Source organism: Lithobates pipiens, unplaced genomic scaffold (genome assembly GCF_037356315.1).
Source record: "Lithobates pipiens isolate NorthernLeopardFrog02 unplaced genomic scaffold, aLitPip1_a1.2 Scaffold_25, whole genome shotgun sequence".
Taxonomy (NCBI): Eukaryota; Metazoa; Chordata; class Amphibia; order Anura; family Ranidae; genus Lithobates; species Lithobates pipiens.
Genome location: NW_027507787.1, coordinates 97,658,558 through 97,922,553, shown reverse-complemented (window position 1 = coordinate 97,922,553; position 263,996 = coordinate 97,658,558). Strand labels below are relative to the sequence as shown.

Genomic DNA, 263,996 nt, shown 5'->3' with positions numbered 1-263,996 from the left:
GAGCCGGTAGGGTGTTAAGTAAAGCAAAGTCTCTGCCACAGGCTTGAATGTAGAATACTTGTGAAAAGTCTCTGCCACAGACTTGAATGTAGAATACTTGTGAAAAGTCTCTGCCACAGACTTGGATGTAACTGAGGGACATAGACAAATTTAAAGAGCTATCATACGGTACCAGTATCTCTCAGCCGGTCCAGTGATGCTGTATGAGTGTAGATCCATGAAGTGTCCTTCAACTGAGCCTCCAGGCTCCTTCAGAGAAGCCAGCCTTGCACACGGCCTTCTCCTGAAGAGTCCTCCCCTGGATACTACTTCAGTTGCTGGGCCTCTCCTTAGACAAGACAGCACCGGACCACCTTTGAATCACTAGGCCCGGATATCCAGTCAGGTCTGTCCCTGCAGTTGCTTCGCCTCGGACTAGCCAGCCACGAGACTTGGAAATGCATGGATCCGCACCCCAGGCCAGGAGGGCCATGGGGTCTGGTCAGGAGGACCAGAACCAAACAGACAGAAAATATCTTCTGGCACGGAACCCCGAAGCACGTGATCTCGGTACCTTAAATACCACCTCCCAGAATGCACAGCAGGAGAACACTCATACTGGGATGGTTCCGAAAGAAACTTGGTATTCAATACACCCAGCTAAACTGCGTTCTCACACTTGCCGGCAGTGACAGCGACACCTGCGGTCAAGGAGAACCCAGTGCAACCCAGCTGGACTGGTACTGATACCATCATTTTGTAAAATTAACCCCAAAACCCAATTGTGGTTTCAGGAATATTAACTTTCAAAAAACATATAGCGCATGCTAGTCAGGAGCCAGCGCTACACAAACAAATGTGAAACAAAATTCCTTTCTTTTAAAAGTACTGTATAGTCCTATTTAAAGGAAACCTAGAAGTGAAGCCTCTTCAAATGATAAACAAGGATGGAAGGATTTCTCCATATGCCATTCACAAATATGCATGGATAATAGGAAGATTTGATACTCTTACCACAGGAGATGGACACACGCCATATAGCGGTGAGTCAAACAGGCATTCAGACCATCCGATCCAGCAGGTCTCTAATAGGGAACAACGATGGTATGATAATGTACCTCGTGACCACATCTTAAGCGGTAAACGATGAATAACATAAACACCGACAGGCTGACGTGCCGATATAGAAAAATTGAGAAGAAACTGCGCTACAGGATTTAATCTATGAGGGATATTGTGAAGATCTAATGGAAGCTGCAATTCTACTTTGTACCAAAAATACAGAAGACAAACAAGAAAAGAAAATTTTAACTGTGCTAGCCTGTGATAGGTAAATGAATTGTACGTAGAAAGTGACCTCACTATTGGGGTCAGACTTGTACTGCCCACCAACCGTGACTCAAAGGTCACACCACTCATAAACACCCTTAATGTAAAAACAAAATGAATATATTGGTGTCTAATACAAAACCTGTAAAATCAAATCCTAGGTGATTGCAATGTACATCAAAACCAAAATAAACACAAATTAAGTGTCTAAAAATTCACACATGTGCTGAATAAATCGTGAGCAAAATAAATGTGCAAACGAAAAGTAATGATCTAGATAAATGCAAATTAATCTCAAATTAATACCAAATTAATACACCAGAACATAAGACAAAATAAAAAATTAAGAATTAAGAAGAAGTCCCACAAAATAGAGTCCAGCAAAACATATGCACCTATACGTGACAATAGGTGTAAAAGGATGAAATTAAAGTCCATCCACAGAAATCTTCAGAAATTGTGAGCCGTGTCAAATCCACCACCGCCTATGTGAAGATTGGCAACTTACCTGAAAATTCTGACCCCCAATCCAGAAGGTCACAAACAGCATAAGGATAATATAGCAGCTTCTCCAACCATCACATTTCTCCGCTGGTACATGTGGTCTCCACCGCATAAAACATGGACAACTGGCCTCAGAGTAAATCCCAACCAAGCCAAGCTCATGGGTGAGTATCAATATGTATAGAAAACAAGAAGGCTCCAAATAGTGTAAAACCGGTCAACAAGATGTCCCATCACACACTCACTCCACGTCTGGTCATAGGCTCCTCACTATGCGTTTCGTCATGAATTGACGTCAGGGGCGTCTCTCCTCGTGTGTTCAGACTAAGAGGGACAATATAGGAAGTTGATCACCAGCCCAGCTGGAAGAGATGTATGGTACTCCAAACGGCATCCAATTGGATCATGAGAAAGAAAAAAAAAATGGAGAAAAGGGCCTCCGCATGAATACAAGTGAAAAATATTTATTTAAAAAGAAAAAAAAAAAACTGTACAAACCACCAATCTTGATGGATGCATGAGTGATCACATAAAATACAAAAATATTGTGTGGTATCAGACCCACAATAGGCTAGCAACCTGACATGTTTCGGACAATAGTCCTTCTACTGGGGCATATGACCTGTTTAGTACCACGCTAATATAACGCTTCTAAAATGAGTTAAAATAAATCAGTTGTGTTGTGCTGACACCAGAAAACTGATAGCCAATCCCGAGCGCACAGGTTCCTCCTCACTGTGTGATGCGCCCCTAAAGACCAATTAATATACAGAACGTCATTTGTCTGTGGTCACATGATCAGTCATGTAAATTAAAAGACAGCAAATGTCTAAGTGAAGGCAACAACTCCAATCCAGTCCTGGCATAAGTAATTCTGATCGATAACATATGGGCAATAGAGATGGTTGGAGTCCTAAATGACAGGTGCCCTAACAGATGTAAACGACATGCCCCCCCATAATAGCACAGTGGTGAATGGTACTTCTAAAATCCTCCGTAAACTGTTCTCCATGCATTCACTGTCTTGTATCACTGTGTAAGCAGAAACGTGGAAAGAGTGAAAGCAAATATGGAAAAAATTTCAGAACAATGTGGTAAAAGAAATCCCATAGGGGCACCAAGACCAGAGGATGCGTATCAATTTAAGATTGATTAACCACTTAAGCCCCGGACCAATTTGCAGCCAAAGGACCAAGCCCCTTTTTGCGATTCGGCACTGTGTCGCGTTAACTGACAATTGCACAGTCGTGCGACGTGGCTCCCAAACAAAATTGGCGTCCTTTTTTCCCACAAATAGAGCTTTCTTTTGGTGGTATTTGATCCCCTCAGCAGTTTTTATTTTTTGCGCTATAAACAAAAATAGAGTGACAATTTTGAAAAAAATTGTTTTACTTTTTGCTATAATATCCCCAAAAATATATTTAAAAAAAATGTTTTCCTCAGTTTAGGCCAATACATATTCTTCTACATATTTTTGGTAAAAAAAAAAGCACAATTAACGATTATTGATCGGTTTGCGCAAAAGTTATAGCGTTTACAAAATAGGGGATAGTTTTATAGCATTTTTATAAAAAAACATTTTTTACTAGTAATGGCGATCAGCGATTTTATTTTTGTGACTGCGACATTATGGCGGACACATCGGACATTTTTGACACATTTTTGGAACCATTGTCATTTATACAGCAATCGGTGCTATTTAAATGCACTGATTCCTGTGTAAATGACACTGGCAGTGAAGGAGTTAACCACTAGGGGGCAGTGTAGGTGTTATGTATGACCTTATGTGTGTTTTTAAAAAAAATTTATTGTAGGGGGCGTGGCCTGGCATGTGACGTCACTGATCGCCCTTCCCTATAAAAGGGAACAGACCTCTCCTCGTTCTTCAGCTCTGTGCCCCGATCGTGGGACACCAGCGGCGATTGGGTCCGCTGGTCCTGCGGCCACGGTCACAGAGCACAGGACCAGGTTGGGAGCGTGCCGCTGTCGGTGCGCTCCCGACCCACGGCTGGGCACTTAAAAGCAATGTACAAGTACGTGCTTGTGCCCAGCCGTGCCATTCTGCCGACGTATATTGGCGTGAGGCGGTCCTCAAGTGGTTAATGAGCGCATTTATGTCTCGCTCTACATTTAACCCATGGGGAGAGTAATACTTGAGTGGTATATCCAGAAGGTCCCAAGTTTAGAGACCCCTCTGATATGTGACCCCCCCCCCCCCCCCTTCCAATGTGGGACAAGTTTGTCAATTATTTGGAATTTAGTGCCACTAGTGTTTTTATCATGGGCCTGTAAATGTCTGGGAACGCTGTGATTAGTAAGACCTTGTTTAATAGCAGCAATGTGTTCGTTCACTCTGATTGAAAATTATATGATCTGTGCATCCTACAACCTGCCCAAGACTGCCTAGGCTTTTTTTTGTTTTGCATAGAATAAGGAAGGGTTGGCCCCTGTTATGTTCTTTTTGCTGTCTCTCGTCTCTTGTCATCACTTCTTTCACACAGACCCTTCCAAAATTTTGTGTTTCCCTCACTTTTGGTCCTGATTACTTTTTTTTCTTTTACACACCTACAACCTATCAGTGTGTCTCCCGGTTATGTGATCACCAAGTCATCTGCAACTCCATAATGCTACAATAGATTTGTTTCTAGGGTTAGTGTAGTTAGCAGCAACAGCACTTCTATAGTGAGCGCCCCTTGCCCCCCCCCCCCCCCCCCCCACAGCTAGTGAAATATATATATTTTCCTTTTAACCACTCCCCGACCAGCGCACGCCGATGGACGTCGGCAGAATGGCACGGGCAGGTACAGGGCCGCTGATAGGCCAGTACAACTGGCCCTGTTGTACTGGGCCCGGCCAGCAGGGGGGCCCGGGCAACCTAAACAGAGACCTAATTAATGTTAAAAAAAAAATCCCCCAGCCACCTTGACTGAACACTATCAACTACACCAAACCAACTGAACACTCTCTCTGCCCCCCCCCCCCACCCCTTGCCATTCTTTTTACATTTTTTTTAGGCCGATAGCTCAATAGGCAGGGGGAGGGACTATTTTCTCTATTTCGGACACGGAAGAATGTCCTCTCTGCGCCCGCTCCTCATGCTGGCTCAAGTTCCGGCCAGCGCGTCCTCTATATTGCCTTCCCTGGCGCGGAGTGATTCCTCCCCTTCTGCTATGTTCTTCACTCGGCCAGAGAAAAAGCATCTGACTGGAAACTTTTGTGGACACTCGCACTCCAGTCCAGACAGCCACCAGCAACAGGATCAAGGAAGAAGTGACTCCTGGGGCCCGGCTAACACAGAACACAGGTGTGTGCTTGCTTGGGGGGGGGGGGGGTGGATTCAAGATCTACTACTACTGCAGCAGCATCCTTACATTATGCCATTGGCAGCATGGGTGGCACTGTCTGCAGGTAGCACATGCGTTATGGGCAATAACGCATGCGGCATGGGTGGCACTTTTACAGCAGAATATGGCATTGGCATCATGGGTGGCACGGTCTCTGCAGGCAGCACATGCATTATGGGCCATAACGCATGTGCTGCCTGCAGAGACTGTGCCCCCCATGCCGCCAATGCCGTAATGTGCTGCAGACAGTGTCACCCATGCCGCCAATGCCATATTGTTCTGCAGACAGTGACACCCATGACGCTAATGTCATAACGCATGTGATGCCTGCAGAGACAGTGCCATCCATGCTGCCAATGGCATTATGTCAGCACTGTCAGCAAGTAGCACATGCGTTATGCCATTAGTGTCACGGCTGGCACTGTTTACAGCACGTTACAGCATTGGCGGCACTGTCTGCCGGTAGCACATGCTTTATGGCCCATAACGCATGTGCTGCCTGCAGAGACAGTGCCACCTGTGCCGCCAATGCCGTAATGTGCTACAGACAGTGTCACCCATGCCGCCAATGCCGTAATGTGCTACAGACAGTGTCACCCATGCCGCCAATGCCGTAATGTGCTACAGACAGTGCCAGCCATGCCTATCGCTTGTAGACAAACCTGCACTTTGTTTCAAGGCGGGGTCTGGGGAGGGGCTGGGACGGGGCGGGGCTGAAGGAGGGAGCTGAAGGCGGGGCCAGGGGTGGAGCTGAAGGGGGCTCCGTCAGGTAGGCTGTACGGGGCCAAATGATTTCTATCAGCGGCCCTGGGCAGGCATATTGGCTTACAGGTACGTCCAATCTTAAATGCCGCCCTGCCAGTGGCGAGCTCGCGTGCTGGTCGGGACCCCCGTGAGTACAGTCGTGGGTCCCGCGGACTCGATCGCTGCAGGCATACCCGCGTTCGTCTCACAGGGCGGCTGAACTGGCAGATGCCGTTGTAAACAGCATCTCCCTGTTCTGCCTAGCAACAAGTGACGCTGATCTCTGCTCCATGTGATTGTAGCAGAGATCAGTGCTCTCTAAAAGAAAGCCCAGCCCCCAACAGTAACACACCCCTACGAACACTTAACTCCTACACTGCCACCCACTGGTTAACCCCTTCACTGCCAGTGTCATTTACACAGGAATCAGTGCATTTGTATAGCACTGATTGCTGTATAAATGACAATGGTCCCAAAAATGTCCGATGTGTCCGCCATAATGTCGCAGTCACAATAAAAAAATCGCTGATCACCGCCAATACTAGTAAAAAATAATTATTAATAAAAATGCCATAAAACTATCTCCTATTTTGTAAACGCTATAACTTTTGCGCAAACCAATCAATCGCTTACTGCGATTTTTTTTTTTTACCAAAAATATGTAGAAGAATATGTATCGGTCTAAACTGAGGAAAAAAGTTTTGAGGATATTTTATTATAGCAAAAAGTAAACATTTTTTTTCAAAATTGTTGCTCTATTTTTGTTTATAGCGCAAAAAATAAAAACCGCAGGGGTGATCAAATACCACCAAAAGAAAGTTCTATTTTTGGGAAAAAAGGACGTCAATTTTGTTTGGGAGCCACGTCCAGGGCCGGACTTTCAATAGGGCTTGACGGGGCTCAAGCCCATGGGCCCCGTCCAATAGGGGGCCCCGCGAGCCCATACTTTGCACTAGGCGTCCGCGCTATAGCAGGCTACAGCGCGGACGGCAGTTGCTGGGAGGACGTCTTTGTTTACTTCCCCTGATGCGTGCCGCGGGCAAGCATCGGGGAAGTTCTGTGTCGGCAGTGTCCCTTGGACACAGCCAATCACAGATCATGCTAAATGGCCAATCACAGCGGCCATTTAGCACTGATCTGTCCAATGAGAGATGATATCATGAGATCATCTCTCATCGCCGGCTCTCCCCCTCACAGAGACAGCCTGTGAGGAGGGAGAGCGACGTGCAGCCTGTCACTGTGAGTAAAAAAATAAAAAAAAACTATGTAAAGTGCTATCCCCAGTGCCACCTGTCCCCAGTGCCATCTCTCTGTCCCCAGTGCCACCTGTCCCCAGTGCCACGTATAAGTGCCATCTGTACTCGGTGCCATCTGTCATCAGTGCCACCTGTCCCCAGTGCCACCTGTCCCCAGTGCCACCTGTCCCCAGTGCCATCTGTCATCAGTGCCACCTTTCCCCAGTGCCACGTATAAGTGCCATCTGTCATCAGTGCCACCTGTCCCCAGTGCCACTGCCATGTATAAGTGCCACCTGTCCCCAGTGCCATCTGTCCCCAGTGCCACGTTTAAGTGCCACCTGTCCCCAGTGCCACCTTTCCCCAGTGCCACTGCCATGTATAAGTAAGTGCCACCTGTCCCCAGTGCCATCTGTCCCCAGTGCCACGTATAAGTGCCATCTGTCATCAGTGCCACATATAAGTGCCATCTGTCATCAGTGCCATCTGTCCCCAGTGCCACCTGTCCCCAGTGCCATCTGTCCCCAGTGCCATGTATAAGTGCCATCTTTCATCAGTGCCACCTGTCCCCAGTGCCACTGCCATGTATAAGTAAGTGCCACCTGTCCCCAGTGCCATCTGTCCCCAGTGCCACGTATAAGTGCCATCTGTCATCAGTGCCACATATAAGTGCCATCTGTCATCAGTGCCATCTGTCCCCAGTGCCACCTGTCCCCAGTGCCATCTGTCCCCAGTGCCACGTATAAGTGCCATCTGTCATCAGTGCCACGTATAAGTGCCATCTGTAATCAGTGCCATCTGTCCCCAGTGCCACCTGTCCCCAGTGCCACTGCCCTGTATAAGTGCCACCTGTCCCCAGTGCCACGTATAAGTGCCATCTGTCATCAGTGCCACGTATAAGTGCCATCTGTAATCAGTGCCATCTGTCCCCAGTGCCACCTGTCCCCAGTGCCACTGCCATGTATAAGTGCCACCTGTCCCCAGTGCCATCTGTCCCCAGTGCCACGTTTAAGTGCCATCTGTCCCCAGTGCCACCTGTCCCCAGTGCCACTGCCATGTATAAGTAAGTGCCACCTGTCCCCAGTGCCATCTGTCCCCAGTGCCACGTATAAGTGCCATCTGTCATCAGTGCCACATATAAGTGCCATCTCTCATCAGTGCCATCTGTCCCCAGTGCCACCTGTCCCCAGTGCCACTGCCATGTATAAGTGCCACCTATCCTCAGTGCCATCTGTCCCCAGTGCCATGTATAAGTGCCATCTTTCATCAGTGCCACCTGTCCCCAGTTCCACTGCCATGTATAAATAAGTGCCACCTGTCCCCAGTGCCATCTGTCCCCAGTGCCACGTATAAGTGCCATCTGTCATCAGTGCCACCTGTCCCCAGTGCCACGTATAAGTGCCATCTGTCATCAGTGCCACCTGTCCCCAGTGCCACCTGTCCTCAGTGCCACTGCCATGTATAAGTGCCACCTGTCCCCAGTGCCACGTATAAGTGCCATCTGTCATCAGTGCCACGTATAAGTGCCATCTGTCATCAGTGCCATCTGTCCCCAGTGCCACCTGTCCCCAGTGCCACTGCCATGTATAAGTGCCACCTGTCCCTAGTGCCATCTGTCCCCAGTGCCACGTTTAAGTGCCATCTGTCCCCAGTGCCACCTGTCCCCAGTGCCACTGCCATGTATAAGTAAGTGCCACCTGTCCCCAGTGCCATCTGTCCCCAGTGCCACGTATAAGTGCCATCTGTCATCAGTGCCACATATAAGTGCCATCTGTCATCAGTGCCATCTGTCCCCAGTGCCACCTGTCCCCAGTGCCACCTGTCCCCAGTGCCACTGCCATGTATAAGTGCCACCTATCCTCAGTGCCATCTGTCCCCAGTGCCATGTATAAGTGCCATCTTTCATCAGTGCCACCTGTCCCCAGTGCCACTGCCATGTATAAATAAGTGCCACCTGTCCCCAGTGCCATCTGTCCCCAGTGCCACGTATAAGTGCAATCTGTCATCAGTGCCACCTGTCCCCAGTGCCACGTATAAGTGCCATCTGTCATCAGTGCCACCTGTCCCCAGTGCCACCTGTCCCCAGTGCCACTGCCATGTATAAGTGCCACCTGTCCCCAGTGCCACGTATAAGTGCCATCTGTCATCAGTGCCACATATAAGTGCCATCTGTCATCAGTGCCATCTGTCCCCTGAGCCACCTGTCCCCTGAGCCACCTGTCCCCAGTGCCACTGCCATGTATAAGTGCCACCTATCCCCAGTGCCATCTGTCCCCAGTGCCACGTATAAGTGCCATCTTTCATCAGTGCCACCTGTCCCCAGTGCCACGTATAAGTGCCATCTGTCATCAGTGCCATCTGTCCCCAATGCCACCTTACCCCAGTGCCACGTATAAGTGCCATCTGTCAGTGTCACGTGTCATCAGTGCCACCTGTCCCCAGTGCCATCTGTCCTCAGTGCCACCTGTCCCTAGTGCCATGTGCCATCTGTTATCAGTGTCACGTGTCATCAGTGCCACATATTAGTGCCATCTGTCAGCAGTGCCACATATTAGTGCCATCTGTCATCAGTGCCACGTGTCATCAGTGTCACGTGTCATAGTCCTGGTGCTCCTGGGCCTTCAAAAGTGTAATAGATAGTCAAGAAGTTAGATGTGTAATTTATGCTCCTAGAACACGTGATGGCGCTCCCTGCATGTTGGGCCTCTCTATGTGGCCAGGCTGTGGAAAAGTCCCACGCATGTGGTATTGTAAAACTCAGGAGGAGTAGAATGTACAATTTATCTTGCACTACTTTGTTCAATGAGTTATTTTGTTATATTCTTGCAATTGATTTGTTATGATTGCAACCTTACAAGGTAGTTGATTGTTTTTCAATATGTTTTCCAGGTAAATAAGTGTTTTATGTTCTCATTCTGACCAAGATATTTGTGCATTGCAATAAATACTTGATCACTTTGAACTTTTTTAATCATTATTTATTTATTGGAAAAAAACTTTTCAAGCTTCAATCAGTAAGAGATTATTACTTTGTTTAGCATTTAACACTGTCTACGGTACCTTTTGAAAGTAGCTTGGCACTTCAAATAACGATTGAATCGATTATATTGTTACGGCACCAGATGGCGACAAATTAATATAGAAGGTAGGGCCCGAAAGTGACTCAAGCCCAGGGGCCCCCAGCACCCTAAGTCCTGCCCTGGCCACGTCGCATGACCGCGCAACTGTCAGTTAAAGCGAAGCAGTGCCGAATCGCAAAAAGTGGTCTGGTCTTTGGCCAGCAAAATGGTCCGGGTCTGAAGTGGTTAAGTATGTGCGGGCACTGGACACAGATATCTATGCGAAGCATGACATTTCTGCAATCTTGTGATGGGAAGCTTGATTGGCTTCTCCCACTATACAGTCTGTACAATTATGCTCTGTGTGGTGGTTTGTGATTTGGTGGAGCCCTGGAGGACGTAGGGTGGTGCTTTTAGCGGAACTGCACAACTTGTGGTTTCGCTGGTCCACGCGTCTCGGCCCCATGGTGATGAAACACAAGGCAAACGCTCCTGTATATCTCCCTGCCACTGCTACTGAGCCCAGAGAGCACACAGATTACACAGTAGGGTGCCCGGGATTGATTGCTGCCTGGCCTGCATACAGGTAGGTGGCCATCCATCCACTGCTCTTTCAAGAGCCGCTGGTGGGGGGGGCACCTGCTATGCTGATTTCACTATCCTGACTCCTGCTACAGCAGCACCTACCTGTCAACTACCCTCTCTCCTGTAATGGAAGTCTGTACATCTTCCCAATCACACCGATCCTCCCCCCTCCTTCACTTTCTGCTGTTTGTTTGCTCTCCCATCACATGTATCTGTATTGCTCACATCCTGCATCCTCAGGTGTCAGATCTGACCATTCTAATCACTGACTGACACCCTTTCCAGCCCACATTACTTTTGATCTCTAAACTGTTCAGCAGCTCAGTACATTCTGTGCACTCATTTAAAGGTGTCTGTAGTAGGAATGCAATAAAAAGGAATCTTCTATTCTATGGCCACCTTAAATGATTGCAGAGAATGTACTGAGCTACTGAACAGTTAAGAGATACAAAGTAATCTGGGATGGAAAGGGTGTCAGGCAGACAGTCAGTGTATGACCCCTAGAGACCCACAGTGGGGCTGGGCAACTGTGAGGCTGCAATTGAGGGGCACAGTTTTATCTAGCAGTAATGATACATAATCACCTGATAAATAGCTATTTACAGCTCTGCATTACTAACAATTAAATGTTTCAGTTTGTTTGCACACCCCCAAAAATTTGGAGCACCAGCCACCGCTGGTAGTTAGGATAGGAGCCTTGGAGGGGACAGGTAGGTATTTAGTCTGCTTTAAACGTCAACATTTAAAAAAAAAAAAAAGCCAGCAATATAATTGTGTTGGACAGAGGCAATTTTTGACTTTAGGTTTAAGGTTTACATACAGTATACTGGTTTTTCTTTTATAATCTACTGAATTATAAACTTTGCAGATGAACCACTACAGGTATCACTGCATTTGAGTTGGCCCTACTTGCCCTCTTAGCTTAACTGTAAGGTGGGCCATAGATGATACGCTTTTGCCTTCCACCACTAATGCCTCCTGCTGGGCAAAGTGTGGGGATCATTCCCGGCTGGCAGAACACAACTGCTAGCGGATTTTGCCACTGTCTGTAACTGTATGTGAAAAAAATACAACATGCTGGTTGTACCCAAGTCAGTCTATCGACATGTATCGAGTACAATCAGCCTGCCCATACATCAGGGGTAGGCAAACTTTCAGAGGTTGAAATGTATCTGCACAACAGGGAGGAAAACAAAAATCGCTGGAGGAGGGGGGATGCCCTTGAGGGGGAAAAAAAAGTAATAAAAAAAAAAATCCCCCCCAGTAATGTCCTCTGCCCTCCCCGTTAGGTAGTGTCCTTCCCCCTCCCAAATACAAGTTTCCTGCCCCCCTTAACATCATCCCCACCCCCTCCAAGGTAGTTTCCTCAGCGAGCCCCCCATAGCAGTGTGCTGTGCCTCCCCTAAAACAGTGTCCTCTGCCACCCCTTCACATCAGCCCCACACACTGTAGTGTCCTCTGCCTGCCCCTCCCCCATAGCAGTGTTGTCCTGCCACCCCACCCCACAACGGTGTCCTGTGCCCTCCCAAAGCAATGCCCCCTTCACATCACTTCCCATACTGTCCTCTGCCCCCCCTTTTTACATCCCCATATGTAGTGTCCTGTGCTCTCTGCCCCCTTCACATCACCCTTCCCCCCTCTAGTATCTTCTGCCCCCCCAAATCTGTGTCACCTGTCCCCTTCACACACCCCTACTGTAGTTTGCCCTGCCCACACACACACACACACAGTGTAGGTAGCAGTTCCTACTTTACACTGGTGTACTCTGTGCAGCAGAGGGGAGAGCAAGAGGTGTCACAGTCAGGGCCGCTGTTAGAAATCATGGGGCCCCGTACAGCCTACCCGACTGGGCCCCCTTTAACCCCGCCCTCGACCCCATCCTAGGCTCCTCACCTGACCCAACCTCTGCAGATTTGTCACCGTTTACATATGCACACGTGTTCATTATTGTGCATGAATACAGGGGGACAGAGGCAGTTTAATAATGTTTTCAATTTTATTTTATTACAAAAAAAATGTACACTGTATCTTTAATTTCCTTTTGTATCTCTTTTATGAACAACCTCCCTTCTGATAGCATAGGGCAGTGACAGGTCATCCTTCTGGAGAGGTCTCTCCTCTGGCCTCCAAAGCAGTTGATCAAACAAAGATCGATTTGATCAGATGTTTGTTTAAGCCAGTAATGGCTTGCTTATATGAGACCATGTAAGTAGGAAGCACATCATCAGCTCCTCTCACTGTATCCCAGGAACTGGATGTTGCTGCCCACATCCTTAATGGGACCCCTGATTGAACGGGAGAGCAAAAGTAATCCAGGGGCTTCTTAGCCACTAATGCCCCGTACACACGAGCGGACTTTTCAACATCCAAAGTCCGTCAGACCGAGTCCGTCAGACTATCCGATCGTGTGTGGGCTGCAACGGACTTTAGCTTCGCAAAAGTCTGACGGACTTTAGAAATGAAGCATGCTTCAAATTTTCCCGACGGAACTCCGCCGGACCCGGTCCCCTTTGAAAACTCCGCTCGTGTGTATGCTACTCCGACGGACTAAAACCGACGCTAGGGCAGCTATTGGCTACTGGCTATGAACTTCCTTATTCGAGTCGGGTCGTACGTCATCACGTTCGAATCCGTCGGAGTTTAGTGTGATCGTGTGTGGCCAAGTCCGTTCGGCCGAAAAGTCTGTCAGAACTCCGTCGGAACTCCGGCGGAACTCCTTTGGAAGTCTGTCGGACATAAGTCCTCTCGTGTGTACGGGGCATTAGATTACTTTTACTTTGTGTAGACTTTTTGGGGCTAAAAAATAATATCCTGATCATTGCTGCTGCAGCCATGACCAAGACATCACCCTTCCAATCCAGCAATGTACCAGTACATTGCTGGACAGAAAGTGGTTAAAGGGGGGTGATTGGGAGGCACATGTTTACTGCCCCCCAAGGAAAGTGTAAAGTAGCATCTCACAGCATTTTATGATTATCAGAATTATGGAAATTACAGAGGCAGCACAGTCAGCATGTGCTCTGTCATGGATCTGTCAGTGTCACATGGCTTTTGGGTGCTGACTTTGTTAACTGTGTGTTACAAACTTTAACCCTGCAATAGCATACAGCAATAACAAAGTAAGCACCAAACAGCAATATGACACACTGACAGATCTATGACAGAGCACATGCTGACTGTGCTGCCTGCATGAGTATCATAATGCTGATAATCATGACCTGCTATGCTGTGTGTCAGTGTGTAAGCCTACCTACACGAGACAGTGAGGATTCTATCTGCTGTTCTCCACTCACTCTGCAGTGCAGGTCCAGCCATGCTGTCCTCCAGGTTCTTGCTCCCTCTCATCCACTGAGCTGCCTGTCGCCTCATCTCAGTCTCGGCAGTCGGCATGGGAGGCGGAGCTAAGTGGAGCCTTGTATTATCACTCCGCCAGGGAAGGCAGTGGCAGCCGGATCTATTTAACTAGCAGAGCAATATGCGGTGAAGCTTTATGTACATGCGCCCGAAAAAGGAAAAATAGTCCAAGCGCTGTGCTCACCCTCTGGGCCCCTCTGTAGAACAGATGGGGCCCAGCAAAATGTAATTACAACCCCCCCTCTTTCTCTAAGCAAGTATTAGTGGGGGAGAACTTAGTTTAGAAAGCTCTAGTTTTTAATTTGCAGAAATTAACTGTAAAGCTGACCGGGCCCCCCTGTGGAGCTGATGGGGGCGGGCCCAGTACAACAGGGCTGGCTGTACTGCCCTATCAGCGGCCCTGGTCACAGTACGGGATGGAGGATGGGAGCTGCCAGAGTTAACTTTTTTATATGAGCGAGCTGGTAATTGGTTGCTAGGACTGCTCAGCTGTATGGAGATATGGAGATGATATTTTATATATATATATATATATATATATATATATATATATATATATATATATATATATATATATATATATATATAAATTTGTGCAGTGGATATAGAAAGTCTACACAACCCCTGATAAAATGTCAGGTTTCTGTGATGTAAGCACTCAACCTTTTTGGGTATGAGTCTATTATCATGGCACATCTTCACTTGGCAATATTTGCCCACTCTTCTTTGCAAAAACACTCCAAATCTGTCAGATTTGGAGGACATCTCCTGTGCACAGCCCTCTTCCGATCACCCCACAAATTTTCAATCGGATTGAGGTCGGGGCTCTGGCTGGGCAATTCCAAAACTTTAATCTTCTGGTGAAGCCATTCCTTTGTTGATTTGGATGTATGCCCTGGGTCATTGTCATGCTGAAAGATGAAGTTCCTCTTCACATTCAGCTTTCTAGTAGAAGCCTGAAGATTTTGTGCCAATATTGCCTGGTATTTGGATCTGTTCATAATTCCCTCTACCTTGACTAAGGCTCCTGGCCCAGCTGAAGAAAAACTGCTCCAAAGCATGATGCTGCCACCACCATGCTTCACTGTGGGTATGGTGTTCTTTTGGTGATGTGCAGTGTTGTTTTTGCGCCAAAAATATCTTTTGGCATTATGGCCAAAAATTTCAATCTTTCCCACATGCTTTTGGGAGACTTCAAATGTGTTTTTGCTAAATTTATCCGGGCTTGGATGTTTTTCGTCGTAAGAAAAGGCTTCTTCTCGTCTTGCCACTCTACCCCATAGCCCAGACATACAAAGAATTCGGGAGTTTGTTGTTACATAGTTACATAGTTACATAGTTAGCCAGGTTGAAAAAAGACACAAGTCCATCCAGTTCAACCAAAAAAAATAAAATAAAAATAAATAAAATAAAATATACTATACATATATATATATATATACACATATACACACATATATATATACACACATACATATACCAGCCCATATACCCAATTCTATACCCACAGTTGATCCAGAGGAAGGCAAAAAACCCCAGCAGAGCATGATCCAATTTGCTAAAGCAGGGGAAAAAATTCCTTCCTGATCCCCCGAGAGGCAATCGGATTTTCCCCGGATCAACTTTACCTATAAATTTTAGTACCCAGTTATATTACGTACACTTAGGAAATAATCCAGGCCTTTCTTAAAGCAATCCACTGAGCTGGCCATAACCACCTCTGCAGGGAGTCTATTACACATTTTCACAGCTCTTACTGTGAAGAAACCTTTCCGTATTTGGAGATGAAATCTCCTCTCCTCTGGACGTAAAGAGTGCCCCCTTGTCCTCTTTGTTGACTTTAAAGTGAATAACTCGACACCAAGTTCCCTATATGGACCCCTTATATATTTGTACATGTTGATCAAATCCCCCCTTAATCTCCTCTTATCAAGAGTGAATAAATTCAGTTCCTCTAATCTTTCCTCATAGCTGAGTTCCTCCATGCCTCTTATCAGTTTGGTTGCCCTTCTCTGCACTTTCTCCAGTTCCCCGATATCCTTTTTGAGAACTAGTGCCCAAAACTGAACGGCATATTCCAGATGAGGTCTTACTAATGATTTGAACAGGGGCAAAATGATATCTCTCTCTCTGGAGTACATACCTCTCTTAATACAAGAAAGGACTTTGCTCGTTTTGGAAACCGCAGCTTGGCATTGCATGCTATTATTGAGCTTATGATCTACCAAAACCCCCAGATCCTTCTCCACTATGGATTCCCCCAGTTGTACTCCCCCTAGCGTGTATGATGCATGCATATTCTTAGCCCCCAAGTGCATAACCTTACATTTCTCAACATTAAACCTCATCTGCCACATAGTCGCCCAATTAGACAGAGCATTGAGGTCTGCTTGTAAATTGGTGACATCCTGTAAGGACGTTATTGCACCACATAGCTTGGTGTCATCTGCAAAGACGGAAATGTTACTCTTGATCCCAGACCCAATATCATTTATAAAGATATTAAAAAGTAAGGGTCCCAGCACTGAACCTTGGGGTACACCACTCATAACCTTAGACCATTCAGAGTAAGAATCATTAACCACTACTCTCTGAATTCTGTCTTTTAGCCAGTTTTCTATCCATCTACAAACTGATGTTTCCAAACCTGTAGACTTTACCTTACACATGAGCCGTGTGTGCGGAACAGTATCGAATGCTTTTGCAAAATCCAAATATATCACGTCCACCGCCACCCCTCTGTCCAAGGTTTTACTTACCACCTCATAAAAAGAAATCAGGTTTGTCTGACAACTTCTGTCTTTCATGAATCCATGCTGTCTGTTGCTCAAAATATTTTTTTCCTGCAAGAACTCATCTATGTGGTCTTTTATTAATCCCTCCAGTATCTTCCCAACTATAGAAGTTAAACTAACGGGTCTATAATTACTTGGTAAAGACTTTGTTCCCTTTTTAAATATAGGCACCACATTGGCCCTGCGCCAATCCAGTGGTACTATTCCTGTCATTAATGAGTCCCTAAAAATTAGATACAATGGCTTTGAAATTACAGAGCTCAATTCTTTTAGGATCCGTGGGTGGATGCCATCAGGTCCAGGTGCTTTCTCCACCTTTATTCTGTCCAAATATTTCTGGACCATATCACTTATGAGCCATTGTGGATTAGGGGCTGCGTCAGTACCACCCCCATTGTGGACATGAGCTCCCCCATGCTCCTTTGTATACACAGAGCTGAAGAAAGTATTTAATAAGTTAGCCTTCTCTTTGTCCCCAGTCACCCACTCCAGATTATTTTGCAAAGGGCCTACATGCTCAGACTTAACCTTTTTACTATAAATATATTTGAAGAATTTTTTGGGGTTTGTCCTACTGTCTTTTGCAATTTGTCTTTCATTTTGAATTTTTGCATCCTTGATTTCCTTTTTACATATTCTGTTAAATTCCTTGTAACATTTATATGACACTAGTGTTCCTTCATTTTTATATTTTTTGAAAGCTCTTTTTTTATAGTTTATAGCTTTTTTAACTTTGGCCGTGAGCCACATCGGCTTTATTTTTAACCTTTTAAACTTATTGCCCATGGGAATATACTTTGCCGTGAGATCACAAACAAGCTTTTTGAAGAATTCCCATTTCTGTTCTGTGCCCATTGGTGCCAATATTCTCTCCCAGTCTAAGTCCTGGAGAGCAGCCCTCATCCTTGGAAAATTTGCTCTCTTGAAATTAAGTGTTTTTATCTTTCCCGTATGTGATTTTTGCTTACAGCTAACATCAAATGAAATCATGTTATGGTCACTGCTACCCAGATGTTCCTTTATCTGAACATTAGTAATACGTTCTGGATGGTTTGAGATTACCAGGTCCAACAGAGCATCATTCCTAGTTGGGGCCTCAATAAACTGTACCATAAAATTGTCCTGTAATAGGTTTACAAATGTTTGCCCTTTAACTGTCCCAGCAGTGCCATTACCCCAGTCAATTTCTGGGTAGTTAAAATCCCCCATTATTATCACTGTCCCAGCCCTTGCAGCCCTTTCTATCTGTGCAAGGAGCTGAGTCTCCACCTCCTCATTAACATTGGGTGGTCTATAACAAACTCCAATGATTAACTTTGAACTACGCGCATCTGTATGCAGTTCTACCCATAATGCCTCAGACTCATCACACTCTCCGCCCACCAGGTCCTCTTTCTCACTTGCTTTGAGATTATTTCTCACATACAGACAGACCCCTCCACCTTTCCTTTTTACTCGGTCTTTCCGAAAGAGTGCATAGCCAGGAATATTAATAGCCCAGTCATGTGAGGAATGAAGCCAAGTTTCAGCAATACCGATTACATCATAGCTCTCCTGATGCACCAGAGCTTCCAACTCGCCTATTTTGCTTGGCAAACAAACATTTTAATGTATTAATATATTTTGACCGGTCACACACTATCCTCTTGGGTGTTCCAAGATTACAACTAGGACTTGCTACTATATTTACCTTGGGTTTATGTGCTTCGGTTACCCCACCACTAATGCCCCTAATATTACCCTCTGGAATATGCTCCACGCTGACTATCTCTATCTCTGAACCCACCCCCCCCCATCACCTAGTTTAAAAAACCCTCTAACTTTTTGGCCATCCTCAATCCCAGCTGATCTGCACCCTCCTCATTTAGGTGCAGTCCATCCCTTCTATAGTACCGGTTGTCGACTGAGAAGTCGTCCCAGTCCTCCAGGAACCCAAACCCCTCCTTACTACACCAGCTTTTGAGACACTTGTTTACTTCCCTAATCTCCCTCTTCCTTTCTGATGTTGTCATATGTACCATGCAGCCAGTACTTGCCAGATATTCCTGCAGCTCGTTTAATGTTGCTGTAGGCCTCTTGGCAGCCTCCATGACCAGTTTTCTTCTCGTCTTTTCATAAATTTTTGAGGGACGTCCAGTTCTTGGTAATGTCACTGTTGTGCTATATTTTCTTCACTTGATGATGACTGTCTTCACTGTGTTCCATGATATATCGAATGCCTTGGAAATTCTTTTGTACCCTTCTCCTGCTGATTCTTTTTAACAATGAGATACCTCTGATGCTTTGGAAGCTCTTTGTGGACCATGGCTTTTGCTAAAGGTTGCGACCTAAGAAAATGTCAGGAAAGACCTACTAAAACAGCTTAACTATTTGGGGTTAATCAGAGGCACTTTCAATGATGGCAGGTGTGTACTGACTCCTATTTAACATGAGTTTGGATGTTACTGCTTAATTCTAAACACAGCTTCAGCCCAAGTTCTAAGAGGGTGTGCACATTTATGCAACCACATTATTTTAGTTCTTTATTTTTGTTTTTCAATTGAGTTGTACAGTTTATAGGTCACATTGAGGCTGGGTTCACACCAGAGCAAATTGGATGTAGGTTTCCCTGTATCCAATTTGCAAAGCAGGAGATTGTGACCGGCTCTAGAGCTGGTTCACATATCTCCGCAGTGGCTCCGGTGCTTCTTTTGGTCTGTTTCAGGTCTGTATTCCTGCTGTGAGCCGCTGTGTTCTCAAGTGTGAACCCAGCCTAAAAATGATTTAGCTGCCTCGTTTTTTTTTTTTTTTTTACTTCCACAGAAACCTAACATTATAACGGGTGTGTAGAGTTTTTATATCCACTGTACAGTGCCAAGTATTCATACCCCTTGAAATTGTCCACATTTTGTCAACTAAAAACGTAAGTGCATTTTTTTGGAATTATATGCGATATACCAACACAAAGTGGCACATAGTTAGGTTGAAAAAAGACAAGTTCATCCAGTTCAACCACAAAAAAAAAATAATATAAAATAAAATATATATATATATATATATAAAACAATCCCATATACCCAATTCTATACCCCCAGATCCAGACGAAGGCAAAAAATCCCAGCAGAGCATGATCCAATTTGCTAAAGCAGGGGAAAAAAATGCCTTTCTGATCCCCCGAGAGGCAATCGGGTTTTCGCCGGATCAACTTTACCTATAAATGTTAGTACCCAGTTATATTATGTACACTTAGGAAATAATCCATGCCCTAACCACTACTCTTTGAATTCTGTCTTTTAGCCAGTTTTCTATCCATTTACAAACTGATATTTCCAAACCTGTAGACTACCTTACACATGAGCCGTGTGTGGGGAACTGTATCAAACGCTTTTGCAAAATCCAAGTATACCACGTCCACCGCCACCCCTCTGTCCAAGGTTTTACTTACCTCTTCATAAAAAGAAATCAGGTTTGTCTGACAACTTCTGTTTTGAATCCATGCTGTCTGTTGTTTAAAATATTTTTTCCTGCAAGAACACATAATTGTTAAGTGGAAGGAAAATGGTTTTAAATTTTTTTTACAAACTTGTGAAAGTGTGGCGTGCATTTATATTCAGCCCCCTTTACTCTGATACCCCTAACTAAAATCTAGTGTAACCAATTGTATTCAGAAGTCACCTGATTAGTAAATAGAGTCCACCAGTGTGTCATTTAATCTCACTAAAAATACAGGCCCTCAGAGGTTTATTAGAGAATCTTAGTAAACATACAGCATCATGAAGGCCAAGGACCACACTGGACATAAGATAAAGTTGTGGAGAAGTTTAAAGCAGGGTTAGGTTCTAAAAAAAAAAATCCTAAGCTTTAAACATACCACGGAGCACTGTTCAATCCATCATCTGAAAATGAAGAGTATGACACAACTGCAAACCTACCAAAACATGGCCGGCCACCTAAACTGCCAGGCAAGGAGAACATTAATCAGAAGCGGCCCATGGTAACTCTAGAGGAGCTGCAGGACAACTATTAGTCTGCAAGAAGAAAGCCATCAGAAGTGCCGTTTGCAGTGGGGGAAACATGTGGAAGAAGGTGCTCTGGTCAGATGAGACCAAAATTGAACTATTTGACCTAAAAGCAAAATGCTATGTGTGGTGGGAAACTAACACTGCACATCACCATCCCTACCGTGAAACATGGTGGTGGCAGCATCATGTTGTGGAGATGCTTCTCTTCAGCAAGGACAGGGAAGCTGGTCAGAGTTGATGGGAAGATGGATGGAGCAGGGCAATCTTAGAAGAAAACCTGTCAGAGTCATGTAAAAGACTTGAGGCTGGGGCGGAGGTTCTCCTTCCAGCATAACATTGGCCCTAAACATACATAGTTACATAGTTACATAGTTAGTCAGGTCCATCCAGTGCAACCACAAAAGCATACCACATACAATAGAATGATTTAGGTCAAAGAATATTCATGTGTTAGAATGGCCCAAAGTCCAGACCTAAATTCAACTGAGAATCTGTGGCAAGACTTGAATATTGCAGTTCACAGATGCTCTCCATCCAATCTGACAGAGCTTGAACTATTTTGCAAAGAAGAATGGGCAAAAATATCACTCTCTAGATGTCCAAAGCTGGTAGAGACATCCCCAAAAAGACTTGCAGCTGTAATTGCCGTGAAAGGTGGTTCTACAAAGTATTGACTTTACAAATGCACACCACACTTTTCAGATATTTATTTGTAAAGAATTAGAAAGACCATTTATCATTTTCCTTCCACTTCACAATTATGTGTCACTTTGGGGGTTATTTACGAAAGGCAAATCCACTTTGCACTACAAGTGCAAAGTATACTTGAAATTGCACTTGGATGTGCAGTCACTGTAAATCTGAGGGGTAGATCTGTAATGAGGGGAAGCTCTGCTGATTTTGTTATCTAATCATGTGCAAACTAAAATGCTGTTTTTTTATTTTCCTTGCATGTCCCCCTCAGATTTACAGCAACTGTACTTTCAGTGCAATGACCCCCTATGAGTAGGATGGATGAAGAGGGAGATGTGTGTAGTGTGACCGCAGCCCCGAGGATACATCCTCCCACCCAGTAAACAGACTGTGTCTTTCTGCAAGACTTCCTGGCTGTCGGGGGAGAAGCCAGAAAAAGGAGTGTATAAGTGGCACCGGGAGGTTCTGGGGGGAGTGAGCTGAGATGAAGAGAGAAGACACACCAACCGGGAGCTCTGAACCTGTGAAAATGACTGCGCAATCTCCAGCACAGCTTACCGTTTTTGAGTCGGAAGCCTCCGGTATTCTGAGAAGCCATTGGATTTATGGGGAACCTTGCTCACTTCTAGTCTATCTTCAGAGGCAAGTTGTCATTCAGAGCTGTTAACCGGATACCTCAGGCATACTTTGAGCTGGTTACTATAACTGAGCTTCACAGGCAATCTGGCAGTGACAGCAAGTCACTGCAGACAGGACATCAGCCGGGTACTTTGAGAAATTCTTTACCAGGTACCATAGGCAAGTGATCAGCCAGTTATCTCTGGCGAGATATTGACCGATACCGAGTATTTGTGCAAGTACCAGTACTCATGCAAATGCACTGATACCTGAAACCGATACTTTCAGGCTCAGCTCTTTGAGCTGTCAGTGGGTCTCCCCTGTTGACAGCTGAAGTGTTAACCACTTACGGACCACCCGCTACAGTTTTACGGCAGCTGTTTGAAGAGGAATATAGTTGTTATGGCAGTAGCTAGCTGCCATAACCCCAGTATCCCTTTCTTCAGCGGGCGGTCCACTACAACATAAAAGTGGACCCTGCAGTGGATTCGCCGCAAGATCACTTTTATCGGGGCCCCCCTCCCACTGCAATCTGGTGCCTTCCTTCGCTTACCGGAGCTGGCGGCGGAGGCGATCGTGTCCTGCTGCTTGTTCAGTATGCAGACGAGTGAGGGGAAGATGGCCCCTACTCGTCTCCATACAATTGCTGGGCGGAAGTGAAGTTTTGACTTCTGCCCAGCAATTGTATGGAGACGGGTAGGGCTGATTTTTTTTAATTACTATTTTTTTTTCATTGCATTTTAGTCTAAATATGAGATCTGAGGACTTTTTGACCTCAGATCTCATATTTAAGAGGACCTGCCATGTTTTTTTCTATTACAAGGGATGTTTACATTCCTTGTAATAGGAATAAAAGTGATTATTTTTTTTAAACAGTGTAAAAATAAAAGATAAAATAAATAATAATAATAAAAAAAATGTTTTAAATGCGTCCCGCCAAGCTCATGCGCAGAAGCAAATTCATACGCGAATAGCGCCTGCATATGAAAACGGTGTTCAAACCACACATGTGGGGTATCACCGCGATCGGTAGAGCAAGAGCAATAATTCTAGCCCTAGACCTCCTCTGATTTTTAAGGGTAAATGTTTCTCGCCATTCCACGAGCAGGCACAATTTTGAAACATGGCATATTATCTTTCACAATATAAAAAAAAATATTGGGCTAATTTTACTGCTGTCTTATTTTTTTTATTCAAAAAAAAGTTATTTAAAAAAAATAAAAAGTGCGCTTGTAAGGCCGCTGCACAAATACGGTGTGAAAAAAGTATTGCAATGACCGCCATTTTATTCTCTAGGGTGTTAGAAAAAATATATAATGTTTGGGGGTTCTAAGTAATTTTCTAGCAAAAAAAACTGTTTTAAGCATATAAACACCTAAAACGAGGCTGGTCCTTCAGTGGTTAAAGAAGTCCAGTAATTGGAGCTGTAAAAAAAAAAAGCAGCCAGCAATATTTATTAGCAACATTGCTCAGCCACTGAAACACAAATAGAAAGACACATTGGGGTTTATTCACTAAAGGAAAATCCACTTTGCACTGCAAGTGCACTTGAAAGTCACTAGATCCGAGGGGGACATGCAAGGAAAATAAAAAACAGCATTTTAGCTTGCACATGATTGGATGATAAAATCAGCAGAGCTTCCCCTCATTTCAGATCTACCCCTTAGATTTACAGCGACTGCACTTCCAAGTGCACTTTCAGTGCAAAGTGGATTTACCTTTCGTAAATAACCCCCATCGCTTCTTTTTGAATCTTTCTGTTTCTTCATCTGCAGATCAAAAATATGAACAAATGTTCCTCTGTTTAACCCCATATAAAGCCTTAATTTACTCTAATCAGCCTTAATTAACTCCCTATTCTCCTCCATTTAATTATTTTCCTGTTTTTTTGTTTTGTTTGTTTTTTCGCATCTATTTTACAAATGATAAACAATTAAAACTTTTTTTTTTTGTTTGCTTTGTTAGTGAATATTTTGTACACATATATATTTACACATTTCACATTGGAAAAGCGCAAAATTAAAAAAAAGTTAAATCTATTTATTTCATTTGTAAATAACTTTCCAATGGTTTGTACCATTGCTGACAGCTGAAGTGAAAACAAAACAGTTGCGGTAGATATCGGTGAGTACAAAATTATTGGTACTCGTAAAAAAAATGGTATCGGTGCATCCCTGTCAGTTACCTCAGGAAATCCCTTCTTAGTACTATAGCCAATTTTTCAGCTGATTAATTCAGGTGAATTAATAACTGAATACTATAGACAAGGTATCAGTCACCCACTTCTAGAGAGGCATCAGTTCTTTATCAGATAAATTGATGAATTCCCGAAGTGAGATTAGTATCCATTGTAGCAATCTGTGGAATTAAGGAATTCATTTAACATAAATCAGAATTTAAGTTGTAACACTATTTAAAAAAAAAAATGTATCTACTGCTGAAGCTTTTAGTCAAGCTGTGAGGAATTTCTTAAGGCCCGTACACACGATCTGACTTTTTGACAACAAACATGCAAATTAGCTGTTTTGGACAACATCCGACCCTGTGTATGCTCCATCGGAAAAACTTTTTACTGTTTTCATCAGACTTTTGTTGGCTGTGCGAATGGACAAACTTTTTGACAACATAAGTCCGATGGAGCAAAGTCCGATTGTGTGTACACAAAACCATCAGACTTTTGTACAAGGTACAAGCACGCATGCTCAGAACCAATGCAAAAGATCAGACAATACAGAAGTTGACCAAAGGTGGCGCTGGAGTAATTGAACATCCTCTTTTGAAGTGTCATCAGTACATTGAAACGTCGCTACGTTCGTGTTTGTTGCCTAAAAAGTCCGATCGTGTGTGTGCAATACAAACTTGTGGACTACACCCTTTGTACAAAAGTCCACGGGAAAGTTTGTAAAAAGTCCGATTGTTTGTATGAGGCTTTAGACACTATTACTTCACAATTACATTTTATTATTACATCATCCAATCTATAATTACCCCTTCTTCAGCCTACTTTATATTACGTCAGTTTCAGAATTTATATTTGTTCTCTCTTTTGCGATAATTCTCATTAAGTTTCTTCTAAAAAGTTGAAAGTTTGACAGAAGATATTAGGAAATAAACAATATTTCATCATTTAAAAATGCAAAATTCCCAATAATACCAGTCAGCGCTGATCCCACAAACACTTCATAAATTGGGAGGCAATCTGTGTTGGTAGTTCTCATGATCTAGATGTTGCAGCTCTTTTGTATCCACTGGGTGGTGGACTGGAATCTGCAGCAAAACAAAGGAAGGAAGAGCGCACAGCCGCCCTAACGTATTACCGTTTATTTGGAAAACATAAGAACAGCAAGGTTGCACTCACAGCGGAAGACTTGGTGTTCACATGTACAAATGAAGATATGCCTCCTCTCTCAGCCTGTCCCATGAAACTGCCAAATGACGTAGAGGAAGAGCAGGGATGGATGATCAGAAGTCCTGGCTGCAGCATCCCAGCTGAATAGCTACGAGAACCATGCCTGTACCTGGACCAGCCGACGCCGCGTGACGTCAATCCTGGCCACGATGAGGAGTGAAACGCAAGTGAACGATCTCCCAGGGAAGATTTGCTATGACAACATGTTTCAGAGGCGCGGCCTCCTTCCTCGTGTCACCTTTTGTCATAGCACCTCTTCCCTGGGAGACAGTTTACTTGTGTTTCACTCCTCATTGCGGCTGGGATTGAGGTGGCACCCAGACCATTAATTTCTAAACCAAATCGGGCCCAATTAGCCATTTCCCTCCCCAGTGTTATGTAACTTGTTAGTGTTAAAAGGTCTCAGGTGTGAATGGGGAGTGGATGTGTTAAATTTGGTGTTATCGCTCTCACCCTCTCATACTGGTCACTGGAAGTTCAACATGGCTCCTCATGGCAAAGAACTCTCTGAGGATCTGAAAAAAGAATTGTTGCTCTACATAAAGATGGCCTAGGCAATAAGAAGATTGCCAAGACCCTGAAACTGAGCTGCAGCATGGTGGCCAAGACTATACAGCGGTTTAACAGGATAGGTTCCACTCAGAACAGGTCTCGCCATGGTCAACCAAGGAGGTTGAGTGCACATACTCAGCATTATATCCAGGGGTTGTCTTTGGGAAATAGGCGCATGAGTGCTGCCAGCATTGCTGCAGAGGTTGAAGGGGTGGGGGTCAGCCTGTCAGTGCTTAGACCATATGCCACACACTGCATCAAATTGGTCTGCATGGCTGTCATCCTAGAAGTAAGTCTCTTCTAAAGATGATGCACAAGAAAGCCCACAAACAGTTTGCTGAAGACAAGCAAACTAAGGACATGGATTACTGTAACCATGTCCTGTGGTCTGATTAGACCAAGATAAACTTATTTGGTTCAGATGGTGTCAAACGTGTGTGGTGACAACCAGGTAAGGAGTACAAAGACAAGTGTGTCTTAGCTACAGTTTAGCATGGTGGTGGGAGAGTCATGGTCCGGGGCTGCATGCGTGCTGCCGGCACTGGGTAGATACAGTTCATTGAGGGAACCATAAATGCCGACATGTACTCTGGCATACTGAAGCAGAACATGATCCCTTCCCTTCAGAGACTGGGCTGCAGGGCAGTATTAAAACATTATAACAACCCCAAAGACACCTCCAAGATGATCATTGCCTTGCTAAAGGAGCTGCGGGTAAAGATGATGGACTGACCAAGCATGTCTCCAGACCCAGTGGTGGTTGGTGCTCAAATTTTTTTTTTGGGGGGGGGGGGGGGGCGCAAAAAAAAAACATCAATTGCTGCCACTGAGCCCATCAAACGCTGCCACTGTGCCATCAAATGCTGCCACTGTGCCCTCAATTGCAGCCACTGTGTCCATTAAATGCTGTCACTGTGCCCCTCAAATGCTGCCACTGTGCCATCAATTGCATCCACTGTGCCAAACGCTGCCACTGTGCCCATCAAACGCTGCCACTGTGCCCATCAGACGCTGCCAGTGTGACCCCGCCGTTCATCATCTGCTCGGCACTTACCCTGTCTTGGTGGGGCAGTGAGTGACGGCGACGAGCGGGGTCCTCCATGCATTTCCTGCCGTCCTCATCTCCCGTCCTCTCCTCCTGATAGGCATCCAATAGTGGCGCCTGCCGTTTTAGACAATCAGGTAACAGGTAACAGACCCGAGCACCTGATTGGCGGAGAGGCAGTTTAGTGTTAGGAAAGTGAATAATCATTTGCTTTTCTAACACAGCTGAGTGACCTGCGAGCACCTAGAATCGCACTTGCAGGTCACTTTTTTAAAGCCTATTAGAGCCTAATGGCTCTAAGTGCTTCAAAAACACCCCCCACCGCTGTAATTCAGGCACCCTGCGCCTGAAAAGGGGCTGGGAGCCTGAAGGGGGGGGGGGGGCAGCGACGGCCATAGATAGTCATGCAATGCATGACTATCTATTGGCGATAAAGGGGGTGGAAGGAGAGAGGGAGAGGCACCCTTAATGCACGGGCAGCCACTCTCCAGACCTAAACCCTATTGAGCACCTGTGAGGCATCCTCAAAAAGAAGGTGGAAGAGCACAAGGTCTCTAACATCCACCAGCTTTGTGATGTCGTCATGAAGGAGTGCAAGAGGACTCCAGTGGCAACCGTGAAGCTCTGGTGAACTCTATGCCCAAGAGGGCTAAGGCAGTGCTGGGAAATAATGGTGGTCACACAAAATATTGACACCTTGTGCCAAATTTGGACATTTGAACTTAGGGGTGTACTCACCCCTTCAATCTCTGCAGCAATTCTGACAGCACTCATACGTCTAGTTCCCAAAGACACCTCTGGATATGACGCAGAGCGCATGCACTCAACTTCTTTGGTCGACCATGAGGAGGCCTGTTCTGAGTGGAACATGTCCTGTTAAACCGCTGTATGGTCTTGGCCACTGCACTGCAGCTCAGTTTCAGGGTCTTGGCAATCTTCCTATAGCCTAGGCCATCTTTATGTAGAGCAAAAATGAATTCATTTTTTCAGATCCTCAGAGAGTTCTTTGCCATGTTGAACATCCAGTGATCAGTATGAGAGAGTGATAGCGATAACACCAAATGTAACACACCTGCTCTCCATTCACACCTGAGAACTTGTAACACTAACGAGTCCCATGACACTGGGGAAGGAAAATAGCTAATTGGGTCCAATGTAGACATTTTCACTTAGGGGTTTACTCACTTTGTTACCAACGATTTAGACATTAATGGCTGTAAAAAAATGATATCCAGCACTATAATTGTAGTATTAAAAATAAAAATTCCATAGTGTTCGAAACAAAGTCCTTGTTCAGGAGAAAATGCTGGGATCGCCCACAGTGTAAGCAGAAATACAAATTAGGTGAATACGGACTAATCCTCCACCAAACATCAGCATCTTACCAAAAAGAATGGACCACTTAATCACAGGCGGTTAGACAGGCATGATAAATCCAAAGAGCCACGAAACCATTAATGGAGATCACAGATGACTGGGTCTTGTAGTTCCACCAAATAATCAGAGGTGAATGCATAAAATATAAAAGAAGGAACTCCTCATGGTGTAGTATTATGAACCAGGGTCATATTTATTCAAAGAAAAAAGCAGGGTACTCACATTTCATCAGATAAAAACGGGCATGTAAAAAACAGCAGTCTGTATAAGCAGCATTTGTTTCCAACCATTAAGATGGCCACGGTCGACACGATGCAGTGTCGTGACGTCAGAACTCCTCCCAACGTGGCATTTCATCCATTCGAACATCATCAGGGGCGTGGTTAGAGTTCATACTGACTTCTCTATACAGGAGGAAGGGCAGAAGTAGACACGCCCATTTCCCTGTGTTCCAAGCCACTCTCCCATCCGCAGGAAGCGGAGCCACAGACAACCGAATGTTTAAATCCAGGTCTCAAAATACATGGCTAGAAACACCCACAACGGCCATGTTTAGGGAGTCTAGATAGGAAACACTATGAATGTATCCACATCGCTGAGAGGGGAAAGGAAAAGAAACCGGGCCAAATTGGAAACAAGAATAATAATAAATGGAAAAAAATTAAGAATACTTAAAAAATTCAAAAATGGAAATATTAAGAATAATTAATAGAATTACAGTTTATTTAAAAAATAAACTGCCTCTATAATAGATGTAATGCTGCCATCTTGTGGTTGAAACCAGGTATAACAGTAAAATCAAATGTATAAGAACAAAATACAGAAAACATAAATATAAAAGGATAATAAAAAAACAAAAAAAGGAGAACCGTCTGGGGGTTCAACTGTTTTTAATAAAGGTATTCACATCCCAATCTATGTTCAAACCAAATGGACTGTAAGATTTTAAACAGAAAATCCACCAGGTCTCCATCCATGGCATAGGGCATAGTGTTTAGATAAACTATGGCTCAGGAAGCCTTTACGAATATTTGCCAGGTGCTCCTTGAGCCTAGTTAACTTGCGGATGGTGTGACCCACCTAATGTAGGCCACAAGGGCACGTGATCATATTAACCACATTCTTGGTCGAACAGGTGATGAAAGATTCCACATCATATGATCGACCAGTAACATTAGAAATAAAAGTGGTATATTTCCTCTCCTTAAGGCCATTATTTAGACAAACATCACATTTTCTACTATGATAGTAGCCCTTGAAATCACCGAAGAAGCTTGATTCTACTGTGGGTAATGCTTTCTAAAAATCTTCTTAATTGAAAAATGGTGATCTGAGTAGGTGGTATAGAACGAAAAATTTGAGGAAAAATCCCCACCTTCTCTTATTCTGGGCTTCAGCAGATCTTCTCAAAATTTTCAATGCAGCATCAGTTATGACCCAAACAAAGTCATTGACTGCATAACCTTTCTGTAGGAAGCGAGTCTTCAATAACTCCGCCTCCTTCAGAAAGTCCTCCTGTAAGGAGAAATTCCTCCTTAATTTGAGAAATTGGCTCATAGGGATAGAACTAAGCCAGGACTCATGGTGGCAGCTGTCTGTCCCTATGTAGCCTTTCCTGTCAGTGTCTTTAAAATATGTGGACGTAACAAGTCTATAATTTTCTACCCTCATTTGCAGGTCTAAAAAATGTATGGCAGAGGTGCTAGCCTCATGCTGTAGAACAATGCCCAGATCTTTGGAGTTGAGTCCACCAATGAACAGATCTAAAGAGGCACAATCTCCTTCCCATAGAAGGAGGACGTCATCAATGTATTGACCCCAGAAGATCAAATTGGTCCTCCGTTGATCGTAGACGACGTCCTCCTCTCATTTGGCCATAAAAAGATTGGCCATACTTGGTGCAAACTTGGCACCCATTGCCACACCTTGACCTTGCAGATAATACGAGCCATTAAACCAAAAATAACTGTGGCTCATGGCAAAGTCCAGAAGGTGGAGAATGAACTGCCGCTGCAACCTACAGATGCCGAATCCCTCTCCAAGAAACATTTCATGACCTCTCTGCCATGACAATGAGAAATGATAGTATATAAAGAGGCCACGTCCGCAGTGGCCAAAATATACCCTTAATTCCACATGATCTGTTTCAAAATATTAATGAGCCCTTGTACACATGGTCGGGGGAATCTGTCGGTATGAGTCTTTTCGGAACGTGTCGTCAGATAATCCGACTGTGTGTGGTATGCATCGGACTGATTCCGTCCGAATCTCCGTCCGACCCAATTTTCCAACATGTTGGAAATATTTCCCGACCAACTGGGCCGGACGGACCTAATCTGATCATGTGTAGAGCATTTTCATCGGACCAAGTGCCACGCATGCTCAGATCAAATTCCTACATCAAAGCTATTGGCTACTAGCCTGAACGTAGTCCCATCATAACGAAATTACATCATCACGTTCTGAAAGATCGGATTTTTCGCCAACTTGACCCGACCGTGTGTATGCAACAGTTTCGGACAAAATCTGATGGGCAAAATCCGACGGATTTGGTTGTGGAAATCTCCGACCGTGTGTACGTGGGCTGACATGTGTACTATCCTTAAGGTGGGACGGAGTTTTAAAAACAAGGGCTGCAGGAAAATATATATGTATCTCCCAATCCTGGAAGTAACAGAATCAATTCCGCTAATAATGGGATGGCCAGGTGGATTGATGGGGTTCTCATGGACTTTTGGTAAATAATAGATCACTGAGATGCGGGGAGCTACCGGGATCAAGAAAAATGTTTATTTTTTGTTCAAAATACCCTTATTGGAACCCTCATCTACTATTATCTGTTAGTTCTCCTTTATATTTTAGAGTCGGATTGCTTCCAAGAGGAAGGGAAGTATCCATGTCAGACAAGATTCGGTTCATTTCTTCCACATAGGCAGTACTATCAAGAATGACAATACCGCCCCCCTTGTCAGCAAGGCGGACAGTAATGCCATTCCTCTGTTTAACCGCTTTCTGACCCCCTAGCGCAGATATACTGCAGCAGAAGGGCATGTACAGGCAGATTAACGTACCTGTACGTTGCCCTCTTACAGGCAGCTTGCAGGCGTGCACCCGATGGGAGCTCCGGGACCGTAATCACGGGTACTGCAGACTTGATGTCCGCAGGCATACCCGCAATTGTCTCACAGTGAGGAAGAATGGGGAGATGCTAATGTAAACAAGCATCTCCCCGTTCTGCCTAACGACACTGTCACTAATCAGCGCTCCCTGTAATCAGGAGCGGTGATCATTGACGTGTCACACACAGTCCCTCTCCCCCACAGTTAGAATCAATCCCTAGGACACACTTAACCTCTACAGTGCCACCTAGCGGTTAACCCCATTCACTGCCATTGACATTTTTACAGTAATCAATGCAATTTTTTTAGCATTGATCGCTGTATTAATGCCAATGGTCCCAAAAATGTGTCAAAATTGTCTAATAAAAATCACTGATCGCCGCCATTATAGTAAAAAAAAAAATTTATCAATAAAAATGCCATAAAACTATCCCCTATTTTATAGACGCTATAATTTTTGCGTAAACCAATCAATAAACGCTTATTACGATTTTTTTTTTTTTTTACCAAAAATATGTAGAAGAATACATATCGGCCCAAACTGAGGAGAAAAACAATTTTTTGATCTTAAAAACTACAGGATAATGGTGTTGTGGTAACTTGCCCAAGTTAAGGAGCAATTCCTCCTTAATCTGAGGAATTGTCTTATAGGGACAGACCTAAGCCAGGACTCATGATGACAGCTGTCTGTCCCTATGTAGCTGTTCCTGTCTTTAAAATATGTGGAGGTAGCAAGTCTATAATTTTCTTCCCTGATTTGCAGGTCTAAAAAAATATATGGCAGAGGTGCTGGCCTCATGCTGGAGAACAATGCCCCGATCATTGTAGTTGAGTTCACCAATGAACAGATCCAAAGAGGCACGATCTCCTTCCCATAGTAGGAGGACGTCATCAATGTATCGACCCCAGAAGATCAAATTGGTCCTCCGTTGATCATAGATGATGTCCTCCTCCCATTTGGCCATAAAAAGATTGGCCATACTTGGCACCCATCACCACTCCTCCACCTTGCAGATAATAAGAAAAAGAAATATGTTCATGATACTGAAGAATATAAGAACAATAACGTTTTTAGATGGCAGAGTATGGAGAAATTTAATACCACGAGTAATGGGGGGGGGGAGTGGCAGTTGGGACTAATGGAATACCTGGTCAATCACAGGGAACTTGGGGTCCCCTACAGACTTCCACATACCAGGGTAGAAATTTAGATTCTCCCAGACCTATGGACAGCCACCTAAAAACAATTCTAGAGGTAGAGGAGGCCCCAGAAGGGGCAATAGAGGAGGTGGCCGTCCTTTGCACCATGAGCCTGTCTACACCCATAATAGGTTTGCACCTCCTCTATAGAGAGGCATTTTTCTCCAAGGGCTCCATATGCATATGAAAGGGACAATGGTGGTAATGAATATTAGGAAGATTATCATTATACACCTACCCAATCTACCAGTCACCATTTATATAATCATATTTTTTTCTCACGGAGGGATCAAGTCTAAAAAGAAACATAGAACCACATGAGGGACCAGAGGGGGGAGGAGGACAAGGTCAAAAAGAAGGAGGGTCTAGCAGGCAATGGACTATTCAACTTGAGTACAGCTTTTCTTTCTCATGAAGAGAAGGTTGTACTGAATCATGGCCTGAAGTTTGCCCCTCCCCGCCCCTTAAATACATTTTAAACTTATATGGATATCCATAAGTACATCCGGAAAATCAATGTACAGAGATATATTATCTCTAATCCTATTCGTAGGACTATGATTCCATCTGAGTTTCAACATACCACTCTGTCAAATGCCTCGCTGTTCAACCCTCCAAGCCATTCAGCTCCATCGGGGAAGTTTTCAGGGACCTAGTATTTAAAGATCTTGAGAAATTGCCTATAAAGAAAAAAAGGATGGATGCAGTTTTTAAAAGAGGTCTGGATTCCCTTAACCACTTCAGCCCTGGAAGAATGTACCTCCTTCCTGACCAGAGCACTTTTTACGATTCGGCACTGTTGCTTTAACTGACAATTGCGTGGTCGTGTGACATGGCTCCCAAACAAAATTGACATCTTTTTTCCCACAAATAGAGCTTTCTTTTGGTGGTATTTGATCACCCCTGCGTTTTTTATTTTTTGCGCTATAAACAAAAAAATAGCAACAATTTTGAAAAAAACACATTATTTTTTACTTTTTTCTCTAATAAATATCCCCAAAAAATATATAAAAAGATACAACTATTTTGTGGGCTCCTTGAGGGTAGGGACAGACACGAGTGTGCAATGTACAGGGATAGGGACAATTGTAGACACTCACTCAGGTTGAACTGGATGGACTGGTGTCTTTATTCAACCTTATTAACTATGTAACTATGTTGTTGTCCCTTGTCAATTTTACATTGTATTTTTTTTAAATGTAACAGCCTACTCCCAAACTGTTATTTGAAGTAAAACACATAGCCAAGTGTTATTCTCCAAAAATGTTTTATTGTGCATTAAAAAAATAAAACAAATAAAATTAGACATGCCAATAGATCTTAACCAAAAAGTGCATTCTATGCATCCAAAAATATAGAAAATATACCAAATCAAATCATTATTATTCAACCAAAAAAATAATGTCAAAGCAATACTCCAAGGCCAATAATAAATAACACGTTATCTCCTCCGATTCCGCAACATGGTGATGTCCCAAAGCAGTGCCAAACATGAGGGGTGGGGCAGCCAACAAAAACAAATAAACCCCAGGCCAACCAGACAACCTGGAGCTCAGTGAAAACAACCTGGAGCCCACCTGACCAGCAAAATAAAACATTCACAAGGGAAAAAACGCTCTAGACCGCAGCCTGCAGAACCTTGCGGCTAAAAGAAGCATCCGCAGATGCCAGCACATCCACTTTGTAAAATTTTGTGAAAGTGTGCACCGACGACCAGGTGGCCACCTTGCAAACTTGCGTTACTGACGCCTGATGACGGAAGGCCCAGGAGTCCCAGGAGGCACCCAGCGCCCGAGTCGAGTGCGCCTTCACTGGGAAGGGAGGAACCTGACCCTTGATAGCATAGGCCTGAGTCACTGTCTGCCTGACCCATCTAGAGATGGTCGCTGAGGAAGCAGATAGCCCCTTTTTTGGCCCGTCCGTGATCACAAACAGAGAGTCTGACCTTTCGAAAAGACTCAGTGGCCACCAAATACACCCTGACTAAGGTGTGCAAGGCCAATTCCCTCGGATGATGGCTGAAGGCCTGTAGCAGAGAGGGGGGTGTATTTCACCTAGGACTGCCCATGGGAGTAGCCAAGTCTTTTTGTCTGCCTAGTGTCCTACTCCTGTAGGGGGTGATATAATCCTATGGTTCTGAATAAGAAGGCTGCATCTGTCAATGAACGAAAGAGAAAATAGGATTTTTGACTTACCATAAAATCTATTTCAATCAGTTCATTGACAGACACAGTACCCGCCCCTCTATAGAGTTTTTAATACTTCTGATACTGCTTGTTACATAACTGAAGGCCTGTAGCAGAGAGGGGGGTGTATATCACCTAGGACTGCCCATAGGCGTAGCCAAGTCTTTTTGTCTGCCTAGTGTCCTACTCCTGTAGGGGGTGATATAACCCTATGGTTCTGAATAAGAAGGCTGTGTCTGTCAATGAACGAAAGAGAAATAACTTTTTTATGTCTAACGGTCTAAAAAATATAAAAAACTGGCATAATTAATTTCCAACATATATCAGATGAATATACAATATGTATCTAGATGGTATTACTGCATTAATGAAGTAAATAGCATATACCGACATATAAAAGGCGATGCAAGGCAACAATCTAAAGGGATGGGTGGACCAGAGACCAACGATCTTCAAAAAAAAACAACACAGGCTTGTAATACGGTTAACAAACCTCTAGAAAAGAAAAAGGAGAATATACCCAGGGTATGATACACAGCAGGATGCTGGTTGAGGCAATCCATAAACATAAGCAAAGGAGGACATGCAAAATAATCTTAAGAGAGGACCTCCTAAGGTGGAGTATATGAAATGCGGAAAGAACCCACTCAATATGCAAAAAAATCAGTTATGGGTAAACAAATAAATCCTGTGAGCCTCATAATGCCAACTACACTCCAACTCAGATCAGATTTTCATTTCATGAAGCCATAATATACAATATTTTAAATGTCTTGGATGTTTTTATGAAGTTGTTATAATAAAAAAATCTAACTTTTACATTTGGTTATTCAGTTCAATTATATTAAATAAAGCGGTAATCTATGTCCCAGAAGTTGTGGACCCATTGGGGGTCATTCCTTTTGGTTTTACATTAATATGTAATATAATAATTACCTATAATAAAATATTAAAATAGCAATTACATATAATAATATTATATATAATATTAATAATAATTAATATGATATCATTATTATTAATACTATTATATAATAATATTATAATAATGTAATATAATCATTTTAATTATAATCTAGCAATACAATCTTCTATTTTTGTAGAATAGCTAAAAGTGGAATTTCAGGCTAGAATGGACTAAGCTTAAAAGGGCTCCCATCCCCTTTTTAACTACCCTCTAGAAAGATGCATATACTTACCTATTCTCAGAGTGTGGCGTTCTTGTCACATGATCTCCAAAGCAGCTGACCTCAGTTAGGAGAGAGTGCCGAAAATGGATTTAATGCCTGGGCGGTGATGTCACCCATAAGCTTACTATAGGGCATCCATTATCGGCTGTCCCTCCTCTCCCCTGAAGCTGCTGCTAGTAGAAAGAGAAGAGCCATGTGACTGGACTAGAGCACCCTGAGAATTGCTAAGTACAAGTTAGATCATATAGGTGGTAGAAGGAAGCTGAAAATGGTTCTTGGAAGCCCAAATCCCACTCCTGGCCCTGGGAGACCGAAAATGGTCCAAGGAAGCCAAAATCGCACTCCTGGGATTGGAGGCTGAAAACCATCCTTGGCGGCCAAAATCATATTCTCAGCCATGGGAGGCTGAAAATGGTCCTCTCGTGCCCCGATAGCAAGCTGTTTGCTGTGGGGGCACTCGACAGGAGGTCAGGAGCACAGAAGAGGGACCCGAGAAGAGGAGGATCCAGGCTGCTTTGTTCAAAACCACTCCACAAAACAATTAAGTATAACATGTTGGTTATTTTTTTTATTTTTATTTTTTTAAACTTTACAATCACTTTAAGTCCAATTCACAAACGGACTAGAGAGTAAAAAAACATGCGATATTTACCACCAGGGTTTTGCTGGCGGTATCACATGTAGTATAAAAATGGCGTGGGGGTCAGGGGACATATAGATTATTATAATATATATATATATATATATATATATATATATATATATATATATATATATATATATATATATCACATAATAACACATTTACAAAATAGTAAGTTACAAAATAATACATGTCGTGCTTTGATCCTAATGGTTTAGATTTAGTGAAACAATGACACCTTTTATAATACATATATTATAATATAATAATATACATATTATATTATTATTTACATTATAATTACTACATTTAAAAAAAATAACACATGACATTGCCATGCTTTGGACATAACAGTTTGTATTTCGTGAAACAATGACACCTAGTGGTCAAACCTCCGCATTACAATGTCAGTTCTGTAGCATACTATGTATGGGTGTACCATGGCCGACGTTCAAGCTTCTGTTCAGTGTACCAACATGGCTGACGTTCCACTATAACTACATTTCCCAGCCTGCACTGCTCCTCTGACTTCCTTTTGCCCTGGAAATGCTAGAAGTCCCTGACTGCTGGACATAACTTTTTAAATATCTGAGGACTCCGATGATCAGATCACCTAAAAATGGTAAATATAAACAGATGTGGGGATTTTGTGTTCCTGTAGTGAGGCTCTTGTACAGAATGTGATCCTCATATGCTATTTGTGATATTATGAAGGCACACCCAGACTATACAGGTTGTATTGTCATTATTTTATGTTTAAAGTGGTATTATAGTAAAAGTGAGCTGCTGTAGCTTTGGCCATAATGTGAAAGTGTGCATAGCGAATTTTTCTTTTGTGGTTTTTGCCCTCCTACCGCGCTGACAGCTCTGCGATTTCTGCTCCTAAGCCGCCATCTTCTCTGCCCTTTTTTCTGAAAAGATGATGTCACTTCTGCACATTTTTGACACTTAATAGATGCTGGGAGGGTGCAGTGCACTGAGAATGTGCTGCAGGCAGCGTGCACCCAAGAATAGGAGGAAGGGAAAGGCTTTTTTGTTGCTACTTTTTTCCTTTTTTGTTTTTTTTTGTTTTCTTTGGATCCTTTCACGTAGATTTTCTGATCGGGTCTGACTGTCTGTTTTTCAGGTGGACCTGATCGGAAGGTCCATGCAGCTCTATGGACAGGCAGATGTAAACAGACTTAAAGGGGTTGTAAAGGTAAATGTTTTTTCACCTTAATGCATTCTATGCATTAAGGTGAAAAAACATCTGACACTGCCTGCGCCCCCAGCCCCCCCGTTTTACTTACCTGACCCCTCGAAAGTCCCGCACTCGCCCCCGACATCCTTTCCACCGTTCAGCTTGGCCGCTGATTGGCTGGAGTGGATGGATGGAAAGCAGCGCAGCCTTTGGCTTGTGCTGCTGTCAATCACATCCACTGCCGCGGAGCGCCGGGGGCGGGACCGTGTGATACAGCCAGCGGCTATAGCCGCTGGTTGTATCACGGGAGTGCGCCCGCAGGTGCTTCTCACCATGCGAGGGAGCTCGCATGAATGTGAGAAGCATCTGAGGGAGGAAGAAGAGACAGCCGCCGAGGGACCCCAGAAGAGCAGGTTCGGGGCCACTCTATGCAAAACGAGCTGCACAGTGGAGGTAAGTATAACATGTTTGTTATTTAAAAAAAAAAAAGAATTCACTTCACAATCCCTTTTATTTATCTATATATATATATATATATATATATATATATACATATATACATATATACACGTGCCCATAAGGGTACACGCCTTGGTAGAATGTATGATTTCTTGCCCGTTTTTCAGAAAATATGAATGATAACACAAAAACGTTTCTTTCACTCATGGTTAGTGTTTGGCTGAAGCCATTTATTATCAATCCTCTGTGTTTATTCTTTTCAAATTATAATGATAACAGAAACTATCCAAATGACCCTGATCAAAAGTTTACATACCCCAGTTCTTAATACTGTGTATTGCCCCCTTTAACATCAATGATAGCTTGAAGTATTTTGTGGATGAGGCTCTTTATCTTCTCAGATGGTAAAGCTGCCCATTCCTCTTGGCAAAAAGCCTCCAGTTCCTGTAAATTCTTGGCCTGTCTTGCATGAACTGCACATTTGAGATCTCCCCAGAGTGGCTCAATGATATTGAGGTCAGGAGAATGAGATGGCCACTCCAGAATCTTCACTTTATTCTGCTGTAGCCAATGACAGGTCGACTTGGCCTTGTGTTTTGGATCATTTTCATGTTGGAATGTACAAAGTACGTCCCATGCTCCGCTTCCTGGCTGATGAATGCAAATGTTCCTCCAGTATTTTTTGATAACATACTGCATTTATCCTGCCATTCATTTTGACCAAATTTCCTGTGCCTTTGTAGCTCACACATCCCCAAAACATCAGCAATCCACCTCCGTGTTTCACAGTAGGAATGGTGTACCTTTCATCATAGGCCTTGTTCACTTCTCTCCAAATGTAGCGTTTTTGGTTGTGGCCAGAAAGCTAAATTTTGGTCTCATCACTCCAAATGACTTTGTGCCGGAAGGTTTGAGGCTTGTCTCGGTGGTGTATTGTAAGCGGGATACTTTGTGGCATTTGCATAGTAATGGCTTTCTTCAGGCGACTCGATCATGCAGCCCATCTTTTTTCAAGTACCTCCTTATTGTGCATCTTAAAACATATATGTTTTCAGAGAATCCTGTATTTCACCTGAAGCTATTTGTGGGTTTTTCTTTGCATCCTGATCAATTTTCCTGACAGTTGTGGCTGAGATTTTAGTTGGTCTACCTGACCGTGATTTGGTTTTAATAGAACCCCTCATTTTCCACTTCTTGGTTAGAGTTAGAACACTGCTGATTGGCATTCTAAATTCCTTGGATATCTTTTTATATCCCTTTCATGTTTTATACAGTTCAACTACCTTTTCCCACAGATCCGTTGACAATTCTTTTCCTTTCCCCATGACTCAGAATCCAGAAATGTCAGTGCAGGACTGGATGAAAGATGCAAGGGTCTGTCAGGAGTCCAGAAACTCATTGACCTTTTATACACACACACACACACACACTAATTACAAGCAAACCGATCACAGGTGAGGAAGGTTACCTTTAACCCAAAAGTGGAACCTCTGCTTTAAGCACTCCTCGCCCCCTGACATGCCACATTTGGCATGTCAGTTTTTTGGGGGGGTGGGGGTGTACCCTTTTTTCGTGGTACTTCCTGTCCCACTTCCTAGGCGATGACTCTTCACCGTAGGCAGCCCTCTCTGCCAGCAATCTTCTGGGACACAACTCGGGCTGCTCAATAGGAGAGCGCAGTGCGTGCCCGGCCATGAAGCCGTAAGCTGTCATGGCCGGATGCCTACAGTTACCACGACGGCGGAGAGGAGGGGGAGAGGAGCTAGCCTCCGGGCAGCCACAAGGCTGGACCATGGGGCAGGTAAGTGTCTGTTTATTAAAAGTCAGCAGCTAAGCTTTTTGTAGCTGCTGACTTTTAATAAACTAAAAAACAGGTGGAACTTCGCTTTGATAGCCATTCAAACCCCTTTGTGTTAAAGCGGAGTTCCACCTATCTATGCCGGACTTTGGGAGGCAACTTGGACACGACTTGAGTATGAATCACAGCGCGACTTGGGGCAACTTACAATGCAACTTGACGTTGTCTCCAGCTCCAGGACAAGGGACTTTGCCAGTGACCAATCAGATAATAATCAGCTCTGTGGGAGGGAGGGGTTTGCCTAGAAAACAATCTTTACTTCCCCTTCAGTTAAGACAGGGGATCCGACTTAGAGGCAACTTCCATTGAAATCAATGGGTACCAGTTGCCTAGAAGTTGGATTGAAGTAGTACAGGAACCTTTTGTGAAGTAGGAGTGACTTCAGTAGTGTGCATTAAGAAGACTCCATTCACTTACATTTTTACATTTACATTTTATCATGCCGCGTGACTTGAGGTGACTAGGGGCGACTTCAAGTCAGATCCAAAGTCACCCCTGTGTGAATGGACTCTTACAATCACGTTAAGCTGGGTACACGATACAGTTTTTGTTTGTGCAACCCACGACTGACCGCTCCAGTCAGGAGCCGCTGTACTAAACATGTGAGGTTAGTCCAGCGATCTCCCCACTGAGCTATTGTACATTTTTTGTAATCTGTTGAGCTTCTTTGAGCAAAAGAGTCCATTCACACAGGAGCAACACGACTTCCAGCACGACTTTTGGAGGCAACTTAGACACGACTTGAGTATGAATAACAGCGCGACTAGGAACGACTTCAACATGACTTGGGGCGACTTACAACATGACTTTAAGTCACCCCAGGCCAGGCGACTTTAGCCGTGGCCAATCGGAGAACAATCAGCCCTCGAGGGGGAACTCCACACCAAATTTTAAATAAAAAAACGGCATGGGTTCCCCCTTGGGGAGCATACCAGGCCCTTCGGTCTGGTATGGATTTTAAGGGGAACCCCCCATGCTGAAAAAACGGCGTGGGGGTCCCCCCAAAATCCATACCAGACCCTTATCCAAGCACATAGCCCAGCCGGTCAGGAAAGGGGATGGGGGACGAACGAGCGCTCCCCCCTCCTGAACCGTACCAGGCCACATGCCCTCAACATGGGGGGGGGGGGGGAGTGGGTGCTTTGTGGAAGGCCTCTTCTCCTGCTCTCCGGCGTCGTCTCCTGCTCTTCTGCCGGCTCCTCTGCTATCTTCTTGCAGCTCTTTTACTAGCTGAGGAGCCTGTTATTCTCCGCCCTTCTTCCTTCTTCTGTCTTCTTTCTTTCTTCTGATGTTGACACAATGCTCTCTTCCTCTGTAATGGCTTGTGCGACATGCGCAGTGACTTATATAGGAATGGGGCGTGGTCGCTGGATGATGTGACACGGTGACCCCACCCCTTGTGACATCAAATCCCTGTGGCATGCTGGGGCTGTGACATCATAAGGGGCGGAGTCACCGCGTGACATCACTCTGTGACCACGCCCCATACCTATACAAGTCGCCGCGCATGCTGCACAAGCCATTAGAGGAAGAGAGCGATTGATGATGATGTAATGACGGTCTATCTCATTTCTGAGGTCCGTAAAATGCCAGGACAGTATAAATATTCCCCAAATGTAGACAGTACGAGGTGTTTAGTAAGAGCCATAGCAAGTTTTTTTTTTTTTTTTGAAGTTGCAAATTTTTGTCACGATTTTTGGGAATATTAGGAAATTAAATACATTTTTATTGTTTTTCTGAGTTTTTTTTTTTTTTGCTTACTGTCACCAGTGCAGTACAACATCATATGACTAATGTGGTGATCAGGGATACTGACAATATGTTAAAAAATCAAGCATTCATTCTTTTTTCTCTTTTTAACAGGTTTTTCTTTAATTTAAAAAAAAAATTATTTTTTTTACATACTTTTATCAGAGTAATTCAGTGTCACTATAGTGGCACTGTACTATGCTGGGGGTTGATCAGGGATTAAAATATATATATTTATATATATTTTTTTTTTTTTTTTTTTTTTTTTTTTTTTATGGGTTATTCATCAACAGTTGATTACTATTGTGTGCTTTGATTGGCCCACTGCTAGGTACAGTGTGTTGTGATTGGCTTAGGTACCATGTGATAGCTGTGGGTCAATCATAGCATTTCAATACTAAGCACAGCTGTTATGAATGAAACCCATTCATAACAGTTGTTTACATTGTGATCACGTGATGGCATCAGCTGGTGGCATACATGTACATAATCCAGCCTGCATGTGCAGAACTGGTTAAAGGAGAAGTAAAAGTTCCAATGAGGTTACACTCACAGGGGTTTCTATCATTATGTCGAACATAATGATAGAATGTTCTCCCTCCTGTGCAATAGCCCATGACTTCTGGGTGGGGACCTCCTGTCTCCCAGGTGGAGCCCTGAACTATAGACAGCCCCTTGATTATAAGGGCTGTGCATACCTGCACACTCAGCCTGTTGGTCTCCGGTAAGACCTGGACACAGGGTTAGAGGCTTCCTCCCTCCCAAGACTCATTGAAGTCTCTGAACTCCAGAACCCAATCCGGTAATAACTATGCAGCAGAAAACTGAAAATTCCATTTATCATAGCCATTCTGGAGCCCCTCAATCTGCATTCTTGAGAGCCACTGTCTGCACTAATGTAAGCAATGTGACTTGTGGTAATGCATCTGCTTGCAGAGGTGTTTCGGTCCAAAAGGAAATGTCTTATAATGGTTGGTCAGATACATTAGTGTTGGCATAGATGCCAGTTTCCTATGTCAAGTCTATCAACTACTGCAGGCATTATCTGAGGTTTGACTGATTTTCTTTTGTGCTTTTATCTTCCAGAGTACCCCGAAATAGAAACTGAATTGGTCAAATTTATTAAGCACATGATAACCCAACTTTTATATGAAGAAGCCATGAGATTGGGAGCTTCTAGAGTTTCTTGATGAAAACTGCAAGTTTAGAGGCTAAATCCACTCAAAACTGGTACCTTGGTTGTGTGTGATTGCTGTTTGTTTAAACCACTCACTAGTTGTTAATTTTTATTTATTTTTTTCTATATGGGTCACCAGTGGCATAATCCATTTCCTTATGCTGCACCTGTTGTGACACCAAGAACGAAGGTCTCACACCTTCTGCTGCACTCTCCATATTGTAAATGTAAAACAGAGCTTTAATAATGAGCGTGTACTGTACAGTAAATGTTTTCTGTTTTTGCTTGTCTAGGTGCTGATCAGCTCCCTCTGACTAAGTCACAAGATGGAAGGGCAAAAAGAAGAACAGAAGCCAGCAGCTGGGGGGAATAAAAGGTTCATTATTCCATCTCAGGAGCCAGAGACCATTCCGGTGAGCCTGCAAAAAGGCTTACACTTTGTGAGCTGTATATAAATTCATAGACTTTTATTCTTCCTTCATGATGTAATAGTGGTTTCCCTGCCCTGCTTCTATAGAGATCAGAAGCATACTTTTTAACGCCGAGCTCTTGGAATTCAGCCACTTTCTAAAATGAGCTGGCTTAGTATGAGTTAAATCCAACAAGGTGCACACCGCCTCATGGACTCTTTTATTTACAACTGATAATTTTACTAAGCGCTGGGAGTATGGCCATCACTGTACTCCCAGTGCTCCGGCAGGAGAGATGCTAATATTTCACACAGCAGTAGCTCCTCCTGCCTCTCCCCTCCGCTGTCCATTCACAGAAGGCTTTGCATTCGTTGGGGTGGGGGGGAAGACAGCTGCTGCATGTGACTCTGCAAGAGCTGAAACCAGAAGGTCAGAGTGTCTGAAGTACAGCGATTGTCTATGCTCCTGGTGATCAGTAAAAATGTAAGTTGTATGTTTAAAGAGATAAGTCCATGAAGTGGCAAACACTTTATTGGACATGGCCCATAGAATCCGACACATTTTAGAAAGGGGTTCAATTCCTGGAAATTTTCTTCAAGGTTATGGGTCAAAGGGAAAATGGCAAGTGTTTTTAGGTGTATTTAGCCTAGATTGGAGATCAGTTTGAGATGCTTCTGAGATCGTTAATAGGTGCATTTGACCTGCAAATGACCACCTTCCAAGCTGCAGCAACCTTGTTTAAATTACTCTGCAGGTCAAGTAGTTTGTACTAGCAGGGGCAAAAGTGAGTTTGTGGTAGGGATTCAGACTGCAGTTGTGGGTCCACAAAAATGGACTAGTTAAGGTCTTGACATGAGCAGCTCCCTCAAAAGCCCACCAAAGTGTTAGCATCACTGGTACACCTACCTGCAAAAAAAAAAAAAAAACACTTATACTTCTGTAAAGCTTTGCAGTGGTAATTGTAAAGGGGTCCTTTTCGAGTACGTGTCAATGGCATTAGTTTAAGATGCTTCTAAATTCTTTCAGAATTCCTTGACGGATCCGCAAATTATTAAAAATAAAATCAATAAAGACTAAATTAAATAATCAACTTAACCAAATACATATCATATAAAGTCCCCAGTGTGTATGTCACATTTATATTAACGTCCACCAAACAGTGTGAATGATTCTTATGACACACCACCGCTCTGTACCGGCCACCAAAGATTCACACCGCTGCTTACAGGAGAATTAGACCTTGGATGAAAATAGGTCTAACAGCGCTTATGGGATAAACCACGATGAATGGATGGTATAAATGATCAGTCCCAGAGGCAGCTCTCAATACTTCCAAACAGCCTAGTACAAATTTCACATCTGGGTGCCACATCAATCACTCACACCGGGGGAAAGAGCAAGGAGAATCCCCATAGCGAAGTACATTAAAATATAGGCAATTAGGCTCTCGACCAACAGTCATCTATCGATCACCCTGGCATGCGTGATGACGTCATCACTTGGGTCTGCCCTATGTGTTTCCTCCAAAAGGACATCTTCACTGGGGCTTACGGAGTTCTCTGTAAGTCATTTCACACTCCCATACAAGTCTACTAGAATGCTTGAAGCAAACAAATGCCCATCAACACAGGTTTTTAACTAAATTTTTTTTTGTTTGCCTGGCAGGTACGTTCCTTGTTTCATGCCCCTTCATCAGTTTCATCCACAGATGTGGTGTCAGGCAGCAGTTATGCTGATTATATTTTCAAAAGGGAGCCTAAGGTCACAGAACAAAAGAATGCAGATGTCAAGCAGACTTCAGGTCTTGAGCACAAACCTCTGGTAGAGCATTTTGTCTCACAACAGAAGATTCGGGAGGAGTCTTCCAGTCTGCAACAATATCCTCAAACCATGAATAAAGTCTTGGGCTCAGAAGATAAGTCTTTAAGTGGGAAGGAAGGTTTGGGGACAGAACAGAAGATTGAAAACGGGAAGGGGGATCCTGTGAAGGTCGCCAGTTCTTTTGGAGGACCGTCGGCCATCTCAATGGTAAAGTCAGTTGGTGGGAAGAGCTGTATTGTGGTCAGCACACGACAGGTAAGAGAAAATGGGCTGCATAAATGAACATCTCTAGAGGAACAGCTGCCTGTGTTACTCCTAGAAACCAATCCGCCCCTCCTGTAAGCTGCCTCCCCATTTTCCTGAAATAAATACCACCTCCCTACTAAACTGAAAATGCAAATGAAAGAAAATTAGAGAAAACCCCTCATTTAAACACATGAAATGTACATTCATGCCTTTTAAAAATTCTTGTGCATCCAAGACTACATGCAGTTTTCCGGGAACAAATGTTTTTGTAACTTTGGGATAGAGTAGTGCAGCGTTCAAACCCCTGCTAGTCTGTGTTCGATGTGGTAGATTGTCCTTCACTTCCTGTCTTGGAAACACAACAGGAAGCCAGAACAAATCCTCTTAGCTAGTTGCCACTGGAAGATTTTCCCATTTCTGTTCTGTTGACTACTAACTAGATAGTACCTTTCAAATTCAGTACTTTCTGAGAAACTGGCACACAATTAAGCATGCAGCAAGTGTTGTATTAAGGGCTTATCAGCATGCTTGTTTGTGGTCAGTTTTGAAGTCAGGCAGATTGGCAGTAGATGCCTCTGTATTCTATCTTGTTAGCGTTGGAGACCGCGCTGGACTGACTCGATCAGTTGCTTGTCGTGGGTGGGTGATAGCATGGGTGAGACGGTCCCTTCCAGTGGTTTGTGCCCAGTTTGTGAGCAGTGGCGGTGAGCCCTCTTGGGGCTTGGGCTGCTGCCTTTTGGTATGGCCTTGTGGTCGTTTTCACACGTAGACTTAGAAAGGTAGCTGGAATGGAGCACCCGGTGTCCAATAATATGCAGGTTGAAAGGTAAGTTTAAGGGCATTTATTGAAAATAGAAACAAGTACACCAAGCCAACATGTTTTTGAGGGAGCAAAGACTCCCCCCCCCCCCCCCCCCTTCTTGCTGTTGCACGCTAAAAGAGGAGGAGGTTTCCCAATCGGGTGTGTTGATAGCAAAAAATACGAACTATAACTGTCAGAGTCTTGGCGTTGGCTTGATGCACTTTTTTCTATTTTCAATAGAAACCTTCTAACTAACCTTTCAGCTTGCATATTGTTGGACACTGGGTACTCCTTTCCACCTAACTTTCTAAATCTTTAACAATGAAGGTAATGTCATGCTTGGGGATCAGGAAAAACTGGCAAGCAAACCTCAGGCCCAGTGCAAATTTTAATGTGGAAAAAAATTATCCGCACTCCAGTTGCTGCTCTTAAAATTTCTTAATTTTTTTAAATAGCCACAGTGAACAAACGCAGATTAAGTCAAATGACGCGTTTCAGCCTATAAGGCCTTAGTCATAACCACATTACAGACCTAAAATTTTAAAATAAATAGTAGCTCTAAAGATCACAGACTCCACCCATTTATGGTCTTAATTGACCACAAGCAATTATCCAAAAAAGAGAATCGGCTGCAATACATATAGGGCGATCCATGTGTATGCCGCTAATCTTTACACACCTTGTAGGGATAATATGCACATGTATGTACACACACGTGCATACTTTCATACATGTGTAGACATATGCATAAGAAAGCACACCATAAAATTCAAAAAACATTAGATAAAAAAGATGAAAATAATAATCCAGGTATGTGGGGAAAAAAAAAACCAGAACAGAGGAGAGAAGAGGAGAGGCATTCTTAACCACTTCAGCCCTGGAAGGATTTGCCCCCTTCTTGACCAGAGCACTTTTTGCGATTCGGCACTGCTTTACTTTAACTGACAATTGCGCGGCCGTGCAACATTGTAATACAAATAGAGCTTTCTTTTGATGGTATTTGATCGCCTCTGCGGTTTTTGTTTTTCGCGATATAAACAAAAAAAGAGTGACCATTTTTGAAAAAAAAAAATATTTTTTGCTATAATTAATAAATATCCCCCAAAAATATATATAAACATTTTTTTTACCTTAGTTTAGGCCGATATGTATTACTACATATTTTTGGTAAAAAAATAAAATCGTAATAAGACATACAATACATTGATTGGTTTGCGCAAAATTTATAGCGTCTACAAAATAGGGGATAGTTTTATGGCATTTTTATTATTATTTTTTTATTAGTAATGGCAGCGATCTGCAATTTTTATCAGGACTGCAACATTATGGCGGACAGATTGGACGCTTTTGGGACCATTGTCATTTATACATCGAACAGTGCTATAAAAATGCATTGATTACTGTGTAAATGACACTGCCAGTGAAGGGGTTAACCACTAGGGGGCAATGAAGGGGTTAAGTGTGTCCTAGGGAGTGATTCTAACTGGGGGGATGGGCTTCAACACATGACAACGCTCACCGTTCTCGATCACAGGTAGCATTGATCTCTGTCCTCTCGCTAGGCCAGTGTTTCTCAATTCCAGTCCTCATGGCCCACTAACAGGTCATGTTTTCAGGCTTTCCATTATTTTGCACAGGTGATTTGATCAGTTTCACTGCCTTAGTAATTACCCCAGCTGTTTCATCTGAGGGAAATCCTGAAAACATGACCTGTTAGTGGGCCATGAGGACTGGAATTGAGAAACACTGCGCTAGGCAGAACAGAGAAATACTTTGTTTACAAAAGTATCTCCCCATTCTACCTCTCTGTGATGCGATTGTGGGCACCTGGCGGACATCGGAGAACATGGCGATGCGCACCCGCAGTGCCGCTTCTTAAAGGGGTTGGCAAGTGGTTAATGTAAGTGCAAGTCCAGATCCCACTTCAGGTTTAACCCCCGAGGCGATCTAGTTTTTAATCTAAAAATCTACCATGCTTCTCTCCCCAGTAGCCTTCTCTCCCTGTCACATCCTCTGGGCGAGTGCAAATTAAGCCAGAACTAAACTTAAATCTGCTCTACATACATTCACATTATGACTAGAATTCTGTGGACCCGCAGCAGAATTTGAAATTCTATAGGCTCACGGCACCACTTTAAGTTCTGCGAATCAACACAGTGGCTCAGTTGTTGGCATCCTCTAGCTCCACCAGAGCACCCTACGTAGAATTTCTATGTTCTTTCCATATTTGTATTTGCCTTATCTGCTCCAGTTTCCCTTTTTAAAATCCTCAAAACCATGACTGTTAAATTAAACATCTTCCTGCCAGTAATATTTGTATTGATGTAAAAGGGTGGCAGTGTCTTCATACACACGGCACTTACACAGGCATTTTAGATGCTTGACGTTATTTTTCTGCACCTGGGTAGCTACACATGTTGTGTACAGCCTGCCTTACAAGTGAATGACAGTATACATTTGTGTTGTTATAAATGCCACTGCATTGGCGTTTACCCACGCATACTTGTTTGATGTATTTTCCGAAGTGAAACCTGTGCATGAACCCTTAATGAGTTATAAAATGTTTTCTCCATCTATAACCTTGATATGTGAAGGCTTCTGTTTCCTACAGAGGGGGAATCCACTTCTTAAGCACGTCCGGAATATCCCTTGGGAGTTTGGAGAAATTGTACCAGATTACGTGTTGGGGGACACTTGCTGTGCTCTCTTCCTTAGGTGAGTCGCTGTTTCTATCTTATGTCATTGTTATACTGCCGAACTGTGAATCAAGACTCGCAGCCAAGTGGTTACAGGCGATTGGGGACTCTGAGAGTCCCTGTACGCAGACAGTTTGCATCCAGAAATGGTGGCTCTAGCTTCAGCTAATGGTCTGACCGTAAGCTGCCATAGCATACAATGATGGACTTCTTACAAACGGGAATGAAATAAGGGGTTTGGGATCCTGGTCTCCAGCCAGGACTACCCAAGGTGGAAGATGGAAGCAAGTGGACTATCTTGGTACAATACAAATTACAGTGCCACAATTTCACCAGGTTTTCCCTACACCTGTTATTCTAATTAAATCTTTAGGCCCACTTACCTTATGTACCTCATTTTATCCAGACTCCAGCCTCTTGACTTGTAATGTCGCGTACACATGACCGGACTTTCCGGCAGAAAAAGGTTAGACGGAGTTACGGACAAAAGTCTGTTTGTTTTGAACGTGATGACGTACAACGGGACTAGAAAAGGTAGTTCAATAGCCAGTAGCCAATAGCTTCCCTTGCATCGTATTTGGTCTGTTGGACCAGCATACAGACGAACAGTTTTCCTGATAGCAATTGAGTCCATCGGACAGATTTGAAATATGTTCTATTTCTAGGTCCATTGGAATTTTTTAAAGAAAAGCAATTGGATTATCCCATACACGATCTTAATATCCGAAGGAATTATTCTGTCTGACCTATTCTGCCGGAAAGTCCGGTCGTGTGTACGTGGCATTACTCTCCCCCAGTCACCGCGGGAGACCTCACCGGTGATTATATATATCACTGAACTGTATAATATATTGATTATATTATCATTGATCTTGTGTCTATTAAATCGCAGATGTTTTTCCTGATGAAGCAGCCCAGTCCGTGAAACTAGTTGAAACACTGTTCATGACAAAGTCCCCTATGATTTTAATTTACTGCTGACTGTCTTTGTCCTGTATTAAACTTTTTCTAAATTTTATATGATTGTTTATATGCTCTAGTGTATCTCCTTTTTTTTTTTTTTTTTTTTTTTTTATTGTACCAAGATAGTCCACTATCTTCTCCCTCCCTCCTTGGGTAGTCCTGGCTGGGGACCAGGCTCCCAAACCCCTTATTTCATTAAATTTTGGATGATGGTACAACCCCTGTTCTATTACATATACCTAATTGTACTGCTTTTAGAGGCCATCCTTATTTTACAAACGGGAACGTTGGAAAATTTGTGTTTGATCAGCACTGCAGCCGATTGGGTCAGTGTACTTTGACAGCAGAGGAGTCTCTGCTGTTAGAATACAATCGTACAGCTTGAAGGATTCATTCATTGAGCCCGATTGTGTAGATGGGGGGGAATGTATTTGTCAGATTTTTTTATTTATTTTTTGATCAATCTATGGCCAGCTTTAGTTGCAAGTAAAAACGCAGTTCGATAGACACGAACTGCAAAAGGGGTTACTTTAGTCACCAAAAAATAGTTCAAAATAAGGTTAATTCATTCAAATATTATATTTTTATATATTTCATTATTAACCACAATTAAATTAATAAAAACCAAGAGCAATTCATAAAGAATACCCATACCCATATACATATCATCCACATATAAAAAGAGAAGCGACAACGTTGAGGGTGAGGAAACTGCTAGATTTGTGAACAGGAGTATTGGCTGAGCAAAATATTCCCCTTCAGACTGTACAGGTCAAGCAGTGTAAAAGTAAATACCGGTAAACTGTACTTTTAGGTATAGAGGACTATGTGACTCACTTCACATGACAGCTCCAGGCCATTCAACACTGTCACACAGGGCATTTATAGTTCTGTGTAACTTACTTGCAACTAAATAAATTTTAGGAAAAGGGGAAAGGGGAAGAGGTGCAAGTTTGTCCACTAATAAAGGGTCACTTTTATTCGACCCCAAATTGAGTCATTCATCCTTAATTAAGGTATTGGCGCCGTAACCAAATAGCATATAGAAAAAGAAAAAACCCAGTTCGATAGACACAGACTGCAAAAGGGGTTACTTTAGGCACCAAAAAATAGTTCAGAATAAGGTTAATTTATTCAAATATTATATTTTTATATATCTAATTTCATTATTAACCACAATTAAATTAATAAAAACCAAGAGAAATTCAAAAAGAATACCCATATACATATAAATAGACAGTACCTATACCATAGAAGACAGACTACCAACAGGACATACATAAATAACACACACAACAAACACAAAGATGACGCTGGTCCGGATCAACTGCTGTTGGCTGCTGCAACCAATTATTGTATATTATCCAAAAATTGAACATTGAGAAATACTCAAAATGTCTTTTAAACATTTAACAAGCAGTCAACAGCAAGCTAAGGGGAGAAATAGGCTGATTACGCTACATCTGTTACTATCAGCTTGGATTCTAACTAGATTTGTAGCAAAGCATTTACTGTGTATAAATATAAAGTGCAAGTTCATTCACCGGCATTAATTTGCCCAAGTTCCTTTTGAATATATTTTCAGTTTTAAACCATGCTACTTTGTTTTAATAAATTTTCAGTGCAAATGTCAGTTCCTACTAACAGGCTATAACTAAAGCCACACAAGACAAGTGTATTGCAATCAGACAGTCCTTATCGAACCAGGAGGCTATTAAATTCAGTTAAGTCTATGGACGCCGCAATATCCAAGTGATTTATCGGCAGATTTTAACTGTTCAAATATATTTCCAATACGTTACCACAGCCCTCCAGGACGCTATTGTCTGATTCTCTGTTGGAATAGAAGAATCCAGCCATTCAGAACTCGCTTAGCGGGCATATCGTAAGCGCTGTGATCCAATACTTGGCAAAGTCCACTAAGTGTGCCCCACACAGGCCGACCAAAACACTGGTCACTTATTTTCAGAGTAGATTGCTTTCATCAGTGTGGTTGTCCTGTGCAGTCAAAGTTCACCGAATATGCTCCGCATGAGCCAACAGAGTCTCCGGTGATCTGTTTAGAGATGGAATACTTTGTAGCCGGTTTACGGAAAAGAACGCTCTGCTATCCAAGCTGCATCCCCTGTCTCCACCAATGCAAGCGTCAACGCGTTTCGCTGGCTATTAGTGTAGCTTCTTCTCGGACGATCATTAACACACAGTCACACGTCCTTTTATAGCGGATTAACCAGGTTTGTTAATCAATCTATTTTTATTTTCTCCCGTTTTTAAGAGTAATTAGTCTATCGAAAGGATTCCTCCACTGAGGCTTACTCCTGTCTATTTTTTTGCCATATTCTATAACTGGACACATTCTTAATAGTAAATGTATAGGGTAAATGGAGACAAAACAATAACAATCAAGCAAAATAGCACCACTTTCACAGTGACTATTGCCTATACACAGGCACGACCCCCACCCAACATCAATATACAACATAAAACACACATAGACAACGAAGAACAGGAGAAAGAAAGAAAACAAAGAGATAATTATATATATATATATATATATATATATATATATATATATATATATATATATATATATATATATATATATATATATATATATATATATATATATATATATATATATATATATATATATATATATATATATATATATATATAATATTACACACTAATTACTATATCTGATTAATCTGAAAAAAGTAAAGTCATACACCTGAATACACCAAGAACTAGGATAGGTGAACATATACGTGAAATTAAAGATAAGAGTAAACCACCAGAGAGACCGCTAGCTAAACATTTTGCTATATACCAGGATCATAACCCAAAAAGGTATGACAGTCAAAAAGGTATTTATGCCTTAAAATTGCCCAGCAGGAAGGGTGACTTCGACCGCATCCTACTACAGAAGGAAAAATGGTGGGTGTACCGTTTAAAATCCCTTGCTCCTGTGGGCCTGAACACAGAGTTGAATTTACAGGTGTTCCTAGAGGCATAAGGATCAGGGCCAGTGTATAACTCACTATGGTACCTATATCTGGCAATAAGTGAAGAGGGGTATATTCCCTATATTGAATTTCTCCCTCTGGAATCGTCTCTTGCCCTGTGTTTTCACAGGTGTATGACTTTACATTTTTCAGATTAATCCGATATAGTAATTAGGATGGATATATATATATATATATATATATATATATATATATATATATATATATATATATATATATATATATATATATATATATATATATATATATATATATATAATTATAAATCTCTTTTGTTTTCTTTCTTTCTCCTGTTCTTCGTTGTCTATGTGTGTTTTATGGAGGGCTGCCAGTTTGAGACCCCTGCAGTAGAGACATAGCATGTCTCTTCTGCAGTAAAGAGCTGCCTGCTCAGTTTTCTTTATTTGTTAAAGTGGAACTTCAGGCAAAACCTAAATAAGGCTAAACCTAATCTATCTAACATTATAAAGCAAAGATTGCTATACTTGCCTATTCTGCGGCTGATCCAGTCTGGTCCTAGCATCAGCTGTCAGCAGTGGGTTCAGTGTGGAGACAGGTGCAGGAGAGGCAGCCGACAGCGGAAGCCCCATAGCAACTCTATGTTGACGTCACTTCCCAGCCATTTCAGAGCCATTGTTGGTCCTCTCCTGCACACAGCTTTCGCCACTGGAAACCCAGACCGGAACGGCTGCAGAATAGGCAAGTACAGCAATTTTTTATTTTTTTTTTGCCTTACAGGGTTAGATAGATTAGGTTTAGAATGTGTCAGAGAGCAGGTTTAGAGTTAGTTTTTTACCTGGACTTACACTTAAAGCGGAGGTCCACCCTAAAATGGACCTCCGCTCATCGGAATCCCCCCCCCCCTCCGGCGCCACAATTGGCACCTTTCAGGGGGGAGGGGGGTGCAGTTACCTGGATAATCCAGGTAACTGCACCCACTTCCGGGATAGCTGTCTGCGGAAAGGGGCGTAGATTACGCCCCTTTCCGCAACTGCTCGCCCCTTTGCGCAAGTGCCCCGCTGCCTGCTGGGAAACGCACAGTTCCCAGAGGCAGCGGGGACCATCCGGATTGCGCCGCGCGGCTCGCGCATGCGCAGTAGGGAACCGGGAAATGAAGCCGAAAGGCTCCATTTCCTGATTCCCATACCCAAGATGGCGGCGGCAGCACCCGAGTGTCGATCTAGAGATCGGCTTCGGGTGCCGACATCGTGGGCGCGCTGGACAGGTAAGTGTCACCATTTTAAAAGTCAGCAGCTGCAGTATTTGTAGCTGCTGACTTTAAAAAAAAAAAAAAAACGCGGAGTCCCGGCAGACTCCCGCTTTAAGTTTAGTTCCACTTTAAACAAGTTTAGAAAGCAAAAATGTGCTGATTGGAACGGTCCTGGAGTAGAGTTGAGGGGTAACAGGTTGGTGTTGGTTGCCAAAGTCAGGGAACTAGACACAGGTTGGTGAAAACTTGTGTTTTCCGTAGTTGAAGATCTAGATCAGTGGAAGACCAGTGGGGTTTGACTAATAGATACTTTGAATTTGTCAGTGTCACTCCAGCCAGGAGAGTTATGGGTGTGTATTTTATTGGGATAGAGGTTTAGGTATAGAGGTGGGAAGGGTAGTATAGGTAAGCGGAAAGGTCAGGGGGATGGAGGGTTAATGAAAAAGGGGCATGTGGTTGGGGTAGGGGGGCAATTTGATAACTCTCCCAGTTGGCTCTTTCCCCGATCAGCAGTTGTCCAGAATGGTTGGACTGCATCTATAAAATGTTATGATGGCCAGGACAGGCAATTGTCACCTTTTTTTTTTTTTTTTTTTTTTTTTTTTTTTTTGTAACTAGAGTTGGGCATTATGATTTGACCTCCAGCTGTAAGCAGAGTTCTGGCAGTAAGCCCTTGTATGCCCGGTCGGAAATTCCGACGGAAAATGTCAGATCGGACCATGTTGTCGGATAATCCGACCGTGTGTGGGCTCCATCAGACTTTTTCCGTCGGAATCTCCGACCAACAAAGTTTGAGAGCTGGATATAAAATTTTCCGACAACATGATCCGATCGGACTTTGTCCAATCGTTTTGTAGAGAATTCTGATCGGACAAAGTGCCGCGCATGCTCAGATCAAATTGGGAGACCGAAGCTATTGGCTGCTAGCCTGAACGTAGTCCATTCATAACGAATGAACGTCACCACGTTCCGAACGATCAGATCAGGGATATTCTGTAGTCCTGCCCTAGAGTGACTGTTCTAGATACAGGCGGCAAGTAATGACGTGAGCCTATTACCACAGTTGCCCTGGTTGCAGAATAAACATCACTCAGGGAGCCCTTCCCCGTGGTGGGCCCAGCAGCTGTGAATCATCACCCAGGGAATAAGGGGCTCTCAAGGGGAGTCGATATCCATTGGACCCAGACAGGCAAAATATTTAATTTCTGTTCTTGTTTATATGCACTCAAAAGAGACCTGTCCGGTAAAAAAATTGGCGGCTCATTCAGAAATGAATAAATGAATGCCTTGCTGTCATGCAGACATCTGGCTGGCACGCAGTGAGTCTTTGACCCAGAATAAATGTGCAAGAATTTTGACTTTACATTGAGGATCCTTGTTGGTTTACTTGTATTGAAGCCTGAAAATTAACATGGCAGCCAGGCAGTTAGCATTTTCAGAAGTCTTTTGACATTTGGATGTACTGGATCTTTTTTGAACAGTCTTTTGTGATTTCAGTTTGAGGTATCACAACCTGAACCCAGAGTACATACACAGCCGTCTGAAGACGTTGGGCCAGGCCTATGCTCTGCGGGTCCTCTTGGTGCAAGTCGACGTGGTTAGTGCTCTGCATTAATTGTAAAAGTTTTCTATTTGTGCTGATTTCTTAAGGAAATTTTGATTTATCAACATTTTATGTTTTGTTTTGCAGAAAGATCCCCATTTTGCACTGAAGGAATTGGCCAAAATCTGCATCCTTTCCGACCTTACCCTGATATTGAGCTGGAGGTGACTCATTATTTATGCTGAATAAAAAACCTGATCCTTAACGAACTTATCATGATTTAAATTTGTACTGACAAGCTGCTTATGTGCCCCTCAAATCAAACATTAAATATTTTGGGCTAGATAAACTATTAGCAGTGCAGCATTAACCACTTGTCTACTGTGACTTTTTTTTTTTTTTTTTGCACACTTGGTTGGAAGATTTTTATCCCCTTAACCACTTGCTTACTGGGCACTTAAACCCCCCTCAGTCCCAGACCAATTTTCAGCTTTCAGCGCTGATGCACTTTGAGTGACAATTACGCGGTCATACAACACTGTACCCAAATTAAATTTTTATCATTTTTTTCCCACAAATAGAGCTTTCTTTTGGTGGTATTTAGTTACAGCTCGGAGTTTTATTTTTTGCTAAACAAACAAAAAAAGATGCAAAAAAAAAATAAAAAAAAATCATGTTTTAATAGTTTGTTATAAAATTTTGCAAACGGGTAATTTTTCTCCTTCATTGAAGTGCGCTGATTAGGCGGCACTGATAGGCTGCATTGGTGGGCACTGATGGGCTGCATTGGTGGGCACTGATGGGCTGCATTGGTGGGCACTGATGGGCTGCATTGGTGGGCACTGATAGGCTGCACTGGTGGGCACTGATAGGCATAGTTAAGGCGGCACTAATAGGCACAGATAAGGCGGCACCGATGGGCACAGATAAGGCGGCACTGATGGGCAAAGATGGGCACAGATAAGATGGCACGGATGGGTGGCACGGATAAGTGGCACGGATGGGTGGCACGGATGGGCACTGATAGGTACCACAGATAGATGGGACTGATGGGCACTGATAGGTGGCACTGATAGGTGGCTCTGATAGGTGGCACTGCTGGGCACTGATGGGCGGCACTGCTGGGCACTGATGGGCGGCACTGCTGGGCACTGATGGGCGGCACTGGGGTGCAGCACCTGAGGCAGATTTTGGGTGGCACTGTGGGTGGCACTGCTGGGTGGCACTGTGGGTGGCACTGTGGGCACTGCTGGGTGGCACTGTGGGCACTGCTGGGTGGCACTGTGGGCACTATGGGCACTGCTGGGTGGCACTGACAGGGGGGCACTTACTTTATTTCAGGATGGCACTGCGGGTGGCAGGTGGGCACTGGCAGGGGGCAGGTGTCCTTTTAAATTACTGGCCGTGATCGGGACTGATGTCCCGAACACGGCCGCCGGCGATCGGCTTTTTTTTTTTCTCCTCGCGCTGTCAGCGCGAGGAGGAATACTAGCCGATTACCGGCTCCGTTTTATCACATGATCAGCTGTCATTGGCTGACAGCTGATCACGTGATAAGGGGTCGGGATCGACCCCTTACACGGATCGGTGATCAGGCGAGTCTCACGGACTCGCCGATCACAGAGCGCGCCGCGCGCGCCCCTCAGGGGGCGCGCAGGCCGCTCGTAACCGGGACTACGTCAATAGACGTAGTCCCGAAAATGTGGGTCCGCGCTATTGCCGTCATTTTGCAATAGCGCGGATCCCAAGTGGTTAATGACCAGGCCATTTTTTTGCAATATGGCTCTGCGTTGCTGTAACTGGCAATTGTGCAGTCGTGTGACGCTGTGTTCAAATAAAATGTCCCCCCCCCCCCCCCCCCCCCCACAAATAGCGCTTTCTTGTGATGGTATGTGATCACCTCTGCGGTTTTTATATTTTGTCCTTGGACAAAAAAAATGTTTTACTTTTATGCTATAAAACGTATCCAATAAAAAAACTTAGGCCAATATGTATTCTGCTACATCTTTTTGGTAAAAAATCCCTATAAGTGTATATTGATTGGTTTTTAGCAAAAGTTATAGCATCTACGAAATAGGGGATGGATTTATGGTATTTTTTTACATGTAATGTCGGTGATCAGCATTTGTTTTTTGTTTTTTTGCGGGACTACTACATTGCAGCTTACAGATCGCACACCTAGCTGACACTTTTTTGGGAATCTGTGACATTATTACAGTGATCAGTGCTAAAAATATGCACTCACACTGTATAAATGACACTTGCAGGAAAGAGGTTAACATCAGGGGCCACCAAGGGGTTAAGTGTATTCCCTAATTGTGCTTTCTTACTGTGGTGGGGGGAGTGTGCTCACTGCATGAACACTGATTCTAGTTCCTGATTAGCAGTGTCCATGCCTGACATCTCTGTGGGGAGCAATCGCGGAGGGGCACGCCAATTGGCTCCCCTTGTGGGCAATCTGCACGATTGCGTCTCCGGCAGCGCAAGTGACCCCCTCCTCAGTGGCTTTTGAAAAAAAAAATCACATACAGATACATGATTGTGTGCAATAGAGCCGCCTTGTCACAGTGTATGTAAGCCAGGCAGTCAGGAACTGGTTAAAGTTACAAAATAAAATAATAAAATGGTGGTAGTTGCAATTTTTTATGTTTTGCGATAAATGTGCGCATATTTATCAAATCTCATTTGGGGGGGGGGGATACTCTAAATTGCGTTTTAGTGCAAACAAACACAATATTATATCCAATTTTTTGTAAAATATAAAAGATGGGTTGTGTCAATTAAATAGATATCAAACATGTCACGCTTCAAAATTGAGCACAGCCATGAAATCGTAAAAAAACAAAACCATGGTACTCAAAATTCTCCAAAGGATTTGCTTTAAAGGCCTTTATGGGTTGTAAGTTTAGAGATAGGGCGGCACAGTGGTGTAATGGTTAGCACTTTCACCTAGCAGTAAGAAGGGTCGCTGGTTCAAATCCCAACCACGACACTACCTGCCTGGAGTTTGCATGTTCTCCCTGTGCCTGCGTGGGTTTCCTCCGGGTACTCCGGTTTCCTCCCACAAACCAAAGACATGCAGGTAGGTTAATTGGCTTCTGTCCAAAATTGGCCCTAGTATATGAATGGGGACCTTGGATTGTGGGCTCCTTGAGAGTAGGGACCAATGTGAGTGTGAAATGTACAGGGAAGGGGACAATTGTAGACACTCAGGTTGAACTGGATGGACTGGTGTCTTTATTCAACCTTACTAACTATGAAACTAACTATGAAACTATGAAACTATAACAATGATTTATGGACCTAGAATTGTTCACTGTGATGTTCGCAATGATACATGTTGCAAAATATGTTTATATGCATGTGCTTGCCCTACACTGTGCATTTTATTGGGGGTCGGTGTGCTCTAAAACGTTTTTATTTATAACTTTTTTTTTTTGCACTCAATTTCAATTTATTTATTTTTTTATTTATTTAACTTTATTGCTATCCCTTTATGATACCATTGGGCAGGTGATGGGTACTCTTTATGGGAGCATTGGGGGGTCTATTAGACTCCCAATGTCTCTCCTGCCCTCCAGTGCAGCTAATCAAACACATATTGTCTCTAGTAGCCAAGGAATGACAGCTGTAAGCCTCTACCACTTCCGTGTACTGTGAACCCCTTGACAGCTGTGAATACACCGCTTCCGGGTTCAGTAGTCACAGGGGTAATCCCATTTACAACAATGACCTATGGAGGAGAAGAAAAGCACATTTGTTAGAGCTTGAAGTGTGATATGTCGGCACATGTGCTGGTGATCTCCAGCCTCCATAAATAATATTTTAGCATGGTTTTCCCTAAATATGTGTATGATTGTATACAGAGCTTTAAAAAGGGCTTGAATGTCTGCATTTTTTTTATTTTGACCAAGATTTTATTTTATTAACTTTAATTTCACCGTTATTAACTTTCAGTCCCGAGGAGGCGGCCCGTTACCTGGAGACCTACAAGTGCTATGAGCAAAAGCCAGCTGATGCCTTGAAGGAGAGGACTGAAAGTGATTTCATGTCCAGGGTGAGAATACAATGGAGGCCAGAGAGAAGTGGGCCTCCTTTGTCAAACATTTATACATAAGGGTATACATTAAACACAAATTCCTGTTTCAGTTCTGTGATTTTTTTTTTTGTACTGGTAGTTTGTGGCAAAATATGGAAGGTCGGCTTTGGTGTTGAAAGCAAGCCTTAACTTGATCCTAAAACTTCTACATTAACTTTAATATTGACTCTTGCACTTAACCTCATACAAACCATAAACTTTAAAGCAACAAATCTGTTTTGTCTATTTAACCACTTAAGGACCAGGCCTCTTTTTCAGATTTGGCATTTACATGTTTAAAGCGGAGGTCCACCCTAAAATGGACCTCCGCTCATCGGAATCCCCCCCCCCCTCCGGCGCCACAATCGGCACCTTTCAGGGGGGAGGGGGGTGCAGTTACCTGGATAATCCAGGTAACTGCACCCACTTCCGGGCTAGCTCTCTGCGGAAAGGGGCGTACGTTACGCCCCTTTCCGCAAGCGCCCGCCCCCTTCAGCAAGTGCCCCGCTGCCTGCTGGGAAACACACAGCTCCCAGAGGCAGCGGGGACCGTCCGGATTGCGCCGCGCGGCTCGCGCATGCGCAGTAGGGAACCGGGAAATGAAACCGAAAGGCTCCATTTCCTGATTCCCATACCCAAGATGGCGGCGGCACGAGCGAGCGATCGGCTTCGGGTGCCGACATCGCGGGCGCGCTGGACAGGTAAGTGTCACTATTTAAAAGTCAGCAGCTGCAGTATTTGTAGCTGCTGGCTTTTAAAAAAAAAAAAAAAAAAAAAAACGCGGAGTCCCGGTGGACTCCCGCTTTAAAACAGGTTTTTTTTGCTAGAAAATTACTTGGAACCCCCAAACGTTATATTTTGTTTTTTTTCTAACACCCTAGAGAATAAAATGGCGGTCATTGCAATACTTTTTTTCACACCGTATTTGCGCAGGGATCTTACAAGCGCACTTTTTTGGAAAAAATTCACTTTTTTTGAATAAAAAAATAAGACAAAAGTAAAATTGGCCCAATTTTTATTTTATATTGTGAAAGATATTGTTACGCCGAGTAAATTGATACCCAACATGTCATGCTTCAAAATTGTGCCCGCTCGTGGAATGGCGTCAAACTTTTACCCTCAAAAATCTCCATAAGCAACATTTAAAAAATTCTACAGGTTGCATGTTTTGCGTTACAGAGGAGGTCTAGGGCTAGAATTATTGCTCTCGCTCTATCGATCGTGGCGATACCTCACATGTGTGGTTTGCCCACTGTTTTCATATGCAGGCGCTACCCACGTATGCGTTCGCTTCTGTGCGCAAGCTCGTCGGGACGGGGGGGTTCTTATTTATTTTACTTGATTTTATTTATTTTTACACTTAAATTCTTAAATATGAGATCTGGGGTCAAAAAGTCCTCAGATCTCATATTTGGACTAAAATGCAATAAAAAAAAAAGTAATTTTAAAAAATGACATTGAAAAAAATATACCCTTTTAAGAGGTATGGGCGGAAGTGACGTTTTGACGTCGCTTCCGCCCTCCTCTGGTATAGAGACGAGTGGGGGCCATCTTAGCCTCACTCGTCTCCATACCCGGCCTCACTCGTCTCCATACCCGGCCATCGACAGGACCCGATCGCCTCCGCTGCTACCGACGGCTCCAGCGGCGGGAGGCCGGCGGCAGGGGGAGTGGCACCTCTCCCGCCGCTGATAACGGTGATCTTGCGGCGAACCCGCTGCAGAGACCACTGTTATCGTACACAGGACCGCCTCCTGTAAAGAGGGATGCCTCGGTTGTGGCAGCAGCTGCTGCCGTTACCGAGATATCCCTTTTCAAAAAGAGGACATATATTTACTTTAACCACTTAAGGACCACCTCATGTAAAGTGACAGGTCCTCTTAATAGGCCATTCCCACCCACTCCTACTTATGTTCTCTGCATGCCAGAACTCTGAGTAAGAGGTTACAGAGGAATAATGATCTTCTTTGCTTCTTTATTTGACCTTGTTTAGGCCTGGAAATTGGCTATACCTGAATGAATAGATTTGCTCTGAATGGGCAATATGATAGTTTCCCTTTATCCTTGTAGCGGAACTCCAGGCTTGCTCTCTCCATAGCTTTCTTTTTATCCTTGTAGCGGAACTCCAGGCCTATAGTGTCACTTTTATTTTTGTAGCAGTTCTTCAGGCTTACCTTCAGTCTACCACAGTTGTACAGTCTTCCCTACTGTACTTAAATTGCTAACTCTCAATAAAAGACAGAGGAACATTGGTTTATAGCATGACCCAGAGTACCTCAGATCTCAATAGCCCCTTCTATGAGAAAGTTATTTTTATTACATAGAACTTACTGGACCCCAGTTTTTTTTTGTTTTTTTTGCAATTCCCTGCTCTGCCCTAGGTGTATCTTGGGACAGGGGAATCCTTTTTACTTGGTTTGGAAATGGCAAAAAATTGGTCCTGTACTAGTATTGGTGTATGTCATTCTTAACAATGCTTTTCCATTTTTTTTTTCCACAAATGGGTCTCCTGGGAATCTTGGAATTTCCCTTTTGAAAACTCTCCTCTAGAGCTGATGATAACTATAATCCTATACCTGGATAGGAAAACTGTATGACAACATTGGCTATCACCTCAACCTCCCACAACATATATAAAGTTAATGCCATCTTGCACTCGATAATTTTTTTGCAAATATCACTTTATTAATATTTTGAGCGTCAAAGACACACATGGGGAGAGCCCCAAAACAAACAGTAACAGATATAACAAAGGAAAAAAAAAAGAGGTCGCAGCCTCACAAACATGCCGTACAGATATTAGCCCGGGAACATATAAATGATCAGCAAAAAAATGTCCTATCTACTAGCCGCAGGGGGTTGAACCCCCCTGGCCAGGACCAATCAGGGTGCCCCCTGCCTCTTCATAAGAAACAATCCTGCCGAGGCCTAACCTAGCGCCTCGGCATAAGGTCATCAGGAGCAGGTTCGGAGCTGCGGCCAAGAGAGAGAGCGGAAAGAGGGCGGAGAGAGAGGGGGGGGGGGAGAGGAAAAGTCAAGGGTAGGGGGCGATGGGTATGGGGGGGGGGGCGGGGTGGGATTGGCATCACCTACTCGGCCGCCAGGTGCCAGTAGCAATAGAATCAACGGCCCAATAGAGCTTTGCCCTCATCTGAGTACACAAATGCGTTCCAGAGAGACCAAGTCTTTCGATACGTCTCTTGTCGATCCTGGGCCGTAAGCACCAGGTCTTCCAGTTTATTTATATCCTCCACCTTCCTTATCCACATCGCCGCCGAAGGCGGTGTTTGCTGTTTCCAAAGCAAGGGGATACAGGACTTGGCCGCGTTCGTTAAGTGACGTAGTATCGACCGCGCGTATTTCTTAGGGGGTAAATCCGAAACATGCAGTAGGAAAAAGGCTGGATCATTAGGGATTCGCCATTCGGTAAATTTTTGAGAGATGGACCGGACCGCGGCCCAAAACTCCGACAATTTAGGGCAGGACCAGAAAACATGAAAAAGTGTGCCCCGTCCTTCACAACAGCGCCAGCAACACTCAGACGTGTCAGGGTAGATGGTGTGAAGGCGACTAGGCGTCAAGTACCACCGGACCAGAATTTTATAGTTTGTCTCTTGCATTTTGGTGCAAATCGAGGACCGCAGAGTAAACCGCAGTATGTTGTTAACTTGTTTTTGTGTAAAGGTGCAGCCCAGGTCCGTTTCCCATTTAGTGAGACCGGCGATATGTGGTGGTTGTGCAGGTGTATTGAGTAGAACGTACATTTTAGAAAGGGTTCGGGAGGTCGGTTCAGTGTCAGAACAGTATTCCTCAAAAGCAGTGAGTGGTCTGGTATAGCCTGGGGGGTTCGGGAGAGAATGGAGAAAATGGTGGAGGCGACAGGCGTTCCAGAAATCCAGACGATACGGACCGAAAGGGTCCATAAGATCCGGGATGGAAGTCCAGCTACCCCGTAGTACAAACTGAGAGGCCGTAGAGAGATTGTTGTCCCGTAACGGTCGAAATTGTGCCTGTGATAGACCCGGTGGAAAGCAGGGATTACCTAGGATCGGAGTCAATGGTGACTCTGTTGTCGTCAGGGACTGTTTCAGCGCCGCCTTTGCGCCTTGATAGATCGTGTTGCCTATTAGGGGGTGGGATTTCATCGCTCGTGGCAGTGCTTTGTGGCACCAGAGAGCCGACCTCAATGGAATAGAGCTCTGTTGTTGTTCAATTTGCGCCCATAGTTTAGCATCAAGATTGCGACCCCAGTCCAAAATCCTACCCAAGTGGACAGCAGAGTAGTACTGTTTAACATCTGGGAGTGCTAACCCCCCATAATGTTTCGGCAGAGAGAGTTGGGATCGAGGTATCCGAGGTCGCCTCTGGGCCCAGACAAAACGGGTAAACAACGCCTGTACTTGTTTAAAATACATGGGCGGGATTTTAATCGGCAACGCCTGAAAGAGGTACAAAAATTTGGGCAAAATGCACATTTTCAACAGATTGCACCTGCCAAACCAAGAATGGAACCCCTTCTGCCATGAGTCCAGGAGCAGCCTCACCCTAGCCAGGAGAGGGGGGAAATTTCGTGCAAAGAGGTCCGATAAGTCCGAGGGGATGTTAGTCCCGAGATACGTCAGGGTGGTGGACGTCCACTTAAATAGGAAAGTGGACTGCAGATCAGACAGTAAGCGGGGAGACCGATAATTTTTAAGCTATACCTGCAGAGGTAGCTTTCAAAAAATTGAGAAGATTTGGCCTGGGTGACTATACAACCCCACTCTTGAACCCCTAGCCATGTTGGGAACATAATCTTTGGGGATCTTGGTTGTTAGGATAGATGGCCACACTCCACCTTCTATTACCAGATACTGTATGCATTATACCTTCTCTACATGTTTGCTACAATAAATAATTTACATTCTCATTATTCTGTAACCATAAATATACTCCTTTAACTGTATTTGTCTACATTGTAGTTATTCTACTGTGTTATGTCATTACAATTACATGATTTTTGTACTTTATGGTTATGATGGAAGACTATAAAAAAAAATACATTTCTAGTATTTGGATTGAAGGCTGCTTTTTAAATTATTCTTGTGTGATGTGTTTTGTCCTTTTACCTTTATTCTTGCTGTAACTTCCTTCTTCTTCAATAAAAGCTAAAACTCTAATTTCACTGCACACTGTAAGCTTCTCACAATGTGTATTAGAAGCTGCAGCATGTCCTTTTAAAGCCTCCACCTTATTTGCTGGCTAGATGACATTGAGCATTATCTAGATCCAGACTGACTCTTCCTGGGTTGTTCTTTTTCTTTAATTGTATTTTATTTCTACCAATTAATGGAGACTCTCTATCGCAAGTGGGCATTGACAAAGGCAGTCTGCATGCAAATGAATCTGCCTAGAGATGCCCACTCCTCCACATCTACCCAGCAAGACATTTTGACAGTTGTATGATTTCTCCCCAAAAGCCAGGCCACAGCTCTTGAGAAGACAACAATGACCACTCAGTGTCCCTCCTAGTGCAGGTTGACTTTATGATGGCAATTGCACCTTTTAAACTTTTGATGTACATTTGAGGTGTTGGCATTTTACACACGTTACCATTCACCATGTTAGGTGTGTTATGCTGAAAAGAGTGCTAAAGATACAGCAGACAGGAATTTTCCATGCACGGCCCTAAAATGGCAGAGAGGAGAATGTAACCAATGCTTAGACAGCCTTTTATTAAATTTTACCTGATTAAATATAAACTATCACTTTAATGTTATTTATTTCTCTCCTTAGGTTACAGATTGCCTTACCACAGTGAAGTCGGTGAACAAGACAGACAGTTGCACACTGCTCACCACATTCGGGGTCAGTTCTGTGGAATTAGATTTGAATAAGTGTACCTTTTTGTGTTAATAAAAATACAAGGTAAATGATATGCTGTTTCACATTCTGGGTTGTCACTGCTATGCAACACATGCCTCTTGGTGCAGCTTACAGAGACCGTAAACACTGTGAGTAAAACAGCTTCCTCATCACTATTGGGGTTCCTATTCTGTCAGATAATTCCTTAGGGCAATGCCTGTGCACTTAGGGACACTACATAGCATGTTACAGCCAAATGTCATACTGTAGCCAATACTGGTTGGCAGAAAGAAATGGCACTGCTGCAGAAGGCTTAGTAAAGGCAGCCATAGATGATGCAATTTTTCTTGGAAGGAAAATTGCTTGATTTTTTTTTTTTTTTCCATCAACACAGTGAGTGTTAATGTGGGAATCTCTTACACAGAGCTATTGTGTTCTTCCGGTAGGGGTGAGCCGCTGGCTGTAACCACATTACAAATCCAACATGCTGGTTGTTCCCTAGTTGCACAACAATCAAATTGGATACAGTCAGCCTGCCCAAAGATCAGAGCTAGACAAACCCCAGGCACGAGGTCACAACGGCGACAAGAAATTGTCCGGCCGTCCGAATGTTGCATACACCCAGTAAACCCCCGACCCAACCCCCCCCCCCCCGTCCCCCCCCCCCCCCGTCCCACTATGTATACCATACTCTGCTTGCCCAATCGTGGGCCCGGAACTGGCATAGTGGGTGCCGCTGGGTAGAGGGGAGGAAGGAAAGCTCTCCTACCCTTTTTGTTGTTGACCTGGAAGTGTTGTATGAGGTCACTTCCAGGTCCCTGTTGCAAGTTTACTTGGCCATCAAGGCCAGGACAGAATGTAATGCAGTGCGATGTGCATTGCAATGCATCACATTTAGTGGAGCACAGGGGAGACATGCAGGGTCCCTAAAAATTAACTTTTAATGTGTTTCTTACTGAAATTTTGTTTCCTAGATTTTTGCAGCAATATTGCATGACATAAAAAAATTGGAACTACCACCATTTTCTTCTCTAGGGTGTCTGCTTTTAGAAAAAATATTATGTTTGCGGGTTTTCTGTAATCGTCGTGCCTAAAATTATTTTTTTAAATGTGTGCAAAAAAATACTCAAACCCTTCGGGCTGTGCAAGGGTTAAAGAATAAGTTTACCTTCGGGAACATGTTACATGTTCCACTCCTAAGTTTTGATTTGTTAAACTGTCCCCTAACTTTTTTAGCTGCCTTCTAGATTTAAAGCAAATTTGTCAAGCCCTGCCAGAGATGGTTCAATTCTAGGCAAATTATTGCATGAAGAATATCAGCTCCTGTAGTAAGGCTTGCTTTATGCTGTTGTGCTGAGGTATGGCATGAACACCTGTAGATATTATCTTAGCTCTGGTGGGCCTGGGAGGCTGAGTGATTGCAATGAACTACCAATGACCAGTGGAGGAAGAATGCACAGTATTGTATATACAAGGGCTTATTTACACTAGCGGTTGGGGGTGGTGAAAATACACAATTGAGCCATGGTTTTACCACCATCCACTTATCCACATCCCCACCCCCCTGATAGTCCATCATAAAATAACATAAGTTGTACATCTCTGGTATGTTCGGTGGGCACTATTGCCACCAAACATGCTCCATTCAGGCGAATTGGGCTGTAATACAACTGCAAGCCAAACGCTGGACTAGCAGATCCAGTGCAGTATTCCCATTTAAAAACCCCATTCGGGTGGCAAAAAAAAAAAAAGATGTTCAGGAGGTGCCAGTATTGCCTCCCGAATGCCTGCCATCTGCTCCTGTAATGTTCTCTCCATAGTGGATTGTTTTTCAGGGACCAATGTTAGGGTTAGAAAGCCTTAATAAAGTTATGTAAATATGGTTCATCAGTAGCTTATAAAATGACTTGGCATTAAATATTCTAGTAATAACTAAATATGGGTTTATTGCAAAAATAACCAATGTTTCCCTTTTTTTTTATAAATCTCTTGCTGTATCATTACCTTTTAGACTCTTTCAGACCTTGCCAGTGCCTCTCGAGAAGACTTGTCTTTGTGCCCAGGATTTGGACCACAGAAAGTAAGTCCTACTAGCTAACTGAAGCTGTGATGTCTGGTTCACATTTTGAATGCACAGTGTGTATTCTTATGGTGTCACTGAAGAGTCCATCCATGCAGGAACCCTAAATCACATATGGCTTGCAATAGAATTTGACTGTGAGAATTTTGCGCTTTGTTCCAACTCCCTATACCTACTTACCAATCTTGGCGCCAGCGCTCTGGCACTTGTAATTTTGGCATGGCGTGCATGATACTAGAATAAGTAAAATGTGCAGCTCCCCAATTGTAGGAAAAAGTTTAAAGGGACCTTTCACTAAAATTCACATCTGTATGCAGCTCTTCATCTAACACTCGCATTTATTTGGGGGGGGGTTTAATGTCACAAGCCAACTATCCACTTTTGGTGTTGGCTTCCACAGGCCACTGTACAGTGTCACCTATGGACATTATTGTGTACCCAAGTTTGTTGTTTTCACTGGTGCATGCAGTTTTAGGGGTTTGACATACTTGGTGAAACTTCATTTTTTTTTATGTTTTGCCAAAAAAACTAAGTAATACATCGCTTTGTGTACACTAAAATTAACTTTAGTATTATTTTTTTAAATGAAATAATACGCTTGATAAACCACTGTGTTAATATCATGTGGCATTAAAGCAAAACTCTTTTTTTTGTTTTTTGTTTTGGATAGAGCAATTATTTTTTTCCCACCATCTGTGTCCCAGTGGGGAGATTTCCCTTAATTTCCTGTCCCATATCCAAACAGGAAGAAGGAATCCGTGAAAATTAAAGGAATTCCTTGGGGATGGAAGAATTTCCCTCGATTACTTTTCTGGGGACAACCCGAAATTTAAGCTTTTCTTTTACTTTGGTAAACAAGACAAATAGAAGAGGGTGAATCTACTTTAACAGGGGCACAGGTGGTCAATTGTTGTTGCCATCTGTGCCCCTCATTCTAAATCCCTCTCCACTCTGTCCAAAACAAAAAAAAAAAACTGTTTTTTTGTCTTTAGTTGTACTATAATTTCATTTTGTTTTCCAGTGTCTCTGCTTCAAGAAAATATATAATGTTTGGGGGGTTAAAAGAAACCATCAGGCCTAAGATGTGCATTTTAACATGTGTGCCAAAAAACAGCTCTATGTACTGTATAGAATTACATAGTTGGTAAAGTTTAATAAAGACATCGGTCCATCCAGTTATGCCTGAGAGTGTCTCTGTAACTTCTGTTTTCCATATCCTTGTACATTGTGTTCACCAAGAAACACATCTAGAAGCTTTTTTAACTTGGCAACACACTCTGCTGATACAGCCAACTGTGGAAAGGAGTTCCATATCCTCACCATTCTAATAGTAAAGAAACCCTTATTGTATATAGCCTGATTGATCAATTTCTCATTCAGCTTCGAGTGGCCATGTGTCTTCTTTAGAGATCTAAGATTGAAGTTTCTCCCGAATGCCAGAGTCACTATTCAAGGGCTTGTAGATCGCTATTGTATCCCCTCTTAAAGGGGGATTCCGCTCTTTTTTTTTTTTTTTTCTTACCTGTGTCACAGGTGGGCGACTGCTACCTTCGCTTAGCATCCACGTCCGGCGTTTTTTTGACCCCCGGCGCGACGATTCTTTTGCTCGGGATGACTTTTAAAAAACTGCTCTGGCGTTTTCCATTTTAAGTGTGGGCGTCTGAAGCCCACAGGCATTTACTTCCTGTATATCGATGACGCTCGGCTCCCAGCATGCTCCGCTCCATCTAGCACATGCTCAGTGTGCAATAGTGGTAATGGCAGATACAGCTGCCTGCCCACTTTAAAAATGGCAAATTCGTACACACCCTCGTCACGTGACCGGCGTCCTAACGAAATCTCGCGAGATTTCGCAATTTCATTGTCCCCCATGGATTCTTGGGAAATGGCTTAGAAATTTCCCAGGGACCATTGCGAGGACAATAACCACGCCTACTCCCACGGGAGGACAACCAGGAAGTCAGCAGAAACATCAGAAATAAAAGGTAAGTAAAGAATATTTTTTTTTTTCAGGGTTCGTTTAGGTAAGTATGCTATCTGGTGAATTTAATAACATGAAGTTTCATTTTTAGGTACCAAACCGCTTTAAGTGCCTCTTTTCAGGGAGAATGTTTGCAAAGGGTTGTTGGTTTACCCAAAAACAGAGTTTAGCCCCTTATTAGCTTTGTTTCCCTTCTCTGGACTCTCTCTAGTTCAAGCACATCCTTCCTGAGGACTGGCGACCAGAACTGGACAGCATACTCAAGATGTGGCCAAACTGGGCAGATCTATCGTTTTATCTTCTTGAGTTAATATGCATGTTAAATGTCTGCTGGCCTTGCTTGCTGCAGCTTGGCATTGCATGCTATTGCTGAGTCTGCCTACTAGGACTCCCAGATCCTTTACCATCCTCCATTCCTCCGGAGGTTCTCCCCTATCGAATAAATACATTGAACCTTATCTTGCATATAGTTGCCCACTCCTACATTAACTAGGTCTTTTTGTAAATTTGCTATATCCTGTTGTGGAGCATATAGCCCTTCTCACAGTTTAGCATGAAAGGAGTCCCTGACTTGGTGAGAGACTGAATTGCAAGGTTGGGGATGGTATTTGTGTCCCCTAGGTATCTTGCCTACATAAGCTGAGGTTCTCCAGGGTTTGTATATTCTTTTGAGAAAACAGTTTTTCAGTCTGGATTAGGTCCTGGAGCCTTTGTAGAGCTTTGGGTGGGATGAAATCTCCATTCCTAGGTCCACATCTTATCTTGTAGCCAGTGTTTGGGAGCTAACCGAAGCTTGGGGCTCCTTCCTGAGACACAAATGGCAGCAGGAGCAGCAACTATGAAAGGGCGATTACTATTGATTATAAGGTGAGCGGCCACTGCACATCATGTTTCATTGTGGGGATTGAGCACTGTTTGAATCACCATTTGAGTTTTGGATCACATATACCGATAGAGCCTGTTTTCAGTTTACAACCATCTTTGCACTGGACTTGGATTATTTTACTTTCTTATTTTTACTGGACTTTTTAATGCATCATATGTTGATTTTTGCACAATATTTCAACATTTGTTTCATATATAGTGTTGATTTCTTATCAGTTTATTATGCTTTGACCTTTACTATATATAATATACACACAATTATGCTCAAAAGTTTGCATACCCTGGCACAAATTTGTGAAATATTTGCATTAATATTGAAAATATGACTGATCATGCCAAAAAAACTCTTATTTAAGGATAGCAATAACATGAAGCCATTTATTATCACTTTTTTGGATCCTTTTTAAATAACACAAAGTTGTATAATAACACAAATCGCCCTGATCAAATGTTTGGCCTTGGTACTGACACGGAGGGTGGCACACAGGTTAAAATGGCAATTAAAGGTTAATTTACTACATTTGTGGCTTTTTAAATCACAATTCATGTCTGTGTATAAATAGTCAATGAGTTTGTTAGCTCTCACATGGATGCACTAAGCAGGCTAGACACAGAGCCATGAGGAGGTAGAAAAGAACAGTCAAAAGACCTGTGTAACAAAGGTAATGAATCTTTACAATGATAGAAAATGATATAAAAAAGATATCCAAAACCCTGAATATGCCAGTCAGTACTGTTAAATCACTTATTAAGAAATTGAAAATTGGGGGGCCTCTTGATTGCTTACTTCAAAGTAAGCAATCAAAAGTGTAGTGCAACCTTCAAATTTAAAGGTTGCACTACACTTTTTTGATTGCTTACGTATTGAGAGGTGTTTGTGAAATTAACTTTACGGAGGTCAGTTTGCAACCTGATATATACACAATTGTGTTAATATAGTTGGTCACATCATACACTACTTTTCTAACTACGCTGATTTAATACTTTTTGCAATATTTTAGTTCACTTTGAAGTAAACTAGCATTACCTGGATCTTATGAAGTATTTTATTGCTATAAAAAATGTTAGTTGCCAGTTTTTCTCTAACTTGTTCTGAATTAGTGCCTCCAAGTATTAAAGCCAATGGCACAGGATAGCAGCCAGGTAGAAAGTTGTCAATAACAGCCCCTGTATTTTTCAGACAGATTTATTTTTATTTTTATTTTATTTTTTTGCATGAAAACCTTTTTGGACTTTGCATATTTGCCCCCTTTTAGGTTGTTAAATAAACAGTTTGAAGGAGTTTAATCATTTCTATTTAAAGTACTTAAAAAAAAAAAAAAAAAAAAAAACACTGCTGATCCTGCCAAGAATCTTGTTAGCTAATAACAATATATTTCAGTATTGTTCCCAGCATTCTCTGAGGACTACAGAACCTCACCTTATGAAGAGAAGAGCTACTGCAATCCTGTTCTAGGGTGACAATACTGCTCCTCTATGCAGCACAGTTAGTAAATGTTGCCACCATAGAAAGTATTACTGGCAGGATCACCAGGTGAAAACATGAATTTTTTTTCAATGTTTTTTTTTTTTTTTTAAGAAGGTAAACAATACAGTTATACATTAAAAACAGTGTACCTTCAATACACTGCAAGGTCTAGATCGAGGTGAAAACATTTTTGTTGCTATACTTGGTGCTTTAACATCACATTTCCTTCTCCTTTTTAGGCAAAGAGACTGTTTGATACTCTACATGAACCATTCCTCAATACAAAGAAGTAGGTCCATCCAAGTCTGACAATCACGGGTCTGATTTTCTTCAACGTGTTGCAAAAATCTGTGACTAATGAAAGATTATTTTTCATCGTTCTAGATGAGGGATGTGCCTGTGTACAACCACTCAGGAATAGGTTCTCCTAAAAGTAAAAATCAAAACTTTTTTTCACTCACAGAAATGAGCTGCTAGTAGTTTACACCTATTGGCTCATTACAGCTCCCTTGTAGTTAACAAGTTTATGCTTGCAGACTCCTAAAAGCCCCCTTTGGTGAGTACTTCCGAAGAGTTTAAGTGTTTGTTTATTTTTTTCCTGGAGAACCACTTTAAACAAGTACTGGTCACCCTGAGCCACCAATTTTCACCAAGCTTACAGATTCCAACCCCAATCACATTTGGATCACAACTGACAGTTGAACTGTATTTGCAACTGTGTGCAGAAGAGAATATTTTTAATTGAACACTTTTTAAGTGGAAGGTCATCCTAGAATTAACCATCTATATCAGCCATTCTCAACAGAGGAACACCTGAAATAACTTTCTGGTCTCGGGGAACCCCTGCTAAAATATGCTGTATCTACTCATAATATAATAGTGTGATGGTCAGTGGGAAGAATTCTCCCTTACAGATAGCTAAAAAAAAAAGATAAGTTCCCCCTGACACAATTTATCTGAGGGAGAAATTGCTCAAGGAACCCCTAGTAACCTCTGGAGGAGCCCTGGGGTTTCATTAAACCCTGATCCTTATAACACATGTACCTTTTAATAAATGCCTAGCACCATTTGTCCAGCAATCGGCACTGGCATCTGCTGGCTTTTACCAGCAAAATCATACAACCTATTCTCCTGCACAGCCCCTCTTATGCTGTCTCCATCTTTTGACAACATCAGGGGCCAGAGAAAGTGTTTTGCAATCACAACATGTAGATAGCATGAGGGCTAAGCAGCACCATGAGTTTCATGGTTTTGCTGGTAAAGCGATGAGATGAAAAATTGACAAAACCCCTCCGACTTTTAGCTTGTGTCTATATCTGCCTCACAACTGGCCTCTTTTGAAAACCGGCATTTGATCAGCATGTTCTGGCAGGGAAGGGATTGGTCCCCCTGTCAGAACACCAAGGCACAGCTGCCTTTGCCGCACTAACAATGCTTGTGTTAGTAAAGCAATTTTTTTTTTTGTTTTTTCCATTCAGCCTGCTGCGTTGAATGGAAAAAAATGACAGTGTATACCCACCTCGAACCCACTGCGCTATATCTGACATACAGCACGGCTCTTCAGTTCTGGGGCGCATCCCTGGATGTCCTCCAGAGAACACTCTTTCCTTTGGGGCACGCATCTGGAAGTGTCTGTGATCACAAATCGGGGTAAACCATGTGATCTACTGCATTCAATCCTAGCTGGTTACATGTAAACAGTCTTGCAGGTTATTGGCTTTCCTTTCCTCACACAAAGACAGCGTGTGCGGAAAGGAGAGCAGAGCTGACAGGACAGTGAGTACAGCATTTGCACTGAATTATCAGTGTCTCATGAGTGCAGCCTCCTCAGCGCATATCAGTAAAGAAAAATTAACTATTTTCAAAATTTTATAAAAAATTAAAGACCAAGTGGTGATTAAGTACCACTAAAAGAAGGCTCCATCTGTCTCAAGAGATACAACTTTAATTTAGGTAGAGTGCTGCATTAATGAGCAATTCTCATTCAAAATGTGACCGCACTGAAATATGAAAATTGACCTGGGCAGGAAGAGGGTGAAAGTGCCCGGTACTGAGGTGGTTAATGTCTGGCAGCTTCCAATGCCTATTGAGGACAACCAGAGTGCAGACAGAAGTCAAATGGGTGCTATTCATTTATCAAGTGGCAGCTTATGGTTTTCCAAGAACCCACATCTCTTGCCATGTGTCTTCCTGCACCAACCTTGATGAATTCCCCTGCCAGATCTCATTCTTCAGCTTTTAAAACATCGAACACAAGAATTCTTTTTTGTAACAACTGTTTATTGTATGTTGGTATAAATGGCATATGATTCCTGTAATAAACATTCTTATTGTTGAATAATATTGGAGTTCTAATCACTAGTAGATCGGAATGTACAATAAGTAACATACACAAGTCTGGTAGACACTACAATTTATGCAGTATGTGCATTTGTTTCTTCCTCTACATAATACATATAAATACATTGTACGAGTCTATACAGAATATCACAGGTGTCGGCTGGAGGTTTCAGGCTGAAACACATTCCTATGCCTAAAAAGTCAGTTAAGGTTATTGCTTAAAGGAAAGGGTTCATTCTTAATTAAAACCATTCCTTCTTTGTAAAAGCATTCATTTGGTTCCTTTGGAAATAGAGAGTAGGCAAATAAGCAGGTCCCTTTTAATAGCAGGAATCACTAGTATTTTATCCTGACCTCCCCCACTCACCTTTTACAACTATTGGCCGATGCAGCTTGCCAAAAACCCAGTGCCTCCAAATATTAGGGAACACATTACACTATACTTTTCTCCCAAAGGGCCATAGAAGGTGCCAGAGCAGCCAATCACCAAATCAAAAGGCTGTCTTGTGTTCCTTTGGATAGGTTTCAAGTTTGCACGTTCACTAACTTGTGCAGGAAATTTCAGGGGCAGCAGCAATTCAGTGCAGAGGAGGCATATGTAGACTTCATTGATCTTTCTATCGAGAAAACCTCTTTGCCCAGTCAGGGTTAAAGGAAATCTGAACTTCAAGAATCGGTAAGCCCAACCTTTCATATTCCTGACATGTCTGCTGGACCATGTACTTGTATTAAAAAGTTAATTTTGTATTGCTTCCTTTGTGTGAAATCCCTGGTGATCCTACCATTCCGTCTTCTTTCCTATTAAAAACTGACTACACTAGGCATGAGAACACGTCATGGTTACTTACATAGTTAGTAAGGTTGAAAAAAGACACCAGTCCATCCACTTCAACCTGTGCAAGTGTCTACAATTGTCCCTATCCCTGTACAGTGCACGCTCACATCAGTCCCTTCAGGGAACTCCAGGCAGGTAGTGTCCTGGTCTGGTTGGGATTTGAACCAGCGACTCTATTTACTGCTCTTATGCAGCTGAGAACAGAGGGAATGTGATCACTTATTTAAAAATAAAAGGGAGGGGGGGGGGGGGGGGGGTTTTAATATTATACACAAATGTTTTGCCTTTCAGTTCTATTTTAAACAGAATGGGTTGTTTTATAAGATGAGCATTTACAATCACTTTAAAAAAAGAGATAAGGTGGTGTCCATTGCTATCCTTCCAAATAACATTTCCTGGCCATCTCTGGCTTCAATATTGAGTCAGAACTTCCGATCTGTAAACTTGTCGGGTCAGTGCCTTAAAAACAACTGAAGCATGACAGCCAGTCAATGATCAGTTTCAGATAGAGAGAGCAGCCTTTGTATATTTTTTTTTAAGTACAGGTTTTCTTTGAAGTGGCCCTGTTGCCTTATAAAGAGATTTTACGTTGATCTCTGGCAGGCATGGTAGACAGTGTTCTTGTACAGGTCGGCAGGATCTAGTGAGGGATACATTATCCGACACACCAGGTAGTATCAGATAGCAATGTCACCTGAAGATTAGCAGGACAACACACTACCTGCACTTTAAAGCCCAACGCCAACCAATTTATTTTGGGTGGTTTTGGATAATAGTAAACATTGTGCGCTTTAAAGTACCACTAAACTTACTCTATAAAAACTTCCTGCCCCCTAGACCAGGGGTGCCCAACCAGTGGCCACATGTGGCCCGCGGAGCCCTCTGATGTGGCCCTCAACCTCCTGCTTTAAGATGGCAGATTGGCAAGCCCAGATCACGGGTTGCCGACCAGCCTTCCCAGAGCAGCAGTTTTGTGAATGAAGCCACTGGTAGTGGAAGCAAGTGGCTACGGAGCAGAGCCACATAAGCCAAAGCTTCCTGTATAGCGCCCGCTCCTGTCACAGGTGGAGTGATACCAAATGCACTCCACCTGGGACAGCAACAGCCAGCGATACCAGAATGGAAGACAGTTATTAAAGGTAAGTTTACTACCAAATTCACAGTAGATATGGATATATCTGTTTTGAAGTGGTTACTGGACTGCTTTCAAACTGATCCACAGGTGCAGTGCCCCTGCGGGTTACCTGCATCGAGCCATACACTTCTGTTATTACCTGCGGGTTTGTTGCGCCTTCAGAAAGTGCACCACACCTGCAGAATTTAATAGAAGTTTATGGAAAAGTGCAGCTAACCTGCAGAAAATCCACAGGTTCACTGCGCTGCACCCATGCTTTGGGCAAATAGCAGTGCATCAGTGTGAAAGCAGCCTTAGGCCCCTTTCACATGATTGGTCAGACTCAATCGGACTTACTATTCACTTGTACGGAGCAGCAGATGTAAACGGACTTGGGTCTGTTTACACCCGCCTACCAAAAAAAAAGAAGGGGGATCTGCCCCTTCCGTCTGGACGAATCAGATTGGATCAGAGGGCCCATAGAGTAGAGTGGGCTCCGCTCATTGTGGCCTGCGACCAGTTACCAATTCACTTAATTGGCCCTCACTCCTCAAAAGGTTGGGCACCCCTGCCCTAGACTGTCCTCATTCTAACCGCTCTGTGGCAGCATCACATGGTGGTTTAGATCCTGGATGCAGAAATCTTACTGGGCGTTTCCAGTGCAGTAACTTCTATTTGCCCTGAAAGTTGCCATACTGCAAAGGAGAAGATTTTTGCATCAAGGATGTAAACACGGTGGAAGGCTGATAATGCTAAGAAGCGGTAAGTGTACCATGGTGGAAGTGGTTCTAGGTTAGCTTAGAAGATCAGGAAGGGATTTTATAGCAAATGTGTAATTTTCCCCTCAAATATAGTGCATCATCTGCTCCAAAATCCTGGATCATATATACTGGCCCTCACGTTAGTATTGCATCTACTAAAACTGGAGCACACAGAATGAATTGCACCCTTGCATAGTAACCAATCAGCTTCTAGGTTTTAGTCTGACTTCACACAATGCAGGTTTGAAATTGTGTGAGTTGAGCTGAACTCGCACGGTTTCAAACCAGCATTTCAGTCCGACTTCAGGGGTGATTTGAGAGACATCTGTGTGGGTTTTGGGAATCGGTGTGGTGTCGCACCATTTCAGATGGTGCCGTTGCCAGCAATAGGTGGCGATTTACCATGTCAAAGAGCCCCATGAGAATGTGGGATTATTGTCCAAGCTTAATTTAAGAAGCCGATTACCTACTATACACAGCTGCACCAGATTCTGTGTGCGCCAGTATTATTAAATCTCCCCCATAATCAAAAGGTGAACATAGCCTTTAACTGAAGACTTACCTGCTTACCAAATCTGTTTGTGATGTATAAACCATTAGACCACACCTTTGCTCTGCCTTTTTCATAGGTATTGCATAGCTTGTCTCTGCCACTAATATATGTGCACACCTGACAGTTACACAATGGAGCAAAATGTCAGATTTGAATATCTGCAGCAATACAAAAAGGGAATGAGGTTTGCGACATACCGAATGACAAAAGTTATGGGCATTTTCAAAGAACAAAGACTACTTAAAGCGGTTCTCCACCCTAAAGTGGAAGTTCTGCTATGCTAATCTGATCCCCCACCCCCCCCTCCGGTGCCACAATCGGCACCTTTCAGGGGGGAGGGGCGTGCAGTTACCTGGATAATCCAGGTATCTGCACCCACTTCCGGGACAGACCGCCGCAGATGCCCCGCCCCCCCCGTTGTGTTCTGGGAAACACATAGTTCCCAGGACACAGCGGGGACCAGAAGAGACACGCAGCGCGACTCACGCATGCACAGTAGAGAACCGGGCAGTGAAGCCGCAACACTTCACTTCCCGATTCCCTGACAGAGGATGGCGGCGGGGGCAGCAGAGAGACGAGCGATCGCTCGTCATCTGCCGCCGACATCGCTGGACCCTGGGACAGGCAAGTGTCCATTTATTAAAAATCAGCAGCTGCAATATTAGTAGCTGCTGGCTTTTAATATTTTTTAGGTGCAGAACCGCTTTAATGGCCCGGAACTCTGGCTGGCAGAACCAGGGTCTTCCTTCAGATAACAGAGCTAAACTAACTATAAATCAGTTGCCCGAGGTTACACTACCTTTAAAGAGGAACTATAGTGTAATGTAAATGATCAATATGTCTTATAAGATTGAAAACTAGATAAGGTTTTTATAACTAATATGTACATAGTGGTAGCCACATGGACTGATTACATATGCAGGTTATGCTTCCTGACTAGTAGTACCTTACCTTAACACAGGCTTGTTTAACATGCAACAAACCTAAAATGTCTTCACATCTGTACATTGGGGCAAGTTACAACTCTCATGCATTGTGTTAGTAAGTTGGGGCGTTGCTAAAAATCAAAAACACCACACGAGTGCAGTAATGCACCACAACCCACCAGCGTGAACCAGCCGATGCTCCCTCAATGCAAGTCTACCAGTCAGATTTGATTAAAGTGTTATTAAACCCTCAAACAAATTTTATCTGTAGCACCATGACTTGTTTATTTGAAATATTGTTGTACCCTTTGTCTTTGCAGCAAAAGCTTAAAATAACATGTATACCACATTTACTTACACCTACTGTGTGGCTACACCACTATGCAAGGCCTCCCAGGAGCCCCATCATAACCACGCTGTTACTCCTAGCTAGGACTACAAAAGTCTGGGAGGAAGGACCTGCTGCAGCTCTATGAGAGCAGGGCTGGGTGCAAGGAATCTTGGACATGTAGTCCGGACATAGGAGGTCACTTGTGAACACTGCACAATCCCTAATCTGGAAATTCAGAGAAGTACCGCAAGGAAAGAATAGGTTGTACATATTTTAGGCAGGCACATCTGGGGTAAAATACTGCTTAATAACCTGCCAATTGTTAATACGAGCATGCTAAAGGGGAAAATACTTTATACAATGAGGGTTTAATACTACTTTAATTGAAAAGGTTTTACTATGTGGATGAGATACATGCAGTAATTCAAATATGAGACAGCATTAAAAGGTGTTAAAGCCCAGCTGAATTTTAGCAAAATATATTCTAGGTGCATGAAAAGTCTTACCGTTTGTTTCCTATAGAAAGTGGAAAAGCTTTCCAATCAGCAAGAAACATGAATTTTGCTTCTTAGAGAGTTCTAGTTCTGACTCAAAAATCAGCCAAATGCAGCGCACCAGTATGAACCCAGACTAAATCATAGGCCCATGGAGGATCCTGTTTATAGGTATTACATGCATCTCATCCCATTAGTGTCAACTGGGATGCAGCGGCTGCTCCCAATTTGACTGTCTGCGTTCAGGGCCTTGCACCCGCACAAATGCCCATGTCTGTGCAGCTGCTGCATCCCAACTGAAAACAACAAGACTGCATGCATAGATAAACATGGTACTTCATAGTTGTATGCTTTAGTGCACCCTGTGTGAATGAGGCCTTTAGGCCTCTTTCACACCGACGTCCCGTTCAGGCCCGCCTGTCAGTTTTTCAGGCGGACCTGAACGGGTGCTCCATAGAGCTCTATGGAGCGTCGGATGTCAGCGGTGACATGTCCGCTGACATCCGACCCGCTCCGATCCGAAAAAGTGTAACGGAGGAAAAAGCTATTTTTCCATCCGTCTGCGGATCGGATCGGATGACGACGGGCACTGCGGTCCGTCGTCATCCGATCTCCCATAGGGGAGAGCGGCGCTGTGACAGGTCCGTCCCTGCGCAGTGTGCAGAGACAGACCTGTCATCTCCCTGCTCAGCGGGGATCGGCGGAGTGATCCCCGCTGAGCAAACGGACATCCACGGGGCGGATCAGAACTGATCCGCCCCGTGTGAAAGGACCCTTAAACTGATAATTCAATTGAGCTTTAAATCACATCAAATATTAAAATGTAAATATTACAGCAATCATTCAAAACATGTGCTCACTATAGTTTTCCCTTCAAACTGCCTTAAGGTATTAAAATGGTTAAAATCAGATTGCAAACTGTATTACTGTGAAATAGACATCAAATTAAATGCCCAAAACCACCATTACCTAGCAAAGGAGTGTCCTTTAATAACCAGGATAATGCTGATGTCCCTATTGCTCCTTATCTCTTTAGCATTCAAATATTAAAATTATTTTTTTTCTGTGAATGCTGTAAAAATTGTAAACAGAAATAGGCTGCTGATCCAATACTTCCAGATCAAAATGTATATTCAAAGCTATTTTTTTTTTTTTTAACTAAAAGTAGGAAATAATTAGACATGTTTTTGTTTTCCATGCTGTCTGAGTTGCTGGTGTGATTTCTTTATACTTCCCAGTCTAAAGACATAACAGGTCATTTGGAAAGGAAGCAGGAAATAAACAGGGACCCCATCACTTCTTGTCCCAGTGACAACGTTTTGTCTTGTCGACGATCTACCCAGTGGGGACAAACAGCAAAAAAAAAAAAAAAAAACTGACAATTCCACACAAATTTTTTAAAAGTCTGGGTTTGTGATACTCCTGAAGACTCTGCTTTGAGCTCACTTGCTACATGCTTATTTCTCATAAAGGAAGTATTAAAACTAGCAGTTTCAGGGGATCAGCAATGGTGGCAAAATTTCTCTCAGTACAAGTAACCTTTAAAGCAATTAAAAAATAAAATAAAAAATAAAATGTGTTATTGCCCTGAATTCATGAACAAAGATATAATATTCTAAATAAAAACACTACAACATTCCACAACAGGTGACGCAAATAACAGATATAGCCCTAAATTCAACACCGCAGAGTCCCAATACTTCACGCAGCAAAAAAAAGAAAACTGCTTCTCTGTTTTGGTTGGAATTTAGGCATCCTTTCCCATATCAAGGTTTACGGCTGTCTGTAATGCCAAGGCAGACCTGAATTCTTCAGTTAGTTCTTCAGCTACTACTGTTAAAAGGTATTCATATATTCTTACAAAGCAGCCCCTAGGGGGCCTCAGAAATGCCCCTCCATATGACCTCTAGACGATCTGCCATAAGAATATATATGTGAAAAGCCAATCCCAGCAGTAGGCAAAAATCATCCTTCTGGGGTCTCAGACAGCAGTAAACGCAAAGCACAGCATCTAGCCATACTCTACTTTACCAAAACATGGAGAGATGTATGCATATATTCATTGCAGACTAATGTGCTGCTTAAAAACAAAATCATAAAAATAATATGGAGCCACTGAACATCAGGAACAATCCCAGATGGAATTAATGTTACCAGAGTTTGAGGTCAGAACACTGGTGCCCAAATATCCACCTGCTGGCATAGTTCTGGGTGAACACTGCTTGTAGCTATGCTGAATCCTTCATGCCACGCGGTAAGCCTTCATTAGTGAATATTCTCGCCGACTGGCCAGAGAGGCCCAGAGGAAGAGAGCTCCAGCCATAACCTGAAGAGGGGAGGAGACGCATGCCAAGCAAAAGGACCAGCCGTAATCCCCGCGTACACCTGGGGGAGGAGGCAGGCTCTTCTGCAACATATACACCCCACTGGCAAAACACAGGACTGCTCCCAGTGTGCACACACCTGAAAAGAAGCAGCAGGGACACATTAGTACACATCGAACAATGCTAATCCAATACCAGTCACAACTGGACCTATGCAAGAATATGAAGAGTCATAACTGTTCAAGCTTATTCGTGACATATTTATAATTCCCCCCTTATTTAGCTTTGGAGCTGGGAGGTTCCTGATATCTGATGATTGTCACCCTGTCACTTGCCCAAGCTCCAGGCTCCTAAATGCGTAAAACAATATCAAACAATAGTGCATCCAACGTAAGTAAAGGGGAAGGTTTGATCCTAAAAGCTATGTTTACCTTTAGGAAAAAAAAAAAAAAAAAAAAAAAAAAAAACTGTATAAGAATGTAAAAAAGGAAAAAATAGCAGCCACTTGGTACATCCTCTGAAGAGGTCTCGTTAATGACGTAATGCATCTATGTAATTATACTATGCATCCGGGAGTGGCCTACTAGTGATGACATCACGCACACCGGATCACTTACCAGCGGTAGTGTTTGAATCCGACAGCTTGCTATTCTTTTGTTATACAAAACTATTGCCCTTTATGTTTTGTATGAAGGTAATTGTAGCCATCCTTTAAAATAAATCCTATTATATCATGATGGGCTTCACTATGGGACTATTTTTTTATCATTGTGAGTCTCCCTGAATCTATGATTCATATGAGGGTTACCCTCCTGGACAAACTGGCGAATTGCCTGTTTGATCATTATAATTTATGGTCCTGGACATCTGATAAGCTGAGGGTGCTGCTGGTGACGAATCAATTTACTTTCACTCTGCACGGATCATTCCTTCATTGGATTGTTTTGCACTTATGGACTGTTTTTGATTTTTTGTGTTGCATTATTAAGATTGAGATTAAGATTGAGTTCCAATTTGCACATGGGCACTTTTTATGAAAAACTGAAAAAAAGCTTATACTTTGCCAAAAAGAATTGTGAATTTTTTTTCCTGTAGGAGGCTACAAAACATTGCATCTGAGATCAATGGATCATGCATGCAATGTGAGGCTCCTACAAGCTCTTCCTCCAACATTCTGCATGTACCTCTATATAGGGGCTGCCAGCTACAAAGCTGGAGGAAGTGTGTATGGACTAGGAGTGCACTTAATAAGCGCAGTTGTAATCCCCTGAAAGCTACAAGCCGTCTGCCACAACGGCAGATGGAACTTGTAGTTTTTTCCATTCATAGATCCCTTTGTGTGTGCACAAAGCTTTGCCGATTTTAAAATGTTCAGCAGCTACAGGGGAGAGGGGGGCTGTAAAATTTACTAAAAAGGTGAACTTAACCTTTTAATATTACATAGGTAAACCTGTACAACTGTAACAATTTAAAAATAAATATTCTTGCATAAACCCACTCATCAATGGTTACAGTTAAAAATGCACCTTTAGGGCCATATATTGTAATAAAGGACAGGATTTACCTGATTTGTGCGATTTGAAAGTGTTGTTTATTTTTAAGGGTGACCTTTAAAACTAAGGGCAAAGTGTTGGGTTTTTTAAAATTTTGTATAAGGGTATAACTGCTGTCAAATAGTGTCACCATTGGAACGTGTCCTCTCTATTACTCTTCTGCTGACAACCCAAAAATTAGGATTTTCTTTTACTTTCACAGATAATGGTAAACAGGACAAATAGAGAGGGTGAATATTGCTAAAGAGGGCACAGACAGCAACATGACAGGTCTTTTAGTCCCTCTCCACTCTACCAAATCTAAAAAAAAAAAAAAAAAAAGTTTTGCCTTTAGTTATACTTTAAGGCTTGCTCAATTTTAAGGAGTCACCCTGTCTGGATGATATTATGGCAGCACTAGGAGATTCAGAGATGAAGCTCAAGGCTGGATGTGCACAATTTGAAAAAAAAAGGAGCCGCAGAAATTAAATCTGTAATGAAAGCTGATAAGGAATGTGACATTATCTTGGTAATGGCATCCCTGTTATTTCTTCTCCTTTTCCCAACAGCTACTCAAATATGCGTTTAGCTGGTCATCCACGTAAGAATCTGATTGCACAATCTCATTTAGATCTACCCATACTTATGTCGTATGAGAAACTACCTGAGAAAATGTAATAGGGTGTTTTAGGCAGGCCCTTACTCTATATACACTGGCGGTAAATCTAAAGTAGACTGTATAGATTGCAACATATATGGCTAGCTTTAGTTTGGCTTTTAAAACGAAACCACCTGCCACTATTTAAAAAAGGGGCAGAGTCTCAGAAGAGTGAGTGGAGCCCAAAGCCCAACTCCAGGCATTTCTTGAAGGTTCCCTGGGAGGCGTTAAAAAAAACAAACAAACACACACACACACACAACAGCTCTGGCTACAATGTGCACCCTCCCCATCAATGCCGTCACCTACACACACACACACACACACACACACATACATATATATATATATATATATATATATATATATATATATATTTTTTTTTTTTTTTTTTTTTTTTTTTTTTTAATACAGCTGGGAAAGAAGGGCCTTCAACAACCTTCCAAAATACACTAGAACTTGCTGTATTGTACAAAGAAATGATCACCTTCCTTCCCACTACATTTATAGCACATCGTTTTAAAAAAAGAAACTCAGAAATTAACTGACATATTTAAAAGATTGAAGAAAACCATTTATGACTTGCCTGCGAGGAGGTGTAAGGCTCCCGTCCCCAGAGCTGGATATAGACTGCGACACACGCATCCAGCTAAGCCAATAATGGCACCAAAAAATATGAGCCCCAGAGAGACCAACGGCAGCAAAAACTGGCACCGCCAAAGATCTGAAACAATGACAATTTATTAGCTCAAACACAAGGCAGCCCAGTAAGTTGCTCAGCATATGACCATGTTACCTCATAACCAAGGAGACCCAAAAGATCGATTTCAAATAAGCCTGGCTTGACAAGAGCAGGAGTTACTATAGATGAACCTCACATAATAGTTTTCTGTCTATTTGTAGCTTCAATACATTCAGAGTCACTGAACTTGAAACAAGATCATGAAGGGTGACTCTTGAAAGTTAAGAGGCAACACTTGCAGGCCTTAAGGACTCTTCCTGCCTCTATGTGACAATACTGGAGCCTAGTGATTGGTCACCCAGGCCCCCAATGCAGCACTATGGAAGGAAGGGGAGAGAATCACATTCTCCTCCATACCTGGACAGGTATTTCTCTCGATTCCGGTGGACAAAAGGATCAACAGAAACATCAAGGTAGAGAATACAGGTATAGAGGTGCAATAAACTGCCCTGCCCTCCTATAAATACTGTAATAAAATATGTAATATTTCAGAAACATTGCAAGGCCATGCTATTCCAGCTTTAAACCGGTTTGTCTCAGTGCCCAGATTCAGCATTTGTCACCTACTAATTTTGTGAAGTTTAAATCACAAGGGAAGCTTTCAAAAGCTAAAACTACCCATTAAGCATTCCCTATTTTATGAGTCAAGATATATTATTACAAGGTATAGTCATCTAAACTCTAACAATAAACTTCTGTTGTTCAATCCCTTTTGATCTGTTATGCCATGTACACGCGACCGGACTTTCCACCAGAAAAGGTCAGACGGAATCATTTCATCGGATGTTCCGACTGTTTTCAAAAATTCTGATGGACCTAGTTCTAAATCTTTCTGAAGGAATCAATTCCCATCAGGAAATCGTTAGTCTGTATGCTATTCCAACGGACCAAAAACTACACAAGGGCAGCTATTGGCTACTGACTATTGAACTTCCTTTTTCTAGTCCCGTTGTATGTGTTGCATGTCACCGCGTTCTAAACTAATGGACTTTGGTGTGATCATGCAAGTCCGTTTCAGTGGAACTCCGTCGGAAACCGGTCATGTGTATGCAGCATTAAATATACCATAGAAAGTGTTCATTTTTATCATTGTGATAAGTTCAAAAAATGTATTGCTCAAGTCTTGTTCCCCCCTTAGATTTCTATGGATATTACTTTTACAAAATTTATATGTACTTTCACATTTATGAAAGCTTTAAGGAAGAAAGAATAAATTTAAAAAAAAATTCATGCATTCATCACAAAATCTTTTGAGCTGTTCATTTGGCCTGTGCTGACCGATATCGGTTGCATTGTTCTATAAGACTACAGAACCACAGCCCTCCATGTCATGTCACCATCCCTCAGGCCGTGGACTGCTACTGGTTCTGTTAGGAACCTGGCCGCACAGCAGGAGGCTTGATTTGTATTGAAAACAGAGAGCTGCCAGGTCACTTTACCACTCTGGCAGCTGTCTGTTCCTGGCTGCAGGAGGGGGCAGCGTGTTTTTTTTTAATACATTTTGTTTGAAGTGTAGAAAATGCTGCTGTACATTGCCATGCGATTGGCACGGTGTGCTGTGATAAAACGCAGCACGTGTTGCACTGTGAATGCAAACTGACAGATTTTTTACAATGCAGTATGAATTACTCCTGCAGCTGCTTGGTAGGCTATACAACCCCCACCAGTTTATGGAAAAATTGTTTGATGAAGCCAGTCCCTGGTGCCAAAAAATAAAAAATAAATTAAACAAATCGCTATGCCAGTTTTATGTTTTAATCTTTGATTATTTATGTTTTAATTGATCTTTGATCAATGGGTAGAGCCAGTGTCCGATTTTTACATACAACACAAAAGTTCAATATTCCTACTTACATGTCCGGATCAGATCAACCTTAGAGTTGTGGTTTCCAGGTTCGGTGTATTTCTCTAAAAACTGGTCAGAGAAGGACAGCGATACACACCGGAAATCAGGCAGAACCTCTGTTGGTTAATAAATAGAAGACATCACAATCAGAGGGGAGGAAATAGTGGTTAAAATGCAACTGTTATTCAAAGGTAATAATGTAGCAAAGGAAGGTGGAAGGTCGGGTACACATCCTATACAGTAGATCCAAGGACAAAGATTAACATGGTTAAGTGATAAAATAAAAATCATATTCCTCACTGGCCAATAGAAATGTGTGGGAGGTGGGAAAGTTCCATCCCTACTAGAACGTACTAGACTAGAGCTTTACCCATTCAGGCCATGCCAGCATTCGTAGGAAATAAAATCTTCGGCAGACATGTGCATCTCTAGGTGCTACACGTTATACTTTAATCCCTGTACAAGTCTGCACCATTCTTATCTGCAAATCCCCAAGACTAAGGAGGTTAAAGCAGGACTAAAGTCAGTATACTTACCTCGCTAATGGTCCGAAGTCCGGGATTGCTCACTCACCAGCATCTTCTCCCTGGGTATCGGTCCTTTGGGCATCTTTATTGGCCGGTGTAGAATAATAAAACTCCTGTGCATGTACAGTCATCCCAGCACACAGACCGCAATATAAGATGAGCATCAATTTATTCAAAATTAACGACAGTGTGAATCAGAAACAAGAGGAAGCAATATTTAAATGTCGTGATTCCTTTTCTTCTACTGTTATGGATTTTTACCCATAACAACTTGATAAAAGAAATGAAAAAAAAAATTAATGCTTTTTAGCAAGAAACATACATTGCACATTAACAATTATGCTACCAAAATTAGCGTGTGCTGTAACTTGCCTCCAACATTGTTTCTTCTTGCTGGAGCCTAACATTTTGCTGAAGCCAAAAGCCCCTGAGCAGCAGTAAATCTTTAGGCTGTCAGCAGATGTGCCTCTACAAATTCAGCACAGTGCCTAAAAATAGAGCTACTGAGCATGTGCAGAGCAGAGGGGGGAAACATTACTGTATTTTAAACAGTATAGACCAGGGATCTCCGACCCTTTGCTTGCTTTTATCCAGCCCTTGGGGCACCATTTCATCCACTGATACCACAAATGGGGCATAATTCCCCCACTGACACCAATGAAGAGAGCACGATTCCTCCCAATGAGACCAACAATGGGACCAAATGAAATGAGGCACAATTCCTCCCACTTACACCAATAATGGGGTGCAATTTCTCTCAATGAAACAAACAAATGGGTCATTATTTTTTTCCCCACTGACATCAGGACCTTTTCTACTCCCACTGTTATCCTGATCATTGCTTCAAATCTATGCATTTTAGTGTGGGATGTATAAAAAAAAAAAATAAGCTTGCTGCATATTTGGATGTCATTTCCAGCACATGGTTCTTCCATAGGGATTAATGGTACTGCAGAACATCACAAATGCACCATAACTCAAGAAAAAGGGCTGTGATTTGAGTGAGGCCTGAGGTACATTTACAGTGATTGCAAACCTTCATTTCTTTCTCTTTTTAAATAATAAACATGTTATATTTACCTGCTCTGTGCAATAATTTTGCACAGAACAGCCCCGATTCTCCTTTTCTGGTGTCCTACACCAACGCTTCTGCTTTTTGGGAAGTGCCCCATTCCTATGTGGGCTTGATCCTCAGCCGCACTGCCTGTGTCTATAGACACAGAGATTGCAGCTGGGCCCCGTCCTTGCTTCCTCATCATAGGATTTCATTGACATCATAGGATTTCATTAACAATGACTCCCACTGCTATCAACCTGCCCTATGAGGGAGGAAAGAGCAAACAGAGTTGCTGCTCCCGGGCACAGCGCTGGATCGAGATCGGCCTCAGGTAATATAAGGGAGGAGGGGGGGGGGGGGAGGCTGAGAATGCAACAGGGTAAAAAAACTTGAGCCCTTAGAACCACTGCAAATTAAGCAATGACAGCCACCAGACTGCTATCCTCCTATTTAAAAGGGAAAGTATCATATTTTCCATGTTTTAGATACATGTGTAAAAAGAGATCGTCTTGATGTAAATAATCGTATCAAACTTTTTACAAATATTTCAAACATTTGACTCCTCTGCATAGATTGCAATCCGTGCTGGGCAGACATATTTTCTTCATTACAAACTCAGCCTCTACTTCCTGCCTTGCAATGCTATACATATGATGTGCTTTACTTTTCCTACAACAGCAGTCTATTCGTTAGCTAAAAGTTTATTCTGTTTGGCCAATATCTTTTCTCTCCAGTTGGTCAGCAGGGGGGATGAGGCAGAGTTAAATGAAAGTGTTCGTAAATCTTAAAATGAAAATAAAATCATGGATCTGTCTCTTTAATGTATTGCTATCCGTTTAATGCTAACATATCAATTCTGCTAGCAGTTCTTGATTACCTGGTTGATCCTGCCGGTTCCTGTCATCTTGTTAACAAACTAGCATGGAAGTCGGACCAGTTTACATCCTCTGTCTTGCATTTAGATACGAGCAAGCTATATGCTTGTACAGCGTGCTTGTATCTTCTGTGGTCAGGTTAAAGCCACGTCCCCCGAGCATACCTCTTCCAATGATTGTCAGGGACATCACTGGACTTTGCTGGGTAAAGGCAGAAGTGGCACAATTCTGCCCAGGCTGATTGCCTTTCATTGCTTTGGAAATGCCGATACCCAGTGGCATTACATCATTTCTTGCAATGAAATCTCTCCCGGCTCTGTAACCTTTACACCTTTGAATTACAGATCTATGAAGAGCGGTCACATGATCTGCATATCAATGGCATAATAAATATATATATATATATATATATATATATATATATATATATATATATATATATATATATTTTTTTTTTAAATGTAAGCCAATATTTTTATAATGTATGATAGCATCTCTTCAAAAATGTTTTACTGAGTAATTAACCACTAATCTCTCTCCTCCTGTAAGCACATGTGCGTGTCATCAGTAGTTCTCAACCTGAAGAGTGCCGTGACCCCTTGATAAAATTTCCCAAGTTGTGGGGACCCCTAACAGTAAAATTATTTTCATAGCGTGGGTTGTCAGCACCCAAGGCAAGACAAGTAATTTGCACCCCTAACCCACGGACTTTTAGCGCTCTCTGAGTCCTTTCCATTAATACAATATTAAAACCCCTTATGGTACATTTTAGGATGTACCACTCACTCTCTTTGATCTCCCTTCTTCCCTTTTCTCTCTCTCTATTCTAATTTCTTGTCCCCCCCCCCCCCACCCTTTTTCTAGCCGTCTTTTGTGTTTTTTTCTTTTATTCTTTCTCTCCCTTTTTCTTTATTCCTCAGCCTCTTTTCTGGTCGACTCCACGTATTCTCTACTTTTATTACTTTTCTTAATCCCCGATTTGGGGGGGGGGGGGGGGACTTTTAACGGCAACTATAATCACAGGTAGTGTTACTCACTTTGTCCCTGATTTTGTGGTGTCTCCTAGCAGTGACACCAATGCCAAAATCAGGAGATGGGGTCTCCTCCAGCCCCTCCCACTTCACATTCCTCACCAGTCAGCTGGCCTCTAGTCTCTGCCCCGCAGCCATGCCGTGAACTGAATGGGCGGATGCGAAGAGGCTGAGTGGGCGGCCACGGGCTCCAGGAACAGCCCTGCTGACCCCTGGCAAATCATCATTTGACCCTCAGGGGGGTCCCGACCCCAAGGTTGAGAACCACTGGTGTAGTGTGACCTGATTAGCACCTTCTCCCTTTCCCAGTCTGAGTGTTGCTGTACACAGGATGCCAATAGGCTGATAAGTAGGCCAAGAATATTTTTGAAGGAATAGACAACTGCATTAATGGTCAAGGGGAGGAGGGGGTGGTGAATCATTAAAAAAAGCATTCTTTGGGGGGCGCATGCGCGAGGCTCGGCATGACAGACGTTCTCCGTTAGAGCTCCGCACTTCCCACCGCGATACCAAGCCCTAATCTGCTCGCTTTGGCCGCGCATTTTCTGCATTCTAACGGAAACCGACTGGGAATATGTCCACGCTCCTCTCGGCATGGTTTTAACAGGCCACCGAGGGAAGAACAGATCTAAACCCATTAAAGAAGCCCTGGAGGGCGCCTCTTCTAAGATGGCAGCGACGGCCCTGGCGGCGTCTCAGCAGCCTAGCAGTCCGCAGTTCCATGAAAGCAGTGCGGAAGACAACTATGCTGACCCGGGACCCACACTGTCCTCGGATGTGCCATCATGTCGCAAACTGATTTCCTTGCTCACATGGAAGCTATGCTGAAAAAGGCATTAAAAACAACGTCAGACCAGATCACAAATAGACTGACACAAGAAATACGTGACCTGGGCCAGCGTACTGCTGACCTGGAAACCAGGGCAGACGACACTGAACTTACCCTTCAGGAGATAGCCCAAGAACAGACAGCCCTTTGTGAGGAGAACGCCGCTTTACTCTCCCGTTTGGAGGACACGCAAAACCGCTCCCGCAGGTCCAACCTGCGTCTCCGTGGAATGAGAATGCGTGGATGACCTCCAATCTTTCACAACGCCCCTTTTCCAGGAACTGTCCCCCCCCAATCCCTATCGAGAGGCTTGAATTCGATCGAATTCACAGGGCACTCACACGCCGCCAGGCCGATGGTCCGCCGCGTGATATAATCATTAAGCTGCACTTCTTTCGCACGAAAGAACAATTATTATCCGCAGCCCGCAACAAAGACATGCTCCATTTCCAAGGCCACGCATACCAGCTTTTCACAGACCTAGCACCCTTGACTATTGCGAAACGTCGTGCTATGAAACCCCAGTTGCAAGTCCTGATACACCACCAGATTAAATATGCCTGGCGGTTTCCCTTTGCACTTCATTTTTCATATCAAGGACAACAGCATACCTGCTCTTCGCCTGAAGCATTACAGCACCTCCTGGAATGCCTACACCTCACCCTGCCTTCTCATCCTGAACAAGCTGATACAGCACTGCCTCGAACTTCGGCCCGCACCGCGGCCCGCACCGCAGCCCACCCCTACGTGGCCACCCCAAAGAGGAACCAGCGAGACCTGCCGGGCCAGTCCTCGATCCGGCGGGGAACACCTAGTCGGCCTTCGGGACTGGGCTTTGCTAGCCCCAAGGTATTCGTGCCCCGCTGATTTCTCCACACCCTGGTTAAACCAAGGAACCGTTCTACACACAAATTACAACCCATCAAGATGCATGTTTCCTGTGGACATGTCCTTTTGATGGCTTCTACGGGTCTTGAATGACATGCAATACCCTGGTAGATCACCAGGGAGCTGTTTACCCGTTAACCTTTTGAGCCTTGTTTTCCGTTCCCCTTTTTTTTTTTTCTTCTCTTTTTTTTTTTTTCTCTTTTTAGATCACCGTGTCACCCTGTTATATTTGTAGTTGCCATTCTCGGGAGTACTTTACTCACCGTGAGCGGCCTCTTTAATTGATGCAATGTTTGTACTATTAACTAACCACCGATAATGCAGCGGTAGACTCTAGATCTGCATAATCGTGACACTAGCTTAATGACTCCTAGAGACTCGTGTAAATGTTGTATTCCTGGTACTTGTCCCCTTTCTACCCTGTAATCCCACCTCCCCTGTCTCCTCTACCTTCCCTACCCTTACTCTTCTCCCCTCTTCCCTTCCCCCATGCCTTATTCCTTGATCTCCCCCCCCCCCCCCCCCCCCGCTGCTTCTTCCTCTCCCCCTACCTCAACCCAGACTCACGCTAACACCCTCTTTACCCCCCCAAATTCATTTTCCTTTCCCTCCCAGCCCACACCTCCTCCCTACCCTCTACCCCCCCCCCCCCCCCACCTCCTCCTTTTCCCAGATGCTCCTATTGTCTACTGTCGCAGATGAGCGTTAGTGCTCCTTAGTTAATTCTCCTTGTTTTCTTAATACATGTTGGTTGACAAATCAATTTATGCTAAAGCTGGTATATTATTACAGTTAATTTTGTTTGTTTTACTTGGTTCACGGCAGGGAACTGACACTGCTCCCCCCACTACTGATGCACTTGCCGGCTAGCCGGCAAACGGGCGGCTGCATTCTCAGATTGTTTTTTTTTTGTCCTTCTATTTGTCCCATTCTGCCACTACTCCCTTCTCCAATCCAACCTTTTCTCTCCTCTCTATCTTTCCTATCCCTTCTTACTACCGTGGTCGGTTGGCTCGTGCGGCCCCTGCGCCAATAGTTTTGCTCTTTCCCTCCCAATTGCCATGGCCCCCTTAAATATCCTGTCCTTAAATGTTAAAGGCCTTAATATTCCCCAAAAATGAGTCAAGGCGTTCCGTACCTTTACCTCCTTGCAAGCCAGCGTTGTAGCATTGCAAGAAACCCATTTCACCACCCGCTCCACTCCAAAAAATGTTAGCGCCAAGTATCCCCAGGTCTATACGGCCTCCTCATCCTCCAAGCAAAGAGGTGTCCTCTTAGCCTTTCACCGTTCCCTACTGTTCACTCCGACATTCGAAGTCAGTGGCCCAGAGGGTCTGTATTTACTTGTCACAGGCCTACTTCAGGATGTTGCGTGACATTTGTCTCCTACTATGCCCCTAACTCGAACCCTAATCCGTTCTTTTCTCATCTATTGCAGGTAGTTAGGACACACTGTAAAAGGCACCCTGTTTATGTGCGGAGACTCCAACCTAGTGGTCCATCCGCACCTAGATAAAACCCCTTACTCCTCTGAGCACTTCTCCCCCTCGGTACAATTCCGCACCCAACTCCAAAAAGCATCTTTAATTGTGGAGAGAATGTAATCCCCTCAAGAAAAATTACACCTTTTACTCTAATCCACATAAGTATTTTTCCAGAATCAATCATATCCTCATCCCTGTAGCCTCTTCACCGATACTCCTTCACTCTCATATCCATCCAATTACATGGTCAGACCACTGCGCAGTGATTACCACCATATCGTCGGTAATTCGACAGTCCACTGACAGGATGTGGTGCATGAATGAAACCCTTTTGACTAATCAATCTTACTGCCTTGATATTTAAACGGCCCTTAAAGACTATATATCCCACAATAACACTCCAGACATCTCCCCTACCCTCCTCTGGGAAGCGCATAAACCAGTCATTAGGGGCACATGTATCTCTGTCTCCTCTCATCTCAGTAAAGATAAAAAGAATAAGCAGCGTCAACTAGAGGCAGTCTTCCAACACCACTTCTTGTCGTTCCAGTCCAACCCCAATGAGGCGCATAAGATGGCTTTGGAAAAAAACAAACTGGAATTGGACTTTTTGCTAGCCGAGGCTGCGGAAAAAGCGCTGCGCAGGTCGGCACACACTGCGTACATTAAGGCCAACAAACCTGACACCTTTTTAGCTATGCGTCTCCGGCACCCTGACAAAATCTACAAGCCCATTAGGCTCCGTTTAGCGAAAGACGGCCTCACGAGCAACCCCATAAAAATCCTCTCTGAATTTGGCACTAAATTGGCTAAATTATATGAAGCTCACACCACCTTCTCCCAAGCGGACTCCCTTTTTCATTCCTTACCGATACCCCAAATGTCAAACACCTACTGCGACACAATTGACTCCGCAATCACTACCGAGGAGGTTCTCATTACCATCAAAACCTTAAAGCCAAATAAGAGACCTGGCCCAGACGGGTTACCGGCGCTATATTACAAAATATTTTTGGGTACGCTGGCCCCCCTCCTTACTAAGACATTTAATTCCTTACTTCATCAACACACCTTTGGTAGAGACACTTTGACGCCTATTATTTCAATGATTCCCAAGCCAAATACTGACGACACGATATGGTCCAATTACAGACCAATTTCACTATTAAACGTAGATATCAAGATTCTGGCCAAGATCTTAGCACTTCGTCTTAACCCGCTGATCGGGGAGCTTATGCATAAAGACCAAGCGGGTTTTATTCCACAGAGGCAAGCCAGTGACAACATCAGACGGGTCGTCCTCCTGCAACGTATAGCGAGGTCCCAGAAAATCCCTATGAATCTACTTTCTTTAGATATACACAAGGCGTTCGACACAGTATCCTGGCCCAATCGCCATTATATCTTACAACGTTGGGGCTTTGGCCCCCACTTTCTCCAATGGATAGATGCACTGTACGCCCAACCCCATGCCTATGTTAGGTACTCCAGTTTCTGCTTGGAATACTTCCCTATTCAAAGAGGTACGAGACAGGACTGCCCCCTTTCTCCCTTACTGTTCGCTTTGGCCATTGAACCCTTGGCAGCCATGATAAGAGCAGACCCTAATATCCGCGGACTGGAAATAGCCTCGACAACCCACAAGCTTTGCTTGTTCGCGGACGACGCCCTGTTGTCACTGCGCCTCACACTACTCTCCCCAACCTATTCCAGTTGTTGGATAAGTTTGCCAAGATCACCGGGTCATAAGTTAACCGAGCCAAATCTAAGGCCCTCAACGTGTCTTTGTCAACAAGCGAGCTCCATAGGTTGCGGGCTAACTTCCCATTTATATGGTCCATGGCGACTATGCCCTACCTAGGAATCAACCTGGCGGGCGATCCGGCACACCTGTTTCAGATAAACTACCTCCCTCTCCTATGGCGATAATCTCTTTTGGCGTTATGGCAACCGTTGTGTGTCTCTTGGTTGGGCCGACTCGCGGCAGTCAAAATGTCCATGCTACCCAAATTGCTGTATTTATACTGAGTTCTCCCGGTGCCAGTCCCTCCCTACTTTCACCGTATTATACACAGAGTAAGGCCCACCAGTACATCTGGGGCACTACTAGACCCAGAATTGCTAAGTCTACTATGTATTATCACTAGACGCATGGCGGCCTTGGAATGCCAAACTTTCGCTACTACTATTATGCTGCCCAACTAGCCCAAGCTGCATTATACCATGCAAGCTCTGAAATCCAATTGTGGGTCAGTCTTGAAGCTATAGACGCCCATCCCACTACGGTCTCCAACCTCCTGTGGCTGTCCCCCAAGATAAGGGGCGCAGTCACAAATCCCATCACACAACACACTCTTAAAGTCTGGGACTTGATCCATAAACCTTTTAAGCTTAAATCCTCGCACACACCCCTGCTCTCTTTCCTAGGTCACCCGCGATTTCACCCGGCCTTCGTTGAGCCAGGCCTGTTCCCTGCCTGGTCACGGACAGGCCTTGTTCGCGTCTGTGACATGGTTAAAAATGGACGCCTTATACCTTTCCCCGTACTACAAGCCCAAGCTCGACTTCCTCATAAGGAATGCTTCCGGTACCTACAAATTGCCCACTTCTTGCAATCTCTGCCAAAGCCCCCTGCGGGCCCAGACCAACTATCTATATTCGAGAATACTTGTAATTCCGACCCACACGCCCCCGGTATTATCGCTCGACTGCATTTCCACTTTGCATCCCCCCCGCACCCCTACCATCATATGCCACACGGTGGGCCACTGACCTCGGTGTGATCCTGGAGGTTGACAAATGGTCTGAGGCTTGGACTAACACCCACAATGCTTCCGGAATGTTGTTGCCTCGGAGGCTAATGTTAAGGTTCTTATGCGATGGTACCTAGTCCCAGCTAGGATTGCCAAATTTGTCTTGGGCTACCCTGCCACCTGTTTCAGAGGATGTGCGGAGGCTGGTACACACCTTCACATATGGTGGACATGTCCAGTGGCACAGCGCTTCTGGGCGGCAATATTCCGGATGGCCTCGACACTATCCCGTGTCACTGTCACACCTGATCCCACGGTGGCATTACTCAATCTTACACCAAGCGACTATACTCATACCCAACTACGCCTGTTCCTTCAGCTAACTACGGCAGCAAAACAAACTATAGCGAGAGCCTGGAAAACACCGACACTTAACATAACTGAAGTAAAAAATAGGGTAACTCAGGCCATGATAAACAGCAAAATCGAAGCGACAATTTTAGACCACTTACCACGACATCGGAAGATGTGGCAACCCTGGGTTGACCACTTCCTGCCCCCCGGCCTAGATCCAAGCCTCCTGGAGCCATGACACCTCGCTCCCCGAATGGAAATACCTTGAAGCCAGCCGACTTGGGCGCGTGCGAGCCTGCCGATCACCCCTCCCCTACCTCCTCACCCTTTTCTGCTCTTTTCTATCCTATTTTCCTTTCTACACCACTGGACCTAATCCCCAACCCCGTCTCTCCCCCCCCCCCCTCTTTTTTTTTACTTCACAAACACAGAGCTATACAGTACCTGATCTTTCACGACAGCTGAACTTTATTGTATTGGAAATAATTTTAACTTCCACCCGTTACGCAACTGGGGCTTCTGACCCTAAAATATCTATCCTGCCGTCACTGTATTTTTGCCTAGACCACTTGTACAGGAGTCCTGTTAAAAAGTTCTGATCTCTAGACTCGATATTGTTACTCTATGTTGATTGACGCTCCTTACTGTTTTATACGTTACATTTATTATTTTATTGCATTGTACTGTATGCTTCTTGTGATAAATACCAATAAAATCTTTGAATAGAAAAAAAGCATTCTTTAGGACTGCCAAGGTGTGAATACTTTTGAAAGGCCCGTATTACCATCCAAAAATGAACAGTTCTAGGCACAGCCTCCCCAAATAACCCCCGTCTCAAGAAACATACCTTCCTGGTAAAATGGCTGTGAGGCCATAATGCACTGCTGCCACAATCCCAGGCTGCCATTACAATGATAGAGTGCATCTGTGTATGCCTTCTCGTTTGCCCTCTCCAGCTCGCTAAGGAATTCATTGGCAGCCGTCTCGCTGACGTTGGCCAGGACTGGAGAGGTGAAGTAGTGGTACCAGGAGACAGTGCCCACTGCAGCTGACAGGTAGATGACAGACAGGAGGGACAAGACGCTCCCAATCACCAGTGCGGTGGCAAATCGGTTATCCATGGTGTTTGGTTAATCGGTTTCTCTTTTCTCAGCATACAGAGGGAGCATCTGGCAAAGGAAAAGCAGACAAGAGGTTAGTAATTGCAATTTTTCAACTACATAACGGCACAAACAGATGAACGGGACAAAGAAACAGGTCTATGTTAATATTAAGGTGTAAGTAAACCCTAAATCGATTTTTCAGTATGGCTGGCATCATGTCTTTCTGTATACAGCTTTCCAAGGTAAATCATTTTTCCAACCTATTGCAAAATTTCTTACCTGCAGATCCTGTCAATATCAACTCTTAAACCCCATACACACTATCAGATTTTCGTCTTCAGATTTACCAAAACCATGTAGAGCAACGGCCTTACCGCCGATTATCACCTTAATCAGCCACAGAGCCTGTGTAATTAGTATGTGTTCTGTTTTAAAGGGATGAGGTGGCAACCCTAGTCCTGATCCTCCAGTAATACCCTTGTGCAAGCTAAGGTGAAACTTATACAGACTATTCAAGCAACCATTACCTCCATGTGACAGTAAGTACAAAACATGCATGCTCATTATCAATGCTTACCAAACACAAAATTAGCAGAAGGGGCCCAAAGGGTGGCGCTCAAGAGCTGAAATTCCTCATAGTACAGTGGTTCTCAACTCCTGTCCTCAGGACCCAACAGGCCAGGTTTGTTGCTCAATGATTGCAGTATTCTAGTCTCCTTCTCCCCAAGGTAATACATAAAACCTGGCCTGTTGGTGGGTCCTGAACTGGAGTTGAGAACCACTGTCGTAGTACGTCACTACATTCGTGTTTGTTGCCCAACAATTGTGTACCGTTAGTATGCAAGACAAAATCCTGGCACACGCCCCTAAAATTGGAGTTCCACCCAAAAATGGAACTTCTGCTTTAAGGGAAGGTGACCCTGTGACATGCCACATTTGGCATGTCATTTTTGGGGGGGGGGGGGGGGGGGGGAAATCAGAGACCCTCTTTTTAGACTGACACTGGCAAGTTAACCTCTCCTCCCTCCCTCTCGGCAATCATCTGGGACACGTGACAGGCCCCAGATGATCGCCCAGCCAGTCACAGCGTGCCGCACAGTGCGTGCCCAGCTGTGAGCTGGGCACCCACAGTGACAATGTCGGCGTCGCAGAGAGGAGGGGGAGACAAGCATGGCTTCATTCCCCCGCATCGCAGGACTCTGGGACAGGTAAGCTTCCGATGATTAAAAGTCAGCAGCTGCAGAATTTGTAGCTGCTGACTTTTAAATTTTTTTTTTTTTTTTTTAAGCGGAACTCTGCTTTAAGGCAAAAAAATCAGACGCTCGGTCAATCGGATCGTGTGTATGAGCTAATAGGTTTACTTTACATGACAAACCAGAGCAGCCTGTATTTATTACAGCAGACGTGGGGTGGGGTGTTAGTGCTGCGTCGCTGGGGGGAGGGGGCGGTTGTTTTATGCCCACCACCCCAAGAAAAAACACCAACCGCCACTTTTTACAATGTAGACGTGTTCTCTCGTAAACCATTGTCACCCATCTCTGGAGGGGACACTACACCTTCCTCCTCCATCACATGCCTATATCCTTGGGGTAAGGCTCCAATCACATGCCTGCATTCTGGGAACATACGCAGAGGTGTGCTCATTCCTACTACATGCAAAAACATCTGCTACAAACCCATGTTGTGGTTGCGGTGTTATAAATGAACGGTGCCCCAAACGTGGCTAGCAGAAGCACGTTTTCTCACGCCCCAAAAAATAGAAAAAAGAAAAAGTGCAAAGCGAACGGCCCAAAAGATTGTGAAAGTTTCTTTGGCGCGTTTGTTGTGTGAATGGTCTGCTCTATGCCGCGTTTGCTCCTCTGCGTCAGCGCGACATGGGGGGCCTAAGGGGAGCAGAGATAGGTGTTCTCTCAGAGGTAGGTTGGAGAAGACATTTCCAGCAGCCCTGAGCAACCTCCTCAGAAGAGATGCCACCATTCTTCATAGGACCTGAGTGTCCACTCGTGGACAAGTCACTGGTGACAGGTTCTCTTTAGCATTCTCCATGTCCTGCTCCTCACTTGTTTCACAAAACAAAGAAGCTGTCATACACCGTTCCATAATTAGCGAACAAAAGCCTCACCCTCTCCATCCGACTTCCATCAGCTGTTTCTTCCTGGGTCACGGCGCACCAATGCTCTCTGGGAGATGTAGTCTCTTCGTCTATAGTGTCTGCTGCGCCCTACTGGTGAGATGTGATATCGCAGCCTATTTCTCACTAGAGACGGAATGTTTCAGAGGTGACACTCGTGCAATGAGCGTTGCTGCCACCAGGTGGTCGGAAATGGAATTGCAGCAGGGGTGATTTTCATAGTGAGAGGAGGAGACACTCAGAGATGGAGATAAAACATTCTCAAGCTGGGTTCCATAAACCTAGGGTTCCTCAGAGGTGGCTTGGGGGTTCCTTGAGCTGTGGTTGCTTCACCTCACATTTTGATGGTGCTTTTGTCAGGTCTAACTCCACCAGCATTCCGCTAACGTGCATTTTATTTGTATTGTAAGAGGTGCATTCTTCCTACTCACCACTAATGTATGGGGCATATTTTGAATTGACCCGCGATGAATAGTTTTAGTAAGAATTCTTTGACACTCACGGTAGAGTGTGGTGTCCTCTGAAGAGCCATCCACATGATCACTTTTCAAAGGGCATTTGCCATGCAGGAAGGGGGCATTATACATAGCTCCCAACTGTCCCTGATTTTGAGGGACTGTCCCTGATTTGGAGCAATGTCCCTCTTCCCCCCTCATTTGTCCCACATTTTGGTCTGATCCATATAGTTGTATATAAAATGCACTTTTTATCTTTCAAAAAGTGTTTTTCAATTTCCAGTACTAAACCTTTCATCCAAATTCGAAATTGATGCATTTGTAAATCTTAAAAGCCAATATAAAGGAATAGTAGTGGTAAAAAAAAAAAAACCTCTTGTGGATTTAACCTCTTACCCACTGGGCACTTAAACCCCCTTCCTAACTAGACCAATTTTCAGCTTTCAGTGCTCTCACATTTTGAATGACAATTACTCAGTCATGCAACACTGTACAGATATGAAATTTTTGTCCTTTTTTCACACAAATAGAGCTTTCTTTTGGTGGTATTTAATCACAGCTGCTTTTTTGGCACTTGGCAATTTTTTGGTGGCACCAATGGGTGGCATTGATGATTGTCACAGATGGGTGGCACTGATAGGCACTGATAAGGCAGCACTAATGGGCATTGATAAGTGGCACTGATAAGCACTGATGAGGTGCCACTGATAGGTGGCACTGAAAGATGGCACTGATGGGTGGCACTGAGAGATGTCACTGAGGGATGGCACTGATGGGCACTGATAGGTGGCACTGATAAGTAGCACTGATAGGTGGCACTGGTAGGCAGCACCGGGGGCACTGATGGGTGGCACTGTGGGCACTGGTAGGTAGCACTGGTGGGTACTGATAGGTGGCACTGGTAGGTGGCACAGTAGGCACTGGCAGGTGACACGTGTGCACAGCCACGGCTTTCTGAGCGACTGACTGATGTTCCTTTGACAGAAGCCGGTGATTGGCTTTATTTCCCCCCTCATGCTGACAGTGTGAGGAAAAAAACAATACTGATTACCGAGCTTCTGTTTACATCACGTGATCAGCCGTCATTGGCTGACAGATGATCACGTGGTAAGGGGCCTGGATCGACCTCTTACTTGGATCTGTGATCAGCCGGTGATCACAGAGCTTGCCATGCGCGACCCGCAGACATCCATGGACGCCCTCCCGGCAATGAAAGCCCGTACTGCAGCCCTTTTATAGTGCGGGCGGCAAGTAGTTAATCAAAACTTTTTTTCATTTTTGATAGAATAAAGAAAGGTTATAACCCCTGTCAGATTTGTTTTCGCCATCTATGTCCCATTGTGGCGATTTCCCTTCACTTCCTGTCCCATAGCCAAACAGGAAGTGAGAGGAAATCCCTGTAAAATAAGGGAATCCACTGGGGTCCCCATTGGAAGATTTCCCCTCTATTTGGGACAACCTAAAATAGACAAATAGAGAGGTTGAATCTCTCTAATGGGGACACAGACAGCAATAAAAACCTCAAAGGTGTTCTAATCCCACTCCACTCTATCCAAAACCCAAAAATAAAAAGTTTTGCCTTTAGTTAAGCTGCTTTCACACTGAAAGCGCCGGCAGTTAGTGCTAAAGCTCCGCTCCTGTCACACCCCCTTAAAGGCAAATTAACCAAAAAACAGGTTAAATTAGATCCACGAGGACTTTTACCTTTTTACCACTACTATTCCTTTATATTGGCTCTTAAAATGTACAAATGCAGAAGTTTAGAAATTGGAAGAAAGGTTTAGCACTGGGAAACACTTTTTGAAAGATAAAAAGTACATTTTATATACAACTATGAGGATCAGACCAAAATGAGGGACAAATGAGGAGGAAAGAGGGACAGAGGGACATTGCTCCAAATCAGGGACAGTCCCTCGAAATCAGAGACAGTTGGGAGCTATGCACAGGGGGGGGATTTCTTTAGTCCTGCACTCCTGGATTCCTTCCCATCAATATATAATAATGGATTAAGGTTTAGATTACCAATGGGACTATAATACCAATGTTGATTTGCAATTTGTACAGTGCACTTTATTTAGAGACATTATCAATCAGATGACGGTGTTATGCCACGTACACACAAGCAAAATTTCTGTCTGAAAAATCTTGGATGGTTTTTCTGACGGAATTTTGCTCAAGCTTGGCTTGCATACACACGGTCACACAAAAGTTCTCTGAACTTTCGACCGTCAAGAACGCAGTGATGTACAACACTACGATGAGCCGAGAAAATTAAGTTCAGTGCTTCCAAGCATGAGTCGAATTGTTTCTGAGCATGCGTAGGAATTTTTCACGTCAGAATTGGTACAATCGGAACTTTTTCCGACTGAAAAATTGAGAACCTGCTCTCAATCTTTTTCTGGCTGGAATTTAGCCAGCAAAAGTCCGATGGAGCATACACACGGCTGCTTTTTTCGGACCAAAAGCTCTCATCGGTCTTTTGCTGGCTGAATTTCTGCTCATGTCTATGGGGCATAAGAGTTTTTTTGTATATGCTAATCACAATTTATTTTGTATATCACGGTATGTTGATATGTCAATACTCAACATTTTATTCTTAGTCCTGCACTATGTAAAATATATTAGGTGCTGTTAATACATCCGCCTGTATTATCTAATAATCTTGACAGTGGAGGTTATTTACGAAAGGCAAATCCACTTTGCACAAGTTCACTGAAAGTGCAGTCTCTAGATCTGAGGGGAAGATCTGAAATGAGGGGAAGCTCTGCTGATTTTATCATCCAATCATGTGCCAGCGAAAATGCTGTTTTTTATTTTCCTTGCATGTCCCCCTCGGATCTACAGCGACTGAACTTCCAAGTGCACTTGCAGTGCAAAGTGGATTTGCCTTTTGTAAATAACCCCCAGTGTCCCTTGACATATATGTAATCGCAGTGTTTATAATCTATACGTTTTATCGTTTTCGGCACACCTAGGAAGATGACACATCCTGTGTGTAATCAGGAATAGTGTGCTACAGCCTGAGGGCCTTTCAGAAGTGATCCAACACGCAGAGAACTGGGAGGGTCTGTCTGATCGGGCAGCAGTTGAATGAATCATTTAGATAGGCCCTAAGGGGTTCCATTCACTTAGACGATTAGCACACCCTGCGGATTCCTCCATTCCGAATGACAGGTGTGTGTGAATAGCTGTATACGAAACAATGAAAGGCTGGTAGTAGCCGCCGCTATTCGTGACTGTTTGCATAAGCATCCATTACCTGCAGTGATCATGGCTGTACACATTTTGTACGCAGCTATTCGCATTTCAGCCGCAGGAATCTGCAAATTCTTGCCACCAGAAATCACAGGGTGTGCTGATCACCCATGTGAATGTAGCCTTAAATTATAGATTTATTAATACCCTTTTATGGATCTCACAGATCAAACTTTGACTGTGTGTGATCAGATTCTGATATGTAAACTGTCACTATTGTACACAATAAAGCCATACCATACATGGATTGAAATTTGGTCAGTTCAGGGGGACCGGCGAAATTTCAGTCCATGTATGGGCTAGCTGGTTGTATACAAGTTGATCTATGGATCGACTTGTGTACAACCAGCCTGTTTTTTTTCTAAACGATAAGAGCTGCAGACTCCCCACTGGCAGAAACAACTGTGATTTGGTTTATTTAAATTTTTTTCGTTTAATCCACCAGTTGAATGAAAAAAAAAAAAAGAAAGAAGAATCACGGCCAATGGTGATGGACGAACTTCCGATGGGACGTTTCGCGAATGCGGACCGCGGACGCGGCCGATAGTTCGCGAACCGGAACGTTCGCGGCGGGCCTCATTGACTTCAATGGGAGGCGAACTTCGGAAACCTACAGGTCAAATTTGCAGCCACAAAATAATTAATAGCTGTGCAAACATAGTCCCACCACATGGCCAATGACATAACACATGTATGAGGTGAATCTGGGATCGAAAACTACAAGCATTCTTTTTTTATATGGGAAATTGTTGTGACAATTCAGGACTGTGGAGCGCATGAAGGCAATGGAGGAGAGGGAAGGTCAGGGACCAGGGTAGGCAAAGAAGAGGGTGCAGGAGATGATCGCTAGCAGCGTGACATACAGCAATGACACCTGCACCGTGATAGAGTCATCTGACAGCAGCACCGTGATAGAGAGCACTGACATCAGCAGCGTGACATACAGCAATGACACCTGCACCGTGATAGAGTGATCTGACAACAGCACCGTGATAGAGAGCACTGACATCAGCAGCGTGATATACAGCACTGACAGCAGCACCGTGATAGAGAGCACTGACATCAGCAGCGTGACATAAAGCACTCACACCAGCACCGTGATATACAGCACTGACAGCAGCACCGTGATAGAGAGCACTGACATCAGCAGCGTGACATAAAGCACTCACACCAGCACCGTGATATACAGCACTGACAGCAGCACCGTGACAGAGAGAGTACTGACACCTGCACCGTAAGCAGCCCCAGGAGGAAGTCAGCATAGCACAGGGATGGTGGGAGCCCCTCATAATGAGCATAGCACAGGGATGGTGGGAGCCCCTCATATTAAGCAGCCCCAGGAGGATGTCAGCATAGCACAGGGATGGTGGGAGCCCCTCATAATAAGCAGCCCCAGGAGGATGTCAGCATAGCACAGGGATGGTGGGAGCCCCTCACTATAAGGATTATCAAGTCTCCATTTTGTTATACTGTCTTCCATTTTAAACTTTGTATGACCAAGCTAGAATTCTAACTGCTAAGACATAGATGCTCGCTATTTGGAAAATATGCTGTTTTCTTAGAATGCCCTTGGCCGCGAGAGTTTGTACAGAGAAAGCCAGATATGCAGTTATCTTATGTTCCTTTAACTGCGTCTGTGACATATAACGTCTGGGTCACAGGCTACCAACAGAATGTTGATGAATATTGTAGTCTCACTCTTATCTCGTGTGAAGGTTAATGATGTGCTTTGCCATGAAGACATGATTTCTGCTTATTCTGCTTGTTCTGTCAATAAATCTGTTACTGGGAAAAGTTTGGTGTATAACTAGGGTAATCCCTGATTGGCTCCTCCACAGGGCGCTGCCCCTATTGTCTCAGCATATAACCTGTTGTATTCAAAACATTAAATGTAATCATTATTCACATACATCTCGTGTATGAGTCTTGGTTATCTCACCGGTGAACGGGACTCCCAGGTTCATCCAGACCACGGCCTAGGCAAGATAGGAAGAGGGAAATCGAGCACCTAACAGAGCAAGGACCTACCTTTACAGCTGGTACCAGAAGTGGGGTCATCGATCGGCAGGTGAGTGACTACTGATTTATTTATCTTATTGGTGAGGATCTTTTGGTGTCACTCATACTGCCGCGGTGACCGCCACGTGCGGGACCTGTATTGCTGCTGTGCCTCCGCGGTGGGCTAGGCTGGCCCATCGGGAGAAGTAGAGGGCTCGTACCTGAAAAGAGAGTCCGGCTAGGTTGGCCTGACTTAAAACTATTAAGTAAAATAGATTAAAAGAGAGTCCGGCTAGGTTGGCCTGACTTAAAACTATTAAGTAAAATAGATTAAAGGAACACTACAGGGAAGGGAAGCAATAGATTGCGCCCTCCCCAAATAAGGTCGGATGTTCAAGGGACGCCCGAAGGGTAATTTGCTAAAATCAAACACAGTGCACATTTTATCTAGTCATGTAAAACGATTGTATGTGATTTAGTTGTTCATATTTTTCATTTTATCTAGTCATGAAAAACGATTGTATGTGATTTAGTTGTTCATATTTTTCTTTCCAGGTTACGTAAGTATTTCAAACTTGCCTTTTCAATTGTTTTTTTTTTTTTAATTTTGCTGTTCTTTCAATGTCTTTACCTTGGGATCCAGATTGCTGTGAAATTGTTAACCCTTGCCCTCGCTGTACTCTTGGTTTATTGTTTCTTAAACAAATTGATATCCTGATATTGATAGCCACTCGCCCAGGGGGATATTCCACTAGACTAGGAGAACGCCCCGTGTACCCCCAGGACGAAACATCTCCCGTTGTCACGCTAGTCAGAATAAACCTGCATAGCCCAGTCAGTGAATCCCACCTCCTTGCTGAATCTTCCCTGGAAGAAGTTCAACAACAGGTGATTCGTGCCACTGGCTGCTATCACCTCTGCCCCCTTACCAAGCATCTCATAACACCCCCCCATAATGGGGAATACTGTAGGCAAAGACGGGACCCCTCATGAACAACCTACTCCCTATCAGTATGTGCAGACTATAGTGCCCGGTCCCTATGTAGAACCATTTTGGAGTCAGGTTAGGGAAAGGTGCCAGCAATTAGGGATCCATGCAATTAGGGATCCATGATATGTCAGTGCGCCGGGTCAAATCTGGACCCGATTGATCTTGAGAGTATAATACATATTCTAGACCCCGACTGCCCCGACCCCCCAAAGGTAAAAGACCTGTTTAATGCCCATGTCCAGGGAAAAGGGGGCTGGCCAGTTTTCTGGAAAACCCTAGGACAACATTGGAGCACCCTTTACAAAGGGATCACAGCACTGCAAGATCTGGTCCAAACAAAACAAGCCCCAAAGGAAAAATTCTATGATTTTTGCACCCGAGTATACAACCTCTGGAAAGCGGTAGATGGGGCGGATGGGTCCCTTTTTACCACTACTGTAATGGCCGGAGGGGAGCCAAAAGTAGTACAGCTGCTAAAATTAATTAACCCCAAATGGGCTACCCAACCCCCGGAAGATTTCATGTCAGACACCCGCTCCAGGGAAACTTCCGGGGTTTTTGAACAAAAAGGGGGGTTATTTTATAACACATTTGAACCCCCAACCCCTTTAATGGCACTCCAACCATATGTCCGCCAACCACCAGACCAGGGTTGTTTCAACTGTGGTCAAATGGGACATTTGAAGTCCAATTGTCCCTACCGTAGGGGCCAAACGAGACCTTGGGGGAAGGGAAAGGGACGAATGCGTTACCCTAACACCTTTCCTTCAACTCCACAACATCAACGTCCCCCAACTTACCAAGGACCAGTGTCAGGCCCCAGATATCACCAGCCCTATCAAGGACCCCGAGGACCCCCTCCACCTAACAATACCGCCTTACGTGTTCCACCACCCCCACCGGCCCCTATTCCCATGCAATGGCCTGCCACCCAACCCTCAAGCAGGACATAGGGCTGCCTGGAGTATGTCCCTTCCCTCAGCCTGGTATGTTACAATGTGTCCTGGAGGAGCCTACCCCAGGTGATCCTGGGTGTAGATGGAAAACGCATTTGTTTTCTCATTGACACTGGTGCCACCTCTAGCTCCATCAATGATGTGACCTTTGACACGCCACAATGTTCTGAGGGAAGCTCCATAGGTATTAATGGGACTCCTGTTACCCACCCTATCACCCCACCCTTATCAGTAACCACCCCGGAGGGGGTGCTACTTTGCCAACAACGGTTTGCCATCCTGCCCCAATGCCCAGTCTCCTTGATGGGAAGGGATTTAATGTCCAAGCTGGGAGTGGTGATCAAATTTGATCCACAGGGAGCAGTAACTGCCAGCTCCGCACTCTGCGACTTACAAGGCCCAAAGAGACAATCCAAAAAAGGGTATTTTGTACTCTTACCTGCCTCCCTGGAAACCCATGCTATTTGGGCAGAGAATAACGCGAGTGTAGGTTTCATCCCATGTACCCCTTACACCCCCCAAATGCGCCCAGACTCAGTACCTGTCTTTCAAAAACAATATGCACTACATTCTGACAAAATTCAGGGGATTACACCCCTCATCAATAGGTATGTAGCCACGGGCATCCTGACACCCGTCATCAGCTCATGGAACACCCCCATATACCCAGTGAGAAAGGCAAGCGCGGAATGGCGCTTGGTACAGGACCTCAGGGTAGTCAACAAAATGGTGGTTCCCCTCCCCCCTCTGGTCTCAGACATCGCCTTTATTTTTTCTTGCATACCGGCAAACTCAGTGGCCTACACTGTAATTGACTTAGCTAACGCTTTCTTTAGCATCCCTGTGGATCCACTGGCCCAGCCCATGTTTGCTTTTTCTTGGGGGGGAGGGGGCAACTGACCTGGACCCGCCTACCGCAGGGCTATGTGGACAGCCCGGCAGCCTTCTCTATGGTATTGAATGAGACAGTCAAATCCTGGCAATCGAGCGCCGGGTCGGTACTCATCCAATATGTGGATGACCTCCTTCTCTGCAGCCCTACCCCAGAAGCTTGTGAAGAAGACTCAAAAAACTTGCTGGATCACCTAGCCAAGGCAGGTCACTTGGCCTCATGGAAAAAGATACAGTGGGTGACCCCTACTGTAGAGTACTTGGGGTGCATCCTCAATAAGGGAGAGAGAAGTGTTTCCCCCCACCGTGCCGCAGCCCTTAACGCTCTGCAACCACCCAGGGACAAGGCCGCCCTCTTGTCTTTCCTGGGAGCAATCGTCTATTGCCGGCAATGGATCCCTGACTGCTCATTTCATGACTCCATTCTGAGGAGGGCCACGCTCTCCACTGCGCCAAAAGTGGTGGAATGGACGGAGGAAATGTTACACTCATTTAACACCCTCCTCTCCTCCCTTGCCTCCGCCCCGGCCTTAGGACTAGTGGACTACAGGAAAACTTTTCATCTATATTGTGTAGTTAATGGATCTGCCTTTGCAGCAGTTCTTGCCCAAGAGCACGGTAATTCTTACCGACCGGTGGCTTTCCTTTCAAAGAAACTCCCACTTCAGGTCCAGGGCATGCCTGCTTGCCTCCAGAACATGGCCGCATGTGCCATGGCCATCCAAGAAGCCAACAAGTTAGTTCTGGGACACCCCCTAACTGTATACACTACCCACTCAGTCACCCACCTTATACAAAACCTCAATACACAATATATGACCACCCAAAGAGCCAGCGGGTATGAAATCATTCTTCTAAACACCTCCAATCTGACCATCAAACACACCTCTGACACCTCCCCCATCCTCAGGCTATTACATTCTCTGCTCAAACTCATGAATTATGGTGAACCATCCAAAATGCATGACTGCACAAAGGTATTGGACCAAGTCACCTCCCCACGAAAGGACTTAACAGACGTACCTCTGGCCGGTGCAGAGGAAGTTTTTGTGGACGGCAGTTGCTCGCGCCCTTCGGATTCCACTTTCCTGACAGGATACGCGGTAGTACAACTCCCAGATCTGGTTCTGGAGGCTAAGCCACTTCCGCCTTCCTCGGCACAGGTCGCGGAACTGGTGGCCCTCACCAGAGCATGCATCCTGTTCACAAATAGGGATGTCAATATTTACACTGATAGTCGATACGCCTTCGTCGTGGTTCACGATTTCGGGGTGATCTGGGCTAACAGGGGGTTTAGAACGGCTGACAACAAAATTATAGCCAACAAGGAGCATATCCTGGCCCTTCTCCAGGCTAGACTACTGCCCAAACATTTGGCGATTATTAAAGTCAAGGCTCACACCAACACTGGTAGCTACATTGCCCGAGGCAACGCCCTTGCGGATAGATGCGCTCGAGCGGCGGCAAATTCCTCCACACATCCACCCGCCCCTACCACGATATTTTTCCAACAAGATTTTTCAGCGCCAGATTTCCCCTCAGTTGCAGCCCAAATCCAATCCATGGCCACAGACGCTGATGTCCTTTTCTGGGTCCAACAAGGATTGTCCAAAGACCAAAGAGGCCTTTGGACAAATGGAGGGGTCATTGGGATCCCCGAAGCCAGCTCGGCCCTCATCCTTTCCTACCTGCATGGTCCCGGACATATAGGGTCCCAACCTTTGCAACAGCTGTATGAAAAAACCTTCTGCACAGTTAATCTAAAGAACCATGCAAAGACCCTAACAAAGTCGTGCCTCACATGCGCTCAAAAAAACACGCAGGGTAAGCGACATGGTATACACGGCCAGTTGCCCCCACCCCTAGGCCCACTACAGGACCTACAAATAGACTTCACCCACATGCCCAAACAAAAGGGAAGTATCAAATGCCTGTGCGTTATCGTTGACAAATGGTCAGGATGGGTGGAGGCAGTGCCCTGCACTGGGGAAACAGCTAAAATAGCGACAAGGGCTCTCCTTAATCATTGGGTATGTAGGTTTGGCATACCAGCCACCATTTGGTCAGACCAGGGCCCGGCTTTTACTTCAGATATGACACGAGAACTGGCGAGGTGCCTGGGAATACAGTGGAAACTTCACATTCCCTATCATCCCCAAAGTGCAGGAGTGGTAGAAAGAATGAACAGTAATATAAAGGACAAACTAAAAAAGGCCACAGGAGGAACGTTAAAAAACTGGATAGATTTCCTTCCAGGAATATTGTTCCAAATCAGAACCACCCCCCACTCTAGGACACGTTTGTCACCATTCGAAATCCTAATGGGTGTCCCAGCACAAACCCAACTAAAAGCATTAGATGCACAGACTGACATTAACATATATTCTTTACAGGAAGAGTACGTGAAACATCTGGTAAGTACAATAGAAGAACACAATGAACAAGTTGCTGTCACCTTTTCTCCTCTTCCAACAGAATCTACTCACCCCTTCATCCCGGGGGATAAAGTGTTGATCAAGCAGCTTGCCCAACGGAAGCACGTGGGGCCCATCTACTCCGGTCCATGGAACGTGGAGAAGGTCTCCAGGACTGCTGTCATCACAGACTACACCCCTCAGTGGATCCATGCCAGCAGACTAAAAAAATGCCCCGAACCTCCACCGACTCCAGAACACCCCCAGAGGACACTTGCCCAAGACCAACAGGAGGATGCCACCACCGACGGGACCCCGGAGACGAACCTACAGACCCTCCAGTTCGGCAGAATCTCCCTGGACTTTCCTCCTCCTCCCACCAGCTCGGACTGAAGTCTTTGCAAAAGGAAAGAGACAGGGGCTTAGAAGATCAGTATGTACTACACACCATTTTGCTCTGGTCGATAGTATTGACTTTTGTGTTTTTTTTCTATAGTCATGATGTCATGTATCATGACAGGGTCATGTGGGTTTACAAGAAGCCCAAAAGGTACTGAGAACCGACCGCTAGACAGAAGAGCATTAGTTCCAAGGCCCAGTAATCATAATAATAATAACAACAAAGGTTTAGGAGTAATGGTAGCACGGAACAAACTATCCCCCCAGGACAGTAAAACGTTTTCTTTAGCCCCAACAATACCACATCATTTTTTATGGCAATACGCGTTTGGTCAAGTAATGGGAAAAGGGGAACCCTGTTGGGTGTGCTCCCACATGGGAACGGGTAGGAATCAAATTCCAGTAGTGGGAATCCCCCTCCCAGTAGAGGACCTGTTTAACGAGACGACACAAGACCATATGGCCAATATAACGAACAGACCCTCCCCCCTTATTTTCTCTGGTTTCACACAACCCCCATCCTTCTGTTTCCTAAATGGAGCTTGGAAAGAAAACGGGGAAATCCCCAATGGCCAATTCTGTAGAAACACACTAGTAAATCTTACCCTTAGAGACTTAGGGAAGTTTCTGCGGGATGGGACGTTTGACATCCAGGGGTTGAATACTTCCACCATTGGAGATAGTGACGAAAGGATAGGGAACATGTCTTTATATAACATAATGGACTGTGTACTATCATCAGAAACATTTGACGATACTGACCTAAAAGACTGGTTAGAGTCCTACCACATGAATGATACTTTACTAGAGTACAGTAGCACAGCGAGTTTAGGAGATTGGTTATGCCTAGTTGGACTCAGGTCAGGCATATCCCAACCCCCTGATATAATACCAGCACCTCATCTGCCTCATGGATGGATGGTGTGTTGCGGTCTAATATGTCACACTACCATACCTTACCCTCTAGATTCCTCTACAGGTGGTTGGTGCACCATTGCCAGGATGGTACCATATATGGGTATAGCCTCTGACAATCAGTACATCAAAATGACCCCTGCCCATGGGCATTTAGAGTTCGGGAGGGCTAAGAGACAAGTAACATCATGGTGGGAAAAATTAGCCTCCTCCATTGGAAGCCCGGGAATGTGGAATGCCCTAGATAAAATAGATCTTTTTGCTGAAATAATCTCTGGGGTAGTGAATTCTACTTCCAGAGATGTTTCTCTGCTAAACGAAGAAACTCGGAAGATCCGAACTGTGCAGGAACTGATAAAAATGAGGCAGGAACAACTTTTGGCCGCTATCACTGGGATTTGTAACCTCATGGCCAATTCAGAGATGTGTTGCACCTTCATACACAACTTCACCGTTCCTGTGGAAAGTCTGTCGGTACCCGATTATTACGATATTATCAAAAGTCATTCAGCCCAAAGACAGACCCTCCTACAGGAAGCAAAAAACTTGGGAGATGATTGGAACCTTTTCTCGGGTATGGGAGGGTGGTTTGGAGGTATTTGGGGGGGCATACTGGGATTTTTCAAGAAAATATTTCTCGTATTAGTGATGATAGTGTTGTTGATAGTAATGTTCTATGTGATCGCCAAGTGCTGCTGCATAGCAGCCTCCAAGGTTTTCCATCTTAAAATAGCAACCAAGCCCAATGACGAAGAGAAAGCACTTATGGCTTTTTCCAAGAATGTCTGGTATAGAGGATGATCGATAACTTCGTGCCAAAGTTATGATCACAGGAGGGATTATAAGGATTATCAAGTCTCCATTTTGTTATACTGTCTTCCATTTTAAACTTTGTATGACCAAGCTAGAATTCTAACTGCTAAGACATAGATGCTCGCTATTTGGAAAATATGCTGTTTTCTTAGAATGCCCTTGGCCACGAGAGTTTGTACAGAGAAAGCCAGATATGCAGTTATCTTATGTTCCTTTAACTGCGTCTGTGACATATAACGTCTGGGTCACAGGCTACCAACAGAATGTTGATGAATATTGTAGTCTCACTCTTATCTCGTGTGAAGGTTAATGATGTGCTTTGCCATGAAGACATGATTTCTGCTTATTCTGCTTGTTCTGTCAATAAATCTGTTACTGGGAAAAGTTTGGTGTATAACTAGGGTAATCCCTGATTGGCTCCTCCACAGGGCGCTGCCCCTATTGTCTCAGCATATAACCTGTTGTATTCAAAACATTAAATGTAATCATTATTCACATACATCTTGTGTATGAGTCTTGGTTATCTCACCGGTGAACGGGACTCCCAGGTTCATCCAGACCACGGCCTAGGCAAGATAGGAAGAGGGAAATCGAGCACCTAACAGAGCAAGGACCTACCTTTACACTCATAAAAAGCAGCCCCAGGAGTAAGTAAGCACAGCACAGGGATGGTGGGAGCCCCTCATAATGAGCATAGCACAGGGATTGTGGGAGCACCTCAAAATATGCACAGCAGAGGTACAGCCCCAGGAGGAAGTCAGCACAGCACAGGGATGGTGGGAGCCCCTCATAATATGCACAGCAGAGGTACAGCCCCAGGAGGAAGTCAGCACAGCACAGGGATGGTGGGAGCCCCTCATAATATGCACAGCAGAGGTACAGCCCCAGGAGGATGTCAGCACAGCACAGGGATGGTGGGAGCCCCTCATAATAAGCAGCCCCAGTAGAAATATGACACCGCTCAACCTCTTCAAACAGGAGGGTACGGGCATATAGTACGGTGTGCTTTTTTTGGACAAGGAAGTGAGCCAAATGAAGAAAGAAGGTCTCTGTGCTCGATTAAAAAAATTGTTTATAGACATATACATGGTCTACTGGTCACATGTGTTGAATTCCTCCGAGATCCATGCCTCATTCATTTTTAGAAATGTGAGGTAGTTAACACTGTCGTGAGCTAGGCGAGTACGCTTATCGATCACGATCCCCCCTGCTGCGCTGAACGTCCTTTCGGACAGGACACTGGATGAGGGGCAAGCCAACAGTTCGATTTCAAATTGGGCAAGCTCTGGCCAGAGGTCAAGCCTGCCCACCCAGTAGTCCAGGGGTTCATCACTCCTCAGAGCGTCCACATCGGCCATTAACCCGATGTAGTCGGACACCTGACGGTCTAGGCGTTCCCTGATGCTGGATCCGTATGACACCTGTCGATGGGTCGGCTGAAAGAATGACCTCATATCCGAAGTCACCAACACATCTTCAAACCGGCCTCTTCTTGCAGGCGCTGTTGGATTGGTACCCGCAACTCCTTCTCTGGGAGTGGAAATTGCTCCTCTGCCAGCGCACGCAAAAGCAGAATGCAGCATTTCTCGAAGCAAGGCCTGGAAGTGCTGCATTCTGACAGCCCTCTGTGACGGCGGTAACATTTCCGCCATTTTGTGTTTGTACCGGGGGTCTTAGTACGTTGCCACCCAGTACTGGTCCTTGACCCTTATGCTTTTTATACGGGGGTCCCTATTAAAACACTGCCCAAGTACGCTCCATTGAGTGACATTGGTGATCCCAGTCAGGGACCAGCACTGCTGGAGCTGAGAGATTCTCCTAGCTGCCAGGAGAAGAACTCCTCCAGTGAGAGTGGGGGGGGAGAGAAGGGAAAGGAAAGACAGATTCTGGTGGTAGGGGACTCAATTCTTAGGAGGACAGAGAGGCCAATCTGTAACAACAACCTGAAGTGCCGAACTGTATGTTGTCTGCCGGGCGCTCGGGTTCGGCACATCACGGATCTGGTGGACAGATTACTGAGAGGGGCTGGGGAAGACCCAGCTGTCATGGTGCACGTTGGCACCAATGACAAAGTCAGAGGCAGATGGAGTGTCCTAAAGAATGATTTTAGGGACTTGGGAGCTAAGTTGAGGAAAAGGACCTCCAAGGTAGTATTCTCAGGAATACTACCAGTACATCGAGCCACACCAGAAAGGAAGAGGGAGATTAGGGAAGTAAACAAGTGGCTCAAAAGCTGGTGTAGTAAGGAGGGGTTTGGGTTCCTGGAGGACTGGGACGACTTCTCAGTCGACAACCGGTACTATAGAAGGGATGGACTGCACCTAAATGAGGAGGGTGCAGATCAGCTGGGATTGAGGATGGCCAAAAAGTTAGAGGGTTTTTTAAACTAGGTGATGGGGGGGTGGGTTCAGAGATAGAGATAGTCAGCGTGGAGCATATTCCAGAGGGTAATAATAGGGGCATTAGTGGTGGGGTAACCGAAGCACATAAACCCAAGGTAAATATAGTAGCAAGTCCTAGTTGTAATCTTGGAACACCCAAGAGGATAGTGTGTGACCGGTCAAAATATATTAATACATTAAAATGTTTGTTTGCCAATGCCAGAAGTCTGCCAAGCAAAATAGGCGAGTTGGAAGCTCTGGTGCATCAGGAGAGCTATGATGTAATCGGTATTGCTGAAACTTGGCTTCATTCCTCACATGACTGGGCTATTAATATTCCTGGCTATGCACTCTTTCGGAAAGACAGAGTAAAAAGGAAAGGTGGAGGGGTCTGTCTGTATGTGAGAAATAATCTCAAAGCAAGTGAGAAAGAGGACCTGGTGGGCGGAGAGTGTGATGAGTCTGAGGCATTATGGGTAGAACTGCATACAGATGCGCGTAGTTCAAAGTTAATCATTGGAGTTTGTTATAGACCACCCAATGTTAATGAGGAGGTGGAGACTCAGCTCCTTGCACAGATAGAAAGGGCTGCAAGGGCTGGGACAGTGATAATAATGGGGGATTTTAACTACCCAGAAATTGACTGGGGTAATGGCACTGCTGGGACAGTTAAAGGGCAAAAATTTGTAAACCTATTACAGGACAATTTTATGGTACAGTTTATTGAGGCCCCAACTAGGAATGATGCTCTGTTGGACCTGGTAATCTCAAACCATGCAGAACGTATTACTAATGTTCAGATAAAGGAACATCTGGGTAGCAGTGACCATAACATGATTTCATTTGATGTTAGCTGTAAGCAAAAATCACATACGGGAAAGATAAAAACACTTAATTTCAAGAGAGCAAATTTTCCAAGGATGAGGGCTGCTCTCCAGGACTTAGACTGGGAGAGAATATTGGCACCAATGGGCACAGAACAGAAATGGGAATTCTTCAAAAAGCTTGTTTGTGATCTCACGGCAAAGTATATTCCCATGGGCAATAAGTTTAAAAGGTTAAAAATAAAGCCGATGTGGCTCACGGCCAAAGTTAAAAAAGCTATAAACTATAAAAAAAGAGCTTTCAAAAAATATAAAAATGAAGGAACACTAGTGTCATTTAAATGTTACAAGGAATTTAACAGAATATGTAAAAAGGAAATCAAGGATGCAAAAATTCAAAATGAAAGACAAATTGCAAAAGACAGTAGGACAAACCCCAAAAAATTCTTCAAATATATTAATAGTAAAAAGGTTAAGTCTGAGCATGTAGGCCCTTTGCAAAATAATCTGGAGTGGGTGACTGGGGACAAAGAGAAGGCTAACTTATTAAATACTTTCTTCAGCTCTGTGTATACAAAGGAGCATGGGGGAGCTCATGTCCACAATGGGGGTGGTACTGACGCAGCCCCTAATCCACAATGGCTCATAAGTGATATGGTCCAGAAATATTTGGACAGAATAAAGGTGGAGAAAGCACCTGGACCTGATGGCATCTACCCACGGATCCTAAAAGAATTGAGCTCTGTAATTTCAAAGCCATTGTATCTAATTTTTAGGGACTCATTAATGACAGGAATAGTACCACTGGATTGGCGCAGGGCCAATGTGGTGCCTATATTTAAAAAGGGAACAAAGTCCTTACCAAGTAATTATAGACCCGTTAGTTTAACTTCTATAGTTGGGAAGATACTGGAGGGATTAATAAAAGACCACATAGATGAGTTCTTGCAGGAAAAAAATATTTTGAGCAACAGACAGCATGGATTCATGAAAGACAGGAGTTGTCAGACAAACCTGATTTCTTTTTATGAGGTGGTAAGTAAAACCTTGGACAGAGGGGTGGCGGTGGATGTGATATATTTGGATTTTGCAAAAGCATTCGATACTGTTCCGCACACACGGCTCATGTGTAAGGTAAAGTCTACAGGTTTGGAAACATCAGTTTGTAGATGGATAGAAAACTGGCTAAAAGACAGAATTCAGAGAGTAGTGGTTAATGATTCTTACTCTGAATGGTCTAAGGTTATGAGTGGTGTACCCCAAGGTTCAGTGCTGGGACCCTTACTTTTTAATATCTTTATAAATGATATTGGGTCTGGGATCAAGAGTAACATTTCCGTCTTTGCAGATGACACCAAGCTATGTGGTGCAATAACGTCCTTACAGGATGTCACCAATTTACAAGCAGACCTCAATGCTCTGTCTAATTGGGCGACTATGTGGCAGATGAGGTTTAATGTTGAGAAATGTAAGGTTATGCACTTGGGGGCTAAGAATATGCATGCATCATACACGCTAGGGGGAGTACAACTGGGGGAATCCATAGTGGAGAAGGATCTGGGGGTTTTGGTAGATCATAAGCTCAATAATAGCATGCAATGCCAAGCTGCGGTTTCCAAAGCGAGCAAAGTCCTTTCTTGTATTAAGAGAGGTATGTACTCCAGAGAGAGAGATATCATTTTGCCCCTGTTCAAATCATTAGTAAGACCTCATCTGGAATATGCCGTTCAGTTTTGGGCACCAGTTCTCAAAAAGGATATCGGGGAACTGGAGAAAGTGCAGAGAAGGGCAACCAAACTGATAAGAGGCATGGAGCAACTCAGCTATGAGGAAAGATTAGAGGAACTGAATTTATTCACTCTTGATAAGAGGAGATTAAGGGGGGATTTGATCAACATGTACAAATATATAAGGGGTCCATATAGGGAACTTGGTGTCGAGTTATTCACTTTAAAGTCAACAAAGAGGACAAGGGGGCACTCTTTACGTCTAGAGGAGAAGAGATTTCATCTCCAAATACGTAAAGGTTTCTTCACAGTAAGAGCTGTGAAAATGTGGAATAGACTCCCTGCAGAGGTGGTTATGGCCAGCTCAGTGGATTGCTTTAAGAAAGGCCTGGATTATTTCCTAAGTGTACGTAATATAACTGGGTACTAAAATTTATAGGTAAAGTTGATCCGGGGAAAATCCGATTGCCTCTCGGGGGATCAGGAAGGAATTTTTTCCCCTGCTTTAGCAAATTGGATCATGCTCTGCTGGGGTTTTTTTGCCTTCCTCTGGATCAACTGTGGGTATAGAATTGGGTATATGGGCTGGTATATGTATGTGTGTATATGTGTATATATATGTATAGTATATTTTATTTTATTTATTTTTATTTTATTTTTTTTGGTTGAACTGGATGGACTTGTGTCTTTTTTCAACCTGACTAACTATGTAACTATGTAACTATGTAACTGGAGCATGAAGGCCTACATTTGCACTAAAGTGGAAGCGGTGTGGTGGCCTGGCTCCTGCTCATCATCCAGGATAATGTCGTCCTCTTCATTCTCCTCTCCCCATCCACGCACAACAGGGATCCCAGAAAGGTTTAAAGCATGCTCTTCTTGCTCCTCCTCATCCGCCCCGGCACCATCCTCCTCTGACTCCTCTTCAGACTCCTGTTGTTCACTTGTCTCAGATAGAGTAGCCCCCCCTGGGAATTCATCCAACATTGCGACTTCCTCATCTTCCCGCTCCTGCTCCTCCACAGCTTGATCAATGACACAACGCAATGCACGCTCCATAAAGAAGGCATAAGGTACCATGTCACTGATGGCGCCATGGCTGCGACTGACCAGTTTGGTGATCTCCTCAAATGGGCGCAGAAGTCTGCATGCGTCGCGCATGAGCAGCCACTGGCGCTGTGTAAAAAAAACCTAGCTATGATTAGTAGTGGAATATTCCAGCCAATAACATGGAGGGCGCTATAGCAAATACTGTGACTCCGTTCAGGCAGCAAATCGCAGAGCTGCAGGAGTTCGTTGTCACTTACCAAGAAAAAATCTCTGTACTGCAAGGTGTGGTGAAGGAGCAGCACAAAGCGATCCGTGCTCTAACAAAACAATTGCTGGATCTACATTCCTGAGATGATACTAGCGCACATATGCCTCACCCACCCAAGTTTAATGGCGACCGCCACCATTACAGAGGTTTTCTTAATCAGTGTCGCATCTATTTCCAAATGCGACCCACTGCATTTATTTCTGAAAGACAGAAGGTAATGTTTGTTTAACAACCTCCTGACTGGGGAAGCTCTAGCCTGGGCCTCCCCCTATATCGAATAAGACAGTGCCATGCTGAATAATTTCCAGACTTTCAAGGATGCAGTGAATTAAGTTTTTGATGATCTCAACCGCCGCGCTACGGCTGAAGCAAAGTTGCATAGTGTACGGCAGGGTAAATGTTCTGTTGCTGAGTACACAGCTGAATTCAGACGTTGGATAGCAGATACCACTTGGAACCCAGCAGCGCAAAAAAGTCAGTTCTGCCAAGAGCTTTCTGAACAGGTAAAAGATGAGCTTGCCAGAGTAGAGACTCCTAATTAGGGATGAGCTTTGTGTTCGAGTTGAACATACGTTTGACTCGAACATCGGCTGTTCGCCCGTTCGGCGAATTCTGAATGTTATGGGCCGTTCGCGCCAAATTTGTGTGGCGCTCACGGCCCACAATGCACTGCGCCATCGCAGTGCATTGCTGGCTCATGATTGGCCAAGCATGCACTGTGACCCCGCATGCTTGGCCAATCACAGCGCCGGCAGAGAGGAGAGCCATGATTGGCCACAGGCAGGATGCCTGTGGCCAATCATAGCTCAGGCTGTGTAGTACATGCCCCACACTATATAAGTCCGCCAGCGTGGCGGCCTTGTGTAGTGTGTTGGCGTCTGTACTGTGCTCTGAACCCAGTATACACCGCTATATCCATCTATATAGCTAGCTATCTAGCTATCTTGCTCGTTTTAAATAGAGCTTGCAGTCAGTGGTAGGAGATTGTGCGTGCTGTCTGCGTGCTCTGAACCCAGTATACACTGCTATATCCACCTATATAGCTAGCTATCTTGCTCGTTTTAAATAGAGCTTGCAGTCAGTGGTAGGAGATTGTGCGTGCTCTGAACCCAGTATACACCGCTATATCCATCTATATAGCTAGCTATCTTGCTCGTTTTAAATAGAGCTTGCAGTCAGTTGTAGGAGATTGTGCGTGCTGTCTGCGTGCTCTGAACCCAGTATACACCGTTATATCCACCTACATAGCTCTTCTCTAATTGAGCCATCTGCAGGAGTTAGTGATTGTTGTGTGTGCCTCCAGCACAATATACACTACCCAATTGCTGGTTTTCCCAACTCCCTTCAGGCCATTACCATGTCTGGAAGGCCAGCAAGGAGAGGCAGACAGGCGCGAGCTGATAAAAGAGGGCAAGCAGGCTCTGTGTCTAGAGACAACAGTGCTGGTCGTGGACGCGGTGCATCGTCATCATCAGCACTTTTCGGCAGCTGGACATGTTGAGCCGCAACATGCCAACGACTTGGTAGAGTGGATGACCAAGCCCTCTTCATCCTCCTCATCCTCTCTCACCCAGGCTCAGGGTACTAGCAAAGCAGCTGACAACGCATCGTCTTCCCTCCTCTCAATGTCATCATCAGTGACTCCTTCCCTAGACCCACCACGTCCTCCTGAGGAGTCTCCTGAACTCTTTGAGCACAGTGTTGGGTACATGCTCCAGAAGGATGCCCAGTGTTTTGTAGGCTCTGATGATGATACTCAGCTAAAGGAAGGCAGTAGCGTGAATGCAGAGAGAGGGGATGCTCAAGAAGGACAGCAATCTGGCAGTCATGTTCCACAAGCTGCAGCATACTGCCAGGTTTGCTCCAGCGATGAAGAGGGAGGGGATGATGAGGGCACTGACTCCACGTGGGTGCCTGGTAGGAGAGAGGAGGAGGCACATGTCCAACGAGGCAGGATGCCCTCCGGGGGCCAGCTTAGGGGCAGCACACCGACTGAATCACACCACAGAGCTCCGCCTGTTGCGGGGCACTGCCTCTGCGCGTTATTCTAAAAGTTCTTTGGTGTGGGCCTTTTTTGAGACGGTGTATCAGATCGCACCGCTGCTATTTGCAACATATGTCTCAAGCGTATTTCGTGTGGCCAAAACAACAGCCGCTTGGGCACCACATGCTTGACCAGACATATGTTGACCTGCCATGCAGCTCGTTGGCAAGCGTACCTCAAAGACCCACACCAAAGAACAAAGCGGACCTCTCCTTGCTCCTCATCAGCTGGGATCTCCAACCCCACTAGACCTTCAGTCCTCTCTGAAACCTGCTCTGAGAGGAATGAAGGTGTAGAATTAGGTGTGTCACAGCCAAGTGCTTATGGGCACTCTGCTAGCAGTACACCCACATCCGATTATAGCAGGCAAATGTCCCTGCCCCAGCGGCTGGACCATCAAAAGAAGTTCACCCCCAGCCATCCACATGCCCAGCGGTTGAATGCTAGCTTGGCTAAATTGCTAGCACTTCAACTGCTGCCTTTTCAGTTGGTAGACTCGGCCCCCTTCCGTGAGTTTGTACAATGTGCGGTTCCTCAGTGGCAGGTCCCCAAGCGGCACTTTTTCTCACGGAAGGCGATTCCGGCTCTCTACCGGCATGTGGAAGGCAATGTCCTTGCCTCGCTGGACAGGGCTGTCAGCGGTAAGGTGCATATTACCGCTGACTCATGGTCCAGCAGGCATGGACAGGGACATTACCTGTCTTTCACGGCCCATTGGGTCACTCTTCTGGCAGCTGGGAAGGATGCAGGACAAGGTGCAGTAGTGTTGGAGGTTGTTCCGCCACCACGCCTCCAAAATGCTACTATTGGTTGTGACACACCTCTCTCCTCCACCCCCTCCTCTTCTTCTTCCTCCATGGCCTCTTCCAGTGCTCTGTCCTCAGAACCAGCGGTGCTCCTTAGGCGTTCCAGGGGCTACGCAAGTACGCAGGCAAAGCGATGCCATGCCGTGCTTGCGCTGGTTTGTTTGGGGGACAGGAGCCACACTGGGGCGGATGTTTTGTCAGCTCTGCAGGGGCAGGCCGAGAGGTTGTTGATGCCACACCAGCTTAAGCCAGGAATGGTGGTTTGCGACAATGGCACCAACCTCCTCTCTGTCCTCTGACAGGGACAACTGACCCATGTGCCCTGTGTGGCTCACGTCCTTAACCTGGTGGTTCAGCGGTTCTTGGGCAGGTACCCGGGCTTACAGGATGTCCTGAAGCAGGCCAGGAAAGTCTGTGTGCATTTCCGCCGATCATTTAATGCCTGTGCTCGGCTGGCTGAGCTCCAAAAGGAGTTGAACCTGTCCAAGAACCGCCTTATATGTGACATGCCCACCAGGTGGAACTCAACGTTGGCCATGCTGCAGCGGCTGCACACGCAGCAGAGTGCCATCAATGAGTACCTGTGCAACTACGGCACCAGGACAGGATCAGGGGAGCTCGGTTTTTTTCTCACCACGCCAGTGGGGCATGATCAGGGATGCATGCACTGTCCTGTTACCATTTGAGGAGGCCACAAGGATGGTGAGCAGTGACAGCGCATGCATCAGTGACACTGTACCTCTTGTCCACCTCTTGGAGCATACGCTGCATGGAATAATGGACAGGGCACTTGAGGCAGAACAGAGGCAAGAAGAGGAGGACTTCCTTGCCTCTCAAGGCCCCCTTTATCCAGACAGTGTTCCTGCTGTGCCACCCATCACACAGGAAGAGGATGAGGAGGAGGATGATTGTGTCAGCATGGAGGTGGAGGCTGGCACTCAGCATCAGCAGCAGCAGCAGTCTTGTAGGGATGATTTACAGTCCCAAGAAACCCGTGGACTTGTACGTGGATGGGAGGAGGTAGCTGCGGATCATGTTGTCCTTAGTGACCCAGAGGACCCCGGACCGAATGCCTCAGCTAACCTACGCTGCATGGCCTCCCTGATCCTGCAAAGCCTGCAGAAGGATCCTCGTATTCTTTGGATCAAGGAGAGGGACCATTACTGGCTGGCCACTCTCCTTGATCCACGGTACAAGGGTAAGGTTGCCGACCTTATCTTGCCGTCGCAGAGGGAGCAGAGGATGAGACATCTCCGGGAGGCCTTGCAGAAAGGTCTGTGCAACGCTTTCCCAGAGACTGGGAGGTTACAAACTCCTGGTCCTGGACAACGTGTTGCTGAGGCATCGGTCAGAAGGAGCGGTGGAGAAGGTGGCCGTCTGACCGATGCTTTCAGACAATTTTTTAGTCCGCAGACCCAAGGTATGATCGGTTCCAGCAATCATCGCCAGCGTCTGATTTACATGGTGCAGGAATACCTAGGGGCAAGGTCAGACTTGGACACCTTTCCCACCGAAAATCCTCTGGCTTACTGGGTCTTGAGGATGGATCACAGGCCAGAGCTTGCACAGTATGCAATTAAGCTACTGGACTGTACTGCATCCAGCGTTTTTTCGGAACACACCTTCAGTGCTGCTGGTGGCTTTGTTACCGATCACAGGGTGCGCCTGTCCACCGAATCAGTTGATCGACTGACCTTCATCAAGATGAATCAGTCTTGGATCACCCACAGCTACCAAGCACCTGAAGCTGATGTAACCGAATAATTTTTTTTGAAATATCACATCCCTTCAAGACTGCCTATGCTGAGTGACTGTCCTGTTATGTTGATTGTCTATCCTCTTCCTCCTCCGCTGATATGTTGGAAGAACATTTTTGGTTCTGGGTGATGCCATCAGCCCAATTTTTCTGCCCCTGTTTAACAGGGGCGTTTAATTACAATTTTTGATGCAATGCTTTGCAGCAGGGCTAATTCCTGCACTAAAACTAGAGTATATGGGTGAGGTTGCAGTGTCGTGGCACCAGCACCAGTGCCTAAGGCCCAATTTTTCTGCCCCTGTTAACAGGGGCGTTTAATTACAATTTTTGATGCAATGCTTTGCAGCAGGGCTAATTCCTGCACTAAAACTAGAGTATATGGGAGAGGTTGCAGTGTTGTGTCACCAGCACCAGTGTCTAAGGCCCAATTTTTCTGCCTCTGTTTAACAAGGGTGTTTAATTACAATTTTTGAGGCAATGCTTTGCGGCAGGGCTAATTCCTGCACTAAAACTAGAGTATATGGGAGAGGTTGCAGTGTCGTGGCACCAGCACCAGTGCCTAAGGCCCAATTTTTCTGCCCCTGTTTAACAGGGGCGTTTAATTACAATTTTTGATGCAATGCTTTGCAGCAGGGCTCATTCCTGCACTACAACTAAGTATATGGGAGAGGTTGCAGTGTCGTGGCACCAGCACCAGTGCCAGCAGCCAAATTTTTCAGCCCCTGTTTAACAGGGACATGTAATTACAATTCTTGATATAATATTTCACAGGAGGGCCTGTTCCTGTGCCCACCCAGAGTAACTGTGAGGACTTATAGTGTTGTGGCACCAGCACCACAACCACCAAAGGTACATTTTTCTACCACTGTTCAACAATGGCATGTAATTACAATTCTTGATATAATCGTTCACAGCAGGGCGCTCCAGCGCCCACCAAGAGTCACTTTGAGGGCTTACAATGTTGTGGCAAAACCAACACCTTGTTCCGCCATTTCTGCAGAGCATATAGGGCAGGCCCCTACTTTCAAACATCCAACTTACAAACATCTCCTACTTGCAAACGGAAGGAGACAACAGCAAGTGAGATGAAAAAAGACGGACGGCAAAACAAATTATACAGGGGTGATAACCCTTCCCTATGTTTTCCAAAAAGCTTAAAAATAGTTTTTTTGACTGGAGCTACACTTTAAAAATGTACCAGTTCAAAATTATAAACAGATTCAACTTAACACAACAAATCTACACAGTCCCTGTCTTGTTTGCACCGCCTGTATACTGCTGTTCTGAGTATATAGGGCCTGGGGGCCACACCTATTTCCTTTTTTTAATATGGGTACAGGGTTCCCCTTAAGACCCAAAGGGGCTGGTAATGGGCAGGGAGGGCTACCCATGCCATTTTTCTCAATGATTTTCAACCATATTGCAGGAACCAGATATAACCTTAAAACCGCAAGCAGTTTTAAATGACGTTATTTCCGTTAAATGTCATTTTGTGCAGGGACTGTTCTAAACATGGGAAACACGTGGCACTTCACAGGCATTCTATAGACACACCCCAGGCACGATATTTAAAGGGATATTTCACTTTTTTTTTCACTTTAATCGTCATTAAAATCAGTGCTCCCGCCAAAACAGACATTTTTAAAACTTTTTTTTGCATTGACCCATGTCCCCTGGGGCAGGAGCCAGGTCCCCAAACCCTTTTTAGGACAGTATCTTGCATATTAGCAGTTAAAATTAGCACTTTTAATTTCGAACGTTCTAGTCCCATAGACTTCAATGGGGTTCTAACGTTCTTGAAGCCTTCATCCAACTATGTATCCGAGTTGATCAGAGGCTTACAGAAAGGAGGAAGGAGAGGCTGGGAATGTTTGGAAGTAATGGTGGCATGCGTTTCTCTGTTAGTCAATTTGCTCAGAAGGATCCAAGAGTTTCTCGAGATTCTGTCACAGCTGAACCTATGCAGGTTGATGCAATTAAGAGATCCATTTCTTTTCAGGAGAAAGAAAGAAGACGTTCGAGAATCTCTGTCTATATTGTGGAAATTCTGGGCGTTACACAGCTGTCCTAACAAGGTTAGAAGAACAATTGCGGCAACTGATGTGATCCTGCCTAAACAAATCAACTCTATTATCCAGTCTATCTCCCCATTGATTCTCAAAGATAATAAAGTAAATTCTCCACTGTCTCATTTTGTCATCCCTATTAAGCTTATTTCTGAGGGCCGTAAAATCCCCTGCTCTGCTATGCTGGACTCTGGGGCTGGAGGAAACTTTATGGATATAGAGTTTGCCCACCGCAATAACATTCAAGCCAGAAATACATCTGCTCCTATTGAGATGGAGACGGTTGATGGTTCACCCTTATCCACAGGACCTGTTACCCATAAAACAGTTCCTCTGGTAACCCAGTTTGAGGCTGACCATCTTGAGACCATCAGCTTTCAGTTGATCACATCACCCAAATTTCCTGTCATTTTGAGCATTCCTTGGTTCTCCACTCACAATCCCTCTAGCAACTGGGGAACACGAACCATAGATTTCACATCTTCCCACTGCAAGGAACACTGTAGGGAATCTTACCAAACAAGTTCTCCGATGGTCAAGGAATTGCAAGTTGGTGTGGTAACTACCCAGTCATATAACAACTTGCCTCCACAATACCATGTGTTCCGGGATGTCTGTGATAAGAAAAATGCAGATCAATTACCTCCTCACCGCCCATATGATTGCCCCATTGAGCTGCTCCCAGGGGCTGAAATACCTTTCGGCCGCCTATTTAATCTGTCAGAACCTGAATTAAAAGTGCTCAGGGAGTGGCTTGATGAAAATTTAGAGAAGGGTTTTATAAGACACTCAACATCTCCTGCAGGAGCAGCCCTATTCTTTGTTGAAAAGAGAGACTCCACCTTGCGTCCATGCATTGATTACAGGCACATAAATAAGGTCACTTTTAAAAACCGTTATCCACTCCCCTTGATCTTGAAAATGATGGAAAGACTTCGTTCTGCCAAAGTTTTTACAAAACTTGACCTACAGGGGGCATACAACCTGGTCCTTATTCGTCCAGGAGACGAATGGAAAACCGCCTTTAGAACCAGATATGGACATTTTGAGTCCTTGGTCATGCCTTTTGGTCTCTGCAATGCCCCAGCGACCTTTCAGCACTTCATAAACAATGTTTTTCGAGATCTGTTGGACCAATTTGTCATTGCTTATCTGGATGACATCCTTATCTTTTCCGATAACCTGGAAGAGCACTGCAAGCATGTTTGCACCGTCTTTGAAAGATTAAGGCAGAATCAACTTTACATCAAACTGGAGAAGTGTGAGTTTGAACAAGCCCAGATCCAGTTCTTAGGGTATATTATTTCTCCAGATGGAGTGAGCATGGAACCTGAGAAGATTAAAGCAGTGGTTGATTGGCCTACCCCTGGAAACATTAAGGAAATCCAACGATTTGTCGGGTTTGCTAACTTTTACAGAAAATTCATACTGAACTTCTCTAAGGTGATAGCTCCAATTACCTAATTAACAAAGTAAGGGGTGCCATTTGTGTGGTCAGCTGAGGCACAGGCTGCTTTTGGAAAGTTAAAAACTCTTTTTACTTCTTCACCAGTATTGGTACATCCCAATCCTGAATTACCTTTTTATAGTGGAAGTGGATGCTTTGGACTCTGCCGTGGGAGCTATCCTCTCTTAACGACGTGGTAAAAAGATGCAGCTTCATCCTTGCGCTTACTTCTCTCGTTTAATGTCTTCAGCCGAAAGAAATTATGATATTGGGAATAAGGAGTTACTGGCAATTAAGGAAGCATTTTCTGAATGGAGGCATTTGCTGGAAGGCGCTAAGCATCTTGCCACCGTTCTCACAGATCATAAGAATCTGGAATTAATTTGTTCTGCCAAGAGATTGTCTTCTAGGTAAGCATGTTGGTCATTGTTCTTTTCCAGGTTCAATTTTATTATCTCATATCGACCTGGGTCAAGGAATGGTAAGGCTGATGCCTTTTTACGAATGTTGTCTGGGACTCTCCAGGAAAACAACTCTGAATACACAGTCCTGCCTCAAAAGAACTTTCTGGGCGCCACAAGTTCTAAAGCACTCCTGAGTCTCCCCAAGGAAGGGTGGCGGAGCACCATGAGGTAGACACGCTCTGGGCGTCCTCCTGTTAGCCCTGCCTCCGCAAATCCCAGCTTGACAGCGCCTCAGCAATGGGCAACATGACGAGCGGAGAGCGGCACTGACAGCCACACCACGCCGAAGGACCCAGTGGAGGAGAGCTTACCACCGCTCTTCCCGCCCCCACCACATGCCGCTCAGCTCAGCGGGAGTGAGCAGCTTTGGATCCGGCGGCGGGCTCCTCCTCTGCTGCCGGGACAGGTGTCCAGTTCGAGGGTTGGGTGGGTAGAGTCGCCTGGGGATGAGCCCACCACACGCACAGAGGAGTGGCAGCCCCGCTCTACTCAGGGTCCGCCTGACTCTCCTGCACAGCACAGAACAGCACACTGGAGATCCCACATACAGCCAGGAGAGTGACATCTATTCCCAGTGAGAGTGGGAGTGTACCCGGCGTGTGAGGCTGGATGCAGCTGGACTGGGAGTCTACAATCAACAAGATGTGAGTTAATGCATGGATGGAGGAGAATCTGTTTGCGACAGGGCTTGGAGCGGTGAGTGAATTGCCTGAGCTGTAAAATTTGTCGCACACAAATGTATTCAGTCATTATAGCAACTGCTACAAGCGAGACCCAATCTTAAGCATCTTCAAGCCTTTCTAAGCAAGTTAATATAATGAAAACTACAATAGCATCTGAGGAGTTGTTCTGAGAAATTGTTAAGCTACCCCTCTCTTAAAGGGCTCTCAAGCATTATCATTGCTATAATAGCACCTCTGCTTAACTATTACGCTCACGAAGAATTTGTTTGTCGGGTTGGGAGTGCCATGACGTAGGCACGCAGTGAGGACGGCCCTCGATCCGCCTCCTCCCTCCGAACGAGCGACCCACTGGATCCCCGCGGGAAGACGCAGCCTATGACAGAAGCCGACGTATGAGTGGAGCGCCGACGCCGGACCCGAGAGCGAGGCTTGGACACGCGGAAGACCCGCAAGCTGCACGGCAGAAGTCAGAGGCTACAGAGAGGCTGTGATATGGTAACCCGAAGCCGCGCTGGACCAGCGCAAAGGGGAGTACCAACCTGACAACTCAGCAGACGGCCCGGGGATTAGCTGGTCGGACCCTAAACGGGTAACATCAACAGGCCGAGTGTGAGCCAAGGAGCCAGCAACCGGAAGCAGCGTGGGACGGAGCCTGAGCCTGAGACTGAGCGTAAAGGTACCGGACGGGGTAGGGGGATGGAGCAGGACCCTGATATCAAGTGAGTAAACTGCCATATATTGCTGCATAAGGATCTTACTAAGAAAAGACTGCTATAAAAATGTTTGCAGATGATCTGATGAGATAAGACATAAATTGGCTGACCTGGACTGACATGTTTGTGCATTAAGAGGGGAAAAGGGTTCTGTCATCCCCCAATCCATTGAGATTCAAATTACCATAGCTCCTTAGATGGTAAAGTGCAATAGGTATTTCAGCCACGAAGCAAGTAAAATAAGCCCTGTGACTAATCCTGTAACTCCATAGAGCGTCCTGGAAATATAGGGGGGAATGATGGAGGGTGAACATTCATAGAAGGTCTACATACGATTCTTGACTAGACCAGACCAGACCTCCCCCCTAGAATGAAGGTGCTCCCCCTACCCGAATGCTAAGAAAAAAAGTTACATGGAAGTAGAAGCGACTCTTTATGAACTGTGGTAGAGTCGAGTTCGGGTGTCGGTACCTGGCCTAGCAGTCGGTGACCAGAGGACTCATCTTCAGAGTGGGGAAAAGACTGATCTGAGATACGCAAATCCCTTAATCTCCTTTCGAGTTCATCCCTCCAAAATCCTGCCTCAGAAGAGTGAGTCGGTTCGAAAACCTTTTCAGGTAGTAGCAAGACATCAGCTGAGACCACTCTGTATATTAACCTCCTAAAATCTGACCGACCTGGAAATAGACTATCTATTTGTGTCATTCGACCTCCTCCGGAGATAAACATACCATAAATACCATAAATCTTCCATCCTAGTGCGAGTGTCTGGAAAGAAAACTCTCTCTCTTCTCTGGTATATCCCGAGTGGGCACACGGAAGGTTAACTCTGACATTGTGGCATATCCTGAGGAAGTAAGGGGAGCACAGGTTGACGCTAAATTGGAGCCACTTTCGGGGCTGAAGGACCCCTTTGAAAGGACTGTAAGAAACTGACCTCCCCTAGTAGTGGGTTGCCCAACGTGATATTTCCCAGTGTATGACTAAGCTCTGACGGGGATAAAAACACCCCCTAGTTCCCTCCTTTATCTTTTATTGTATTTTTTATTCTCTTCTCCTTCTCTCCTGGTTTTGTCGTGCGCACCCTTTACAAACCTATTGCCTCAGAAGAGTAGGGAGGTATCAAGCCTCATCAGGGTGCGTCTGGATATCCCCCCAAGGGCCAACTCCGTCAGTCCATATAGGCTGACGGGGAAGAATATTGTACATATATCTGTGTATTTTTCTTCTGTGATTATTGCAGGTGTACAACGATATTGCGGTATATAGGTGTGTAAGCAAATGAGGGGGGAAAATGAGGGGGAAGACAAAATCAAGTAAAAGTGCCCCACCGATATCCAGCCCTGGCGGGATACAGAGATACATGGCATGTAATAATGCGAACACCAGTATGCTGGAGGAGGGGCAGGAAAGCCCAAAACAGGGAGGAGGAAGGAGGTCAGGGCCGAGTAGACAGAAGTTAGGAGAAGAAGGTAAAGGTGTAAAAGCAGACGGGGTTAGAAGTGGGGGGAGGAAAGAAACGAGCCCAAGTATTACAAGTACTATAACCCAAAGCTCCCACAGAGGCCAAGTGGAGAAAGAGGGGGAGAGAGCAATGGGAGAATCTATCCCTGAGGAAGAGAACCCGCGACCCAACCCCCAAGTTGACCCCGCCCCAATAAAAGAGATGTTGGGAGAAATGTTTTCAAAAATGGAGACGGCTTTAAAGACAGAAATAGCGGGAATACGGGCGGATATAGGTAGAGTGCTGGAAAGGGTAGAGGAGGTTGAAGAGAGAATGGATAACCAGGAGTTGAGAATAGAGGAGATAGCAGAACAGGTGCAGAATCTACGGAGAACAAATAGGTCCCTCCTTTATAAACTAGAAGATCAGGAGAATAGGAGCAGGAGGAAGAATGTACGCATTAAAGGTATCCCTGAAAAATATGGCGCCGCAGAGCTGAGTAAAATAGTGCAGCAGGTCCTCAACCCACTATTACAAAGAGACCCAACTGAGAACATAAAACTAGACAGGGTTCACAGGATAGCAGATCGGGGAGGAGTAAGCAGGGAAGCAACACGAGATGTGATTGTGAGGTTCCACTATGTAGAGGAGAAGGGGCAAATAATGGAGAAATTGAGGGCAGTTTCAGGGATTCCCTTCGAGGGTACAGATCTGCGAGTATTCTCAGACTTAGCTCCAGAAACATTGAGGAGAAGAAGACTCCTAAAACCCCTAACAGAAGCTATGACCGCTGCGGGCATCTCTTATCAGTGGGGTTTCCCAGCGTGTTTGCGGGGGCGAAGAGACGGCCGCCTGGCGGTACTTCGCTTCCCAGAGGACCTAAGAAGGTTTTGCGAGAACCTAGAGATCACTCCCCCCCCGCTACCTGGTTGGCAGGAGGAGATAGATACGCACTCCCCCCAAAGAAAGCTAAGATGGCAGAGAAGGAGCGCTAAAGGGAGGAATGAGGGAGAAGAAGACAACAGATACAGGAGACAGCAAAGTTGAGGGCTCGAGGGATCCAGGGGGAAGGGAGGGGAGGAGGCGGGGAGGAGGGAATCGTCGTCATTGGGTAGGTACTACTAGGTATGAACCCCCAAAAGAAACATGAAGTATAGACACTGTCAGGGAGACAGAGCCAGGTTCATGTACATCCATTGGGGGGGGGAGACCCCCTACCAACGCCTGCAGTGGCAGAGTTGGGGGAGAGGGAGGGAGGGAGGATGGGGGTTTGGGGTGTTGAGCAGGGGAAGGAGTGGGATGTTTTTTTTTTTTTTTTTTTTTTTTTTTGTCCTTCGTGTCCTCCTGGTCCGCTGGAAGAGGTGGACCCACTCTGGGTCGGTGCGTGGGAAGCAAGGAAACAGTAGATACCAATGGTTCTTATTAACGTAATAACATATAATGTAAGGGGATTAAATACAAGTGAAAAAAGGTACAAAATCAATAAAGAACTCCAATTTATGGGGGGAAAAATTATATGCCTTCAAGAAACGTATATCACTAGTAGCTCCGGGATAAGTTTATCATCTCATCAATTTCCATTGTGGTTCTATGGAGATTCCACATCAGTACACTCCAGAGGAGTAGCGATCGGTTTTGAAAAATCAGTAAGATTTGAGATTGAAGACCGGCTGACCGACCCAGAGGGGAGATACCTATTCTTAAAGGGCAAATTGGGAAATATGAAATGTACGATTGTTAATGTGTATGCACCAAACAGCAACCAAGAGAAATTCCTGTTGAGAATATTAAGTAAACTAGAAGATTTTAGAATAGGAATGGTAATCCTGGAGGGTGATTTAAACTGGTGCCTGGATCCTAAACTGGACTCCTCAGGGGGTGGCTCATGGAGAGCAGAGCATCAGCATAGGAAAATAAATAAAGCACTTAATAACGCTCAGCTACATGATGGGTGGAGGATTACTCATCAGAAAGAGCGGGACTATACCCACTTTTCCTCCGTACATAAAACTTTTACAAGATTAGATTATATCCTAGTGGGACAACAATTGGTAGCCTCTCTAAAAAAAACAGAAATTAAGTCAATTACTCTGTCAGATCATGCCCCTGTAAGTGTCCAATTAGATATACAAGGTCAGACGGGGACAGGAAGCGCGTGGAAATTAAATGATTCACTCATCCTTGAACAAGATGTAAGTGCAAAAGTCCTGCAGGAATTAAGTGACTTCTATACGACGAATGACACAGGAGAGTGCTCGAAGGCTACTATTTGGGAGACCCATAAGGCGGTCATCAGGGGGATCCTGATTGGAATTGGTGCAGGGAAAAAGAAAGACAGGGAGAAGGCGAAGAGACTGCTATATAAGGAGATTGAGGAATTAGAACAAACCTCCAGACCCAGAGGGCTCCAGGAGTCACAGGAACTACAAAAAAAAAAAAGAGAATTAGAAGAATATTTAGAACAAGAGAGGAGGACTGCTTTCCATAGAATAAATAGGGAGAGACATTTGTGGGGCAACAAATCAAGCAAGTGGCTAGCCAGAAGAGTAAAGGAACAGAAGAACAGGACCTATATATCGAGGATCAGAGATAGGGAGGGGGAGATGAAATTCGCAACATCGGATATTGCAGAGAACTTCCAGTCATACTATAGTGCATTATATAACATAGGTAGGAGAGGGGAGGGGAAAGAGAAAAGGAAAGAAATAACCAGGGACTATCTAGAGAAGTTTAAAAACTTAAAAGTGTCAAGTGAGGATCTGCAGGAATTAGAGAACCCTATCTCAGTAATGGAAGTGGAAAGGGCAATTAAGGAAACAGCTATGGGGGGAAGCCCCGGGCCAGATGGCTATTCCATCATGTACTATAAAAAATTTAAAAACTTTCTAGCACCCAAGCTTTGCGACTATTATAATGAGGTGGGGGATGGGGGGACCTTCCGTGAAGAGGCCCTACTTGCCCACATCTCATTGATTTTAAAAGAAGGAAAGGATCCAGCAGCGATGGAAAGTTATAGGCCGATCTCATTGCTGAATGTAGACGTAAAGCTCTACGCGAAAATTTTGGCGGAACGATTCAAATCTCTCCTCCCCAGGTGGATCCATACCGACCAAGTGGGTTTCGTCAGGGGCCGAGAGGGAAGGGATAATGCCTTAAAGTCAGTAATGTTGATACAGGAAGTAACTAGAAGAGAGACTCCCACTCTGCTCTTGTCGGTGGATGCCGAGAAGGCATTTGACAGAGCAGATTGGGAGTTCATCAATGAGACCCTGGAACACCTGGGGCTGGGCGAGAAAATGATGCAGAGGGTAAAAGCGCTGTATAAAAAACCGACAGCTAGGATTAAGGTGAACGGCTCCCTGTCTCGCCCCTTTGAATTATTCAACGGGACGAGACAGGGATGCCCTCTATCCCCGATCCTTTTTGTGATTGCCCTGGAGCCATTATTGGCAGCAATTCGGGACAATCCGGACATACGAGGAATAGCAGTAAGAGGGAAAGAGTATAAGGTGTCTGCATTTGCGGACGACCTGCTCTTATATGTGACGCACCCCAGAGTATCAATACCAATGATAGTGAAGGAAATAGAACAATACGGTCGAATATCAAATTTTAAAATCAACTTATCTAAATCAGAAATATTAAATCTGAATGTATCCAAAGAAATTCAGAAAGACCTAACCTCAAGCCTACCCTTTAAATGGAGTGGAGGGGAATTGAGCTACCTAGGGATTAAACTGACAGCAAAAAAAACGAAACTGTATGAAACAAACTATATACCCTTACTCAATAAAATTAAATCCCAAATGGAAAATATGAAACATAAAAGAATATCGTGGATAGGCAGAGTGAACGTAATAAAAATGTTCATACTGCCAACGGTACTATACACATTCCAAATGCTCCCCATCGTCCTCCCGAGCAGTTTTTTTAGAAAATTAAAATCCCTTGTTCTCGCATTTATATGGTATCCCAAAAAACCACGCATTGCTCACAAGGTCCTAGTAAAGGAGAAGGAAAAGGGAGGAGTGGGTCTACCAGATTTTAAAAAATACTATGAAGCTATAATATTATCCAGGATAGTAGATTGGATACATAACTCAGAGGGGAAGAACTGGGCAGAGTTGGAAATAAGCTTAAGCGGGACAGACTTAACAAAAATGATTTGGATACCATCCCAAGTAAGGAACCTAGGAATAGGCACTAGTACGATCACAAGGCACACACTGAGAACATGGGACAAAATAAACAAGTCACATAACTGGACATGTAATTCCCCTTTAATGTCACTATTAGACACAAAATATTTTATACCAGGAATGGAAGAGCGAATGTTTTATAGCAGATGGGCACAGAAAGTAGAAGTAACACTGGGTGAGGTGATGATTGGAGATAGGATCTTAACATATAGGGAAATCACTCAACAATGGGGAAATAGACCCTTAGACAAATGGAGATACAATCAACTAGCACATTTCACACAAGGGCTCCCACAACCCCTACGAGGAATGAATGATTTAAGGCCACTAGAAAAATTATTTAAGGACCCACAAAGCATAGTGAAAAGGATATCTAAAGTATACAAAGTATTAAGAGGTGAGGGAGAAGGGGAATTACCCACATATTTAGGGAAATGGGAAAGGGAACTGGGGACTCTGAGTAATGACGAACAAAGGAATAAAATATTAAAAATGACATACATACTAGCGAAAGATTCACGAACATATGAAATGGCATATAAGCTAATAGCGAGGTGGTATATGACTCCCAATAGAATGCAGAAATTAAGAAAAGGAGAGGACTTGATGTGTTGGAGGGAATGTAAAGAACAAGGCACGTTTAAACATATTTGGTGGGACTGCCCAAAAATAAGACCCTTTTGGGATAAGATAATTGAAAATATCTACTTGATAACTGGAATGAGGATTAGGAAATGTCCATGGTCTTGCCTGTTCCACGACACAGACATGGGTGTAAGACAGTATAAAGCAACACTCATTCCCTATCTCTTGAATGCAGCCAAAGCCGTAATCCCAATGCATTGGGGAGACCCCCAGGGGCCGACAATTTTAGAGTGGGTGAAAAGGGTGGAGCAGAGTAGACTGATTGAAGATTCGATCAATAAAACCCTGGAGCCAGAGAGTGCAATCCAAGTGAAATGGCAACAATGGCTGACATTTATAGAGAGCGGGATCTGTCTTGTCTGAGTAAATAGGAGTAGGGAGAAGAGGAGGAGAACGAAGGACACGGGCGGAGAATAGGGGGCACAACTCCGTCCGTTTTTTTTTTTTTTTTTTGCCCGTGGGGGAGGGAGGGAGGGAGGAGATGTATTCTTTTAAATGTATTTTTTAAGAAGAGAATGTTAAGGAGTCGGTAGTTCTGTAATATACTATACGACTCCTCCTTCAGGATTTGTAAAATAATGAGTGATTAACTTGTGAAAAAATATGTTTTTGAAAAATAAAAATAAAGAATATAAAAAAAAAAAACTATTACGCTCGCTGCTAAAGTGTAATTGACAGTACCCCAGGGAGTAGCCTGGCAAATTTAATTAATCGCTATACTTCCATTATACTTCATATGTCAACCCCAAACTATTAGCTCCATACTGCCATACCGCCTGTGTAATGAACAACGGAGGAGTTTGTCTTGAGGAGCCACGGAAGGAATTCTATGAGGTGGGGAGGGGAATGTTATTGAGTATTAAAGTTAAAGCCTCAAAGCCCCCCATAGACATTGGATTGGAGGTAGTCGTTCAGTTGGCACCAACAGGGACATTAGTGATATTACGGCACCCTAGATTACGGCAGTGGACAACGAAGACATTGAAGCAGAGAAAGGTTCTCCATATCATTATCCATCTTGTAAAAGTATATGGTCAGCCCAAGTGTTGAATCTAGAAAGGGTGAATGCTAAGGGGATAAAGTGTTGAGGCCAACAATTAGGGTAAATAAGGACCCGAAAACAGTATCCATATTATCGCTGCGGCTTCCAGCACTGTTCTGTTACATTATTGTACAGCTTCTTAGCGCCTTGAGTGCGCCCTGAATGATGGTAGTAGAACTGTAACAAAGAGACTACAGTAGGCAACGCAGCAACACTTGGAGAATCTCTGTTTCAAAGCTAAAGGAAGGAAGATAAAGGACAAACCGGTGATAGAAGTTATTTATATGGACAAAGACACTTTAGGATAACTTTCATAATTTATTGTGCTAATATTTATTGGGTTCTGTATGTATCTAACTACTGTATTAAATGGTCTGAGTAGAATACTAAAGTAAGGGGATGCTGGAGTGGGAGGAAGAGACGCGGGCAGTAAGAACATTGTAGATTTTTGCCAGAGCAGCAGTCATCTCCCCACTTTCTGTTTTTTCTTCCTTCTTCTCCCCCCTTTTCCCCTCGGACTAGAGAGAAGGGAGGATAACACCAGGTGTGAGGAGTGAGCGGTGAATTGGGAGGGTGTCCTGCATGCTAGTGGGTCGGTCGAGGTTGTGACCGCCCCCGCTAACCGCCCCCTTACTGACCCCTTACCCCCCATGCCCCTCTGACGGACTGAGGAGAAGTGGGAGGCTGGAGGAAGGAAGTGAGAAGTTCTGGGACCCCTTCAGAAAGTTAAGAAGGGAGGGGTAAGAGGGGAGGGTTGAGAAGGGAGGGAAGGAGAGACGAGGGGGCGAGGAATAGATAAGAATTGGGAGGAGCTAAAGAGAAGAATGAGAGCGAAAGCAAAAAACGGGTAAAAATATACCGCCGGTACCCAGCCCAGGAGGTATTCAGTGGTATATGGCAAGCAACACCAGCATAACAGAAGATGGACAAGGCAGCCCCAAGTCAGGAACATCGCGGAGATCAGGCTTAAATAGGCAGAAGATATTAGAAGAAAGTAAAGGGGGGAAGGTAAATGGTGCTTAGGCCGGGGGGGGGGGCGAAAGATGTAAGTAATCCCCCGCAGAGTAGTGCTAAAGTACACCAGGAAAGGGATGAGACAAGAGTGGTAGAAGAGGAAATTAGAGGGGAAGGAAGTTTGCAACTTGCAGCTCAGGGAGAAGAAGCCCCCTCAATAAAGGAGATGCTGGTGGAGATGTTCGCGAAAATGGAGGAGTCCTTAAAAGTTGAAATAGCAGGAGTAAGGGCATATATAACCTTTGCCCTAGAAAGGGTAGAGGAGATAGAGGAAAGATTAGACAATCAGGATCAAAGACTGGATGAGATAACAGAACAAGTTATAACTCTTCAGAGAGCGAATAGAAACCTCCAGTATAAACTGGAGGACCAAGAGAATCGGGGCAGAAGGAAGAATGTCCGTATTAAAGGTCTCCCGGAGAAATATAGCAGCGGGAAACTCGGAAGCATAGTGCAGCAGTTATTCAACCCGTTATTAGAAAGAGAGCCCACTGAAACCCTAAAGATAAAGTGCACAGGATTACACGGCAGATGGCAGTAATGGACGAGTCCACAAGAGATGTGATTGTGAGGTTTCATTACGCAGAAGAGAAAGGGCAAATAATGGGGAAATTGAGGACACTACCAGGGCAGTGGCCGCCCGTCCATAGGCGCCGCCCCCCCCCCCCCCCCCCCCCGTGTAAAAAAACAAAAAAAAAAAAAAACGGGCCCTTTAAGACATTTAAAAAAAAAAAATTTATTTGACATAGTGTATTGTGGTGCCGGTCGCAGTGCACTATGAGAAGCGCCACGTCGATGCAATCACAAGATTGCATCCATGGCGCTTCATTTGCGGGTTAAAAACCCGCCTTGCGGCGCACTGTAGAACGCCGACTAGCTTCCGCCCGTAAAATCGCTGTGATTCTACAAGCAGGAGCATTGTCATTCTTAGACAGGCAGGTCACTTCCGGCTTTCAGCTCCTGCACGAAACCCGGAAGTGACGTCGGCAGCTCTGTTCCTCAGCCCGAGCGGAGCTGCAAGAACGGTGAGTGGCATAATTGACTCTCTGTGGAAAAAATGAAATAATGAAGTAAATAATAATTAATTACCAAATGCACCCCGGCCGGCCTCAAAGGCTCGGTTCACACAGGGGCGACACGACTTCCAGGATGACTTGAACATGACTTAGACACGACCTGGGGCGACTTACAACACGACTTTGAAGTCGGCCCCAGGCCAGGCGACTTTTGCCGTGGCCAATCAGAGAATGAGCTCTGAAGGAGGAACTCCACGCCAAATTTATGAAAAAAAATTGCCATGGGTTCCCCCTCCGAGAGCATACCAGGCCCTTAGGTCTGGTATGGATTCTAAGGGGAACCCCCTACGCCGAAAAAAACGGCGTGGGGTCCCCCCAGATCCATACCAGCGAGCGCCCCCCCTCCTGAGCCCCCCCACCCCAAAGTACCTTGTCCCCATGTTGATGAGGACAAGGGCCTCTTCCCGACAACCCTGGCCGTTGGTTGTCGGGGTCTGCGGGCGGGGGGCTTATCGGAATCCGGGAACCCCCTTTAATAAGGGGCCCCCGGATACCGGCCGCCCACTCTATGTGAATGAGTATGGGGTACAATGTACCCCTACCCATTCCCCTGTGGAAAAAAGTAAAAATAAAACACAACACAGGGTTAAAATAGTTTATTGCACAGCTCCGGGGGTCTTCCGTCTTCGGGGGTCTTCTCGCCGGACTCCTCCGCTATCTTCTGCTCTTTTGCTAGCTCTTTTGCTAGCGGAGGAGCCCGACTTTCTTCTTCACCGCCGCCCTCTTCTTCCGATTTCGGGGGTCTTGTCCCCCTCTTCGGTTCTTCTTGCCGGGCCACCGCTTCTTCTTCCAGCTCTTTTACTAGCGGTGGCCCGGTCTTCTGTCGCCGCCGTCGCCGCCTTCTTCTCCAGAAGAAGAAGAAGAACGGAAGGCGGCAGCGGCGACGGCGGCGACAGAAGACCGGGCCACTGCTAGTAAAAGAGCTGGAAAGAAGCGGTGGCCCGGCAAGAAGAACCGAAGAGGGGGATAACTCCCATATTTCTGATCTGGGAGGCTATTAAGAGGGAGACCCCTACAGTACTTCTATCGGTAGATGCCGAAAAGGCCTTCGATAGAGTCGATTGGGAGTTCATATACGCAACGTTAAAATATATGGGGCTGGGAGAGAGGATGATGAGATGGCTGAAATCTCTTTATTCCCAACTGACAGCCAGAATTAGAGTGAATGGATCTCTGTCTCGCCCCCTTGAATTGTTCAACGGGACGAGGCAGGGATGCCCCCTCTCACCAATCCTGTTTGTTATCCCCTTGGAGCCTCTTCTGGTAGCAGTCCGGAGGAACCAAGATATTCACGGTATCTGGGTTGGAGAGAGGGAATACAAGGTACCTGCATTTGCAGATGACGTACTGTTATATATAGTCAATCCAAGAACAACGATCCCGTCCTTCCTTAAAGAATTAGAGCAGTATGGGCGATTATCTAATTTTAAAATAAATATGTCTAAGTCAGAGATTTTAAATTTGAATTTACCAGAAGAACAGAGAGCAATTTCCACCCATCTCCCATTCAAGTGGTATAAAGGAGAATTGAGTTACCTCTGTACAAAATTGACAGCACAAGTGTCCAATCTATATGCAGCTAACTATTTACCTCTTCTGAACAAAATTAAAGATCATCTGAATAAAATGAGGTATAAAGCCTTAACATGGATGGGGAAGATAAATGCAATTAAAATGTTCATATTGCCAATGGTAATTTATACATTCCAAATGATACCAGTCCCTCTACCCTCAAGCTATTTTAGGAAGTTAAAATCTATGGTAGGGACGTTTATATGGGCACGTAAAAGCCCCCATATTGCTTACAATGTTTTGGTGAAGGAGAAAGATAGAGGAGGAGTGGCACTGCCAGATTTAAAAAAATACTGCAAAGCAATAGTTATTTCAAGAGTAGCTGACTAGCTCCATAATAAGAAAGAGAAGAGCTGGGTAGAGTTGGAAACCATACTAGGATGGATATAGCAAAGATGATATGGACACCACCTCACTTGAGGGATTTAAGAGTAGGCACTAGCACTTTAACAAGGCACACATTAAAAATTTGGGATAAAATTAACAAGAGATACAACTGGAATTATAACTCCCCACTAATGTCACTTTTGGATACATATTACTTTTTACCAGGGAAGGAGGAGCGTTTATATTTTAGCAGGTGGGCAAATAGAGAGGAAATAACACTATCGGAAGTGATGAAAAGGGAACAGGATAAGCCCTTATAGGGAAATCACACAAGAATGGGGCCACAAGCCACTAGACAAATGGAGACATACTCAAATTTCACATTTTACTCAAGGGTTGCCACAGCCACTAAGAGGAATGACACTTCTTAGACCACTAGAGAAATTGCTTAAGGTAGAGGAATGTTTGGAGAAAAGGGTATCCAAAATATATAAAATGTTAAGGCAGGAGGCAGACTTCGAGTTCCCGACCTATCTGGGAAAATGGGAAAGGGAGATAGGCCTATTAAGAAATCATGAGCATAGGGGAAAAATAACTAAAATGACTCATTCACTCCCAAGAGATGTAGAGACGATTGAAATGTCCTACAAACTACTAGCGAGGTGGTATATGAACCCTCAAAGAGTGCAGAGGATTAGAGGAGAGGTTGTGTCAACCTATTGGAGGGAATGTAATGCACCGGGGTCCTTTAAACATCTATGGTGGGACTGTCCTAAAATAATACCTTACTGGGAGAAAATAACAGAAATTATATTTTTGGTAACAGGGGAAAGGATCGAAAAACATCCATGGGTATGCTTGTTCCACGACACAGAGAAAGGGGTAACACAATATAAAGATACAATAACCCCATATCTGTTGAACGCAGCTAAAGCCCTGATTCTACGCCATTGGAAAACCCCACAGGTTCCGACAATAAAAGAGTGGGTGCGAAGGTGGAACAGATAGGTAATAGAAGAGTCCATACATAAACTAGAGGAAACAAGGCGAAAATACCAAGGGAAATGGCAACAATGGGTGGCATTTAGGGATGAGCTCGAACATCGGCTGTTCGCCCGTTCGGCGAATACCGAACGTTATGGGCCGTTCACGCCAAATTCGTGTGGCGCTCACGGCCCACAATGCACTGCGCCATCGCAGTGCATTGCTGGCTCATGATTGGCCAAGCATGCACTATGACCCCGCATGCTTGGCCAATCACAGCGCCGGCAGCAAAGAGAGCCATGATTGTGCCTGTGGCCAATTATAGCTCAGGCTGTGTAGTACACGCCCCAAAACTATATAAGGCCACCAGCGCGGCGGCCTTGTGTAGTGTGTTGGCGTCTGTAGGAGTTAGTGGGTGTTCTGTGTACCTTCAACACAGTATACACCGTTCGATATCGGCTGATTTTGCGTTCTTGCTCTTCTGTAGTGGGTGTTGTCTGTGTGCCCTGACCGCAGTATACACCATTATATCCACCTATATAGCTAGCTATATTGCTCTTTTTTAATAGAGCTTGCAGTCAGTTGTAGGAGATTGTGCGTGCTGTCTGCGTGCCCTGACCGCAGTATACACCGTTATATCCACCTATATAGCTAGCTATATTGCTCTTTTTTAATAGAGCTTGCAGTCAGTTGTAGGAGATTGTGCGTGCTGTCTGCGTGCCCTGACAGCAGTATACACCGTTATATCCACCTATATAGCTAGCTATATTGCTCTTTTTTAATAGAGCTTGCAGTCAGTTGTAGGAGATTGTGCGTGCTGTCTGTGTGCCCTGACCGCAGGGGGGATATACACTGTTATATCCACCTATATAGCTCTTCTCTAATTGAGCCATCTGCCATCTGCAGGAGTTAGTGGGTGTTGTGTGTCTCCAGCACAATATACACTACCCAATTGCTGGTTTTCCCATCTCCCTTCAGGCCATTACCATGTCTGGAAGGCCAACAAGGAGAAGCAGACAGGCGCGAGCCGATAAAAGAGGGCAAGCAGGCTCTGTGTCTAGAGACAACAGTGCTGGTCGTGGACGTGGTGCATCGTCATCATCAGCACGTGGCCATGGGACACGCTTGTCCTTCTTTTTCGGCAGCTGGACATGTTGAACCGCAACATGCCGAAGACTTGGTAGAGTGGATGACCAAGCCCTCTTTATCCTCCTCATCCTCTCTCACCCAGGCTCAGGGTACTAGCAAAGCAGCTGCCAACGCATCGTCTTCCCTCCTCTCAATATCATCATCAGTGACTCCTTCCCTAGACCCACCACGTCCTCCTGAGGAGTCTCCTGAACTCTTTAAGCACAGTGTTGGGTACATGCTCCAGGAGGATGCCCAGTGTTTTGTAGGCTCCGATGATGATACTCAGCTAGAGGAAGGCAGTAGCGTGAGCGCAGAGAGAGAGGATGCTCAAGAAGGACAGCAATCTGGCAGTCATGTTCCACAAGCTGCAGCATACTGCCAGGTTTGCTCCAGCAATGAAGAGGGAGGGGATGATGAGGGCACTGACTCAACGTGGTTGCCTGGTAGGAGAGAGGAGGAGGAGGAAGCACATGTCCAATGAGGCAGGATGCCCACCGGGGGCCAGCTTAGGGGCAGCACACCGACTGAATCACACCGCAGAGCTCCGCCTGTGCAGGGCTCCGCCTGTGCAGGGCGCTGCCTCTGCGCGTTATTCTAAAAGTTCTTTGGTATGGGCCTTTTTTGAGATGAGTGCATCAGATCGCACCGCTGCTATTTGCAACATATGTCTCAAGCATATCTCGCGTGGCCAAAATATCAGCCGCTTGGGCACCACATGCTTGACCAGACATATGTTGACCTGCCATGTAGCTCGTTGGCAAGCGTACCTCAAAGACCCACACCAAAGAACAAAGCGGACCTCTCCTTGCTCCTCATCAGCTGGGATCTCCAACCCCACTAGACCTTCAGTCCTCTCTGAAACCTGCTCTGAGAGGAATGAAGGTGTAGAATTACGTGTGTCACAGCCAAGTGCTTCCAGGCACTCTGCTAGCAGTACACCCACGTCCGATTATAGCAGGCAAATGTCCCTGCCCCAGCTGCTGGACCATCGAAAGAAGTTCACTCCCAGCCATCCACATGCCCAGCGGTTGAATGCTAGCTTGGCTAAATTGCTAGCACTTCAACTGCTGCCTTTTCAGTTGGTAGACTCGGCTCCCTTCCGTGAGTTTGTACAATGTGCGGTTCCTCAGTGGCAGGTCCCCAAACGGCACTTTTTCTCACGGAAGGCGATTTCAGCTCTCTACCGGCATGTGGAAGGCAATGTCCTTGCCACGCTGGACAGGACGGTCAGCGGTAAGGTGCATATTACCGCTGACTCATGGTCCAGCAGGCATGGACAGGGACGTTACCTGTCTTTCACGGCCCATTGGGTCACTCTTCTGGCAGCTGGTAAGGATGCAGGACAAGGTGCAGTAGTGTTGGAGGTTGTTCCACCACCACGCCTCCAAAATGCTACTATTGGTTGTGACACACCTCTCTCCTCCACCCCCTCCTCTTCTTCTTCCTCCATGGCCTCTTCCAGTGCTCTACCCTCAGAACCAGCGGTGCTCCTTAGGCGTTCCAGGGGCTACGCAAGTACGCAGGCAAAACAATGCCATGCCATGCTTGCGCTGGTTTGTTTGGGGGACAGGAGCCACACTGGGGCAGATGTTTTGTCAGCTCTGCAGGGGCAGGCCGAGAGGTAGTCGACGCCACGCCAGCTTAAGCCAGGATTGGTGGTTTGCGACAATGGCACCATCCTCCTCTCCGCCCTCCGACAGGGACAACTGACCCATGTGCCCTGTGTGGCTCACGTCCTTAACCTGGTGGTGCAGTGGTTCTTGGGCAGGTACCCGGGCTTACAGGATGTCCTGAAGCAGGCCAGGAAAGTCTGTGTGCATTTCCGCCGATCATTTAATGCCTGTGCTCAGCTGGCTGAGCTCCAAAAGGAGTTGAACCTGCCCAAGAACTGCCTTATATGTGACATGCCCACCAGGTGGAACTCAACGTTAGCCATGCTGCAGCGCCTGCACATGCAGCAGAGGGCCATGAATGAGTACCTGTGCAACTACGGGACCAGGACAGGGTCAGGGGAGCTCGGTTTTTTCTCACCACGCCAGTGGTGCATGATCAGGGATGCATGCACTGTCCTGTCACCGTTTGAGGAGGCCACAAGGATGGTGAGCAGTGACAGTGAACCTCTTGTCCACCTCTTGGAGCATACGCTGCGTGGAATAATGGACAGGGCACTTGAGGCAGAACAGAGGCAGGAAGAGGAGGACTTCCTTGCCTCTCAAGGCCCCCTTTATCCAGACAGTGTTCCTGCTGTGCCACCCATCACACAGGAAGAGGATGAGGAGGAGGAGGAGGATGATTGTGTCAGCATGGAGGTGGAGGCTGGCACTCAGCATCAGCAGCAGCAGTCTTGTAGGGATGATTAACAGTCCCAAGAAACCCTTGGACTTTTACGTGTCTGGGAGGAGGTAGCTGCGGATCATGTTGTTCTTAGTGACCCAGAGGACTCCGGACCAAATGCCTCAGCTAACCTACGCTGCATGGCCTCCCTGATCCTGCAAAGCCTGCAGAAGGATCCTCGTATTCTTCGGATCAAGGAGAGGGACCATTACTGGATGGCCACTCTCCTTGATCCACGGTACAAGGGTAAGGTTGCCGACCTTATCTTGCCGTCGCAGAGGGAGCAGAGGATGAGACATCTCCGGGAGGCCTTGCAGAAAGGTCTGTGCAACGCGTTCCCAGAGACTGGGAGGTTACAAACTCCTGGTCCTGGACAACGTGTTGCTGAGGCATCGGTCAGAAGGAGCGATGGAGAAGGTGGCCGTCTGACCGATGCGTTCAGACAATTTTTTAGTCCGCAGCCCCAAGGTATGATCGGTTCCAGCAAACATCGCCAGAGTCTGATTTACATGGTGCAGGGATACCTAGGGGCAAGGTCAGACTTGGACACCTTTCCCACCGAAAATCCTCTGGCTTACTGGGTCTTGAGGATGGATCACTGGCCAGAGCTTGCACAGTATGCAATTGAGCTACTGGCCTGTCCTGCATTCAGCGTTCTTCCGGAATGCACCTTCAGTGCTGCTGGTGGCTTTGTTACCAATCACAGGGTGCGCCTGTCCATCGACTCAGTTGATCGACTGACCTTCATCAAGATGAATCAGTCTTGGATCACCCACAGCTACCAAGCACCTGAAGCTGATGTAACCGAATATTTTTTTTTTTAATTATCACATCCCTTGAAGACTGCCTATGCTGATGCTGAGTGACTGTCTTGTTATGTTGATTGTCTATCCTCTTCCTCCTCCGCTGACATGTTGGAAGAACATTTTTGGTTCTGGGTGATGCCACCAGCCCAATTTTTCAGCCCCTGTTTAACAGGGGCATCTAATTACAATTTTTGATGCAATGCTTTGCAGCAGGGCTCATTCCTGCACCACAACTAGAGTATATGGGAGAGGTTGCAGTGTCATGGCACCAGCACCAGTGCCTAAGGCCCAATTTTTCAGCCCCTGTTTAACAGGGGCGCTTAATTACAATTTTTGATGCAATGCTTTGCAGCAGGGCTCATTCCTGCACTACAACTAGAGTATATGGGAGAGGTTGCAGTGTCGTTGCACCAGCACCAGTGCCTAAGGAGCACATTTTCTGCCCCTGTTTAACAGGGGCGTTTAATTACAATTTTTGATGCAATGCTTTGCAGCAGGGCTCATTCCTGCACCACAACTAGAGTATATGGGAGAGGTTGCAGTGTCGTGGCACCAGCACCAGTGCCAGCAGCCCAATTTTTTTCTTTTTTGGGGGGGGGGGGGGGGCAGGGGTTAGGAAAGGATTGTTTAATGGATGTCTAATATAATTGTAATAATTGTATAATTGTGAACATTTTTGGTTCTGGGTGATGCCACCAGCCCAATTTTTCAGCCCCTGTTTAACAGGGGCATCTAATTACAATTTTTGATGCAATGCTTTGCAGCAGGGCTCATTCCTGCACCACAACTAGAGTATATGGGAGAGGTTGCAGTGTCATGGCACCAGCACCAGTGCCTAAGGCCCAATTTTTCAGCCCCTGTTTAACAGGGGCGCTTAATTACAATTTTTGATGCAATGCTTTGCAGCAGGGCTCATTCCTGCACCACAACTAGAGTATATGGGAGAGGTTGCAGTGTCGTGGCACCAGCACCAGTGCCAGCAGCCCAATTTTTTTCTTTTTTGGGGGGGGGGGGGGCAGGGGTTAGGAAAGGATTGTTTAATGGATGTCTAATATAATTGTATGAAGATGTTCTGAAGGTAAGCTATTTGTATAAATCGTATTTAAAATTGAAAAATAAAGAATATATAAAAAAACAAAACAAAGAAAGGGGTGCCCTTTGTGTGGTCAGCTGAGGCACATGCTGCTTTTGGAAAGTTAAAAACTCTTTTTACTTCTTCAGTATTGGTACATCCCAATCCTGAATTACCTTTTACAAAAGATGCAGCTTCATCCTTGCGCTTACTTCTCTCGTTTAATGTCTTCAGCTGAAAGAAATTATGATATTGGGAATAAGGAGTTACTGGCAATTAAGGAAGTATTTTCTAAATGGAGGCATTTGCTGGAAGGCGCTAAGCATCTTGCGACCGTTCTCACAGATCATAAGAATCTGGAATTAATTTGTTCTGCCAAGAGATTGTCTTCTAGGCAAGCACGTTGGTCATTGTTCTTTTCTAGGTTCAATTTTATTATCTCATATCGACCTGGGTCAAGGAATGGTAAGGCCTTATTGCGAATGTTGTCTGGGCTTTTCCAGGTAAACAACTCTGAATACACAGTCCTGCCTCAAAAGAACTTTCTAGGTGCCACAAGTTTTAAAGCACTCTTGATTCTCCTCAAGGAAGGGTATGAGAATGACCCACTCCTTAAAAATCCTCCTATGGACATCATCCTTGAGTACCAAAATGGCTTCTGGACTCAAGCACATCGCCTCTATGTACCTAAAGTTGCTCGGGTTGAAGTCCTCAAGTTGGTTCATGACTCCAAACTTGCTGGACATTTTGGAGTGTCAGGTCACCTTGAGGCCAGGTGACAGAGGCACACCATAGGGATTAGGAGTGCACCGCAAGGTTTTGGACCCTACGGCTGACTGCTGCAGACGGGGGTCAAGGTGATAGGAAGGCAGGGTCGCCAGAACACCAAGATGGATCCCACCGGGGTTAGAGCGTAAGATTCCATTTTAAAACAACAGATAGGGAGAGTACAAAATTAACAAGGTAGCCAAAAGAAAGGAAAAAAAAAAAACCAACAACTGTACTATGCAGTACGATTCATGGCCGTTTATCTTACTTGTTTCCTTTCGTCATACATCTTATCTTCTCTCCCCACCTCTGTCCCGTATATCCCATGTTGTTTTAAACTGTAAAAATTAATAAAATTTAAATTATAAAAAAAAAAGAGAGTAAGATTCCCTGGGGAGCGGAATCTAAGAGTCAGCAGGTGTTCACCAGAGCCTCTAGTGGTGAGGATGGACTTGGCGGCAACTGGCTCCAGGTCGCGACCCCCAGGGTCCCCCAGCTCACACCCACAGTAGGCAACAGGAGGATAGGGATGGTGAGGGACAAAGCCAAGGTCGGGGCCACAAGCAGACAGGAATAGTCAGGGACACGCCAAAAGGTCAGGATCACAGGCAAACAGGGATAGTCAAGGACACGCCAAAGTCGGTAACGGAATAACAGCACAGCACACGGCAGGTAACAGGAAGCTAACACACAAAGGTTGATCAGCAGGGTTGACCTGCAGTGCACAGGTTAATATAGAGTTGTCTGATAGGAGCTAGGGTGGAGCCATGCCAGAGGATGGATTACAAAGGCAGTCAGGTGAGGGTCGGCTGGTCTCTAGAGATGAACACATGGAGACAGGTAAGCAGACGAACTCTATTGCATAACCATGACATGGAGTTTCTAAGACAGGAACTTTTATCCCGTTCCTTTTGGTGGCCTGGGTACAAAAGAGATGTCAGAGGTTATGTAGCCTCGTGCCTGGTCTGTGCTTGCAATAAGACACCCCGAGCTTCTCCTTTGGGGTTGCTCCAGCCACTCTCTGTCCCATCAAGACCATGGGGATCAATTTGTATGGACTTTTTTAGTCGATTTTCCCCCCTCTAAAAAAATTACCACTATCTTGGTTGTTATTGACCGCTTCATGAAGATGGCTCACTTTATAACGGTCAAGGGGGTACCCTCTGCAGAACAAACTGCAGAATTGATGGTTCGAGAAATCTTTAGACTACATGGAATTCCAGAAGATGTATTTTCTGACAGAGGAGTAAAGTTCACTTTTTTGGAAAAGCTTTTGCTCAGCTCTAGGAGTAACAATTAATCTATCTTCTGCTTTTCATCCTCAGTGTAATGGTCAGACTGAGGGGACTAATCAAATGTTAGAGCAGTACCTTCGATGTTTTGTTAATTATCTTCAGGATGACTGGGTGGACTATCTTCCTACAGCGGAGTTTGCTTATAACAATTCTAAACATAGCTCCATCTCTCAGACCCCTTTTTTCCTAAATGCCAGACATCATCCAGCTTTTATCTCTGATCTCTCTATCTCCCACTCCGATTACTGCTGTTACCAACAGATTAACTGCTTTACAGGAGATCCAGGTGAAATGAATCGAGACTTTGAGGGAAGCTCAGAAAAGTTACAAGAAGGCTGCAGATAGATGTCGCAGAGCACTTCCCACCTTTCATGTGGGTGATCAAGTCTGGTTATCTACTAAAAATCTGAAGGTTCATGTTCCATCTGCAAAGTTTGGACATAAGTTTGTGGGACCTTTCCAGATCTCGGCCCAGATCAACCCAGTCACCTTTCGCCTAAAATTTCCAGTCAGTATGAAGATTCACCCTGTTTTTCGCCACTCAAACCTTTTCACAAAAATACTTTTTCGGGAAGAAATCTTCCACCCCCTCCACCTGTTAAGGTACAGGGTGAACAAGAATATGTTGTGGAGAAAATTCTTGATTCCAGGATCTATAGGAACAAATTGCAATATCTGATTCAATGGGAAGGATATGGGGCAGAAGAAATTCTTGGGAGCCTGAGCAAAATGTTCATGCTCCTAGATTAACAAGAGAATTCCACCAGAGGTTCCCTCACAAACCAAGCCCTAAGACGTCCAGTGGAGGAGGAGAGTACTGTCAGGACCTGGACTTGAAACTGGGACCTCAGCTGTATCTGGCAATGAATCTTCTCACTGAGCTATCTGAGATGCTGGTTAGTGATTTGTCAGATCCTTTAGACAACCCTGCCTTGTACCTTGATTTCAGCTCAAATTTGCTCCTCCCATGAACTTCCTGATATAAGCCATGTCTTTTCACTTCCTCCTTGCCAGAATATTGTGCTATCTCCAGCCTGTATCTCGCTCCTATATATTTATTCATTACTAGTTGTTAAGGTGCTTAGTAAATTAACCATTGGTGGTTTCTTCGGCACATTGTTGAAATTTTTAATGTTATTTTGAAGTCCTGGAAACTATTGGTTTCTGTTCCTGTCTTTGGCCCCACTGGGAGGATTGTTTCTCACTTCCTGTCTCAGGTGGCAGAACTGAAAATTAGGATTAACCTCCCCAATCCAGGCAAAGGAATACAAAAAAAAATAAAAAATCTCCATTCTATTAATGAGATTCTGTCATGAGAAAAATATGGGAGCTGCCATGGCTGTCTACTCCTATCCTTTGAGAATGTTAGTTCCCTGGCTGCCATTCTGATACTTTAGCTTTAAAGGCTAAGTTCACCTTTTGGTGCTCGTTACACCCATATTTAGGATATAATGTGTAGAATTAGTGAATTTATTCTTTGAATAAGATTTTTTAGAGAAAATATATAAGTAAAAAATTCTGACAACTTTTTTCTGAAACTTGTCAGCTTACTAGTTCTGGGTCTGAGGCACATAAGAATTGAAGCCAGACACAGCCAGGCAACTAGCCTTTAAAAAAAGGAGACAGCAATAGGTTATCCAATATCCTTTTGTCATGAAAGGGTAAGTTTAATGCAGACCCTGAAAACAAAAATTTGCTAGCAGGTAAGGTCTTTTGGTAGAAGGGCTTCGGGCCTGCTCCTCTTGCAGCCAAGGCAGGGGTAGAGGGCAGGCATGAGCCAAATGCCTAAAAAAAAGCTTGGGTTTAGTTGAAGTCGATTACAAGTAGCCCGGATGGGTTGGATGCAGGGTGGGGAGAGCATAAAAGCACCATGGTGTCCACACTTTAAGAAGTCTCTATGGCCTGTGTGTGGCAGGGGGAGCCAGGAGGGCTTTACTGTATATTCTTTTCCTGGGGAAAAGCCCGCTTTTGGCACTGTGGACATTCAAGCAGACCAGACCTATTGGAACAAACCAAATTCGTGCCGTTCACAGATGGAAGCTGAAGTCGCTACATTCATCAGATCCACTATCTCATCCTTCGCTGAGAGAGCTGCATATCCTCCAGACCACCTGTCAAATGAGTCAACAGCACTACCACCACCTCAGAACCTGCTAACAAGGTGGGGTCCCCTTCCACCCAAAGACTCAGTCTCCTGAGGAGTTGGTGAGTGAGCCGCCAACCCACCTACATTTAACAACTGACATACTGCTGAGAGCAGAACATCGATTACTTTTCCCACTGCCTTATAATCTGTCGATTTCTTGACTTCATTTCACACATTGCCATCTCGAGGTACAGTCACATTACAGTTCACTCTGGAAGGAGCAAAGTTTGGAGAGTTAGGAGGCGAAAACAGAATCAAATGTGTTGACCATGCCATCTAGACAGCACAAAGTTGTAGCACAGCGAAAATCCCCCACAACACTCGGAAACAGGAGGGAATGTCCCCAGGTTTGACAGATTTGAACACGACACTTAGGAAAAACCCTATCGGTAGCAAACTAGAAGCTAAATGAAAGTCTAGCCTGCCTCAGATCAAACAGATGCTTTTTTCTGATTGCTCTGTGTTCAATGTCATATCTAAAGGGCATATTGAACTTCAGAAGCAGTTGCACTGAAAGTTACTGCTACCTTGTATGTTCCATATGCCAACTGCTGAGGTTGCCGATTCATCACCTTACCACCTGCAGAGATAACCAATCACCCAGGTTTAGGAGAAATTCCACCCGCGACTGAGGACTTGTGGAAATGGTCTTTCCTCTCTTCCTCTGGTAGAGACCTTAACTAGAAACCTTTACTGAACCAATTTGAAGGAAAAAACCTCAGTCCAAATATGTCCTGATACTTCTGCCATGGATGAACAATGCACAGAGTTTTCCCATGAAAAAACAGACATTTAAAATTCACCTGTCCAAGTGAACCACTTGTTCCTAGTCCATTTTAGGAGTGAGCAAGAGAGGGTGGCTACGTTCCTATGTAATTGTACAGTGGGACCATGGAGAACGAACATAGCCACTCTTTAACAGGAGGTCAGCAGCAAATCGGCTGAGAGCAATACATTTTTAAAGAGGAACTGCAGTCTGCTTACATAATTTGTAATAAAAACATCTTTCCCATTCTGAAGCTTCACTTCTACCACTTAGCATATTATTTTATATGTACTGCGATTCTGTACCAAATATGCTGTAGAAATCTCCCTCCACTGAGTCTGGCTGCAATCATTTTGAATGCGGGCAGCTGAAGCTGCTGCCTGTCCACTTTCTAGGTTTACACAGAAACACACCTCTGCAGCTCTCATTGGCCCTCTTATGACCCCCCCTTCCTGGCAAACTCTCACAAGAGTTAGAGAGAGAGCTATGCATGATGTCATACACCTAGTTTTTTTTTCCAGACAAGAAACAGGAAGTGGGCTGTATAAGGTTTTTACTGGCAGAAAAAAAAGTTACTATCCAAAGTTAAAACAACAAGGGCAGAAGAAAAATAATAATAATAATAATAGAAGGAAAGAAAACATTACTAACATTACAGTTCCACTTTAAGTAAAGAATACATAGTAGAAAATATATATTTTTTTCTAAACCAGAGTTTAGCCACTTTCAGGTTTTGGGTAACTGCCACGGCTTATTGCTATATTTACAGCTCATAAGTGAGAACAGTAAATGGGTGCTGAAGACTAAAGATTGGCGGTTATACATTTATGGTTATGGTTTATGAGCTCATAAAAGTTCAAAATGGATTTAACCCTTTTGCTGTTTTTTTGACAAATGTAAAATGATAAATGTATTACTGTTTACCAAATCTATATTTTTTTTTTTTGTAAAAAAAAAATTCTATATAATAGCCTAATCTTTTAGTAAAATATAAAGGATGAAGTTGCATTGAGTGCATAGATGCCAAACAAGTCAAGCTTTCAGATTGCATGCAGCCACTAAACCCTGCAACAGTACAGCAATTAAAATTGTCCATAGGTGACACTTTAAAACTACTTGCGTCGTTATATGGTGGCAGTTTGGCTCCCTTGTGTGAATCGCTGTAGCTGTACAGCACCTGCTTTAAGAACTATAGGGGGGCAATGCCAGAGCTGATGCACGTGGACGGGGGCTGCAATGTCCGCCGGCGACTCGCGATCACTCCTCAGTGAGCATGAATGGGGATCTGTCAATGTAAACAGACATATCCCCGTTCTGCCAGGGGAATAGAGAGAGATCTGTTGTTCCTAGTGATCGGGAATAGTGATCTCTCTCTGCTCCCTGTCAGCCTAGTTCCCAACTGTCCCTGATTTCGAGGGACTGTCCCTGATTTGGAGAAATGTCCCTCTGTGCCTCATTCCGCCTCATTTGTCCCTCATTTTGGTCTGATCCATATACAGTAGATGTATATAAAATGCACTTTTTATCTATCAACAAGTGTTTTCCAGCGCTAAGCCTTTCATCTGATTTCTAAATTGCTGCATTTGTAAATTCCAAAAGCTACTAAAACGGAATAGTAGTGGAAAAAATGCACTTATTGGTTTAACCAATCTTGTTTTTTTTTTGTACAATTTTCCTTTAAGGAGGAGTGAAAGGGGGTGTGTCCTATGCCTGCATACTTTTTGCTGATAGGTGTCCCTCATTCCAATCTCAAAAAGTTGGGAGGTATGCTGTCAGTTCACTCGCCCCACAGTTATAAACGCCTCCCTAGGACACACTTAACCCCTTGATCGCCCCCTTCTTTGACATTTCTTCCCCTTGACATTTATACAGTAATCGGTGGCTATTTTTAGCTCTGATAGCTGTATAAATGTCAATGGTCTCAATAAAAAGTGTCAAAAGTGTCGGGGAGCGTGGCCGGACGTTGGGAGGCGCGGACGTGTGGAGACGGAGCTCCTCACAACAGACCGCAATCCGCCACTATCCTCCGTTTCTGGCCACCTTATCCGCCCGCAGCTTACATCAGGGGACGGTGGAGCTACTGCGGGAAGCATCCAGCTCTAAATTGCGGCCCCACTGTTGTGCTCGAGCGGCGCGGGCCTCTAACGAGGCCGTCCGCCGCCATCTTGCGGCCTACCTGCCGCGGAGGGCGGCGCGGAGCCGGGACCAGTCCAGGGGCCCCCGTAGGACACCGGAGGATACCGGGGGCATCCCTCTGAACCGGGCCCTGCCGGGAACCCCCCGAACGGGCCGCGAAGGACGGCGGACGGCAGCCATCTTGTGAAGGCCTGCGAGAACTGCGTTGGGGTGAGTGCTGTGGGGGACTGTAGGGTCGGCTTAGACACCCCCTGAGGGATCACAAAGACAGATGCTGCCATACACTGCTCATCTCTTCCCCACCGAGTCCCCCTGCAGGCCGCCCACATCACCGGCACACTGTGTAGCCTTCTGTAATCCATGGAAGGAGCGGAGTGGATCGTGAGCACTGAGAGACACCCCCTGCTTCCCAGTGAAGGCACCCTTGGCCCAGCCTTCCCCGCCAAGAGTCCCAGGACTTAGGCTGCAACTACCAACCCACCTCTAGACATCACCGGGGACCTGTGTATTCTGTGCCTCCACCACAGCGTAGGTGGTGCCTCCCCTTTTAGGCTGCTACATGTGCTATTACCACCGAGCCGCCTATGTCGATATGTGTGATCATTGCAAATCCACACATGCTACCCTTAATTGAATGTGAGTGACCCTGAGCCCCGTCCAGCATTCAGCTTTACTGCCACAATTATGGCAACAAAGAAACCTAGATCTCGTCCCACAACTAACAAGAGCTCTGGAAAAGGACCGGCGCTAACCCAATCCGGCTCCGGCTCGATTCAACACTTTCTTGCTGCGGGGAAATCTGTGTCGGACGAGCGGGGTAGCCACGCCGGAACCCCTAAATGCAACTTCTCCCCCTCCTCCCTAGCTGCCTCCATCAGAGAAAGTTCCCCCGCTTCATCCTGCTGCTTTGACCTGATGATCCCGGTTCCCCGGTGGGCTTCGACATGTCCAACTTAGTCAGTGGTCTTAAGAAGGAGCTGGCGGGGATGTTCCATGGTCTGGAAAAATCCATAAAGAAGGAGATTACCGGAGTTCGGGCAGATACGGCGTACATTCTGGATCGGGTGGAGGAGACGGAGCTCAGACAGGATTCACAGGCATCCGCCATTAAAGAATTACAAGAGACGGTCACACAATTAGCGTTTGCCCAGCGGGCCTCATCATACAAGCTTGAAGACCTCGAGAACGGGAATCGCAGGAATAATCTGCGTGTGCGAGGTCTTCCGGAAGCCACTGGTGACAATGACCTCGTACCATCGATCAGAGGCATCCTTAACACAATCTTGGGAAAGCTGGTTACCGAGCCATTGTTGTTTGACCAAGTACATCAGGCTCTTCACCCCCCAACTTTTCCTCGGACCAGCCAAGAGATGTTATATGCCGCCTGCATTACTTCTTGGACAAAAATGCTGTGATGATCAAAATGCGGAGCACGCCTACCATAGACTTTGACGGAGCCACCATCAGCATTTTCCCAGACCTAAAGACACTCTAGACCGTCGCAGAGCTCTTAAACCTCTTTTGGATCTTCTTCGTGCGGATAGGATTACATACAGATGGGGATTCCCAGCGTGTTTAATTGCCACTAAAAACGGCCGCAACCACCCCCTGCGATTCCCGGAGGATCTCCCCACATTTCTAAAAGAACTCAGTTTGCCACAAGTGGAACTCCCGGGCTGGCAGGTCCAAATACCCAAGTTTACCTCTACACCGGCCACCCAATGGCGGAGAACCCCAACTAAAAAGAGACGCACATCCCTTCCAGGATCTACACAGAAGAAGATCTGATTGTCTGCTGAGCCCATTGTTGGTACTTTTCATTTTTTCTTAAGTTTTTGTTGGGTCTCTGGTCTCATCAATTCCAACTCACTTTAGTTTTCCTTTTTATAACTTGGCGGAGGAGACCCGTGGTTGGAGTAGTCATGCCTCTGTGCTGATAGTACGCTCATACCCCCTGTTAGTACATGCACTTCCAGCTACATTAATGAACTTGAGATGACCCTCCAATCATGGGACCCCCCTTTTTTTTCTGAACCGGACCATTGTAGCAGCCCAGTAAGTATTCCTACTTGTTTACCTGGACATTGTTTATTGAGTTCCGTGGTTTTTATGTGCAGCCGTAGGTTTCAGTTGCTGCTGCTTAGTATGTTTTCTATTCCCTTTTTGTGTTCTCTCTGACCTATACGCTTAGCTGAGCGCTGGCGGGGCACATTACTCCCATATGCCCTTTGCTTGGTAAACCCTCCACCCCCCCTCCTTCTGAGGTTGGTGAGAGAGGGTGGCTTTTATGATATGTCTCCCGACTCCTTCTTAGAGGCCGGGCCTGCCACCTGCTCTCCCTTCCCCTCAGGGATCACGGCAGATTTCTGCGTGACTTGTTAAATGTTCCCAATGATTTATTTACAGATGTGATTTCTCGATGCTTTTTCCATCTCATTCTCTCTTTCCTTCCTCTACTTCTCTCTCCCCTCTTTCTCCCTCCCCAGGTTGGCTTGCGTGGAAATATAGGTCCAAAGGTTACACTCTGCTGATGTTATGGCCTCATTAACAATAACTTCATATAATGTGCAGGGTTTAAATTTTGCTGCAAAAAGACACCAAATTACCCGTGAATTGAAAAAAAACACTTGCTCAATTGCCTTTCTTCAAAAAACGCACTTGACACATACAACACCGGTTATATTGGCCTCCCCCCACTTTCCGTAATGGTACTATAGCCTGTCTGATACTAACAAGGCGAAGGGTGTGGCCATAGGTTTCAGCAGCAGTGTTCCCTTTCGTCTGGATGTAATGTCAGCAGATGATCATGGTCGGTATCTTTTTTTGAAGGGTTTCCTGGGTAACACACGCTGCACTCTGGTGAATGTATACTGCCCCAACCAGCGCCAGCCTGCCTTTCTCTCCCAGATTCTCTCTAGATTAGCACATTTTGCTGAGGGCATCACTATTCTAGCGGGAGACATTAATATACCTTTAGACCCTATCTTAGACACCTCACAGGGCCGATCCAACATCCCGTTTAAAAGACTCTCCTCTCTTAAACGCAAGTTTCTCGATCTACAACTGATCGATGTTTGGTGGATGCTACACCCTAGAGGTAAGGATTTCTCTCACTTTTCTAAAACACACCAGTCATACTCGCACATTGATCATATCTTCTTAGACCATCTCCAGCTCTCACTCTGAAAAGGGAGGAGTTAAAAACCCTCCTGGATCTAGATACCAAAAGGAAATTTCAACGATTTGCTCAGATGGTGCACGAATGGGGAAATAGACCCGGAAGGCAGCTGGCAAGATCCCTCAAGGCGAAACAAACTAGGTCTTTTATCCCCAAAATAAAGCTCCCCAATGGCGATTTAGTACACACTACCCACACATTGCCGCGGCTTTTAGGGACTATTACGCTGCTTTGTATAACGGAGCGTCACACCCTCGTCATCCCCGAGGGAAAATCGCTCCCGCATACAGGCGTACTTAAAAGAGGCCAATATGCCCACAATATCCATAGCCGCACTCCGAGCTCTGGAGGAGGACTTTACGGTGGAGGAATTCCGAGCTGCCCTGAAGTCCTCACCCACGGGGAAGGCCCCAGGCCCTGATGGCTACACTATTACCTACTATAGAACGTTCGGGATATCCTACTCCCCCACCTCACGGCATATGCCAACTCCATCGCACGCAACTCCGGTCTGCGACCGGAATCTCTCACGGCCCACATCACAGTAATACCAAAACCAGGAAAAGACTCTACAGTATGCAGTAGCTATAGGCCGATTTCTCTGCTTAACATTGATGTTAAGCTTTATGCTAAGGTCCTAGCCAATCAGTTACTTCCTCTTATCCCCCGTTGGGTCTCGAAAGACCAGACAGGCTTTATACCTAATAGGGAGGCTAGGGATAAATCCCTCAGGACCTTAACCCTCATTCAATATGTGCGGCGGTGCTCCCAGCCCACCCTACTAGTGTCTACTGATGCTGAAAAGACGTTTGATAGGGTGGACTGGGACTAACTCAAAGCGACCCTGCATCACCTGGGACTAGGTCCCAAAATGTTCTACCACATAACCTCCCTCTACTCCGCTACCACAGCTCGTGTCCACATAAACGGGTCTCTGAGTGACTCGTTCTCTCTGTATAACGGTACACGGCAGGGCTGCCCACTATCACCTCTTCTATTTGCCCTTACCCTTGAACCCTTTTTGTCAACCATTAGACATAATCCCAATATCCATGGGGTCCAGATAGGTTCCACGATCCATAAATATGCAGCGTATGCTGATGACATCTTGTTTTTTGTCCAGCGCCCTCATATCTCCTTACCTAATTTAACGTCCGCCCTCTCTACCTATCAAAAGCTCTCTAACTTCAAAATAAACCTTTCTAAGTCAGAAATTCTGAACATCAACCTTCCCAGACGTGAGGCAGATTCTCTAAGGCCCTCTTCCCTTTCAGGTGGGTTCAAAGAACCATGAAATACTTGGGAATTTACCTAACACCTAACATCCACTCCTTATTTCGGTATAATTACCTTCCCTTACTGAACAACATTAGGGAGGACTTGAGAAACTGGAAGAGCCTCTCACACTCTTGGTTGGGGAGGGTTAATGTTATTAAAATAAACATATTGTCTAGAGTTCTATTCTTGTTTCAAATGATCCCCATGGGGGTACCCGTAGGATTTTTCACAACATAACAGATTATGATCTCCCGCTATGTATGGAAGAACAGTCACCCCAGGGTCTCCAGAGACATACTATACCGCTCCAAAGACGCTGGGGGTCTGGCCGTACCAAATTTTAGGGCATACTATCACGCTGCTATACTCTCCAGGATAGCCGATTGGAAGTACACTGCAAACACCAAGTTGTTGGTTACCATGGAACACTTTCTATCTGCTGCAGATCTTACGGTTGTGCCTTGGATTCCTCGTAAACACTGTCATCTCAGTAGCGATACTTCCTTGCTGACACTCTCCACCTTGGATGTTTGGGACAACCTCCACAAGAAGTTCTCCTGGTCCTACAACTCCCCTTTAATGCCGCTTTTCAACCACCGGTACTTTTTGCCTGGCCTATTAGACCCAGGCTTTCGGACCTGGTCACCTGATCGACCCCTGCTACTATACCAGGTCCTCCAGACCAATAGCATCAAGCCTTTATTGGATATCCTTGACACCAAACCAATCACTTTTCTGGACAGGTGGAGATATGCCCAGTTACAGGGCTTCCTACAAGCTCTGCCTCGCCCGCTGAGAGGTCCTGAGGGCCTCACTGAGCTTGAAACATTATTTTATCCAAAGGATCCTCCATTGCACTGCTTATCGCTGTTCTATAAGGCCCTTATCAAACTCCTTTATAACTCACACCCGCCGTATCTGGCTAGATGGGAAGAGAACCTAAACGCAGGCCTCACGGTCATACAAAAGGGAAAGGTACTGCAATTAACCCATGTTTCATCCCTTGCCTCAAAAATGGCGGAAGTCAACTACAAGTTGCTCACCAGGTGGCACTACACTCCGGAGAAACTACACCGGATGTTCCCTGAAAACTCCCCGCTATGCTGGAGGAATTGTGGGTTCAGGGCCACTCATGCACACATTGGGTGGTCTTGCCCACTCATCAAACCATTTTGGTCCAACGTTATCCAAATTATACAGCGGATCTCGGGCATCACTCTTCCCAATGATCCATGGACTGTTCTCTTCCACGCTACAGCTGACTCTGTGGGCCGGTACAAATTCTCCATACTCCCTCATCTGTTGAACACAGCCAAGGCTCTAATACCTGCTCTTTGGGGCCAACCCAAAATTCCAACGATGAAATGCTGGATGCATAAGATCGCAGCGGTTCACCTCATGGAGGACATGACTCACACTAATAAGAAGTAGACATGGGCGCTGTCAATAAATTCGTTTTGTTCCGTTACGTTCCGGTTTGTGTTAGAATTAATTCGTACTTCGTGTCCGAAATTCAATTTCAATTCGTGCGAAATACGAATTTTCATTAGGTTTGTTAACTTGTACGAACATTCTTTACGATGAATTTAAAGGAAAAAATATACTGTATATACTCGAGTATAGGCCGACCCGAATATAAGCCGAGGCACCTAATTTTACCACAAAAAAACTGGAAAAAGTTATTGACTCGAGTATAAGCCTAGGGTGGGAAATGCAGCAGATACCGGTAAATTTCAAAAATAAAAATAGATACCAATAATGTTTTTGAATATTTATTTCAAAGAAAAACAGTAAACTATCTCTGTAAGTGTAAAAGAGGGTCAATAAAAACAATATGGTATCAACAATAACTTTAAAAGTACAAAAACCTTAGCTCATTCAGCAACCAAGCTAAAACACAAAAGTTAAAATCCTTCAAAACTGGATTCCTCCTCATCATCTGTATGTCCAAACAGAGCTTCAGCATTAGCTGGTGTGAGGTTATCAGCATAGACATTGTCATCATCACTGAGTTCGCAGTCATCACCATCACTGCTGTCGTTCTCATACAAAGTGCTGTCTTCACTGCCATCCATAGCATTACTAATGCCACATTTCTTGAAGGCGCGTTGCACCATGTCCTCCGGAATCTCTTCCCATGCATCACGAACCCACTTTGCTATCAATTCTATGTCGGGCTTCATCAGATTTCCACCTTTTGTCAGTCGGGCTTGACCAGATGACATCCATTCATGCCACATCTTCCTCACACGGTCTTTAAAAGGTTTATTTAAACACACATCTAGCGGTTGCAATACAGATGTAAGCCCACCTGGAATAACGGCCAAAGTAACTTGAGAAGATTTTGCCATTTTTTTTATGCCATCAGATGTGTGGGCTCTGAACATATCCCAAACTAGCAATGATGGTTTTTTCTTTAAGGCTGCTCCTGGTCGTTCTTTCCAAATTTCTTCCAGCCATTTTTTTGTTCCGTCTTCATCCATCCAGCCTTTAATATGTGCGCGCACTGTAATTCGTGGTGGGAATTTGACCTTTTTAGGCAAGGTCTTTCTTTTAAAAATAATGACAGGCCGCAGCTTAGTTCCATTAGCCAAACATGACAGAACAACTGTGAAATGATTTTTTTCATTTCCTGTGGTTCTGAGAAAAATAGTTTTGTCTCCAGAACTTGCCACAGTTCTGTTGCTTGGAAGATCAAAGGTCATAGGTGTTTCATCCATATTTCCAATATCTCCCAGGTCATAGTTATGGATCCTTCTTTGTTTTATGATGAATGAATGGAATGACATCACTTTTTCATCAAGGTCTTTTGGCAACTTCTGTGAAATCTTTGTTCTTTGCCGCAAACATAGGCCAAACCTATTCATGAAGCGGGTACACCATCCTGCTGACGCAACAAATTTTTCAATGCCTGGTGCTTTTAATTTGTCATCTTGTGCCATTTGAATGGCACGTAAGCGAATTCCCATGCGTGTTACGCAGTAACCATTTTGACGACACTCCATAACCCATTTATGCAATTCAGTCTCCAGAGCCCCATATGAAGTTGTTAAACCACGTTGAGCTTTTTTTGCCTTTGGAATCTTTTCAGAGTCAGCTTTCTTTTTCCGCCATTCCCTCACTTGTTTTTTATCAACACAAAATTCCCTACTTGCAATACTGTTATTGCTTTCTTCTGCTCTTGACACAACCTTAAGTTTGAAACCAGCTTCGAATGACCTGCGTTTTTCTTTTGGTCCAGGATTACCGGTAGAAGTATTGGGATCCATTTCTAACAGGATAAAAAAAAAAAGACTTGTTCGGGTACCTTTTGAGGCCTAATGCAGGCTGATATTACAGAAAGTGATGACATGACTGTTTGCATAGAGCAGCCTGTGTTAGGGCTCATAATATACCGTACATTCTACCAGTGTCCTGCCTGTGCCCATTAAATATACAGCCTGCCTGTGTCCATTAAATATACCGTACAGCCTGCCTGTGTCCATTAAATATACCGTACAGCCTGCCTGTGTCCATTAAATATACCTTACAGCCTGCCTGTGTCCATTAAATATACCGTACAGCCTGCCTGTGTCCATTAAATATACCGTACAGCCTACCTGTGCCCATTAAATATACCGTACAGCCTGCCTATGTCCATTGAATATACAACCTGCCCTGTGTCCATTAATTATACAGCCTGTTGAATAACATATACAGCCTGCCTGTGCCCATTAAATATACAATAGTCATTGTAATAATGCTCTGGATAACACATTAGACAGCCTGCCATTGCCCATTGAAAAACATATACAGCCTGCCTGTGCCCAATAAATATACAGTAGCCATTGTAATAATGCTCTGGATAACACATTAGACAGCCTGCCATTGCCCATTGAATAACATATACAGCCTGCCTGTGCCCATTAAATATACAGTAGCCATTGTAATAATGCTCTGGATAACACATTAGACAGCCTGCCATTGCCCATTGAATAACATATACAGCCTGCCTGTGCCCATTAAACATACAGTAGCCATTGTGATTTTTCACTCACCTCATGATGCTGATGTCCCGCTGTGATGATGATGATGGCCCGTGCAGCCGCGGAAGCGATGTCCCGCCTCCTATGACACACGGCACAGTGATTCCTATCATTGGATCACTGTACCAGAGGAGGTGGGACATCACTATGTGGCTGCTTGCCATAACAAGGAGGAGGTGGGACATCGTTGCAGAGCAGCAGGAGGGGGAGGAAGGGGAATCGTAAGAGGAGAGGGGATGGTGCGGTGCGCGCTGAGCGGCAAACTGACACAGGCCATTCACGAACGTCACCCAGCGGCATGGCCCCGCCCTTTTTTCTCCTCCATTTCAGGCAAATTTTTCAGTGACTCGAGTATAAGCCGAGGTGGCTTTTTTCAACCCAAAAAGTGGACTGAAAAACTCGGCTTATACTCGAGTATATACGGTATACCTCAATATGACAATATGTCCAAATTTCGTTACTATGGAAACAACATGTGACTTGGTTGACCAATCAGAGGTTTTCTTCTGCTGCTGATGCCTACAGGGCAGGCCCGATCATGTGACTTCCCTTTGTGGGTTAGTTAGTGTAGTGGAGCAGATCGCACGATTATTTGTCTGTGCATCTGAGCGAATATCTTTGCAATCCTTAGTTTTTCATTGTTCATTTTAGTTTATATCTGTTGTAGTTGGCAAGTGTATCATCTCTAATGCCGCGTACACACAATCAAACAATCGGGTGGAAAAGTCCGGCAAACTCAAGTCCGCCGGACAATCCCCCCGTGTGTAGCCTCCGGCATACTTTTTTGACCCGAAAGTACGGCAGACTTAGAAAGTAGTTTTGCACTCCAATCTTTCCACCGGACTCGCATTTTGGCGGACAATCCGGCCGTGTGTATGCCAGTCCGCCGTACTTTTGAAATGAGCTGACTTTTCCCGCCCAGAAAAAAGTCCGCTCATTTCGAGCGTGTCTCCAGGTAGGCGGGGCCCGCGAAGGAGATGTCGCTGGCCCCGCCACCTGGTATGGACTTAAAGGGGAACCCCAACGCCGAATAAAATCGGCGTGGGGGTCCCCCCAGGTCCACAACAGACCCTTGTCCGAGCACGCTACCCGGCCGGCCAGGAAAGGGGGGGACGAGCGAGCGGACCCCCCTCCTGAGCCATACCAGGCCACGTGCCCTCAACATGGGGGGTGCCTTGGGGAAGGGGGGCCGCGTGCCCCCCCACCCCAAAGCACCTTGTCCCCATGTTGATGAGGACAAGGGCCTCTTCCTGACAACCCTGGCCGTTGGTTGTCGGGGTCTGCGGGCAGGGGGCTTATCGGAATCCAGGAGCCCCTTTAATAAGGGGGCCCACGGATACCGACCACCCACCCTATGTGAATGAGTATGGGGTACAATGTACCCCTACCCATTCACCTGTAAAATAAAGTAAAAAAAAAACACAACACACAAGATAAAATAGTTTATTGCACAGCTCCGGGGGTCTTCCGTCTTCGGGGGTCTTCTCGCCGGACTCCTCCGCTATCTTCTTGTAGCTCTTTTGCTAGCGGAGGAGCCCGGCTTTCTTCCTCGCCGCGGCTTCTTCCGACTTTGGGGGTCTTGTCCCCCTCTTCGGTTCTTCTGCCGGGCCACCGCGCCTTCTTAGAGCTCTTTTACAGGCGATGGCCCGGTCTTCTGTCGCCGCCGCCGCTTCCGATCTTCTTCTTCTTCTCCTGGAGATGTTGACTCGACACTCTCTGCGGCCGCAATGCCAGGGACGCGCTGCACGGCGAATTATATAGAGACAAGGGGCGGGGTCATCGGTTGATGTCACATGTGTTGATGTCACATGGTGACCCTGCCCCCTTTACGATGTCACAGTCCCGGAGGATGCTGGGACTGTCGCCATGTGACATCAACCCATGTGACATCAACCCACGTGACATCAACCCATGACCCCGCCCCTTGTCCCTATATAAGTCGCCGTGCAGCGCGTCCCTGGCATTGCGGCCGCAGAGAGCATCGAGTCAACATCTCCAGGAGAAGAAGAAGAAGAAGATCGGAAGGCGGTGGCGGAAGACCGCCTGTAAAAGAGCTATAAGAAGGCGCGGTGGCCCGGCAGAAGAACCGAAGAGGGGGACAAGACCCCCGAAGTCGGAAGAAGAGGCCGCGGCGAGGAAGAAAGCCGGGCTCCGCCGCTAGCAAAAGAGCTACAAGAAGATAGCGGAGGAGTCCGGCGAGAAGACCCCCGAAGATGGAAGACCCCCGGAGCTGTGCAATAAACTATTTTATCTTGTGTGTTGTGGTTTTTTTTGTACTTTATTTTACAGGTGAATGGGTAGGGGTACATTGTACCCCATACTCATTCACATAGGGTGGGGGGCCGGTATCCGGGGGCCCCCTTATTAAAGGGGCTCCAGGATTCCGATAAGCCCCCCGCCCGCAGACCCCGACAACCAACGGCCAGGGTTGTCGGGAAGAGGCCCTTGTCCTCATCAACATGGGGACAAGGTGCTTTGGGGTGGGGGGGCCGCACGGCCAACCCTTCCCCAAGGCACCCTCCATGTTGAGGGCACGCTGCCTGGTACGGCTCAGGAGGGGGGGCGCTCACTCGTCCCCCCTTTCCTGGCCGGCCGGGTAGCGTGCTCGGACAAGGGTATGTTGTGGACCTGGGGGGACCCCACGCCGATTTTTTTTCGCCGTTGGGGTTCCCCTTTAAGTCCATACCAGGTGGCGGGGCCAGCGACGTCTCTTTCGCAGGCCCCGCCTACCTGGAGAAATGAGCGGACTTTCCTCCGCGTGTGTGGGCGAGTCCGTTCATTTCAAAAGTAGGGCGGATAGTACGGCGGACTTAGTACGCTGTATTAGTCCGCTGAAAAAGTGCCGTGTGTGGGCATGTAGCCCGTTCGGAAAGTCCGACGGACAGTCTGGCGGTAAGTCCGCCAGACTAAGTCCGTCGGATAGTACTCTACGTGTGTACGCGGCATAAGTGTTTAGTTTCTGGTTTTATTTGTTTTTTGGTTGGTTTTGGGAGATCATTTTTTTTTCATTTCTTGTTTCATTTAGTTAATATTTTGTTATTTTCTGTTTGCATAATATTTTTTTTGTACATTTGGTGATTTTGGTGTTAGTTTGCTGCAATCAAAATCATATTTTTTTTTGTCTACATTTTTCTAACTTTTAAAGGAAAAATGAGCAGCAAACAAGGCCAAAAAAGCAGTAAGAGTGCTGCTGGGAGAGGGAGAGCTATGAGTCGTGTACATGAGCAGCAGGTGGGACGTTCTGTCTCTGCGCCCTCTGAGCTCAGCTCACCTCCCATAAAGCTGAGGCTACTGTGAGTGAAGACTGCTGGTGGTAAAGAGCCTGGCAAACAGCAGACATTTGCATGTCGCCAGCTGTTCCAGGATTTACCTCCTAGAACCAGCAGCACAATTCATAGCAAAAGTGGCGCTACCACCTCTGCCACTGCTGCTGGTAACATGCTGCCCATTGGTACCTTTTATGGAAGAGGGCAGGCCAAAGGGGTTCCCAGTGCACATACATTTGTGCAGCCAAAGCTGGAGATCCTGGCCATGCAGCAGGAAACATGTCAGGAGGCCGAGGCTCATGATGATGTCACCACCACCATTACTGCCAGTGCCATCACCATCAGCACTACAGGGAACTTGGCAGTGGTCAGCAAGGAGACAGAGTTTACTGCTTCTAATGATCACTATTCCATTGGCAATGTGAAAGAAGTGGAAGCAGGCTTTCCTGACATTGTTGTAGACAAATTTAATTTCCAGCCCTCTACCCATGTTGGCAGCACCGACAGCCCAGAAAGTATCTCCCCTCAGTCCCCACTACTTTTTTCTCCTGAAAAGACCCCTGCCCAAGTGCTTTCTAAGCCTCCAGCATCAGAATGGGCCAATGCAACCATTAGACCTCAATCCATCACAGAACCCAAAATACCTGGGATGTTCAGGTCTCTTCCTCCCGCTCCTGCCGAACCTCAGAAAGAGAGTGTAACCACTGCAGTGGAAGGTATTCCATCAGGCAGTGTCCGAGGTGGTGGTTGCCGTTCCAGCATTTGGCAGCATTTTAAAAGAATTGGTGTCGGTCAGAAGGCCAAATGCAATCACTGTGGCAGGGAGGTCAGTCGGGGCCGAGACATAGGGCATCTCAGTAATAGTGGCATGAACCAGCACATGCGTGTGCACCACCATGCAGTGCTGTTAGGGGAGAAAAGTATTATGGCCACTCCTCCAAACACCAAAAGGGGAACCAATAGTGGCACCGCCACAGTCACCATGAGTGCCAGCACCCCCAGCCAGTATAAGGCAGAAAAGAATGCTGTTACCATCCCGCATCCAATCCATACCAGCCAGGCCACCTTGGAAGATTTTGGTGGCTTTCAGAGTAAGGGTATGTCTTGGGCACAGGTGCATAAAATAACACGCCTGATTGGCCAGCTCATTGCAGTTGGAGGAACACCTTTCAACATGGTGGAAGGTGAGCCCTTCAAGCAATTGATGCAGGCTGTTGCACCACAGTACCGTGTGCCATCACATAAGACCTTCAGCCAAACTGTGGTGCCAGCCTTATACAGGTCTTGTGTCTGGGTGCTCAAGGAGGAGATTGGAAGGGCAGGTGGACAGGCAGTGCACCTGACCACTGACCTGTGGAGTGCGTGTAGTGCCCAGCATGCCTTCCTGTCCCTGACGGCACATTGGTGGCAGGCCAAGGTGTCCCATGATGTAGTTCAAACATCTGGATCCTCGTCAGCAGTTGACAAACATGGGTACCGTTCCTTCCTCCTGCACGCTGAGGTGCTTGATGAAAAGCACACAGCGCGAAACATCCTGCAAGCCCTGCAGAAAATGTTGTTGCAGTGGTTTGGACAGGCAGACCGCAACTACCGGATTGGCTATGTTGTCACTGATGGACGCAGCAACATGGTCAAGGCTGTAAGGGATGGCAGCTTTGTGGGTGTGCGCTGCTCAGCCCACCTTCTCCACCAGGTGGTAACTGACAGTTTTCGGTTGGTGGAGACCATTTCTGGCGGCGATGGAAGGCTGTCCAAAGTGGTGGACTCTTGTCGGAAGATGGCTGGCCACTTCCATCGGAGTGTGGGGGACAGCCACCTCCTCAGGGTGGAACAGAGGAAGGCAGGCCTTCCAGAACACTGCCTAAAACAGGATGTGGGGACTAGGTGGAATTCAACCCTAGCAATGCTGGAACGCATCTTTGAGCAGCAGAAGGCTCTCCATGCCATGGCCTCTGATAATAACATTGGCATAGAGAGACCTTTAGGCAGGGAGGACTGGGCCATAATCGGACAGATTGTGGCAGTCCTCAAATCTTTCTTCTCTGTCACAGAACACCTAAGCCGCAAGGATGCCAGCATTGGTCATGTGCTCCCACTCTTTAACCACCTTCAGAGCAAATTGGAGCGGTTCAAGTCAGCTGAGGAACCTTTGCCTGGTGGTGGCCCTCAACCTGATGTGTTGGCTCTGCTAAACACATTTCTGATGGAGTTGGGCAGGCGCACGCAGGAGTTGACCGCCTCTTGCCCAGAACTGATGCTGGCTGCCATGTGTGACCCTCGCATCAAGGGCAAAATGGCTTTGCAGTGTAGTGCTCTGACAACATGGTGGGACAGACTAATCGACAGGGTGCGTCAGTGGGAAAGGCAGATGGCAAGTCTGGGAGAAGAGGAAGAGGAGGAAGAAGATATTGAAGACCCCCTCTCTCATGCATCATCTACATCTAGTGAAGTGAGCAGAGCTCCTGCCAGCGGAGCATCTTCTGTCTTGACTGAGGCACTTGACACCCTAATGGGAACCTCCAGCATAGTGCACCCCAAGAAACCCATATCAGCAAAGGAGGTTGTCATGTCCTATTTTTCTGTGACGGTAAAAAAACATCCTGTCACCCCAAAGATCCCAATTGTCCCCCCAGCTAATGGAGCAATTAGCATTTTTTAAAATCAATTTGCCAAAGCTGGGGTACCCCTCCCTCACTCTGAACATTCCTTGAACTGACTGCAACAGAGATGGTCATTTGGTCTTAGTAGTTGGTCCCTGTCCCCCCACACAATCCCTCCCCTTGCTTCTCATCTACCCCTATTTGTTTGTGACATCATCTGGGATGGACGAGAAGAGAGAAGGTGCCACCAGGGAGGAGCGGAGAGAGAACTTATTACACACGCTTCCTGCGCTACTCTGCATGCTGGCTGGTAAATGCTGTGCCCTGATGTTCCCCAATGTGCCCTGATGTTCCCCAATGTGTCCCAATGTGCTCCAATATGCCCTGATTAGGGATGAGCCGAACACCCCCCGGTTCGGTTCGCACCAGAACTTGCGAACGACCCCCGCGTTCGGTACGAACGTTAGAACCCCATTGAAGTCTATGGGACTCGAACGTTCGAATTGGAAAGTGCTAATTTTAACGGCTAATATGCAAGATACTGTCCTAAAAAGGGTTTGGGGACCTGCCTCCTGCCTCAGGGGACATGGGTCACTGCAAAAATTTTTTTTAAAAACTGCCGTTTTGGCGGGAGCACTGATTGTAATGACGATTAAAGTGAAAAAAAAAAAGTGAAATATTCCTTTAAATATGGTGCCTGGGGGGTGTCTGCAGTATGACTGTGAAGTGCCACGTGTTTCCCGTGTTTAGAACAGTCCCTGCACAAAATGACATTAAACGGAAATAACACCATTTAAAACTGCTTGCGGTTTTAATGTTATATCTGGTTCCTGCAATATGGTTGAAAATCATTGAGAAACATGGCATGGGTAGCCCTCCCTGCCCATTACCAGCCTATTTGGGTCTTGTACGCATATTAAGGGGAACCCCGTACCCATATTAAAAAAAGGAAATGCGTGTGGCCCCCCAGGCCCTATATACTCAGAACAGCAGTATACAGGCGGTGCAAACAAGACAGGGACTGTGTAGGTTTGTTGTGTTAAGTTGAATCTGTTTGTCATTTTCAACCGGTACATTTTTAAAGTGTAGCTCCAGTCAAAAAAACTATCTTTAAGCTTTTTGAAAAACATAGGGAAGGGTTATCACCCCTGTATAATTTGTTTTGTCGTCCATCTTTTTTCATCTCACTTGCTGCTGTCTCCTTGCGTTTGCAAGTAGGAGATGTTTGTAAGTTGGATGTTTGAAAGTAGGGGCCTGCCCTATATTATAGCGGTATGTACTGGGTACAGAGCACGCAGACAGCACGCACTATCTCCTAACACTACTGACTGCAAGCTCTATTATTAACCACTTGTTAGCCCAATGTTTGCATAAAGTGAAAGATGAAGTTATGCTGAGTAAATAGATATCAAACATGTCACTCTTCAAAATTGCACCTGCCCGTGGAATGGCGCCAAACGTCGCTACTTAAAAAATCCCCATAGGCGACGCTTTAATTTTTTTTTTACTGGTTACATGTTTTGAGTTGCAGAGGAGGTCTAGGACTAAAATTATTGCTCTCGCTCTAACATTCTCGGCGATACCTCACATGTGTGGCACATGCGAGCACATGGGGACATGGGCGCTTTAATTTTTATTTTATTTTTTTATTGTTCATTTTACTTTATTTATGTTAGTTTGACATTTTTTTCCCCAAAAATATATTTTTGATCACTTTTATTCCTATTACAAGAAATGTAAATATCCCTTGTAATAGGAATATGGGGTGACAGGTCCTCTTTACAGTGAAATCTGGGGGGTCAATATGACCCCACATCTCACCTCTAGGCTGGGAAGCCTGAAATAAAAAATAAAAAAAAGATTCTGGCTTTGATCGTACTGGCGAGTTGGTAGAAGCACCGGAGGGCGGTGAGGGGTGGGGGGCGTCTATGGCTGGGTATTTCAGGGTATCACCGAGTATGGCTGGGTATCTCTGAGTATGGCTGGGTATGGCAATTTATGGCAGGGTATTACAGAGTATTGGCGGGGTACTACAGAGTAATAGCAGGGTACTGCAGAGTATTGGGGGGTACTACAGAGTAATGGCAGGGTACTGCAGAGTATTGGGGGTACTGCAGAGTAATGGCGGGTACTGCAGAGTAATGGCGGGTACTGCAGAGTATTGGGGGGTACTGCAGAGTAATGGGGGTTACTGCAGAGTAATGGGGGGTACTGCAGAGTAATGGCAGGGTACTGCAGTGTAATGGCAGGGTACTGCACTGCAGAGTAATGGCAGGGTACTGCACTGCAGAGTAATGGCGGGGTACTGCAGAGTAATGGCAGGGTACTGCAGAGTATGCACTGGTATTGCAGAGTATTGGCAGGGAATTGAGGGGTTAAATTCGGTGAGCAGCGATGTGGGCACTGCAGATGCAGCCCACATCGCTGCTGACACCGATCTCTTTCCCCTCCGCTGTACCGATCGGTACAGAGAGGGGAGGGAGGAACCGGCGTCATAACATGACGCCGGTTTGTTTCCAAGTGATCACTCCGTCATTTGACGGAGCAATCACGTGGTAAACGGTCGCTATGAGCGGCCGTTTACCGTGATCCGTGATGCGACCCGGCGGTCACGGATGCTCTCGAGTGCGCACACCTCGGGGCACGCGAGAGCAGAATTCTGGGAGGCCGTTAATTAACAGCCTCTCAGAGTTAAACAACCCCCCTGAAGCCGTTAATCGGCAATGGGCAGTTGTTAAGTGGTTAAAGCTAGATCACTAGCTATATAGGTGAGGTGAATATAGTGGTGTATACTGCAGTCAGGGCACAGACAACAACCACTACACAGCAGCAAGATAGGAAATCAGCCAAAAACGATTGGTGTGTACTGTGTTGAAGGTACACAGAACACCCACTGCTTCAGATGCTAAGTAACACACTACACGAAGCCGCCTCAAAGGCGGCCTTATATAGTGTGGGGCGTGCACTACACAGCCTGAGCTATGATTGGCCACAGGCAGGATGCCTGTGGCCAATCATGGCTCTCCTCGCTGCCGGCGCTGCGATTGGCCAAGCATGCGGGGTCACAGTGCATGCTTGGCCAATCATGGGGCAGCAATGCACTGCGCCACCGCAGTGCATTGTGGTCCGCGCGCGCGTCACTCGAATTTTGACGCGAACGGCCCAAACGTTCGGAATTCGCCGAACGCCCGAACAGCCAATGTTCGAGTCGAACGTACGTTCGACTCGAACACGAAGCTCATCCCTAGCCCTGATATGCCCCGATGTGCTCCAATATGCCCTGATGTGTCCCAATGTGCCCTGATGTGCTCCAATGTGCCCTGATGTGTCCCCACCATTCTTCTCATTTACACATATGACTGCTAGAACAGATAAAAAGACATTTAGGGAAATTGATCAAAATTGGAGCGAACAGAATCTGGAGCAGTTGCCCATGGCAACCAATCAGCTTCTCTTCAGTTTGTTCCATTAAGATTTGAAAATAAAAGAGAGAAGTAGATTGTCTGCCATGCATCGCTGGTCCAGTTTTCGCCTGATCACCCCACACTGTTTGGGGTCACCGGGGATGTGCGGAGAGCATATGCTTGGTAACACCAAACAATTTCCAGTGACCCCACACATCCCCGGTGATCCTGTACAGTGTGGGGGATCAAAACTGGAGCACTGTGCATGGCAGCCATGTGCTCATTATGAGGGGCTCCCACCATCCCTGTGCTGTGCTGACTTCCTCCTGGGGCTGTACCCCTGCTGTGCTCAGTATGTCAGCACAGAAATGGTGGAAACCCCTCATAATGAGCACAGCAGAGGTACAGCCCTAGGAGGAAGTCAGCATAGCACAAGGATGGTGGGAGCCCCTCATAATAAGCAAAATGACTGAGACCACAACTGATCCGAAATTCATAAACAAAAGTTCGTATTGTGTACAAAATTTGGATGCATGGCAATTCGTATTTCGGATCCTCCCGAACGTACGAATTTAGGGAAATTCGTACGAATTTGCGATTCGTACGAAACTAATCGCTCATGTCTAATAAGAAGATGTCCCAGAGAGTTCATAGGACTTGGTCTGTCTGGAGGGAATTTACTACCACCTCCTTCTACAAGGATCTTCTTACACAGCCCTAATGACTGTGGCTCAACCCTGCAACCAGTTCGAGTCATCCACTCCTATCAGCGGAACCACTCCCCTCCTCTCCCCAAGAGGACTGAGTTTTCCCTTATCCAGGGCCTTATAGTGATATAGTGTAAGATCTGATGTATTGATTTTATTTTCACATGTGACCACACAAGCCAACCCTCCCCCCCCCCTTCCTCTCTTCTTGTCACTTCTCCTTTTCTTCCGCTCCCCCCCTTACGTGCTTTCTTCTCTCTCTGTTCTATCCTCTGTTCTAGAGACAAATGACTAGAAGCCCAATCCTCGATATAGTGCTATGCAATATCTCGCTACTCTTCAGATGGCTTGTTTTACGGGCTCTTATGTGTTCCCCTCTCTGTATTACATATTAATAGGCACTAATTTTCGGGCGCCTAGATGGTCTTAGATACAGGGGTCAAGTCCTGGGAAAAAAAGTGTGGGAACTCTCACCCAAGATCCATTCCCCCACCAAAAAAAAAGGTACGCTCATATGCATATATACTTCACAGAAAATACAGTACAACATTTATTGTAAAGTGCCAGTTTACAAAAACAAAATAACGTGTCAAACAAAACAATCAACACAATGGGTAATGATCTTTCCCTCGCAGGGAATTTCTACCACAAATACACCCTGTTCCAAATTCTGTTACACAGCCCATTAGAAAATATCCCACAAACAGGAATACGTATTGGCAGAGTATTGAAGAGTATTGGCAGGGTATTGCAGAGTATTGATAGGGTATTGCAGTGTATTGGCAGGGTATTGCAGAGTATTGGCAGGGTATGTATTGAAGAGTATTGGCAGAGTATTGCAGAGTATTGGCAGGGTATTGCAGAGTATTGGTAGGGTATGTATTGGCAGAGTATTGCAGAGCATCGGCAGGGTATTGCAGAGTATTGTCACAGTATTGCAGAGTATTGATAGGTTATTGCAGAGTATTGGCAGGTTATTGCAGAGTATTGGCGGGGTATGTATTGTAGAGTATTGGCAGAGTATTGTAGAGTATTGGCAGGGTATGTATTGGCAGGGTATTGCAGAGTATTGATAGGGTATTGCAGAGTATTGGCAGGGTATGTATTGCAGAGTATTGGCAGGGTATGTATTGTAGAGTATTGATAGGGTATTGCAGAGTATTGGCAGGGTATTGCAGAGTATTGGCAGGGTATTGCAGAGTATTGATAGGGTATTGCAGAGTATTGGCAGGGTATTGCAGAGTTCTGGCAGGGTATGTATTGCAGAGTATTGGCAGGGTATTGCAGAGTATTGATAGGGTATTTATTGCAGAGTATTGGCAGGGTATTGCAGAGTATTGATAGGGTATGTATTGCAGAGTATTGGCAGGGTATTGCAGAGTATTGATAGGGTATTGCAGAGTATTCGCAGAGTATTGCAGAGTATTGATACTGATAGGGTATTGCAGGGTATTGCAGAGTATTGATGAGTATTGGCAGGGTATTGCAGAGTATTGATAGGGTATTGCAGAGTATTGGCAGGGTATTGCAGAGTATTGATAGGGTATTGCAGAGTATTGATAGGGTATTGCAGAGTATTCGCAGAGTATTGCAGAGTATTGATACTGATAGGGTATTGCAGAGTATTGATGAGTATTGGCAGGGTATTGCAGAGTATTGATGAGTATTGGCAGGGTATTGCAGAGTATTGATGAGTATTGGCAGGGTATTGCAGAGTGCAACTTACACACTAGTGACTAACCTGGTATTCTCTTCCCTTCTGTTCTCCGGGGAGAAGTAACCTGGAAAAGTGCAGCCTGTGGCCCCAGGAGGCCAGGACTGACTGGCACTGGGTAGAGGGGAGGAGGGGGGGGACAGTCCGGAACTCCGTATCCAAGCAGGCGCGCAGCGTGTGTCAGCCTGCCCACTGACTCATGCCAGTGCGTGCCCACGTGCACGGCCGAAGTCATGTGACCGGTTGCTAGATGCGGAGCGGCCTCTGCCTAGCAACCAGTCACTCGGCGGCTGAGGAGTGGCGGCGAACTACGCGCTGCATAGCCTCAGCCCTCAGGCAGCTAATGGGAACGGCGTTCCCGCTGTGGGAATAGTACGGGAACGCCGTTCCCATGCGTTCCCGCAGGACTCGAGCCCTGCTTAGATATGTTTGTTACCATGTATTGGGGATTGGGTGCTGCCCACATACAGACTTTATTGTTTGTTTATTGTTTGTCTCTAATAAACATTTATTAAACAAAAAAAAAGTGTCCGATCTGTCCTCCGCAATGTCGCAAACTCGCAAAAAATTGCTGATCACCGCCATTACTATTAAAAAAATTCATAATAAAAATGCCATAATTATATCTCCTATTTTGGAGACGCTATAAATTTTGTGCAAAACAATCAATATACACATATTGCGATCTTGTTTTTTTTTTTTTTTACAAATGAAGACATTTTTTGGGGGATATTTATTATAACAAAAAGTTAAAAATATAGTTTTTTTTTTCAAAACTGTCTGTCTTTTTCTGTTTATAGCACAAAAATAAAAACCGCAGAGGTGATCAAATACCACTAAAAGAAAGCTCTATTTGTGGGGGAAAAAAAAGACATCAATTTTGTTTGGGTACAGTGTCGCACGATTGTGCAAAAAAATGGCCTGGTCAGGAAGTGGGTAAATCCTTCCGGGGCTGAAGTGGTTATAAGCAGCTCATCTGTTTAGAGTTAACAGCAAATGATGGGCAAAAAACGATTACTCACACACCACCCTGGGCAGTGTGGTGCAATCGCAGTTTTCATTTGCATGCTTTTACATTTTTTGTAAGGAGGGGGGTTGTTTAATTTTAATAAACTTTCATTTTTAAACCTTTTTTTTTTTCTTTTCTTCTTTTTTTTTTTTTACTTAAAGTGGAACTAAACTGGCTCCAAGAACCTCTTTTTATGTTATCCCGCCCTCACCACCATGACTGGAGTACTGCAGACTTAGGCCCCTTTCACACGGGCGGCTGTTCTGCCGCAGTTTATCATGTTTATTTTTTTCTGCAAAATTCAAGGCTCCAGGCACAGCGATCAGCTGCGTTTGCACAGTGCGCTTACCTGCGTTTACGTGCGTTTTTATGCGGTTGCGTTTAACTGCAGTTTTTATTCCCATAGCAACCCTTTTATTTATTTATGTTTTTGTTCCCTGGAATGTACCCATGATGCATTGCGGTCCTCTGTATTTCAAACCTGTTTCTTTGTTCTCTGGCTGAGTGTGTGTTGGAGTTTTGCAGGGAGAGGAGTGTTCAGTTTTGTGCCAGAGTTTTTTGAAAAAATGAATGCAAATATGGGTAGTTTGCTTGCAATGCTCATTTTGCTGATGATGAGGATGAAGACAAGAAGAGCGATCCAGAGTAGGCGAGGTCCTCGTCGTTACTGGGTCCATCCCTTAACGTCCCAGGGCCTATCGATTGGCTACTTTGCCCTCATGTTCGGTGAGCTGAGGACTCATGGGGACAAGTTCCAGAATTACACAAGGATGTCGGTGGCGTGCTTCGATGAGCTGTTGGGACTTGTAAGAGGATACCTGACCAGAACCACGACCAATATGCGAAGAAGCATTAGTCCAGAAGAACGGCTGTTACTTACTTTAAGGTAGGTTTTCCATATGTTGAACAAATGCTTAAATTCATGTACATGCAGGTTTAGGCAATATTGGCAATAGTGTGTATGTGTGTATGTATGTATATATATATATATATATATATATATATATATATATATATATATATATATATATATATATATATATATATATAGATGAATCTATGACCTAATCTATATCACAACAGCGATTTTTCGCACATTACTACCATTACCATTATTTTTTATCCTTGAAAACTATCTATCGTGCCTTGCACAGTCAGTTTTATTTTTTGCAAATAGGAAACGTCATAAAATTTCAGTAGTTTCTAATTATGTAGGTAAGCTCTGAACACAAAGGCAGAATTTTGCATTAACAAGCAAGGTACCACCAAATAATATTTTGTACTAGACCAACCCACCACCAGGCTTCCTGTTTGGATGCCAGCACCTACTACCAGAGCCGAGGGATGTTTCATCTTTGGGCTGCAATGTGTTAAAAGTCATCAGCTTATATAGATGCTGATGTTTATTTGTTACCATGTAGAACTCCATATGTATATTGTTTTTTTTTTTATTTGACTATATTTTATATTTTCTGAATTGTTATCAATTTTGTATTGCAGATACCTTGCCACTGGTGCCAGTTTCACCTCCCTCCATCATCAATTTCTGATGGGAATTTCCACCGTATCCACCATTGTGCACAATACCTGTCATATTATATGGGAAGAACTGAAAACATCAGTCATGCCGGAGCTAACATCCAGTCTGTGGGAGGAAATAGCGGAGGAATTTTGGGAGAAGACCAACTTCCCAAACTGCATTGGGGCATTAGATGGGAAACACATCCGGCTCATCAAGCCTCCAAAATCCGATTCCCGCTTTTTCAACTATAAGAAATACTTTTCCATTGTGCTTCTGGGACTCAGCGATGCAAATATGAAGTTCATCGCTGTGGATGTTGGAGCGTATGGGAGTTCTGGAGATTCTAGAATTTTCAGAAATTCCGTAATGGGGCGGCGGTTTCAATATGGCGAATTTCAGGTGCCACAGTCAAGGCCTCTCCCTGGTACTACTGGACCAGATCTTCCATTTGTAGTGCTGGGAGATGAGGCATTTGCCTTATCTACTCACCTGCTAAGGCCCTATACCAGGCATGGTCTCACTGCCAGGAGGCGAATTTTTAACTATCGACTCAGCAGAGCTAGAAGAATGGTTGAGTGCGCATTTGGCATTTGCACTGCCAAATGGCGTGTTTTGATGACAGCCATGCATCTAGAAGTTGATCATGCCATCAATGTGGTTCTAGCATGTTGTGTTCTCCACAATTTTTTGAGGGGTAAGGAGATCGTGGCCACCTAAACCCCTGTTTCTGAGGAACCCATAGGTCATGTTACTGGCACTCGTCCAAGTAATCAGGCCCTACAAGTCCGTGAACATTTCACTGATTACTTTTTGAGTGAAGATGGACAGCTGCCATGGCAATTGGACTAGGTGTAAATTTTTAAGCGGTGTTGCATGGACCTTACATGTCAAAGTTTTTTCATCACAGTTTTCAAGTTTTTGTGTCACTTTTCACGTTTGCCTTAAATAAAGTAGTCGACAATTTTCAACAATTTAAATGGTTTTTATTTCTATCTTTTGCTATGCACAGGGTGTATAAAAAATAGACAAACCTTACAAAAACATTGAATGTTTTTTAATTCCTTTGGAATATATATATATATAAAATTTCCTTTTAGTTTCAAGTATTGAATTTCAAGTGCAACAGATAACGAGTCCACAAAATATCCCCCACTACCCCCCCTAAAAAAAAAAAAAAGGTTACATTATTCCTGAAGTGCTGTAAGGCCCCTTTCACACAGGGCAGATCAGTAATGATCCGTCCCCGTGATGATCCGCTCGGTCGGCGGGGATCGCTCCATTGTCCCCACTGAGCCGGTGGCAGACAGGGCTGTCCCGGCACACTGTGCAGGGACCGCCCTGTGAGCTCTCTGTTCTACTCTATGGGGATCGGAAGAGCACGGACCGTCTGTCCGTGTTCATCCAATCCGCTCTGCAGACGGCTAGAAAAATTGGATTTCCCTCCGTCTACAGAATCGGACAATTGCAGTGGCGGACAATAGCGGGTGTCTATGGATGCACATCCGCAGACACCCGATATCGTCCGCCTCCGCAACAGTCCAATTCTGCAGACGGAGGAAAATCCTATTCTACCCGTCTGCAGAGCGGATCGGATGAACACGGACAGATGGTCCGTGCTCGTCCGATCCCCATAGAGGAGAGCGGAGAGCTGACAGGGCGGTCCCTGCACAGTGTGCGGAGACCGCCCTGTCCGCAGCCGGCTCAGCGGGGACAACGGAGCGATCCCCGCTGAGCGAGCGGATCATCACGGGGCAGATCATTACTGATCCGCCCCGTGTGAAAGGGGCCAAAGATGGGCACTGAGTGCGGTAAACAGTTCTGAAATATTTGGCTAGATGGAGAAAGTGCAAAAGATGTCTCCATGTACACTCCACTGTGTAGATGGGGTAATCTCCCACTGGGCCAAGGCTCTCAACCTAAACAATGCTAGCACCCAATCAGAAAGTTCAGGTATTGTGAGAGCAAGTGGGGCCAAGTAGCAACATGTATAAGCTTGGGACAGTGGGAGATTCTTCTGTGCGTACAGTTCAGTGTAGATGGAGGAATCTGGGGTTGGTTGTAAACATTAGTTAGTGTAGGTAAAACATTAAGTAGTGTAGGTAAAACATTAAGTAACATTAACACAACAAGAAAAATAAAACTGTCATATCACTGCCATAGGAATAACAAATAAGAAGGACAAAACTATAAGTTTTCATAAATTGGATAATTAGGGTTACGCAGGGAAGAATGGCTTAGTTCACTGCCAACATCTACGGGTGATCCTGAATGGGAAGATGAGGGTGAAGACACTGGGTGTGGCTGCACATGCATCCTTTGGTAACCAGGATTAGATGGGTAAGGTGTATACAGTGGTGGGGGTCCTGCATAAGGGTTAATGGCAGATGTTGTGTCATGGCACTGCTGACTGGGCATTGGTCTACTGAAAGAGCCACTAGGTGAATTAAAACCCATAGCCCATGGCTGAAATTTAGGATATGGGCATTGCTCTTTGCAAGCGGACACGATATACGTTAAATAGGCATGTATATCACCCCTGACCTCAGTGCGCTTATCTGCAGGAATATCCCTGATTACACAAAGCAACATTCTCAAGAACATAACATCTGGGTCTGAGATGTTGAGGAATTCATCATCTTTGGCCTGGTTTTGTGATTGGTTTCTCATTTCTTCAATGATACGGTTGAAACATTCCTCAAAAGGTGTCTCTTGTTGAGTAAGGCGTGTTCGACGGGTAGTGGAAGTAGACCGGACTCTCCTATCTGGATTTGCCTGCAATAGTTAGAATATATAGATTATGCATCTGATACTGAGGTCACACTTTAGTGAACAGCATATGATGATGATGCTTGTACAAATATTGCAGCACCTGTTTAGAATAGATCACACACAGGTACTTGTTTTGCCGCAAAAACCTGATCTCACTGAAGACCTCCAAAGCCAGAAGAACAAGTCACACTTTGCCCAAAAATAAGCTGTTGTTGTTTCTCCAACATTTGTGCCAACACCAGCTGCCTTTTCAAAATGTAAGTAATATGTTTTTTTGTGGACAGAAATTGTGACATTTTTAAAATACATATCGCAGGTTCTTGAGTGGATGGATGATATTCTTGGGATGACACTGTCTAGCGTAAATGGTGAAAGCCTGCAGCCAGTTGCTGAAAGTTCTGGGGATCAGGCGATACCGGCGTTTTTCTCCTTCTCCTTTTTACTTTTGTCCGGCCTAACCTTGTCCAGATTAAATTTTTCCAGCGGCAACAGACACTGATACAGCAGGGGATACAGCAGACACAGGTAAAACAGAAGCAGGAGACAAAGACAGCACAGGGACAGAGACAGAGACAGAACACTTACCAGGCTGACCCGGAACAAGACTCTGTCCAGCTGCCGCTCCTGCCGCCTGACGTCCAGCTTCCCCAGCCATAACCGCCGCCGGATGGAGCTCCTCATCTTCGGACGCGCTGAGCTCTCCTTCCGACCTGTCTTCTCCTCCACTCTGCGCTATGGGCTGGAAAGTGCTCGGTCCATCTCCCCCCACCGGGCACATGCCGATGACGTCATCCTCTTCAGCCTCAGATGCATGGCCGCACGCTCTGCTCCTCCCATGCTGTGCGCTCTGCCTCTCTTCTCCCGAGACATTCGCCGCTCTCCTCTCCCACAACGGAGGCGGCGATCGGGACTCCTCACGTCTGCCCACCTGTCTTCTGTCCCGGGGGGTCGCAGCCGCCTCAGTAGCCAGGCCAGCACCCACCGAGGACACTCTCCCCCGCCGAGCTCTGCCACCGGGAAGGGCCCCCCCCCGTGTTGCAGCAGCCGCTGCCAGTTTCCTGGAAGTCTCATTGCAGGCATAGTTAGTGTTGGTGGTACACCTGCCCGGGCCCCGCCGAAGATGAGGATTCATCCTGACCCCAGAGGCAGTAGAGGGAGTGTGCCTCTTAGCCCTGGGTGCCGAAGGGTCCCGTTTGCTGGGGCTCCTAGTGTGGCGGCCGACCCTAGCGGTCAATTCTGGGCTCAAGCGCTCAGGAGGGTGAGACCTCCTAGCGCGCTGTGCACGTGGGGCAGGACCAGCTTGAACCTGCCCCGACCCCTGCAGCATGCCAGCCAGCTGCTGTTCAAGCCACTGGGGCCCATTCACTAATGCTGCCACCCGCAGCTTGCCTAACATGCCCTCTACATCAGCCATACTTAAATTTCCCAGCACTGACCTGTGACCACAAATTATCCTTCCCTGGCTAATTACCAACTGACCCTGTCAAACCCCATTACAGCCTACACCCTCTCAGACCCTGACTTGACCTACTCCCCCTACCACGCCTTCCCCTGACCCAATGCCTGTGCACCTCAATATTTTCCTAACCCCTTTTAACATCTGCCCAGCTACAGCCTACCCTGTCCCCCCAGTCATGAGGGCCTTCCACTATATGCTCTGCATTACATTCCAGGCCTTCGAATGCGCCGCTGGTTTCTATTAGGTCCTAAATACTGTACGTTTTAGGATGGCTGGGTGGAAGAGGAGTGGGGGGAGGCCATTCACTCAGTGGTTTAGCTCTGCTTTAAAGTGGTTGTAAACCCTTACAAACCACTTTGACCTACAGGTAAGCCTAGATTAAGGCTTACCTGTAGGTCCAAGAAATATCTCCTAAACCTATACAGAGGAGAGATAGGAGATATTTGCCGTAGACAGCGGCGCGCAGGCGCACTGAGCGTGGCATCCTCGATAACGAAGATGCCGCGCAATGCCGCACGTCTCGGCTCCCGTGCGCATGCGCGGGAGTGACGTCATCGTGGCTTCGCCAAATGACAGCGGCGAGACCCACCAAGAAGATGGATGCGGCGGACTACAGGGGAAAGCGGTGACTTCGCTGGCTCCTGTGTCAGGTAAGTGACACATAATGGGCTACTATGCAATGCATAGTAGTCCATTATGCTTTGCCTTTGCAGGGAATGAAAGAGGAAGTAAACTCATCAGGGTTTACTTCCTCTTTAACTTTATTGATATCACAAGAGGGCTAATAAGCTGAATGAAGATGGCTTTGTCAGTCTTCTTACTGCATCTTTACTGTCCAATCATAGGCTGGGGGTGGAGAAGTGACCAAACTGTATTGCTTAACTGCAATAGAGAGCAGTCAGGTCACCAAATTTCTGGAATGGCTGGGCGGAAATACAAATCATTTGGCAGAAAAAACACCTATATGTCTGTGAATTTACCTTTTTTTTCTATGAAGTTCAGCTTTAAAGTATAACCTTAAACTTTTTTTTTTTTGTGATGGAGTGGAGGGGATTATATCACCTGTAGGGATGAGCCGAACACCCCCCGGTTCGGTTTGCACCAGAACTTTCGAACGGACCGAAAATTCGTACGAACTTTAGAACCCCATTGAAGTCTATGGGACTCGAACGTTCGAAATTAAAAGTGCTAATTTTAATGGCTAATATGCAAGATACTGTCCTAAAAAGGGTTTGGGGACCCGGCTCCTGCCCCAGGGGACATGGGTCAATGCCTAAAATGTTTTTAAAAATGTCCGTTTTGGCGGGAGCACTGATTTTAATGACGATTAAAGTGAAAAAAAAGTGAAATATTCCTTTAAATATCGTGTCTGGGGGGTGCCTATAGTATGCCTGTGAAGTGCCACGTGTTTCCCGTGTTTAGAACAGTCCCTGCACAAAATGACATTTAACGGAAATAACGTCATTTAAAACTGCTTGCGGTTTTAATGTTATATCTGGTTCTGGCAATATGGATGAAAATCATTGAGAAAAATGGCATGGGTAGCCCCCCTGCCCATTACCAGCCCCTTTGGGTCTAGTACGGATATTATGGGGAACCCCGTACCCATATTATAAAAAGGAAATACATGTAGCCCCCAGGCCCTATCTACTCAGAACAGCAGTATACAGGCGGTGCAAACAAGACAGGGACTGTGTAGGTTTGTTGTGTTAAGTAGAATCTGTTTGTAATTTTCAACTGGTACATTTTTAAAGTGTAGCTCCAGTCAAAAAATCTATTTTTAAGCTTTTTGGAAAACATAGGGAAGGGTTATCACCCCTGTATAATTTGTTTTGCCGTCCGTCTTTTTTCATCTCACTTCCTGTTGTTTCCTTCCATTTGCAAGTAGGAGACGTTTGTAAGTTGGATGTTTGAAAGTAGGGGCCTGCCCTATATGCTCTGCAGAAATGGCGGAACAATGTGTTGGTGTTGCCACAACATTGTAAGCCCTCAAAGTGACTCTTGGTGGGCGCTGGAGCGCCTTGCTGTGAACGATTATATCAAGAATTGTAATTACATGCCATTGTTGAACAGTGGTAGAAAAATTGGGCCTTTGGTGGTTGTGGTGCTGGTGCTAGTGCCACAACACTATAAGTCCTCACAGTTACTCTCGGTGGGCACAGGAACGGGCCCTGCTGTGAAATATTATATCAAGAATAGTAATTACATACCCATGTTAAACAGGGGCTGTAAAATTGGGCCTTAGGCACTGGTGCTGGTGCCATGACACTGCAATCTCTCCCATATACTCTAGTTGTGGTGCAGGAATAAGCCCTGCTACAAAGCATTGCATCAAAAATTGTAATTAAAGGGGGCGTGGCCAACTGCCGAGCTGAATGGAAGCCTGAATCCTCAGCTCCTGCACTGAACGGGTGATAACGACCGTATACCGCTAATCCGACCGCTAAAAAATGCACCAACCGGATCCCCACACGTTCGGGAACCAGAACGGAACATCACGGAAACGAAAAGAATACCGACATCCGAAGAAATTAACGGATTTCTTCTCCTCCGGGAGCTCTCAAAATGGCGCCCGCGATACCTCACAGCACAGCGAACGGGCCTATACTGATCTGCCTGATGCGGACGTCCTGAACACGCAGGCACCAGACGAAGATGTGAACTCCACATCATCCCAAGGACCCCAATCAGCATCCAACAGCCCAGCTAAGTCACGAATGAGACTGGAAAATATTACTACAGCTCTGGAGGTAAGGCCTACTCTGGACAGTCTCCTCACACAGACACCAGCATCCTCCCCTATTGCGGCCTTCCCCACTGCTAATCAGCCTGTGATAGACACCATGTTAAAAGACATGCTGATCTCTCTACACAGCTCCTTACATTCTGATATCACCTCTCTAGTCACAGCATTCAAATCTGAAATGGTCACTGTGAGCAGCAAAGTAAATGTTCTTGAACAGCAGATGAGCACAATGGCTGTCACAGTTAATGATTTAGTCGATGCTCACGATCACACCAGAGAAGAACAACAATGGGTTCGCGCCAAAATGGCGGACCTCGAAGACCGCTCGAGGCGCAACAATATAAAAATCAGGGGGATCCCCGAAACCATCTTGCCCTCAGATCTACAAGCCTACGCTAGAAAAATGATTTCCTCAATTCTGCCTGAGCTACCCCCAATTGAAACGGTCATCGATCGTATTCACCGACTTCCGAAACCACATCACTTATCTGTGGAGGTCCCACGAGATACCCTCATGAGAATACATTTCTTCCACACCAAAGATATGCTTCTAGCCAAAACCAGGAGAATGGAACATCTTCCTCCACCGTACCAAAAACTGCAATTCTTTGCAGATATATCCCAGTACACACGCCAGCAACGGCGTCAACTACACACCATTACTAAGCCACTAAATAACCACAAGATTCCATATCAATGGGGCTACCCCACCAAACTCCTGATCAACAAAAATGGAAAGAAATACAGCATTCATACAGTTGAGGAAGGTGTACAGCTTCTCCGTGAATGGGGCATTGTCCCTGAACCAATAGTGCCAATGCAGCAGCAACATACCGCAACCCAAATCCAGGGCTCTTCTGATCCTAGGATCCGCTCCAGCCACTGCACATGAGATTAGTGGTATCACTGTTCAGAAATCCACTGTAACCTCCGTTCCAGTGCCTGCTCGTTGCAGATTGTTCACGAACACTACCCCCGCAGATTGCTAGGTAGTTCTACCACTTTACTACCGAGCGTTACCTTTCTTCCCCCCACCATCTCACCTCCCTTCCATTGTTTTTATCTCCCTTTTATTGTTGTTTCAGCTTGTGTTTATTAACTGTACGCTCTTTTCCCCCACCCGTCCTATCCTTGGAGAGCATAACCCTCAATCTTTTACTGACTTCCGCACCTGCTCCAACAACCGACCAGTGGATACATCATCTCCGCAACTTCTACACCAACAACACCTGATAAACCACCAACTGTAAGTACTACTACACGTCTCCAGACCCTCTTTAACCGTTGCACAAAATGCCCAAATTCTTATCTCTCAATGTTAAGGGTCTTAATCACCCAGCCAAAAGGTCGTCTCTGTGGAAAACTGCAATATCTTCTCACTGTGATGTCCTCTGCGTTCAAGAGACGCACTTTAAAATCAATGCAGAACCCCCATGTACCAATAGACACTTTCCCAATATTTTTCGAGCCTCGGGGCCTGAAAAAAGAAACGGAGTTCTAATAGCAATTAAAAACACACTTTCCTTTTCGCTGCACGATAGCCTAGTCGACCCTAATGGCAGATATCTTGCAATAGATTGCTCTTTAAACAATGTCAGATATACTATTGTGGCCCTATATGCTCCCAACAAAAAGCAAATTAACTTTCTCTCCAAGCTCCTGAAGAAAATAAATAATTTTAAACGTGGCCAACTCATAATTTGTGGGGACTTCAACATAGTCCCGGACATCACCATCGATACCTCTTCTCACTCTACTAGACCTGCCTCCCAAATGGGACCCTTCATGAGAAATAATGATCTCTATGACGTTTGGAGATGTCATCACACTACGGAAAGAGACTATTCCTACTTTTCTCCACGCCATAATTCTTACACACGTATAGATTACTTTTTGGTGGACAAATGGACTTTACCCCGTATATCTACTTCAGAGATTTCTACCATTACATGGTCCGACCATGCACCGGTTATGATAACTGTGGAGGACTCTCCGACCACATCCAAAACTCGGATCTGGAGAGCTAATGCCTCACTTCTTAACTCCCCACAATATTCAGACCACCTCAAACAAGCACTGGAGGAGTACTTCTCCCTAAATGAAGAGTCTGTTAATGATAATTTCACACTTTGGAACGCTCATAAAGCGTTCATAAGAGGAGTACTTATACAATTGGGAGCCAAGGAGAGGAGGAGGAGATCACAGCGCTTAGACACGCTCACTTCAGACATCAAAATCCTGGAAAACCAAAATCAATCCAATCCTAACCCCTCCACTAAACTCAAATTAGATCGCCTTAGACAAGAATTACGAGCTCACTTACTTGACAATTACCAAAAAGCACATACTTACTTTAGAGCTGTACATTATTCTACTAGTAACAAAGCTGGTCGAGCTATGGCTACCAGAATTAAAGGTCACTACTCCAAGACTAAAATTCCTTTTCTATTTCACCCCACCACGAACAAAAAAGTAATAGATCCCTCTGCTATAGCAGACGCATTCAGCCACTACTATGAATCCCTCTATAATTTGAAATCAGACCCCAATACCACACAACCCTCTCCTCAAGACATAGACTCCTTTCTCCAAGAAATAAAACTTCCCAGACTCTCAAGTGATCAACTTCAGTCACTGAATGCTCCATTCACACCACAGGAAATTATTAACACCATTTCTGCCCTGCCATCCAACAAATCTCCAGGCCCAGATGGTCTCACTGGTGAATACTATAAAAAATTTAGCTCGCTCCTCAGTCCATACTTTTCCAGAGTATGCAACGACGCTGCCTCCTCCTCCTCTCTACCTCCAGAAATGTTATCTGCTCTAATTATTACATTGCCGAAGCCAGGGAAGGACCCGTCACATCCACAGAATTTTAGGCCAATCTCTCTTCTAAATGTAGACACCAAGATATACGCCAAACTTATAGCAAACAGACTGATAGACTTAATGCCCCATTTAATACATAGAGACCAATCCGGATTTACTAAGGGGAGACAAGCCTTTGACGCTACCCGTAGAATAATTAATGTGGTACACCATGCTGAGCTCACTAGAACGCCTTCTCTGCTTCTGTCTTTAGACGCAGAGAAGGCGTTCGATAGAGTACATTGGGAATATATGAAAGCAACCCTACTTAAGTTTGGATTCCAAGATACGATACTCTCTGCTATTTTAGCTCTATACTCGTCACCATCTGCCCAAGTATATACCTCTGAAATGTTATCTAGACCCTTTCAGATCACTAATGGCACACGCCAAGGATGCCCCTTATCGCCGCTAGTTTTTAATTTAATAATAGAACCCCTAGCCGAACACATTAGAACACATTGCAACATCAATGGATTCACCATTGGCCAAACAGAACACAAAATTAATTTATTTGCTGATGACGTCATATTGATGATCACGGATCCCATTTCCTCCCTGGCTTCGGTACAATCATTATTGAAAAGGTTTAGTGATTTATCATACTATAAAGTGAATGAACATAAATCCGTTATTTTAGACATGGGTTTAGATGCGACCACTGGTAATCTTCTTAGAAATTTGTTCCCTTACTCTTGGACTGACACTGGTTTACCCTATCTGGGCATACATATTACTAGATTTACGAAGTTACTCTTTTCCCGTAACTATCCTGACATCAAACAAACGCTACTTCAAGACATGGAAAAGATATCAAAACATGAATTTTCTTGGGCAGGTCGTCTAGCTGCTTTCAAGATGATGGCATTACCTAAACTGTTGTATGTCTTTCGTACACTGCCTATACCAGTACCGCTTACTTATCTTAATTCATTACAATCTGCATTAACACGCTTCCTCTGGCAAGGCAAGAAACCACGATGCAATCACACAAAGCTCATCAAACACAGATCAGTAGGTGGCATGGGACACATAGATATTAAGGATTACTATATTGCTACCATCATATCCCAAACGAAAGAATGGTTTAACACACACACCAACACCCTGTGGGGAGCTATAGAGAACACAATGACACCTGGTACTAATCTATCCACCTGGCTGTTTAGCACCTCCGCTAAGACTCCACAATTATCTCTATACTCACCTACCATACAAGCCACGGTCAAAACTTGGAGAACACTACACTACACTCACTGGACAAATCTTCCCCTACGACCCATTCCAATCCCCCTTGAAACACTACAACTACTTACTCCCGACCTCCACATTCCTGTCTGGATATCAGCCATGGCAACTTACACATCGGAACTTCGCTCTCTAATTCAATCCAATTCGCATACACTCAAGCAACAACAGTCGGCCACCCATATGACGGACTATCTAACATACTACAGGATAAGACATTGCCTCGCTGCTCACCCTTCTTTAGAAAGTTCTCTACCACTAAACATTTGGAAGTTCCTATTTCTTAACGATCATATCTCTAAGGGGATCTCAATAGTATACTCCACCTTGCAGGGAAAACATATGTTTTACAAGTCCAAACCCCTTACAGACTGGGAGACAGACCTTGAGACACAATTCTCAGATTGTCAGTGGCAACAAGCAATTAAGTCCACCTACACATACACTGCTTGCTCCGCACTTTGGGAGCTCGCCCAAAAAATTACAATGAGATGGTACTTGACACCATATAGAATGGCCAAATTTAACAAACAAACACCGCATACTTGCTGGAGAGAATGTAACTTGCCTGGGACACTCCTACATATTTTCTGGTCATGCCCACGTATAAAACTAGTATGGTCCAAAGTAGAAACACTACTACATGAAGTTCTGCACCTACACATTCCACTAACTCCTTCTCTGGCAATCCTCAATGTCAACATTAACGACATTCCATCAGACCTACGCTTAATCACCACACACATTCTCTTAGCCACAAAACTCTTAATCGCAAGAAAATGGAAGACAACTACAACCCCATCACTGGATGAAATTATCATGGTAGTCCAAACGCACTATACATATGAAATTGTTCTCTCTAGAGGGAAACACAACCATCACCGCCTTAAAACTCTCTGGCATCCCTGGTCGGTATGGTATGACCAATACCATAATGTTTGATTAACTCTTTCCATCAAGACAACCCCATGACTCTCCATCCTCTTTTGCTTCTTTCCCTCCTATCCCCCCCCCTCCTCTTCTCTCCCCCCTCCTTTCCTTAAGCTCCCTCTCCTCTCCCCCCTCCCACTCCCCTCCCCCCTTTATCTCTCGCCCTTCCATCATTGCTGTTTATAAGCTGATATTATAGACTGTTATGTACTAAAATGAACATTATATTGTACCTATTGTACCTATCATACCTACTGTTCCTGTAGTACCGTTTGTACCTACTGCGTATTTACATTGTTGTATGTTCGCTAAACTCAATAAAAACTATTTTGAAAAAAAAAAAAAAAAAATTGTAATTAAACGCCCCTGTTAAACAGGGGCTGAAAAATTGGGCTGGTGGCATCACCCAGAACCAAAAATGTTCTTCCAACATATCAGCGGAGGAGGAAGAGGATAGACAATCAACGTAACAGGACAGTCACTCAACATCAGCATAGGCAGTCTTGAAGGGATGTGATATTTCAAAAAAAATTATTCGGTTACATCAGCTTCAGGTGCTTGGTAGCTGTGGGTGATCCAAGACTGATTCATCTTGATGAACGTCAGTCGATCAACTGAGTCGGTGGACAGGCGCACCCTGTGATTGGTAACAAAGCCACCAGCAGCACTGAAGGTGCGTTCCGAAAGAACGCTGGATGCAGGACAGACCAGTAGCTCAATTGCATACTGTGCAAGCTCTGGCCAGTGATCCATCCTCAAGACCCAGTAAGCCAGAGGAATTTCGGGGGGGAAGGTGTCCAAGTCTGACCTTGCCCCAAGGTATTCCTGCACCATGTAAATCAGACGCTGGCGATGGTTGCTGGAACCGATCATACCTTGGGGCTGCGGACTAAAAAATTGTCGGAACGCATCGCTCAGACGACTAGCTTCTCCACCGCTCCTTCTGACCGATGCCTCAGCAACACATTGTCCAGGACCAGGAGTTTGTAACCTCCCAGTCTCTTGGAACGCGTTGCACAGTCCTTTCTGCAAGGCCTCCCAGAGATGTCTCATCCTCTGCTCTGCGGCGGCAAGATAAGGATCAGCAACCTTACCCTTGTACCGTGGATCAAGGAGAGTGGCCAGCCAGTAATGGTCCCTCTCCTTGATCCGAAGAATACGAGGATCCTTCCGCAGGCTTTGCAGGATCAGGGAGGCCATGCAGCGTAGGTTAGCTGAGGCATTCGGTCCGGAGTTCTCTGGGTCACTAAGGACAACATGATCCGCAGCTACCTCCTCCCAGCCATGTACAAGTCCACGGGTTTCTTGGGACTGTAAATCATCCCTACAAGACTGCTGCTGCTGCTGAGTGCCAGCCTCCACCTCCATGCTGACACAATCATCCTCCTCCTCCTCCTCCTCATCCTTTTGCTGTGTGATGGGTGGCACAGCAGGAACACTGTCTGGATAAAGGGGACCTTGAGAGGCAAGGAAGTCCTTTTCTTCCTGCCTCTGTTCTGCCTCAAGTGCCCTTCCATTATTCCATGCAGCGTATGCTCCAAGAGGTGGACAAGAGACACAGTGTCACTGATGCATGCACTGTCAGTGCTCACCATCCTTGTGGCCTCCTCAAACGGTAACAGGACAGTACATGCATCCCTGATCATGCCCCACTAGCGTGGTGAGAAAAAACCGAGCTCCCCTGACCCTGTCCTGGTGCCATAAGTCGCACAGGTACTCATTGATGGCCCTCTGCTGCGTGTGCAGCCACTGCAGCATGGCCAACGTTGAGTTCCACCTGGTGGGCATGTCACACATAAGGTGGTTCTTGGGCAGGTTCAACTCCTTTTGGAGCTCAGCCAGCCGAGCACAGGCATTAAATGATCGGCAGAAATGCACACAGACTTTCCTGGCCTGCTTCAAGTCATCCTGTAAGCCCGGGTTCCTGCCCAAGAACCGCTGCACCACCAGGTTAAGGACGTGAGCCACACAGGGCACATGGGTCAGTTGTCCCTGTCGGAGGGCGGAGAGGAGGTTGGTTTCATTGTCGCAAACCACCATTCCTGGCTTAAGCTGGCATGGTGTCAACCACCTCTCAGCCTGCCCCTGCAGAGCTGACAAAACATTTGCCCCAGTGTGGCTCCTGTCCCCCAAACAAACCAGCACAAGCACGGCATGGCATCGTTTTGCCTGCGTACTTGCGTAGCCCCTGGAACGCCTACAGAGCACCGCTGGTTCTGAGGACAGAGCACTGGAAGAGGCCATGGAGGAAGAAGAAGAGGAGGGGGTGGAGGAGAGAGGTGTGTCACAACCAATAGTAGCATTTTGGAGGCGTGGTGGCGGAACAACCTCCAACACTACTGCACCTTGTCCTGCATCCTTCCCAGCTGCCAGAAGAGTGACCCAATGGGCCATGAAAGACAGGTAACGTCCCTGTCCATGCCTGCTGGACCATGAGTCAGCGGTAATATGCACCTTACCGCTGACCGCCCTGTCCAGCGAGGCAAGGACATTGCCTTCCACATGCCAGTAGAGAGCCGGAGTCGACTTCCGTGAGAAAAAGTGGTGTTTGGGGACCTGCCACTAAGGAACCACACATTGTACAAACTCACGGAAGGGGGCCGAGTCTACCAACTGAAAAGGCAGCAGTTGAAGTGCTAGCAATTTAGCCAAGCTAGCATTCAACCGCTGGGCATGTGGATGGCTGGGAGTGAACTTCTTTCGGCGGTCGAACAGCTGGGGCAGGGACATTTGCCTGCTATAATCGGACGTGGGTGTACTGCTAGCAGAGTGCCCGGTAGCACTTGGCTGTGACACACCTAATTCTACACCTTCATTCCTCTCAGAGCAGGTTTCAGAGAGGACTGAATGTCTAGTGGGGTTGGAGATCCCAGCTGATGAGGAGCAAGGAGAGGTCCGCTTTGTTCTTTGGTGTGGGTCTTTGAGGTACACTTGCCAACGAGCTGCATGGCAGGTCAACATATGTCTGGTCAAGCATGTGGTGCCCAAGCGGCTGATGTTTCGGCCACGCGAGATACGCTTGAGACATATGTTGCAAATAGCAGCGGTGCGATCTGATGCACTCATCTCAAAAAAGGCCCACACCAAAGATCTTTTAGAATAACGCGCAGAGGCAGCGCCCTGCACAGGCGGAGCTCTGCGGTGTGATTCAGTCGGTGTGCTGCCCCTAAGCTGGCCCCCGGAGGGCATCCTGCCTCGTTGGACATGTGCCTCCTCCTTCTCCTCCTCCTCCTCTCTCCTACCAGGCACCCACGTGGAGTCAGTGCCCTCATCATCCCCTCCCTCTTCATCGCTGGAGCAAACCTGGCAGTATGCTGCAGCTTGTGGAACATGACTGCCAGATTGCTGTCCTTCTTGAGCATCCCCTCTCTCTGCGCTCACGCTACTGCCTTCCTCTAGCTGAGTATCATCATCAGAGCCTACAAAACACTGGGCATCCTCCTGGAGCATGTACCCAACACTGTGCTCAAAGAGTTCAGGAGACTCCTCAGGAGGACGTGGTGGGTCTAGGGAAGGAGTCACTGATGATGACATTGACAGGAGGGAAGACGATGCATTGGCAGCTGCTTTGCTAGTACCCTGAGCCTGGGTGAGAGAGGAGGAGGAGGATGAAGAGGGCTTGGTCATCCACTCTACCAAGTCTTCGGCATGTTGCGGCTCAACATGTCCAGCTGTCGAAAAGAAGGACAAGCGTGTCCCATGGCCACGTGCTGATGCTGACGATGCACCGCGTCCACGACCAGCACTGTTGTCTCTAGACACAGAGCCTGCTTGCCATCTTATTGGCTCGCGCCTGTCTGCCTCTCCTTGCTGGCCTTCCAGACATGGTAATGGCCTGAAGGGAGATGGGAAAACCAGCAATTGGGTAGAGTATATTGTGCTGCCTACAACTGACTGCAAGCTCTATTTAAAAAGAGGAAGATAGCTAGCTATGTAGGTGGATATAACGGTGTATACTGTGGTCAGGGCACGCAGACAGCACACACAATCTCCTACAACTGACCGCAAGCTCTTTTAAAAAAAAGCAATATAGCTAGCTATGTAGGTGGATATAACGGTGTATACTGTGGTCAGGGCACGCAGAAAGCACGCACAATCTCCTACAACTGACTGCAAGCTCTATTTAAAAAGAGCAAGATAGCTAGCTATATAGGTGGATATAGCGGTGTATACTGCGGTCAGGGCACGCAGACAGCACGCACAATCTCCTACAACTGACTGCAAGCTCTATTTAAAAAGAGCAAGATAGCTAGCTACGTAGGTGGATATAACGGTGTATACTGCGGTCAGGGCACGCAGACAGCATGCACAATCTCCTACAACTGACTGCAAGCTCTATTTAAAAAGAGCAATATAGCTAGCTATATAGGTGGATATAACGGTGGGCAAGTGGGCGTACCTGTATGTCCCCTTTAAGAGGAGGGGATAGCAGGTGCGCGTGCGTGCCACTGCATACAGCGCAACCGCGCCCGCGGGTCCAGGTCTCCCGGCGATTGTGTCAGGGAGCCGCAGAACGGTGAAGTGTGTCATGACAGAGATCACTGCTCCCTGTCATCGGGGAGCAGTGATCGCTGTCATGTGAGTTGAAGCCAACCCCCCCACCCAGTTAGAATCACTCACTAGGACACACGTAACCCCTTCCCTGCCAGTGTCATTTACACAGTAATCAGTGCATTTTTATAGCACTGAACACTGTATAAATGACCATGGTCCCAAAATAGTGTGAAAAGCGTCCAATGTGTCCGCCATAATGTCACTGTACCGATAAAAAAAAAACGCAGATTGCTGCCAATACTAATAAAAAAAATTTATAATATAAATGGCATAAAACTATCCCCTATTTTGAAGACACTATAACTTTTGCACAAACCAATCAGTATATGCTTAGTGCGTTTTTTTTTTTTTTTTACCAAAAATATGTAGAAGAATACATATTGGCCTAAACTGAGGAAAACTATTTTTTTATATATTTTTGGGGATGTTTATTATAGCAAAAAGTAAAAAATATTGTTTTGTTTTTTCAAAATTGTCGCTCTTTCTTTGTTTATAGTGCAAAAATAAAAACCGCACAGGTGATCAAATACCACCAAAAGAAAGCTCTATTTGTGGGAAAAAAAGGATGTAAATTTTGTTTGGGTGCGACGTTGCACAACCGTGCAACTGTCAGTTAAAGCGACGCCGTGCCGAATCGTAAAAAGTGCTCTGGTCAGGAAGGGGATAAAATCTTCCGGGGCTTAAGCAGTTAACATAAACAATAAAAAACCATTTGTTAAACAAAAACCATCAGTCACTAATCACATTGGTCTTTGAAGGCACCCCCCCCCCAAACTATCGCACTGCGGTACCTTTACCATACTAGGCCTCCAGCCACAACAGTTGGCTCGGAGACAACACACTAACTGCAGTCCACCCATTAACCTATTCCAGTTAAACCAACGTTAACTTGAATACACCAGAGGGACCTGTACCACCGATGGGTCCTGATCCCTTCCTTATCTGAGGTGTTTCTATTTGCCAGCATAGACCAACAACCGCGGGCTGCCACAACATCCTTAATCTGCTGCCCCCGCAGAACATGGAGGGTGGGTGGCAATTTGCTGCCTGCGCCCGTCGAGCTCCACTGGATGCCAGGGCTGAACCACCCCTCCTTAAAAGGCACCTAACCCCTCCCATCCAATGGGCTACCTCCCAATCAGGCAAGCCCTCTCTTCTCACCTCCACATGACCTGTTCCCCTGTTCACCTCATCATGCCTGCCCTACACTATTTTCTCTTCCTTTTTTTTCGTTCCGGGCCATATTGATGTGAACTACATCCATAAGAAAACATGTTCAATGAACTGTTGTGTGTTTCTGCAAAACTGAAAATGCACTTAAAAAATGCATAGGTGTGAACCAGGCCTTACCGTTCTCAACAACAGTGAAGACAAGAAAAATCACAGATTCTGGGTTGTCACCAGAACAGGAGATAAAGGGGAAGTCTTCCAATGAGGAGAATAATTCAGTACAACCAGGGAATAAAAATAAAAAATAGAAAATGTCCCATCCACTAAGCGTGCCACACTTATCCAAGACTTCTTACATAACTTTAGTACCACCGCCTTATCAGAAGAAGACTCCCAAGCGCTGGAGGCCCCCCTATCACCAGAGGAATTTGCAGAGGCATTAAAAGATACCAAACCAGGCAAGAGCCCAGGTGGCTTTACAGCCTTATATTATAAAACTTTTTCAGACATTCTATCACCGAGCTTCCTCAAAGCGTTTAACTCATTTTCCGCCGGTTCCTGCGAGTCAGAGAAGCTATTGGAAGCCTATGTTGCAGTAAATCCCAAAGAGGGGAAAGACCCCACTAATGTAGCTAGTTATCGTCCAATTTCCCTTTTAAATGCAGATGTGAAACAATTTGCCAAAATCTTGGCTTCCCATTTGTCCTACTACTTGCCAGCCTGGGTAGGCCTGGACCAAGTGGGGTTTGTCCCTGGTAGAGAAGCCAGGGACAACACGATCAAAGCGATAAACTTACTGGCTTACATTTTCGCACCAAGAAGGCTTTTTCCTATCAATGGATGCAGAGAAGGCATTCGACGGGGTGGCATTGAACTACATGGACTCGGTTTTGGGCTCAATAGGGATTGGACCGTGTATGCGGACCCTCATTATGTCCCTGTATGCTAATCCTAAGGCAAAAGTCAAAGTCAACGGTTACCTGTCGGACGCCTTCTCCATCCACAATGAAACTAGGCAAGGATGCCCTTTGTCTCCCCTACTATAATTTCTCTCGCTTGAACCCCTCCTTCGCTGTATCCGGGCCAACCCAGACATTAAGGGCATACGGGTGCGGCAATGGGGATTCAAGATTGACGCTTTTGCCGACAACGTCCTCTTCTTCCTCACTTCCCCCTTAACGTCACTACCCAACCTTCTGCAAGTCCTAGACCAATTATAAAAACTTTCAAATCTAAAAATCAACTATACCAAATCGTTTTCACTGAATGTTTCCTTATCCCTAGATTTAGTCAACCAATGCCAACTCAACTGTCCTTTTCAGTGGAAGTTGGATGCCATCTAGTACCTAGGTATTCAATTACCCACTGATTTATCACAACTATATAGTAGGAACTTTCTAACGGAACTACAAAAGATAAGAAAGGACATCCAGAAATGGGACAAATCAAATATCTCCTGGTTTGGGCGATTATCCATCTTTAAAATTATAGTTCTTCCACGCCTACTATATAAAATTCAAACCTTACTAATACATCTGCCAACCTCCTTTTTTGGTATGTACAAATCCATTTGTCATTCCTTCATATGGCACAAGAAAACTGCAAGAATAAGCTGGGCTAAGTTAATACTACCGAAAGATGGAGGAGGCATAGGCCTTCCCGACATACAGCAATATTATTGGGTGGTACACCTAGCACGTATAGTTGACTGGAAAGTATATAGTCAATGTAAAGATTGGGTGGGCCTGGAGAATCTGGTCTCGAATTCCGAACTACGATACTTATCGTGGATATCCAGGGAGCATATGGCTTCATCGCCTTGGCACATACACTTATCGGACCCACTCGCCACGGCTTTAATAGGGCTTGCGTCAAACATACGATTTCTGCAAAATTCTGCCCCATTACTCCAGTTCGAAACAACCCGGACTTTCCTCCGGGCTCAGCAAGAACCTTTGTGAAGACAGAATGGCCATATGCGGAAATGCTAGCTAAGCACGTTTTCCGTAGAGGTCACTTCTTGCGCCAAACCGAACTTGCGAATCTCTCCAATACGGGCTCATTTCCGTTTTGGCCCTATATCCAGCTTAAACACTTTTTAGTTGACCCAGCACGTAGAGGAGGTTTTACCAAGAACCCTACAATACTGGAGTCTCTGTGCTCAAGCCCACCCCCACAGAGGCATGTTATCTCAGCACTTTTGCCTCACTTTCTATCTCCACAAAGGTTCTTTAAACGTTTCAGTACAAGAAAATGGCTATAAACTGAGAACACGCTGGTACAGAACCCCAGATATAATACACAAATTCTCACCTACTGTGCCATAACAATGCTGGCGATGTGACAGGGAGACGGGCTCATTCCTTCATATTTGGTGGAGCTGCCCGTAACTTCAACCTTACTGCCGGAAAGTTCATGAGGTCATAACGAAGGTGACCTCCCTCCAGTTGGAGTATTCTCCAGCACAGTACCTCTTATGCCCTGTACACACGGTCAGACTTTCCGACGACAAAATCCGTCTGATTTTTTCCGACAGATTTTGGCCCAAACTTGTCTAGCATACACATGGTCGCACAAAGTTGTCGGAAAATCCGATCGTTCTGAACACGGTGACGTAGAACACGTACGATGGGTCTATAAACAGGCCAGTAGCCAATAGCTTTTGTCTTGTAATTTATTCTGAGCATGCGTGGCACTTTGTCTGTCAGAATTGTCTACACATGATCGGAATTTAAACGATCGGATTTTGTTGTGGGAAAATTTTACATCCAGCTCTCAAACTTTTGTGTGTCGGAAATTCCGACAGAAAAAGTCAGATGGAGCCCACAACACGATATGATTGCACATTTTCCGTCGGAAAGTCCGACCATGTGTACAGGGCATTACAATTATCTGAGACACCTAAAAAGTGATACCACAAATTGATCGCACTACACATGATTAATGTGGCTAGGATGTGCGTACCAACTTACTGGCGATCGGCATCTACACCGACAATGTCCGAATGGGCCCATCGGATTAATCGGATCGTGGAGATGGAGGAGCTGATCTATATCTCACTAGATAAAATTTCTACATTTACTGCTATTGGGAAACGTGGACATCCTTTAAAACTTCTCAGTTATACCAGTAACTCACAAAAGATGCAACCTGAAGTTAAACAGTAACCTTATAAAAACAAAAGGGCTAATTCAGTACCACGCTAGTGGCGAGACTCACGTGGATGGTCCAAAATACGTGATGTAGAGAGCAGTTAGTGATGACCTGACCCCCTCTCCCTTTCTCTCTTATGCTCATTCCCTGAAGGACTATCTCTTATGTTCTAACTAATCCTGCCCCTTCTTTTCCCTCCCTCCCACCCCCCTTTTTTTTATATACCCCAAAAATGTTAAACAGGAGCTTTCCTAGCTTGCTAATAGATTTGACTCTATTAACTAATGTTTGTGCTCTAGACCGAGAAGATCTGAGAAGGATCTCAACAGAGATTGTATGCGCTTGTTTGCGCTTTTGTTCACTTTACTGTTCCATGTTTCCTCTTGATCTAGCCCATAAAGCTATTGTTTTGTCTGTAAATGTGGGGGATTCATGGAATCCGTTTCTTTGTGTACTACTTGCATACATTTAATAAAAATAAAAAAAAGTGAAAAAAAAATAGAAAATGTTTGAGTGCAGTCATTTGGATGTATACATGCATATATTGCAACAATGGCGACTAGAAGAGGATGAAGAGTTTTATGCATGTCTATGCACACTTGTGCGCCTATACTCAAGATCTTTACAGAACAACTTGGGATCTTTATCGTTCTCAAGATCCTGAGTATAAACATAAGTAAATGATGTCTAATGCATTCCTTTCTTTCTGTCTCTCTTTTTCTTTCATTGGCTTTTTTTAAATGTCATTGTCCTGTCCGTAGGGGGGGGGGGACCAGGCGTGTTGTGATGTACCATGATCCATCCATACCACCAGTCAGAAATGTGATCAGCTTACCTCCACAGCAGTTGACAGACAGCTGCTCAGCTCTCAAAATATTATGCCCGCCAACGCAGTGCCAAAGAGAGACCTCAAAAATCTGAAACGCCCTTCAAAAGGAAACAAAGTTTATTTGGGCAACTTGTTTTTGTGGTTCGCATCTTTCTTCCCTCCCATAATCCTCTCCGCCTTCTCTGACTCTGATGTGCTTCATTAAAGGAAGAGGAAGGGGGGGGGGGGGGCTGATGGATTCAATTACCTGTCAGCCTTGAATGTGAAAAGTCTTGTTTTTCTCCCTCCCTCTTCTACGCTGTGAGTCTTGTATTTTGCACACATGATACTGAGTCATAGCCAGCCCTCCCTCCTTTTTTTCCTCTTTTGAAAACCACAAACTTCTTACAGAATAAAGCGAGTCCTCCGGGCTTAACCGGGTGTGGTGATCAGCAAGCGGAGCAGTCAAGAGCACGGACGACAGAGCAGCCAAAGAAGGTGAGCGATGACGGGGGTGATAATGGTAGCGGGGTTCGGCCATGGTGTACTATTTGTCTGTTAAAGCGACACTAATTTTCCTGCAAATTACTTTTTTTTACCGCTTTAATCTGAACTCATGTTAGAGGGAGGTTATGTTTGTTCTTCTTGGTCCCACTGTGTGTAGGAACATAGCCATCCCTCTTGCTCACTCTCCAGATGGACACCATCCCGAGAGTGAGCAATGTACATAGAGCAGTGCACATGATCGCATCTAACGTGCACTGCTTGTTCCAAACAAAAGGAGGTAAGGACGAGTAGGACAGGTTCAGGAGCTGACAGATGATGGTACAGAGGCAGAAAAACACAGTAAGAAACAATGGGGGTTGATTTACTAAAGGCAAATCCACTCTGCGCTGCAAGTTCACCTGAAAGTGCATTCGCTGTAGATCTGAGGGGAACCTCTGCTGATTTTATCATCCAATCATGTACAAGCAAAAATGCTGCCTTTTATTTTCCTTACATATTCCCCTCGGATCTACAGCGACTGCACTTCAAAGTACACTTGTAGCGCAAAGTGGATTTGCCTTTGGGCCCTTTCACATTTGCGGACCGTTCAGATCTGCCTGTCAGTTTTTTGAGCGGACCTAAACGGTCGCTCCGTACATCTCTATGGAGCAACGGATGTCAGAGGTGACATGTCCGCTGACATCCGATCCGCCCCGATCCTTTCCGCTCCGCAAAATCCAGACGGATGGAAACCCTATTTTCCATCCGTCTGGCGGATCGAATCGGATGAAAATGGACAGGCGGTCTGTAATCATCCGATTTCACCCCCATAGAGGAGAGCGGAGATCTGACAGGTTAATCCCTGCACAGTGTGCAGAGACAGACTTGTCATCTGCCGGCTCAGCAGGGACCAATAGACTAATCCCTGCTGAGCAAGCGGATGGCTGAATACAGATCCACACATGTGAAAGGGGCCTTTAGCCCTCTCCCCCCCCATCATAAAAAAGTAGATTATAGGGCCATGTTTTCTGTCAAACTGGCTTGCTGGAAAAACATTTTTTAGATCAGAGGCTGCAGCTCAGATCTGTGTATTCTGACAGCAGAGACTCCCCACTGTCAGAATACAATGAGGGGCTAATTACTAAAGTTAGTGCACACAGAATCTGCTGCAGCTATGCATAGTAACAAATCCACTTCTAGGTTTGCTTGCCAGTTCACACAATGAGGTGTTGGAACCGCATGCGATTTTTAAACAGGAATTGCACTTCATTCCTGTCCAAATCAAATGCGATTCTTCAGCAGTGCTATTAGAGCCATTATTCTGTATGGCTCAAATCGCACTGAACACGCACCAAAAAATGTGCAGGACTGTTTTTTTTTTTGGCTGCACCAGAATGGGATAGTATGTGTGTTCGCGTTTTGCGAACCAGTTTCGGGTGTCGTTAACTTAACATACACACCCACAGCAGTTTGCATGAACGAGATGCGATTTGGATGCGGTGCAGAATCTGCACATAATTTGCCGCAAATTTGCACCGCATCAGTGTAAACTTGACTTGCTGTCAAATTTTAAATGAACAAGTTAGACAAGTTAGAAGCTGATCTTGTATAAGGGGCAGTGAGCCGAAATGACTGCTTGGTTTATGGAGCAAGTCATTACATGTACAACTATGTATATAAAATGTTCAGTACTTTATTAGGCCCCTTTCACATGGGCATTTCGATCAGCTTCGCCTGTCAGTTTTTCAGGCGGATCTGATCGGAGCCTCCATTTACTCCTATGGGGCGGCGGATGTCAGCAGTGATTCGATCCGATTCTCTCTGTGAAATCCAGACGGATGCAAACCCTATTTTCCATTCGTTTGGGGGATCAGATCTGATGGGATTAGATGAAGATAGACAGGCGGTCCGTTTTCACCCAATCTTGCCATAGAGGAGCGCAGGGCTCTGACAGGCCCATCTCTGCACAGTGAGCAGAGACATACATGTCATCCGCCGGCTCAGCGGGGAACACAGGATCGATCTCCCCCGATGAGCAAGCGGAGTCTGCCGGACAATGTTAAATAACTCAGACATTGGAGTTGATATGCTGTAGCAGTACATATTTTAGTTTGCAGTGAATTTTAACTTGTGTGAAAAAAAGAAAGAAAAAAAAAAGTGTGTGTGTATATATATAATATATATTACATTATATACAGTGCATGGATGTGAAGCAGCCTATTTTTTTTTTTTTTGTGGTGTCAGGAAGGCCCAGATCCTCTGTGAGGTTTTGTTTGCTTCCTGTGCCGTTTGTGGTGGCCACCAGCACATAAAGTGAGGGGAAAATTCTCCCCATTGCTTTCGGTCTACACACAGTTAAAGAAAAAAAAAATAAGTTCCTCTTTGCTTGTGGAAAAGGCAATGACTAGATTTCTAAGGATAGCCATACACATATAGATTCCTCCAGCCGTGCTAAACACTGTGGATGAAGGAATCTCCACTGCCAGATATTGTATTCTAAAAAGAACAAATGGTGCACTTGCTTCAGCTTTTCCAAGGGTCAGTGATATTAAGCACCCCACAAAACAGAGTACTGTCCTCAAGAACAGAAAAGGAGCCCATACTTGAGAGTCCACATACATGCAATCCAACAAAAGCACCAAATGCCCAAGAGTTGATTTAGTGTTGAAATTGATTTACAGCAGAATAAATCCAACACATTTCAGGGGGCAAACACACTCCCCCTTCATCAGGGTTATTGGTCCCAATGAAGGACAATTTTTTTTGGCTTCTAAAACACCTTTTGGTTTTATCCAACAAGAGTGCCAACCAAACATCCAAGGTAATTTAATGATAACATTGATTCCTATCAGAATAAAGCCAATGCGTTTCAGGGGTTAAACACACTCCCCCTTCACCACCCGATGAAGGGGAGTGTCTTTGCCCCGAAACGCATTTGTTTTATCGAAACAAGGGCACTAAATAAACATCTAAGGTGATTTATTGATAAAAATGAATTCATAACAGAATAAAGCCAACGTACAGTATTTCAAGGACCAAACACACTCCTCCATCATCGGATGAAGGGATTTTTTGCCCCTGAAAATTATTGAATTTAATCTGCTATGAATCAATTTTGTCATTAAATTACCTTGGACTCATACTTTGGGCATTTGTTTGGCACTCTTGTTAGAGTGTATGACTATTATATTCTTTCAGCCAGCACCTTCATCATTCTGATGCTTCTTCTTTGGGCATGCAGATCGGACTCATTCAGAGCCAAAAGCCTATATTGTAGAACAATTATCTGAGAAGGAAAAACTCCATTTATTGTTGCCACCATCCCAAATATATTGTATATAAAGAATAAGTACCTCCCGGTACAAAGGAATTTTAACCACTTGCTTACTGGGCACTTAAACCCCCCTCCTGTCCAGACCAATTTTCAGCTTTCAGCGCTGATGCAGTTTGAATGACAATTGCGCAGTCATACAACACTGTACCCAAATGAATACCGTATATACTCGAGTATAGGCCGACCCGAATATAAGCCGAGGCCCCCAATTTACCCCCAAAAAAACTGGCAAACTTATTGACTCGTGTATAAGCCGAGGGTGAGACATGCCTGTCCATCCCTGTGTGTGTGTCCGTCCATCCCTGTGTGTCCGTCCATCCCTGTGTGTCCGTCCATCCCTGTGTGTCCGTCCATCCATCCCTGTGTGTGTGTGTGTCCATCCATCCATCCATCCCTGTGTGTGTGTGTCTCCATCCATCCATCCATCCATCCCTGTGTGTGTGTGTCTCCATCCATCCATCCATCCCTGTGTGTGTGTGTCTCCATCCATCCATCCATCCCTGTGTGTGTGTGTCTCCATCCATCCATGTGTGTGTGTGTGTGTGTGTGTGTGTATGTGTGTGTGTGTGTGTGTGTGTGTGTGTGTGTGTGTGTGTGTGTGTGTCCAGCCTACCTGTGTCCCGAGCCTTTGTCCCGAGCCTCCGTCCCGTGCCTTGCCTCCTTGCCTCCGTCCCGTGCCGTGCCTTGCCGCCGTGCCTTGCCTCCGTCCCGTGTCGTGCCTTGCCTTGCCTCCGTCCCGTCCCGTCCCGTGCCGTGCCTTGCCTTGCCTCCGTCCCGTGCCCTCTTCGTCGGCGCCTCGGCGGCCATTGTAAAATTCAAAAGCCTCCGCCTTCGCCTGTGATAGGCGGAACACTGAATTTCCCAGCAGCCTGTGTTCCGCCTATCACGGACATCGTATCATCCTCGTCCGTAGTACGAGGATGATACGATGTCCGTGATAGGCGGAACACAGGCTGCTGGGAAATTCAGTGTTCCGCCTATCACAGGCGAAGGCGGAGCCGGAGGCGCGGCTTTTGAATGATAGAATGGCCGCTGTCTGTCTGCTCGACACGCTGATCGAGCGGGCAGACAGCGATGACTCGAGTATAAGCCGAGGGGGGCACTTTCAGCCTCAAAAAAGAGGCTGAAAATCTCGGCTTATACTCGAGTATATACGGTAATCAATAATTTTTTTACCCACAAATAGACGTTTCTTTGGTGGTGTATGATCACCTCTGCAGTTTTTTTTTTTTTTTGTTGTTAAAAAAAATTAAAAAGACCGAATTAAAAAAAAAAGTTTATATTTTGTTATAAAATTTTGGAAACAGGTAATTTTTCTCCTTCATTGTTGTACGCTGATGAGGCTGCACTGATAGGCACTGATGGGTGGCAGTGATGGGCACTGATAGGTGGTACTGCTTGGCACCACTGGTGGGCATTGATAGGTGCCACTCGTGGGCGCTGTGGGCACTGGCAGGTGGCACTGGCAGGGGGTACTGGTGGGCACAGATGAGGCAGAATTGCCTCTTCCTCTTCAGGACCGATGTCCCTTGCACATAAGCCGATGATAGAATTTTTTTTTCTCCTCATGCTATCAGTGTGAGGAGATAAAAAAAAAACGATAACCAAGCTTTTGTTTACATCATCAGCTGTCATTGGCTGACAGCTGATCACGTGATAAGGGGCCTGGGACCGGCCCCTTACTCGAATCTGTGATCACCCGAGTCTCATTGACTCAGTGATCACAGCTGGGGAGCGTGCAAAGGGGAGGACGTCATATGACGGCCTCCCGGAAATTCAGGTCTGCGCTGTGGCCATCATTTGGCTATAGCGTGGACGCCAAGTGGTTAAGGGCAAACTTTTGAAGACACAATATTTTAAAAAAATAGAAAAAATTTATTATTTCATAAAAATTGTGTAACGGTCAAAGATAACAACTGGTTGTTATCTTTGACCTCTATATACTAAGAAGGGGCCAAAAGAAGAAGTGCTATCGTTGTGTCACATCAGTAGAGTAATTAGAATAATTTTTCACAGCTGTTTTAATTATCTATGAATTATCATCATAGAAACCCATAAATTATGTAATCGGTTGCCACAAATTCAAGCCTTTCATTTTGATGGCTGATTTAAAGGAATTAAAATTTAATAAAAATTGAAAGGACATCGTTTATAAAAGAGATATGCAGACTGCTACTGCTGACCTCTTTCTGAAAATGATACTTGCTTGGCTGTCTGTGGATTCAGTGTTTCGGCTACTGATCCAGAACAACATACCTCCCAACTTTTTAAGATGGGAACGAGGGACACCTATTAGCAAAATTAGTAGACATAGGCCATACCCCCTGCCACATCCCCTTACAAGGAGAATTATACAAAAAAAAACACACGTGCTTCTGTTTTACCACGACTATTCCTGTCCTGGCTTTCCAGATGCAGCAATTTAGAAATGGGATTAAAGGTTTAGCACTGGGAAACACTTTTTGAATGATAACTAGTGCATTTTATATACAACTGTATAGATCAGACAAAAATGAGGGACGAATGAGGAGGGACCTTGTTCCAAATCAAGGACAGTCCCTCGAAATCAGGGACAGTTGGGAGCTATGGAACAAGCATGCGAGAATAAAAGCATGTGGTTCAGAGCATCAGAAGTTCTAATCAGTGATTTCCAATTGTAAAAAGTTTAGCTAGCCTGCCACTAGGTGACTCTGTCCCAAAATATTATATGGTAACAGTGAATAATGTAATTTGGAGTTAGGTCCCTTTTTTAGATGAAACCTTTCTGTAGAGTGGTAAGGGGTGGAGTCAGTGCCTATATATATATATATATATATATATATATATATATATATATATATATATATATATATATATATATATATATATATATGTGTATATGTATATTATATATTTTATATATATGTGTATATTTCTCTATCGATCACTAAATAACTGGGGTACCTCCAAAGGTAAGGAGGAAAAAAAGAGACAGAGGCTGCAGGAGAGTTCCTTATGGTGTAGTAGTTTGATAGATGATTGTATGTACTGTAAGAGTGGCAAGGATGTGGAATTCCATTCCACAAGCAGTGGTCTAAGCTAGGGGCATTGATAGTTTCAAAAAAGTATTAGATAAGCACCTGAACGACCAAAACATACATGCATATACAATGTAATACTGACATATAATCACACACATAGGTTGGAATTGATGGACTTTTTCAACCTCACCTACTATATAACTATGTATGAAATCTATGATAATAAGGTAAAATGCAATGGTGTACTCACATCTCTGAGGTTGCTGAGCTCCCCAAGGGGATCAGACTACTTGGATTAAAGGCCTGCAGGGAATATGACTGTTCCTGTGCAGAATAAGGTACCTCTTGATGCTCGGTGGAGTGAGCCGGAGGACCCTACGATCTGCGGTCTCAGAATTCCGCCGTGTCCCAAAAGATGAGAAAGTGGTGTCAGCAGAGGTTCCCGAATGTGAAGGAGAAGCTTAGAAATGGCTTCTTCATTGATCTATTTATTGCTCACAGGATAAGATAAAAATTGAAGGTGGTGGGTAGAAGATTGTCAGCCCAACAGTGACTGCACCTAATCAGATGCAATCACTGTTTGGATATTCAAATAGCTGCAGGTGTCCTCGAATGTCAGATTCCCCTATCAATGCCATTTAGTGGAGATAGGTGAACCTACAGTATTTATTTGTCTCGTTTAGCTAAGGGGGTTGGGAAAAGGACTGGAAGAGCAGTGGGGCCAGGCTCTGCCATCGCTGCTCAACTCAAAAGGCAACTATAGAAATCCAGGCATCTTTTCTAACATTTCTGATTGAATGTCCCCAGCATCTGATGAAAACTAATAATCATTACCCAAATTGACTAACTGATCAGAAATGTCTCAGACAACCACTATATATTCCTGACTTACCACTAGCTGGTCGGTAAAGGAGTGTCTGTTCATCCAGGAATGTTGATACAAGTTTAATGCACAAAAAATGTCCTACCATGTCATAATGGTTTATCAATGCAATTTGCTAATAACCCTTCCTTTTTTTTTTCTTCTTACAGTTTAAAGATGTACGGTGGACCAAGTGCAAGGTATGCTGTATAGAATGGAATCTTTCAGAGACACATGATACCCACACAGGTGTTCATAAACAAAAGCCACCAGCATCACTAATGGCACACCGTGCCCATAATAGCACTGAACATGGATGTCGGTCTAATTAACAAGAAGTACATTTTTAAAAGAAGAGCAGTCTAAACCTGACCTCCAGGCAAATAGAAAAGGATACCCTTTAATTTAGTTTTTTTTGTTGGGCTAAAGGCTAAGTTCACCTTTTAAATAATAAATGCACGTCATTTTGAAGATAAAATTTTTTTTTATTTTATTTTATAGGAGCGTGCAGAGAATTGCAGCTGCAATCAGCAGATCACGGGTGCAACGTTAGGCTCCTGCACAGTCTTCCTCTAGCTTTGTGTCCATATCTCCATAGCTTTCTGTTACAAATCTACAAGAATGCTGATCAGCCTGCTCGCAGTTCATTGAAACAAGAAGTCCATCAGCCGTGGTGGCTGATGGGACTTGTAGTTTTTTCATTCATAGATCTCTAAACAAATGACACTGCTATGTGGGCAGTGCTCTATGTATCGGCGCCATTCTTAAAATGTGAAAGAGGGTGTAGGGAGACCAGGAGAGAAAACCCCTCCTGCTGTCATGGTGGGAGTGAGGAGGTTGAGGTGGGGAGGTGCTTAACACTAATATGTAACACCTTAAACTTGGGTGTAACATGTTACCAAAAGTGAACTTTTTCTTTAATAAAGGAAGTTAGGGCAAACGGGCAGCTATTTTCTTCAATATATTAAAGAAAGACTATTTCTAAAAAAAAAAAAAGTTTTAATTTATTTTATATTACTATTTGTATCCAGTTTGAGAAATGTCCTATCACTCCCTGTCTTGTAGTTCCAACAGTGTGGGTGTAGACGCACGCTAGGTATAAAAGTTAGTAACACTTGAAGGTATATTTAAGTTTATTAAAGTTCACAGGTAAAGCCTAAAGGCTTTACCTGTTAACCGTTAATTTGTGAACTTTAATAAAGGCGTTGCCTTTTACCCGTGAACCTCAATAAAGGCTTTACCTGTGAGCTTTAATAAACTTATAAAATATACCCATGTTAAGAACTTTTATACCAAGCGTGCCTTGACACCCATCCTAAGTACTCTGCGAAGCATCTTTTACATCGCTTTCAGAGAAGCGGCAGCTGAAACTTTGACAAGGTAAACCTACACCACACCTCCATTGGGTACAAACTCCCCATGAAGGATAACCAAGCCCACAGTGTTCATTTAAATACCAGACAAACCACCGTTCCAGCACTATCACACGCACAATGGATTCTGTAGTTCCAACAGGATGTTACATCTTCAAAGTGAGGGAACTTCTCTTATAGACAATTAGCACCACAAGTGTCCTCATTGGAAGATTTCCCCTCTATTATTGTTCAGATACCAAGTCAAGTTTTGGATTTTCCTTCACATTCAGTCCAAGTGGAAACATCCACAGGGACAAATAAAGGGGTGAATCTCCCCAGCAGAAAGTGATAATTACAAGGGATTCTAACACTTCCCAACTCTACTGAAAAAAAGTTTTGGCTTTATATATACCCTAAGTAAGTTAGAGTCTCTGTTGCCAGACTATTCATGTTTTGGCTTTATATATACCTTAAGCATGTTAGAGTCTCTGTTGCCGGGTGCGGGGGGACGGGGGGTAGGGGGTCCAATGCCCCACCTCCTCCCAGAGCAGCTGTGCATGGCATGAAAAGTGGGAAATAGACCAAAATTTAAGAAACTCACTATTTCATGTCAATGGGAATTAAGCTGGGCCAGCCTTGGGGACCTTGAATAAAAACAATAGGCAGTGCAGGCAGAAGTAGAGACCCTCTTAGGTTGTCAGTTCAGAGCAAGGGAGGCTTCTTTTGCCTGGCTTCAGTCACATGACACAGCTGAGGAAGGACTTCCCTTAAGCCAGCAGTTCAGCAGGGACCAGCTGAGATTCCACGTATGGACAGACTGATTGTACCTAATGCCGCGTACACACGGGCGGACTGTATGGCGTACTTAGTCCGTCGAAACACATTTCAGCGGACAGTCCGCTCGTGTGTGGGCTTCAGCTGACTTTTTCAGCATGCAGTCTGGCGTACTAAGTATTTCGGATTTTTCGAAATTCTGTCCGTCGTACTTTGGTTTCAGCGGACAATCCGCTCGTCAGTAGGCTAGTTCGACGGACTAAGAATGGCGCATACCCAGAAAGGATTTACACGGCGGAAGGGTGCTTTGCTGTGTATTGGACTTCCTATTTCTATTTTGACGTGTACGTGCTGTACACGTCATCGCGCAAGTTTTCGACGGACTGTTTGGGTATCCGTGTGTGGTCAAGTCCGTTCAGTCGAAAGTATGATGGACTGTCCGTCGGATTGTACGACGGACTAAGTACGCCATACAGTCCGCCCGTGTGTACGCGGCATAAGTCGATCTATTAATTGGCTTGGGTACAACCAGCCTGATGTTGTGTTTTTCTTGTTTTGTTTTTTAATATTCAATTATCGCTGGTGGCTATAACTGCTAGCAATAATTGTTTTGTCCTGCCTCCTGCATTCTGTGTAAAACACTTCTGACCCCTGTGCTCTGGGAAATATGCGCTCAAGTTATAAGCCTTCCCCACTGTTGGCATAGTTTTGCCACATGTACAATTTGCTGCAGCACACTGTGCATTGCCTATTGTTTTTTTCTCCAGAGCTGACCCCTCCAGGGAAAAAATATCCATGGCCCTGATTAGTCCCTATGGATGTGAAATACTGAAGGTCTTCAATTTTGGTCTATTTCCTCTTTTAAACCAAAAGGGGTGCAATATGAGATAAGTAAGCGACTAGGGAGAGGGGTTAGCACGGTTCAGTTTAGGAGGTCAATTTAGTGATAATTGTAGTTAAGTGTTTAAAATCAAAGTCAGTAATCATCAGTGGGTGAGGGGGACAAGGGCTAACTAGAGTTCCTGTTATGCCTCTGAGTGTACAGAGGCAGTAACAGGTCATGGTCATGGTCAAAATGTGGTCATACTATTTAGGGCAAAACAGCAATGTAGCATGGGGAAAATTGTGCATTTAAATATTTTTCAGACATGGAGTATTGTTATGGCTTGGTTTATCATTTTGAACTGGAGTCCCCCTTTAATAATGTTCCTGTCAGCCTGTGCTCTGTACAGTATATTTTGCTTCACAAACACTTAGAGACATTTCTAACTGCTTTAACCTTGTTTCCTGCCTTGTGGTTCTTCCTTCCTCCGTCTAGATTTTTGGTTTCCGCAAGAAAATAACCAAGATGTTTGTGAAATATAGGAATTGATCTTCTTAACGTCTAATGAGGTTAAACTGAAACTGTCTGCAGTCCTGTTTGAGAGACTCACTGGGGTTGATTTACTAATTTACTAAAACTGGAGAGTGCAAAATCTGGTGCCTCTGCGCATAGAAGCTCTTAACTTCACCTTGTTCAATTCAACTTTTGCCAAAAGAAAACTGGAAGCTGATTGGTTTCTATGCAGAGTTGCACCAGATTTTGCACTTTCCAGTTTTAGTAAATAATCCCACTGGCTTTTTGAAAAGTTTAGGCTTTTTGTGATATGATTGCATGACGAAAAACGTATGCATATTAAACAGAGGGGAAGGGGGTCTTTGGTGAGACAGACAGTAATCAAAAACTGGCAAAGTAGCTGTTTGAGCAATCCATGAGCAATATAAAGCTATATCATGTATTCTCCCGAGGAAACATTGGTTTGTCTATATCATTCTGGAACACTACCTAGTTGCCTTTTGGTTTGAGAATCATTCATTAAATTCAAGGCCTTTTTAGTAGAACAAGCATTCAGAATCTAGGGAACCATATTTAGAACCTGGACAGCTCTCTAAAATACAAGGTCCATCACTGGGCTTGATGGATGAGAAATTGTGTAGGGGTTCTTCGGGGCTTCATCAGCAACTTAGGCCAGGGAACTGAACAGGCTGTACACCCTTGACATGATTTCAAATATACATCAATTCATCATCCGGACTTCTTCAAGTTCAGATAGAAAGTTTTTTTTTTTTTTTTTTTTTTTTAAAGCTGATGAGGGGGGTTCTTTAGAATAAATAAAACACATTGGCCTTATCTTATACAAACATCTTTTAAAAAATAAATAATTTCTGGACTGTAAAAATTGTTTGGCACTCTTCCTACAAACTCTCTTTTCCTCACTTGACCGAAAAGTTTCACAACATTTTGTTTGGAATTACTTTTCATTTAAGCATACGGAAACCATATTCATTTAGTATGCACCTAGGGGCTACTGAGTACAGCCCACATTGTTAGAGTGCCATTCAAAGCCATACATTCAGAGTACATACCTTTCAACTTCATCAAATGAAAGAGAGGCACTCTTAGTGCTAATCGTTAAGGCAAAGGACACACCACTGTCATTCAGTTCATCCCACTGATATTTTATTATACTGCCTCATCTCTTTTCTAGTGGTGTTTGAAAACCATTTAAATCATTTTATAGGCCGGACGAAAAGCCTAGTGAAATATACAGTAAACATGTTTGAAGTTAACATTTGTCTGTTATGACAATGTCATGGGAGTGTAGAGGAGGCCTATATACACAAAGACTACCCTGTCTAGCTTTATCTAGTTTCCTGGTTGCCCTTACGAACAGAAACAAAAAATGTGAAACAAGTAATCTTACATAAGTCTGTAATTTAAGTTGCAATGACAGTTCAGTGCTAATATCAGTTTTATCTTGTGCCATGTTTACCCCTGTTTGTTGGCACTCATCCTCCTAATGATTGAATTGGCCAGTAAAACCTGGGTTGATGGCTTTATTGAAGTGGTACCAATTGTCAGTCCCAGAACTGTCACTTGGGGATGGAAACAAAGACTTGGCCCTGTGTAAACTTTGGCCAGTGCAAATCTGAGCTTACACAGGGGCCATGCTCCACCTGTAAGCTGAGCTTTGGCCTCCCCCCCCCCCCCCCTCCATGCCTAACTAACCACTGAGTTAATTGTAGAAAAAAATAATCTAAAAGCCCAAACTGCTAATCTAAATCAATGGTCACATGATGCACCAACTTTGGCTGTCCATGTTAATGGCTAGGTGATTTGGACACTTTCTATTGGATGTCCAGCAGTGAGGTCCTCCTAGGATCCAGAAGACTGCAGATAATTGGCAATTACGCCAACTTGGAAAGACTGTTCTAAATCTATGTGAATCGATCACCTATTAAATCTACAATTGCTTTATTTGAAGTCTTCGGTAAACTGCAATCCATTTCAACTTATCTATGTGTCCCTAATATAAAAAGTAATTCTCACAATAATACAATCACTTACATGAACCCTTTAAAGCTTTACCTCCCACGAAACAAAGTTCAATCCACCCAAAAAATAAATATATAGTATATTTCAGTGTTTTATGGATGCTGGGGAGTTAAACTACTTGGCGGTTTCTTCTATTTCTTGGGAATTGGTAAGTTCTCTTTGCTGACTTCCCAGCTATGCATACTCCCTGTATTTATTATTAGGGATTCCCATCATCCTTGCTGGGAATATCCAGCATTGGGGTTCTCCCAGGATCCAGAAGACTGCAGAGAATTGACAATTACTTAGACTGTAAATTGATAGGCTATTAAAGTTCAGTCCGTCCAAAAATAATATGTACAGTATATTTCAGTGTTTGGTGGATGCTGGAGACTTAAACCACTTGGCAGTTTCTTCTATCTCTTGGGGATTGGTAAGTTCTCTTTGCTGAGTTCCCAGCTTTGCACACTCACTGTGCTTATTATAAGGGATGCCCAACATCCTTGCTGGGTTTCTATCATTATTTTTTATTCTAGCAAATGTAACAGGAGCGGGAACACACAAAAGTGGGCGGGAATACCCAGAATTCCCAGGAGGACAGTTGGGAATTATGGCAGGGATTTGAGAGTAGGTAGGCATGATGAGACAAAAAGCCATTATAAAAATATGCTATGTTCATTATATCTAATTAAAAGTCACATTTTCATTTTGGAATGGACCATACTTAAGTCTTTGCCATTTAAATTGTTTCTTCTACTGCAGAGATCTTTGTTTCCCTAAATCCATTTCGGAACAGGGACTCCACGTTTTCCGCATTGAAAAAATGAAGCTCATCTCGGTGCCAGAGGAGAGTCATGGTGTATTTCACTCTGGGGACACCTACTTGCTGGTTCTCAATTCACCCGAAGGCAACAGCATCTATGTCTGGAATGGTAAGGCTCAGAGAGACAGAGTAAGGGAAAATGGGAAGAATGTGCCTAGTGCTTGCTTTTAAAGTCACAGCTTAACAAATATTCTCCAATAATTAATTTTCTTCCTGGCTATAGCCACCAATTGGATTTTTCTTTAGATTTCTTTGAAAATGTATTTTTGCTAAACTTTTCATGAACATGCCATGTGTATGGTGGGGAAAGCATAAAAAAGGTACTTAATGGTGTCTTAGCAAGCCACAGCCTAACTTGCATTTCTCTTTCAACAAAGTTGCTTTAAGATGCAGTGATTTGTAGCGTTACTATTTTTGGTTGTATAGATAATCTTTTTGCATGTTTACTATAGTGTTCCATGATAGAATAATCAAATGATCACACATGTGACACCTGCCACTTTCGTACCTTAAAGATTCATTGTTTGCCAACTTATATGTGTAATTTGCAAGCATTTTGTCTTTGAGAAAATCTTTCATGTTTAGAGAACTTTTTTGGAGTCTAGCAATTACTATTTTTAGTGCCTTTTTTCCACTATGATTAGAAAGGTGACTGAATTTCCATTGTTAATCACCCAAATAAGGATGAGCTTCGTGTTCGAGTCGAACATACGTTCGACTCGAACTCGACTCGACTCGAACATCGGCTGTTCGCCCGTTCGGCGAATTCCAAACATTATGGGCCGTTCACGCCAAATTCGTGTGGCGCTCATGGCCCACAATGCACTGTGCCATCGCAGTGCATTGCTGGCTCATGATTGGCCAAGCATGCACTGTGACCCCGCATACTTGGCCAATCACAGCGCCGGCAGCGAGGAGAGCCATGATTGGCCACAAGCAGGATGCCTATGGCCAATCATAGCTCAGGCTGTGTAGTACACGCCCCACACTATATAAGGCCGCCAGCGCGGCAGCCTTGTGTAGTGTGTTGGCGTCTGTAGGAGTTAGTGGGTGTTCTGTGTACCTTCAACACAGTATACACCGATCGTTATCGGGCGATTTTTCGTTCTTGCTCTTCTGTAGTGGTTGTTGTCTGCGTGCCCTGACCGCAGTATACACCGCTATATTCACCTATATAGCTAGCTATATTTCTCTTTTTTAATAGAGCTTGCAGTCAGTGGTAGGAGATTGTGCGTCCCTCTGAACCCAGTATACACCGCTATATCCACCTATACAGCTACCTATCTTGCTTGTTTTAAATGGAGCTTGCAGTCAGTGGTAGGAGATTCTGCGTGCTGTCTGCGTGCTCTGAACCCAGTATACACCGCTATATCCATCTATATAGCTAGCTATCTTGCTCGTTTTAAATGGAGCTTGCAGTCAGTGGTAGGAGATTGTGCGTGCTCTGAACCCAGTATACACCACTTTATCCATCTATATAGCTAGCTATCTTGCTCGTTTTAAATAGAGCTTGCAGTCAGTGGTAGGAGATTCTGCGTTCTCTGAACCCAGTATACACCGCTATATCCATCTATATAGCTAGCTATCTTGCTCCATTTAAATAGAGCTTGCAGTCAGTTGTAGGAGATTGTGCGTGCTGTCTGCGTGCTCTGAACCCAGTATACACCGTTATATCCACCTACATAGCTCTTCTCTAATTGAGCCATCTGCCATCTGCAGGAGTTAGTGATTGTTGTGTGTGCCTCCAGCACAATATACACTACCCAATTGCTGGTTTTCCCAACTCCCTTCAGGACATTACCATGTCTGGAAGGCCAGCAAGGAGAGGCAGACAGGCGCGAGCTGATAAAAGAGAGCAAGCAGGCTCTGTGTCTAGAGACAACAGTGCTGGTCGTGGACGCGGTGCATCGTCATCATCAGCACTTTTCGGCAGCTGGACATGTTGAGCCGCAACATGCCAATGACTTGGTAGAGTGGATGACCAAGCCCTCTTCATCCTCCTCATCCTCTCTCACCCAGGCTCAGGGTACTAGCAAAGCAGCTGCCAACGCATCGTCTTCCCTCCTCTCAATGTTATCATCAGTGACTCCTTCCCTAGACCCACCACGTTCTTCTGAGGAGTCTACTGAACGCTTTGAGCACAGTGTTGGGTACATGCTCCAGGAGGATGCCCAGTGTTTTGTAGGCTCTAATGATGATACTCAGCTAGAGGAAGGCAGTAGCGTGAATGCAGAGAGAGGGGATGCTCAAGAAGGACAGCAATCTGGCAGTCATGTTCCACAAGCTGCAGCATACTGCCAGGTTTGCTCCAGCGATGAAGAGGGAGGGGGTGATGAGGGCACTGACTCAACGTGGTTGCCTGGTAGGAGAGAGGAGGAGGAGGAGGCACATGTCCAACGAGGCAGGATGCCCTCCGGGGGCCAGCTTAGGGGCAGCACACAGACTGAATCACACCGCAGAGCTCCGTCTGTGCAGGGTGCTGCCTCTGTGCGTTATTCTAAAAGTTCTTTGGTGTGGGCCTTTTTTGAGATGAGTGCATCAGATCACACCGCTGCTATTTGCAACATATGTCTCAAGTGTATCTCGCGTGGCCAAAATATCAGCCGCTTGGGCACCACATGCTTGACCAGACATATGTTGACCTGCCATGCAGCTCGTTGGCAAGCGTACCTCAAAGACCCACACCAAAGAACAAAGCGGACCTCTCCTTGCTGCTCATCAGCTGGGATCTCCAACCCCACTAGACCTTCAGTCCTCTCTGAAACCTGCTCTGAGAGGAATGAAGGTGTACAATTAGGTGTGTCACAGCCAAGTGCTTCCGGGCACTCTACTAGCAGTACACCCATGTCCGATTATAGCAGGCAAATGTCCCTGCCCCAGCTGCTGGACCGGCGAAAGAAGTTCACTCCCAGCCATCCACATGCCCGGCGGTTGAATGCTAGCTTGGCTAAATTGCTAGCACTTCAACTGCTGCCTTTTCAGTTGGAAGACTGGGCCCCCTTCCGTGAGTTTGTACAATGTGCGGTTCCTCAGTGGCAGGTCCCCGAACGCCACTTTTTCTCACGGAAGGCGATTCCGGCTCTCTACCGGCATGTGGAAGGCAATGTCCTTGCCTCGCTGAACAGGGCGGTCAGCGGTAAGGTGCATATTAATGCTGACTCATGGTCCAGCAGGCATGGACAGGGACGTTACCTGTCTTTCACGGCCCATTGGATCACTCTTCTGGCAGCTGGGAAGGATGCAGGACAAGATGCAGTAGTGTTGGAGGTTGTTCCGCCACCACGCCTCCAAAATGCTACTATTGGTTGTGACACACCTCTCTCCTCCACCCCCTCCTCTTCTTCTTCCTCCATGGCCTCTTCCAGTGTTCTGTCCTCAGAACCAGCGGTGCTCCGTAGGCGTTCCAGGGGCTACGCAAGTACGCAGGCAAAACAATGCCATGCCGTGCTTGCGCTGGTTTGTTTGGGGGACAGGAGCCACACTGGGGCGGATGTTTTGTCAGCTCTGCAGGAGCAGGCCGAGAGGTGTTTGACGCCACGCCAGCTTAAGCCAGGAATGGTGGTTTGCGACAATGGCACCAACCTCCTCTCCGCCCTCCGACAGGGACAACTGGCCCATGTGCCCTGTTTGGCTCACGTCCTTAACCTGGTGGTGCAGCGGTTCTTGGGCAGGTGCCCGGGCTTACAGGATGTCCTGAAGCAGGCCAGGAAAGTCTGTGTGCATTTCCGCCGATCATTTAATGCCTGTGTTCGGCTGGCTGAGCTCCAAAAGGAGTTGAACCTGCCCAAGAACCGCCTTATATGTGACATGCCCACCAGGTGAAACTCAACGTTGGCCATGCTGCAGCGGCTGCACACGCAGCAGAGGGCCTTCAATGAGTACCTGTGTGACTACGGCACCAGGACAGGGTCAGGGGAGCTTGTTTTTTTCTCACCACGCCAGTGGGGCATGATCAGGGATGCATGCACTGTCCTATCACCGTTTGAGGAGGCCACAAGGATGGTGAGCAGTGACAGTGCATGCATCGGTGACACTGTACCTCTTGTCCACCTCTTGGAGCATACGCTGCGTGGAATAATGGACAGCACACTTTAGGCAGAACAGAGGCAGGAAGAGGAGGATTTCCTTGCCTCTCAAGGCCCCCTTTATCCAGACAGTGTTCCTGCTGTGCCACCCATCACACAGGAAGAGGATGAGGAGGAGGAGGAGGAGGAGGAGGAGGATGATTGTGTCAGCATGGAGGTGGAGGCTGGCACCCAGGTTGTAGGGATGATTTACAGTCCCAAGAAACCCGTGGACTTGTACGTGGCTGGGAGGAGGTAGCTGCAGATCATGTTGTCCCAGAGGACTCCGGACAGAATGCCTCAGCTAACCTACGCTGCATGGCCTCCCTGATCCTGCAAAGCCTGCGGAAAAATCCTCGTATTCTTTGGATCAAGGAGAGGGACCATTACTGGCTGGCCACTCTCCTTGATCCACGGTACAAGGGCAAGGTTGCCGACCTTATCTTGCCGTCGCAGAGGGAGCAGAGGATGAGACATCTCCGGGGGGCCTTGCAGAAAGGTCTGTGCAACGCGTTCCCAGAGACTGGGCGGTTACAAACTCCTGGTCCTGGACAACGTGTTGCTGAGGCATCGGTCAGAAGGAGCGGTGGAGAAGGTGGCCGTCTGACCGATGCCTTCAGACAATTTTTTAGTCCGCAGCCCCAAGGTATGATCGGTTCCAGCAACCATCGCCAGCGTCTGATTTACATGGTGCAGGAATACCTAGGGGCAAGGTCAGACTTGGACACCTTTCCCATCGAAAATCCTCTGGCTTACTGGGTCTTGAGGATGGATCACTGGCCAGAGCTTGCACAGTATGCAATTGAGCTACTGGCCTGTCCTGCATCCAGCGTTCTTTCGGAACGCACCTTCAGTGCTGCTGGTGGCTTTGTTACCGATCACAGGGTGCGCCTGTCCACCGAATCAATTGATCGACTGACCTTCATCAAGATGAATCAGTCTTAGATCACCCACAGCTACCAAGCACCTGAAGCTGATGTAACCAAATAATTTTTTTTTAAATATCACATCCCTTCAAGACTGCCTATGCTGATGCTAAGTGACTGTACTGTTATGTTGATTGTCTATCCTCTTCCTCCTCCGATGATATGTTGGAAGAACATTTTTGGTTCTGGGTGATGCCATCAGCATGTTTAACAGGGGCGTTTAATTACAATTTTTGATGCAATGCTTTGCAGCAGGGCTAATTCCTGCACTAAAACTAGAGTATATGGGAGAGGTTGCAGTGTCGTGGCACCAGCACCAGTGCCTAAGGCCCAATTTTTCTGCCCCTGTTTAACAGGGGCATTTAATTAAAATTTTTGATGCAATGCTTTGCAGCAGGGCTAATTCCTGCACTAAAACTAGAGTATGTGGGAGAGGTTGCAGTGTCATGGCACCAGCACCAGTGCCTAAGGCCCAATTTTTCTGCCCCTGTTTAACAGGGACATGTAATTACAATTCTTGATATAATATTTCACAGGAGGGCCCGTTCCTGTGCCCACCCAGAGTAACTGTGAGGACTTATAGTGGTGTGGCACCAGCACCACAACCACCAAAGGTCAATTTTTCTACCACTGTTCAACAATGGCATGTAATTACAATTTTTTATATAATCGTTCACAGCAGGGCGCTCCAGCGCCCACCAAGAGTCACTTTGAGGGCTTACAATGTTGTGGCAAAACCATTTCTGCAGAGCATATAGGGCAGGCCCCTACTTTCAAACATCCAACTTACAAACATCTCCTACTTGCAAACGGAAGGAGACCACAGCAAGTGAGATGAAAAAAGACGGACGGCAAAACAAATTATACAGGGGTGATAACCCTTCCCTATGTTTTCCAAAAAGCTTAAAAATCGTTTTTTTGACTGGAGCTACACTTTAAAAATTTACCAGTTGAAAATTACAAACAGATTCAACTTAACACAACAAATCTACACAGTCCCTGTCTTGTTGCACCGCCTGTATACTGCTGTTCTGAGTAGATAGGGCCTGGGGGCTACATGTATTTCCTTTTTTTAATATGGGTACGGGGTTCCCCATAATATCCGTACTAGACCCAAAGGGGCTGGTAATGGGCAGGGGGGCTACCCATGCCATTTTTCTCAATGATTTTCATCCATATTGCCAGAACCAGATATAACATTAAAACCGCAAGCAGTTTTAAATGACGTTATTTCCGTTAAATGTCATTTTGTGCAGGGACTGTTCTAAACACGGGAAACACGTAGCACTTCACAGGCATACTATAGACACCCCCCAGGCACGATATTTAAAGGAATATTTCACTTTTTTTTTCACTTTAATCGTCATTAAAATCAGTGCTCCCGCCAAAACGGCCGTTTTTAAAACTTTTTTTGCATTGACCCATGTCCCCTGGGGCAGGAGCCAGGTCCCCAAACCCTTTTTAGGACAGTATCTTGCATATTAGCCGTTAAAATTAGCACTTTTAATTTCGAATGTTCGAGTCCCATAGACTTCAATGGGGTTCCAACGTTCGTACGAATTTGGGGTCCGTTCGAAAGTTCTGGTGCGAACCGAACCGGGGGGGGGGGTTCGGCTCATCCCTACACCTAAATGCTGAAGTGTGATCTCATGCTACATGCACACAGTTAAGCTGCCCATAAGTGGATATATATTTTGATCCAACTATGGGCAGGCTGGTTGTACATAAGTTCATCTCTCAATCGACTTCTGTACAACCAGCCTGTCTGAGCAAAAAAAAAAAAACATTATATTCTGACAGTAGGGATCTCTACCTGCTGTCAGAATACAGTAGCTCTGCCCACCAACATCCGGTGTGTTGGTGGGGAAAATCAAATAATTTTTTCCATTTAACCATTCACAATTGCATCAACTATGGCCTGCCTAACGCAGCCATGACTATTTGGGAGTAGCAACAGATTTCTCTGTAGAAAATTCATCCAAACCTGTTTTTATTTTTTGTTTTGTTTTGGGTGAGCTATCATAAAGTTAATGTTCTAATATACATAGTCAGTCTGTTTGGAAAAGTCCATCTAGCTCAACCAACAAAAGGGGAACAAAAATAAAATAAAAATATAATAAAAGACAAACAAATCCAATTCCTATACCTACAGTTGATCCAGAGGAAAGCAAAAAAAAAAAAAGCAAAGCGCGAACCAATTTGCTTCAGCAGGGGAAAAAAATCATTCCTGATCAAGAGGCAATCTGATATTCCCTAGATCAACTTTACCTATAAATTTTAGTAGCCAGGTGTATTGTACTTTCAGAAAAAAATCCAGGCCTTTTTTTTTTTTAAAGTGGTTGTAAACCCTTACAACACACTTTGACCTACAGGTTAGCCTAGATTAAAGCTTACCTGTAGGTCCAAGAAATATCTCCTAAACCTACACGGTTTAGGAGATATTTGCCGAAAGACAGGCACCACTGTCTACGGCGCATGCGCCGTAGACAGCGGCGCACTGGGCGTGGCACCCGTCAACGGCAATATGCCGCACGTGGCGGCTCCCGTGCGCATGCGCGGGAGTGACGTCATCGCGGCAAAGCCGAATGACAGCGGCGGATCGGCGAGACCCACCGAGAAGATGGATGCGCTGGACTACAGCGGACAGCGGTGACTTCGTTGGCTCCTGTGTCAGGTAAGTTACACATAATGGGCTACTATGCGATGCATAGTAGTCCATTATGCTTTACCTTTGCAGGGAATGAAAGAGGAAGTAAACCCATCAGGGTTAACTTCCTCTTTAATACAAGAAAGAAAGCTCGCTTTAGAAACTGCAGCTTGGCCTTGCATGCTATTATTAGGCTTATGATCTACCAAAACAGATTCTTCCCCACCATTGATTCCCTCAGTTGTACTCCTCCCAGTATGTGAGATGCATACATATTCTTAGCCCCTAAGTGCATAACTTTACATTTTTCAACATTAAACCTCATCTGCCACATAGTCGCCCAATTAGACAGAGCATTGAGGTCGGCTTGTAAGTTGGAGACATCCTGTAAGGACATTATTTCACTGCATAGCTTGGTGTCATCTGCAAAGACGGAAATGGTACTTTTAATCCCAGACCGTCACCCGATGTCATTTATGAATATATTAAAAAGTAAGGGTCCCAACACTGAACTTTGGGGTACACCACTGATAATCTTAGACCATTCAGAGTATAAATCATTAACCACTACTCTCTGAATTCAATATTTTAGCCAGATTTCTATCCATTTACAAACTGATTTTTTTTAGTTACCTCCTCACAAAAAGAAATCACATTTGTTTGACAACTTATGTCTTTCATGAATCCATGCTGTCTGCTAAAAACATTTTTTTCCAGCAAGAACTCATCTACCGTATATACTCGAGTATAGGCCGACCCGAATATAAGCCGAGGCCCCCAATTTACCCCCAAAAAAACTGGCAAACTTATTGACTTGTGTATAAGCCGAGGGTGAGACATGCCTGTCCATCCCTGTGTGTGTGTCCGTCCATCCCTGTGTGTCCGTCCATCCCTGTGTGTCCGTCCATCCATCCCTGTGTGTGTGTGTGTCCATCCATCCATCCATCCCTGTGTGTGTGTGTGTCCATCCATCCATCCATCCCTGTGTGTGTGTGTGTCCATCCATCCCTGTGTGTGTGTGTCTCCATCCATCCATCCATCCCTGTGTGTGTGTGTGTCCATCCATCCATCCATCCCTGTGTGTGTGTGTGTCCATCCATCCATCCATCCCTGTGTGTGTGTGTCTCCATCCATCCATCCATCCCTGTGTGTGTGTGTCTCCATCCATCCATCCCTGTGTGTGTGTGTCTCCATCCATCCATCCCTGTGTGTGTGTGTATCCATCCATCCCTGTGTGTGTGTGTCTCCATCCATCCATCCCTGTGTGTGTGTGTCCATGTGTGTGTGTGTGTGTGTGTGTGTGTGTGTCCAGCCTACCTGTGTCCCGAGCCTGTGTCCCGAGCCTCCGTCCCGTGCCTTGCCTCCTTGCCTCCGTCCCGTGCCGTGCCTTGCCTCTGTCCCGTGTCGTGCCTTGCCTCCGTCCCGTCCCGTGCCGTGCCTTGCCTTGCCTCCGTCCCGTGCCTTGCCAGGATCGCCGCTCTTCGTCGGCGCCTCGGCGGCCATTCTAAAATTCAAAAGCCGCGCCTCCGCCTTCGCCTGTGATAGGCGGAACACTGAATTTCCCAGCAGCCTGTGTTCCGCCTATCACGGACATCGTCTCATCCTCGTCCGTAGTACGAGGATGAGCGGATGTCCTTGATAGGCGGAACACTGACTGCTGGGAAATTCAGTGTTCCGCCTATCACAGGCGAAGGCGGAGGCGGAGGCGCGGCTTTTGAATTTTAGAATGTCCGCTGTCTGTCTGCTCGACACGCTGATCGAGCAGGCAGACAGCGATGACTCGAGTATAAGCCGAGGGGGGCACTTTCAGCCTCAAAAAAGAGGCTGAAAATCTCGGCTTATACTCGAGTATATACGGTATGTGGTCTTTTTATGATACTCTTCAGTATCTTCTCGACTATACTACTATTAAGTTATTAAACTAACAGGTCTATAGTTACTTGGTCAAGACTTTGAACCCTTTTTTTTTAAATATAGGCACCACATTTGCCTTACACGAATCCAGTGGTAATATTCCAGTCGTTAAAGAGTCCCTGGGAGACCTATAAGGGTGATTAAAACTAGGACAAATATATTTAAAGAGAGCTTCTTTACCAGGGGTTTTAAGGATATCAATGTAGGAATGAAATGAAAGAGGTCACATAGTCTTATTTTATTGTCTTGTCTACTCTTTAATATGAGGACACCTTTTATATTTTCATAATATGGGGACACCATAAGGAACTCTCCTGCGGCCTCTGTCTCTTTTTTTTTTTCCTCCTTACCTTTGGAGGTACCCCAGTTATTTAGTGATCGATAGAGAAATATACACATATATATAATATGTGTGTGTGTGTGTGTGTGTGTGTGTGTGTGTGTGTGTGTGTGTGTGTGTGTGTGTGTGTGTGTGTGTGTGTGTGTGTGTGTGTGTGTGTGTATGTATATGTGTGTATATATATATATATATATATATATATATATATATATATATATAGTGCCTTGCGAAAGTATTCGGCCCCCTTGAACTTTTCAACCTTTTGCCACATTTCAGGCTTCAAACATAAAGATATAAAATGTTTACTTTTTGTGAAGAATCACCAATTGTGAAGTGGAACGAAATCTATTGGATATTTTAAACTTTTTTAGCAAATAAAAAACTGAAAAGTGGTGCGTGCAAAATTATTCGGCCCCTTTACTTTCAGTGCAGCAAACTCACTCCAGAAGTTCAGCGAGGATCTCTGAATGATCCAATGTTGTCCTAAATGACTGATGGTGATAAATAGAATCCACCTGTGTGTAATCAAGTCTCTGTATAAATGCACCTGCTCTGTGATAGTCTCAGGGTTCTGTTGAAAGCGCAGAGAGCATCATGAAGACCAAGGAACACACCAGGCAGGTCCGTAATACTATTGTGGAGAAGTTTAAAGCTGGATTTGGATACAAAAAGATTTCCCAAGCTTTAAACATCCCGCAAGCGATCATTTTGAAATGGAAGGAGTATCAGACCACTGCAAATCTACCAAGACCTGGCCGTCCCTCTAAACTTTCAGCTCAGACAAGGAGAAGACTGATCAGAGATGCAGCCAAGAGGCCCATGATCACTCTGGATGAACTGCAGAGAACTACAGCTGAGGTGGGAGAGTCTGTCCATAGGACAACAATCAGTCGTACACTGCACAATTCTGGTATTTATGGAAGAGTGGCAAGAAGAAAGCCATTTCTCAAAGATATCCATAAAAAGTCTCGTCTAAAGTTTGCCACAAGCCACCTGGGAGACACACCAAACATGTGGAAGAAGGTGCTCTGGTCAGATGAAATCAAAATCAAACTTTTTGCCCACAATGCAAAACGATATGTTTGGCGTAAAAGCAACAGAGCTCATCACCCTCAACACACCATCCCCACTGTCAAACATGGTGGTGGCAGCATCATGGTTTGGGCCTGCTTTTCTTCAGCAGGGACAGGGAAGATGGTTAAAATTGAGGGGAAGATGGATGCAGCCAAATACAGGACCATTCTGGATGAAAACCTGTTGGAGTCTGCAAAAGACCTGAAACTGGGACGGAGATTTATCTTCCAACAAGACAATGATTCCAAACATACAGCAAAATCTACAAAGGAATGGTTCACAAATAAATGTATCCAGGTGTTAGAATGGCCAAGTCAAAGTCCAGACCTGAATCCAATTGAGAATCTGTAGAAAGAGCTGAAAACTGCTGTTCACAAACGCTCTCCATCCAACCTCACTGAGCTCGAGCTGTTTTGCAAGGAAGAATGGGCAAGAATTTCAGTCTCTCGATGTGCAAAACTGATAGAGACATACCCCAAGCGACTTGCAGCTGTAATCGCAGCAAAAGGTGGCTCTACAAAGTATTAACGCAAGGGGGCCGAATAATTTTGCACGCCCCACTTTTCATTTTTTTATTAGTTAAAAAAGTTTCAAAAATCCAATAGATTTCGTTCCACTTCACAATTGTGTCCCACTTGTTGGTGATTCTTCACAAAAAATAAAAATGTTATATCTTTATGTTTGAAGCCTGAAATGTGGCAAAAGGTTGAAAAGTTCAAGGGGGTCGAATACTTTCGCAAGGCACTGTATATATATATATATATATATATATATATATATATAATATATGTATAATTAAATCCTGTGTGGTAAATGCATGGTTGATAATTGTAATATATGTGGATGTGTGGAGTAGGAATGTAATTTCATTGTGAATTTGTTTTTTAAACAGACAATATATCTTATCCTTAAAATTAGAAAGGATGGCTTTGAACTGACAAAGCTCAATTCTTTTAGGGCCCATGGGTGTATGCCATCTAGTCCAGGTGCTTTATCCACCTTTATTTTTCCCTAAATATTTCTGGACCATAACTATTTTACCACTTGCCTACAGGACACTTGCACCCCCTTCCTGCCCAGGCCATTTTTCAGCTTTCAGCGCTGTCGCACTTTGATTGACAATTGCGCGGTCATGCTTCACTGTACCCAAATGAAATCACTAATGGACACCGGTGGCACTTGTGGGCGCTGGTGGGCAATGGTGGGTATTGATTGCTGGTACTGGTGGCACTATAATGTAATTAGCGGAATCTCCTGCGAGGAGATTCCGCTAATTGGCTCTTTTCGCCACACACTCTGTCAGTGTGAGGTAAGGAGCGCTGATTACTGGCATCTCTATGTATAGATGTGACAGGCTGTGATTGCACACATCCAATCACATAGTTAAAGAGCCGCTAGGACGCGGTGCGGCTGCATGCCCCCGCGGGCATGTGAGAGCGGCCGTTCTGGGATGCCGTCATATGGTGGCGTCCCAGAACGAGAGCCGTACCGCCCCACCGTCATTTGACGTTGGGCGGGCAGAAAGTGGTTAAGCCACTTTGGATCATTTGGGGCTGTGTCAATATTATCCCCATTATGGACATAAGCTCCTCCATGCTCCTTTGCATACACAAAGCTTAAGAAGGTATTTAAAAAAATTGCCTTCTCTTTGCCCCCATTCACCCATAATTCAGATTATTTTGTAAAGGGCCTACATGCTCAGAGCTGACCTTTTTACTATTAATATATTTGAAGAATTTTTGGGGGTTTGTCCTATCTTTTGCAATCTGTCATTTTATTTAGAATTTTTGTGGCCTTAATTTCCTTTTTACATATCCTTTTATATTCTTTGTAACATTTAAATGATAGTGTTCCTTCATTTTTAAAAGCTCTTTTCCTATTATTTATAGTCTTTTTAACTTTGGCTGTTATCCACATAGGTTTTATTTTTACCCTTTTAAACTTCTTGCCCAAGGGAATATACTTTGCAGTGTGTTCACATAGTCTTTTTGAAGAATTACCATTTCTGTTCTGTGTTCATCGATGCCATTATTCCCTCCCAGTCTAAGTCTTGGAGAGCAGCCCTCATCCTTGGAAAATTTGCTCTTTTAAAATTGTGTTTTTATATTTCCAGTATGAGCTTGTTGCTTACAGTTTACATTAAATGAAATGAAGTTATGGTCACTGCTACCCAGATGTTCTTTTTATATGACCATTAGCAATAAGCTCCGTATGATTTGAGATTACTAGGTCCCACAGAACATCATTCCTAGTTGGGGCCTCTATGAATTGTACCATAAGACTTGTAATAGGTTTATACAAAATATTGCAAGGAGATGAGTCTTCACCTCCTCATTACCCTGGGTGACCTATAACAAACTCCAATGATTACCTTTTGTAATACGCACACCCATGTACAGTTCACCCATTCTGTTTCAGCCTCATCACACTCTCCATCAACTAGGTGCTCAGTCACACTCGCTTTGAGATCACTTTTCACATACCACCCCCCCCCCCCCCTCCACTTTACCATGTCTTTCCAAAAGAGAGCATAGCCAGTAATATTAATAGCCCAGGCATGTAAAGAATGAAGCCAAGATTCAGCAATACCAGTTAAATCATAGTCCTCTGCATGTACCAAAGCTTCCAACTCACCTATTTTGCTTGGCAGACTTCTGGCATTGGTGAACAAACATTTTAATGCATTGTCACATTTTGCACACGTAAAATGAACTTCTGCTTCATCACGCTTCTTAACGCTTGGTTTTGTCCACATACAGGAAATGGAACGACGGTTGATGAAAAGGCAGCTGGAGCAATCTACAGCTCTCAGCTTCACATGTATATGGGTGAGAAGCCTACTCAGAATCACGAGACACAGGGACACGAAAGTGTAGAGTTCATGTCTTTATTCCCACGGGGGGTGACGTATTTGGTAAGTAAGGACTTTTGTTTGTTCAAGTATCTCTTGGGGTTTATTGAAACTCAGTCTTTGGTACACTATGATTTATTAGCGTAGCACACTCCTAGGTAGAGTTGGGCAAACCGTTCGAGCCGAGTAAAAGTTTGGCCCAAACAGCGCATTTTCACCTGCAGAGTGTACCACAATGCACTGCAATCTAATCCCTGATTGGGCAAAGCTTTGCCCAATCAGGCACAGTGAATACCTGGTTGTTGATCATGCCTCCCTATATGAATGAGTATGGGGTATATTGTACCCCTACCCATTCACCAAAAAATTTGTCTAAAAACACACACACACACACACACACACAGTTTTTGACAATTCATTTATTAAAAATAAAAAACAATGTCCCCTAATGTAGACCCATTGTCAATCATGGACCCGCGAGGAAGGCTAACCAGTCAATGACATCACATGGGGCGGTACCACCAGATGACCCCACCCCTTATTTAGGAAAAGTCAGACAGTGGAGCGGGCAGGCAGCAGTTAGCTTTTGTTGCGGGGGTGTCGTGATTGACGATGGATCTAGATCTTTGGACATTGTTTTGTTTTTTTAAATAATGGAATTGTCAAAAACTGTGTGTGTTTTTATTCCCTTTTGACACTTTTTTTTTGGTGAATGGGTAGGGGTACAATGTATCCCATACTAATTTACATAGGGGGGAATCTGGGGCCCTCTTGTTAAAGGGGGCTCCAGATTTTGATAAGCCTCCTGCCCACAGATCCCCCACAACCACACGCCTGGGTTGTCTTGGCACCCTCCACCATGTTAAGGGCATGCGGCCTGGTATGGTTCGGGGGGGGGGGGGCGCTCACTCATTGTTGCCCCCCCCTTTACTGGCCTGCATGCTCGGATAAGGGTCTGGTATGGATTTTGGGAGGACCCATGCCGTTTTTATTTTGCTGTGGGGTTACCCTCAAAATCCATACCATGCCATTTTTTTTAAGCTTTTTGCTATTGCCGGCAATTTAAATATGTGTTTTTTCTTTATAAATGTCAGTTTTTCTGCAGCAGGTTCTATACAAGGTACAGATGCACCACTTTTCAGGCAGACTAAGGGGACTATACTTAAGGGCATTTGTCATTTTTATTTTTGTTACTTTAAGCATTTTGAAAATTGCTGCTCCTGTAAAATTTTTAAAATCTTCTTTTTTTTTTTGCATTGATGCTTGTCCCACAGACCAGTACCCGGGCCCCCATACCCTTTTTATGGCCAATAACTTGCATATAAGCCTTCAAAATGGGCAATTTTGATTTGTCAAGTTTGGGTTCCATAGGCTAATAGAGTTCAGAGTTTGGGTCGCAACTTTTGAGATGTTCGAGAGTTCTGGCGCGAACCGGGGTGGTGTTCGGCCCAACTCTACTCCTAGGTAGGTGCGAGGATAAAAGTAGAATAGTTTTAAATTTTTCTGCTTAACAGAGAGACAGCTACAGTGCCTTGCAAATGTATTCACCCCCTTGGCTTTTTACCTATTTTGTCAATTGACAATTATCCCATCTTGTGCTCTAAGTCAGCTCAGGGTTCACACAAAGAGGACAATGGCTAGTGTTCTTAGAGCTTTGTCCAGGATTGCCCACTACTTTACTATGGGACATTGCTCAGTTCTGCTGCTGTTGTGAAGAAGTCTTTGCCTTCTGCAAGGACTTCAGCCAAGTTTGACTAGGAAATGAAGTTAGAGTCCTCAATGTGAATGGTTCAATTTTGAAGTTTCCCACTATATTTACTCTTTTTATGGCCAATAGGTTCTCCAATAAAACAACAAAAACAAAACCCCTACATAGACTGGTCACTCGAGCAGAAGTGGGTGTGCACCTGGCTGTGTGAAGCTACCTTGTGCCTGGCTGCAGGGAAAAAGTGGGAAACATACTAGGGGCTCCTCCGAGGATAGTGCTACATTATATTGAAGCTTACCAATTGTTAGATGTGATGGCTGCATTGGTTTTTCTTTTTTAGGCTTTATTTCCTCTAATTTCATTGGTGATCCAGCAAGTAAATCTGCTCCTTTTCAAAAGAGCAAGCTCTTTCGCAGATGTATCAGTAACGGGGATGATACAAACCATTTACTACTGACAGGGGTGCTTACATAGATCGGCTTTTATTTTTATCCCAAAAGGAAAAAACTGTTTGTTGCCACCGATTATAAAGTATTAGCTGGAGTTTGGCTTCAAATTGTTAGTGTATCTAAATCTGCTAGTACAGCCAACACTCCACTTCCCCCCAGACTGGCAATGCTGCTATCCTAATATGCCCCCTGTGCTCCTTCATCCAGAGGGGAGGCACTGTAATACAGGAGGTATGTTACCGGCATTGGTATGAGCAGCCTATTGCATTAGGGTGTGCACCCCAAAGCTCAAACACGTGTGTGTGTGTGTGTGTGTGTGTGTGTGTCACACACCCCCTTTTATAAATAAATGTAAATAAACATTTTAAAATGTATTAAAACATGGACAGTGTCAGTAGTATGGTGGATTTTATCAATTGGCAGAGGGCAGTGTCAGTAGAGCAGTGGATGGTGTCATGAGAGCAGAGATTGGTATCAGTAGTGTTTTTTTTTTTTTTGTTTTATTATTATTATTAATTAATTTCATAATATTTTTACTTTTTTTTGTTTAAAATGTATTTTTAGGAGCCCTGTTGGGGGGTGGGGGGGACAAGGATTCTCTATTCCCTTCTCTGTAGCCTCAGCTACCCTGCACAGTGAAGGGATGGGAGGTGCTCTGTGCTGAACTTCCTGTTCATTCACAAACTGAAGCATATTAAACAGTTCGCTATACTTCAGTTCTGAATGAACACAGTGAGTGATTACTACCAATCACTCACTGTGTTCATTCAGAAAAGTAAGGGTCGGTAAATTACATATTTACTGGCTCCATCCTGAAGCAGGCAGAGCTTCGGAGGGGACACTAGGGCCCCAGGTAGCAGGAGGAATCTGCACCCCCATGGGGTGATTAGGGTGTGCCCAGGCACACCCCTGAACACACCTATTTTTACTGGCCAGATCACCAGGTGAAAAACAGAGGGAAATAGCCTAAGAAAAGAAAACTAATGCAACTATCACATTTATTGATTGGTAAGCTTCAATATATTACATTTTTGGTTTTGGGTTTAATACTGCTTTGAGGATGTATCCTGCATACAAAAAGTGAATTGAGCTTGCCATGTGTCACACTAAATTGAATACATTCTACAGCATTGGCTCACATTCACACTGCAGCCACCATTCATCTCATTGACTATCTATAGCTTTCTTGGGTTAAATTCTGTATGAGCACTAAGCTGGCATATTCTAGCCTAAAACACTGTCATAGGGCTCATGCACCTGGATGGACTGTATACCAGGCAGAAGCATACTTGTGTACTATGGAGTCACAGGAGTTTGCGTGCAGCTGTGTCCAGCAGCCTGTAAAATGCTGTCTGGTTGCAGGCAGGGGTGGCATTTTGAAACCTTTTATTCTACAAAAAGGTTTGTTACTGACAATTACTTGTGTGAGTGTGAGCTGTAACTGCCAGCCTTGCCGCCAAAGCTGGTCATTGCCTATGCTTGCTATACAGAAATTTGGCCCTGTGGGACCCTGTATGAACATCCCTGCCTCCCATCTTTTTAAGTTTTGATAGGACCAATCAGATGCCCAAATCTAGCAATAAGGCTATGGTTTACACTATAATATATAGTAGGTAGTTGGATGAATATGGGTGAAATTTGGACAGATTGGAGACCTGGTCTAACAGATGCATTTGTCTTTGGGTGGAGGTCACCACGTAAATACATAGAACATTATTTCTGTTGAGTACTCTTAGGAACCATTCATTTGGGTTATTAGAACTTATCATTTGGATTACAGAAAAACATATCTATAAAAGGGATGCTTTTTAATTTTCTGACTTTCTGAACCACAACACACAGACCAAGTTTAAAATCTGAAAGCAGCCTAGAGGAGCACCACAAAGAACGGGGAACCTTCATGGGGTTCATGCCTATTTGGATGGATAGTCTAAACTGCCAGAACTATGCAACAAAGTGATAAATATTAGGATATATAATGAACTCTCAAAGGGGCCAGACCTTCTACCCAACTACTAAAGACCAATACACACCAGCAGTTTTAGAGAAATATGTATGCAGAATTTACAAATCTTTTTGGAGCTGCTACCAAATTAATTGTGCAATAGCCCTTAGAAGGAAAAACTGTTTGTAACATCTCATCCACAGTGTAGTAATCATATATTCTTTAGCCTATATATACTGTTTTTGGGCACTCTCAGAAGACTTGCTGCTATAGCTGGGTACACGCTATAAGAAAATCAGACAAATAATCGTCTGCTTTTCCACGAATGGTCATACGATGAAACCAAGACGGGTACTAATGGTACAACAAAGGCAAAATTTTCCTGTACATTGAGCAAAGTTCTAAACTCAACACTTTCGTGTTTTCCCCTAATTATTATGAGCTGAACTTAAAGATCTATGACTTTTTTATGTACACAAAAGGCCTATTTTGCTCAAATAATATTCACAAATCTGTCTAAATCTGTAAGTGAGCACTTCTCCTTTGCCGAGATAATCCATCCACCTCACAGGTATGGCATATCAAGATGCTGATTAAACAACATGATTACTGCACAGGTGTGCCTTAGGCTGGCCACAATAAAAGGCCACTGTAAAATGTGCAGTTTTATCACATAGCAATATATTACATTATATATTACAATATATGCCACAGATGTCACAAGTTTTGAGGGAGAGTGCAATTGGCATACTGACTGCAGGAATGTCCACCAGAGCTGTTGCCCTTGAATTTAATGTTCATTTCTCTACCATAAGCCATCTCCAAAGGTCCAGATAATTTGGCAGTACATCCAACCAGCCTCACAACTGCAGACCACATGTAACCACACCACCCAGGACCTCCACATCCAGCATCTTCACCTCCAAGATTGTCTGAGACCAGCCACCCGGACAGCTGCTGCAACAATCGGTTTGCATAACCAAAGAATTTCTGCATAAACTGTCATAAACCATCTCAGGGAAGCTCATCTGCATGCTCATGGTCCTCATCGGGGTCTCGATCTGACTGCAGTTTGTCGTCGTAACCAACTTGAGTGGGAAAATGCTCACATTCAATGGCATCTGGCACTTTGAAGAGGTGTTCTCTTCACGGATGAATTCCGGTTTTCACTGTACAGGGTAGATGGCAGACAGCGTGTATGGCATTGTGTGAGTGAGCAGTTTGCTGATTTCAACATTGTGGATCGAGAGGCCCATGGTGGCGGTGGGGTAATGGTATGGGCAGGCGTATGCTAATGACAACAAACAAAGGTGCATTTTATTGATGCCATTTTGAATGCACAGAGATACTGTGATGAGATCCTGAGGCCCATTGCTGTGCCATTCATTCACAACCATCACATGATATTGCAGCATGATAATGCATGGTCCTGTGTTACAATGTATCTGTACACAATTCCTGGAAGCTGAAAACATCCCAGTTCTTGCATGGCCAGCATACTCATCGGACATGTCACCCATTGAGCATGTTTGGGATGCTCTGGATTGGTGTATACGACAGCATGTTCCAGCTCCTGCCAATATCCAGCAACTTCACACAGCCATTGAAGAGGAACGGACCAACATTCCACAGGCCACAATCAACAACCTGATCAACTCTATGCGAAGGAGATGTGCTGCACTGCTTGAAGCATTAAATGGTGGTCACACCAGATACTGAATGATTTTCATTGATTTTGCGTTCAGCTCATGATAAATTGGGGCAAACGCAAAAGTGTTTTTCGTTTTTATAATTTTACTCAGTGTAGTTACATGGTAGTGTAGATTAGGAAGAAATGTAATGTGTGTGTGTGACCTTTTTGTAGCCAGCCTTTTAAGGGCCATATGTTCGGTGTGTTGCGGAGTTTTTGTTCTCTTTCATTAGATCATTTTGTAGATACATTAAAAAATATATATATATTTACGTGTGTGTCTGTGTGTATGTATGTATGTATGTGTGTGTATGTATATATATATATATTACACTTGGATTCCAAATCCAACAATGGACTCGTTCCTGATGACAAATTATATCAATTTCTATAGTTGTACTTGGTGTACTGGCCATATAGAAGCAACTTCAAAAGAAGAAAAGAAGCTGAGCATACAGTGTAAAAAAAAGAAAAAAAGAAAAAATGGCTATTGTTCTACATAATACGATTAAACTTTCCTGTTTACAAAATTGATGCATCTTTTTCTGGGTTGTACTTTGTTTCCGATCATGTGCAGTCTTTCCCATTCACTTTTTCCTGTATAAATATTGTACATATTAAAGTACACCCCTGATGAGTACAAACCCTGATGAGTTTACTTCCTCTTTCATTCCCTGCAAAGGCAAAGCACAATGGACTACTATGCATCGCATAGTAGCCCATTATGTGTCACTTACCTGACACAGGAGCCAGCGAAGTCACCACTGTCCCCTGTAGTTCCGAGCGTCCATCTTCTTGGTGGGTCTCCCTGGGTCTCGCTGTTCCGGCGCTGTGATTCGCCGGAGCAGCGATGATGTCACTGCCACGCATGCGCACGGGTGCCGAGACGCGCGGCATCGACGATGCCACGCTCAGTGCGCCTGCGCGACGCTGTCTACGGCGCATGCGCCGTAGACAGCGGTGCCCGTCTTCGGGCAAATATCTCCTAAACCGTATAGGTTTGGGAGACATTTCTTGGACCTACAGGTAAGCCTTAATCTAGGCTTACCTGTAGGTCAAAGTGATTTGTAAGGGTTTACAACCACTTTAAGCAAAAAATTTTAGTTCTGTTCACTAGCAAGTAAAATTCTCTAGCTTGTCCCTTTGGTAATTTTCATCTGAACAATCGGAATTGGCTATCAAAAGTAGCGTACACACTATACGAAAATCGAACCTTCATTCTAATAATGCGGTTTTTGCTTTTTTGTCAATTTTTTTTATAGTGTGTACCCAGTTCCTTCTACCCCCAATGTCTAATGCTTGTGTCCCTTTTTGAGTATTGATGGATAAAACTGCAAGAGAATATGGAAGAACGCCCATTGAAAAGTTAGCAAAACAGTGCTACTTACATTACTAACCCCAAACAATCTGCTGAGTGTTTTTCATGTTTTCCTATTCAACTCCTTTTAAACCTTTTTTTTTTCCCAGCCTTTCACTGTTACTTTTTATGCTTTTATCACAGGAAGGAGGGGTCTCCTCAGGTTTCCAGCGTGCAGAAAAGGACCAAGAGACCCCTACCCACCATCTTTACCATGTGAGCGGTCGCAAACACATTCGTGCAATTGAGACAGACCTAACATGGGACAGCTTCAACACAGGCGACTGCTTCATCCTGGACACAGTAAAGGTATTATTTATTTATTTATTTATTTTGCAGGAGGAAGTCTAGTTCAACTGAAAGTCCTTTCAATAGGGAAAACTTTGAAGTCACTAAACAGTACCAAAATGTATACCTCCTGTCCTGGTAATGGGAGGGTAGCTGATTGCACTTTCTCACTGGTTATGTTACATAGTTAGTAAGGTTGAATAAAGACACCAGTCCATCCAGTTCAAGAAAAGGCATGATGAGAAGGAAAAGAGGTCTTCACGTTCTTCCTGTCAGAGGCATTGGACACCATAAAGGCGGTTGCAGTGTGGGGGGGGGTTTGGCTTTTGTCCCTCCCTTGATGTCTTTAACTAAAAAAGTTCCAATTCCAAAGCTGCCCATACATTAGTAGAATTGCGCATTCTTAGAATGTTAATTCTTGCCATCATTAAGTCAACTGATTATTTTTTTCAAACCCCTTCCAAGTTAGTTTAGATCTGCTATTTGCATGTAATCCCAGACCTATTATAGAGGTTTCATTACAATATGTATGATTTTTCCTGAACAAAAACAACATTCACAGTTAGCATTTTGGTCATTTGAGAAGCATTTTTTATCCTGCTCCTTCAAATTTTTGTCATCACTACAGATGAAAAAGAATATCTGTTTGACCCTGGATGTATTCTGAAACTGAAATTTTTTTTTTACAAAATTTTACTAATGTACAGAAAGCTTAAGAAATCTAAGACAGAGTTTTCCTCCAAGATCTCTTATCAAGTGGAGGACTGTGCTGGGGGTCAATTGTCACTCTTTTTGGCTTGTACTAATAAGCTTTGTTGGGCTGGCAGTCCAGAGAGGAGATCCTTTACAAACCAGACATTGATTAAAGTAGGACCCAAAGTAAGTGGACGTTATATAGCTACAGTCTGACTTATTGTTCAGACCTATGATCACAGTGCCTGTCAGAGTCTTCCAGCACCGACTTCCTTTTCTGCTCTAAGCTATAATGCAATCAAATGCCAAGAGCCTTTAATGAAAGTGATTCTGGAAGATGTGTGTTGCATCTGAAGAGGAACAGAGGGATGTGGTTTTAAAAGAGGAACTGTCATACCCTCTAAAAGAGGGACTTTTTAGGAGCTATGGTTTAAGGTATGAAAGTGGCCATGGACCTTTAGATAGCAGGTGTTCAAGCACAATTTATCCATCAGGAGAGGGCCTTTTCTTCATGAATAAATTATATCAGTTCAAGTAACCCAGGCATTCATGTTTATGATAAAGAAGAGGATATAGAACAGGGGTCATAAAACTATGGCCCTCCAGTTGTTCAGGAACTACAATTCCCATCATGCCTTGCCATATCTGTGAATGTCAGAGTTTTACAATGATTCATGGGATATGTAGTTTCGCAACAGCTGGGGGGCCGCAGTTTGAAGATCCCTAAAAGAATAGAGAATAAATCAATAGTACATGTCTTAACTTTCTGAAATGATAAAGAGAAGTTTTTTGTTTTTTTTAGCACATAGTATCAAGGGCAAAGAACTGTTCCTGCCATGGCCCTGGTTAGATGAAGCACAAAGATCTAAAGTGATTCGCTAAATCATATACTATTTCTTACCTCCTATTTTTCTTTTATCTTGGCTTTTCTAGATGGCAGATGTAGGAATATTGAGGTTGGATAAAAATCTAGTGCAGCAAAACACTTGTGGTAGTAAAATAGTACATGATGTATATAAATGTATAAATTCGACAACTGAGACTGTGTACAAGTGACAGGGGGATTTGGTCTCAAAAAAGGAACGGCCCTTCCAAATGAGGGACAGTTGGGAGAAATGCAATAGTGCTTGGACTGAGATTTCAGACTTCTCTGTTTGAACTTTCCCTATATGATTGATTGAGCTAGGCTTCTCGGTAGACCTCTTAAGTTATAGAGTGACATGACTAGCTAGCCTAGCTTCAAATTTTGATGACTACTGCTAGTTAAATTCTTACACACCCAAACCTCCCCACCTTTTCCTTGTATATTTGCAACTCCCATATTTGTCAAAACCCACCCAGAGCTGAAGTCCATCTCCAGCCAACTTGCTTCCATCTCGTTGTGTGCTGGGATATAAGTCATAGCATGCATGCTTTTGTTTGTGCCAATACACTAATTGTGTGGAACAGTACATGTGTCCTATATGAGCTTGTATTGTTAGAGGTGAAAAAATGTAATTCCAGGTGTGGTGACCAGTTGAGAAGACATTTGCTGGTGCCATAAAATCCAAACAAAAAAAATGTCCAGATTTGGCAGCAATTATCTTATACCAGCAAGAATTGACAATAAATGTCTGATGTCAGGTTCACATATGACCAGCATGCTCATCGCATGTGACGTGGTTTAGTGAAACTTTTGCTGCTTCTCTCCTAGGCTGTCCTCATCCTCCTCAGCTGGACAGTGTACTTAGCTCTTCTCTATTGTCTGAAGTCGATCCTTTCACTTTCTCTCCCTTTCTACAATATGCAAGCCAGGTAATAATTTTTTGTGTTCCATCCTTTCCCTTCCATATTTCACCTTTTACTCAAAGGTAGGCTTAACAGGAAGTGGCCAGGTCACACAATACGAATGCCATAGCATATTTGCAATTGAAATGCATTTCCACCCCATTCTGTTTTCTAGTTTTGAATATAGCTAGGGAGGGTTAGAATGTCATTTGCCAGTGCGGATTCTACCAGTGACAACCGGTGATCCAGCACTGCATTCTCTGGCCAAACTGATCACCTCTTTGTGACATCATGATGCTACAGTTTTCTTATCCTGAAAGGGCTCTACTGCTGGACAACCAATATGAAATGTCCACATCACTCAAGGAGTGATGTGAACACCTGAAGCGGGGCAAAAAATAGGGAAGAAGATAGAAGAGAAGGGTCCTGGCTTGTCACTTGACTAAATATTTGAGGCATAAAGTTTAGCTAAAGTCTAGCTAAATGCAAAAACCTTTTTTCGTTTTCATGGAAAAGAAAATTGCAAAAAAAAAAATATATATACCTGGAGGTGTTCTGTACACCGAATTTATACAGAGCGCCCCCCAGAAACATAATTTCCTGCTTGTGTGATTGGCTCACCAATTTTCCCGATAAGATACAAGTCAGATTTCAGGCAACCTCTTCAACAAAATGTCATTTTTGGCAATATACTCACAATAGGAAATCATGTCTAAAGGGATGCAGACCCTGAACTTTCCTCATTAGAGCCCTGCAGGTGCAGTAGTTGATTGATAATTATGAAACCACTCCCATACAGATTCACTCTGCAAATGACAAACAGGGATTTCTTCAGAATAACAAAAGGTAAGAATCTTCAACAAAGTTTGTTAAAATCCTTGCTATGCACACAAATCACCCAGAGGGGAATGTTTTTTCTCAACAAACGTGAAGTTACTCTTTAAAGAATATCTGTACTGAAATAAACATGGAGGCTGTCCTTGCTTATTGACTTCTGAAAATGCTAGTTGCCTGATGCTCCCTAGCTTTAGTAGCTTGAGAAAAATTAAGATGGGGAAAGTTAGAGTATATTCATAATACCTAAACTGAATATTTTCATAATTTAGTAACTTTGAAAATACTAAAGCCATTTATTCAACAGGACAGCCCAGAGACTAGTATATTGTAAAAGGAGAGGTCAGCATCAGTAGGCTCAATATTTCTTCCCTGCAGGTTTCCCTTCATTCAGGCAGGCCAGTGGGTGTTGCATTTGCAGTAAAGCTTAAAGTTTAGAACATTTTATCCACAATGCTGCTGTCCTCTGCTGCTGGAACCCTTTTTACTGCATATTTAAATTTAAATTTAAACTCTTTTATTTGGTTATTAAAGAGGAAACTTAGCCAGCTTCAGTTATAGGTGAATACCAGCCCGTTGAATTCGCTTTTATTACATCAGTTTTGGGACCTATACTGCACAACAAGGTAAAACGAAACATCAGAGTAGTTGCTAGTGGCAATGACGAATTTGTTCCTTCCATTTTGATCTTGTGCAGCCCCAAATATATTAGTTCCATAGGTGAATCACTGTATATATACTGGACAATGGAAAAGTTGATTATTTGTTCTAACTCATGTTATGACTATTTAGAACAGTGGTCTCCAAACTCCAGTCTGGGGGCTGGATGCAGCCCTTTGCTTGCCTTTATCCTGTCCTTGGGGCACTATTCATCCCATTGTTGGGAGTCACTATTCTGTCAATTGACATCAACAATGAGGCAACATTTCTGCCACTGATGCCAACAGTGGGGCATTATTCCTTACAATTATACCAGGGATGGAGCACTATTCTTCCCACTGATGCAAACAATGGGGCACTATTCCTCCCACTGATAGCAATGATGGGGGACTATTCCTCCCCTAATACTAAATGTAACAATGTTTTTTCCCACTGATGCCAGAAAAATGTCCCCTTCTGCTGGCCACAGTCCAGCCCTCCAAGAGTATGAAGGACAATAAACTGGTCCTTTGTTTAGAGAGTTTGGAGACCCGATTTTAGAAGAATAAAAGGAATGCATTAAGATTACTAAAATATCTTTCCTCACCAATTCAGATTATCTATGTCTGGTCTGGATCTCAGTCAAACATGATGGAGAAGAACCGTGCAAGAGATTTGGCCTATCAAATACGAGACAGTGAAAGACGTGGCGCTGCAAAAGTGGAAATTTTACAGGAAGGGGAAGAACCTGAGGAAATGGTTCAGGTACATTTCTCTGTCTTAAACTTATACTGGAGGACAATGGCAGCTGTTACCCGCGACACCTCAAACGCCCCTATCCCCGCCCCCCCCATGCTGTCTGCCAGTCGGTCCACTGGCACTTACCCCATCTAGGCAGTGGGGATCGGGCATCCGAGGATTGGCGGGGATTGGGAGACCAGCGGCTCTTCTCCTCACTTCCACCGTGCTTCTCCTCCCCACCTCCTAGATGTTCAATAGGAGCACTTGTCCTTTCAGCCAATCGGGTGATGGATATCAGACCTTGCTTCCCGATTGGCCAGGAGGAGATCCAGTGTTACAACAATGAATATTGTTTCGCTGTTGCAACACACCTGGGTGGGCTTCACATGCAATGCTTTGCGCCCCGAGCCCACCCTATTTTGAAGCCTATTAGAGCCTCTGGCTCTAATCGGTGCTTCAAAAAACGCACCCCCGCCATAGGAATTAATTCGGCCTGAAAGGGGCCGAAAGCATGGATGGGGGGCAGCGCCCATGCGCCCACATTAGATGGGCTGCCCTTGCAAGAGGACTTATTAGAACACCCAATCTAGCTGGGCAACAGGACACCATCTGACTACTGTTTGCATGTTCTCCCTAGGCTTATGTGGGATTTGTTTGTGTATTATGGTTTCTTCCCACACACCAGAGACCTGCTGGAAGGTTAATTGGATCCCATCTAAATTGGCCCTATCACTGTATGTGTGCATATGTATTTAAAATAGGGATCTTAGACTGTTATCTCCTTGAGGGCAGGGACTGTATAATATATAAAGCACTGTATAAATTGTAGGTGCTATGTAAAAGCCTATAATAAAAAATAAAGTTAAAGGGTGGATTTCAATGGTATGTGTTGAGCCCCACACTATGCTTTATTCTGGCTCAGCAGTCCAGCTTGCTAGTGCTGTAAAACAGAATGCTCCTACTTGACTCCCCTGCCAGAACACAGGTCAGGCTGCAATAGTGGGAGTGTGGCCTGATCCTGCACACCCTGGGTGATCAAGAGCCCAGTAAAACCTTATCAACAAAAATATATATATAAATAAATAAATAAATAAAACGGCTGATGGGTTTCGCATTGTGAGTGACTGTGTGACTTTTAGGCCTCATTCACATATTGTGCAGCGGAATGCCTGTTCCCACTCACAATTTTGTTATCATAATTTGCAAGCATTTCTGTGTGTACCACATAGGGTGGCCCGTTCACTTGAATTTAAACTTTTTATCTTTCGTCTTCTTGAATATGATGCAGATTCTGGGACAGAGGCCGGTAACACTGAAAGAAGGGAGCACACAGGACGACAAGGAGGCGGATGAGATTCACACCAGGGGAGCTGTACTCTACCAGGTAAGTGTTCCTCCCACCAAATTGTTCTTTTTTGTGTGTCTTTGTGCTAGGAGCACAAGTCAATCACATAGTTCTGCACGTTAAGAAAAAAAGTGAATTGGTGGCTTTTAGAAATAAATAAATGTGGCGCTGACTCAAAGTACAAAAATAAACTCATCAATGAATATCACACATAAAAACTTAATTGTAATCAAAAGGTCAAAATCTGATATCCAATCCAAATCAGTGTAATAGTAATAATAAAATGTAACAGTCCAAAATTAAATATCTTTTTTTGCACATGCACTTTTTAAGTATAGATTGCAAAAAAAATGTAAGTGAAAAAAAGTATGATTACTCAAAGGAAAGTTAAAAAAAAGTGCCTATACAAACAATAAATTCCAATATTGACAGCCAGTGGTAACGTTAGTCAGAAGGCTGCAAGCACTGTTCAGCTAAGAATTATCCAACTACACTTCCAATTTTTGGATCCTGTCTCCAATTTTCTCCGATCTGGATCTCATTACTTTAGATTTGCCTATAAATTCGGCTGCCAATATCTCTGGATCTGCTAAGGCTCTTCATGAGCATTCTCCATGATAGATGTTTAACACACACAAATATTTATAAAAACCACTGCTGTAATTCTCATCCACGATCCGTGTGCTCCACCAATGGATGATCATGTATCTGTAGATACCAGTTGATTACTTTTTGCATATGCATATTCTATTGATGTTGCGGGTGATAGTTATTGGTAACTGCTAGTGCCACATGTGTACACATATGATCCATTGCATGCTCCCTTCTGTTCTATCATTGGAACGTTATAGTAGTCATGTGCAATTAATTTTGATTCAAATTCGTTTTTTTTACAAATTTGTTAATTCGGAAATATCTGAATTAACGAAAACCTGTGTAACAAATTTTTCCAAACATTCGGAAATTGGAAAACCTGAATAATTTAAATTCTGAAATAACTAACTAATAATAACTTGACTATTACTAACTATTAAATTATAGGTATTGGAATTTCCTTTCAAATTTGGCTGTTATTGAATGTAACAAATAAGAATTTATCCGAAGTTACAAATTATCCAAAATAACGAATGTCGTATCTATTTAGATTTGTTATTTTTGTTATTCGTAACTTTGGATAAATTCGTATTCATTACGTTCACTAACAGCCAAATTTGAAAGGAAATTCCAATACCTATAATTTAATATATATTATTATTAGTTATTCTTTGGCATTTTCGGATCTTCTTTCTAATTTTCGAATTATGAAAAAAAAAAAAAAAAAAAAAGCAAATGAAACGAGGATGAACACATTTTTTGGCAGCGCACATGTATACTTTATTGTAAAAGACAAGGTTTTTAAACTCCTTGGTGCAGACAGTATGCAAATATGTGGCCTATCGGCAGGTGGACCTTAAAGTCAAGAGACCGCATATTTGTGTACTAGGATGTAATCATAGCTGTGTTGAGAGAGTGCACCCTGCACTGAACAGGCCCCATCAGCTAAGCCCCAGTTCACACAGGGGCAACTTGTCCCCTATTTTGTAGATGCTATAACTTTTGCGCAAACCAATCAATATACGCTTATTGTGATATTTTTGGTGAAAACATTTTTTGAAGAATACATATTGGCCTAAACTGAAGAAATGTTTTTATTTTTTTGGGGGGATATTTATGTATAGCACAAAAAATAAAAACCATAGAGGTGAACAAATGTCACCAATCAAAAGCTCTACGTATGGGGAAAAAAAAGGACGCCAGTTTTGTTTGGGTGCAGCGTCGCACGACCACACAATTTTCATTCAAAGCAACGCAGTGCCGTATCACAAAAAAATGGCCTGGTCATTAAGGGGCAAATCTTCCAGTCCTTAAGTCGTTAAACCTCATTTGCCACTTAGTTGCCCAATTAGACAGCGCATTACATCGGCTTGTAAATTGGAGATATCGTGTTAGGACGTTATTCCACTGCATAGCTTAATGTCATCTGCAAAGAAAGAAATGTTACTTTTAAACCCAGACCCTATATCATTTAAATTATTAAAAAGTAAGGGTCCCAGCACTGAACCTTGGGGTACACCACTGATAACCTTAGACCAGCCATTCTCAACCAGGGTTCTATGGAACCCTGAGGTTCCTCCGGAGGTTGCTAGGGGTTCCTTGAGCTGTGGCTGATGAACCATCTTTTTGATGGAGTTCGAGGTTCCAGGAGGTTTATTGTAGATCGCGCCTTGGAGCACACTTGCTGACATTAACCCCTTGTCATGGTGGAAGTCATGGTGGTATCGTATATACTAATATATAATTAGTATATACCGTATTTATCGGCGTATAACACGCACTTTTTTCCCCTTAAAATCAGGGGAAAATTGCGGGTGCGTGTTATACGCCGATACTCCGCGATTTCCGCACAATTTTTCGTTTTGCTTTCGGCCGCCTCGGCCCTTCTCGGTGGCTTTCGGCCTCTCTCGGCGGCTGTCGGTGGCTTTCGGCCGCTCTCGGACCTTCTCGGCGGCTTTCGGCCGCTCTCGGACCTTCTCGGCGGCTTTCGCCCGCTCTCGGACCTTCTCGGCGGCTTTCGGCCGCTCTCGGACCTCGGCAGCTTTCGGCCGCGGTCGGCCGCGGTCCGAGAGCGGCCGAAAGCTGCCGCGGTCTGAGAGCGGCCGAAAGCCGCCGAGAAGGTCCGAGAGCGGCCGAAAGCCGCCGAGAAGGTCCGAGAGCGGCCGAAAGCCACAGAGAAGGTCCGAGAGCGGCCGAAAGCCACAGAGATGGTCCGAGAGCGGCAGAGAGCTGCCGAAAGCCGCCGAGAAGGGGCGAGGCGGCCGAAAGCCGCCGAGAAGGTCCAAGAGCGGCCGAAAGCCGCCAAGAACTTCCGGGTGCCGCCGAGATACACGGGACATCTCGGCGGCGCCATTTTTAAAAACATAAGCGGACAATGCACTAAGACGGACCAGCTGCATGTCAAGGCTGCAATGACGAGAGGCTGCAATGACGAGGCTGCAATGAGGACAGGCTTCATGACAAGGCTGCATGACAAGGCTGCAATGAGGACAGGCTGCATGACAAGGCTGCAATGAGGACAGGCTGCATGACGAGGCTGCAAATGACGCTGAGGAGGCTTCAGATGGACACTGATAAGGCTGCATTGATGGGCATTTAAATGTAAGTTTCTTCAGGTCGCTCCTAGTCGCCTCAAGTCGCGCTACATCTAAAAATCAATGTAAGTGAATGAGAGCCATCTTAATGCACACTACTGAAGTCGCTCCGACTTAAGAAAAGGTTCCTGTACTACTTCTATCCGACTGGTACCCATTGATTTCCATGGAAGTCGCCTCCAAGTCGGATCTCCATCTATATTGAGGCGACAATGTCGCCTCTCACAGAATAATCAGCTCTCGAGAGGGAACTCCACTCCAAATTTATTTAAAAAATCTGGCATGGCTTCCCCCTCCGGGAGCATACCAGGCCCTTAGGTCTGGTATGGATTTTAAGGGGAACCCCCCACGCCGAAAAAACGGCATGGGGTCCCCCACAAGGTCCATACCAGACCCTTATCCGAGCATGCTGCCTGGCCGGTCAGGAAAGGGGTGGGGATGAGCGAGCCCCCCCCCTGGACCGTACCAGGCTGCGTGCCCTCAACATGGGGGGTTGGTGCTTTGGGGAAGGGTGGCGCCCTGCGGCCCCCCCACCCCAAAGCACCTTGTCCCCATGTTGATGAGGTCTGTGGGCGGGGGGGCTTATCAGAATCCGGGAGCCCCCTTTAATAAGGGGGCCCCCAGATCCCGGCCCCCAACCCTATGTGAATGAGTAAGGGGTACATTGTACCCCTACCCATTCACCTGGGGAAAAAGTGTCTATAAAAAATAAAAAACACAACACAAGTTTTAAAAGTAATTTATTAATCAGCTCCAGGGGTCTTTTTCCGACATCGGGGGTCTTCTTCCGACTTCACTGCTCTGTTTGGCCTCTTCTACCGGTGTCCTTGCCTCTTCTCCCGGGCTCCTCCTCTGTCTTGTTGGAGCTCTTTTACTCCTCCATCCTCGGTCCTTATTACCTCTTCCGATGTTGACACGGCGCTGTCTTCCGCTGTACTGGCTTCCGATAAGCCCCCCCGCCCGCAGACCCGACAACCAATGGCCAGGGTTGTCGGGAAGAGGCCCTTGTCCTCATCAACATGGGGACAAGGTGGGTGGGGGGCCGCAGGGCGCCCCCCCTTCCCCAAAGCACCAACCCCCCATGTTGAGGGCACGAGGCCTGGTACGGTCCGGGGGGCACCGGCACGCCCCCACCCCCTTCCTGACCGGCCAGGCTGCGTGCTCGGATAAGGGTCGGGGGTATGGACCTTGGGGTGGACCCCCATGCCGTTTTTTGGGTGTAGGGGGTTCCCCTTAAAATCCATACCAGACCTAAGGGCCCGGTATGCTCCCAGAGGGGGAACCCATGCAGTTTTTTTTTCATTTGGCGTGGAGTTCCCCCTAGAGAGATCATTATTCTCTGATTGGCCACGGTCAAATTCGCCTGGCCTGGGGCGACTTAAAGCCATGTTGTAAGTCACCCCAAGTCCTGTTGAGAAGTCATGTCCAAGTTGCCTCCAAAAGTCATGTTGGAAGTCGTGTTGCCCCTGTGTGAACCGGCTCTTAGTAATGACCCCTTATTACAAGGGGTCAATCACACCTGTGGCTATATACCCACCTTGACAATGCAAATGTCAAATCTCACTCGGGCAGTAAAGGTTTCACCGGGCAAATTTCCCAGCAGATCTTTAAAAAGACACTTTAACCACTTAAGGACCGCCTCATGCCGACATACGTCGGCAGAATGGCATGGCTGGGCACACTCACGTATCGGTATGTGATTCTTTAAGTGCCCAGCTGTGGGTCGGGAGCGCGCCGGCGGCGGCACGCTCCCGACCCGGTCCTGTGCTCCATGACTGTGGCCGCGGAACCAGCGGACCCGATCGCTGATGGTGTCCCGCGTCGGGTCACAGAGCTGAAGAACAAGGAGAGGTCTGTGTGAACAAACCTCTCCCCGTGCTTCCCTGTGTGGCTGTCACGATCGTCTCTTCCCTTTTATAGGGAAGGACGATCAGTGACGTCACATGCCAGGCCACGCCCCCCTATGATAAAAAAAAAAACACATAACGTCATACATAACACTACACTGCCCCCTAGTGGTTAACTCCTTCACTGCCAGGGTCATTTACACAGGAATCAATGCATTTAAATAGCATTGATTTCTGTATATCTGACAATAGTCCCAAAAATGTGTCAAAAATGTCCGATGTGTCTGCCGTAATGTCGCAGTCACAATAAAAAATCGCTGATCGCTGCCATTAAATATTAACAAAAATGCTATAAAACTATCCCCTATTTTGTAAACGCTATAACTTTTGCGTAAACCAATCAATCGCTAATTGCGATTTTTTATTTTTTTTTAACCAAAAATATGTAGAAGAATACGTATCGGCCTAAATGGAGGAAAAAAAATGTTTTTTATATAGCAAAAAGTAAAAAATATTGCATTTTTTTCAAAATTGGCGCTCTATTTTTGTTTATAGCGCAAAAAATAAAAACCGCATAGGTGATCAAACACCACCAAAAGAAAGCTCTATTTGTGAAAAAAAAAAGAATGCCAATTTTGTTTGGGAGCCATGTCGCACGACCGCGCAATTGTCAGTTAAAGCGACGCAGTGCCGAATCGCAAAAAGGGGCCTGGTCCTTTGGCTGCAAATTAGTCCGGGGCTTATGTGGTTAAAGTGCATTCCTTTTTTTGATGACACATTTGAGAATCCCCACTATAGGTTTGTGTTGCCATGTCACAGCATACCTTTTTAAGAAATAATTTTGCCTTTTTAGTTTACTTGAAGTAGGATTATATATATAGGACTCTATAGGCAGCTTATATGAATTATGGGGGTATTTTTGTAAAAGATAATTTTTCAGAAGGAATTGAGTGATATTTAGGCATATGATGTTCACATATTTTATGATAAACCTAATTGATACAAACACAGCATTTACTGAAGTGTGTATGGCCACCATAACTGTACAATGTCTCTTTGCACAGGTCTCTAATGCTACCGGAGAGATGAAGGTGACGCGTGTGGCTGATGGAGGTACTTTCCGTAAAGAGCAGCTGATTTCAGATGACTGCTTCATCCTGGACACAGTAGGGAAGCTCTATGTCTGGAAAGGTAACTCCGGATGACATAAAATTTGCTTTGACTTTATTTATTTCATTTTTTTAGCTCTACACTCTTTGAAACAGGCTCTTATATTTGAAGTCTGAGGCCCCCCAAAGTCAGAACATTACTGCCCTGTTAATTTTTGTTAAAAAAAACACACACTTGTCCAAGCTCATGAGTGTGTGTATAATGGCATCAAAGATCAGAGCACATTTATAAGGTACCCCACTCCCCATCAGGAGTCTGGGGGGGGGGGGGGGTCAAGGCCAGGGTCCTTTTTCTTTGAAGGAGGACCATGTGTACTTATTTCTGGTTAATTTTTTGTGCGCTCACTTTTTTTTTTTTTGCACCCGGTGTTTAGTTTTGAGTGTGCACACTGCACCGCGGGAGAAAAAAAAAAAAGAAGCAGAGTCAGTAATGTTATGCACACTCAAGAGCTGGCAAACAATACATAGTATCAGGTTAGGCAATTGACTGGAAGCCAACTGTCTCACATCAGGGCCTCTGGTGGCTCTTACTCCCAACTTCAGAGTTATCTTCATGCAAAGTACAGCTAAAAAGCTGAGAAACAAATCTTTTGTAGTTCTAAACAACATAAGGGTACATTCATGGCTTCATAGGTGCAGATAGTTTGCTGCATACAGAGGTGGCTAAATGCAGCGTCTTGACACAGCAACACTCTGTACTATGGCAGCATACAAACTGGCTAATTAGCTGCGAGAGCGATCAGAACTCAACTGGATGAACACTACATACGGGGAAAGTGGGAGGCTCCATTCCCATGTAACTACATGTGAAAAGCAACACCACCAGGCATTGGTTTCACAAATGGAGTACAAATATGACAGCCGCTGCTTGTCACACAGTATATGCGGGCAGCATTTAGATTTCGCCAGCAAGAATCGATTCTTGCCTGCAGTCGACCCTGTTCACTGCTGTGTGAATGTAGCCTAATACATCAAGTCAGAATTTTCAATCTATGAATTAAGCCCAGATTGTGATTTTAACCTCGGATACAAAACTGGAACTTTTAATAGGATTAATATTGTTTACCGCACTTTCTTCACCCCCTTCTTGAATGAGGTAGTGTTTTTCTTATCATTTCAACACCAACTAGGGAACATTTTAAAGGGGTTGTAAAAGTTTGCCGCCGTTTATTTCCTATCCTAAAATTGTAATTTGTTCATAAACGACCTGGAGGATGGGGTAAACAGTTCAATCTCTGTATTTGCGGACCATACTAAGCTAAGCAGGGCAATAACTTCTCCGCGGGATGTGGAAATCTTGCAAAAAGATCTGAAAAGATTAATGGGGTGGGCAACTACATGGCAAGTTAGGTTCAATGAAGGAAAAGGTAAAATAATGCAATTGGGGGGAAAAAATATGAATGTAATCTATACATTGGGGGGGAGAACCTCTGGGGGAATCTAGGATGGAAAAGGACCTGGGGGTCCTAGTAGATGACAGGCTCAGCAATGGCATGCAATGCCAAGCTGCTGCTACCAAAGCAAACAGAATATTGGCATGCATTAAAAAAAAGGGATCAACTCCAGAGATAAAACGATAATTCTCCCGTTCTAGAAGACTCTGGTCTGGCCGCACCTGGAGTATGCTGTCCAGTTCTGGGCACCAGTCCTCAGGAAGGATGTACTGGAAATGGAGCGAGTACAAAGAAGGGTAACAAAGCTAATAAAGGGTCTGGAGGATATTAGTTATAAGGAAAGGTTGTGAGCACTGAACTTATTCTCTCTGGAGAAGAGACACTTGAGAGGGGATATGATTTCAATATACAAATATACGGGTGACCCCACAATAGAGATAAAACTTTTTTGCAGAAGGGACTTTAACAAGACTCATGGCCACTCATTAAAATTAGAAGAAAAGAGGTTTAACCTTAAACTATGTAGAGGGTTCTTTACTGTAAGAGTGGCAAGGATGTGGAATTCCCTTCCACAGTCTGTGGTCTCAGCGGGGGGCATTGATCGTTTCAAGAAACTATTAGATAAGCACCTGATCGACTGGAACATACAGAGATATACAATGTAATACTGGACTTGATAGACTTGTCTTTTTTCAACCTCACCTACTATTTAACTATATAAAAAAAAAAAGAAAAAAAGAGAAGTATACTTACTTCCTCTGTGCAATGGTTGTGCACAGAGTGGCCCCGATCCTCCTCTTCTGGGGTCCCTCAGCGGTGCTCCTGGTTACTTCCCGCATCAAGTTCCCCTCGGAAACCCAATTCCCAAGGGTATACTAATGCAGCACGCTCCCGAGTGCTGCTGCTATGTCCATTGATAGAAAGCAGGACTCTGCCCCATCCCCAGCTCACTGTATTTGATCGACAGCAGTGGGAGCCAATGGCTCATGCTGCTATTAATCTGTCCAATGAGGAATAGACAGCCGCTGGAGCTGCTGCGCTTGTTCTCATGGCTGAAAAAATTGGGGGCTACTGCATTAAGGTGAAAAACCATAAGGGTTTACAACCCCTTTAAGTATACATTTAAGCTTTTACTACCAGAAATGTATTACCGTATTTATCGGCGTATAACACGCACCCCAAGTTTAGGAGGGAATTTTGTGGAAAAAAACTTTTAGGAGGGAAACTTTTTAAAAATGGCGCCGCCGAGATGTTCTGTGTATCTCGGCGGCGCCCGGAAGTTCTTGCCGGCTTTCGGCCGAGAGCGGCCAAGAAGGTCCGAGAGCGGCGGAAAGCCGCCCAGAGCCCAAAAAATTGCGTGGAAATCACGGAGTATCGGCGTATAACACGCACCCGCGATTTTCTCCTGATTTTAAGGGGAAAAAGGTGCGTGTTATACGCCGATAAATGTGGTATATTGCAAGGCGTATTTCTCCACCTGTGACATATGGGTGTGTAGGCAGGGGCAGGTCGCCCCTGTTGTGCAGAGTTTTGAAATAATGCGCTGGAACCTTCTTGTATACAGCAATATGCTTTGCTTTTGTGGAGGATTAGAAATGCACGTCTTACAGTATGAGAAATAGGAACTAACCACAAACAAGGGAACTTAGATAAACGGTAGAACCTGTCATATCATATAGTACACATTATAACAATATAATACTACAGCGCCACCTGCTGCATAGATAAGTATAATGCATACAGTATTTGTCAGTTTATTAGCAGCCATGCTGTTGTTCTTTCCCACCCCCCCCCCCCCCCAAACTGTGGGTGGCACTATGCCAATAACACAGATGGAGAGGAGTCTGTTAGGGTAATTGTTTCCTTGTGGATTTCATCAGGGGCTCAGAAGCCAACTGTCTGAATGGACAGACCTCAGGTGGCCATCTTGACATGAAACCTTTATATATAGGGTCGCTTATGTTATTCAGGAACACCTGGAGTGCGTGCTAGGTCAGGGATAGAGACCCAGCTGGCTAGGGAACGTGCATAACACAGGTAGAAGTTCCTGGTGAGTTCAGCTCGGGAAAACTTGGGGAGGGAGAGAATCAACATGAATAGGATTCACAGCAATATTGTAATGTCAAATATTCTTTTATCATCAGGTAGAAAAGCAAATAAGGAGGAACGGGAACAATCACTAGCAACTGCTGAAAAATTCATAACTCTCATGAAGTACTCAACTAAAACACAGGTGAGATGATGATTTCTTATCCATTGTTTTTTTCTTTAACTTAAGCTCACTTATAAAGTACATACTGTAGGTCACAAAGTAAAATACCTGTGTGCAGAGCCCACGATTAAAGCCACCATCCTTTTTAATAGCTCAGTGTCACTGCACTAGAACAAGCACATATCCTGGTACCAGAGTACTTGAAGCTTTATCTTGAACACTGGCTGCCACTCCATTAGAGACACAGTCCCCCTATTCCATGCGCCCGGCCCCTAATCTACATGCAGGGCACTGGATACATAGGCTCTAATTAGCTTTATAAAAAAGGGTGGGCTCCGGGTGCAGTGGTCTGCGCTCTAGCCCACCCAGTTGTGTGACAATACCGATATTGTCTTCCTGCTTCGTCTCCTGGCCAATCAGAAAGTAGGTCTTAAGACCCGATTGGCCAAGAGGAGAAGGGATCGTATTGGCCATCCGAGAATAGAAGCAGGAGGAAGCTGCCAAATCTGCCTGCAACCTGGATGGGGCAAGTGTGGGGCTGGTGGGCGGACAATGGGGGGGGTTGGGTGTTTGTTCAATTAACCGACCAAATGGAAGGGGGAGTCAGGTGGTTTGTTTGCACCCCCCCCCCCCCCCCCAAAAAAAAAAATTGAGCACCAACCACCACTGATCTTGACATGTCTCATCACTATTTTTGTGACACATTCCTCTTGGTGCTACTTCACACTGTATTGCAGGTTATAACAAACATTACAGCAAAGCTTGGTAATGCACTTTAGGTGGATATTGCGGTGTAAACTCAAATGCACACCAGTGTTGATCTACAATATACTACAATGCATATACTCTATGCAGCTTATTGCACTTAAATTGTGTAAGGCCTATTGTTTTTCATGTGTTGCTTAGCCCCTTTCACATTGGCACAATTTGACACCGATTTTCAAAAAGTAGTTCCTGCACTGCTTTGGTGGTTTCAGGGGCGATTTTCAATAGTGAACCCACGCAGATGTCTTTCAAACTGCCCCCGCACTGAAATGCAGGTTTGAAATCGTGAATGAATGTTCCGCTGAACTCGCATGATTTCAAACCCATGTTCAGTGTAAACGAGGGCTAAAAGCAATATATCACGACCCTTTCATTGCTGCATACATCAGAAGCAGGGGGTTTTTACACTCCTGGTTCTGTGTAAATCTGACAAGTTGGCTGTCAGATGGAAGTGATTGGGCGGCTGTTTAGCTTGCTGTTAATCACTGAAATCTGTGTGTACAAAGCCAAGTCACAGCTACCAATTTTTATTATCTATATTTGATATCAACTAGATAGACCAAAAAAGCTGCTGGAAGCTTAACGCCTTTGAAAAACTTATATTGTACATGTTCTATTTATTCATGCTTAAAGTCCAATTTTAGTTGGGTATAAAATAGATAGCCCAGCAATTCCATAAATAAATTGTGGCTCTAGCAGACTCAATGCTCTGTGATCTAGCATAATACTGTTCTGGTTTAAAAACCAGTTGGGGCCATTCCTCCTCCTCGTCCTATGAGTGCAAGTTCTCATAGCACTTTGCCCTTGGGGCATGTGACCACAACATCCTGCATGCCCAGTACAATGATGCAAAGGCGTGGCTGTCATCACTTCAGTGACTCTCTGCATCATTGAGTACTGCCCGTCACCAATGCAGAGAGGATGAGGACCCCACAAACCATGTTGCCAGTCTGAAATTAGGAAAATATAGTTTATATATAAATCATCCATACCAGAGACTGGATTTGGGCTTGACTGTACATGGCTTAAAGAGTATGTAAACCCTCACATATACCCAGTGAAGTGCATTTATAGCAACCTCCCACAACAAAAATTTCAGGCTGGCATTATCTTGGTTGACAGAGAACTTGTCAGAAGTCATCATGCTGATAACAGAGCAACGAAACAGCAAAAAGACACGGGACTTAGTGCTTTGGAAAGAGATAAGAAAACACTACAGATATATAGTTGTGCTCGTAAGTTTATATACCCTGGCAGAATTTGATTTCTTGGCCATTTTTCAGAGAATATGAATGCCAACACAAACTTTTCACTCATGGTTAGTGTTTGGCTGAAGCCATTTATCATCAACTACTCTTTAAATATTAACAGAAACTAGCCAAAATGACCCTAATCAAACGTTTACATACCCTGGTTATTGTGGCCTGATAACATGCACACAATGTGACACAAAAGGGTTTGAATGGCTATTAAAAAGGTAACCATCCTCACCTGTGATCGGTTCGCTTGCAATTAGTGGGCATGTATAAAATGAGTTTCTGGACTCCAGACAGACCGCCCCAGGCCAAAATACCAGGGTATGTAAACTTTTTATCAGGGTAATGTTGGTGGTTTGTCGATTACGATTTAAAAAATAAATAAATAAATAAAAATAAAATCACAGTTGATAATAAATAGCTTCAGCCAAACACTAACCATGAGTAAAAGAAAAGTGTGCATTATCCATATTCTCTGAAGAATAGCCAAGAAATGGTATGTATGTATGTAAACGTATGAGCACAACTGTATGTGTTTGCATCAAATTACACAAATCAGGTTTACATCCACTTTAACCACTGCATATACATCAGCACAACGGCAGCGATGGGGAAAATGGCATACCCGTACATCCCTTTTAAAACAGTGGGGCTAGCATACAGCGTGATCGTGTCCGCAGGCTCTATGTCCGCCGGTCTCCCGGCGATAGTATCACAGAGCCACAGAACGGGAAGTGCCTATGTAAAACCAGGCATTTCCCCATTCTGACCTGTGACATGACAGATCACTGCTCTCTCTGATCAGGAGAAGTGATCGCTGTCATGCGAGTGGAAGCCCACCCCCCCCCCCACAGTTAAAATCACTCCCTAGGACACGCTTAACCCCTTCCCTGCCATTGTCATTTACATAGTAAAGTGGTGAACTTCCGCTCGCACTGTGGCGTTAGGGAGCTGGGTAAAAATGACATGCCAAATGTGGGCAGGGGGTCACAAGTACTTAAAGCGGTATTCCACCCAAAAATTGAACTTTTACTTTAAAAGTCTCTTCAGATTATCTACTAAAATATTCATATTTAAAACATTGTTTGCTGAAACCACTGTTTATTATAGTATGTGTATACATAAAACACATTTATATAAGTATACGTTTTCTAAGGATAATGTGAGCTACTTTTGAAAGTGATGGCGACATTACCATCATGCTGATCTGCTGGCCTTAGTACTAAGGCTGGTCATACCTGCTTCTTCTATTTTCATTCAAGCAGTGGCTTGGGGGGGGGGGGAAAAAAGCCTATCCCTCCTCCCCAGCCACACAATCAATGTGAATGGGGGAAATGTTCTCCACTATGCCATTTTATTAAGCTGGCAGGAAATCTTCCCTGCCGTCAGAATACCATGATCCGTGCTGCTACAGCTGACAGCACTGATCTTTTGTGTACAACCAGCCTGACCTGTTGGTTGATCCATGCATGTATCAAAATGTAGATGTATCTATTGAGCCTGCAGAATTTCCAGATCCGAGTCTGTCCAGCTTAGTCATTGACTATAACTCAGCATGTATGCAGATAAGGATCTCCTGATTTGTTATCAGAGTTAACCTGGCCATAGATTTATCTTTTTCTCTTTAAATCGGAAAGCTGCCTGATCAAAAATAAATAAAAAATTCCCCCATCCACACATTCAAGGTGGATTAAGAAATTAAGAAATTCTCCCACTGTTCTTGTATTCTGACAGCAGGGACTCCTCTGCTGTCAGAATATACTGACCAATGCTGCAGCAAAGTGGCTGCATGTATTGATCGAAGACAAAAATTCCCCAACAGTCCTTTGCAACAGGATTCAATCTCTAGGTCAACTGTACTCGACCAGGGAACAGCCATAGATGGGTCAAAATTTGGCTGGTCTCTGCTGAACTGCCCACATTTTGATCTATGGCCAGCTTTAGCAACTCAAGTGAAGGTAAATTGGGTATCTGGTGCTCCAGGAGGCAATGCCCTTAGTTTGTAATAATGTACACTTGATTAGTCAGTCTTTAGGTAAAAACAAAGTTGAACCATGGTAAGGAGGCGATTTAAAAAAAGAGGGAGGCAGCCATCTTCAGTGCGTCTAGCAAAACATAAGACAAACAGGAGGCGCCACCCCCCCTTTAAGTGTATTGAAACTATCATTTATTGCACAAGAGTAAAAACACTTACAAGATATAAGTGGGAATCTTGTAAGTGTTTTTAATCTTGTGCAATAAATGATACAGTTTTAATACTACACTCCCCTCTTCCTCCTCCCATTTCTTTTATAAGCTTTAGTGACTCGTGTACTGAAGCAAGAAGATCTATGACAGTCAGGTTGCCAGCATTTCCAATAATGACAGCGGTCTTACTTTTCTCAGGAAAGGTTCCCTTGACAGATTTAAAAATAAATAAATAAGACAGACACTTTGCTTTAACCTGAAATTACCTCTGTCTCTTTGTCTGCAGGTCCAGGTGATGTCTGAGGGAAACGAATCACCTCTCTTTAAACAATTCTTCGGAAACTGGGTGTGAATAGCTGGCCTCGGGTTCCTCTGTGCTATAAGATTTCCCCTCTCCCCGCTTCAGTAACAGGTCAATTTTGTATTAAAAGAGGAACTGCAGTTTGCTCAAATAATTTGTAATAAAACATCTTTGCCATTCTGAAGCTTCCTTCCAACCACTTTGCATATTTTATATATACTGTGATTCTGTGCTTACCAAATTTGCTGCAGAAATCCCCCTCAAAGTCTGGTTGCAATGATTTAAACTGTGGGCAGCTGAAACTGCTGCCTGTTCACTTCCTGGATTTACACAGACATGCATCCAGCTCTGCAGCTCTCATTGGCCCTCTGACTCATCCACCTCCCTTCCTGGCAAACTCTCACAAGAGAGCAAGATGTGCACAAGGTCATAAGCCTAGGCTTATTTTCCCAGACGAGAAACAGGAAGTGGGCTGTATACAGCATTCACTGGCAGAAAATAAATGTTTTACTAGCCAACGTTAAAACAAGGGCAGAAGATTTAAAAGATGAAAAAAATGACTGAAGTTCCGCTTGAAGGTTAAGCCCCAGCTGCCAGGTGAAAAACTGTGCTGCCTTCTCCAGTTGCAGTGAAGGGCTCGGAACGTCTCCAGACAGAGGGATGTATTCTGTCACATTAAAAATGTATTGCAACTCGCATATAAAGTTCATGTTCACTGGGCAGAAACACGTTTGGCTTGTACCTAGCAGCTGCAGATGAAAAGCTATGTGGACACCAGTATCCCTCATTGAGCTTTATTAACAATGTACCAGCATGAAGGAGATCACTGATCTAACACTGCATACCTAGCTGTCAGTCACAGGTGCTTCAACTCTTCTCACCTTTTGTAGCTGCAGTTATATAGTTTTTTTGGTTTATACCATAGAAAGTAATTTTAAAATGACAGCTAGGCTCAGGGCTTTTGGATATGTACAGATAAACATGCACATATAATCTGAGGATATCTGTAGACAAATGGTCTGGTGACAGGGTCTCAATCATAACTGGCACATGACCCGTGTAGTCCAAATGTCCCCTACTTAACCTGTTACCTTTCTTCACCCTTTTATTAACCCTTATAATAATGATACCACACTTTCTCTTTGGAGTAAACTGGCCACAACAGCCTTTATTAACACAACCAAGAATTACTCACGCCAAAGAGAATATATATATATATATATATATACACACACACACACACACACATATACATACATATATATACACACACAAGCATAACAAAAACATTAAACAAAACACTTTTTCTAAACCCAGTCTGGTGATCTCTGACGGTGACCCACTTTACAACATAACACCACCTCACTGCGGTACGTTTACCATAACCAGCCTCCAGCTGTGACCGCTCAGAGACAACCAATTCCTGCAGTAAAACCATCCCAGTATTCTGTCCACCGTTCAGGAATACACCGGAGGGGCCCATATTACCAATGAGCCCCCCACCCCTTTTAGATCACTTCTGTTTACCGCCACCGTCAAAGACCACCAGAAAGAACGCTGCAGCCCCCAAAAGGGCCGATTTCAACTGTTGCGATGACTGTCCATCTTCCCCTGAAATAAAAAAACACAAGCCGAGAAAAACCAACAACAGGATCCTAAAACAAACACAATAGGGAGGGAGGGTGGGAAAGCTGCCTCCTCCCGTTCTTCACTTCGCCACGCAGTGCTCCCACGTGGCCCTGTCCCCTTATACTGCCTCTCCCCCTTTCCTTTACTCTAGCCCTACCTCCTGGTCTATTAACCCTTCTGCTGCAGGTTCTCTTGGACACAAGGTCATGTCCACCCCTACATTTCCCCCCCCCCCCCCCCCCACTTCCAGGATTGTCCATTCCTGGGGCTGTGTGATCTGCCATATTACTAAGGCTTGCAGGTTTATACAGTCACCACAGTTTGCCTTAGGGTACATTTACACCAGATGTTTTGCCATGGTGCAAATGGCAGCGGCAGGAACTGGACGATGCCTGCTGTTGTGAGTAGCTACTTGCAGCCGCTGAACCTGTACATTTCAATGATTGGATGAGGTCTTTTGCACAGCCAGAGTTTAACTGAAGTGCGACTGTCGCCTTGCCCCAACCTGTGTAACAAATGTCAAAGGTTAAGCAGTCTGGTTCCCGTAAAGCCTACGGATGGAAGGCTGTTAGCAGCTCAATTGTTACTACTATATCTTTCAGTGTTACTGGTTCTGCAGTTTCCCTCCACTTCTTGTTGTGTTAATGTGCAGCACAGCAAGACCCAAAAACCATGTATTTTTACATATCTACTGCCCTACGGGTAAAAATAAAGGCAAAGATCTAAATACAGGAAATCATTTACATATTCCCTGCCAAAAATAGGTCTGAAAACAGATTGTGGGCTTCTGCGTTTAGATCGATGCAAATAATTTCAGGTTACAACTGTGCACTAAGGGCTCTTGGGGTGTAGTGAAGGTACAGCCTCAATAGAGAGACTTTTATACAAATGTGTTCTGCTTCTTAGCTCTAAAAAAAGGTAGTACACTGCATGACTGGCGTTCTGTGAATTTGACATTTTGAAGTTTCCACCTCAAATCTGCATTTGAAAGTTGTCTACTCTTAGCCCTTGTACAGACGGTCAGAGATTCCGACAACCAAATCCGTCGGATTTTGTCCGAAACTGTTGTATACACACGGTCGGACAAAGTTGTCAGAAAATCCGACGTGATGCCGTTATTTCGTTACAACGGGACTATGTTCACGCTAGTAGCCAATAGCTTTGGTCTAGGAATTTGATCTGAGCATGCGTGGCACTTTGTCCGATCGGAATTCTCTACACATGATCAGAGTATGTCCGATCAGAGCATTTTGTCTGAAAATATTTCCGGCAAGTTGGTCCGACGGATATTCCGACGGAAACAGTCCGATGCAGACCACACAGTCGGAATATCCGACAAAATGCTCCGATCGGACACATTCCGACGGAATCTGACTGTGTACAAGGGCTTAGTATAAATTTTCTGGTCTACACCCTGATCACCTAATTTCACTGAAATTATACTTGCATATCCGTCACAAACCTTCCACCAGGACAGCAAGCAAACTTATTTTTCCGGTTGTGGAGGAGGAGCATTGACTGTCTTCCCTCCACTATGATATAACACTTGGGCCGAGCTGCCATGTGGCAACATTGGGAATCCCTTCACTCAGACCAAGCAGCGCTTATGCAGGGCTTCTTCTCACTCCCATGGGCACTGGGACAAAAAGATTAACCACAGCAGAGACAAATTAAACAAACATGCCCTTTCTGGGCAAACGTACAGGTTCAAATTTGAAGATGAACGGCGCCCTGTGGAATCAGTGAACAAACATAGTATAAGCTGTCCCTTTAAAAGTGAAGTCACCGAAATCTGCCAATATATTAAAGGTTGAGGTGCTAGTGATGTTCCGTAAAACATTATAAATATATACATAGTATAACAAGCTAGAAAGACCATATGTGATGAATCCCAACACCATAATGTGATGCTCAAAAAATAAACTTCCAGATCTTTACCACAAGTGCTCAGGAGATGGGTAGCCCCAAATTCTGACCCCTTTTTACAGGAGGGTCAAACAGCGCTTCTGGAATACCAACTGATTCCACAGTTCTACTCCACTGGCCCCTCGAGATGAAACTAGGATGGGAAAAATGATTCTTCGTGGTGAAGAACTAGAAGTTTATTTTTTGAGCATCACATTATGGTGTTGGGATTCATCACACATGGAATTTCTAGCTTGCTATACTATTTGCAATTCAGTTTATGTGTGTTTTACTGAACATCACTGAAGATACCAAAATAATACATAGATTATGTATGAATTGTACCAAGAGAAATCAGTAGGCTGCCACTGCTGGCCCTTTCCTGAATTCAGTACTTTGTGGCAATGACCTGGAACAAGAAAAACAGCAGCCGTAGAACTCCTGACTTCTAAACTTGTTTCAGGACATTGAGGTTTTGAAGCTTTTGGATCAATATGGACACCATACCGTTAGTGTGGTTATGAAGGAAAGCTCAGTAACAATGAGAATCTACATGCCCAACCTTCTTTGTACTAGGAGCATTTTATCGTGGAAAGTCTTGGATACTACCTTCTCCCTCAGGACTTCAACGTTTACTGTGAATTTGCATGGCTCATGTCAAAGTCTAGCACTTTTATTCACCAGTTTGTGCCATTCTAAGAAGACTTTTATATAATCAATGTTCATGAAAATTGAGAAACATTTTCAGTCTTCAGTAAACAAGGAGACAATTTAAAGCAGAACTGAAAAAGTGAAAGGTGAACTTCAGAATGGAAAGAAGCTCACATTCTTTGTACCAGCTCTACAGAATGGACTCCCACAACCTGGTTTTAACCAACAACTTCGGCCAACACTTTAGTTTTGAATACAGTGGGGTGGGTTATAACACAATGTTTTATTTGCTCCCTGTGCTCCCACTGCATACATTTCCAATTAGTTACTGTTGTGACAGCCATTACCTGCACAGGAATAGAGGGAAAAATCTTCCATTGAGATATAGCAAAAATCCTGACAGATTCTATCCACCCAAGGGCTTCTTATACCGTAATTCTAGCAAAGTAACATCCATGGCAGAGTTCCTAACTTTCCTCCCTTGAATCGGTCTTCTGAAAAGCTGATCTACTGTCCATCCCATAAAATATAAACGCACAAGAGTGAGCCATTCATAATTGTTCACATGGGAAGCGTTGGAAATACATGTAGCATTTTTTTCTATGTCAAAGCGCACCAGCATGCATGGTAGTATATAGTGTGCTGTGGGGCTCTTCAATACACGTGTGTCTATGGTGTACTGCCTTAGTGTGTTGGTGTGCCACTGAAAACTCATGAAATCTCAATGTCAATGTAAGCCTAGTGTTCACATTTTACCTCAATACACCGGAATCCATAAGTGTTAATGGGTTCTTAGGGACTTAAGGGAGCATGTACATGACTATCCATGGTTATACGCTGCATGTTTATTACATAACACAGCATGCATTTTGCAGCCAAATTTTTAAAATTCAGGCCACGACATACAGCCCGTGGTATCCTAGAAAGTCCTCCCTGCTTAACACAGAACAGTGGAGAGCCAGTCAAACAGAAGTGTTACATGGTTAGGCATGCCTCCTAGTTTTTTTTCCCCCCCACACTGCTTTATGAATGTACATTTTTTTTTTTTTTTATTTTTTTTTAGCAGCAGTATGCCCACATCAGTGCTTTACAATGCAGTCTTTGGGTGTATCTCCAACCAACTGTTTTGGATGCTAAAGATTACGTTTCAGAATCTCGTTTTAATTGCAGTCTTGTATTTTGGGACATTTTCCCTTACCCTTTGTCTCAGGGAGAACATTTTCACAGGCACAGAGGGGGGGGGGGGGGGGGTCTACCTAAAATGAATGTAGACTACAAACATTTTCTCCCTATACCTGCAGAACTGGAAGTCTTGGTAGGAGTTTCTCTTTAATTACAATCTGCGTGGGGCTGCCCGCATATCTAAAAAGTCAACAGTCTGTGTCAAGTTGACCACATTCTCTATTAATGCCATCATTATTCAAGTTAAAAAATAGAAGACCAGGTCATGCTTCAGAATTCAGGTGCTGCTGGGGCATTCCCAAGGCCCTGTAGCTTTACTTTTTTGCCTTTCAAAATAATTAACACACAAAAAGACCAGAGAAGAATATAAAGTGCTTTAATTGAAAACTAGATAATCTAATTTACATTTCTGGACCTAACTGTAAAACTGCGTTTGAGTACAACAACAAGACATAGGAGAACAAGTAGTGCTACTGCAAATAGGATTCCTGGAAGAGCCATGGTGAGGTGCTGGAGGCTGGCCAATCCTGTGACACACAGAACAAGATGTAACAAGAGTTACCTGCATTGCCAGATCATAATATAACATATTCCAATTAAGTTTGAGATTTAAATTTATCAGGATAATGCAGGATGCAACAACTTGCATAATTTCCTGGCACTGAGGCTTTGGGTATGATATGTTAAAAGCCTGAGCGATAAGCACTATTCAGTAGATTAAGGCTAGGGCTGAACTGGAGATTTTAATCTGTTGCTAAGAATTAACCATTTGCAGGTGGTCACTAGAACAGGCTGCTATACAGGATATTTTTAATAGTTCAATGCTGCTACTAAAATGGTTAGTGATAGTTAAAATAGGTATAGCAAATAACCAAACACATGGCTCCCTATGGAGCAGGCTACCCAAGGCCATCAGTCTCACATGTCAATACTCCATTCATGTACAAGGGATTGCTACTGCATTTGGGGGGGGTTTGGGTTTTTGTTCCGATTTGATGAATTGATTAGGGGAAGCTGTAATTTAGTAAAAACTGACCACATACAAATCAAGAAGCTCAACTAGGAGAACTGAAGTCAACACCCACTTATGTTGACTTGCTGACGTTACCACTTGCTGATGTGGCTTGGCTGCAGTATTAGCACCAATAAGTCTTAATTTTTCACTTTTGCCACTGGCTCACTCATTGCAATAAGAGCCATCTCCCTCTTTGTAGGCCACAGAGTGCCAGCGGATTGCTGGGATCAATCACCTTTTCAATGCTGCAGAAGCAAAGAGGTCGCAACCAATAATAGACACTGTTGGGAATTGATGTATGTCAACCCACCCAACTTGCCGTGTATCAATCAATTCGGGTACGTGTTTAGCGATAGGGCAGCAGCGCCCTTAACTGAAGGTATCCATTTTGGACTGCCACAAAAATGTATGCCTTTATGTCACACAAGAGGGAACATGTCTGCTTTAAATTTTCAAGTCACCAAGTAAAACATACCACAATGTACCCAAATGTGATTGAGCAATTTAACCCCTCAAAGCTCAGTTAATACTAAAGCACGGTGCATGCCTATGTTTTGATGTGTACTTACGGTAGTTAGGGAAGCCCATTCACTTTAAATCTGTGCCTTGATATGCTGCTGCTAGTGTACATGTGTTGGGGTGCCATTTAAAATGAATAGCAGTGTACAAAAACAATGTTGTAGCATTCTTATACATGCATTACTGTGGTGTGAAGCGAGACTAAAAGAATGAGGGATGTTACAGTGCAAATATATAAAAAAAAATAAAAAAAAATCATCATACCAGTTTTGGCCCCTGTTTGAAAGACAAGAGGCCCAGCAGTCTTCACCAATTGATGGGAATAATCAGTCTCAAAGCGCCGACCTACAATGGCAAGGAAGTGGGCAAAAGATCAAGCAACACTAGTGATCAGATTTAGACTCAAATGAGGTGACTGCTCCTTACCTCGCTTAAGGCTAGAGCAGTCCGAGGTGCAGGTTTCATTGGAGGAGGGAACACAAACCGAGACACTGCAGAAAACAAACACCTAACACAAGCAGAGAAAACATTTTAAAAGGCTTTTAATCACCGTTTACCCTCCATCTTTCTTCCTCCCCCAAGAATTCCTCACACAATGGCAGTACTCATGCAAATCAGGCACCATAATTAGTAGGCAAGGTTGCATAAAGACAATAGTCCATCCAGTTTAACCTGTGTAGGTGTACTTGTGTCAGTGTCTATAATCATTTCCCATATCTCTATGTTGTATTCTTTAAGGATGCACGTCCTAGAGTCTTAAAAATATCAATACAACCCGCTGCCGCCACCAATTGTGGAAGAGTTCCACATCCTTATCGTCCCGACAGCGAAAACCCCCCTGTACAGTTTAAGGTTAAACCACTTCTCCAATCTCATAGTGTGGCCATTGCCCTCTCTTTCACTCCCTGAGACTGAATAGTTTATTTTCCTATGCTGGGCTCACCATTGAGGCATTTGTAAAATCGCTATCATGTCCTCTCTGAAATGTCGCTTCTCCAGCAAAAATAAAAATTTAGTGCTTGCAGTCATGCCTCATAATAAAAAGGTCCTCCAGTCCCCTTATTAATTTAGTTGTCCTTTAGACTCTCCAGCACATCCCTTCTTAGGACTGCTGACCAGAACTGGATGCAATACTCCAGATGTGGCCTAACCAAAGTTTTATAAAGTGACAGCATTATAGAGATTTATCCCTGGGGTATGTACACCTTTTTTATGCATGCTAAAATTCTGCCTTCTTTGGTAGTTGCAGCTTCACATTGCATGCGATTGCTCCGTGTCTGCTAGGACCCCCAGAACTTTCACCATCTATGATTTCGCCCAGAGGTTCTCCCCCTAGTGAGTAGGGATGAGCCGAACACCCCCCGGTTCGGTTCGCACCAGAACTTTCGAACGGACCCCAAATTCGTACGAACGTTAGAACCCCATTGAAGTCTATGGGACTCGAACGTTCGAAATTAAAAGTGCTAAATTTTAACTGCTAATATGCAAGATACTGTCCTAAAAAGGGTTTGGGGACCTGGCTCCTGCCCCAGGGGACATGGGTCAATGCAAAAAAAAAAAAAAAAAGTTTTAAAAATGGCCGTTTTGGCGGGAGCACTGATTTTAATGATGATTAAAGTGAAAAAAAAAGTGAAATATTCCTTTAAATATTGTGCCTGGGGGGTGTCTATAGTATGCCTGTGAAGTGCCACGTGTTTCCCATGGTTAGAACAGTCCCTGCACAAAATGACATTTAACGGAAGAAAAGTCATTTAAAACTGCTTGCGGTTTTAATGTTATATGTGGTTCCTGCAATATGGTTGAAAATCATTGAGAAAAATGGCATTGGTAGCCCTCCCTGCCCATTACCAGCCCCTTTGGGTCTTGTACGCATATTAAGGGGAACCCAGTACCCATATTAAAAAAAAAGGAAATACGTGTGGCCCCCAGGCCCTATATACTCAGAACAGCAGTATACAGGTGGTGCAAACAAGACAGGGACTGTGTAGATTTGTTGTGTTAAGTTGAATCTGTTTGTAATTTTCAACTGGTACATTTTTAAAGTGTAGCTCCAGTCACAAAAACGAGCAAGATAGTTAGCTATATAGGTGGATATAGTGGTGTATACTGTGGTCAGGGCACGCAGAAAACAACCACTACAGAAGAGCAAGAACGAAAAAAAAATAAAAAATAAAAATAAAAAAAAAAAAAATAATCGGCCGATAACGATCGGTGTATACTGTGTTGAAGGTACACAGAACACCCACTAACTACAGACTCCAACACACTACACAAGGCCACCGCGCTGGCGGACTTATATAGTGTGGGGCGTGTACTACACAGCCTGAGCTATGATTGGCCACAGCCATCCTGCCTGTGGCCAATCATGGCTCTCCTCGCTGCCGGCGCTGTGATTGGCCAAGCATGCGGGGTCACAGTGCATGCTTGACCAATCATGAGCCAGCAATGCACTGCGATGGCGCAGTGCATTGTGGGCCGTGAGCGCCACACGAATGTGGCGCGAACAGCCCATAACGTTCGGAATTCGCCGAACGGGCGAACAGCCGATGTTTGAGTCGAACGTATGTTCGACTCGAACACGAAGCTCATCCCTACTGGTGAGTAGTTTGAATTTATATTTCTAGCCCCCCCCCCCCCCAAAGACCTCATATTACTCCACATTAAATCTCATTTGCCATGTAGTTGCCTATCCCATTTTGGTCAGGTATTTCTGTAAATTTTCTATATCCTGATGTGAAGTTATTGCTCTACTTATTTTTGTGTTGACCGCAAAAACTGAGATTGAGCCATTTATCCCATCCTCTATCATTTATGAATAAATTAAACAGAATTGGTACCAAGACAGAGCCTTGGGGTACCCCACTTACCACTCCAGACCAGTCTGAATACACATTTATCACCACCCTTTAGACATGCCCCTGTAACCCGTTTTCTATCCAACTAGGCTAGCTGATCCACGCGAGAAACATCTGGGGTTGGATCCACACTTATCGAGTAATATTTAGCATCCTTCAACTTAAGAATTATTGCATCTAGCAGTCTGACTCCCAATATTTCAATGACTTCATAGCAAACAGTTTTGGACA

The 263,996-nt window shown here is 44.7% G+C and overlaps 4 protein-coding genes across 8 annotated transcripts in view; 2 read left to right on the top strand and 2 right to left on the bottom strand.

Moving 5' to 3' along the window:
• The first annotated feature begins 37,431 nt into the window (after window positions 1–37,431).
• ERCC1 (ERCC excision repair 1, endonuclease non-catalytic subunit) lies at window positions 37,432–74,778 on the top strand. 2 transcript variants are annotated; one of them, XM_077454753.1, is made up of 12 exons: window positions 37,432–37,583; window positions 43,294–43,437; window positions 43,678–43,797; window positions 45,460–45,870; window positions 49,275–49,378; window positions 56,056–56,155; window positions 56,249–56,325; window positions 60,059–60,158; window positions 65,955–66,026; window positions 68,035–68,103; window positions 72,677–72,726; window positions 72,822–74,778. In XM_077454753.1, the coding sequence occupies exons 3-12, from the start codon at window positions 43,711–43,713 to the stop codon at window positions 72,823–72,825; spliced, it is 1,074 nt and encodes a 357-aa protein (XP_077310879.1). In that variant the 5' UTR covers window positions 37,432–37,583; window positions 43,294–43,437; window positions 43,678–43,710; the 3' UTR covers window positions 72,826–74,778. The 2 variants fall into 2 exon arrangements, with proteins under 2 accessions (XP_077310879.1, XP_077310880.1); XM_077454754.1 differs by lacking the exon at window positions 43,294–43,437 and having other exon boundaries at window positions 37,485–37,583; window positions 72,677–74,778.
• On the bottom strand, window positions 74,697–198,581 carry CLDND1 (claudin domain containing 1). 4 transcript variants are annotated; one of them, XM_077454758.1, is made up of 6 exons: window positions 198,437–198,581; window positions 97,539–97,860; window positions 86,902–87,009; window positions 84,892–85,029; window positions 80,565–82,254; window positions 74,697–80,168 (listed from the first exon to the last, which is right to left on the bottom strand). In XM_077454758.1, the coding sequence occupies exons 2-5, from the start codon at window positions 97,810–97,812 to the stop codon at window positions 82,034–82,036; spliced, it is 741 nt and encodes a 246-aa protein (XP_077310884.1). In that variant the 5' UTR covers window positions 97,813–97,860; window positions 198,437–198,581; the 3' UTR covers window positions 74,697–80,168; window positions 80,565–82,033. The 4 variants fall into 4 exon arrangements, with proteins under 4 accessions (XP_077310884.1, XP_077310882.1, XP_077310885.1 ...); XM_077454756.1 differs by lacking the exon at window positions 198,437–198,581 and adding an exon at window positions 99,917–100,036; XM_077454759.1 differs by lacking the exon at window positions 198,437–198,581 and adding an exon at window positions 99,855–99,877.
• Window positions 198,582–198,691: 110 nt separating this feature from the next.
• On the top strand, window positions 198,692–254,193 carry CAPG (capping actin protein, gelsolin like). The gene is made up of 10 exons (XM_077454755.1): window positions 198,692–198,907; window positions 206,282–206,311; window positions 212,358–212,527; window positions 226,143–226,297; window positions 233,528–233,692; window positions 238,220–238,369; window positions 239,634–239,729; window positions 245,790–245,916; window positions 249,433–249,521; window positions 253,995–254,193. The coding sequence occupies exons 2-10, from the start codon at window positions 206,289–206,291 to the stop codon at window positions 254,058–254,060; spliced, it is 1,041 nt and encodes a 346-aa protein (XP_077310881.1). The 5' UTR covers window positions 198,692–198,907; window positions 206,282–206,288; the 3' UTR covers window positions 254,061–254,193.
• A 5,543-nt stretch (window positions 254,194–259,736) lies between these two features.
• LOC143930436 (zona pellucida sperm-binding protein 4-like) overlaps window positions 259,737–263,996 on the bottom strand; it is a 113,036-nt gene continuing 108,776 nt past the window's right edge. The window contains exons 10-12 of the mRNA XM_077454751.1: window positions 261,337–261,418; window positions 261,175–261,255; window positions 259,737–259,903 (exon numbers count right to left, since the gene is read on the bottom strand). Coding sequence (XP_077310877.1) covers window positions 259,773–259,903; window positions 261,175–261,255; window positions 261,337–261,418 — 294 coding nt within the window. The 3' untranslated portion in view covers window positions 259,737–259,772. The remainder of the gene's footprint in view (window positions 259,904–261,174; window positions 261,256–261,336; window positions 261,419–263,996) is intronic.

Coding starts and splice junctions, on each gene's coding strand:
- ERCC1 (XM_077454753.1), top strand. CDS start 43,711: ATGGAAGGGCAAAAAGAAGAACAGAAGCCAGCAGCTGGGGGGAATAAA. Junction 43,798..45,459: donor AGGAGCCAGAGACCATTCCG/GTGAGCCTGCAA, acceptor TTTGCCTGGCAG/GTACGTTCCTTGTTTCATGC. Junction 49,379..56,055: donor TGCTGTGCTCTCTTCCTTAG/GTGAGTCGCTGT, acceptor TTGTGATTTCAG/TTTGAGGTATCACAACCTGA.
- CLDND1 (XM_077454758.1), bottom strand. CDS start 97,812: ATGGATAACCGATTTGCCACCGCACTGGTGATTGGGAGCGTCTTGTCC. Junction 87,010..97,538: donor ACAGCCATTTTACCAGGAAG/GTATGTTTCTTG, acceptor ATTAACCAACAG/AGGTTCTGCCTGATTTCCGG. Junction 85,030..86,901: donor GGTTGATCTGATCCGGACAT/GTAAGTAGGAAT, acceptor TCATTGTTTCAG/ATCTTTGGCGGTGCCAGTTT.
- CAPG (XM_077454755.1), top strand. CDS start 206,289: ATGTACGGTGGACCAAGTGCAAG. Junction 239,730..245,789: donor GGGGAGCTGTACTCTACCAG/GTAAGTGTTCCT, acceptor CTCTTTGCACAG/GTCTCTAATGCTACCGGAGA. Junction 249,522..253,994: donor AGTACTCAACTAAAACACAG/GTGAGATGATGA, acceptor CTTTGTCTGCAG/GTCCAGGTGATGTCTGAGGG.